General features: G+C 37.8%; 1 protein-coding gene and 4 pseudogenes across 2 annotated transcripts; 3 read left to right on the plus strand and 2 right to left on the minus strand.

Moving 5' to 3' along the window:
• Positions 1-19246: 19246 nt before the first annotated feature.
• Positions 19247-21293, plus strand: LOC107521020 (annotated as a pseudogene).
• Positions 21294-26130: 4837 nt separating this feature from the next.
• LRP2 (LDL receptor related protein 2) lies at positions 26131-208598 on the plus strand. 2 transcript variants are annotated; one of them, XM_036236602.1, is made up of 80 exons: positions 26131-26237; positions 26295-26450; positions 61104-61211; positions 62461-62583; positions 68094-68210; positions 80223-80333; positions 80659-80772; positions 81927-82043; positions 83116-83268; positions 84608-84727; positions 89902-90030; positions 91897-92066; positions 93029-93252; positions 94592-94798; positions 96788-96990; positions 98832-98972; positions 100514-100717; positions 106378-106570; positions 108241-108366; positions 109169-109299; positions 111864-112001; positions 112373-112654; positions 113687-113929; positions 115035-115154; positions 115260-115376; positions 116896-117273; positions 118452-118700; positions 119923-120134; positions 120887-121071; positions 122076-122304; positions 123221-123398; positions 125446-125574; positions 129938-130104; positions 131072-131215; positions 134835-134944; positions 137010-137187; positions 139532-139745; positions 140798-141037; positions 143117-143305; positions 144932-145852; positions 145993-146158; positions 146541-146699; positions 147795-148084; positions 148793-148996; positions 150166-150408; positions 153270-153395; positions 154682-154801; positions 156508-156639; positions 157979-158180; positions 162912-163207; positions 164259-164775; positions 167576-167728; positions 168242-168412; positions 171320-171543; positions 172851-173028; positions 174052-174248; positions 174647-174892; positions 175617-175745; positions 176733-176852; positions 177969-178085; positions 178824-178940; positions 179777-179914; positions 181997-182119; positions 185036-185164; positions 188996-189127; positions 190407-190538; positions 192213-192356; positions 193781-193946; positions 195601-195729; positions 196778-196998; positions 197765-197941; positions 198892-199011; positions 201170-201260; positions 202097-202164; positions 202346-202463; positions 202930-203059; positions 204163-204264; positions 205786-205896; positions 207986-208057; positions 208253-208414. In XM_036236602.1, exons 2-80 carry the CDS (start codon positions 26372-26374, stop codon positions 208412-208414), a joined length of 13965 nt encoding a protein of 4654 aa, XP_036092495.1. In that variant the 5' UTR covers positions 26131-26237; positions 26295-26371. The 2 variants fall into 2 exon arrangements, with proteins under 2 accessions (XP_036092495.1, XP_036092496.1); XM_036236603.1 differs by lacking the exon at positions 26131-26237 and having other exon boundaries at positions 26372-26450; positions 208253-208598.
• LOC118614294 lies at positions 32363-32478 on the plus strand (annotated as a pseudogene).
• LOC118614608 lies at positions 62114-62232 on the minus strand (annotated as a pseudogene).
• A 6156-nt stretch (positions 208599-214754) lies between the features above and the next one.
• Positions 214755-215327, minus strand: LOC107521026 (annotated as a pseudogene).
• Between the last annotated feature and the right edge of the window lie 22833 nt (positions 215328-238160).

Here is a 238160-nt window from a genome sequence, read left to right on the forward strand (position 1 = left end):
TAATATCTTTGCTTCAATTACATGGAGCAAGACTGGAAACAGTGTGAAGGCAAGAACCACAGATATGGTCTTATTATCACATGTATAATGCCATAATGCTGTAATAAATATTTGTCTTCGAGGAAAGGAAAATGTTCACAATATATTATAAATCTTGCTTTCTAGTTATATGTCATTATAAATTATATATAATTGAATATAGTCAATTGAAAATATATAAATATGAATATATTGTGTGTATATTACCATGTATATACACACTTGAAATTGATACACAGATGAAAGTATATAACCCTAATATTTTCATTCTAATGAATGCATTCGTTTGGTAGAGAAATTATACTCTTTCTAATTAAATGTACTTATTCTACAAAGGAGAATTAAAGAGACAAAATGGAGAAGTTACGCCCTCCAGATCACAACTAAATATGATATAACAACAGGGCCTAATCTGGGTTTTTTTTTTTTGTCCAAAATGATATTTACTATTGTCGACATAAGAACTGGCCAAACAAGTAGAGAATTTTTATAAGTTTATTTGAGCCAAAATAATGATGTATGCTGGGGAGAAAAATCTTTCTTTTTTTAAAACTAAGTTTATCGGGGCAACATTAGGGTAATTATACAATTATGTAATTTTCAGGTATACATTATAATTTGACATCTGCATATTCTATTGTGTGTTTACCACCCAAAGTCCAGTTTCCTTCAGCTACCATATATTTGATCCCCTTTACTCACTTCACCCTCCCCCTACCCCCTATATTTGACCCCCTTTACCCCATCTACCTCCATCCTCCTCCCCTGCTCCCTTCCCTCCGGTAACTACTAGTCTATGGTCCATGTCCATGAGTCTCTGTTTGTTTGTCCTGTTCTTTTGTTGCTTTTAGGTTTGTATTCCACATATAAGTGAAATCATGTGATTTTCAACTTTTTCTGTCTGGCTTATTTTGCTTAGCATGGTTATTTTGAGGTCCATCTATGTTGTTGCAAATGGCAATATTTCATCTCTTCTTATGGCTGAGTAATATTCCATTGTATATATGTACCACAGCTTCTTTAGCCAATCATTAATCATTGGACACTTCCGTTGCTTCCATGTCCTGGCCACTATGAATAATGCTGTTATGAACATTGGTGTGCAAATATCTTCATGGATATGAGTTTTCAAGTCTTTGGGGTAAATACCCGGTAGAGGGATTGCTGGATCATATGGTAGATCAATTCTTAGTTTTTTGAGGAACCTCCTTATTGTTTTCCATAGTAGCTGTACCAATTTGCAGTCCCACCAGCAGTGTATGAGGGTTTCTATTTCTCCACATCTTCTCCAGCATTTGTTATTACTTCTCCTGTTGATTATAGCTATTCTAACAGGTGCGAGATGGTATCTCATTGTGATTTTTATTTTGGGGAACAAAATCTTAAATGCCCTGGAGAATAACAATTTTTCAGATTTTATGCATTTGAAATTAAGGAGGGAATTTAATGAAGATTACGTGGAGATAGGAGAAGCAAGACAGGGATCAGATTACAGGATAGTTAACAAGATTATGTGTTCTCTTGAGGGTTAATATTCCCTTCCAGGGGCATTACTTCTGGTATTTCAAAGATGTGTTTACCTGATGCACAAGAACAATGGACAGGGCTGGTTTAAAACCTTTCACTAAAGAAGTTACAGGCCTGGGGTGTGTCTACCCACCATGACCTGCCCAGTTAGGAGTTTATGATCAGATTACCTTATGAGGTTTCTTTCCATAGAACCTCTTTTATTTTGTCTACACTATATAGAACTCAGTGTAGCCAAATTGTCAAACAATGAATGCCTGAGATAGCTAGGCTTGTTCACTACATACCTGCAGATTTTATCAGGAGCCAAGTACTCAAAAAGACAATTCAATTACATTAAAAAAATACATTTCCTAAAATTAATCTATATGGTTAGAAGTCAGAATAGCAATTATTCTTTATGGGGAAGAGAGTGCCATGACCCGAAGAGGTTGTGAAGGGAGCTTCTGGGATGTTGGTAATGTTCCTTTTTTTGACCTGGTACTGGCTACATGGATTAATTTGTTTAAAAAATCATCTAACTGTATATTTAATGATTTGTGTATATATTTTATTCTTTAATTTAAAAAGTTTACTTAGAAGGCTATAGACTGGCTAGGTGCTATCTTTATGTAGGAATTGAAAGAAGTAGTGGTAGGGCAGAGATTCACATTTTAAACAGACATATTCAATCCTAACATTTGTCCTTTCATTATCTCCCAGAAGTTCAGTTTTACCAAAATAAGCATATTTCTTTAAGAAATATTATAGTTAAAAATCTACCTTATGGGCATTTTTTTTTCTCCCCAAACTGTATGGAAAAACATGGGGGCTAGGAAGTTTCTGATTATTGCTATGAGCCTAGGGTTAGAAATGCTTCGGTCGCTGTGTAACCTTCTTCTGCGCCCTTATCAGATTTTCTTTCCACCCCAGGCCTTAAAGGGGCTGATAATTCTTCCTCAGGACTTTGCAAGGACATTGCATGTGGGTGGAGGATGGGCGAAGGTGCCAGACACTATCAAATTGAGCAGAGCTATTTTTGATGATCAGCATGTTTCTACATTTCTGCTCCTTACAGCATGAAAAGCAGGTACAGGGAAGGTCTAGGCATATTTTTCTCAAAATAAATGTTAGCACAGAAGGTAGTGGGAATTAGTAGGTTTTTTATCAAGAAAAAGAGGAGGCAGCGGCTGAATGCCATTAATGTAGAACTGACTATAGCCTGCCACCTATTTCTCACTCTTTGATCTTTTGCCATGATTTCCACCTTGAAATGTTTTAATTAAGGCTTTGCCATGGAAAATATGGCATCCTTATAGGCCCACCAGAGTCACTGCAGTTCTTGTACTTCTACAGATTTAAAAAATCTAAATTAATTATTGAAAACCTGGGCCAGTTTATTATTTTAAATAACTATCAGCTTTCTAGAAATATAGGGATAGTTGTCTCAAAGTTCTCTAATCCCATTCATTAACTACTTTTTTTTTTTAATACGATGGCTCACCATATGAAGCTGCTCTTTTTCTTTGCATCCAGAATTGCTAAAAAATTATTTTCAAATGTAGTGGAATTATATCAATTTTACTTTCCCTTTTTGGAATGAAGTAAGAAAAATATTAATTAAAAATATATACATCAATTTTAACAATGAAAATGCTCTCTTTACATAGTTTGAAACATTCAGAAATAGCAAGACCCTTTCCAACATTTAAATTTGGTTCATATAATCATTGACTGTCTTTAGCCCCCTATTTTTTTTTCAGTTTTATTGAGGTATAATTGACAAATTAAGTTTTAAAATATTTAAACTATACAACATGACGATTTGAGATACCTATACGTTGTGAAAGGATTCCTCCCATTAAGCTTAACACATCCATCACCTCACCTATTTATTTTTTTATTTTTGGGGGTGAAAACATTTAAGTTCTACTCTCTTAGCAAAATTCTGTTATACAATACAGTCTTATCAACTATAGTCATCATGTTATACATTAGATCATTAGATCCTCAGAACTTATTCATCTTATAACTGAAAGTTCGTACCTTTTTTCAACATCTTCTTATTTCCCTCAATCCACCTCAACCACTGGCAACCACTTTTCTACTTTCCATTTCTGTGGGTTCGACTTTTTTTTTTTTTTGAGAGAAAACAGAAACGAAGTGACAAATGAGAATACTATAGTAGTTAATGTGAATGGAAAGGAAATAGAAACACAAATATTGGCACAGTATATATATTTTGAGGCCCAGAGATTAAGTATTTTTTTTACATTGAGCGATATTGGGAACCTTCTTTAAAAAATGTGCACTTAGAAGCACTTCCCTTGAAAAGATTCCGGTGCTACTACTCCCGGCTGCATCTACATTCCAGCCCTATCTCTAATTCAGAGATCTGAGGGTCAGAGTTAAAGAAAGATTTTAGAAAATAGAATTTTTTTTCTTTCGCTGTAATTCAACCTGAGGGCTTTTCATTTAAATTGTTATTCCTGGGGGAAAACAAAAACTTACCTTCAAACCTGATAATGCTTCCTTGGCCTGCTCTAGATAAGAAAGCTTTTGACATAAAAGATTGAGTTGATTTTGGTTTAGCTTAAAATTACTCCAGTAAATTTGTCGTCAAAGAAGATATGCATAAACTTCATAAAATATTTATAATTTCAGGAAATGGTAGAAAACATTTTTATATATTTACTATTGTTGTCAAGGAATAAAATCTGATTAAAGATCACCAAAAGTTATTTCCATGGTATATGTATGAGTGAGACTCTGAATAATTAATGAGCTGGTTTTTTCCTACCACAGACTTGTGGGCATTGCTCCTTTCTCTTATTGTATTGTCTAGAAAGTCATTTACTTATACCTAAAGCAACTGATGTCTGTTGGAAATCAAAAGATGAGATTATTGAACGAGTCTCCCTTCTCTCCTCAAACTGTGGCTCATATAGTTTAGCCTGCTCAGTGTTGTCTCATGTAGCATTCTTCTTTTAAAGATAAGTATGTAAATTTATTTTCAGCATTTGAAAATTGGTGTTTCTCACAAAAAAATCCAAATTTCTGGCTTCTGTTACAAAATTAGGTGCTAATTAACTTCTTTGAGGATAATTGGCTGAAGCTGAGCAATAGCTAAGTTATATGCTGTAGAACAATGTGGATTAAAAAAAAAATTCAATCCATATTAACTCATTATGTTAGCAGTATGGGCCCTGTAGACCTCTGAGACTCCTATTCCAGGCAGGAATTGGGTTGGGTGAGATGAGATTTTGAAGGAAGGAAAAGATTTTTGGTGCTGTTGTCCGGAAGGCTAGAATGACCTAGAGTTTCATAGCCAAGAGTCTAGACTTTGATTCAGACAGATAAGGGCTCTGATCTCTGCCCTGTGGTTTTCTCTGTTGGAATTTGGGATAAATTGCTTAAATATTCTTAACCAATTTCTTCTTGTGTAAGTGGAGATAATAACCTCTTCCCCATAAGGTTGTTTTTGAGAAAAGAGTAATTATTTCTAGCACAAAAGTTTTGCTAATCAAGAAACCCCCTACTCTATTTATTTATTAATTTTAATTTTTATTATTATTTTTTTAATTTTTAAAATTAACCTATAGTTGGTGTATAGTCTTATTTTGGTTATATTAGTTTCAGGTGTACAATATAGTGATTTGACATTTTTATAACTTACAATGTGATCACCCCACTAATTCTAGTAAACATCATCTATCACCTTGTAAACTTATCACAATATTGTTGACTATATTCTGCTTCCCCTTTCTACCCATCTCCCCACCCCCTCCCTTCTGATAACCATCTCTTTGGTCTCTGTTTCTATGAGTCTGTTTTTGTTTTGTTTTGTTTTCTTTTTAGATTTCACATATAAGTGAAACCATACAGTATTTGTTTTTCTCTGCCTGACTTTTCCCCCTTAGTATATACTCTCTAGATCCATCTATGTTGTTGCAAATGGCAAAATTTTATTATATTTTATTGATGCATAATATTCCATTGTATGTGTATATTGTATATACTCCACATTTCTTTATCCATTCATCTATCAATGGATACCTAGGTTGCTTCCTCATAAAAATGGATATACCATATGACCCAGCAAATCCACTTCTGGATATTTATCTAAAGAAAGCAAGAAGATATATGCACACATACTTCATTGCAGCATTATTTACAATAGCCTCTAGTTACTTTTAAGAAACTATTTACAGAATATTTACTAAAATTCTGAGAAGGGTAGTACACTTGCATATTTTAGATACTCACCTAAATATTATCTACATTATCTGATTATCTTTTTTAGTCTCCAAGTCAGAATTTTAAACCATTTCTCCTTCAATATAATTCTTCCAAGAGAGTTACAGTGGTAACTTTCAGGCTGAATAAAGCTTCCTATATTGTTTGGGTAGATTTCTGCATTCACAATAGCCATGCTTAAAAGTCACTGTAACTTCAGAGGTCATTCCTAGAGTGATAATAATAAAAATGTAAAAAAATAAAAATAAAAATAAATAAATAACCCTAAGGAAAGATTAAGGATCCTCTTTTGTGTGTGTGTGTGTGTGTGTGCACAAAAGGGTTAAATCAATTTCTTTGGACTAGAAAAATAGACTTCACCTAGAAAACTCTTTCATAGGTACATATTCTACAAATGAAATTCATAACACAATCAGCAGAAATCTTACAATATTTGACTGCAAATTCAACCTTCTTCAAACCCTTCCTTTAGTTATCTTGTCTGCACAGGTCTAGAATGTTATTAATATTGTCTAAGAAATAGCATCTCCAAGGTCAGGGTTCTCCATCTGACTGTACATTAGAATCACCGGGGAGAATTTAAAAATTAGTAATGCCCAGGCCCTACTCCTAGAGACTTTGATTTAATTGGTGCAGCCTGGACATCAATATGGGCTGCTGCCCCCTGGCCTTATACTAGCACTTGGTATTGGTGTAAGGAAGGAAGATAACTCTCAGAGCCTGGCCATAGGTCTGACTCTATTATACCAATCTTCTATTCCTGACATTCATAGAACTACTCTTGCTGGTTGTAATGAACTGAGCCTTAACTTATTTTAGTACAAAGTAGTGAGAAATGATGTTGGGGCAAGTGGTTAGTCAGCACTCCAGCAGGAGAAGAAAGGTCCATACCAAACATATTTAAACATGTCTATGACAATATAAGAAGCATTTCATGGATACTTCATACCAAAAACCTCTGAGGTGGATGTTATTACTATTCCTACTTTATGGATGAGTAAGAGAAACTATAACAGGTATGAATTTTTCCATAACAACTGTCACATTGTTTTGATATTTGAAAGCAAATTGAATCTACTTCTGAATCCCTGTTTGCCAAGATCAATGGACAACTTAATATAAATAACTCGCTTGCCACTGGCTTGCACAAGAACCCTGGACTTATGGACAGGAGAGAGTTTTGAATTATAGTAGTCACCATTATCAATCCACTGCTCCCCTACTTGATGTCACTGACATGCTTTGGTCCTTTACTCTTTGGCTCCAGATAGACCAAAGAGAAATCTTTCATCAAGGTTGTCTCTAATTTCTGCTGGTTTGGCCATAGAAAGCCTCACTTCTTTTCCCAAAGCTTTTGATTTCTGGGCATCTGGGTACCCAGCCCCCCCTTCAACATTCTGGGCACTATAGGGAAGCTAGTGGAGGCTTCCCATCCTTCTCCTCTCCCAGTCCTGCAGGGATCCAATAATACTTGTGAGTCCAGGTGAACCCTCCTTTCCTCGGAGGCGTAGCAGCCTTAATATTATTTCCTTGCATGGGTTGAGCCTTTTCCAAGAAAGCTTAGGAAACACATAAAACACTGTTATCTTTCCTGGAGCACAAAACTCAAAACACAAAGACCTAAATGTATTTCTTGAATGGGAAAAGGGAAAATAGTATTCTTTTTATTTTTTGTTGATGAATTCACAGCGGCCCGAAAGAAACAAATTAATTATTTATAATGCACTCTGGCGCAATACCAGAAAGCTTTCAAAGCAAGTGAGACTGCTTTCTGGGAGTTTCTTTTTTCAGCAGAATTAATCTACTGACCCAAATTGGTCTTGACAGTTTCTAAGTCCAAAAATAAAATGACATCTTCACTGAAGAGATTTGAAATTAGACAGTATATTAGGTCTTGGATAAGTAAAGACAAAACTTCAATCTTTAATGTAGCTTATTTGAAACACCTGAATTTCATGGAAATTCTTCATCAAATTCCCCCCTCCACCTCCTTGCCCTTTTAGATATGTTTTTATGAGACTTCTCGAATACTAAGAGTAAATGAGTTTTGCCATTGATTTTGGTATAATAGTCACATACCTAGAGGAATATCTTTAATTTACAAAGGCTTTCAGATTTAGGGGGAAACTTAGAAGATCTAAGAGCATCTATGGCCCACTCTCAGCTGTGGAGACTTCAGTTATAAACATAACACAGTTCAGATGGTCTCTGGCTCAATTATCCAGTAATAGATCTCTCTAATCATAGAGCTCTTGCCTGTTCATCCTTCTTGAAAATTAAAAGAACAGGCCCTTTCTGAGGCCGAAGTTATTACACCTCATAAAGGTCTGATGAATGGTAGTAAGAAAAGAAGGTACATATAATTTATACTATATGATGAAAAATGTGGAGTTCAGACTCTGGGAAAGACCGAAGAGTCATTGACAGAAAGAGAAGAGTGGGAATCTTGATTTTCTGGAGGACTTCATATTGGGGCCATCAATAATAATAAGTGATATTTACTGAACATTATTTCTCAGAAAAACTGTGTGGGATAAGCACTAGTATCAGTCCCATTTTGCAGATAAAGAAACTGAGTCACTGGGAGTTTACAAGCCAAGGCTGTGTATACAGCTGGGGTAGTAGAGTTGGGATTTGAACTTAGGCAATGTAGCTCGTAACTGTAAAAGTTGCCTGTGAAGGCTCATTGGCTCTATTTCTGGGAGGAACTGGGGGAAATTGCTGAAAATACCGTCCTTCTATAACATCATCAGCAGGGCTCCCCCGTGAAAATGCTCCCCTGTGTTGGCAGTGCTGCCCAGCCAAGCTTGCCCATGAAGCCCCTTACACTTAGAATGTGTACAAAGGCAGCAGCAGCAAGAGATAAACATTTCCTTTTTTAACCTCCCCCATGGTTTATTAAGTAAACAGTTACCTTCATCATCTCAAGGTCCAAGGTTTGGAACTTTGCTTTTTCCTAAGAAATGATTGTCCGGGAAGGTTCTTAACTAAGAAAAAACCTTGGCAAAGGGGTAAAAAATTGACTACTTAGTGACCATCAATCCAGGGGGCTTGGGACCTTTGGATTACTGACACAGTTCATCTACCTTGGCAGTCATATAGGATTTCTGGAGACTGGGACATTTGTATTAACGGCCCTTTAAGCCACCGGACATGAGGAGGTAGACTTGACATATTAAAATACAGTTATCAAATGCTGGGGCATTTTTGGGTGGAGTGACACATCCAAGAACAAAATCATACAAGTTCATGTCCCTTTTATTCAAATCACCAATAGTGTGGCTCTTGACCAATCCAGTCGAGTGTCTTCGATTTTTCAGACTACACAAATTCTTAATGCACATCTGCTCTAATGTTCCAATAGTTTTTTGCAATGTACTAAATTCCAGATGAGAATGTTAAGAATTAAAGTGTTATTATATTTAACATTTGTGTTTGTGATTGTTAATGATTTGTAGCATGTAATGAAGAGAGAACAATCACTGGGGTATTCACATTCTTTGCTCCTAATACTTCCTTTTTATGGTCAGGTTGGAGTGCCTTACCCCAAAGCCCTTTCCAGCTTATACTTGTCCTTCTCCTTTTCTCAGTGTAAACTCTTTCCTTTGCTTACAATCTTCTTTTCTGAATTATCACTTTTTAAATCCCTTGTTACGCTTCAAGGACAGATATATGATTTGCAGCTATTTTCTCCCATTCTGTAGGTTATCTGTTCATTCTGTTGCTTGTGTTCTTTGATGTACAAGGTTTTTAAATTTTGGTGAAGTCTAAATGATCTGTTGTTTTTGTTATGTTGTCCTTATGCTCTTGGTGTCATATTTTAGAAACCATTTCCATATCCAAGGTCATTTGCCCTTATGTTTTCTTCTAAGAATTTATAGTTTTATTTAAATATTTGCTCCATTTAGAGTTAATTTGTATTTATGGTGTGAAATTGGGCTCAAAGTTAAGTATTTTGCATGTAGGCATACTGTTCTCCTAGCACCATTTGTTGAGAGGAATATTCTTTCCCCATTAAATGGTTATGGCATTGTCAAAAAACAATTGACTGTAGATGTATGGGTTTATTTCTGGATTCTCAATTCTTTTCCATGATCTGTGTGTATCTACTTATGCTGGTAACATACTGTTTTGATTCCTGTAGCTTTGTATTAAGTTTTGAAATCAGGAAGTATGGGGTTGCCTGTTTTGTTTTGTTTTGTTTTGTTTTGTTTTTTTCAAGATTGTTTTGACTCTTTGGGTTCCCTTGCAATTTCATATGAATTTTAGGATTGACTTTTCCACTTCTGCAAAAAATGCCATTGGGATTTTGATAGGATTATATGGAATCTGAAGATCACGTTGGGGAAAATTGCCATCTTCTAATCCATAAACATAAGATAATTGCTTTACCATTTATTCTTGTCTTCTTTAATTTGTTTCAGCAATGCTTTGTAGTTTTCAATGTGTAAGTCTTTAGTCCCTTTGGTTAAATTTATTCCTAAGTATTTTATTCTTAAGCTGTTATTATAAATAATATTTTTAAATTTTCTTTTATGTATTGTTTATTGCCAGTATATAGAAATATAAGTGATTTTTGTGTGTTTTTTTATCCTGTAACTTTGCTGAATTCATTTATTAGTTCTAATTGTGTGTGTGTGTATTCTTTAGGGTTTTCTACACACAGTATCATGCCATCTTTGAGCAGAGATAATTTTACTTCTTCCTAATCCGAATGCTTCTTACATCTTTTTCTTGTTAAATTGTTCTAGTTAGAACTTCCAATACTATGTTGAGTAGAAATGGTGAAAGTGTGTATCCTTGTCTTGTTCCTGATCTTAGAGGAAAAATGTTCTTTTTTCCTTTCTTTTTTACCACTGAGTATAATTTTAGCTGTGGGTTTTTCATACATAATCTTTATCATGTTGAGTACATTTCCTCCTATTCCTAGTTTATTGAGTGTTTTTTTTTTGTTGTTATCATGAAAAGTTGTTGAATTTTGTCAAATGCTTTTCTGTACCAACTGAAATGATCATTCAGTTTTTATTCATTTTATTTATGTGAAATGTTACATTAGTTGATTTTTGTACGTTAAGCCACCCTTACATTTATCCAAGGATAAATCCCACTTGGTCATGGTGTATAATCCTTTTAATATGTTGCTAAATTCACTTTGCTAGTATTTTGTTGAGGATTTTTACATCTCTATTCATAAGGCTATTGGCCTATAATTTTATTTTCTTATAGTATCTTTGTCTGGTTTTGATATCAGGGTAATTCTGGCTTCATAGAATTAGTTAGGATATCTTTCTTCCTCTTCAATTTTCTTAGAAAAATTTGAGAATGATTAGTGTTAATTCTTTATATGTTTGGTAGAATTCATAAATGAAGTCATCTGGTTATGGGTTTTTCTTTATCAGGAGATTTTTGATTACTGATTTAATTTCCTTGCTTGTTATAGGTCTGTTCAAATTGTCTCTTTCTTCTTCAGTCAGTTTTGGTAGTTTATGTGCCTTAGGATTATGTTTGTTTTATTTATGCATTTTGTTTTTTTTTCTAGATCTAGGCTAATCTACCAAATTTAGCTAGATTCTAAAATGACCATGATATATAAAATCCTTGCTTTAGAAATCTTAAAGTTTTCCAACAATGCTTTAATATCCTTTGAATAAGTAGATAGGTAGGCAAATTTTTGTCAAAGTAATATGCCTGGTGCATAAATATTTAAGATATTTCTAGATTACCTTTTCGCAAAGCTATCAGTTTCTAAGACCTTTAACTTTTTAGGGTTTGTTAAGTATCTAATAATTACTTTTATCAATGAAAGAATTTTAATGAGGGAATCAATAATGTTACTCTCCAAAAACATACCTAAAATAAGAACTTGGATATAAATAATACATAGTCAGGAGATCCTAGGTAGATAAAAATACCTATCAGATAAGGTTTTTGAGAACTATAATGTACTAAATAAAAGATTATTATTATAATATCCTTTCTTTCTCATTGAATTATTTATCTTTCAATATTTAGCTTATAGATCATTTTATTCTCCAACCTTTATTTTTCCCTCTAAAAGGAGAATTAGGTGAGCCCTCCTTTATGCTTTCATAACACTCTATAAATATATTGGTTATAACATTTATCAGTGTGTATTACTTAACTGGACCATTAATTTTTCAAAAAAGAGACCAAAGTTTTATTCATATCTCTAACCTCAGTATCTGGCACATAGGAATTTGGTAAATCTGCACAGGCTAAATGCAGAACATAACAACTTTAACCATCTGGAAAGTCTTTCATGGATTGCCTTCAGGATTTATTTATGTATTCTGTGAAAAACTATGCCTTCGTGTATTATAAAAGTTTTGTCAAGTTTTATTTTCTGAAAGAAATAAATTATACTACAAGAAGAATATATAAAATGCACACACAAGTAGAAGGCAAGACATAACACCTGAGCAAACTTATTAGAAATCTCAGATCCTTTATTCATTTTGACATCACCAAGCAAACAGTATTTGTTTTTCTGCTTAGCAGTATGTTTCTGAAGGGTTACAAGCCAGATGATATTGGCGAGGACCCTTGGCGACTATCATTTGCTCTTGCTGTGAATTATGAAGTCAAGATATGAGGGCTTGCCATGTATCAGTCATAAAATAGGTGAAGAGGGGAAAAGGAATTCCAATGCCAAGATCGGTCGTAGCCTGATGAAAACTAAATATAGAACCCATATTTTTTGCCATTCACATTTTTGCATTTATTATTGTTGAAGACTCATGCCAATCTGTCAGCCAGTGAGAAAAATAATACTTTTACTCTTTTCCTTCGTTAAAGTACTCTGTTTTTAATACTAGGATGGATTCAAATGAAGGATCTTGTGTCTTACAGAAAATGACAAAAAATTGGCACATCGAGGCTATTATCTCAAGGAAAAAATGTCCAGCCTCTGAGTCTTTCAAGAGCAGATTTATGGGGTCATAAAATGCCAACCCAGGGACTTTGGTGGAAGAACTTATTTTAGCTTCCTTAAAAGTCCTGGCAAAGTCAATTTCTGCTGCACCATGCAAAACTAAAACCAAACAAAAAAGGAAACAAACACAAAAACAAACCAAAAAAAAAAAATACCCAAGAAGAATACAGTAAGAACCCTATTTTCATAATCAGTATAGCTGAATTTGGGTTCTTGCTGTTACTTGCTTGTTGGTGACTTTAGTAAATTCCCCAAATATTTTGTCAACATAAGAACATCCAAAACTGTAAAGAATTTTTATGAGTTTATTTGAGTTAAACTTATGACATATGTTGGGGAGCAAAATATTGAATGCTCTGGAGAATAAGTTTGCAGTTTCTTGAGGGTGATCAGGCTTTAGAAGGAGAGATATGAATGAGGGCATTTTGTAGGTGATGCACAGAAACAATGGACAGGGCATCACTTAAGGGAAAGATCAGCCTTTAACTAAAGAATTTATATGCCTCGGGCATGACTACCCATCATGACCTGCCCAGTTAGGAATTAGTGTTCAAATCACCATGCAAAATTACTTTCCATAGAGCCCCCTTTCCCTCCACAGTTCTTAAGCTATGAAGAGTAAGATAAATAAACTTCAGAAACTGTTCTATGGCCAATAGAATTAACTTAATTTTTTTTTCTTTTCATAAGATAACATGTATTCATTGTAGACTAAACAATTTAGAAAAGCTAAAAAAAAAAAAATTCCAAATCAACCATTTAAGGGAAAGATCACTTAAGGGAAAGATCAGCCTTTAACTAAAGAATTTATATGCCTCGGGCGTGACTACCCACCATGCTCCAGTGACCCTTCTTTCAAGTAGAGTTCATTCTTGGCCTTCATCTCATCTCTGTGTCTCTCTCTGTCTCTCTCTGTGTCTCTCTGTCTCTCTGTCTCTGTCTCTGTCTCTGTCTCTCTCTCTCTCTCTCTCTCACACACACGCACACACACACACACACACACACACACACACAGAGCAAATGTATTGCATGTTACTCTGCAAACTTATTTCTTAAACATTTTTATAAAAATAAAAATAATGTTTAATGTTTATAGTAAGCTAATCGTTTAAATTTTCAGTAACTGAAGTGACAGGGCAGTTAAGTTAGAGTCCATTTACAAATAAAGGGTTTTATGAAAGGCAAATAAAGTTGTAAGGTCTAAGCTCTAATACTCTTTTTCTTCTGTTATGATTGTAGCAATTATCTAATTATTGGTTAAAATAACTATACAAATAAGAAGATACATTAGAAAGAAGCCTTCCCATGACTGGCTAGTGAGGAAAGGAGCCCAGATGAAAACCAGTCAACTCTGAGGCAGCAGCAGCAAAGGCAACCAGGTACAGAAAATACCCTTATCTTTATCTGCCTCCTGGAAGGGCTGTGCTGGAAGAAAAGAATTTGAAGGTCTCTCTTCTAGCACCTCCAATTTTCCAGTTTGAGACATAAGGCTTTGATTATAGAGCCACGTAAATAATAAATCAGTTTTAAAGAATGAACATTGGAGGTACTTTGTCAAAAAGTTTTCTGTCAACTTACCCAAAATTAGCATGGTTAGTGAAATCAGATAGCAGCAGGATAAATGTACTTCTGCTAATCACCCTCCTAAACATTGTGTTAATGGTAGATTGTATTTTTATTTTTATCCTAATTTTAAAAACTTTTCTATTTAGCCTAATTTGTCTTTCATATTGAGGTATTTATAGACTTAAATATTATTATTGTAAAATCATTTTTATATTGATAGAATGTGCAAATTCTGGAGTATTTTTATTTATACTGATTATAACATCCAAATGTTGTCTTGCATGATATTCATATATATTGTGAGTGACGTATTTGTTACCTAAAGAAGTTCCTGTAACAGTAAGGTGCCCTGCAATCATGGAAAATTTATATCTGAAACTGGGAGCTTGATAGCTTAATAATACTTAAAGATTTTTTTTTGGATGAGTTTTGTGGTGATATTAGCCAAAGTGATTTTTTAAAAAAATCTATAATGAAATATATCAGCTTTTAGAAAAACCGTAGAACAGCGAATGAACATTTTCTAAATGACCAGTGTATAATGTTACAAGATCCATTCAACGTGAAAAGTAGACCAGTGGATTTGAATATAATAAGGATGAAAAGTTCATTGATATGGTTTCAGATTATCTATTATAACCAGTCTTTAAGAAACTACAACTTGTTGAGTTTTGGTATAGTATCAGAGAATAATCACAATTATGTGAAAAAAATTTAAATATAAAACAACGACTTAAAGGCATTGAAGAGCAACAAGACGTGTAGCCTTTGAGAGACCAAGATCCAAGAAAGAATGGGTCAACATTGAGGTAAACCTGAAATTCTCTGCTACTTTTCTCATCAAGACATTTCCAATTTGTAAACTGCATTGAACTAAGATGTTTTAGTAGAAGTGGATACTAAAAGATTATTGGGTTCTGGCTGTCACTTGCTTGTTGGTAACTCTAGTAAATTCTCCAAATATTTTATTGATATAAGAACATCCAAACCTGTTAAGAATTTTTATGAGTTTATTTGAGCTAAACTGATGACATATGCTGGGGAGCAAGATATCAAATGCTCTGGAGAATAAGTTTGCGGTTTCTTCTATTATTATGTGTCCCCTTGAGGATGGTCAGACTTGAGAAGTAGAGAGATGGATTTCAGAGGCGATGCACAGAAACAGTGGACAGGGCGTTGCTTAAGGGAAAGATAAGTCTTTTACTAAAGATTTTATATGCCATGGGTATATAAATATACATATTTATATGTAGTATCATGGTGCTGGTGAGATAAACCCAGGAGTTCCAGCCACCAAGGAGGAGAAGTGGTCCTGGAAAATACTCTACATTTGCCATTGAGATACCTGAAGGGCTACAGTCTACTAGGAGGAATATACAAGATGAACATGGAACATCTCGTAGTGTCAGAAAGTAAGGGGAGTGCTCAAAACAGAAAACAAAAACCATATCACCCATGGTGATGAATGTATGCCAAAGGGACATAGGAGCCAACTGAAAGAGCTCCCAAATGACCAAAACAATCTGAGAAGTCTTTCAATAAACTAGAACAATCTGAGCAACAAAGTGAGTATTGAATTTTAACCCAAAGTATAAAATAAATATCCATAATTCTATATTGATATAAATACATTTTTAAATAAGTAAATAAATAGGGGTGTCTAGATAAATCTGTCCATGCAGAATAGTTCCTTCACTTTACCATTAGGAGATGGAGTATAAAATATCCTACTCCTTAAGAGTGGGATGTACATGACTTCTTTACAAAATGTATAGAATGAAAAGGGGGAAAAGAAGTGATTACTTTGGAAAAATTGGACAAATTAGATGATCAAGATTAACATCAACATAAGTCATGTTGATGATATGTACTTGTGAATATAATATGAGGAGATCTTTGGTCCTTTACCTCTGTAGTCATGCCTCTCCAAATATATAACTCCAGTTTAATCATGAGAAAAATATCAGACATCCCAGTTGAGGGATGTTATACAAAAAATACCTGACCAGTACTGCTCAAAACTGCCAAAGTCACCAAAAACAAAAACAGTGGTTGAGAAACTGTCACAACCAAGAGGAGCCTAAGGAAATATGACGACTACATATAATGTATTCTGGAAGGAATCCAGGAATGGAAAAATAACATTTGGTAAAACTAAGGAAATCTGAATAAAGTATGGATTTTAGTTCATAATAATGTATTGATAAGGACTAATTAATTGTTACAAATGTACCATACTAATGTAAGATGTTAATAATATGCCAAGTGTGTGGGATATGTGGGAGCTCTCTGTATCTTTGCAATTTTTATGTAAATCTATTTTACAGTTAAAAAGTTTATTGAAAGACTCCAAGAATACAAAGTTTATTGGAGGAGACATGAATGTAATCAAAGAATTTATACCATGTGGCAAGAATCCTAATGAAGGTGAGTATTTGGTGGGATGGGATTACAGAAAAGAAAGAGGCCTCTGGGAAAGGTGGAAATTACTACAGAGGAGAAAACATTTAATCTGAGACTTGAGGGGAAAATAGCAGTTGGTCAACCAGAGAAAAGAGGGTAAAGAAGTACTCGTCTTGTTTAGATTGCACTTACTTAAACTTTACTGAAGCATAAGAACCGATATGCATCTTCTCCATTTTGAAATGTTTCTTGGAATGCCCCATCTGTTTCCCTTGACTGGATTCTGATCTATGGAATTATAGTACTTTGCCTACTGGATTGTCTAGTTATTAGGGAGAAAAAATTAGCAGGAGTGGTTTTTAAACAAATTTTATAATTCCATCCTTGAGCTAAAGGTCTGAAATCCAATGTAAAGATTTTGTTGTCACAAACAATTTGATTATTTTATGTCAAGGTTTCTTGATCTTGAACTAGTGAAATTTGATGACAGAGCATTCTTTGTGGTGGGGTATTGTTCTGTCCACTAGGAGCATTTCTAGAACCCCTAGTTGCAACAGCCAAAAAGGTCTCTAAATATTGCCAAATGACCCCATGTAACATTAGAGAAATACTGCTCCTTCTAAAACTCAGATTGCAAAGTTAATTGTAGGCCCTGAAGGCAAGTACTGCTAAGAAGGTAAGGCTCTGAAATACCCTGAGGATGGTTCCCATAGTATAGGATATCTCAAGATCTCTTCAGAATAAGTTGTATCTTGTAAGGTCTGATTTGGGCGAAATGTCAGAAACCAAATGCAGACTTTATGCTGTTTTATTTCTTTAATTAATTAGTTAAGTAATTAATCAATCAAACATTTATTGAGAGTCTGCCATGTATCGGGTTGTGTGGTAGGTTCTGGGGATTTGGTGGTGAACAAGATGAACCCAGCTCCTTTGATGCAGAACTGGTTGAATTCTGGTGCAGGTCCCCAAATCTTTGGACATTGAAGACTGGATTTACATGTAATGATGTTACTGAGATAATTGTCCTAATTGATTTCACCTGAAGGGTCATATATGGCTCCTAACTTTGTACGCGTCTTTTCTTCATTCATATTCTACTCCTTATCACATCATTTCTACAACCTTCAGGTCTTTCACAATTCCTGAGACAAGAGATGGACTGTGGGATTGATGGAATTATATTGATCTTTTTGCTCTCAAGAGTCATTATTAAGGCAGATATTTTCACTACTTCTGCCTGCAGAAACTGCCCCTTAGACAGAGGAATTCAAAAGCTGTGAGGCTAACCACTCTGACCCGGCTGCTCTATTCCTAGCCTTCCTCAGGAGTCACTATTAAGTATCCCCTGCACAGGTTCTTGACTCTGCTGCTTGTAGTACTGGCCTGATCAGAACCTTTGTGCCTGCCTTAGGCCCACCTGACTCCCAGGGCTTCCTGTGATTATGTCTTTATGTCCTAAAATTTTCAGGAAATTCTAATTTTATTGAACTTTTTTTTTAATCATTGAGACTTTGTTAGATTCCCCGTTGTTTCTTTAAACCTCTGCTAAGACTTTTCATATGACTATATTTGCACAACAGGAGGATTCCCTTGTCATATTATATCTGGTATCTCCATTTCTGCTTTAGAAAACATGGCTACTGTACTGGTTGTCCCTTTAGGTCTTGCAATGGCTTTTTTGGCTCTGACTACGCACAAGGAATAGGCAGCTAACTTATGGCTCAGGACCTGGTCTTAGGCTGCCAAGTCAAAAGCTGTTAAAAAAAAAGGGGGGTGAGTTAGGGTGGGTGGCTGGGTCATAAATACAGTATTCTTCCCTTGTGAATTACAGTTGTTATTACATCAAAAGCATACTGGGGCTGTCAGGTAGGTGAGATACCTTGATGTCTTTTGGCCCTTTTTTGATAGTTCAGACTGGGTCTGTTTTGCAAGTAGCAGAGGTCCACTCAATCTTGCCCAAACAAAAGAAGGATTACTGTTAGGATATAGTAGGTTAGGAACTAGACCTAGAGCCGTCAGGAATTTAGGCAGCTCCGTGAACCTCTGTTTATTCTCTTGTTGCAGCTGCCAGCCCCCGAAAGACACATGGACCACTGGAACTCAGTGAGTTATAGGAAACACACTTTATTGAGCCAGCTGGGTCTGCCAGGGGTACGCAGACCCCAAATTAAGCAGCCCCGAAATGTAGGGGTACAGGGTTTTTAAGCCCAAAATCTCATTCTTCATTCTGTCTAAGCACAAGGTCTATCTTTCTTCTATTCAGTACCTGTGAACTCACAGGTCAAGTGCATAAGCGGGGGTACAGAAACAGAAAGCTTGTTTAGAATGTTATGTTCCTATAGTCAAAGGCCTACGTGCCAATAGTCAAATGGTAATTTTCAGTAAGAGTCAATTTTTCAGCCACCACACTCTCCTCATCTTATCCTTAAAGCTGAGAAAGTAAATAATATGTTTGAGGAATCAAGTGGAGGCCAGTGTGGCCAGACTGTCATATGAGGTTCAAAAGTAGCCAGGGGCCAGATCATGCAAGAGCTCTTAGATTATGCTAAAAATTTTGAATTTATTCCAGAAATAATGGAAAAACTATTGGAATTTTATAACCAAATGATTGATATGGTCAGCATGACTGCCCCAAAATATTCTGGCTGCAGAGGGAGAAGCTTTGTGGAGGCCATAGGAAGACAATTGTGACAAAAACTAGCTTCAGGGAAATAAAGAGAATTATGAGAGTATACAGAAGGGTCTTCTGACTGGCCAGATCTCAGAGGAGCCCGTCCAGCTAAACAAAACATTGCAGAACTGCAGCCTAATAAATTTATAGCAACTATAAATAAGAATACTGATGAAGACCAGGTCAAACATAGGCTGGAGCAGCTGAGATGTCACTTTACATGGGAGTTGCTAATTAATGACTCTGAAAGGACTGATTTAGAAAGCAGGGTCTTTGATGAGATTTATTTCCTATACACCAAATACAATGTGGGAATCCACAACCTACTGTCCTATCTGAAACATCTGAAAGGCCAGAATGAGGAAGCTCTGGAGAGCCTGAAAAAAGCTGAAGACTTAATTGAAGGAGAACATGCTGACCAATCAGATATGAAAAGGCTGGTTACCTGGGGCATCTGCGTCTGGCTGTATTACCACCTGGGCAGACTGGCAAAAGCCCAGATATACCTAGATAAGGTGGAGAACATTCGTAAGAAGTTTGCAAATCTCTCCTGTTGTAGAATGGAGTATCCCGAGGTGTGGACTGTGAGGAAGAATGGGTCTTGCTGAAATGTGGAGGAAAGACTTATGAATGGGGCAGGGCCTACCTTGAAAAGGCTCTGCAATTGGCCCCTGAAAACCCTGAATTTAACACTCATTATGTAGTCACCACCCATCGTCTAGACAGCTTTAACAAAGCATCACAGATTGGTGACACACTTTCTCTGCACCCCCTAAAACAGGCCGTCAAGCTAAATCCAGAAGATGTATATGTTAAGGCTCTCCTCTCTCTGAAACTTCTGGATGGATGTAGGGCAAGATGGTAAAGGAGGAAAGTACACTGAAGTACACTGAACAGCATGTCCTTGCAGATCAATATCTTTCGCTACCATCTGTTGCCACGTGGCCAAGTTTTACTGAAGAAAGGCCCTCTGGATAAACCTCTTTAGCTCTTAAAAATGGCCTCATAGGCAACACCCTCCTCTGCCTTCCTGCATCACCAGATAGGGCTTTGTTATAGAACATAGTTTTTCAAAGAAAGAAAGCTACAAACTGGCCGTCTAAAGGACAGAATAGAGAAAATGCTGACAGAATGACAATATTAGCCATATTTCATTTTGAATTTGCTCTGAAACAAAAGCCCACATTTGATGTTGCTTATATACACCTAGCAGATATATACATAGAAGCAAGCAACTACAGAAAAGCTGAAGATGCTTATCAAAAGGTGTGACACATAAAATCATTTGAAGAAGAAACCGCAAGAGATATATTTCTAGTATGGCCGATTTCAGGAATTTCGAAGGAAATTTGAAGTGGATATAATTATACGTTACATAAAAGCAGTAAAAATAGAAAAGGTATCAATTGTAAAGGATAAAAGTATCATTTCTTTGGTGAAATTGGCTTTAAAGAAACTTTGGAGAAATTCATTAGAATAGAAAGCTTGAAGATCCTTGGCTTCATGTACAAATTGAAAGGAGAAATGAATAAAGCACTGGAGTATTATGAGCGGGCCCTGAGAACTCGCTGAGACATGTTCCTTAGGCTTGAAATATGGACGACTGTTACACTTCACTTAATTAGCATGTATTAATCATCTTTTCTGCTTGCTGCTTTCAGAAACATTTTATGTAATTTACTATAATAATGTAATTTTTAAATAATTGATCCTACCTGATAAAATATTAGTTGTATTCAGAAAATAGTGAAACAAAATATATGTCTTTGTGTGTGAGAAAGAGAGAAACCATTTCTCTGTGAATGCTGTATACTAGAAATAAGTTTGTTAAGTGGATTTGTATCAAATAAAATATTGCACTTCACTAACAAAAGAAGAAGAAGAGGAAGAAGAAAAGGAAGAAAGAAGAAAGAAGGAAGAAGAAAGAAGAAAGAAGAAAGAAGGAAGAAGAAAGATATATGGCTTCCCAAATCAGTATGGGGAGTTAGGGAAGGCTTCCTGGAAGAAGAGATATTTATTTTAGATGAGTCTGGAAAGTTGAATTGGAGTTAACCAGATAAAGGGCAGGCTTGGGAGAAGAAGAATGTTCTAGACAGAGAGATTAATAGGAGAAAACAGTGGGAGATGACAAAAGAGGAACAGTCCTTGTGAAACTTATGATTTAATGTAAAGCTTCTCAAACTTAAAAAATTGATATAATTTCAAGCTCACAGAAAAGTTGCAAGAATAATGTAAGAAATCCCCACATTTTGCCCATTTCCTTTCTGTCTTTCTGGCACATACACACATGCACACATACACATTTTTTTCTGAATTATTCGAGAATAAGTTGTAACATCATGAACCCCTAAATACCTCAGATTATATTTCCTAAAAATGAAGACATTCTCTTTTATAACCAATATCAGACAATTTAACATTATATGATACTATTATTTGATCTACAGTCCCTACTGATATGCCACTGATTTCCCCAATAATACCTTTAGAGCTTTTTTTCCCCCCAATCCAAGTCCAACCCAAGGCTATGTGTTGCATTTAGTGGTCTTATTATAAAGTTTCTCAGCCTTCCTTTCTCTTTCATGACCTTGCCATTTTTGAAGAATACAGGCTGGTTATTTATAGAATGATCCTCTATCTGATGCTTTCTCAGGAATAGACACAGGTTTTGCATTTTTGTCCTAATACCATGTGGTATTTGTTGTGTTTACCATATTTCTGAAGTCTTAATCTTTTAACATCCGCCCTGTATGCAATGTTAGACACGCCTTATTCTGGCAGCCTGAAATAGGCCTGAGTCACCTTGTCTTGACCTCCTGCCTCCCTCATTGTCTCACCTTGGGAGTTCTCCCCAGGGAGTGCTTTTCGAATATTAACTAGCTAGTCCTAAACCTACTTACCCTGACTGCCTGCTCCTTCCTTTGGAAACCACAGTAGAGGTGCTGCCCACAGCTGCCTATCTTTCATCTCAGAGTAAAGACTTCGGTGGTTCCCTGTTTGGCCTCTGAAGATATGACCTGTATTCCCCCTTTTGGTATCTGTGAGTATAATAAACTATCTTTTCAATGCCAGTTCTCTCCTGACCTGTTGATCTTACCATACCTAAATAATAATAAAGCCTATTAAAACATCTGCCAGTTTCTCCACTTATAATTTGTGGGGAGATACCTCAAACTTTTTTGACTGAGATGTATAAGAAATATATTTTACATGGTGATATAGATATCTGAAGCAAGAGTTTAGTGAAACAATACATATTCTTTTACATGAAAGTTATTTTAGGCCCTATTCTGTTCTATGTTATTTGAAAATAAATCTTTCTTGCCTACTAAGCTGATTTCATAACCCTCTAATAGGTAATGACATTTTTTTGAAAGCACTAGTCTGATGGAAATATCACTTTGGATCATCCGCTCACAGAATGGAAAAAGGGTAGATGGGAGGGGGCAAAACTGACAGCAAGTGGCCCATTTTAAGACTCTTGCCATGATTTAGATGAGAGAGGTTGGTGCCTGCTGGCAGTGAAGTTTGAGAGAAATGGGTGAGTTTGAGAGAAGTGAAAGGGTTTGAGAGAGAAGTGAGTGGACTGAGGAGCTTGAGTTAACAGAATTTAGTGATTGATTGCACACTGGGAATGAGGAAAAGAAGGAGGAGTCAAGAATGAAGATTCAGGCCTTGGCCTCTGGGGGTGGATGATGGTGCCTTACAGAGATAAGGAGCTCTGAAGTTTTTTGGTTCAGGTTACGCCATGTTGAGTTTGTGGTTTTAGGTACTTTAGATTAGAGCTGTCTACTGGGCAGTTGGCTCCATGGCACCCAATAGATAAATCTGAGTTGAATTAATAGCAAATTGAAGTTGGATTTTAGTCAAGGAGATTTTACAAATTTCATGCCCGTTGCAGAAAGAAATTGGTTCAGGATAGGAAGATACTCTTTGAAAATATTTCCAGTAATTCGCTGTTGAGATGCATTAAGATGTAAAATAATACAGACAAGTCAAAAATATATAAGGGAAGTCAATTAACATAAATTTACTCGAATTAATTTTATGTTTTGCTTTTTCCTGTCTCTTTTGGTTAATCACTCTGTAAAGGCTTACACATATATGTATAGAGAAATGTGGAAAATAAAGAAATTACACTTTCATTATAGAGAAACAATGCTGGCTTAAATCACAAATGCATTAACCTCAGCTTTCCCAGATGCTGGTCCTTAGATTTAATCCTCCAAATCTAGCAAGGAGCATTCTCAGGTATAGATGCCAGAGATAAACACGTGCATGGTGCGGGGCTGCAAAAAAATTGCCTGTTTTTAAGCGGCCTAAATTTGGGTCGCATTGAGAAAATGCTTTATTTACTTATTTTTCTATGGAAAAGAGTGTCAATGTGTGAGATTATATACACAGTGTCGGGAATGATGGACCGTGCTCTGTTAGTCGTTCCTTATCTCCAACCTTTATCTGCTCCCCTCCCTCCCGTTCTCCCTCCATTCTTTCCTCCATCTCTGGCGTTATTCTGGGATTAACTGCGGGGTCGGCCCGTACACAAACGCTGCCGGCTCCTACGGTCAGCCCGAGCCCTGCTGTGCAACCACGTCAGGAATTCCAGTAAGTTGGCAACACTGGAGCACAAAGACAACAATAATGAGGAAAACTCTTCAGTGCAGAAAGGAATGTTTGGAGCCCCGTCTGCTACAGTGAAAGGAGGCGCGCGCGCGCGTACGCGCGCACAGACACACACACACACACACACACACACACACACACACACACACACACACGCCCGCGCGCACACGCACGCACACGCTCACCCTCTCGCACCTACACCGTACTGGGAGCGACCTCCGTCCCGCGCATGCGATCCCTCCACCCGCCAGCGGGCCCAGGCTCGCGCCTCCCCAGCGCTCTTTGTAACTCGCGAGTGCAGGGACGCTCATTGACTATGCAGCAGCCCCGGCGGGTGTCGGATTGGCCTGACCCCGGCGCGGTCTCGTACCATCGCCCCGGCCGCCCGGAACCGGCATAAATCACCCGCAGAGACTAAAGCGCAGCTTCTTGCCCCCTCGCAGCTTCCCTCCTCCTACTCGGCTCGTCCCCCTCACTCCCGGCTCCTCCCTGTCCCCAATCCTGCCTCCTCCTCCGCGCCGCACAGCGCCAAACACTGTGCAGGGAGGTAAATAGCGTTCCGCTGACTCTGGTCAGAGCAGACAACTCTGTATTTTCAAATCCAGAAGTCATTGAAAAAAAAAAAAAAAGCCACGAAGTCCCTCCTGCCCTTTCCACACCCAACTCATTTTAAGTCTGTTTTATTTTACTGCGTCTATTTCTCTCTCTCTCTCTTTTTTGTCTTTCAAAAGTAATACCTATCGTGTCCCACCCCCACCCCTTCAAACCTCTAAACCCCACGGAAGGTACACGATCCGGACTGTTAGGAATCAGCAGCACCACAGACAATTCTTCTCTGGAAAGGAGGGGTGGCGTTAACCTGCAGGTTCTCACCCCTGGGGAGACTACCTGGAACTACCCCTGGGGAGTCCTGCCCTGGGACTATGTGGAAACAGGGCTGCTACATTCATGGTCACGACTCCTACGACTGTGAGAGAGTGTTCCTGAATCTGGACCAGGATCTGGCTCCTGGGGCCTGGATGCGAAGTTAGTCCAGGGTGAGGGGCAAGAGATTCTGGGTGGGAGAGACATCAGGCCCAAAAGCATCCCCTCTGCACGCAGGTCTCCCAGGACCAGGAACTAGGTTGCACCAACCTTCCTTTTTTTCTGTAAACTCTGGTGTCCTGTACTGGCTGAGGACGATGCTCTGAAGGTGAGTGTAAATGATCTTGGGGCCGCCCCTCTTCGTCCCCGGCATCCAGCCTACTGCTGCCCCAAAGAAGGGAGCTGCGGGGTTCTCTGAACCCCTTAGGTTTCTTCCTCTTATAAAGGTGCACCAACACGATCGAGAAGACGTACATTCTTTTCAATTTTGCCTCAAAATGAACAGACTTACTAGAAGCGCCATCTGGCCGTAACACCTGTAGATGTGCTTAAGAAAAGCTAAATAGGGATCCAACCCCCTCCCCAACATGGATCCATACCTTTCTATAATTTGTCAAAACACAGAGCACCCCATCTCAGCGCCTCTACTGTCTGGGGGAAAGCAAGGTCCGAGGGAGCCTAGGGATTGTAGACTACAGAATGATCACAAATCTCTCTTTCCCTTCCTTTCTCTTATTTTTCTTCCTTTTCTAAGACTGTGTCGGTGGCACATTTCCCTGCGGACTGCCTAGCCGACTTCTGTGCCGAGGCAAATCCTGCCGAGAGGCAAGAACAGCTCATGTCCGCCGTGTGTGTCTGTGAGGAGTATGAGCACGTATGAATGAGAGTGTGTAGCTGTGAAGTATGCGTGCATGTGCGTGTCTGTGAGTGTGGAGTGCACGAACGCGTATGTGACAGAAGAGTGTGTACACGCGCGTGACGGACCGCATGAGACTGGGTCAGTTTGTGTGACAGTGAGCAGCGTGTGCGACTGTGTGTGTGTGTGTGTGTGTGTGTGTGTGTGTGTGGCTGTACGAGTACGTATGGATGTGCACGTGTGAGCGCGCGTGTGTTCCCAGTCCCACTCCTAACACTGCAAAGTGCAGGGGGCGGGCTGGGCGGCAGGGGGCCTTCCCTGCTGGATTCCCGCATGCTAGTTCCGGGGCGTTCAGGTCTAAAGGGCTTTATGCACTGTCCGGAGGGTGGGGACTGGCGCGGGTAGAAAAACGGGATGCCGCAGGCGGGCCAGCTTTCTGCCAATAGGAGCCCGCCAAGGTGCGGGTCTAACTGAGCGCTCCACGAGCAGAAGCGCCGCTGTTGCTGCTGCCGCTGCTGCTGCCGCCGCCGCCGCCGCTGCTGCTGCCGCCGCCGCCGCTGCTGCTGCCGCCGCCGACGCGCGCCCACCTCCCGGGGAAGGAACGGCGAGGCCGGTGCCGGGGGTTGTCGGCGGGATGGAGCGAAGGGAAGCGGCAGTGGCGTGCACGCTGCTGTTGGCTTTCGCTGCCTGCCTGGCGCCGGCCAGTGGCCAAGGTAAGAGCACCCCCGGCGGAGCTCCGAGCGGAACGCTGGACTTCCCCAGTGGTGGCAGGGTCGAGTACGCAGGCGGGCAGAGAGGAGGCCCAGCAGGGGCCAGGGCAGGGCGGTGGCGCCGGAGCAGCTCCCTATGGGGCGCTCAGGTTGCCCAACGAGGGGCGAGCAGTAGCGCCCCTCCTTTGCCCGCCCGGGAACTGAGAAGTAGCAAACTTGAGAAAGCAGCCCCGCCGGTTTTGGTGACAGCGCACCCCAAGGGGACCCTGTCTTTGTTCCCACGGGAGTTTGTCTCGACCCTTCTGCAAAGCACTTTGCGGTTGGACCGAGGATAATGAAGGTCTTCCCTACAAGTGCGCAGCTTGCTCTCCCTCCTCCCCACTTCCCTCGGGATTTATTTTCTCCGGCGCTGAGTGGTCGTCCGTGCGCAGTTTTCCACCTGCAGTATTGCGCCGGGGAGATCCTTTCGCGCGCGCAGGCAGCAGGCTAGGCCACCCCCGTCTCTTTTCACCAGCGAAACTTGGTCCCGCGGTGACCCCCAAGAGACCGCATCTTGATACAGATCATTTACGAGCCAAGATAAGGCGGGGAAGTGGGATTGGCTGAGAGAGCGGCTGATATACTGGAGCATTTTCTTGAAGGGTTTTCCTTTCCAACCGGGTGATGGGGGCTTTTGTGTTGATGAATGGGGCGCGTCCGCGCGTCCAGAGTTTTGATGGCTCGAATGGAGAAAGTTTCTGATGAAGGGCTTCAAACGTCTCAAGTTGTCGGAGAGTTTACGTTTTTACAGAAACAAACAGAGAGAGGAAGAAGTGGAGAGAATAAAACAGTAAGGGAGAAGACGACAAGCAAGTAGAGAGGATAAGGGAAAAAAAGGGAGAGAGAGCTTGTAGATAGGGAAGGAAAGGAAGGCAGGGATGGGAAGAGAGAAAGAAAGAGAGAGAGAGAGAGAGAGAGAGAGAGAGAGAGAGAGAGAGAGAGAGAGAGAGAGAGAGAACCAGGGATGAATGGGAAGGACGAGGAGGAGGCAGGGGAACCCGCGAGCTCTTTCCCTGGCTTTGCGTTGCTAGGTAGCAGCCGGGAGCCGCGTGTGACCCACCACCAGACAGAGCGGACACTGCTGCCTCCACGGGGACTAATCTGTCTCGGGGTTGGGGGAGTTCCCCGCCCCCCCCAAACCCCCCGTTCCTTCCCGTCGTACAACTTAATTGCCCTACAATGAAAATGAAACCCCTATTGTTGTAGGATTAGCCAAAGCAATACATTGATTTTCCTGGATCACATATTGGAGTTGACAGTGGGGACTGTAGAAGCCCCCATTTATGGCAGAGAGAGGGGAGGACTTGCGGATGGGCAGTGGCATGTATTCAAATGGTTAATCTGCTTTCTTTCCACAATTCTTAGCGTAAGCTCCTTAGAGGGAATCAACTAAGTAATTATACAGCAACTCCTAGCAGTACCCATTTCAGACTTCCTGGGAAGAAGTTTGGAAACGCCAACAAATCCCATTGGAAAGGGAGGAGAGGCAGGGGGAGACCGTTAATAATTCTTTCTTTGAGCACCTTTTCTCGGTGTTGGTAACAGAGGATTTATTATTGTGAAGGGTCTGCCACAATGCTTAGGGCTATATATATCCCATGTTCTAAATATAGCCATAGGATTTACTATATGTTCTTGTCAGAGCCTGGCAAAAGGAAATCTTGTCTGGATTCATCTGGGATACATCTGGGTTGTCCTCATTCAACCAAAACAGATGTTCTCTCCCCTGGGTTGGTGGTTTAGTCACCAAATAACCTATACTTACTCTTCTTGGAAGTTTAGATCCATCTTCCATTCCATAGTAATATGCAGTATAATAGTATGTATAGTAATAGTAACATCACACACACATGATGTGTAGCAGGTCTTGTTCTAAATACTCTACATTTCTTGACTCATCTAATCTTCATAATACCCCTTTGAAGTACTCTTAACTCTTCCTATTTTAAAAAGGGGAAATGGAAGCACAGAGCTATTCAGTAACTTGCCCAAGGTCACACTGATAAAAAATGTCAGAGCTGTAAGGCAAATCCCAGAGATTGACTTCAGAGGCTATAATTGTTTTGAATTTTTAAAAGTTTATTTGAGCCAAACTGACGACATATGCCAGGGAGCAAGATCTCAAAAACACCCTGAGGCTGTAATTGAACTGCTAAAGTATTTGACTTTCTCTGTGTTTTTATTTCTTTTGTATTGAAAATGTTGTGCTCCATAAGTTACTATCCATGTGTGAGGTAACTATAAAAGCTGAGGGGCATTTTGCAAGTTTTTACCACAGAAGGTAAAATCCACCTGCTGCTTTATAACTGTGGATATTTTTTTACAGAAATTATTTTCAGGTTTCTATTATCTGGACCCATGTATCCTCATTTCGTCTTCCTATTTAATCATTTAATCTTCAGCCTGGGAGGTTAAGGAGATTTCTAGATTTTTGTTGTATTGTGATTTATCAGATGAAGTAAAGTATGATGACATTATAAATGCCCTTATTTTAGCACCATTTTAGTTAAGATCTTTTTGCAAATTTTGTGTTAGAAATTGGAGAACTCTTGAGTGTTTTATGCTTATTTTTTTAAAAAAATTATAGCACATCTGTAGCTAAAAAATATTTACATTTCCCTCATATTTTGAATAATGCTATTTAAGAAAAAATTTGGGAAAGCCAGAACTCTGGAGTCAAGCTGCCCAGCAATGGCTTCATCACTTTCTAGCTGTGTGATCTTGGGGAAGTTGCTCACTTTGCATAACTAAGGTTGCTTGTCTGCAAAATTGATTTGATAATAAGATAATTTATTCCATGACATTTTATCAATATATAAAGATAAAAGTGCTTAGCATGGTGTAAGGCGCATAGTCAGTGATCATAAACTAGCAGTTATATTTATTTATATTGACCAACAATTTATTATATTGACCAACACTTAAAGTAACATATTCTTTGCTTACTATTCATATTTCCAGTTTCCAAATGCACATAGGAAAGCCTTTAAGCGTTTTCCACTAACACTTCTTTGAGGAATTTCCAGATCCAAAGATGTGATTTGAAGTTTTTTGAGAAAATGGTATTAATCTTTAACAAAATTATATTCTTTTATCTGATAAAAGTCTGGTTATGCCCTTTATAGGTAATATCAGCTTTTATGACAATTCCATCTTCCAACGAAGTTTATGTTTAAAAGGATTGTGGAACCAATACAAACATGCAACATTTTGGTTCCATCACATCTCTGATACTTCGCTGCTGCTTTTATTTCACAGCACTTGGCTTCACTTTCTCTGTTTAAAGTTCTTCCTTGCATGTCTTCATAGAGCTTCTGCCTAAATTTTCTTAAATCATGTGTCGATCCTGTTTTATAGAAACTTGTACTTTTATAACTCGAAGAAAGCTTACATAGCAACTGGTCTGCTTACATTATTTTATAGTTAAGTAAGCTGTGGAAGGGAGGGGACTGAAAAGAGTGAAAGGGCGGGTGGGTTAAGTATCTTGCCTAAGGGTAGGCTTCATGGCTTTCAGTAGAGCTAAAATCTGAACCTGAGGCTCCTCCTTTTGTTGACCATGTTTATATATCTGTCTTTTGAATGTCCCCAGCCTAGCTGGTTGAGGAATTTTCTAGATTCCTTTTCTGTTGATCCTTGCTTATCAGATGAGGCAAAAAATGTTGAAAATACAACCTTGGTGAATCTTCTTAAAAAATTGGGTGAGTCACCTATCCCAGGCTTAGAGGAATTCTTTGATAGATTAATGTAACCATGAACCATATGCTTTCTGCTTGGTCCACAACTTATGCCATGACAGGGCTCCAACTCTCAAAGACCATACCACTGGGTCCATTGTTCAAAATCTTGTGTCTTCAAACCAAATTCCTGAAGATCTTTGGGTTTCATAGTGTAGGTTGCTACGTGACTAGGTTTTTAGTCTTATTCAAGGTCATTGTTAGGTCACAGTGAATCACTGTTTATGTTCTCTAGGCAGGCATTCTTAAGAACATTGGTTGAAAAAAACTTTAATTTTTTATCATAATTTTAAGTAATGAGATTGAGAACCTATTCTTATGGGATTAGAAGCACATTGTAATATTGGCTTGGGGTTTCTGTTACGTCCTAGTAGCTAGAACAAGGTGTCTGTAGAAAGTAGAGGATGCTTGTTTGTTGAATTGAAAGAAAAGGGATTCTCACAGCTGACTGCGTGATATAGAACAATTAAAAAGGTACTAAGTGTGAAGCCCTATTCTAGTATGGGGAAAATGAGTTTGTTGGAGCCTTTGTCGGTATAACTTGAACAATTATATCATATCCTATTAACGTCATAATCTTGAGGAGCTTTTAAAAAATGTCACTATTGTGGCATTCCACAAATATTTGTTGAGTATCTCCAGTGTGTTAGTGAGTCAGTAGTATCAATACTACAGAAAGGAGGATGAGAAATGAAAAGAGGAGTCTAGATTTCACAATTATATTGGGCTGCAACTTTGCATTTAAGATTCTTAGGTGGTCATTCACTAATTTCTAATAACCCTGGTCAGGATCTCACCATCATTAGAAAGATTCGACATGTTTCAGCCTCAGTTTGGGGCTGCTGCTTTAAAATGATCAGACTGGTAGTTGTTTTGAAATGTCAGAGAGTTTTTTTTTTTTTTTTATGCTTCATGTGTTCCACAGAGGTCTGTGCAAATGTTTCCTAAGCAATTTCTCAACAATCTCAGCATTGTAAGATGAAACGGGAAGAGTGATATTTTGGGTTTAGAAGATCTGGGTTTGAATTCTGACTCTGCCATTTATTACCTGGGAAATTCAGGACAACATACACAACTGTTCTGGATCAGTTTTCTTCTCTGTAAAATGTGTACATATCTATCTTATAGGGTAGTTATGCTGATTAAGTGAGACAATGAGTGTGAAAAGTTTTTCAGACTGTGATCTCATATATATTCCTATTTATCACTATTACCCTCTTCAAAAATTTAATGTTTTCTAAACTGGAGAAGAAGATATTATAGTATCTTAGTGTATGTGTATTTATTTTTACAAGTAGTCCTTTGATGCACTTGTGTATGTTGACATAATGTCTTATTGGCTACAACAACTTTACGTTTGAGTCTGGACTCTTATGTTATAAATGAAAGAAACCTAAGTTAAACTGACTGAGGCCAAAGAATTTTGTTGAAATGCATAATTGTAAAGATACAAGTATTAGATTGAACCTTATGGGATTGCTGTGTTTCTACGTTATAAATAGTCAAATATTGGCAATTTCATTCGGCTCAATCTATTATAAAACAGGGTCTCAGTCTGTGTCTTGCTAATCTGGTTTCTCTCTCTGTCTCCTGGCTCTGAGATGATTCTGTTCTCAAACATGTTCTCTGTTGTTATAAGATGGTTGTCTGTGACTCCTGGAGCCACATCCTTTCATCTCATGTCTACTGGGAATGGATAAGAGTTTTTGTCTTAATTGTTCTCAGCAATAGTCTCGGTTATGTCTTAGCTGGCTCTGTTAGGTCATAAGCTCATTGGAGAACAAATCGCTCTGTCCTGGGGCATGAAATGTGCCCATGGCTTAGGCTTGGGTCCCCTGCTTGGTCCCTGAAGTCATAGGCTAAGGATGGACTCCAAAGGGAAACTGGGGTAAAGCCACCAGGAGAATGGTGAATACATGTTGTTTTACAAAACAACAGATGTCTAGAACACCTTATCAGGGAAAATCAACTGATGATATTTTTGCTATTTTCATCTTATATATGAAGCCGGACTTCAAAAGTCTATTGAAATTTCTCAAAAGTAGGCAGTCCTTGGACATAGTTCCATATTGTAGCAGTTAGCACCTCTGCTTTACACACAGAGGGTCCTGGGTTCATGCCCCATTGGAGCCACGGTCCATGGTGTACGGCCATGCCACCTTGAACAAGCCCGATGTCTGATCTCGGAAGCTAAGCAGCGTTGAGCCTGGTTAGTACTTGGATGGGAGACCACCTAGGAACACCAGGTGCTATATGCATTAAAAAAAAAAAAAAAAAAAAGAATAAGCTGTCCCGGGATAACTCAATGAAATGAAGGGGGAAAAGTATTGGAAACATAAGGGCAAAAAACATGATGCTCTATGTTCATGTAATCAGGATGCAACTTTGAGTTTATAAGGAGAACAGAGAGAACAAGAAATTATAGAAGTTTTATTTGTAGCATAAAGGATTCTTATTTGGAGACCTTCGTGATAGACAGGAAAGTTCTGGAAAATGAGCTGAGAGATGAGTACAGAAGCTCTTGAGTTCATTGTGTAATATCATTTTTCAGTGAATCTTAGGCCCTTGCTCTTTTCTACCTTACTCCACTCCCTTGTTTATATTCCTGATACTTTGTCCCTTTTCCAGGCACTAGACCACAGCTATGAGAATGGGATAGAGAGAAAGAAGAGAAGGGTTTGGAGGCATATTAAGATGCTTCTATGGAGACAGAATACGTCTTGGTGCAAATCCAAAAGTCCCTAGCATTTCCTTAGGGACTTCTTCCATATATGGTGGAACAGGTGTCTTTCACACATCACTAGATTAATTCAGAAATACCAAACATATGTGCTCTATGTTGATTCTTATTTTGCTTTTCTTTAATTTAAATCTTATTTCTAATAGCATATGCTGACAAACTAGAAATATTATTTCAAAAGTGAGATGGTTAACTTTTATATTATGATACTTCTGACTTAGGGCAGTGTCAAAGCGTAATGCAAGAAAATATAAGTCTCTCTGAGAAAATGACAGGTTAGACAATGTGAAGAAGTTTCATGTCGAAATCTTTAGGCTTTTGGTCATTAACCCTCAGGTCATGCCTGACCCTCATGGTTATTGGAAACAGTGAGAAATGAATGAAAGGAGGAAATGTAATTACCATTCTGTTCATTGAAAAGTTAAGCCACTGTTTCCATGGATACAATGGCTTGTTTATTGTCCAGATCTTGAGATCCAAGTTTGTAAGCAATACCAGTGGTCTCCCCTTTAAATTTATGTACCATCAGCCAATAACACATGAAGATTCTTAGTAACTTTGTAAATAAGCTTTTATTCACTCATCTACTGATTCACATTACATAGCGTATCTACTTTTGAGGGTTCAACAGGTGTTGAGGAAACCTGAAAATGAAGGACATAAGCTACAATTCTGAATTCTGTTATGCTAGACTTTCATGGATTCTCATATAAAAACATCCTGACTTACAGTGTGAGAGATTTGCTTGTCATTTTGGGCCAAATTCTCTGGTTTTTAGTCTCTTTAACAAGGAGAAAGAAGCTTTTCTGAGTAAAGGCTAAAAAAATCAAAGGTTATTTATTTTACAGGGAAATCTTTAAAGTTAAATTTAAAAATGAAAATATTTTATGTGAAATATGTCAATCTTACCTACAATTTAATATTATTGAAAAGGAGAAAATCCTACGTGTACTTCCACACTGGTTTAATTTTGTTGTGGGGAAGGGTGTGGAGGATACTTTTCATTTTAAGGAACAGGAAATAGAAAACCCAATGCAAACTGGCTTAAACAATATAGGGTATTTATTGCCTCATGTAAGTAAAAACTTGTGAGGCAGAGAGGGGTTCAGGTGAGGTACAATCAGGGCTCCAGTTCTCTTTCTTTGTGTTTTTCTTGAATCTATTCCCCTCTAGATTTCAGCTTTGTTTTCAGTCTGGCTTCCCATATTGTTATATTATAGCCACCAGCGCAAGTGGGGCTACGTGTTTTCTTGACCTAGGGGCAATTCAACTTTGAGATGATTTCAGTTATGTTCTCAAAAACATTCTTTCATCACAACTTATAGAATCTTACAATTGCTAAGGACCCTAGACAGAAGTCGGCTAGCTCCTCAAACTTGGCATATCATCGAAAGCACCTAGGAAGCTTTAAAAAGTTTATAGAGTCTTAGGCCAAAACCTACACTTATAAATCAGGAGTATGGGAATAAATCAGGAGTTTCCAGGTGATTCTGAGGGTCAGACAGTTTGGGAACAACTGATATAAGTTACTTCTCATTTTTTAATTTTGTAAACTGAAACTCAGAGATGAACTAACTTGCGACGGCAAATCCTTTCCAGTGGTAGTGAAGCATACTATGTTAAATTTATGTTTTCTTGTGGATGCAGCAATTACAAGGTAGTTACAATAACAAGGAAAACAACTCTTTTACATTTAAGGGTGATATGAAATACTGCTCCCATCACTGGACATCTCTTTTTCTGACCGTAATAATCTCTTCCTTTAGCCACTGTTTGCCCTTAATTGTATTTCTTGCTTTTTCCCTGAGTACTCTTAAATCTGAAAGCCTTTCTTTCCATCTAAGAACGTTAGATTCTTTGAGCTGAATGACTTTTGGTCTACTCTTCCTTTCCCTTCCAAGTTAGGAATTCATCTCAGAGCATCCCTGATAGAGCCCACTGGCTTCTAAAGCAGCTCTCTATTCCATGGTTGGGATGGAGTATTGGAAAAACTAATACCTCATTTTCTTTTTATCCTAAACCCAACTCTTTGTTGACTCCACGAGGACTTATAGTCTGTTAATACTACCACCTCGTCACTGTCCTTCGAATCTCTCATTTATTTACTTTCTCAGTTTATATTTTATGGCCCATCAGTAACATTACTTCCTTGCCTATGCCCTCAACAGTCTGGCTCTTTATCTTGATCTGTTGCCCTGTGCAAAATCCCAGTCCTGGTTGAATCTTATTCTCCACATCTGCATTGCTGCATAGCTAACGTGGCAGGAGAAAAACATAAGACTATGTTGACTTGTCTCACTTTAAATTCACCTCGACTTTAGGACCTGCGGCCCGGCTAGGCCACTCACTTTCCTACTTCCTTCTATCTTCTCTTTCCTCAAACCTCCAATATCACCTGTTTAGATGATGTTGTTTCTTATAAATGTGAAAATAGAAGGAATTAGAAGAGAACTCTCTACAAATACCCACAACTCAGCCATATATCAATTGTCTCCTGTCTTATAAAATCCTCTCCTTTCTCCACTTTCCCTTTTGGCTATTACCTTATTTTCTTTGCTCATCTCCAAAATAAAATTCTTTGGAATATTTGTCTATATCCACTGTGATTTCTCTCCAATTTTTCTCAATTCATGCTAATTAAGACTACTCCCTGCTCTCCAGCCCCAACAGATATTTCTTTTGCCCAGATCACTGATGACCTCCATATTGTTAAATCCACTGATTCATTCTCAGCTCTTGACTTATTTAACTGTTCAACAGCATTGGACACAGAGTATCCTGCCTTCCAGGAAACACTTATTTTGGCTTCTTAGAAACCACTTTTTCCTGGTTTCCTTCCTTTCTGGCTTCTCTTCAGTATTTCCTTGGCATCTCATGCTTGTTCCTGTCCATCTCCCTGACTACTTTTCATCTCTACCTCTACTCCTTCTTTGGTGGCCTCATACTGTCTTCATGGCTTTGAATACCATCTATATATTGACAACTTCTAAATTTGTGAATCTAATTCAGACCACTATCCTAAACTTCAGACCTATAGATTCAATTGTGTGTTTAACAGATCCACCTGACTATCGCATAGTCATCTTAGACTTATGTCCAAAACTGATCTCCTGATCTCCACTAATGGCCCAAACCTGCTGCCCATATAGACTTCTCACTGTAGTAAATGGCTGCTTTATCCTTGCTCAGATCCCAAATCTTTGACTCTGCTTTGACTCCTCTTTTTCTTTTATATCTCACATCTAAATCCATCAGAAAATCCCATCATTTCAATCTTCAAAATATGTCTAGAGTCCAGTCACTTTTTACTATCTTTACTTCTACCACACTGGTCTAAGCCACCTTTACCTTTTACCTGGATTATTGCAGTAGCTTCCTTATTTATCACCTGCTTCCCCCTGTCCCTTTTCTGTCTACTCTTGCCATCCTTTTAGAACATCCGTTAGATCATGTCACTCCTCTGCTCAGAAACTTAATTGGTTTCTGTCACACACAGGTGTGTTGTCCAGAAATAGACACTGAGATGGAATTTGGAGTGCAAGGTGTTAATTAAGATTAATGTTTGTGAAGGAAAGGGAAAAAGCAGAGATGGGCGGGGGAAGGTGAACTATGACAGGGCCTCAGTCAACCTAGTGGGGGGTCTATGGAGTAAGAGTTGACTATGAGAATGTTCTGTGTTAGGCTGCAGTGGCCTTCCTTAGTTACTAGGTGTGGTCTATTCTGGTTATGGTCATGATCTTGTGAAGGTGCCTTTCTACAAATGAGGTGGACCCCAGAGGAGCGGAGGGCATGTAGAAAGTCTTTGAGGGGGACTCTGAGTGGGTCCTCTATTCTTTTACATCTCTTGAAGAGTCAAAGTCCAAGTCCTTACAGTATCTACAGGACCCTAACCAACTGGCCTCCATATCACCCCCCCTAACCTTATCTTCTCCCTTCTTCCATTCACACTGCTCTAGGCATAGTGATATCCTTGCTTTTTCCCCCAACATAGGATGTACCTTTAAGGCCTTTGTACTTGCCTGTTCTCAAATTCTTACTTCCTACAGCTCATAGGTCACCTCCTCAGTGTGGCTTTCTCTGATTCTTTCCTGATTTACTTTCTACATTGTACTTTATACTTTGTTTATTTACTTTTGTCTTTCCATCCCTAAGATGTAAATTCCACCACAGCTGGAATTTTTATCTTTTATTTATTGCTTTATCCCTAGTATCCAGAATAGGACTAAACAAATAAATATAAATGGAATGATAGATAGATGCCACTAGGGATGCTGAAGCTAAGAACTGGCATCCTCAGTTCATCACCGTGTCCCTGGTATTGCCAGCCCTTAATTCCCCTAGGCTCCTGGAAGCCCCGTCAAGTCCCAAAAAGAAAATGACTGTGTCTATCAAAATAAGTGGCTTAGCAACACTGTTTCTCTGCATTTGCCACTCCCCTTTCCTCTGCTTTGCTGTCTGTCCCCCAACTACTGCTGATCTCTACTGTGTGAGAGTAGCTGATTTCACATCAGTCTTCTTCACTTCCATCCCAGACACTTGGTTACTCTGTGAGAATCCCCTGTACATACAGAACGAGGCACTCTGCTATTTTTGAGACAGATTCAATATAGTAGTTTAAAAAAAAATAAGTCAAAGTTTTAGACGTTATGTTAGTGGACCATCATTCTGTGTTTCAATAGTACACAAAAGAAAGCTGTCCGAGACAACAGCATAGTGAAAACAGCCTCGATCAGACAAAAGGCCCTCTCTGAAGAGGGCAGTAGTTTCCCTACTCAGAGGTGGTATGGGTTGTGGTGGAATGTTACAAGCCTAGTCAGGATGTACATAGATCTTGTTCCTGATGAATGAAGAAAAAATGGGCCCAATCAAAGAAGGCCCCAAACTGCTGAAAAATACCCATGGGTGTTTGTCCCCTGGGCAAAGTCTTTCTCACTTCAGACCCCATTCTTTTGAGGACTTCATTTCAAACATGACCAAATAGGTTAGAGACAGAGGAATGACTCAGTTACATGCATGTATGGGTAAAGCAGTTGGGGGAATGAGCTAGGATGGTTCTGCGTATATTTTTGGGAGTGTTTTTTATGTGTCTGACACTGTCCCAAGTGTTTTCAGGTATCGGTTTACCTGCTTCTTCATTAACAGTCCAAATTTTATGGATAAAGGACCAAGGCAAAGACAGGTGAGGTAATTTGCCCAAAGCCTTCTAGTTTCTAAGTGGTGGAATCGAGATTTGAACCCAGAGCCCATATTCTCTTCCATGTTATCACTGGATAAGTAGAAGCAAGTTGAAGACAGTGCTTCTCTATGCAACCAAACAAAGCCTCATTATAAATAAAGCTCATGTTATGATAATGCAACCTCATTTTAGTGGTTGGTACCTTTGCAACCCAGCTCTTGGACATTTTTGTGCTACCTTTGGCAGTTTATTTATTCAACACATGTTGATTGAAACCTTATCATATTTCAGACATAACATAACTAGGTACAACAAAGGATAGAGAGATTCCTGCAACATAGGCCTGTCCAAAATAGCTTACTATTAGGAGAGTACATTTCTACTTTCACCTAGTTTTGCTTCCATACTTTTTAGGTACTGACCCATTCTGCTGGTTTTCTCATATACTACCATTCTGTTACCCGGGAATGTTCTTTTCTCTATAATTACATATCTTTAAGTTCAAAAGACCCTTAGGCATGAAGAGAGTTCTATTCTAACTTCCCATTAGGAATGACAGTGATTTTTAGAAATTATTGTTTAATAATATAGATGGAAAAATTTCTATTACGTTCTCATATTCAAAGCTTCAGAAGAAAGTAATCAACAACCAAGTGAGAACTGAGTCTCTTTACCTCTGAGGAGGCTGCTCTTATAGAGGTAGGGATGGCATTTGCCTGTGGATTGGATGTCCTGAAAGGTCTCTTGAACCTAAAACATCTTTTACTCTGGCCAAAGATGTCTGCTCTGTCATCATTAGGGCCAGTTCTTTTGAAATAAAACATTGTTTCTCCCTGTTACTATGGTTAAAGTGCAGAAATGTTTACCCCTGTAGGGTGAAGCAGTTAGTTGAGATAGAAATGCATAATAAATGTTTGTCACAGTAAGGTTCAGAGAGAAAGAGACCCAAAGCTGGTATGTTTTGATGGGGAATGAAAGAAGAGAAGACGATACCAGAAGGTGAGAGGTAGTCTTGAAAGGGAATCAACTTCATCTTTTTAATTGTTTTGCCAAAATCAACTTTTTCTGGGGGAAAACAGTTAGTATTGCTTGTGTTTCTTCTTAGGATGGCTTTATGGAGAGTTGCCATTGTCAATCTGTCAATGAACCTCAAAGGTAGAACTTATTAACTTCCAGTCTAGCTCTCCTCCCTCTAGTTAGCTCAGCTGAAGGATTGTTACAACAAAAGGAGAGGTTGACCCTAAAACAATAAAGTTGCAAAACTCTATTGATCATTCCTTAGGGATTTATTAGTGCCAGGTAAGATTGACAGGGGGCTTTGGATTTAATGTACATGGAAATGAGAATTTTTCTAGACCATAATGGTGACTATTGATAGGAGATCCTATTTTCTTTCTTAGTAGGCAATAAAAAATTTTGCAAATGAATAAACACGTACATTTCACAAGTCAATTGATAAATAGTTAATTTTTAGGTACCAAAACTCTGAATTTTTTTTTTCCAGTTCACTTCTGACATAAAATTTACTTCTTCCTTAATCTTTGGTGCAGTGAGGTGTTGAAAGAATTTGCTAAGTAATCATTGGAAGCTGAGATTCTAGGGAAAAACAAAATGCATGGTTTAAAGATTGAAAGTACTAACTGGAAGACAGCAAAAGTTAGATGCTTCTTATTGTAAATAATTAAACCCAGCAATGCAGACAAGAGAAAACATGGGACTTTAGCTAAGAAGGATGCATATTGTATTTAACACTTTCACTTCTCTGTAAGGGAAATCAAAGAGATCTTTAATAGTTGTTGTTGATTGTGAGTATGTGCAACAAAATCCCACTGTAATCCAGATTTATTTTTCGAGCATTTTGCTGACTGAAGGAGTGAGAAAGTGAAGTGAAGAAAAATGGCATTATAAGGTCCTAGCACTTTTTCCCTTTAGGAGGTCTAAGCTTGATTTGTCACAGTGACCTGGGACTTTGGTTCCCTCTACAGCCTTCTTGCACTATGGGTACATTAGTAGATCAAAGACAATTGGCTGCATTTTTCTTGCAGAGAAGCAGTGGATATACTAATTGAGAACTGGATCAACATGAGACACATAAGATGTATTTATGATTTTCCGTAACAGTGCTAGTTTTCTTAGGATACCTTTTGAGGTGGAGGGCAAGTGGTTGGCCTTAATTTTTCTATCTGTAAAAAGAGGAATAAGATTTTATCATTCTTATAGCAATGGGCTTTGAGTATTGGCATGAGTGAAGTGCTTTATGTTTTTAAAAAAATTAATATAGACTAAAATTGACTTTGTGTATGTATATAGTTCTATAAGATTTTAATACCTGTTTATATTTGTGTAACCACCACCACAATCAGGATTAGAACAGGTCAATCACCTCCCCAAAGTTCCCTTATGCTATTCCTTTGTAGTCACATGCTACAAATAGTAGGTTTCAAGTTCTTTTTTTTTTTTGAAAACTCACTTTCCCATATGAAAGTCTCGATTGCCTTTTGTTTGTTCATTTTTATTCAAGAAGTGTTCCGAGCTCACTTTTGAAGTAATTTAAAACGACGTGGATGGTAAGCTTGCAAGGCTGGTTTTCCTATAACAGAGGAAAAAAACTTTGGAAGATGATGGCAGCTCTTGCAGTATGGTCGTGTAAGAAAAATGTTTCCCCAAACTGGGCTTTTTGCTAGATTGGAATCTGCAAAGAAAACACACTCAAGAAATCTCCCTTGAAGAGGAGGACAGAGGTTTATTTTTTATTTAACGATTTACCCCTTGACACCTGGGAAATGATTAGTTGATGTTTTCAAAGAAGATTAAGTCAGTGTGGTTAATTAACTGTAGTAATCAGGTGACTTAAATCAATTAACTCCTTGTTAACAATTTCCATCAATTTGTAAATAAATGACTAAATCAGTAAATTCTGCTCTTAAGATTAAAGGATATTTCCTGATTTATTTTACTGATGACAAATTAGAGATTTTTCTCCTCATCTCATTCCTTTCCTGCCAACTTATTCTAACAAAAGAGAACTCTTAAACTAGCTACAGATTGAGATGAACACACCAGGGTAACTTTTAAATTTATGGTTTAAAGGAAAAATCAGGCTGAAGGACACCTTTGCTTTTTCATCTCAGTGCAATTTGAAAGAATGATTTAGGGAAATGAAACTTAATAAGGAAGTACATACAGGGTAACATTAAGGGAGAATGGGGGTAGCGAGTAACAATGAAACTTACTCTAGGATAAGTTTTTACTATTAAGTTTTAAAATGTTTTATTTTTTTCTAAGTTAAAACTAAAAGAGGACATAATAAAATAAAACAGAATTTGTCTTTTACCCAGAAGGTAACTTGAATGGATACTTTGGGTGCTCTATTTAGAGGGAATTTATTAAAATGTTGGTATATTAATTACATTAGTCTGTAAAGCTTGATTGCAGTTTTAAAATGCCATAAAAATATACAACTAAAATGTTTTTAGAATCTTTATAATTGAAAATTCTCTTCCCTGCGTACATGATTTTATTATGTGCTGGTCCCCAATGAAACGTAGGAGCAGGGACATTACAAAATTATCTCCCATGCCCTCAAATCTGACACTGCATTTTCTGAAAGGCATTGAACACTTGGGATTTGCATTATAGGAAGGGTGACATAGGGTTGTTTAGGATTGCTTCAAGAAGGAATATTAGGCATCTTTAATAACTTTAAAAATTAGTATATACTTACAGATTTGCAAAAATTCCATGCTCAAATCACTCACATTTATTTTATATTTATTTATTATTATTATTTATGCCTACAGCATCTGGTCTTCCCATCCACATACTAACCAGGCCCAACCCTGCTTAGCTTCTGAGATCAGACATCGGGCTTGTTCAGGGTGGCATGGCCAAAGACCATGGACTGTGGCTCCACTGGGGTGTGAACACAGGACCTTTTGCGTGTAAAGCAGATGTACTAACTGCTACTCTATGGATCCACGTCCTGCATTTTAAAAAGAGAAGATTCTTAGTTTCCTTGAAGATATAGAAGGTACCTAAATTGTGGGAATGAACTGAAGTCAGTGATGTAAGTTTAAATCTCTGGCTGCCAAGCGAAACCCTGGGCTCTTTCTGCTATTCTAGAAACTCTGGCTGTGCCTCCATTGCTCTTTCATCTGCCCATTGGATCCTCGTTCTCTATGTCTACCTTGGACATAGTTAACCTGTGGCTGAACCCTCTCTGGTGCTGGGGCACTGCCTGGTGTTGGAGCTTGGAGTTTTAGCTCAATTATTTTCCAGATGTGTACCCTTGGGACACTTGACCTCTCTGAACTTCAGTTACCTGAACTATACAATGGGTGTTAGTAATTTCTACCCCATAGGTTCCTGAAATATTTGAAGGACATTGAGAACATTGGCACTTGGTGAGCATTCAGCAAACATTTGGCCCCACAGGGAATCTGGTACTAAATCATTCATAGTTGACCAGCTCTTGCTTAGGTCAATGCAACAGAGCAGCCACCATGCTGTGGTCTTTTGAATTAAAGGAACCACTTGTCAAATTCTCTATCCATAGAATTTGAAGGGGGGTTGGAGGAAACATAGCTTTTTTTTAAGGTGGTGAAACTATCAGAAAAGGGAGCGAACATTCAAAGACAGGCCTTGTAATCTGCCTTTCTCCAGGAACATTTGGTCCTTCCCTTTTCAGGTCTTGAAAGCACAGATCCAAAATGTCAGGTTACAGTGAATTGTGAACTTCTCTGTAACTTTTAAACATCTCTGTAATATTTCAAACTTCTCAATGGACCCATTGTTTCCATTTCATGTGTCCTGTAGAGTTTGTGTTCAGCAGAGTTTGCTGAAGATGACTCTGTAAACTCTGAGAAGAATAATGGAAGCATGAGTCTAAGTAGAGCTCAGGTATGTCCTTTGGTCAATGAGAAGGAATTCCAGAAGGAAGGATATATTTGAAGATGAACACTTGGCTTTGTGAGAAGTTTTAGGCAAAACATGTAAGAATCATAATCAATGATGTTTTTTTCCTCTTGTAACAGTTTCTTATTATTTCATGAAACTAGAGAATAGTCAGTGAGAAGTTTAACAGGTAAGAAACTATCAAGCTAGATTTGCTTAATAATTACAGTGAATATTATCATTAATTTATTTATTTCACAAACGTTTACTGACAGCCTATGATGCTCTCAGAACTGGAGACTCAGAGATGAACATGACATGTAAATAAACAATTGTACTATGTGGTGAGAGATGTTATAATAGAGATTTCGGAATGCAGGAAAAGGAGCGATGAAGTCATGTAGACCTAAGGGGGCCAAGAGCCAAGGAAGACTGCATTGATTTGGCATTTGCATTAAGTGTTGAGGCAGAGTGTGTCAGCAGGAGATGGCATTAGGAGAGTGGACTCTGGTTACACTGTGGAGAACTTTGTATGTTAAGCTAAGAAGTTTGGTGCCTTCCAAGAAATATCTGGGAAGTGCAATGATCAGCTCCTATTTTATAAGGATAATGCTTGCTGCAATGAATGAAAGAAGATCAACCAGATATGTTAAAGAATTACTGTAATTACCTGAGTGACAGATCCTGAGGGTCAAACTGAACTTGTAGACCCGGAGGTGACCAGAGCGGAGAGTCACCATGGAATGCAGAGAAAGCTTTTATTTGTTGCTCTTTTAGATAATTCCACTATTTGTTTTATAAGTCGATGTTTTATTTATGGCAATATTAGACATGTCTTTTCAATATGCATGTTGTTATTTACATTCATAAATATTCGATGGTATCTTCTTGAATCCTCTTGTCTAAAAGAGTTCTAACTTATTGACCATCTGGGCATAGCATGTGACATTTTCTTTGATTTAGCTCATTGATTCTTAGTTGGTACAGCTCCCTTAGGGATCTAGAAATGTGTAGGGTCATTTTTTTTGAGGGGGGGGGTTGTCATGATGCTTGAGTGTCACTGCTATCATTTGGAGGGCAGAGGACAGGGATGTTAAACCAGCTATAGAACAGTTTTATACTACAAGGGACTATTTAGTCCCCAATGCCAATAGTCTCTCTGAGGGTCCATCTTGGTTGATCGGGAGTGAACCAAGATGCAAGAAGGGACAATACTAGTAGTAAGAGCTGGTATTTTTCAAAACCTACTACATGTCTCAGATGTAGTCACCATAACTTATAGAGTTTAGAGCTCGTGACAGTCCAGGGTGGTAAATATCATTCCTGATCCCATTTTACAAATGAATAAACTGAGGCGGGATAGGAGGTTTGTTTCTGGATCTTGCATACTTAAGTCTAATGCTCTATTATTTCCACATGCTTCACTTTCTTGACTCCATAACTTTTACTGAACACATACTCAATTTAATAAAATGATCAATTTAAGAGGAAAAGGAGAAATACATTTGCATTGTGTACTTATAGTTTATTAAATTTCAGAATACACATCTTGGAAACATTTCTTCCAGTTCAGTAGAAATTGGCGAAGTATCTCCTCCAACTGTTTTTTAAAATATGAAAAATGCTTGATGACATTTGTTTAAAATTAGAACAGCTTTATGGATTGAGAGAAAATTCTCATTTTATGGTAAAACAATCGGTGCTCTATAAATGTCTGGTGAGTTGAATTGACTCTATGGAGGCACTTAGTGGTTTTAGAGGGTGCCATGATCTTGTGAACTTGTTTTTCACTTCACATAAAAGGGAATCTGCCTCAGACACTATCTTTGTAATTTGTAGGCATGTGTTAGTGACATTGGATGAAGAATGTGGCTCTTTCTTGGACATGCCTTCCACTTTCCTACCTCTGTGCCAGCTCCAGTTTGTTCCTCTGCCAGGCATATCCTCCCTTCAGACCCACATATTGTAGCATAAATGCACCTTCTTCCACAGGGCCTTTCTTGATCTCCACTGAATGTTATCTGAACCTCTCTCACAACACTTATCATCATACCATGAATTATAATTATTTATGTATGTATTTTATCTCTTCCTCTAGAATAGGACCACTGATGCTAGAGTTATGTCTGCCTCCTCTGATATCCTGTGTCTGGCACAGAGCCATGCATAAACTGGAACTCAAGAAATCTTTGTTTAGTAGAAAATCAAAAGAACTACATGAGTTGTAGTTAAGCAACTCCATCACCTACGGGAGGTTATAGCCATGCTCTACTCTGGACTGCTGTTTCAGAGAGTTTGAAATATTTTCTAATTTTTTATTACTTTTTTGACTCATGGTTACTAATAATAGTCTTACTTAATTTTCAAATTGGAGATTTTCTAGATATGTTATTTTTATTTCATACTTTGGAGCCCCTGTGGTCGGAGAATATAGTCTAGGTAATTTCAGTCCTTTGAAATTTATTGAGACTTGTTTTGTGACTCAGCATGCAGCCAGTGTTGGTGAATGTTTTCATGTACTTTTATGTGTTCTACTGTTTTGATTACAATGCTTTGTAAATTAGGTCAATTTTTTTCTGCTTCTGTCAATTACTGAGAAAATGGCATTTCGCTTTATATTTTTTGAAGCACTTTTATTATACTCACACATTTAGGATTGTTATATATTCCTAAAAATTTCATTTTTATCATTATAAAATGATTCTGATAATTTTTTTTTTAGATGAGGCAACCCTTGGTTGACCTCACATATTACAAGGACCTTGTCAACTTACAATCCCTTATTATTTTTTTTATTTTTTATGCCTACACCACCTAGTCTTTCTAAGGTGGTCTCCCATCCAAGTACTAACCAGACGTGACCCAGCTTAGCTTCGCTTCTGAGATCAGACAGGATAGGGCTTGTTCAGGGTAGCATAGCCGTAGACTGATAATATTCTTTTTCTTGAAGCCTGGTCTGATAATAAATAAAACCACATCAACTTTCCTATGATTAGTGTTTGAATTTGGCTTAACATTCGTTTCTCTCTTATATAACCAGCAGTAGAAGGCTGGTTTGGTACTTTTCATGGTGTCATCAGGAAACCAGGAACCTACCTTCCTACCAGCCATTCTCGGCTGGCAGCTTCCATCCTTAACTTTACCTCATTGACCAAAGTAGCTGTTATAGCCATAACCATCTTTGTTCCAGGCTAGGCAGTTAGAATAGAAGAGGAAAAAGAAGGATGTGCCTTCTCTTTTTAAAAAAGACTTTATGGAAATCCTGTACAATATTACTGCTTGCATTTCATCTTATTGATCAAGACTTATTCCCATGACCACACTTAGCTGAAGTCTGAGAAATGTAGCCTTTTTTCCCAAACACATTGTTCACCTGAATAAAAATGGATGAGATTCTGTTTCTGTAAAGGGAGGGGGAATGAATATTGAGATAGGCTGCTATGATTCTGGCCATAGATGGTCAAGTGGCATTGGGTGTTTTTTCAGCTTTGAAGGCCACTTTTTGGGAGAGGCAGACAATTTGAAATGTATTCAGAGGAGAGAAACAAGGATGATGAGAGAAATGGAAACCATGTTATGGGAAGAATGATGGAAAAATGGAGTTGTTTCTTTTGGAGAGAAGCAGAGGGACAATGGTAGCTCTCATTAAATATTTAAAGAACCATCTAATGAAGGATAAATCATTTTTAATGATCCTAAAGGATAGGAAGGAAATTGTTGGCATATTGTGTGCACCAAAAGAATGTTGGAATTAGACTTTAAGGTCTCTTAATCTTATGTAATGAAGACCTTAAAAGGTAGAGATTTATACTATATATATGTCTGTGAATCCCTGATTTTGATATTGTTTTCTGGGTTCTTTACATCAGAATTCCATTTTCTTAATGGTTCTTATAGTGGTGATACTGTTAGCAGTTTATATTTTGAAAAGCTCAAGACTTTTCTGAGATGTGGTCTACGTTTCCTTCACGCTTAGCCTTTTCAAAAGGTTGTCGAGTCAGAGACAATTCTCAGACTTAGGGTGAAGTGAGGAGAATTCTTAGATTGTAGAAACTAATATAAGAGTTTAGTAATTCCATATTGTCTAACTCAGTAATTCAATAAATATTGTCACTATCAACTTCTTTGGATTAAGATATCTGTGTTTAGGCAACCATTTAATGCTATTTTGTTAAACATGAATTTTTAAATTAATACTAAACATTTTAAAAACTCCTGAAATGTAATTGTTAAAAATATCTTAAAAACAGAGGTATTATCAATCAAAGAAATAAACAGTAGAATTAATTTATTTTACCAAGTAGTGATGAATTTTTGAAAGTGCATGAAAATTTGTCTATCTTTGTGAATTAAGTGCTATTTTTCTATTTCAGTTTTATTTTGAATATATGTGTGTGTTTGTTTTTCTCTTGTGAACCTGGGATATGAGAAATATTTACTTAAGGAGAGAGTATAATTTAAAATAAAAGTGGTCACAATAAGATAGTATGAAACTTGAATCAGCTTTTTTGAGAATCGGCTATCGTTCTAATTGGGGTAATTCAAAAAGATTCAAGCTAGGTAGCAGATTATGAATATAGAAGTGCTAGAGTATAAGCAAATATATATGAAACAGGGAAAAAATCTGAAAAATTTAAAGGGAGACAATATATACAGTTTAAAGGATCAGAAAACACTTGACTACAAAGAGTAATAAGAGTGCACATTTTTTGAACACCTACTTATGTGTCAGGCCCAAAGTCCTTATTCTATCTTCATTTTAATCTTATGAGTAAGAGCCCTTATTATTTCCATTTTTTGATGAGGAAATAGAGGAATGGTAATTAAATAACATGCCTGCCACAGTGTTAAGTAAGAGGTAGAGCTGGGATTCGAACCCAGGCTGTATGACTCCAGGGCCTTACCTCTGGAAAGTTATTGGGCTTCTAAGCAGCAGTCTTCCATTCCTCACTTGACCTTCTCCCCTAATTTTGGAGTAGTGTTTCTCAAATGTATAGCCACTTGGTTCTTCAGACTTTGTCCCCTAACCTTCCATGGAAAGTCTGTTGGCTTTTAGACACTCTGGGCTGAGTGGAAAGAGGGAAATATAGACTCTTAGAATTTATGTGCATTCATAAAGTGTACCTTTAGGAATGCATATCAAGGCCTTTCCTTGATCGGTGAGCTTTATAACATTGACCTCTGTGCGTGTGTGTGTGTGTGTGTGTGTACATACATGCACATATACACAGACACATTAGATGGAACCTGTCAATCTTGTGTTTCCAGTGGAAGTCCTTTGAGTTACAAATGTAGAATTAAGGGATTTCACTTTACAAAAGAACCAAAAGGACAGCATTTTAATAAATCATGTTCATTTGTTACCTGATTCTCTAGGCCTTTGAAGTGATTGCTTTAGCTATATTTCCTTAGGGCCTTTTTCTTCAGCCCAGATTAATCTAAGGCACATTACGTTGATCCAGAGATGTCACCAAATTCTCCTGGGAAGCTCTTAACTGGCCTGTGCTTATATAGAAAAATGCTATCTCATTGCTGATGAGATTTCTGGCATTAGCAAAGATGGCCTAGTACACATCCTACAACCTATGTGGTTTTATATCAGGAGCCTTGATAAGATACTCTAATCCACCTAAGATCTGCACCATCAAGCTGGTGAGGAAGGTATTTGGGCATTAGAGATGCCTAAAATGCCTATTTTCTAATAAATTCATTCCTTTGAGCACATCCTATTTTCTGCTGTAAGTGCAAATACCTATGGAAGGGCTTTAAAAATCACTTAATCACTGTGAATAAGTTCACTTGGGAGCAGATTTTGAGGGGTCATTCATTGTGTAATTTAGGGTGAGTCAAGAGCCATAAAAACTCTAGCCACAATATGGGGATCCAAGGGAGAGAGAGGAAAGGATTTTTAGACAAGAATGGGAGAAATGAAGCAGAGGTGGGACCATTTAAGTAGATAAGACTCTAATCGCCTCATTCCTGGACTATCAGAAGAGCCTTTTAAATTTAAGTTGCTTTTCCCTCTTTGTAACTTTACCCACAAAACTTAGTGAAGTGTTGAGTGGTCTTAATAAACAGTGAATACATAACCCTTCATAGGGAAGAACTGGTTTCACTTCATTTCTCGCAGGAAATGGGATGGTTGTGTTCACTTGCGTTAGGAGAATCAAATTGCTGTGGGCTTGTTCTCTTTACAGTAGTGTCTTCACAGTTATTATTCTGCCTCCTTAGGAGTACACAGATAAATGATCTGACAGAGCTTCAATACATGTTTGTTGGATTGGACTGAGTTTGGAGCATCTACTCTGTGAGGTGGAGAATACTTAGGAGGGTGATAAGGTCTCTGTTTCATTACCAGGGAAGCCCAGGCCTGGGATCATGGTAATGGAATATTTTATTTCTCCTTTTGGAACAGTTGGATGTCTAGGTTTACATAAATCCAATCTCATTCAACCAGAAAGAAGGTAATAACTTTAGATATTAAAGTTTTCTTTCGAATGTATTATAAAAGTGTTATCACAAATGATTTACTCAAAGAATATGTTTGCATTTGTAGCTTTTTAAAATATATATATAAGAGAACGTTTAGAAAACTAGGATAAAGTATATCTTACCACTTATGGGAAGAATTTAAAATTTCATTCCTTTGAACGCAAGACCTGGAAAATTTCTCAACTTTCTAAATGGAAAGATTTTTAACTCAGTTTCAGTTGATTAAAATCCTGAATTTCTTTATGTCCCCAGTTCTATGCCATATGGTAAGGCATGAGCTGAGGGCAATAAGAATCCTTTTATGACTGTGAAAAGAGAGCCATGTCCAAATTTAACATGCAGTATAATAATGTATCATTTTTTTTTTTTTGGTGTTGAAATTATATACTTATAGTATTCCACCTAAAAAATCCAGGGGATCACCTGAGATAGAGTGATTTAAAATAGACAAAAATATAAGCTTGGTTTTGGCTCTAGCTCGACCTCTGTTTCCTGGACTAAATTTAGGTTTTTCAGTCTTGCCATTGACCCCAGACCGGACCAATGGATACTATGTTCATGGGTAGAATGCAATGCAACCACCATCCATCATCGTTCTCAATGTTGAGCCTTCTGCGAACAAGGTGGCTCCTACGAATAAGATTTTGGAAGGTTTTTCTCAAATAGACATTAGGAAAATAAATGAGTCTTAATTTGTTAAGGCATCGATTCCTAAGTATTTCATTCCCTAGACCGTTAGAATGTTAGAGTCGAATGAGGGGCGGGAGTGCCTAGGAGGGAACTCCCCTTCATGGAAGGACTGCTAAATTCAGGCCCTGTGCTAGTGGTTTACAGGGACTTCTTTAATCCTCACCAGAACCTGATTTTGCAGGTCAGAAATTTTGTGAGTAAAGAAAATGCTTATTAGAAGGTTTAAATCCAAGTTCACCAAGCTAAGTCAAGTAAACAACAAATGTGTGTTGAGTGAAGATTCAATGGAGGATAAGAGAAACAGTTACTGCCCTCATGGAACTTAGAGTTTAGATCGATTTGGTGATAGTGCTATTGCAAGGGTTGAATCCAATGTGTCTCTTGGCTCTTAGTCTAGTATTTTTTCCATTAGTATACTTATTTTAACATTTATCAAAAAGTTTGAATTTCTTAGTGAAGTTAATTAAGGTTTTGATTATTACAATACCTAAAGACCCACTCATTCATTTGCTGTCTGAGGACTGTCATTCTAAATAGCCAATATCCAGAATTGAGATAGCTACTGGAAACTCTGTTTTTGACCAAATTCTTAATACCGGTTTATTTTCTTATGATTGCTTTTTTAAAAAAGTAATGCAGGCAAAATTTTAGCATCCAGTGGTTTTAATTCTTTGTGTGTCATTAGTAGAGATTTTATTGTTTGTACTTTCTAGTATAGTTTATTCCTGAAACCATTTTTTTCAGCATTAAAATTCTAACATTCTATTTTAATGCATGGTTAAAAATTTATATTTATGATAGTAACAATAGGTGTTTACTGTCATTATTTATGATACTTAAAATATAGATTAGGCAATATCTCAGGAAATACCCTTTACCTTTTTTTCTTCTTGCTTCTGACAATCTTTGCAGATGAACTTGTAATTTTATTTAAGCTGCTCTTAATATTGGGACATTATAAATTCATCATATAAAGTACGAAGTCTAAACACCACTTAATTACACATGGGTATCAGTGGGTGACAATATAATGTTGATTCTGTGTCAACAAATTATTGAGTTGTTTTAGGTCATCACAATCACATTATAACATGAAGTGATGACATTTATAGAGCCTGGAAGTGATTTGGAGCCCTATAAATGCTGTTTGAGCCCTTGCAGAACAAATCAGAGGCAAAGGACTCTTGGTAATAACAAATAACCTGCTAATGAGACATGTTCTGAAGTTCTTTTTGCTCAGTCTGTTAAAAGCAATATAATACAGGAGACACAAGAAATTTAGTGTCATTTTACTGTGGAAGTCTTTGCAAATGTAATATATCCCGTTTTATAGATTCCTAAGTGAACAAAATCAGCTTTACCTTTGACTCCATGTAGGGAAACTAAAATTATGACAAAATTATGTTATTGAATTGCTTATAATAAAAATTACTAGTTTTAATTTGCTGAATCATATGTTCTCTTGTAGCCTTTTTAAAGGGTGGGGCAGGATACAGAGCACTCTCCACTTCAGAGTAATGCTGGATATAAATTTAATGTTTTATATAACGGGGGCGGGCAGTCCCATTCTTTATTGAATTAGCAGAAAATGACCTGAACATATAAATAGGCCCCCAAGGATTTGGAGTTGACTTCTTAGAGTCTTTACGGCCTCTCATGCAGGTCAGCATGGAAGATGACTTTTGAATTGTTGAATTGTTAATTTAGATGGGAAGAAACAGTGACTCTGAGATAGCAGGGGACCCTTTTAAAAGTCCACAATTCATCAAAATCTCAAGACTTTATCTCTTGGCAATCATCTTGGCTTCACTCTACATTCTAATGCACATATATGGTTCATTTATTGAGGATCATCTGGATACTAGGATACTGAGTGCTGGGCACTGAGATTACAGAGGTATTTATTCCTGCTCTTAGGAGCTTAAGGTTTGGAACAACGTTCTGTTTATGGTAGAATCATAATAAATTACTGCCACCTTAATATCCCTCTTCTTTTGGTCACTTAATCTCATCTGCTTCTTCTGTTCTCTGTTTCATATATTAGTTCATAGTAGGAGAATTTTGAGTTTCTGCTTATAAAATTCTTTATGAGCTGTAATGCCTCACCAGAAGGGAAAATACAAAAACTGTGTAAAGCATCACCAAAAACAGTTTTTTAAAAATAATAATGACATGATAGATTTTTATTAAAAATGTTGACCTCAGTTTACTAGGTCATTAATTATCAGTACTTATTACCTAAGAACGGGCTTTTAAGCTTATTTGTGGAAACATTTTCACATTCTTGCTGCACAATATTTCTTAAGAGTTTAAGAAAACGTTTTGTTGGCAGAGACCATATATGTCCATAGCTAAGTATTCAAGGTTGAGTCACACATGTGTGTACATCTCAAATCACCTCTTAGCAAATGAACTATTGATAAAGGTCAGTGCTTGTATAAATAATGTCTTACCATAGGCATCAGCATTCCTGATTGGAGTTGGAATCAGACTTGCTTGCCAATGCAGAAGTGTTGTTGCTTCAGAGTAAATTATTTATATATATAATTGTCAATATTATATTTATATTATATTTATAATATATAATTATATATAACATATTATATATAACATATGTAAAAAAGACCTAATCTCTACTTTCTGAAAGTACATGTCTAGAATGAGAGGTTTAGTCCCTAGCATGAAATATTTGTGACCTATAAACCACTTAATAATTACATGCTACTGGTTGGGTCTGAGTTGGGCTGTGGCTAACTAAGTTGCCATTTTGTACCACATTGAGGTTAGGGTGCAAGATGCTGGGTCTCATTAAATTTAATGTCTGGACGTTGATTGTTAACGTGGACGCCTCTCCTTGCCTCCCTTGCTCTCTTCTCTTCCTCTTCCTCACTGTCTCTGCCTCTTCTCTTCCTATTTTTAGAGCATGATGTAACAGCTGTGATAGTCAAGAACTAAATACATGGAGTAAGAGAGAAGAAATGCAGCAAGATGTATGATCCTGTCAAAAAGTATTTATAAATGATTTAGCCTATGACTACAGAGAATCATCAAAGCCACCAGTTGGGAGACAATTTCTTCTCCTTTGGCCACTATTGTCATAATTTCTAGTATTAAGCCATTGTCTATTTGATAACCCAATCTTAATCTGCCTCTTAGGATGACCAAAATAGTAGTTAGTGATGCTTGCAGCTTTAATACATCTGTATTAATTGGATTTATGGTTCAACACTTGGGTCTAATTAATCAGCAAAACCCTGGTTTGATACTGTCTATAAACTATGTTTGGGTTGAGTCTTGGTCTATCATACTGTTTATAAGCCTTAAGCAGGAAGGCTCTTTGCCTGGATATCTGTACAGTTATTTAATTCTCTCAGGTATCTCTTCTTTTTTTAGTGTTTGATTCCGTTTAACCATTTTCCAGTAGTTTCTATTACTAATTAAGAAGCTATATGGGAATACTTAGGGCAATCAGGGCTGGAAGTCAGCTCTTTAAATGGGAGTGATTTGTAGTTTTTGTACAAGGTGTGTTAAATCATTAAGTGCTGAAGGGCATTTTACTGTTAAGTAGTTTGGTTCATTGGGGCTTTATTTACTCAGCAGGCGGACTATCTTAAATTTTCTTCTGTTTGGATAGTGTTCTTTTCAACATCCTATAATTGTAGCTCTTTGGCCTTTGCAGGAAGTTTTCATTGCTGAGTGTTCTTGGTAAAAATTTGGAGATTCTTTTGAATGTTTTAGGCACTTGCATAATTGAGAGAGAGAGAAAGAGAGAGAGAGAGAGAGAGAGAGAGAGAGAGAGAGAGAGAGAGAGAGAGAGAGAGAATGAGAGAGAGAATGTGGCAGGGATGGGAGAGGACATTTGAAGAAATTACTTTTTGTTTTGGTAATTCTAAAGATGGGAAAAGTTGCGCCATAAAACAGGTGTGTTTAGAACTGTTTTTCATAGCAACGATCCTTTATATTAATGAAGAACTGCATGAGGACTTTAGATTTTCAGCTCGATTTTTTTTTCTGGTATGACTACTACCAACCCGCCTCACCCACCCCCAAGTGGAAGCTTGTGGATGCACTGTGGAGCATTCCAGGGTGAAGCAGGCCTCCCTGGAACTTAGATTCTTTATCACATTTCCAGAGGAGTTCATTTCAAGTTGCTGGTACTAGCAGCTTCAGCCTGATATTGCCCAATCCCAGGCCTTCTTATTGATGGGTGGGAGGGAGTGGGATTGCTGTTTAAGAAATTTTATTATCTCTAAAAGGGAAGAATTTATTATAGGGGTTTTCTTAGATGATCTCTTTCATGTGGGTTAAGACATTTTGAGCTCTGAATGTCCAAGCTGCTTAGAGATTCTAAGTTGTTCTCAATTGGGGGTGGTACTGCCATTCTCAAAGGGGTATTTGGACATGTATGGGGGTGTTATTTGTGGTCACAGCGATGGGGGGATGGGCACGACTGGAATTCCACAAGTGGGGGCCAGGGATGCTATACATCCTTCTTTGCTCAGAGCAATTGAGTAATTGTTTCACTCTAGATACCAATCACAGGGTCTTGAGAACCCTTGAGAAGCGTCATTTTATACATAATGCTCTGCAGTTGATTGACACTGGTTGTACGGGTAGGAGGTACTCAGTGAAAAATAAGTGGGATGTGAGAGACTAGGGGGAAGGGAAGAGAAAGGCAAGTGACTAGTGTTTAGGTGAAAACGGAGAAGAGTAGCTCAATTAGAAAAGATGGAAACTTAATTTCTCACTTTGCAGAATTGAGGCTACTTTGATATTGCATCACATTATTCTACTGGCTTTTGACCACTGAAAAGACACAAAAAATTATCAAGCAATTATTTAAGCAATCTTTGAGATCTGTGAGGACAACTGACTCTTGAGAGCTGACTGAATTCTGTAGACTGGATGCTCAGACATATTCAACTTGGAGAGGATGGTGGGGAAAGCCACTAGGATAATTTTGGTGGCCCCTGTGGAACTTGTTGGCTATTTGCCATGCACGTGAAGCTGCTTGGATCAGGCCTGGGGAGACTGTAGGGGCTGTAAGGTGAGACTGATCTCTGTTAGCAGCCTGTTGGTAAGCCACTCACAGGCCTGTTCCCTGAGTTCACATGCACTAGGCAAGGATCTGGAGGAATGAAATGGAGCCCGAGGCCCTTCTCATGGCCAAAGTCTGTATCCTAGTCCAGGCTTGCATCTACCTAGTGACCTTAAGTTTTAACAGTTACTGGCATGAGTGAGCTCTAAGTTTTCTTACTCAATCCATTCAATCATGCCATTCTTTTGCTTGGTATTTAGGGTCCTTTATTCTCTGTCCACCACTCTACAAGAGGTTCTCAGTGCTTGGTCCATTAGGCCCTCACCTGTGCTAGGCTTGTCTCGAGTTCTTTGGGCCCTACATAATGCCTGATCTCTCCTGCTAATCCACAAAGGCCCAGCGTAGTTCTATTCTCCTTCATGAAGCCTTCTCTGACCACACCAGCCTGTGATGTTAATTTATTTCTCCCTGAGACCAGTTGGTTCTGCTGCTTATTTAGAACCAATCATTTACTGTCATATGGCATTGCTTTGGATTCAGACTACCTAGATGTTACTCCCTGATTCACGTCTACTAGCCATGAAATTTGGTTAAGCCTCAGTTTCTTCATCTATGAAATGGGACTATCAATGATACCTCATAGGTTTGTTGTGAGGGCAGTAAGACAATCTATGGAAAACACTTAAAATATTTGTGGCACACAATAACTTCTAGGTAAACGAAAGCTATCATTTATTTTGTGAGAAGTGTGATGAAAAAGAGCATAGACTCTGGAGTCACATGCGTCCTGGGTCAGAATCAGACATTTTCTACCTCTGCAACCCTGTGGGAAGTTTATTAATATTCCTGAGGTTTAATTTACCCTTCTACTAAGTAAGTAAAATTCCCACTTCATAACATTTCCAAGAGGATCCTGTAGATGTGTGTGAAGCTTTATATATTGGTTGACACACAACAGGTGCTCAATAAATAGCTATTTGTTGTTGCATGGCTATTTAATTCATAATGTATAAATAAATTTGTAAGCTTTATAAAAAAGACTTGGCTTTCATTGTTTCTTCCACAGACCCTAGAACAATGTTTTACACATAATAGGTATGATTTTTTTAAATGGTTTTAGTGAGTCTGACTTCACTTTTTATTTTTAATTGCACTTAAATGATGTGTTTACTTATTATCTGGCTTTTGTGAGTTTTGCCTGAGTCTTTGACTTCTTGAACTGTCTTCTTTCTATTGTTTTGCTCTGTCAAAACATCAGGGCTTTGAAACAATAATTTGGAAAACGTAGTCAACTGAAGGGTTTGTAAATGGAATTTAAAAAAAAGTATGGTCATCTCTTTGGTGATTTGTTAGAAAACTAGGCAGATAAAATATTGCACAGAAAGAGTAGTAGATTGGCTTGCTGTGTATGTCTTGTTTCAGTTCCATTAATTGAGTCCTTGACTGTTCTACCAGTTGACATTAGGCAGAGCATGGTCTTCCATACAATTTGTCACCCTTGGCTGTCATGGCTGCAGTGTAAAGTTTTGGAAATAAGCAAGTGACCAAATCTTCAAAAGGGGAATGGCCTTGCTAGGGTGGATAAGTGTGAGAATTGTAGTGAACTGTCACCCATCTCGTAAATATCAGACATATGTCTATCAATACCAAGGGGGAAAAGTTTAAAAAGTACAGGGAAATTAAAATTATGGATGAATTAAGGAATTGCCTCTTAAATTTATTTGTTTCTTTGTGTTCAGTGAAGTAGGACTATTAAAACGTCATGTAGTTTTACATGCTTTTAAAAAGAGCACATGTACCTCCTCAGGTAGACCAAATGTCTGGCAGGATCTGCACATGTTAAGAAGATCTAGAAGGAAAGTAGGATTTGCCATAGAAATTACCTAACTCTAGTAACTTCGGACAATGTTCCATTGGCTGTGATTTGCTTTTCTCTTCTAAGAAGAGAATTCATGAGCCAGAAAAGAAACTTACAAGGAAAGGATAAAAGAATGAGACTGTTATTAATATGACTCAATATGTTTCTCTCTCTTTTTTAAAACTTCTGGATAGTTCTCTTATTTTAAATTATTCCGGATTTTGTTTTTCTTTGTATGGATTTAAGATAGTAAACTCCAATTTAAAGTCTCATTATTTGCCCTGATGGTTTTATATATCTCTGATATAACATAATAATGATTCCAATAGATTGAATTTGACAGAAAGGAATCATTATATGATGAATATGTGTTGTGTCCCAACTGTGCCCAGCACTGTGCTAGAGGCTATAATGGCCTCAAATCAGTGTTGTTCCCCATCCTGGAAAAACGAATGGCTTACTCCCTCCTCTAGGTGCATTACCTGTTATTCTAATATCTGCTCTTAATACATTTTAAGTCTAATACTTAGACCAGGAACCTCGGGATATGGTTATTTATGAAGAAAGGATTACTCTTGTTTGGCTCCAGGGCCCCACAAGGTTGAAAAATAAGTTTATCTTTATGTCTAATATATTTTTTTTTAAAAAAAAGAGATTGGCTTTTTTGTTTGTTTGTTTTTCCTACACTGCTTTTGATTGTTGCAAATTTTCCTAAGCCCAAGAGTTTTTATGTACCATGATTGCTGCCAAATAGACTACCAGTCTCTAATTGAATTATGAGCATCTGGTATGGATTCCATATCAGCCCAATTAATGAATTCAATTAATGTCAATAGCAGTTTTGGAAGAAATCATATTTTAACATTCATTCTTGAGTTTGGTGGAATAATCTTTGTGTGTGTATATGTGTGTGTGAAAAGGGACATAGAGCAGTGGTCAGTATAGCACAGATGCCAGAACCAAAACTGTCAGGTCCAAATCCTTGCTTTGCACATATTTGCTATTTGATACTGGGCAAGTTACTGAACTGCTCTATACCTCAATTTCTTTATTTATAAAATGTTCATAATAATTACATCTATCTCATGGGTTGTTATGAGAATTAAATGACTTAGAGTTGGCAAAGTGCTTAGAACAGTGCATGCCTCTTAAGCACCACATGTATTTTTTTTTTTTTTTAATCTTTGTACCATCTGTTTTGATTCTTGGGAAATGGTGTCCATTGGGTTCAGTGGTTCCTTGTCAATAGCTGCCTAGTTCTTGACAAAAGTTTTTTATTTCAGCATGCATTATGATGTTTTCTTCCTTGGTTTTTATTAGAGGAAAAATATTTTAAAGTTATGAAAGTTATTGATTGCAAAACTACCTCTTGGTTAAAACTAATTGGTTGAATATGGATATTTAGAGATCATTTGTTGAAAAAAGTTTTATTTTTCTCTATTTAGATTTTTTTTCCCCATAAACTTTGTATTTGGCTCCAGTGTGTGAAATCCATACTCTTCCTGTTCCCCCATTTTTTTTTTAGACTAAGTTATTAAACAATAAAGCTTAGATAATATCTAGTAACTTTTAGAGAGGTTGTGAATAAAGGCTACTTATTTGAAATGAAAACAGTCAAAATAAAGTGAATACAGACCAATTGAAATCAGAGGCACCTGCAATGTGATCAGACCAGATCTAGACCAATTCACCAACAGTTTATTTTTAAACAGGACATATTCCCTTTATTATAGAGTGAATGACAGGCTTCTGACACAGTGGATCATTTTGATTGATTGCTAAGAGGCACCTAGTAATGATAGTGTCAGTTTGATTTTTCTGGATAGATATTTCCAAACAATAGTCATTTGAAAGTTAGACATGGAAGTTAATGTTGAAAAGGTGAATTTGACAAATGAAGTATCATGATTTGTTGATAAATTGAGTAAATTGGGTTTGATATATTACTTTAGATAACAGAGTATTTAGGAGATCAAATGTGAAAAACACCAATTATAAAGAGTTAATTGCAAATTTCCGCTATCAGTCACATTTTTTTTGATGTGAATGCTTTTAAATAACTGGCTTCAAGATGTTTTAAAAAATGACTTTTAGGTGTCTATTTGATATTCTTTTCATGATGTGTTTAACTTTGCATTTTATTAAAAACAATAAGCCTCAAAATTTGGCTTGTTATAAAAGTTACTTAATGAATAGCACTACATATATGTGTTTTTGAAACAGGCAATATTTTGTTCTGAGAATTTTCTTTTCATATACTTAGTTTCTAGGTGTATGCTCCCCCCCACCCCATAGCAATATGAAGCTCTTTATAAGTAGACTGACCTTTAGATTGTTATAATTTTTTTAACCAGAAGTTATTAGATACTAAAGGAGACAAATGTACTAAACTTTCAAATGTAATATGTTACATTACTAACAATAGACTTAATTGATAAAAGTGATTTAATATATGTTATGTTAATAGCTAAACCTCCAAAGCCCCTAATCTCCCATGGAAATATTGCTCTGTAGAACAAAATCCAATGAGAAGTTCTGGGATTCCAGAGTGAATTTGTACATTCCTTAGGGGCATTTTTGCAAGGGAGGTTGTTGTGTTTTAAAGGTAGTTGATAAGAGACCTGCACCACCAACCCCAGACCTGCACCACCAACCACCATCATGCATTAGTCTATAGAAGGTATTTGGGTGTACGTATTCCTGTACCACTCGGTACCACCATTTAGCCAAGGGAAGTTTCTGACCATTTGCAGCATACATTATAAATCAGGATGTCACTACCAGACAATCAGATTTGAACATTCCATGAACAAAGTAGCCTATATCCCCTAGGAATAGATCGCTTAACTATGTTTATGTCATGCTGTTGATATGCCTGCATTTACACAAGTCATGATAGCACACTGTTTATTTATTTTAGCAGTAGGTAATTGATCTGTATATTTACCTAATTTTGGATTAATCAGGCAAAAATTGAAATGAATAATTTAACATGGTTGCTTAAATACATGGGGAAAAATACAATTATTCTTCCAACCCCTAAATTACTTCTCTATCACCTTGGGTTTGTGAAAGAATAATTTTGAGTCTTCTCCAAGTTGGGCTGGCATAGGCTGCTCTCTTTAAAAAATTCCCTACTTGGCACATAGTGCATGGAGAGGTCACTGGTCAGATATTTGAGGGAAACTCAGAGGATTTCCAACTGCCAAATTAGTCCACTGTGGAGAACCAGGAAAAATCAAAGAATATATTGGTTAAATGAAATTAACTTGTTTAAGTTAAATTCTCTTTCTGGTATCGCTAGGAAATGGATAATCACTGACACTTGGGTATGTGGCAACTTTTGGTGCCAAGTTTGTATACTCTGGTCAGCTGCATAGATTATTTTGTTTTTTGGTTTTCGTTTTTTGTTTTTTGCTTTATTTATTTATTTATTTATTTATTTATTTATTTATCTATCTATCTATCTATCTTTTAATATCCACAACACCTGGTATTCCTAAGTGGTCTCCCATCCTAGTATTAACCAGGCCTGACCCTGCTTATGGATTTTTTTTATTTTAAAAAAATATTTGTTTGCAAAGATAAGATTACAGACATGGCATCTTACTAATTTTTTAACAATAACAACAAAAAGAGCCAAAATATTGGTATGAATCTAAGAATAAGGGACCATAAATTGTTGTTAATTATTTAGTAATAATTAACTTTAAGCAAACTATAGAATGGGAACTGAAAAAAGAGCAGTCAAGCAGATGAAAAGTTACTCATGATGTTCTCAATTAGAGATAACCACTGTTAACATTCTGGTCTTTCTATGCTTTTTTTCCTCCCCCATATATAACTCTGTTATAGGTAAAATTCTGCAACCGTGTTACATTATACTGTATTTCTCCTAATCTTTAGTGGTTTTTATTAAAAATTTGTATTCCTGTGAAATATCTGTGTGGCATAATTTTTTTTTTAACTGGTTTTCTGTTGCTTGTGGGATTGCAGAATGTGACAGTGAGCATTTTCGCTGTGAAGATGGGCATTGTATTGATGCATCTTGGAGGTGCGATGGGACCAAAGACTGCTTGGACGACTCTGACGAAACTGGCTGCCGTAAGTGAAGAGGGGCCAGGCTAAACTCTGTTTTTAGTAGCATAAATGCTTCATAGTGATTTTAGCTGTAATGAAAAGAGTTGTGTCTTTAGAGATACATTCAGGATAATCTTTTGGGATCTGAATGGTTGAATAGAGAACTGATGGCATTAACAATTGTTTTACTCCCCTTGAGGAAGGGGTTCAGTTCACATCAGTTTCTATTTTACCCTTAATCTCAGTTCTAAAAACTCCCATGTTATGTTGATGCTGCTAGTCTGAACCACCCTTTGAGAAAGGGAGCGGTTCTATCCGTAGAGACATGATGACATGCTATCTATTTGCTTCTTCTGGGCTTACTGAGTTCACTTTAGGTTAAATACCAGGAGCAAAAAGGCAAGAAAAGTGAATTTTGGGATAAAGGAATAAATGAATGGCTATCCCAACAACTTTTCAGAGATTATTATTATATTTCGGTGTCCTATGACAATGATCATAACAGCAATACCAATGCAATAGTGATAGCAACTCGCATTATATGGTACTTTCACATACATTGTTTAACTATTTTTTAATATCAAACCATGAAATAACTATAGTCTCCATTTTATGATGCATACATTGAGGCTCAGAGAACCTGCCAGAGGTTCTAAAGCAAAAAAATGGTGGAAATAATAATTATTTGACTCTAGGACTTCTTTTTCAAATCTCATGGGTTTTCCAGTTCATTATGATGCTTTACTATTAGTTATTACAAAACATTTCAAATGATTTAATAATAACTCATGGTTAACTTTTACTTAAATTAAAATTTTAGTTAATACTTTTTGTTATAGCTTTGAATTTGTGTGTGTGTGGACTGTTTTATTCTCTGTATTTTCTTAAAATCATTTATTTATTTATTTATTTATTTATTTATTAGATGCCTACAGCACCTGATATACCCAGGTGGTCTCCCATCCAAGTACTAACCAGGCCTGACCCTGCTTAGCTTCCAAGATCAGACAGGACTAGGCATGTTCAAGGTGGCATGGCTGTAGACTATTTTCTATATTTTTGCATTGTTTTGGATCGTAAGTTTGTTGTGATGCCATTGCTGAGAATACTTGACAGTGAACTTTGATTAGAGTCCACAGACTCTAGTATAGAATTATTATTTGCTATCAAATTATTGAGCAGAAGTTGACATACATTCTTTTGAAATAAACATTGCTTCTTGGTTAATATGGTAGATGTTTGACATAATGAGGCCTTTTCTGGTTTGTTTTAGCTCCCCCTTCTTGCCAGTCGGGGTATTTCCAATGTCAGAGTAAAGAGCTATGCATCCCTAACTCCTGGGTATGTGATGATGAGCAGGACTGTGCGGATGGCTCAGATGAACATCAGCATTGCCGTAAGTGTTTGTAGAAGAATTTTGTTTAGGTCCTTTGGACCTAAAATTTAACCTATTACAAGTACAAAACACAATGGGATGATTCTTAGTAAATGTTGAGTTGTGCCTTAACCAACAATGGAATGCACGCCACCAATCTCACTCAGGTTGGATGATATTGAAAATACGAATGTGCTGGGGAATTATAAAAATACCCCAGTGATTTGGAAATGGGATAGGTTTCCAGTCTTTAATTTGGGTCATATTACTACAGAAAGAAACAAAACATTTCGTGGTATCTATAGGTGGGGTTTTCATTCGTGTGGCTGGTTTTGGATGAGTCCTTTTGTTCCTGCAGTCAAAGCTTCCACCCCTTCTGCCCCAGTAAACTTTTCATTTCAATTAAGTGGAGCAAGTAGGTAGGTCTGTTGAAGGCGTTTTTGGTGGTTACTGCAGTTACTGCTGCTATGGCCACCATTGGATGAGCTACAATAAGAAAAAAAAAATAGTAACAATGAAGAGGACCCTCGCAACTGCTGCATTCCTAGTCATGGAGGGGGTTCAGGGCAGTAACCTGCAAGGAACTTTTAAATTCTAATTTCTTTGGGATCCAACTGGAAATGAGAGTTTTATTGGGCTTGAAAAAAATTTTGACTGAGAGAGTAACTTTGGGTTAATATAAGATGGTAACACGTGAAAATGTCTATTATCTGTATCATTTCTTTGCTTTATTAAGGATATTTGTATAATTTAAAATTATTCTTTTATCAATGTGGATGTTTTTGGCTGCAAAGAATGAAAACTACAACTTAAAGTTAAGCAAAAGGGAATTTATTATCTCATATAATAAGCCCAAATGCAAGATTGTTCCAGGATTGATTAATTCTTGGCTCAATAACATTATTTGATTTTCTCCCACTTTTTTTTTTTGCTCTGCCATCTTTAGCCCATTTGCTTTTTGTGATTACGTGAGAGTTGCAGAAGTCTCAACATTTATATTATCCTAATTTAACTTTCAGTGTTTAGAAGAGAGAACATCAACATTCTTTCCCTGCGTTCATTTGTTCTTTCCTGTCTGTCTGTCATTCCTTCCTTCCTTCTTTCCTTCCTTCCTTCTTCTTTCTTATGACAAATCTTCCTCTCCCCTACAAAAAAACAAACTTCAAAACTTTTCAGCAAGTCTGAGTTGGATCAAAGTGGAAGTTACAGAGAAGATGTTAGGCTACACCTCAGACACTTGACCCCAATTTTCCTCTATAAGAGACCAGTTCTGATCACTCTGTGGCATTCACCTTTGAGCCTCACCATATTCTGCTTTATTAAATGCACATCCCACAAATCACAGACATTTATCATCTCTTTGCGCCGGTTTTAAGGTGACAGCTAAGATCCTGTTGGCTTTTTCACATAGTCATTGTCCACAAAGATCAAAGAAGAAACAGATGTTTTCAAAGGCTACTTTACATGGGAATTTGTTTAGTTGTTAGATGACTAGCAATGGGATTCCATGGCCTTCAGTAGGTTCTGGATGCATTTAGAAAAGATTGGAATTTAGCCCAGGACTTTTGAGTCTAGCATTGAGTGTGAACTTTTCAGTTGAGCCGCTAGATGCCAAGGGTCTTTTGAGGAAGAGAATAGAAATTCTTTAAATACCCGTGAGTTCGACTTCGGTTTAAACCTAAAAGGAAGACTGTTAGGGCTTGTCAGTGTTGATCATGGGGCTTCCCAACGAAGAGGGGGTGGTGATCCTTGGGACAAAGTCGTTAAGGGGAAACCGGTAAAATGATGTAAGGCTGTGGAGGTATTGGTGGTGACAAATGGCAGTCCTGAGGAAGGCATGGAGCTAATCGAGACCAAACAGGAGCATATCAAGATCAGGTCCAGTTATGTGTCAGGATTTAGAGTGGAGTAGCAAAAGGGGACTATGAGATCTGAAAGAGGGAGTGGGGATGGTAGTTCAGAAGTACTGAAGGAAGGAAGGGAAAATGCCAGGCATAGTAGAGAGCAGGAAAAAAATCCTTGTTTCTAGGAAGTCAGTGTGGGCTATTCTCTGGCTAGGCTCTTGAAGGTCCTAGGAGAAAGATAGGGTATCCTGCAGATGGCAGATTTGTGATGGGGCTAGATCATGAATCTCTGAAGAACAGTGACTATACTTTATTCAGCTTGCATTCATTCAAAAACCTACTATCTTTCATACAGAATGCCAGGCCTTAGGGTTGCAAGCTGATAATTTGATAACGGTAATTTATAAGCAATGTTACATACCGTTTTAAATGAGTATGGATTGTGTGAGGCAATTCTTGCATTTTTTAACAATATAAAAGTCTTTATTAGACATCTTTTAACTGTAGACAGAATATACCAATACTATGTTTACTAAGTTCTCACCAGAGAACTGATTGTCGAATAGAGTGGGCGCTTTTTCCTCCTTATCATAGTGGGTGGACTTTTTTCTATTACCCTTGACTTTGATGATCACTCCTCCTTCTTGACACTATCCCTTGTCCTCCATGACTCCCCACTGTCCTGGCTCCCTCCTTAACTGCTTTGATCATTCCATTTTCTTTTTCTCTTCTACCCAGTCCTTGGATATTGATGTTGCTCAGAGTCTGATTTTCGCAGCTCACACTCCATATGCTCTCCCAGGATAATTTGAACCATTCTGATGATCTCAATAACTCTCTGTGGGCTGATGATATACAAATCTATGCTTAGGACCCAGGTTTCTAGCCCACACTTCAGTCTTGAAAGATCCCTTTTGGCTATCTCCAATATGCCTCAAACTGCAGGTATCCCAACTAGAATTGATCATCTTCCCTCAGGAACTGTCTTTTTCCTTCTATATTTGCTGGTCTATATGTGTTATCTTTATTTTAGAAACAAAGTTAACTCACTGTAAGGTACTAGCAGAAAATACAAAATTGGTATCAAACTATTGAAATAGGCAGACTGGAGTTATTTTCCTTGTTAATCTAGAATTTCATGAAACATGTTTCATAATGAAAGCATGTCATTAGATGAAAAAGAAACATGGTTGTAGGTGATATTAGTATGTAATCGATTAGCATGAAAAGGATATCACAATCCTGTGGATACCCAAGCCAGAAACTTGGAAGTTATTCTTGATTCCTTTCTCTCTTTCACAGTCCATATTTAATAATTCCTGCCTAATTTGCTTTATAAACATCTCTAAACTTAATCTCCTTCCTGTTTATGCTACCACTGTCAACATCTCTCATGCGAGTGACTACAGCAGCCTCTGGACTGGCCTCCCTGCCTCCAGTCCTGTGTTTCCTTAGGTTCTCAGTGGCACTGATGCTGGAAATTTCTAACTAAAACCCCTTGGTAGCTATCTGTCACCTCAAAGAGAAAGCACCAACTCTTTAGCACAGTTTACAGTGGCCTTTAAGGAGTGACCATTACTTGCTTATTTTTCCATGTCTATCACTTGCCATTCCTGCCTTGAAATATCTTTATTGGGCTATAGCAGTGCTTGTAGTTCCCTTGGGCCTACCATGCAGAGTCCCCCCGGCTTTTGTTTCTGTGCGTACTGCCTAAATGCTCATTGCTAGCTGGTCCTTCCATCCTTTTGGCCTAGCTATTTGCTGCTTCTCCTAAAGTCTCAGGTGAGCTGTTTCTCCTCGTGGAAGCTGTCCTTGTGCATGTTCCCATCCCAGAATGAATTAGGCACACCTCCTTGATGCTTTTATAATTAGTTGTGCACTGATAATTCATCATTGTTTTCTAATTATTTCTTGAAGTCTCCCCCAGAAAACTATGAGTTCCTTGTGCTTTATTCATCTTTATATTCTCATTGTTTATGTACTTTGTGGCATATAATAGGCTATCAATAGATGTTTGTGTAATAAGGAATAAGTGAATCCACCAGGCGTTAGATTGGTTGATGGAACTATGTAATTTTAATTTGTCATTTCCCTATGTTTGAATGAACTTTTGATTGCTTCCTTGTGAATACTTTAAAATGTTAAGCACAAAATATAGAATGATTTGGGCTTGAGTTTAAGAATAATTAAGATAATAAAGGTAATTTTGGTCCTTGATGTAGTTTCTTTTCATATTTTGTTTAAGACTACTCATCATTTGCCTTTTCAGGAAAAAAGAAAGCTTTTTACTTTCATATGGAAATTGGCAATACATACTTAAATATGTTATATGGGAATTTAAATACTACCACTCAGGAGGTGTTAATCTTTTTAATCTTATTCACATGAAATTGTGCCTCTGTCATGCGCAGAATTGAGACATTTAAGTGACTTATAGAAAATATGATCTATTCTGCTTTTAGTAGTAGAAGTAAAATTTATCCACAGATACAAGGTACTGGGAGAAGATATGAAATCATACTGTCAAAGTGTCAGAAATAGGCTGACTGGAAAAATTTTGTTTGCTATTCAAGAATTACATGACACATTCATAATAAAACCATTTTATTAAACAGAAAGAAGAAACAAGATGACAAAAATAGAATTGGTTAAGGGTAGTAATTATCATTAATTATTTTTTGCATCTTATTTATCACATGGTAATCTTAATATGTTTGAAGTTTCAGGTATGCACTTTAAAACCATTATTGTTAATTTGTTTTTTAGAAAAATTTTTGGTAAGTTTTGATGTCACATCCCTTAACAGATATATAATTTTATTGAAAAACCAAATTTTGCTGAATTTAAGTATTTGTACTATACAGGAGCCTACAAAATTAAAAATTCAGGGAAAACCTTTTTTCTTTCATTTGATTATATTATTTGTTTAGCAGATTGCATTTTCCTCAAATGCTTTTCTTTTTTGTGGGCAATTAAAAAAATCCTATAATAATTCCTGCCTCAGACTTACAGAATAGCTTTCACATGATGCTTGAGACATCAATTCATTTGGTTTTATCTGTTTTATCCAAAGGCAAATTTGATAAACTGATACCCTGCTTTCACTTATCCCAATCAACATAGATAAAATTAAACTGGTTTAAAATTTTTTGCTTCTGTTCACAAAACTGTTCAAATGGTCAATGTAGAAAGTTTATATTATGGAGAAAATTCTAAAGAAAAAAATAAAATCACCCATATTCCTACCACTTAGAAATAACCAGTGTTAACTCTTTGTCATATTTCCTTATGATTTAAACAGGATTTCAGTGAGGGGGAACTTACCAATCCTTAATTAGTATCTATAACTACAAAATTCTTATTTCATTCATCCTCTTTATTATATAGTTTTAAAATCTATATTGTGTTTTCAATACACATTGATAAAATAATCATCTATACTACACATTTGAATGTTGATATGATTCTATGGACATTTTTGTAGTATCCTGATAATACCTTGACTTTTGTATTGTAAGCTTCCTCCCTTGAGGTAGCTGGGTGCTTTACCTTGTGACCCTATGAACTTTATGTTCAGTGTACACTCTACTTGCTTTTCTGATATCCTCATTCATATTTGATAAATGTCAATGGATTGGCCTGTGTTTGGCAATAATTATAAAGTAATATTTTTTTCCCTCTTCACAGCCGGGAGAACATGCTCAAACCATCAGATGACATGCTCCAGTGGTGAATGTATCCCAAATGAATACAGGTGTGACCACGTCAGAGACTGCTCAGATGGAAGTGACGAGAAAGACTGCCGTGAGTCCCTTTCAGTCTTTACACTACATTTGGTTTCGCCTTTGTCCCTTTGGCATTTTAATCAATTTGTTAGATTTGTTGATGGACAGAAATGCCTACAACATGCCTCTTGTTACTGAAATTTCTTGGCAGATTCTTTTGTGGATTAGAGGTGATGTTCTGATAGGAGTCTATTTTTAACAAGACATTCTAACCGTACCCTGCCTTAGGACATCAATTTTTTTTTTTTTTGAAATAAGAAACTTAACATTAATACAGAGCCCTGAAAAGTCATTGAATACACTAAGCACAAAGTCCTGTTTGGTCAATTCTAACTTTTATTATATTAACTATAGTAAAGTTCTAGGTCAAATGTCTCATTAGTTTTTGTGCTGTTATGGACTCAAAAAAATTTTTTTCAGATTACTCTTGGAAAAGTGTTACATTTTGAAAATGGCTTTCCCTGTCAGCATGCTATATGGGTTTGTAACCGATCACCACAAGATTAGGCATCACATTACAATATTCTATGTATAATGTTTAAATATTACTATAACCAAAATTTAGAGAGTGCAGTCATGGTGCATGATGTACTTTTTACAAATAAGTAATCAGCCTCTCTTGAGGTTTATATAGAATTGTTAGTCTACAGTAATACAGGAATTATTCTATTGGGTCAGTCCTATAGTCCAGTGAACTCTGTCTTTAGTCTCAGACATACCTAGTTTCTCATAAAAGCCCTCATTAGTCTGTCATTTCTGAATTTGTTCAGAACTTCCTAAAGTTTTTATACATTTTTTTTCCTTGTATATCTTTTGGTATACTGCATTTGATAAGTCTACTATGTGCTTCCATTTTTTATTACTAAGGTACTTCCTTTATTTTGCTCTCAAGTTTATGTTTCCAACTTTAAAGAGTTACTTTACTATTCCAGTATTCCAATAATTAATGGATGGATTTTGTGTACTTTAGAAACCTTGATCATCAACTCCTTAGTTATCATGTCTTCATCTAAGATTTAAATATTAGTCTATTATCATGGGATATTTCCTCTATTGTTTGATCATTTTGATTTAAGTTTAGTTTTCTAGCCTGTCCCTAAAGTCCTTTCTTTGGTCCAAATGGTATATTTTATGTTTTTGAATGAAAGAATTATCCTCTGTATATTTTGCCACACTTCCAAATATGGTACTGTGTCTAGGGTAAGAGCTAATATAAACTAGTTATGCACAAATCATGCCTATTTACTGTACTGTTCAAGTTGTACTCTTAATGGAAGAAATACTTGTATATGTGGCCAAACAGGCCCAGATTCATGCTGGATTCACGCTCTCATCTCATAGTACATTTTATTTTTTTTTAAAGCACACTTTTCTTCCAATGCTTTCTTTCCTTGTATGTTGTTATTCTTTGAGATGAGTCTGTGCTATTTGCCTTTGTATTGCTATTTCCTAGCAGCGTTTCTGGTACAGTTCTGTTGTGGTATAATTTCCAACTTAAATGCTCACTTTTGAGAGAGATTATGTTGCCTCTTGTTTGGGTATCCTTTCACTTTGGACATTTTGCAGAGAATTTAGACTCCAACACTGGCAATTTTAGTGATGGTAGGGTGTATCTGGATGTCACAAAAGAGCAAATTCATGGGTCAATACTCTTCATTTTTGTCAAGCAAACACTAGGTCCTTTATTGAGGCAAGTGAAGAAAATATTTTGATTAATAATAATGATAAATAATGTACAGTGATGCTGCTTAATGAAGGGGATATATTCTGAGAAATGTGTCCTAAGGTGATTTTGTCATCGTGCAAACATTATAGGGTGCACTTACACAAACCTAGATGGTATAACCTAGTCTATATCTAGGCTATATGGTATAGCTTATTATTACTCCTAGGCTACAAGCCTGAACAGCATATCGCTGTGCAAACAACACAAGATTAATTCAAGCACCAGAGAAAATGATGTAATCAAGAGATGCAGTAAATGCTAGATGCATGAGGCAGCTGGTGGCACAACACAGTATACTGTTTTACAGCAAACTTTTTTTAATAAGTAGGAAGAGTACATTCTAAAACAATAGTAAAAAATATACTATAGTAAGTACACGAACCAGTAACATAGCCATTTATTATCATTATCAAGTAGCATGTACTGTTTATAATTACATGTGCTATACTTTTATATGACTGGCAGTGCTGTAGGTTTGTGTACACAAGCATCACTAAAAACACATGAATAATGTATTGTGCTATGACTTTAGGATGGCTACAATTTCACTAAGCAGTAGGAATTTTTCAGCTCCATTATAGTTGTGTAAGACCACCATCATATATGCCGTCCATTGTTGACCAAAACATCCTTCTGTGGCACATAATTATATTATACTTTTCAGTATTTTGTAAACTTCAAAGTGGTATATAAATTCCAGTTATTATTATTAGGTTTCTCAGTGAGGACAATAGGGCAGGTATACATACTTATATTCTCTTATGAATAAAGAATCTAAAACTGCAAAGAGTAGAGCATCTTGTTCAAGGTTGTACAATGTGTGGCAGAGCTAGTCTCAACCCGTCTTCTGGTTCCAAGTTTGGTGACAGTTCTTCATGAAGGACTTTATTTACAGAAGGAGAAAGTTTAAGAGAGAACCAGAGGCCTGTGCCACCAGCCAACAGTCTGCATCTTTTCCCCTTATTTGCAAGTGGATAAAAATGAGTGCTTTATTGCAAGTGCAATGCGACTGAAGGAAATGTTATTTCAGGGAAAATAAAAAGCAACCGAAACAGACTGTTTGGATTTATTCCATGTGAACACCCTACAGCCAAGTCTAAAGTCACCAGTACAACTGCCTGACGACTTTGCCAATGGACCTTCCAGAAAAGAGCTGGCAGGGTACGAACATGCAAGTAGCTGTTACAGAAAAGAATGAAGGAAAGGAAGTGGGCTTTATAAAATATCTGGGCAGGAGTTTTTAATCAAGTTTTTGTTTGTTTGTTTTTTAAGTACATGTAACTGGCGAAACAAGGATTTGTTAAGGAAACAGAACCAGATTTATAGCTCATTGTTTCTGGAATTATACAAATCATGAACCCTTCAGGGATCATGGCCCTAAAATCTCACACATGCAGGAGGGTTTTACAATGACGTACTCTTTTATTTCTCTCTACCTTGTTTATTTTTTGTTTTGTGTTATTTATGGAAGAGCATAAAACATCTACCAAATCAGAGGAAATTAAGAAAAGAATCTTCATATTTCCTTGTTAGTGCTTTGATCTTCTGGCCATAGCCAGATTTGTACAGGAAGGAAATGAATGGCCTGGATCAAAGTCTTTAGAAAGTGCCAGTATAGGGGGGCAGGATTGGCCTCATTTTGTTTTCTGTCTTTGTTTGGAGCTCTTGTGGGAAGTGGGAAAGGGAACTGCCATTCACTGAGCACCAATCACTATCTTATGCAGTTTTTACATTAATATTACAAGGTAAGTGTGATGGCCATCTCCACTTTACAGAGACTGTCAAGAAGCAAGGGTGGAAGAGCCAGGATTTTAACTTAGGTCTAAACCCTATCTATACTTGTGCTCTCAGAATACTTCTTTGAAATAGAAGTTTACAAAGCATTTTTGCCTGAAGGTTACTTAGCTATTTTATTATTTTAAAAAATTATTTTTTAGAGCTTTTTATTATTGAAAGTTTCAAACATAATCAGAAGCAAAGTGAATTGTATAACAAGTTTCTTTGTACTCATCATTATTATATCAATTATCAGCTCATAGCTAATTTTGTCTTAACCATATTTCTTTATTCTTCTCCACATTATTTTGAAGCAGCTTTCAGACATCATATAAGAACTAAAACATAACCATAATCTCATGATCACACCTAAAAGTTAACAACTGTTTTTTAAAATAATCAGGTATTCAGTTAGTTTTTTAAATTCCTCAGTTGTCTTGTTATTATTTTTTACAGCATGATTATTTAAATCAAAATCCAAATAAAATCTGTATGTTGGAATTAGTTGCTATCTTTTAATATATAGGTTTGCCTCCAATTTCTGTTTTTTACCCCTTGTAATTTATTTGTTGAAAAAACCACGCCATTTGTCCTGGAGTTTCTCACAGCCTGGGTTTTGCTTATTGTATCCCCTGATGTCCTTTAAAATGTCCACTGTGTCTCCAAGGCGGGGTTGGTAGCTAGATCTGGAACAGGGTTCTCAACTTTGTCACTAATGACATTTGGGGCCAGATGATTTTTTAATTGTGTGGAGCTGTCTTGTGCATTGTGGAATGTCTAACAGTCGTCCCAGCCTCTATCCACTAGAAGCCAGCAGCACCTCCCAGTTGTGACAATCGAAAATGTCCGTGGACAATGTGAAATGTCACCTGAGAGCAAAATGTCCTCTCTTTCCCTGCTCCATTTCAGAATAGCACAAGTATAGAAGCTTGAACAGGTGATGCAAGGATTTTTTTTTTTTTTTTGTATATGTGAGGGAAACATTCTTTATATTTCTAGTAGGAGACACATAATATCTGTCTGTCTCTTTGTGATGTTAGCAGCCATTGATCTTTGTTGAGATCCATTTAGTTATAAAGGTACTTAGCTATTTTAAATGTCACTGTAGGGATACAGCAGCTGTTTATTAGACGTTTTAAATTAGAATGTTCTCACATGATCAAAGAATAAGTGAGGCTTGGCTAGAAATAATTTTTGCAAGACATAACACTTTATTTTATTCTGTAGTCATGATGCATAAGAATCAATACTGTGGAAAAACAGTATTGAATCGGCCTATGAATATGACTTTTATTTTTCTATTTCTCGGAGGTAAGGTTTTCTATAGGAACTGGTCTTAATACATTAAGCGCCTAGAAACCTCTTAAATATAGTAAGGGATATTGGAAAAGCACCAAAGGACTAATTCTTTACCCCAAATATTCAAAAGGATCAGGAAGTTTGCCTCTGTAGTTCATAGTCTTGCCTGTCAGATCAGACTCCTAGGTCGTAGTCCCCACCCTTTCAATCTTAATAAGATCAAGACATAGAGCTCCAAGACAGAGCACCTTGTGTCCATTCCAGGCATTCCTTTTACGGAACAAAGAATGGTGTGTAAGCGTTCTCTCAGGGGGACAGGGAGGGGAGGTAAGAGAATGGGTGAGATGGTGAGGAAGGCAAGGGTATAAGCCCCCAATAAAAAGATTATCCTTGAAATAAATTTGGTGTAGTACAGAAGTTTCTTATTGTGTTTGGTCTTTTGTCTGCTATTCCTTTATGCATAAGGTATTTCTGGTTATTCTCCTGTTTGAGAACTATGTATGAATATGTATATATATTAAAAGCTGTGAAAGAGGTAAAAGCTTATTTTCCCCTAAGTTATTTTGCTCTTCAAACTGGCCATCTGTAAAATGGCACCTGATATTAAACAAGTTCTAGATTTTTTTTTAAGGAACGGGGAGATTCAAAGCTGCAGTCTATTTTACTTCTAATGGGATTAGCATCAAGGAAAACCACTCATGCAGAGTCTAAGATAAACATCAGAACAAGGCAGCAATTATGGGTCATTTAATTAATATATTGCAGTGACTTTCGGTTGCTCCAAAATAGTACATTTCCTCCCCTAGTTAAGTAAACAGATTATTTTGTTTTTATCAAATATCATATTAGAATGATTTGGGTGTGAGTAAAACTATTGCTAATTATCGCTGGTTTGCAGCACTCTTTTGTTACTTAGGAATGCCAAAGAAAGGGTAAAATCCCTGTTACAATGAAGGCTTTCTTGCTGGTAATCAGCAGTATTTGGTCTGCCTGCAACTGGGACTGCTTTGTCCCTGAAAGTTTATTTCTATTGACTTTCTGTTTTTTAGAACTTAAACATTTTCCTTTATGTATCTGACTGCTGAAACCCTACGCGGTGGAACAGTTGGAGGGAGATAGAGAGGGTGGTTAAAGTCATTCTGCAGACTTTGATGGCACGTGAAAACCATGTTCTTCAAACACTGTTCCACATGTAAGCTGCCCACTGAGTCTCACTCTTACTCTCCTCTCTCTACTTGAGGTGAGAAAGCAGAAGCAGAGAGACTGACCTCACCTTACATACCACATCGCAGATGCATCTTTTTAGCATTCTTACAGTTGACATAGCATTCAGAGTCCCAAAACCTTGAGGAAAGAGAAAACCTTTTTAGTCTCCATCATTCAAGCACATAGAAAATATCTCCCACCTAAGATCCCTCTCAGCTGTTTCCCAATTTCTCTGCCTCCTTTTACAACCAAGCTACACAGAGTTGTCTTTAGTCACTACCTCTGTTTCCTCTCTTCCTTTCCTTCTTGAACTCACTGAAAAGTCCAATTCCACCGGTCTCCTGAGAATATTCTTGGCAATGCCACCAAACACCTCCATTTTGCTAAACCTAATGGTTCTTATTCAAATATAACCTTATCGGAGAGCTGCTCCTCACTGTTGCTCTTTATCATTTTACCCTGCTATATTTCCATAACATTTTTCAATGTTTAAGAACATTTAATCTCTTTTTGACATTCAATACCGTATTAGTTTCAGGTGTACAGCATAGTGGTTAGACTTTTATAGACTATATGAAGCAATTTCCCATTAGTCTAGTAGCCTGACACCATTCATAGTTATTATAATATAATTGACTATATTCTTTCTATAACATTTTCTTCTATGTGACATTTATTTTAATGTCTGTCCTTCCACTCTCCCAAATACAATTTAAGTTCCATGATAGTAGGGACTTTATGAAGTTTATCACTTTATCTTTAGCACCTAACAGTCCTATAGGTGTGCAGTAATTATTCATTGAATGAAGTATTTTTTAAAAAGCCGTAGGAGTTTCTACTTCACTTGTAATTTTGCTTATTCCTTTATCCAGTTCTTAGCACAGTATCTACAATGGTGGATTTCAATAAATATATATTATAGAATACAGTTCTAACTAAGAGGAAGGTAGCACTCTGTAGGGTAACTGGCTTCTAGCATACTGACATTCACTCAGTAATGATTTGCCGATGAGTACCCAATTATCTGGGGCCGGGTTCCCAGCAGGAGGACTGGACCGTATCACTTTTAGTTGTGATTTGAAAGTGGCCAATCTCATAATTCTGGGGAGCAGCTAGTCTTCCTGTCTCTTTGGTTAGACTTTGCCTGTTTGTTCTGCCCAGATGAGTCACTGAGGATAATCATAAGGAAGAGATAGGAATGGGACCAAGGTGCTGTGTGGCCCTGAGTGAAAACAGATAACCCTGTAACTCCTTCTGTGTAGAGGTGGTACCACCCAATCTAATGCACATTATATACATTTGATCACTTGTGAGAAGCCATCCTACTTCTTCACACTATTTTTTATAGCATTTGATACACAATTTTCTATCTTGTTTCTCACTCCTTCCTATATTAAGGCTCATGTGAGATTTTTATTATTTTTAAGAATTTGGAACTATGTCGGTCTTTACCTTCTACGCAGATTTTGGTGATAGTTCTGTGAACAATAAGAAAGAGGCACTGTAGATCCAAAATCTTTAGAGCAGACCCCTCGAGTACATTTCTAATTTAGGTCTTAGATCAGATCAACATGGATAGCGACCAGATAGGGATTTGGGACTTAAGACCCAGTAGTTCAAAGAGAGCAGGGTAAAGAAAACAAGATAACTTAATGTGTTTCCCTTTTTGGCTTTAGTTTCCTGAAAGCTGCCCAGACTAAACTCAATGTCAGTCCAATTCTACCAGCCCTTGGGATGATTATATTTGCTTTCTCTTTCCAAGGTGCTGAATTGCCATTTCCATTTTACAAATCTTATTATGTATATGCTTTTTATCGAAAGCAACTATTTTTAGAAAGAAGCAGAAAATGCCTTTTTGTTCTTCTCTATATTACTGCACTCCCTAGGTGCTAGTCTGTGATGGCAGTCACTTCAGGGACTTGAATTTGACTGGGGTGGGTGTTGGGGATGGAGGGGGGTGGGTCTCCTTCTACTTTGTGTGGATTTTTTTTTTTATATTGGCCTCCCCTCCTTTTTTTTGTCCTGATACTCCAGGAAAGCTCTGTTTCCTAGCATAGAGTTTCATGGAATTCCTAGATTATACCATGTTGGAGTCTTTAGTAGAATATGCCGTAATTGCTGAAATCTGGAGTAGGTCTCACTTCTTCAGATTTTCCAAAGTGGAAAGGGAAATGGAATGAAAAAAATAAAAAACTTTTTTTTTCTTGGATTGCTTCTTTTCTTTCTTTTCATGCTATCTTTTTAAGATTCTTTATTTCCTTTCAATCGATTTCATTCTTCTGTAATTTTTTGCTTCTTCTTATTACTTACCCTGAAGCTATATTTATTGAGGTTGTGAGGAATATGCATTGTAGAGCCAGATTGCCTGAATTTAAGTTCTGGCTTTTCAACTCACCACTTGTGTGATCCTTTTCCAATTACTTAACCTCTCTGTGTCTCAGAGAGGCACATCTATAAAATTTATAAAATGTAAATCTATAAAATGGGAGTAATGGTAGTGTCTTCCTCCTAGGGTTGTTATAAAGATAAAATGAGTTCATACATATTGAGTACTTAGACAAGTTTCTGGCATGTAGTTTTCAGTCCATGTTGTTGGTGATTATTATTGTTACTGCTTTTTAAACTTTATGCATAGTACTGGCAGCTAAGTACTGGTGGCCAAACTAGTAAACTTTTCCTGACAAATCATTGACTGGATTAGCCTGCCAGAGTAATGCAGAGTAACTTATAAAGGATGACTCTAGGACCTTGAAAAGTCCCAGGTGTCTGGGCAGGACTTGTATCAGTAACTTCTTGTTTTTCCTTAAATCTTGGCTTAAGTTTCATAGTCTACCTTTAAGATGCCTTCTTTTCTTTATAATCAGTATATCTTCTTATATAAATATTTTTGACCATTTTGTCAAGTTTTGAGAATAGAATGTATTTACAGCCTTCCTGCCAAGATAATAAAGAGTAGAGCCTGATATCTGTATCTTACTTCTCTGTAAGCGATATCCATTCTGAGAGGTCTATGAGGTCCTCGAACCATGTCTTTCTTTTTATGATGTAAATAGAACTATAGCATGGACCTTTCTTGCTCCAATCCAAATCATTAGCAGAGAAAGAAATTTTAAAAGTGCACCAATCTTGTATGTGTATTTAGGGGCAGCTCCCAATTTGAGGGGAACAAACTTGTACATGTGTCATTTGGAGTTTAAGGAAGGAAGGAAGGAAGGAAGAGGGAAGAGGTGGTGTGAGCAAAGGTATTCTTGCATTTTTGTCTCAGGTAAACTTTAGAGGTCTAGGGCTCAGTTAATAGTTAGTTACTTGTCAATTTTTCCGTTAAGACAAAACTTAGGATGAGTTTCTCTGGTGATCTTGAGTATTCTCTCCTCTTTTATTACACTTCCTCTTAAAATCCTGCAGGACATTTAAGCTACATGATGGCTTTGCTCCATGAAAAAAAGTTTACAAGGTTAGACTCAGATTTGCCAAGCAAATAAACTAAAATATAAGATTTTATATATCACCCAATTCCAAAGTATTGTGACTTCTTGTTTCCTGGGGTAGATTGAAATTCGTTAATGTCTTTAACAAAAAAAATCTTTAGGGGAAGTAGAATCTGTTTATTTCTTACTTTGCTCAGTGTGAACAATTTGGACCTATTCTCTCTGTGTGGGTCTCCAAAGGGGGAAAAGCTTCACAAAGAGGTTTCCAAATATGTTTGTTGTTTAATGGAGTCGGGTAGCTCTATGCGGTCTTTTCTATGGGTGTGCGTTTATAGTTAACTATGCACAGAAGAGACCAAAAAGTGTTCAGGGGTAGAGGTAGGTCCTCAGCTGACTGAGAGATATTCATTATCAGCATAGATGGAGACAAGAAAGCTGTTCGTTCTTTATTCCGAGTGTCAAACTGCTGACCTCTGACCATTCCCATACTCTCCCTGATGACATCAAGCTGGCCTTGTTGTTTGTTGGGGGGAGTGAGCCATGTCAGTAAACTTTTCATCCTGTCAGTGGATACCGTTTTAGTTCTTCCCCTTTCAGTTTAATGGCTCTGGCTCCCAAAAAAGCAAGACGGGAAGAACAAGAGATCTACCCAGCATATTTGTCTCAGATCCTTCAAATCTGCAACAATTGCCTTAAATGAGGTAGTCACAGTCTAACCCCAAATAAATTTTCCTCCTGACAGATATCTTATCTATTGCAAAGAACTGGGTTTTCTAAGATTCGTCTCCTGCTTGCTGCTGCTCTTAAAAGGTTAGATAACATACTGACTCTAGGAATTATCCGGCACGCAGGAGGAAGGGAATTGCTTGCCTGGCTCAACTGGCCTCTTGCATCTCTTAAAGAGAATTAATAAACAGAGTTGTGTGACCCTTTGAAGGCACATTTGCAGTGCATACCATCTCAGTGATTAAAAGACAGCAATAACGCTGAGCAGCAGCTGATTCTTGGACTATTAAGAAAAAAAAAACAAACAAAATTAAGAAAAAAAAACATTTTAATCAACTCTTTTAAAATGTCTTCTATTTTAATATATGATTGAATACATATAACTTTAGCAGTTTTATATTTTAAGACTAGTGTTGAACTTGAGATGAGAATATTTAGGCTTATTCCTTCATTATACAAAAAATGGAAAAAGATCATTTGGGAGTTCATCTTTTCTAAAAGTGCAGGTTAACACAGGACAAGTTTAATATACTTTCGGCACAGAATTTTGTGTACTGCTTCTGCTTGCAGGAGACTTTGGGACTATCCAAGGAATTATCTGAAATATCTGTCTATGTCTGTGAAACCTCACATTGGGTTCTTAAATGCAAAATTGAGCCTCAAGGTGGGACTGTGCTGTCTGGTCTTTGAGATACTAACCAAGACATACCTGTTTCTTAGTTAAAAAGAAATTTGAGGGCAGTCACAATCATTATGAAAACAATCTGTAGTAAAAAAAAAAATAGACAAACCAAGAAAAATATCATATTGTGAGAACATGGATGTTAAGAGACCATAAAAAACAGAAGTTCAAAATATTTTTAAATGCTTTTTAACTAAAAAGTTTACCTGTGATAACTCAGTAGCAATATTGAACATTTCTTGAGCACATTAAGCGATGGCCCAGTCTGTGTGTTAAGTGTTGGAGATTTTCAAGTGAATGACACAGGATCCTGGATCTCAGAGGGTTTCATTATATCGTGGGGGAAAAAGATAAATGACTGTCAAGATGAAACCTATAGTTAGGGATTATGAGAAATACATATTGCAAGCCTAAGGAAACACAAGGGAGGGAATGACTGCATGTTATTCCTCCAAGGGACATCCTGATTTTTCCACTGAGACCTAGAAAACTAAGGTTAAGCATCTGGTTAATAACAGTGAGGTGACCATATATATGTGATGTGGTAACAATTATTTGTGCTTGTAGAACACCTTACCCTTACAAAGTACTTTACTAGACATTGTCTTTTGAGGTCCCTCTACCTTTTGAAATAAATTCTCCAGATGTATGAATAAGGAAGTGGGGACACAGAGGATAAGCGGCTTCAAGTCAGAGCAAATAGCCGCTGAGTGGCACCCCAGGTCCCGGGTCTCCTGACTTCTAGGCCCGCTTTCCTTCGATGACCCTTCAGTGAAAGAAATGGCCCTTCATTTCCCAAGCATGTGCAGTGGTACATTGGTTTCCTGGGGGTGTTATTTGTAGTACGTACAAGAAGGTTCTATTTTGAAATGTTAGGTTCATTTTCATTCTTCAGCTCTGAGCTCTCCATAAGTCACTTCTTCAGGGGAGACTTCCCTGGGCTCCCAGACCCCCTACTATGCACTCTCACAACATTCTGTACTTCCCACAGTAGCACATAACAAAGTTAATAATTTGTTACTTGTGTCTTTATTCGATTAATGTCTCTTTCCCCTATCCAACTATAATCTCCGTATCTCTTTTGTTTACTAATATGTGCTTGGCATATATTGGTAGTATGTCACTCAAGAAGTGTTTGCTATAGGAATGTCTGAATGTAAGGTTTGTGTGCTATTTCCATGCCTTTAGGATACCCAGCATGTGAGCAGCTGACTTGTGCCAACGGAGCCTGCTATAATGCTAGTCAGAGATGTGATCGGAAAGTTGATTGCAGAGACAACTCTGATGAAGACAACTGCAGTAAGTAATATGTGTGGGATGTGCAATGGTGTGCTGAAGCTGGTTTATATTGGCCAATTATGCACATCTCTTAAGTTCGCGTTCAATGAATTCGTGTTGGTGGCTTGAAGTCAGTCATCATGGGAGTATTTACACCATGGAAACTGGCAAGTATTGCAAGTCAGGGCCCTTTTGTTCCTGGAGAGCTGGTTGTTAAACATTTACCAGCATGGTATTGTACAAGAATCTCTTTTTAAACTTGACACAGAATCTTTCTGTGAGATTAAATGGCTACAGTGGAATTGAAATTCTCTCTTTTCTTTCCCTTCTTAACCTTGTGTTCCAGCTGAGCTGTGCTCCCACAACCAGTTTCAGTGTGGCAGTGGGGAGTGTCTTACTCGAAACTACGTCTGTGACCGTATCCCTGACTGTGAAGATGGCAGTGATGAGCATTCTTGCAGTACGGTGATTTCCTCACGCTGGGTTGTTAGGAGTGTTTTCCCCACCCCCCTACCAATGTATTACTCTTTTCAAACAAAAGGATCATTGTGTCTGATGGCAGATAGATCCAGAAGATCATGTAGGGCCCATGGCATGAGCCTCAGCAGTGTCACTGGACCTGGGATCCTTTATCTTCCAAGGATCTGTGTAGAGTTGAAAGGTTGCTGATGGACAGTTTGCATTCTTTCCTGAGGATACAGGGTACAGGGTGTATTGTATGACTGGACTCTCAAATTACTCATACCTAGGGAATGGGTCTGATGACCTTGATAGTAGAGTGAGAGAAGAGCGTGAAAGGGAGAGGAAGGTCTCTGATAGCAATGGGCCTAACTCTCCTCTTTGCTTTAAAATTCTTACCACATTAAAATTGGAGGGTCAGAAAAGTTTCAGTGTGGTGCAGGTGGCCTTTATTCCTTCCTTTCTTTCCATGCTGTTTCCTGCAATGCAAACTATCTCTCTCTTATTGTTGCCACCTCTGGACTCATTGTATTGGAATATATAGTTTTAAGTCTCTGTCAGAGTGTTTTACTAATTCCAGTAAATTTCCAGCTTTTTGGGGTCATTTATTTACTGGAATGTATGATTTTTCTCCACATCATTTTGATGGGTTGGTACCCATGCCTTAGAGGTTGTTCGGTATTTTCGATATCACTCAAATTTTCTATGAGCCATTCCTGATTTATTTTCCAGCACCTAGGCTTATATTAATAACTGTATTAAATAGAATGGAATGGGAGACTCAGAGTCATCTGGTCCTAAAGAGCAATTACAGTGCTTGTGGTAAAGTGGGAGAATGTTGGGCATTGGCCTGTCTGTTGCATCTTCATGAGTCTGCATTCTCTGTCCTGTGTCAATCTAAGCATCCTGTCTAATTTTAATCTTGAGAAACACAGACTGGTACCTGAGTTCAATTTCTGGACCCAAAGCTGCTATTTTCTTCTCCTTTTTTCCCCCCTTCTTTTTCCTTTCTTCTCTTCCTCCTTTTTTCATTTTTGTTAAGATACTTAGGGGACTACAGTTTTCAAGAGCTCAGTTTAGGCAGTGGGGTGAGAACTTCAAGTTTTTCCAAATGATTTATGTCTTTGGAGTGCAGCATTTTTTTTTTTCCACCAGAATATGAGACCTGCAGAGGCAACCAGTTCACTTGCCCCAATGGCCACTGCATTAATCAAAATTGGGTTTGTGATGGAGATGATGACTGTACAGATAATGGAGATGAAGATGAATGTGGTAAGGAGAGGAAGAAATTCTAATTGAAATGCATTTGATTTTCCTAAAAAAACAGAACTCAAAAATGACATGAATTACAATTCCCTACCTATCATTAAGGCAAAACAGGTAGGACAGTTTATCACCTTTCTAGAGCTCACTCTGTTTCCCTTTAAGACTGCTTATTTTAACGAGAATTATCTATACAAAAGAAGTAGGATGGGGAAGGAGGAAAATAGAGGAAAAAGTGATCTGTTGTAGGACTTCTAACCTTTAAAAATGACTTTGAGCCTTAGAAGTACAGTTTTGTTTTGTTTTCAAATTCTGATTTACAAATAAAGAGTGACTGACATCTGGTGGTGGGAGAGAGGCCACAGAGGGAACATGAGAGCCAGGGACTGGTGTTTGCAGCAGGTGATTTTATTCAGGGAAGTGTTTAAAGAGTCTGTGAGAAGGAAATTGCCAATAATCTTCACCCGCTTCACTCTGCAGTACCTCCAACAGTTTAGAAGTTACTTATACCCACACCATAAAGCAAGTTACCTGTACTGTTCCAGCCCGAGATTTAATTATAAGAGTCATGCTTGTTCTGGAAACATCTACTGGTTTCACACTTTGGTGTTCCAAGAAGTAGTCTTCCTACATTTGGGTTATAGTTTTTCTTACTATGTTGACATTTCACTAAAGAAACAAAGCAAACCAAACAACTAAAAAAACAAGAACACGAATCAAATAAAAACTCGGGAAACTTGCTGTTACCTTGATAGCCCTACTTCTATAATCTGAATCTTCTCAGGGTTATTCATCTAGTTTGTTGATAATTCAGGCCCACAACTGCATCTTACTCTTAGAACCTGACTGGAGGCCACCTCCCCCAGAAAGAGTGGAACTTAAGTAATTTCATTTTGCCACTCCTTAGAATCTCAATAAAAGTCTACTGGTAGAGTTAGAAACTACTAGTTTATTTTAAAGTATAGGTCATTTGTAGACCTCTTTTGTCTACCTGATCTAGATCCTTTCTTAATCATGGATTGAAAAAGTGCTGGCTCCACTTCTCATGTGGCCTTTAACTTTCTTTTTTTCCCTGCCACAGAAAGCAGTCCTCATCGTTCTCATAAATGTTACCCAGGGGAATGGGTTTGTCCAAAGTCTGGAAAATGCATCCCAATTACAAAAGTTTGTGATGGAACTTTAGATTGTCCATCGGGAGAAGATGAAGCCAATGTCACTGCCCGACGACCTTGTGGTGAGTGTGAATGTATCTGGGTAGCTTTCAGATAGATGTTTTTTTAGAACAGATTCCCAAATACAGAGAGTATCTGTTGGTGCTTGCATAACAAACTATCCTAAGACTTAATCGGTTAGAGCGACAAACAGTTATTATTTTTCACATTTCTATGGGTTGGCCAGGTAGTTCTTACCTAGACCAGCTCACTCCCTTGTCTGGTGTTACTACAAAAGCTCAGGCTAGTCCAGGCTCATTTACATGGTGGTAGAAAGGGCAAACCCTAGTGCACAAGCTCTTTTAAGCCTTTGCTATGTCATGTTTGCTAAATGTCTTATTGGCCAAAAAGCAAGTCACTTGGCCAAGCACAGATTTGATGGATTGAAGAAATAGACTCCACCTTTTGATGGTGAAGCTTCACATATTTGTGGCTTTTTTCCTTCCACCCAGGCAGAATTATCTTAATCTCAATTTTGACAACTCTAAAGGTGTTCTAGAGATTTTATTTTCTTGCTTACAGTATGGAAAACGTTTTGTCTGGTTATACTCAGAGAAGAAGTTTCTGGTTCCCGGGTTATATACTTTGAGTTAGCTTTTCCTTTTTCTTTTTTTCTGTGGGTGTAGAATACCACCCCCTGCATCAAAGCCATCAACTCTGTGGACAGCTGACTGTCCTCTAAGAGAGTAATCATTTACGACCTTGATTTTATCAATCGCACACTCTCTAAGTTATCTAGTACTTGCCCAGAAGAGACCACGTACCTGTAACCCTCAGGTCTTGTTTTCTTTTTTTCTTTTTTCTTTTCCTTGAAAATACTTGTAATATTTAAATATGCAGAGACTTGTATGGCATTCTTTTTCCCCCTCCATTTCATTTAGGGGCCTTTTAAGAAAATCTTAAAAATTAACAAGAGAGGTATAGTTATAGTATAAAATAAAAATAAATAGTACAAAATAAAATACGAAATAGAAAATAAAATTAACAGAGAAATAAACATAGTCACCTGAAATCCCACCACTTGAAGCCAGCCGTAGTTAATGTTTTTGGTATTATTTTCAATCTGGTCACTTGGAAATTCTCGGACTTGTCTACTATGTATGACCCAATTTTTCCATAAACAGCTCTTATCCTGACTTATACTTGCACATCGTTATAACTTTAAAAAAGACTTTTAAAAAATATGAATTGAGCTTTTGCATAATAATATTGCAGTGAGGCTTCAGTGGTGACAGGTTTTCTGTGCCTTGACTGCGTGCTTACTTAGCCTTTACTTTTGAAAAAAGCAGCTCTTACTTCATAGATAAATCATTCCGGTCCAGAGATTGCCATTCATTTAACAAAGTGTTTTTCTCTCTTTAGATGTGACTTTGTGTCCTTTCTTGGCCTGTGAATATCAATGCCACATGGCACCATTTGGAGGGGCATGTTACTGTCCTCCAGGTTACATCGTCAACCAAAATAACACCCGTAAATGTGTCGGTAAGTGACAGGTGAGCGTGGCTGCTCTTGCATCACATTGCATGCCACACTGATGGTGTCTATGATCTTTGACAAAAAGGAGTTTGTACTTGTGGATAGGAGTGATGATGGTCTGCATAACAAAGAGCAAAACACTCCTCACAGAAAACCTGGACAATATGAAGTTTTAACTGAAAAGTTTTTGTGAGGTGCACAAGGCAAAACAGTGGTTCTGTTATTAGTGAGTTGACTAGGACGTGGTTACCTGTCTACAGCCCGATGATGGAGAGAGTCTTTCGGTGTTTTCTATGTATTTGTAATCAGGGTTGGTATGGCCATACTGGTTGTTAAATACTGAAACACTTCCATGTGGTTGGTAAATAACTGCTGCCTTGAACCCATCAAGTACCCTACCCTGCTCCCCTATCCTCTATATCCAGTTTGCTCAAACCTCCCCTAGATCCAGCAAATAAAGAGTGGTACACAGCAGATCACCAGATCACTGTTCTGCTGACCACACTAGTCCCCTTGATTTTTACCTCTACTTGAAGCTAATATTCGAGAACAAACTCTGTTATGTTGCTTCCAGCTGGTAGCTGGCATTGAACTAAGTACCTGTGCACCAAATTTCCTACATCTCTCCTTTCAGAATTATAAGAATGATTTCTCCCACTGGGAAATTTTTGAATGTGATGCAAGCGAACTTTGTATCCCATTGTGATTAGGATCGGGTCTATGATGGGAGAATTAGGTATGGCCAAGTATCATTGATTTGCAGTTTTTAAGGATTCGAACAATGAATTTTTAATGCTCTGATATCTTTTTCCTTCTTGTCGACACGTGAACAACAAATACAGTAGTATAAAGTAACCACAGAAGTTTAAAAAAACTGTTTTTACTGGTGCTGGGAAAAGGCATCTGGAAAGCAACTGAGATGGTTCATTAAAATTAAGTTTGGTGTTTCATCTATGGATCTCCAAAAGGTAGATGATTCAGAATTTTCCCAGGATATTTGTATTCTTTAGATATGCCTTAGGAATTTGAGATTCTTCAGGGCATAATAAGAAATACTTTTATAAAAGTGTTTCTTCTGAAGTAGTATCTAAAATATTAATACAATTAGGCCAAAAAGACTGAATTTGGATAAACTTTATGAAGTTATTCAGTCTGTAGTCTCAAGTAGCTCAAGGCTTCCAACTTAATTATACTTTCACAGTTATGGTAGATCTTAATGACTACTCATAGCCAGAAAAAGTTTTAATGCCAGAAGTCAACTCTGGTTTACAAATTAAACTTCAAACTCTTGAGAAAGTCTATTCCTCAGCTTATTTACCTGTCACACGCCAAGAAAAATGGGATTTTTATATCCGGTAAAGAAATCCAATTGAGGCTGGCCTTGATTTAATGTGGATAATTTTAGGTTTCTAACATCAGAGACTATGCCTCCGAGTTTGCTCATGATCTTATTACTCCTTTCAAGTAACTGTATTCAACAAGACATTTTCTGATTAAGTGCTTTATGCAAGTCAGCCCTAGAGATCCTGAAGACTCAGACAGATTCTTTAAGAAAGCCCCAAATTTCTTCTAATCATTTCCAAACATTTTATAAATGAAACATTATGATCTGCAACTGGCATTAAATTATATTGCAACACATTTTTTTCTTTTTATTATCATTACACTGGAGATGCATTTATGAAATTTAAGAATACTTTTGACGCAAATGTCCTTCGTTTGGTGGCTTTCTGACTTCGGAACTTCTGCCTGCGCTGCCTCGCTTCGCTGTGAGGGCAACACCCCTTTTTTCTCCGTGTGGTGCTCCTCTGTGGGTGTGAAGCTGCTCTTTGTCTTTGGCAAATGTCAGGCTCCTCCATCCCCCTTTACTGCCACCAAGCTGCCAATCCAATTTTCAATCTTATAGTTCTCCAGGCATTTCCCTTTTCTTTTAGTAGAAAAGAAATTCCAATAGAAATACCAGAAGCCACATTCTCAGTTTCTGTATTAGCTTTTCTCTATTTTTCCTCTCTCAACTCCCAAAGAGGAGTTGGGGCTGGATTGCCTTGCAGTTGGAAGTTGATAGGCCTTATGTCTTCTTAGTAAAAGTAATTTACTTTTTCAGAATCCCTAGTTTTGTCTTATGATTCCTACAACCTGTTCTCAGTCTTTTTTTTTTTTTTTTTTTTAACCCTGGAGTCTGGATAGCACATTTTCCAACATCTTTCCCAGTGTCTAAGGCTGTGATGAGCTTTGGGTTATATTTCCAAGTGTCTAGGGCTCTTCATATGCCATAGGTTTGGCCGCTTCAAATTTTTTGGCACCAGTAAGAAATGAAAACCTGTCATAACAAGATTTTTACATTGAACCTATTAATGAATGTAATATAGAAAAGTGCAATATTATGTACAAGCTAATGTCAGGATTTATAGAAAACATTCAGTTCATAGCACACTGTAAGTCGTGTGGTCTGATACTGGGCACTAGTTTCAAGTTCGGTGACGAACATCTTTCAGTTCCTTCAGTATGTGCCTGGGACTTTAGTACAGATAACCTCATTTAGAGATCAGCTCAGAACTCTACAGTTGAGCGCCTTTGGGAATGTGAGGCCCCTACCACCTGCAGAGACCTTTCTCGTGACCTTTCCTGTCCTTCCAGAATGTATCCTTTGCTCTTGAGTTTTGAAGCTGGGTTAACATTTATTTCGAAGTAGACTATATTTTGCTCGCTTTGTAAAGAGAACTCATTAGTTTCAAAACCTGACATTTTTAAACCAGTTACACTTGTTTCAGCTGACTTTTTTAAGGGAACTCTTTTAGTTCTCTCTTCGACGCATTTCAATTCAAGAAATACTCTGGCTGCAATCCTCTGCATGGCTGACTCATTACAGAGGCTTCGGGTGTTAGAAACCTATACGACATTTACCATATTAGACATGGCTCCCCAGAGAATGCCTCAGTGGTAATTAAGAATAAAATTGAATAATCATGACATGAAATCTTGCGTCTTTCTGCCATTCATCTGCCGCTGGCAGCACGCTGAAGCAGTTTACCAGGGTTATTGTTTCTGATTGACAGGACAGGCTGTTTGTTGATGGAATGACATCGTGGTGCAGAATTAGGGCAGGAAGGTCATTCAGCATGGTGGGATTTCACACAGCCAGATGGATCAGAGGATATCCAAGGAGGATATCTAAGCTAAAAGGGTTTTTAAATGATTTTCAAAGCAGTATTCATTTGTAGGAGGGAGCAAAGAATAAAAAGAAAAAAAAGTAATAGAGTGGGAGGTGGGTGTTATAAAGCAATGTTTCATATAGTTTCCACTACTTTCCTGTGCTAATGAAAATTCTCATTCCTACTTTCATTTTTCTTGTCTTCAGTTTAATTGACTATGGATATTAATTAGCTTTCCTTTTTTTTTTCTCCCCAAATTGAGGATATACCCTTATTCAGTCATTAAGAATGACTGTGATTTCATATACTCATTGGAACCTTTAAAGTACTTGTAGCCCAGGTGATAGGAAGGGCATTTATTTACACCCATATATTTGTAGGTTTGACTTCTCCATCTTTGGTTTTCTTCTCTTTGCCATCACAGCTCATGCTCCCTGGTGACTCCAGACCTTAAGCATAGTCTCACTGGTCTTGCATTCAAAATGAGGTCATGACATTCTCAGAGTTTGAGGGCGAATGTTCTGTACTTTCATTCCTACTGAGGCGAAGCCCCAGGTGTCATTTTGTCAGGGCTGAGGCTAGGGCTCAGAAGAAGCAGATTACTGAGGGCTTTTTATTTATACCCATATGTCCTTTTATCTTGTTATGTCCAAAATGGGTTAATTTTTTCTTTGGTTACTCACAGTCCTTAGAAAGAAAGATATGTTGGGACATGTTGTTATACTTGGGAAAACTAGAACCATTAGCTTATTTCTAGGAATTTCTTGGGATTCCTGGTTAAGGAGTTTCGAGACGGTGAGCCATCTAGAAGGTGTGGTAGAACACAATTCACAACTCTGACATTTGCTGCAAATGTAATCAGATACGAGAAATCTGGAGGATTCTAGACCCGATGGTACAGTGGTTTCAGAATTTTCTGAATCCTGAGGGCATGGAAATCCTGTTGATTCGGGCTATATAGGTCATTCTCTTATGGAAGCGAGCAGGGTGAAGGAGCGTGAAGAATGGATGTGAACTTGGAGGGTCAAATGAAATATTTGGCACCAATCTACCAGGAATAGGACAATTTCTGTACCCTTTAAGCTTTACAGTCTTTTTGAGAGACTCTATGTTTGTGTTTTTCTCTCTTCCCCAACCCCATGTTGTATTGTTTATAGGTGAATTATATTAAATCACTTTTTATGTAGTAGGACTGGGACTACTATAGCATTGAACAGAGCTCTGTCATGTAACGGACCATCAATAAATGCTAACTAAATGAATCAATAAGTTAATGAATAAGCAGTAGGGGAGATATTTTTAATGTCTTAAAAATAATTTTAATTTTGATTATGACTTTTTTTTTTGACATCAGAAGAAAGGCAGCTGGGTAAATACCTTTCCAAATATTTTATTGCAATCACAGATTTGTATCTTATTGAGGGACTGGCTATAATGGAGATCTTACTTTATTCTGAAGTAGCGCTGTCCAATAGCGCTTTCTGCAGTGATTGAAATGTTCTGCCTCTGCTCTTTCCAGTATGGTAACCACTAATCGTATGTGGCTGTTGAGCACTTGAAATGTGGCAGGTGTGATTGAGAAATTGAATTATTAATTATATTTTATTTTAGTTAATCTAAATACAAATATAAGAAGCCACAGAGGGCTAGTGGATACCATATTGGAAAAGCACAGTTTTTAAGGAAAGAATTTACATTAAAATTTAGGTATTTTTTAAACAAACATTAATAAATGAAACACAACAGCCCAGGGATATGAATCCAGGCATCATTCATCTTCTGAAAGCTATCCTTCATGTAGATTTTTAAAAACTTATTTAAATGCTCTTGGGGTTTCCCTAGTATGTAGAGGCTAGTTCTGAATTCCTACTTTTTATTGTATACCTAGAATCAGTGCTACCTCCAGAAGGTGTTTATTTAGACCAGGTCATCACCAAATTCCTATACAGCTTGTCCAAGATATTTTTCAGAGGGTGATCAGGAAATACTGGTAAACATGATCGTAAATGTTTATTTCCTGTGTGGCAGATTTTGATGATTGCCAGATATGGGGAATTTGTGACCAGATGTGTGAAGACCGAATTGGCCATCACCAGTGCCACTGTGCAGAAGGGTATATCTTGGAGCATGAGCGGCATTGCAAAGCTAATACTTCCTGTGAGTAAATTAAGGATGCTTGTATCTCTGAACAGTAAACTTCTGACTAATGTCATCCTTCCATAGCAGATGACAAAAGAAATGCCAGCATTTTCACAGATGCTTGGTCATTTATCACAAGTCAGGAGTGGCTTCTGCTGCTGGAAAAATTGGTCAACATTAATTTCACACTTCGATTATTAGGGACCAGTCTATGGATTGATGATGACCATTATTAATAGTTTTTATTGGTTGCCTGTCCACTTTGGGCTTGGGCTCTTATGTCATTTATCAAATTTAATCATGGATTAAATTTTATGTCTATTTGACCTACTTGAGCATTTAACTTTTAATTAATTTACCTACCACAATTGTAGGTGACAAACATCTATAGAAATAATTTTGTCATTGTTTATGAAAAACTTAGGGGTGGTGCAAAATGTACTTGCTAAATTTGGATTACAATTTATGAGAATCCCTTATTCTTGGTGTTTTCTTGGAATCAATCTAAGAGTATTGGAGTAGAGAAAAGGTATGGGGAAAATCTGTTTAAAAAGATGGGCCCCCTAAAGTATTTTCGTCACCATGGATTTCTTTCTTTTCTAAAATTTTTATTTTTCAATTAGAGTTGACATTCAATATTTTTTTATATTAGTTTCAGGTGTACAGCATAGTGATTATACATCTACATAATTTATGAAGTGGTTCCACCCCTCCCCCCATTAGTCTGGTACCCACCTGACACTATCCATAGTTATTATAGTATTATTGACTATATTCCCTATGCTGTACTTCACATCCCTATGACTATTTTGTAACTACCAATTTGTACTTCTTAATCCCTTCCCCCTTTTCACCCAGCCCCCCAACTCCCCTCCCATCTGGCAATCATCATGGATTTCTGGGTAAGAAGATCTCAGCTTTACTCTTTTTTTCCAATTGTTTTTTCACACTTGATTTTGAAGCACCTTTTGTGGCCTTCTGAAACTTAGCTGCTCACATACTTGATGAATGACCTATTTTCTAGTTGTTTTTGTGTAGATATACCTGTGTTGCTGTTTATTAACTTCTAGGAACAGTTGATTTTTAACAATTAAACTTATTTTGAAGAGGTAACATAGCCATCCATATATTTAAAAAGTTTAAATTATAAGAAGTAATTAAATGGTAAAATGTTTCCTCCATCTGTCCCCCTCTGCCCTGTTTTCACTTCCCCTCTCCCATGGATAATCACTGTTTATTTCAATTCTTGAGACTGTTAAATGCATAAAAAATATACAAATATCGTTATATATATCTATAGTAATAAGCTACACACAGAGTTCTACATCTCGCTGATGTTATGTGATATATTTTCATGAGCTTTCCATATCTACACAGAGACTCTTCCTCATTCTTTATTTTATAGCGGTATAATATTCCATTCTTTGCATGTACATAATTTATTTAACTCATTCTTTATGGATGGACTTTTGTATCATTTTTTATCCTTTGCTATTTCAAAAAGGACTGTAACGGATAACCTTATTGTTTAGCATGCTTGCGAGTATATAGGTATAGTGGCTTTGGATTGCTATGTTTTTCACAGAGTGATTTCCCAGTAATCCTTAAAATGAGTTCTGTGTTTTATATCATCTAAAGTTGCACCTGGGGTAAAGTGCCCATTTCATCAAGGATTCTTGAAAATAGAATCTTTGTGCCTCAATTTGCTATTCTGTAAAATGGGTAGAATGACACCTATAAATCTGTTCCAGAAGTTTATTTTAAAATCAAATAAGGAAACATAGAAGAAAGTATTTGAAAAAGCCGAAAGCATATCACTTGTAAGTTATTTCATCGTCTTTGTTCATTTGAAGGAGTGATAATGCCTTACCTCTTCACATTTAGCTGGCGAGGCCTCCGTTATCTTCTCCCATGGTCAGGATTTGCTAATTGGTGATATTCATGGAAGATCCTTTGAGGTCTTGGTAGAGTCCCAAAATCGTGGAGTGGCTGTGGGTGTGGATTTTCACTATCACCTACAAAGAGTCTTTTGGACTGACACCGTGAAAGATAAGGTAAATAGAAATTTCAGGAGCGTAACTTGGGAGCCGATAGAACCCCAAGCACAAAGTGTTGATAGCTTTTCACTTTGGGGGGAGTAGAGGGGAAAGTTTCTTTGTTTTCTAACAGAAAAGGCCCTTGAGATATTTTATGTTAATCAGCACCTTTCCATGCTATACTATTACATGGGACCCATTAAACAAAGCAGTCTATTATATGGATTAGCCTTGAGCAACTTTTAATTTTATTCGAAATGGAGTCCAAAAGCGTAATTAAAAGAAATAGTAGACATTCTTTCAAAACTGGATTGATATTTGGTCGTCATTTTTGAAACTTGATCACTTAAAATGTAAAACATACTCTGCTTTCTCGGATGATAAAAATCAGATTTTACCTACATCTTCTAAATGGAACCATAATTGAGGATTGGATAACAAATATTGACAGTATTTTGTCTAGCAGCCAAATTTTTATTACATTGTCTTATTTGGAATGTGTGGTGGATTTAACATCAATTTTGAATGTTGCAGTGGAGATTTTTAAAAATAAATTTTAGACCCTCCTAAAGAGTTATGGGATTTTATTTCTTCCTCTTTTATTTTCTTGTACCATTAATAAAATTCTAAATCAATTAAGTGGTGCCTTGCATAAAATTTTTAAGAATTGAGAATTTGGATTATTAACAATTTCTATATTCGATTATAGCTAAAAATCAAAACAAACCACCTCCACCTTCTCCACCCCAAACATCCACATTTTTAAATTAAACTTTTGATATGTTTGCCTCACACATACTTTTCAAGAAACTTTTTTCCACCTCAGTAATTCATGATATAAAATAGCAAGTCTTCAGTGCAATTTATTTCTTAGTCTAGATGACTCATGTGTACATTAGATACACTGAATCTAAAGAATAAGAAAACAGTGTCCAATTAGTTATCCTTAAGAAGTATAATAATTTGGGTTTTTCTTTTAGGTTTACTCAGTTGGCATTAATGGTTTAGATACCCAAGAAGTTCTCAATGTTTCTATTGATGATCCGGAGAATCTAGCTGTGGACTGGGTTAATAATAAACTTTATGTGGTGGAGACCAAGGTTAACCGCATAGATATGGTCAATTTGGATGGAAGCCACCGGGTTATCCTTATAACTGAAAACTTAGGGCATCCTAGAGGCATTGCCCTGGACCCAACTGTTGGGTAAGTGATGTGAAAACATACTGATTCCAGTATTTTTGGAGTTGTAGCTCTTTCCCTGTACATAAAACATCCATTGGACTAATTAAAGGTTAATTCTGATCTCTTTTAGCTCTGTGCTCTAGAACCCATGTTTACTTTATGTTTCTGTTCCTAGAAGCTTTAAAAGAATTGGCTAAATATAATTTCATTTGAGGATATGTAATCCAAACATACTTACTAGTATGCTACAAATATGTAATATTTTTTTGGGTAAGAATGTTTATTCTTGGTGTTTACTATATTTGCCTGGCTGAGAGATTGGATTCTGTGTTCTGACTCAATCTAATACTCTTGCTATAACGAAACATTGCTGTGTTTCACTATTATTAAAATGATCACTCTAGCATAAACTAGCTGTAAAGTTTTTTAAATTGGGGAAATAAGATTGGAACTATCCTTTTAGTGCTTTCTGGTTACATATTGGGATTGAGCTGTTAATGCTAATAATGCATCACAAGTTGTTTAGTATGAATCAACTCAGCAAAACTGATAATGCTTACTTTTCTCCAGGTGTAAATTCAAATTTCCCTGATCTGCACCTTTGAGAATAGTTAACAGAACTTAGCTTGCTCTTAGATTTTCGTAGCTGAAAATCTAAGGACCCTTGTATGAACTTTAGGCTACTTATGTGTTGGTCAAAGGTGATTATTTATTTCTACTTCATATCAGTTGTCCTTCCTTGAAAATGATGGCTATGTTCCCTAGGTCAGTGGTCCCCAACCTTTTTTGTACCAGGGACTGGTACTCTATGAGAATCTACTGCCCGATGAGCTGAGTTGGAGCTGAGGCCCAGGCGCTAGTGTGGGGGAGCGGCTGCAAATACAGATGAAGCTTCGCTCCCCTTGCCTGCCACTCACCTCTTGCTGTGCTGCTCTGTTCCTAACAGTCCACGTTCGGTACCGGTCGGCGGCCCGTGTGTTGGGGTCTATGCCTTCTAATGGATAATTAAGAATGGAATGGATTGATAACTCATTTTAAAATGTATCTGTAAGTTTTCCAGGGTGTAAAAAAGGGAAGTGAAAGAGCCAGAAGACAGGGGAGAATAACAGAGTGAAATAATGAATTTTTAGGCTGCCAAGTTAAAGCATTTTAATAGTTGCTGTTTGGAATTGTTGCCTCTCCTGATTGGCCTTCATAGTCTCTTATTTTGAATGTTTCTTAATTTCCTTATTGTTTTATACCCCCATTATTCTCCAGTCAGCTGGAAGAAATTTCCATCGATCCTAAGACAATCTGATAAAATATTTTTCAGGTAAACTTGTAAAATAACTGACTCTTTCATCTTTTTTTCTCTTGGTAGTTATTTATTTTTCTCAGATTTGGAGAGTCTTTCTGGAGGACCTACCGTGGAAAGGGCTTTCATGGATGGCACCAACCGTAAAGACTTGGTGAAAACGAAGCTGGGATGGCCCGCTGGGATAACTCTGGATTTAGTATTAAAGCGTGTTTACTGGGTTGACTCCCGGTTTGATTACATTGAGACTGTAACTTATGATGGAATTCAAAGGTAAAAAATAATTTTTATAACCTGATGAGTTTGAGGGGAAAGTACATAAAATTAATGAAGAGGGATATCAAAGGGCCAGAATTAAAATATTCTTGCTCCTTTTTTTGGTTGAAATCAGAGCTTGAATGACCTCTGTGTTGACTTTGCATGAAGTGACCTGCTCCGTTTTATTAACTTTTCTTGTGTTCCATAACAACGGTCATTAAATATTATCTAGAACTTTCGTTCTTTGATTTCTCCTCCCAAGCCTCTTCCGCTCCCAGATAAAGCACCTCATTTTCAGTAACTCCTGAGTGTGTTTATACCTACGCACATTATACTCTGGGTCTGTTATGGTTTGTTTCTAAAGTTCACTTTATCTTTTGGCTTTCTAACTTTCTCTTAATAAATATGTTTTATTTTTTATTTAACATTTTCTGGTAGAAATTAATTGGATTTTACTCCGCCCTTTATATATTTCAAATTTCAAAGAGAAGTTCTGACTTCTATTTTTACCTTATATACTTAGAATATTTGAATATAGAATATGGCATTTTTTTTCATATTCTTAGTCTGATTAGAGCTAACCATAAATTAGTTGTTAACTATTTTAGATCATCTTCTTTGATATTTTCAAAAATTGGTTAAAAAATGGTCTTCAAATTTTTACCATAAAAAATTGTTCTGTGCATTTAGAAAATAAACTGGCCAAGTTAAACTTTTCCAAACAACTCGGTTTTATTGTTTTCTCAATGACAGTAATATTGTAGTTTTGTTTTCTCTTTTATTTCTTTTGTAAAGATGATATCACAGTTTGCCACTGGATTTTATATTTTTAGAACAGTTTCTACTTTGTTAAATATAGTACAAGTATTTTTATACTAAGGTTAAACTAAAACATAAAAGATTAAAATTACAGAGTTTCAGAAAGATTTGAATGGTTTTTTGGCTGTGAAGAAATGTCAAAATGATATTAAAGCTCATGAGTACAGCTGAAATCATAAAGTCATTGCCTTTTGCTTTGCCAGCAGGTGGCATTCAGGGTTCTGGAATTTGCTAACTAAAAAAGAAAACCATTCTCCAATCTTAATGTACCATGTCATTATGGAATGTCTTAAAATGTGCACTAACCTTAGGTTTCTTTGTTTTTTTTCTTTTCTCCTATAGTGTTTTTCCAGTATTAGTATCTTCAAGTCTTTTCTTAGAGCTCTATTGTTTGTGCTTTTTAGTTTTCAGGGGCTGCTAAGATTATTCTTTGATGTCTTTCTTTTACTCCAAAAGAAAAAAAAGTCTTTTCTTCACGGGCCATTGCCCACCTCACTTTTAATATGGCCTCAATGAATTATCATTTCTGTCGATGTCATGGCAGGCACTGTTGATTTCTTCACTCCTGTTTTCTCCACATTTAAGTAGCTCTGGGCATACTATGCCTCCACTGCAAGTATGACTAGTGGATGGTTTCATTAAGCAGAGCCGTAAAAGTGGTAGCACCGCTTTTGCTCTCCCTAGGGTGACATCAGGAACAGGTCTTTTTGTTTGCTGTGAGTTGAACTCTACCACTCACTGTCCTGCCCACTAATTGCTGAGATAGGGTCAGTGGTCCAGTGTGAAGTCATTGTTTAAGGCATCCTCTACCAGACTTCCAGTTCTTTGTTACACTCTTCTACATGTGGATTTCAAAATAATGTGTTACATATTAGCCATTTTACATGTGGGACAACACTAAAAGAATGAAGAGCAGGTGAGAAAATAATAATTTCTCAAAATCTAGAACTAGCTAAGACTGGGACTGGAATTTAAGTTTCACGGATCTTTTCCAAGAGACTCATGAAAATTCTATCAAATGTAGATGGAAATAGACCTGTGTCTTAAAATGTATTTTATCTGAATATTCTATATTTGTAACAAGACACTATTTAACTTCTTATGCATTTACTTGATCTAATTCCACCTTTAATCAAAATAAAATGAAATAAATAAAAACCGTACGATATATATCTTTTGTAATAGGAAGACAGTGCTTCATGGAGGCTCACGCATTCCTCATCCCTTTGGAATAAGCTTGTTTGAAGATACTGTGTTCTTTACTGATTGGACAAAGATGGCTGTAATGAAGGCAAACAAGTTCACGGAGACTGACCCACAGGTGTACTACCAGTCTTCCCTAAGGCCCTTTGGAGTGACTGTTTACCATTCCCTCAGGCAGCCCCATGGTAAGCCCCAGAAAAACAGAAAGCATATTTGTTTCTGGCCTTGATAGAAAGATTTTCTCAAAACTGTGGAAGTTAGTGATGAGGGATCTCCTGAGATTTTGGTGGCATTCCCAAGTATATGAAGAATTATCTAGGGAGTTAAAGTCTCTGGAATTGGCTCTGCAGATCATAGACATTCTGGAGAAATTGACATATTTCAGAGTTAAGATGCCAAGACTACAGGGAACTTATAGACTAAGTTAACAGATCGTTATTGTCACCTGCGACACACCAGATCCTGTCTAGATACTGGGCATATAGCAGCAAATAAAACAAATCAAAGTACCTATCTACATTCTATTGGAGAAATCTTGTAAATCAATCCTCTAAAATTACAGTTGGAGGAATTTGAGGACCAGAAGAAGAAGAGAATGACATGCCTAAGTGCTCATTTTAGGTACTCTCAGAGACGTATTTTTTTGTTTTTTCTGTTGATTTTGTAAGACACCTTAGATTTGCATTAGGTACATCATAGGCCAACTGGGTTTGGTGACTCTCTGGCTGGTCATTTATCAAAAATAGGAAATATTTTTATTCAGTCTTAGTCTTCTTTTATAGTAAGGTAAATTTTGTTTGTGTTTCAAAATTTAAAAATTGACATGGCTGTCTGGACTATATACGGCTCTTTTCTGTATTTGTTTGTGCATCAAAGAAAAGAAATATGAAAAACTAGCCTCTGTTGGTAGAAAGCTTGTTATCAGTGAAGAGTAATTCAGAGAATGACAGATTTCACTCCAAAATTCTATGTTAAGTGTTGGGTCTCTGACCTCTTCAGGACTGCCACTTTTGCTACTTTGAGTCAGATAATCACATTTTGAACACACCTGGCTAATGGAGAAAGAGTATAATTAGATTGACTTTTTTTTTTTTTTTTTTAAGGAAAACAACCACTAGAACTAAAACATTCACATGAATATCTTTTAATGTTGTCATCCTGGGAAAACATATACTTTATCTGAAAATATATACCGTATCTGAAAACATTTTAGAAATCTCTATTTGGAATAATCAGTTGATGAACTATTTACATCTGCCCATGACCAAAAATATTACCCGATTTTACCATCCAGATTATATATTTGCCTCAGAATGATGTCTAGCTGTTGTTAACTCCAAATCAATCCACCTGAGATAATAAAGAGACTATTTTAAAGAATAAGTCAAAAGCCAAGAAGACACACATGAATTTTTAGCTGTGGCAATGTTGTGTTCAGTGAACTTTCTCAAATAGCTGTGTTTGAGGGTGATTTTAGGAAGTATAAACTGGTATGTGTTACAAACATGTAGGGTTTTGAATCTTGAGTAGCTGTTTAGCCACTGCATAATCTTGGGTAAATTTCATCTTTTAAAAAAGACTTCTCTTCTTTAAAATTGGAATACTCCTACTTACCTCTTAGGGTCATTGACTGTAATTTGGCTTACTTTCAGAGGAAGGATTCAGTGAGTTATAGTTATTTATTATATCTTATGATAAAATAACACTAAATTTTGGGGGGGGGAAGGGCAGTAATTTTCGATTCATAGAGGTTAGCAGACACAATTATTTGGGAGAAAGTACACCCCAAATTATCCAGTTGCAGGAATCGTGTCTTTTTGCCACCACCAGTTTGAGAGTAGATGGGAGAGCAGTGATAAATTGGGAGGGCCATTGCATCCAGACGTGGATGTAGCAACCTATAGTGATGTCTCCAAATTTTAAACCCATTATTCTATTTCACAGATAGGGCTCAAAGTGGCTTTCCATGTCTGGCATAATGATACATTTCTAATTGAGATTAAATCCTGTGCATTTTTTCCTCCAGCTAGCAATCCATGTGGAGATAACAATGGAGGTTGCGAACAGATCTGTGTCCTCAGCCACCGAACAGATAATGGTGGTTTGGGTTACCGCTGCAAGTGCACGTTTGGCTTTAACTTGGATGTGGATGGTCACCACTGTGTTGGTAAGAAATCGGTTCTGGATTCTTTCTGGCAGGCAGCACGGGAGTATGTACTGCTCTTGAACTGAACCAGCTCCCTGTCATACTTTTTCACTGCGAATATTTCTGTAGCCTACAGGATGTCTTCCTCAGTAGGCATCACTCCATTTATATAGAGCTGGTTCGAAGAACTAAATTTATGTCCCTTGAGACATTTTTTTAATTCCACATCTAGGGGTTTCTGGGGCTCCCTTTCCCTTTTGTCTCCTTCCTGATATCTTTGTCTCCTTTTTTTAACTATGCTTTTGAAATTCCATAAGATTTATTTTGAGTTATTTTTTGTTCTGTATACCTTTTCCACTTTGGATGTTAGCCTTAACTCTAATAGGAAGCACTTCCCATCACTTTCATTGACATCTCCTAGACAGTCTCTGATGCCACTTTGAGTTAAGTAATCACATTTCGATCCCATCTAGCTTTATTGCTATATTCCAAAGTAAACTCAAAAGTGTTGAGGCAGCTCATTTCCTCATCTAATTCTTCTCTTTTCAATTCAGATTTTCACTTTTTATCTGCCTCTATACTCTGGGTTTCATCTTACCTTAAAGACTTCCTTTCTTTCTCTTTGGTCACGTACACATCTAAGCATAATGGGACCATTGCCTCAGCTTCAGCTAATGATGAAATGCACTCCTACAATATTTGTTTCTTTTATTTTCACATTGACAACTCTCCTTTTTATGCTTTTAACAAATTCTTGCTCCCCAGATGGTGCTGCTCCTGGCTTAACATGCAAGTTCTCTTATTCTAATTCATACAAATTTGTTAGATTTGTAGGTAATCTCAGATTTAGATAAAATCACCCTCATTTCAAAAGTCATGTGTTTCTAACTATTATATTGACATTATATTATCTAATAATTTTGATTTTAAGCTCCTTTTGCAATTTTTATATCTTCCTCCTAGGTATACATCTTTCATCTCTTTCTGATTTCCTGACTTACTTATTTTTTTCCTTTGACTTTAAACATCATTTATTTTTCATTTATTCTATTTTTCCCTTCCCTTCCCTTCTTTTCCTCCTTTATTTCTTTCCAAATAATTACCTGGTTGCTGCTAATTCTTCTCGTTTACTGGCCTTAAAACCTTAAAAACTACAGTAGGATTCTTGGTATAGCTCTCTATACAAAAGTTATACGAAAGTTAATTCTACTCAAGAATTTTGATGGAATTCAGTTAATACTGCTTTAAAAATTAAGCATATAGGCACCATCTTTTATATGAATGCATCATAAGGATAAATTTCTCAGGAAGATGTAATATTGAAATACTCATATTACCTTCATAGCAGTTTATCTTTTTCCCTCTCTTCCTTCTATTATTTCCAAATATGTTTTCCACAGATTTATTTTTTATGTTTTTTGTTGTTGTTGTTGTTGTTGTTGTTGTTCAGAATTACATGGTAGGATTGTAAGATGTATTTTGTGAATGTATAAGTAATTCCTCTGGAATTTAGAGAGTGTAAGAACCATGCTGTGGCTGACTGTATGGTGTCCTTCTTGTAGCTGTTAAGCAGTTCCTGATCTTTTCATCCGAAGTGGCTGTTCGTGGGATCCCATTCACCATCTCCACTCAGGAAGATGTTGTGGTTCCAGTGACGGGAAATCCTTCCTTCTTTGTTGGAATCGACTTTGATGCCCAGGAGAACACTATTTTTTTTTCAGATACATCAATAGACATGATTTATAAACAAAAGATCGATGGCACAGGTGAGAAATGGCTTAAAAATTTTTTTGTATGTTTTGTCTTTTTCAATAATAATGCTACTAATTTGTTTGGTAAAACTTCTAAACATTCACTTCTTAAGCAGGGTTCTTTACTAAGCATACTAAATACTTTTAGATCAGGAAAATAAGTTTATTGCTTTTCTTACAAATTAAGTTAAAATAAATACTTTTCCTTTATTTTCAGAATAAGTTATAAATGAAGGTGCATTTTAACAATGAAGAATAAAATAGAAGGAGCTGACACTTCATAAGAGTGTCAAGTGTGTGAAAGGTGTTAATGAGTAAATTGGAATAATAATAATTTTTTTAAAAGATATGCATTATATATAACTATAGATTCAATGAAAGTTTTTTATTGATTGGAGTTGTGTTAAAAATCTTCATAATCATCATCAAAAGACAAATTACATTCAGTCACACTTTACCATTGGGTACTTTATTGGGTCGTGGCATGATCCAGTACTTGGATTTTACAACTCTGCAGTTTAAAAAAAATTGGTAGCCCATATAACCTAAAAACTGAAAGGGTCAGCTCAGAAGCTAGACTGTTGAGTTTTGAATCCTGGCTTCTCGTGTTTCTTACTTGATATTCTTGGGAAATTATTTAAGTTCTTTATATATTGGTTTCCTAAATCTGTAAAATAGGAATAATAATACAGGTACTACATAGCTTATAAGGTTGTTGAGAGAATTTTAGGCTAATACATGTAAAACATTTAGACTAATGTGTGGAAAATAGTAAATATTCAGTAAATATTAGCTATTATTATAACTGCTATCAATGAAAAACTGCATTATCCTGTTTCACTCTTCCTCCAGCCTAGACTTGTTCTTCAGAGGTACTTGCTTACCATTCATTTAGCACTTCTATTATTTGCCCCCATGTTTCTAATGCTTTGCATGTACTACTGTTTCTCATTTGTCATTTTAAACATTTATTTTCTTGTTATAGAGGATTTAGCTCTCTACATACCTCTTCTCCAACTTCACTCCCCCAAGTCTCCTTAAAAAGCTAGATTATAATTTTTGATTAAATTTATAATAGCTGTTTACATTATTAATATGATATCAGTGTTAATATTGTTCACTACTAAGCCAATGATGATATTTCTTAAACATTAAAAACATTTTTTTGGAGTTATCAATTGCTCCATTTTCATTTTCTTAATTCTCTATATAACTATCATACAGTTTCCCAAATGCTCCAACAGATCTATCAAATGTCTCTGTCTGTTTGTTCGTCCATCTGTCCATCATCCATCCGTCTGATCCTGATCCATCCATCTATCCATCCATCTGTCCATCGAATGCAAATGATCTATAATTTTTTTTCTCTCTTTGGAGACTTCTATCCTCCGTACCATGGGGACTCATTTTTACTCTGAATCTGATGCACAGCTCTTGTCTTCCGATTTCTCTTTGCCCCTTTCCTATGCAGAATCTCCTGTTTCTGGCAGGTCATTTATTTCTCTTTCCAGATTTATTTCTTTACTTTGGAAACTTGAAGACATTGTTCCACCGTCTTCTAGTAACTAGTGTTGAGAGTCCTATGTCATGTAGAGTACCATTTCAATGTATTTGACTTTTTTGGCTTGTTATTGTTATTTTGTTTTCATTTCTTTCTGGAAGCTTTTAGAATCTTTTTGTTATTCCTTTAACCTTGAGATTTATGTCTTATTATGGAAAATTTTCTTGCCTCTGTTTTTTTCTAATCTTTCTTTCTATAATTCTTAATAGTAAAATATTAGATTAAGCTTCTATTTTTTTATCTTTCTTAGTTTTCATTTCTATGATTTTGTTCTTTCTATAAACTTTTTTTGCATTTTAGTTTTCAGCTTTTCTTTTGAATTTTTTAATTGAATTTATAATTTCTGTTTGAAGAGCTCCTTTATGTTCTTGGATTATTCCTTTTTTCATAAAACTTGTTCTCATTTCATAAATTCAATATCTTATTTCTCTGAAAATATTAATTACACTAAAAAATGAATCTTCCTCTGTTTTCATTTTCTTTAGGTTCCTTTTCCTTTCGATTTGTTTTCAACTTGCTTTTTCATGATAGAGGCTTTCTTCAGATTCTCATGACCCTTGTTTGGGCAAGGTTATAAAAAACTTACCAGAATGTCTGTATGTATGGATGGGCTTCACCAGCTGGTAAACTTACAGTGATAAGGCAGCCTTTTGGTTGGGGAGCTCCCAAATGTCAACATTAGTCAATTTTTTTTTTTTTCTGGAGGTAGTTTCTCCTTAATAGATGTCTCCATTCTCTTTCTTAGGGTGGAGAGTTAGAGGAGGTGGGTAGCTGACTGGGTGTGTTCTGGAGCAAGCAGGACAAAGATCAGGGAGCTGAGAACCTGTCAGTTCAGTATCCACATAATCCCCCTGTACTCAGTTCTGTGTCCATCCTGACCCTCCTTTGTGCACTGTGTCCTGAGCCTGTAGACTCTCTGCTTTAGGTCCTCCAGAGAAGAAGGCCTGTGGTCTCTTAGATTAGATAGGTGGAGGGGAATGGCACAGACCTCTAGGCTCTGGGAGGGATCTGGAGGTCTAATTCCTCCTGATACCAACTTTTAAGCAAGTCCTTTAATTCCTTGTCCCTGCTTTTCACAGAGCCTGATGTCTCTGAGTGCACATAAATTGAGGCTTCTGCATGTGTGTGTGTGTGTGTGGTTCTCTCCTGCTGCCCCTTAGTTTACAGCTTTCACTCCCCACTTAGTGAGTTACCACTCCTCCCATCTCTTTCTCTTTCAAACTACAGAAATCTCTCAACTGTTATTCTTTTACTGTCATTTTAATAGCATTTGGAAGGAAGAGGAGAGAAATATGTGGATTGATCTGCTATTTTGAAGCAGGATGCATCTTTTCTGGGCACTAGAATTAGATCTACTGAGCTTGGAAAACTCCAGTCAATCTTAGCTCTCACCAAAAGGCAGTATTGGGTTTCTGAGCCAATGCAGGCTAAGATTCCTGCAGGCATCTCCACAGGTTGGCTTCCTTCTGCTTTGTCAAAGTTGAATTCTCATCATACTTTTTGTCAATTCCGAATCCACATGCTGAGCAAGTTACCTTTTAAAATATTATAGTCAGTGGATAAACTCTCTATGCTCTTGCGAGGGAGGAATTACATTGCTTGTTTTTCCAGGGAGAAGATTAAGTGTTGTCAGAAATCAAATTGAAGTCAAGTCAAGCCCCATCAATTATCCCTTCTCTTCTCCAACTTCTCTTTTTCTACTGACTTTTCCCCCATCAGATAGGATCAACTCTCTCTCATCCTAAAAACAAACGAACCAAAACCAAAAACAAAAAACCAAAAAACAACCCACTCTTTGCTCCACGAGCCTCTCTAGTTCAGTCCTCTCTCTCTTTCATTTCATAGACAAGTTTTTTAAAAGACTGGTCTACACATTCTTGTTCCACATTTCTCACTTATTCCTTACCTCATTGCAATCTGGTCACTATGTCACTTGAAACTCTTCACATTCTGGTTACTTCCAGTCTCTTTGTTATAAACTTTTAGTCCTTATCTTTGGTACTTTGGTCATCTTCTTAAAATACTTTCTTCCATGACAAGACACTCCTGGATTTCCTTCTACTTCTTGGCCATTCTTTCTAGTGATTCTTAGAGCTGTTTTGTTCTTTGCCTGTCTATAACTGGGATCCCTAGTGTTCAACATTGGTCCTCTTATTCTGCGTCTTCTTATGCCTAATTTTGCACCTTCCAGGACTTTGACTGCCATTGTCAGCACTGAAGTGATTGAGAAGGGAAGGTGGTGAGGCATAAGAACGCACAAAAGGCTGACATGAGAATGAAATGGCAGGCACTAACTTTATTGTGGGGAGAGCACTTCTGTTGCAGGAAGTGAGTCTATTGTGGGGAGTGGGCTTCTGCTGCTGCTCCCCTTCTGCTCCCCAGGGGACTGCATAGCTCCACACATATCGGAGTACAGGAGTGGCATTCAGCCACACATGCGTGATACAATAAGCTGAATTATTTTTACATATTTTATGCACAGGCACCCTACTACACTAATGTAACATTCTAAATCTCGGGTCCTATTTTTAGCTGCGAGCCTGGATCACAGCCAGACCTGGGACAAGCCAGGCCTTGGACCCACAGCCATCTACATACGTAGCAATTTTAAATTACTACTGGTAGGCTTATCATAGGACATCTACTGAATGTTTTTCCTCTTAACCTGGGGAATGAGGGAAAGGTCAGGGATGGTTTTTTTTGCACCTGATGATAAAAATCTCCATTCAAGCTCTCTGAGGTTCACACTTCTAGTGCCAACTGCCTTTTGAGTATCTCACCTGGTCATTGCACAGCCTCCTCAAAAACAGTATGTGTATATGGACACTTTTATCCCATTTCTCACAGTCTTCGTATCTCAAGGGAAAAGCATGACCGATCCACCTATCCCATTCCCCCGTTCTTCCCAGAAATATCCCTCTCTTTTAGCCTTTATCATTAACTCATTAACCTCCAGCCATGCTCTGGAACATGCGGAATTCTCAATCTCTCTTTCACTTTCCAGTCTTCGCTTCCCTGTAGCCTCCAGTTGGGAAACCTCTTCACACTTCCACCTTACCACATGCTCCATTCGGGGTCCATGCTCTCATACCATCCTGTGCACACATCCTGTGCATCACACCACCCACTACCCTTTAATTTTTGCCTCTCAGAGTAATTGTCGCCTCCTCTCTCTCCCTCTTCATTATAAATACCTTAAAGGTGGTGTCCCCAGTTCTTTCAAGATACTTCACTTCTCTATGACTCAGTTTTCTCATCTGTAAAAGAAGGTTACTAATCATACCCTCTTGGCTGAGCTGTTATCAGGATGGATGAATCCATGTAAAGTATCTGGGCCAGTTCCTGGCTCAAAGAAAGTGCTCAGTATAAGTGATTATTATTGATACTATTAGCAATATTATATTTTCTAAGTATCTAGAGGTGGCTAGCACATAGAAGAATTTCTTTTTATAATTTTCTGAATAGATGAATGGAGAAAGCACAAGGATTGTTTTTCCTACTTCAAAAGAAAGAGGTATGATTGTTTACTCTAATTCAAATTTCCTTTGGTGAGAAAAGGAAAAAGAGGAGGAAAGGCACACAATTTTACAAAGAGGAAAGTGGTCTTTTTTTCTTCTGTACCCAGTTCTGATTTCGTTTCTGGTATCTTTACTAGTCTTTTCCAAACTTGGCAACTTTGTGGCTATGAAAGACTGTTGATGAGAGGGTTGGGCTGTCATACCTCAGAGATATCCCCCAGTCGTACCTGGTAGTGTCAGTTTATCAGAGCTGTCTGTGGGTGGTGTTTGTGAGTATGTGAACTCAGGTATCTCGTCTTCAGATGTTCTGCAATGAGAAATTTTTTTGCTGGGAGATTGAACAAGGGAGTAAATCCAGCCATACCATTCCTCATTCTGTTTATCAGAATCACATCTATTCTTTGAGATTTAAACTTTTGGGGATGATTCTAAGTTTATCTTGTGTTGTTGCACAGCAGTTTACAATTTAAAAAAATTTTCACATGTTACTGAAATATGCTTTAACTCTGACACAAATTTAAATATGCAGAAGTAGAAAAATATGTATTTTACAAAAATACGCTGAGTTTAAACTATGTCCATATTTTAACTTACAGAAAGAGAAATTCTCACAGCTAACAGAGTGGAAAGTGTTGAAAGTTTGACTTTTGACTGGATTTCAAAGAATCTCTATTGGACAGACATTTCTTACAGGAGTGTCAGTGTCATGAGGCTAGCTGATAAATCGAGACGTGAAATAGTCCAGAATTTAAATAACCCACGATCAATCGTAGTTCATCCTATTGCTGGGTAAGTGCGTTCTTGCTTTCCTGAGAGCTTGAAACTGTATATCTTTTAAAGTTATTGAAAAGTGATGCCATAGGGATTTGGCAAGTTCAGCAAATATGAGACTGAATATATGAATTGAAATCATCTTAAATTTTATCCCTTTAGCATAAGCTTATGTAATCACTTTACCTCCTGCAAAAAATTTTCTCAGTTTCGGCTTTCCCAGTCTTCACTGAACTGTATTTTTTTCCCCGCAATTGCAAAGGATCAAACAAGCTGATACAGATTCATTAGGGAAGGAATGAATATGTAGCAACATTATCAGGAAAGGCTCAAATTCTTTCCCGGCTTTAATGTATTGATAGAAAGGTTAGTAAAACTTGCTTACTCATTTAGTAGTTTTGAGAATAAAAACTCTTTCAGACCATAAAGTTTCACATTTAACCTTCCATGATTGGTGGTGTTAGACAAGAAAAGACGGAACAGTTCACATTCTTCTGTTTAGGTTCTTACCTTTAAGTATGTTTAATAGCTAATATGTTTGTTTAGAACAAGTCTGAGCTAGGTAGTTGCATTTGAATGGGGGAAAATAAAAGATGACTAATTTACTTAAGCCTGATTCAGGAGGACGCATAGTAAGCACTTTACATGTGTAATCTTGTCTAACTCAAAGCTAGTTTGTGAAGTAAGTAGGTATAATATCTGTCTTAGAGATAATGGATCTGAGGCTCAGAGAGAAAGCAACTTGCCTGAGGACTCACAACTTTTAAGCAACAATTAATTAGTCAAGTCCAGGTCTGTTTGACTAGAAAGCTTGTGTGTCTGACAACTCTGTATGCTGTCTCTAGAGTGTTGATTTTATATTTTAATTTTCTCCTTGTGAAATAAATATAAGAAACATTTTAAAACTGATATCGATAAATTTTATTGCCCTAAACAGTTGATTTTCTAATAGATTTATGTTACACTAAATCCTTGACATTTTGAAAAGCCATTAAATTGCTTTTTTGATGAGTCCTTCATTTAAAATAATATGAAGTCATATTTTAGGAAGTTATGTTTTGGAAAAGACTAAATTTAGTCCTAAGACTCATATAAAAGAGAAAAGTTTTTTTTTTTTTGGTCACCCTGACTTATTATTTTGCCACTCCTCAGAATAAAAAAGGATACCTTGATAAGATATTGTTTAAGAGTTCATTCATTTTGGATGGATCAGATATGAAGTGCTTTTGTGCAAATTAATCAGTTCCATGTGGAAGATGTCTGAAGAGAGATCTAATGGATCTTGGATATTTATTCTAGAGAGAAAGAGAGATTAAAATCTGTTTTATTTGAACAACATGGAGTATTTAAAATGTAACCTAAATTGTGTCTTTTTAAAGAGTTTACTTGGTGGCAATAGTTTTGAGTCCTAGGTCTACACAGGAGTTCTCCGCTCTGGATGTCCATTTTAATGCCATTTGTGTTTGTGATTTTGGTTATATGTTGAAAATTGAACTTTTAATTAAGAATTAGAGCAGTTGTACACTGAGTATGTTTAATAAGCAGATTTTTTTCTCCTCTATGTAAGCCCAGTAGTATATAGATAAAGTGGAATTATTTGCAGCAATCTGTTTGTACTAAATAAATCTCTCTAAGTCATGTAGTTTGTCCCAGTGTTAACATCTTTTCTTTATTACCTCTTTTTCTAGATATATATTTTTCACTGATTGGTTCCGTCCTGCTAAAATTATGAGAGCATGGGGTGATGGATCTAACCTTTTGCCTATAGTAAATACTACTCTTGGATGGCCCAATGGGTTGGCCATTGATTGGGGGTAAGTAGGAATCATCCCAAATTACTGAGAAGAACGTGAATGAGACAATATGTGGATATATGGTGGAGTGAGGAAACTGGTACTACTTGTCCTCAGGAATTTTTATTCACTGACTGGTGATGGGAGAAGGATGTAGAATGATATAAGAACATAAAAAAACACAAACACAGTTAGCTGGCTTTTGCTGGGCCAAAAACTAAAGCATTCACAGATATTCAGAGGATATTTCTGGAGGAAGCAGAATGTTAAGATCTTGTGGAGGATCAATATGGAGGAGACAAGACCCAAGCCCCATTAGAAGGCTGGGAAATCTTTGGTGTCAATTAATAAACATATATTTATCTATGTTTACTCTGGAAGAATTTTTGAAGTATAAGATATTGTCCTCAAAAATTTAATCTATTTAGGAATCTAGGAAAATATAACAGGGTAAATAAGCTTACAGACATGAAATGTCAAAGTTGTTTATAGGAGAAAAAAAAAGGAAGAAATGTATTTAACCTTTTAAACATGAATTAACTACCAATACTTTTCTTAACTTGATTTAAAAAGGAGAAAAAATAATTTCTAACTTGAAGATAACATTTCTAGTTTTCTAGGGCATTTAATTGAAAATTACCTTATGAAAGTAATTATATCTTTCTGGGGGACATAAAACTATTATATTTTTAATGAATATAATTTAAATTTCAAAAACTTTATTTAATAAATGTGTCAGCTGAACACTGTTTTGGAATCCCTCTTGTAAAGGATACTTTGCTAGTTTCTGGATAGCAAATAACTATGTATTTTATTATTTTAGTGCTTTACGATTATACTGGGTAGATGCCTTATTTGATAAAATTGAGCACAGCACCTTTGATGGTTTAGATAGGAGAGTTCTTGGCCATATACAGCAGATGACACATCCATTTGGACTTACCATCTTTCAAGGTATGTTTTGAAGCAATAAACGTGTGTTCTTTTCTTTGTTTTTTGTTTTATTTTTTATTTTATTTTATTTTTTTACTTTGCAAGTTGTTACCGTAGACTCATTCTCATTTGGCAATTTCACAATTCTGATAAATCTCATTTTAGAATATAAAAATTAAAACAGTTCTATTATGTATGAATAAAACATTTGGTTTGTTGACTGAATATTTCACTTTTAGAGTATATTTTTTGTTTTAGATACTTTTAAATAATAATATTGATAACTTCTGGGTATAGCACTTTGTAGATTACACATATTATATAATTTAACATGCCGGGTACTCTATTACAAATATTATACAAAGAAATAGTAAGTTACTGCCTTCATCATTTTCAAGAATAAAACAGCAATAACTGTTTTAGCATAAATACTGTAGTACCTGTTATAGCATTTTGTTTTTGATATTTGCAAGAACGTTTTTGGAATCCTTGTGAAAAAACTGTTCACACATATTTGTCAACTGTATATTCACTGAATGTTTGAAGCTTTTTAGTCACAATGTTGGGTAACTGACATCGTCTTTATTATACAGAAATGTTAGGATATAGCTTATGAAAAATAGCAAGATGTAGTTGCTTTTTTTATATCAACCCTTTCAAATAAGTTAATGCTACTAGTAATTGCTTGGAGCATGGAATTCTGGGAAACTACAACAACACTGATCACACTGATGTATTGGATCTCCTTCTCTCAACTCCCCTCTTGAGTACAGGCATGCTGCTGTGAGTTGAGTTGCTGGGAATCCGAATATAGCATGACACCATGAAACAGGTGGTCTGTCTAGTTTCTAAAACAGGGTTTCTGTGAATTATTGTATAGCTTCAAGTGCCAGGCCAAGAGAGTGAGGAGAGACTAAAATCTACCTAGGTTCTGATAAACAAATCATGATTAGTCCAGCCAGAGGGGTGCCATTTTGTGATCCACCAAAGGCCCTACTCATATGCTGGTTGTTTCCCTGGTAGAAACTTCTTACTCTGAATAATTAGCATAGTGCTTTAAAAAAACTAGACACTGACTATAAAGACTTTCTCACACACATATGGCATGGAATGACTAGTTAGTAAGTATACTGCATATTCCATCTTCTGTCTGTTTATCTGTGGAGGAGTGCATGGTATTTAAAAATATTTTTAAAATGCTTTTATGAGATTTTTGATGAGTCAGTTATATTCATGCATTCACTCCCTTTTTATTAATGATGTCAGACACATACTATTTGTTGTCACATAGGAACATTATAAGAAAGTTAAATTTTCTCTGCTCTTTGATGGAATGTTTTGAGATTGAATAAAAAAGCAGTTTCAATACCTTTTGGTTTTATCAATATGAAAAACATTTGAGTTCATACCAATGAGAACAACGCAACATTCCCATAACAATAATAATGATAATAATAATACTTTCTTCCAACACTATCTTTCATTGTGAATTTCTTATGGAAATTTCTTTTATTGTGCAGCACCATGGAAATTATGCAACTTTAAAACAAAGGCTAGATTTGCTTTACTGTCACACCACACAGGACTAAAAAGTTTATTGAACTCCTTGTCTACTTAATTATATATAGTAAGATATCTTCATGAGTGGTTGGACTGAGATTGCCAGTCAGTCTAGATAATATTTAGTGAGTCCAGTGACTGATTAGTCATTGATTAGACCATACATAAGGAAAATTGGTCTAATGATAAAATTTTTGATACCCTAGTCATTTTCCAGTTAGTTGGAAGTTTTAGTTAAGTAAGCTGTTGTTGAAGAGAAAATCCCCTTTGATTTAACTCTTTCTTTTAGAAACTGTTGAAATATATAAGTTTACATCCCTGCTTCAGTAGCTAGTAGAAAGTGAGCATGATTAAAAATGTTTAGGATCTTATATTACCTGTATCTTACTATTTTAAGCTTCTTGGTTGTAGGTATAGACACCCTTCTGTGGATGATTTTATTGACCCTCCAAACATATACTAAAAGCCCCTATCTGGACTAGATTTGTACTTTTCTTTCTCAACAACTTCTTATTAAAATTGAGTGTAAAATTTTTAAAAAATATTCTCATTAAGACATGGGATATGGAATGTTTGACCTGGAAGGGAGCTGAGACACTATTTAGTCTATTTCCTTAATTTTCCGAGAAAAATGAGCCCCCACACCTTCAATGTATTCCCAAGAGCACTCATCAGGTTAGTGCTTTAGTTGGGATAAGAACCCAGTCTTATGAGTTACCATCTAATGTTCAGTAGAATAATACTGAGGCTTTTAAATTTTATTTTTACCCATTGAAGTCTAAACCTAATTGCTATTAAATTCCATCACAATACTCCATACACACTTGTCTGAACATGAACCCTAGTATTATTAAATATATAGGCTCGTTAAGAATCATTTCTATACAGTAACAAGTCATGGAAAAATGATTACAGGTACATATTACAGATATTTATGGGAGAAGCGTTACAAAACTATTGCATTTTTTCAAGTGATTTACAAGTGAACGGTGACAAAAATACTAATCTCCAATGTTCCTTCTTAGACTATGTATTTTTTACTGACTGGAGACTGGGTGCTATCGTTCGAGTCAGGAAAACAGATGGTGGAGATATGACAGTTATCCGAAGTGGCATCAGTAATATAATGCATGTGAAATCATATGATGAAAGTATTCAGACTGGTGAGTGAGACTGCCAGGCTCTTTTATATGGATATACTTATTTAATATGGAGGCTCCTTTTTCTCTTTTAATACTTATTATTTAATAGTTCCTGATAGTTTTATATACCTGTCACCCAGACAGTTTAATAGTTGTAAGACTTAAAAATCTCGGTTCAACTCTGCTAACTCTCAAAGTGTTGCTGGAAAAAACACATTTTGGCACTTCTCTGTATTTATATTGAATGTCGTATTTGGCACATCGATTTCTAAGAGGAAGTTACTTTTTCGTATGGGCTCTGAAAAATGTTCTTTTCCAATTGTTTTCCTTCGCAAACCACACTTGTGAAGGGAATGTGATTAACTCACTATTTCAGGTCATTGCTTTTTCAGGTTCTAATTATTGTAATCGACCAACCCATCCAAATGGCGACTGCAGCCACTTCTGCTTCCCAGTGCCAAATTTCCAGCGGGTGTGTGGTTGCCCCTATGGAATGAGCCTGACTTCGAATCACTTGACATGCCTAGAAGACCCATCTCATGAACCACCATTGGAGCAATGTGGCTCTTTTTCCTTCCCCTGTAACAACGGTAGATGTGTGCCCAGTTACTACCAGTGCGATGGATTTGATGACTGTCGTGATAACAGTGATGAGCATCTATGTGGCACATTTAGTAAGTAGCTTATACAATGGAGCTACTTCCATGAACAGAGTGATGTGGGCTTTACAAATAAAGTACTAAAATTTTATATTTTTAATGTATACTCCAAAGGCTCTTGAGGAAGCAAGAAAATATTCATAGATAGTGTTACAAATGATTCCTAGCATTGATTTGGACTATCCTCAATAAAATTTCTTTTTGACATTAACTGTTTGGACCAAAGCAGAATCATTACATCTTGTCAAGCTCTTCAAAAAGTTAAATCACAATAAAGTAGATATAATCTTTTGTATCTGAGAGAGTAGTATCCCAGAATAAGTACTTGCAATAATAGCTTTTGAATATCTCATGGGCTATATTCTCTCCCCACTTTGGTATAAAATGAATTAGGGTTGAAATAGTGGTGTTAATCTTTATATTCTTCTTTTGATGGCAATCCAGTCTATAAATTTTAGAGCTTAATAAATGGTATTGCCAAGACAAAATTATTCCATTAAAAAAAAGAGAACAGTTGAAATCTCAGAAATCTCTATCAAGATAGGATCAATAGTAAAAATAACCTACCTTTTTGGAGAAAAAGAATAACAGATTTGAAAATAAAAGTACACACTTGTACATTTTTCTGAAAGTTCTTATTTTTTTCCTTTTGTGTATTATCTTACTCTTTCTAAAAGTGCTGATTTTTACACAAATATTTTATTAATTTGCATTTTTAAATGATACATTTTCAAAGTTTCTGTAGACCAAGTTTGAATTCGTCGTTGGAGGAAGTATAGTTTAAAAGGAAAGGCTGGGCCTCAGAGTCACACCAACCAAAGCTTGAATCCTGGGCAGATTCCTAAACCTCTCAAAGCCTCAGTTTCCTCATTTGTAAAATGTAGATATTTATATGTACCTTACAGTATTCTTGTGAGGATTAAGAAAGAAATAAAGTGCCTGGTATATGATAATTGCTTAAACAGAGGAACTGAGCCTTTATAAGGTAAGAACTCATTTAAAAGGCTGTGAAAACAAATCTTCATGGCCAGTTTGTTTCTGTTGTAGATAATTCCTGTGCACCTTCAGCATTCACGTGTGCCCATGGAGGAGAGTGCATCCCTGCACACTGGCGCTGTGACAAGCACAATGACTGTGTGGATGGCAGTGATGAGTTGAATTGCCCCACCCACACACCCACTTCCTGCCCTGCATCTTTCTTTACCTGTGATAACAACCAGTGTATCTCAAGGAACTGGCTCTGTGACACGGACAATGATTGTGGGGATGGATCTGATGAAAAGCACTGCAGTAAGTTTTGAACTGATTTCTCTTGGTTGGTCAGCCTAATAAGCAGATCTGAACAATCAGTAGGCCTTGCGCGCTTTCCTCTAAGGGTCACACATTTGCTTTGTATCTTAGCTGCTTCTATTCTCTCTGTCAGTCCTCATATCAATAGGCTATAAGAGCAAAGACATGGGAGCATAGAATCCTACAAATTGAGTTCTATGGAAGCAAAATGAGGACTGTCTCTCAACCACCTATTCAGATATTTAAAATAATTTTTTCCCTAAATCATATAAACATATCCACACATTTGGCTATTGGTTTTTCTTTTCATTTGATACAGATAAAAACACGGTTGAATAAAGAGGCACAGAACACTTAAATTTTCATTAATTTACCCACCTGCTTTTCATCTTGCCAGTTATAATTTCCCTTAGATTGTTGTTTGTTTTCATGGCTGCCATAATAATTTAAGGTGAAGCAAAGTTCCCTTGACTAATTTCTAGTCTTGGTTGCAAGACTAGGAAAGTCACCTTCCTCCTGGAGTAGATCAGCTTTAAGACTCTTCCTAGCATTTACATTCTATGAGTATATTTAATACAACTTCATTTTGTGGATTGGGGCAACCAGCACATCTGATTCTAAGACTGTATCTCCTCAGCAAAGTAGGACCTTGGTTTTTAGAATTGTTATGCTTAGACTTTGGATTAAATCCAGTTATCATGATCTGTCTATACACTGTTGCTACTAGGCCTATGGGTCATGTCGATCATGCCCTCTGTTTAGGCTCTACTACTTAGCTTCGGTGTAGAGTCATGGGCTTAATAGTATACTCATGAGTTATAATCCAGTCCAAGTCCATGACACTTTCTAAGTGGGGTCTGTTTTTTAAGGTATAATCATGATCTCAGACTCTGACTGTGATCTTTTTATTCCTGTTTCCAAAAAGTGTTCTAATTTGAAATGATCTTGCTTGGCTGACTCTGGCGATGTGGCTGATTTGAAGAAATTTTGAACACACGTACAATTGAGATAACTAATTTATCTCCTTAGTGTTTTTCAGTTTGGCTCTGGTACACATTGAACAAGCGATAAACTGTTATTTGTTTTTGTTTTTGTTTGACATTAGACTTTACAGCGACATGCCTACCTAGTCAGTTTCATTGCACTGACCATCGGTGTATTGACCCATTTTATGTTTGTGATGGGGACCAGGACTGTGTTGATGGATCTGATGAAAATGGTTGTGGTAAGTGGATTGCTTTATTTTTATTCATGATGCTTAGAAAAAAAATCTTAATGTTTAGTCTTTCTCCTTGAGCTCATTTCTAATGTTTTCCTCTTTTATTCTCAGTAATTAATTGCACTGCTTCTCAATTCAAATGTGCCAGTGAGGATAAGTGTATTAGCAACATGTATCATTGTGATGGCGTTTTTGACTGCAGTGACCACTCTGATGAGAAGGATTGTCGTAAGTACCATGCAGTCAGCAGGTTTCAGGTGAAAAAATTGCTTCATTTTACCAGCACTGATATTACCACAGATTTCTCTAACTCAGACAAACTGGAGGGAAGGCAACCAAAATTACAAAGTACTATCAAAGGAATGCAATATTGAGTGAATAATAAAGTTATGAGGCATCACCAAATAATGTTTTATGAGTTGTAAGTCAAGTGGTTTTATAGATGGACACTTTCAAATTGTTTTTTAAGTAGGTTAAATATTTCTTAGATATTTTTGTTTTCACTATTAATTCTTCCTAAGATATTACATATTAGTGTTTAAAATTTTTGATACTTAGCATATATATGGGTATTTTAATTGTTTCTTTTAAATCTCAATAGGGAGGTCAAATCACAATATGGAGCAGTATGAAGATGTTGATTCTAATGAATTCATTCTTTCAGTTGTTATTTGTTGAATATCTACTAAGATATTGTAAATGGTCATTGTCATTAGAGTCTGGTGAGAGAAATTTTAGAAAGTAAAGTAAGAGATGATTAAAGCAAGGTGGACAATTACAAGGGCCTTAGAAATGGTACAGATAATGTCTCAGAGAAAAGAAATTTCTTCTAGTCAGAGGATTCAAGAAGGACTTCGTGGAATATAAATGGATTTTAGACTTGTAAAAAATCGTCAATGAGTGGGTCATTTATTTGAATAATGATATTTTAGACCATAAAAATATATTTCTATTAATTCTCCTCCCCTCTCTAAAAAGAAGTGCTTAAATCTGTGGATAAAAAGAAAAGTTAAACAAAGTGCTTACATACTTTATAGATGTGTACCACACCCAGAAATTCTTAATCACTGATTTCACATTGAAAGCATAGACTTTCTCTGTGATGATCTGAGGTTAAACCTCCAATTGCCAGTGACTTGCTGTTGCCTTACGATGTCTATGGGAGAGAATTTGAGGTTACTCTTATGAAATAGAGTTTTAATCTATTTCTTAAAGATTGCTTGATGACTAGGGGAAAGTTTCCAAAGAATTAAGGACTTACTGTCACTTTTTGTTTATTTAGTGTGTGCCACTTTCGGTGGATATGGTTCATTTGAGGAACAATTATAACATTTAAATGTATGATATTAAACATATGGAATTCAAAGTAACCATAGCTACTTAAGCTCTATCAAAGTGCTCTGGTGATTCTTTAATAAAGAGGAGATACATTTTATTATTTAATCTGTAACTGAATGAACATTAGAAATTCAGGAAAGAATATGTTCTTTTGACTTGGATTTACCTTCTATTTAAGAGTTGTGCATCCTGTTCTTTGTTGTCAGTTCCACTAATCAGACACATATAAAGATTTCTATTTACAACAATGTTGGAGAACACTCTATGTGTATCATTTAATATTTATTTTGTCATTGTCATTATTATAAACCTATAATTGATCCAAAATCCTTTTCTCTGAATCTAGGAATTACTTAAAAGGGATTATAAATTGCATTCACAAGCCCATTTCCCCATGCTTTTCTCTTAGAAACCAGGCCTCCTGGTATGTGCCACCCAGATGAATTTCAGTGCCAAGCAGATGGTCTCTGCATCCCAGGGAGCTGGGAGTGTGATGGGCACCCAGACTGCATCCATGGTTCTGATGAGCACAATGGCTGTGTGCTCAAGACCTGCTCTCCATCTCATTTCCTTTGTGACAATGGAAACTGCATCCACAGAGAGTGGCTCTGTGATGGGGACAATGACTGCAGGGATATGAGTGATGAGAAGGACTGCCCTACTCAGGCCTTTTACTGCCCCAGTTGGCAGTGGCACTGCCCTGGCTATAGCATCTGTGTGAATCTGAGTGCAGTATGTGATGGCATCTCTGACTGCCCCAATGGGACAGACGAGTCCCCACTTTGCAGTAAGTTTCCTGACCACAGGTTACTGGCCATAAATTCATTCTGACCATTGGCCTGCTGTGCATTACCATTGTCATAGACACCATGTAGCTTTTGAGGAAGGGGTTTCAGTTCCTCTCCGAGTTCAAATCTGTGTAGGGATAACCATCCTGATTCAAATAAATCATCACTGGATATTTCTCATTAAATTCTTTGCTCCTTGTTCTGTGTTTTTACTTTTTTTTTTTTAATACCATCGTTAAAAAAAATAAGATTAATAAGGCCATTAGATTGTCAAATTAAATTTGGTTCTGTTGGTAATTTGCTCATAAGTTTTTCTAACTTTGATATTTTCTAATTTCAATCAGAACTTGCCACAAAAACAAATGAGGTCTGGGTATTTGTGTTTGCTGTGATTAAAATTCTTTGATTGGCATGGAATCCTAATTACTGTCCTTTCTTTCTTTCCTCTTTAATCAATGCTCACTCTCAGATGAACCCCAGCCAGGTATGATTGCAAAGTATTTTAGATTCTTATGATTTTATATGCATTGTGTTTGTGCCAAAAATGTCCTAATCATTTTGACTTACTTCCTCTTCTAGTGCATGTTTCGTATTATATAAATAAGTTAGAATACACATGGAAATAGAGGGCATTTGCATATGAACTGCTTCAAGCATTGCTGTTTGGTCCTGAAAATAAAGAAATATGGCATGTTAGTAGATCTATGCCCTCTAATGTTCCAATCGCCTTTTTCCCTTCCATTTATTCATTTTCATAGACACTCCAGCCCTTGCTACTGAAAGTCAAAGTCTTATCTTCCATTTTTGTATAGGTAGAAGAATAATAGGAAGCAAGTGAGAAGTAATTTAGGTCTCTTTGCATGTTTTATCAATTATAGTTGTGTTTCTTGTCAACAGTATTTTCCCCAAGTTTCTCTAATTTCAGTAAATGAAGTTTTAGAGGGTTGTAGTGAAGAAAGTGGCCCAAGTCTAGTGGATGTGAAGGATAATAAATCCTTAGGTAAATCAGAACAGACACTGAGGAGCCTGTGGAGTTCATTCAAGTGAATGCTACTGTTAGCTTTTACCTGGGTATTACATGGAAGTTGGCTTGATACTATATGACAGATATTACAACAGAGTGAACCAAAGAAGCAAAGATTTCTGACTTTCTTCTCTCTGATTCTCTTTATTCTAGACCAGGAGAGCTGCTCAAATTTAAATGCTGGCTGTACTCACCAGTGTGTTCAAGGGCCCTTTGGGGCTCAGTGCCTGTGTCCATTGGGATACCTGCTTGCCAATGATTCTAAGACCTGTGAAGACATAGACGAATGTGATGCTCCAGGATTTTGTAGCCAGCATTGTCACAATACAAGAGGTTCTTTCCGGTGCTGGTGTGATAAAGAATACATGTTAGACACTGATGGGAAGACTTGCAAAGTTACAGGTAATAACTGAACTTTAAAGTGAACTAACTCCAGTTAGTTAACAATATACCTGAGAGCTTAAGATGAAATGTTACATATAGAGATTTGACAATGTTGATTTGGAGTCAAAATGGACTCAAATTCTGGCTAGGTTATATAACCTTCTTAAATCTCGGTTTCTTGTGAGACCGAAATGAGTTATATTTTTGGAAAATAGAGATTAAAATATATACAGATAGAGGATAATTATTTATTATTTATCATTTTATTATTATTATTTTCGTATGATTTTAAAATGTTTTCTATATTTAAACATCTATATATAATGCTTAATGAATTCAATTAGCCCAATATTAATTTTAGTTTCTACTATGCGAAAGTGATTATACCATGTATTAGGATATTAATTCAGCTGCTTTAAAAGTGACCAGATAAATGAGGCTAAAACAAAATAGACATTTTTTTTTTCTAAGTCAGAGTCTGTATGGTAGACAATTCAGGGAGTAAAGCTGGTCTCATCCTCATCGTGTGGCTTTCGTCTAGGGATCCAGTGCTATGGCCCCAGTCTTTGCCCCTCTTGGAAAGAAGGAAAGGGAAAGAGAAAGTAGAGAGAAAGAAGCTTCCTTTTAAGGATGAGACCTGGAATTTGATACATCATTCCTACTCACACCCTTTTGGTCAGAACTTAGTCATATAGTCACTCTAAACTGAAATGGAGGCAGAGAAATGCCTCTAGTTGGGCAGCTGTGTGCCAGTCTGAAACTTGGCATGATTTGTTACTAAAAAGGAAGAAGGGCAGAGAGGAGGGGAGGATATTGCAAGACAATATCCTGCCACAGCTGAATGCCTCGGGGAAAACAAAAACATTTAAGAGATGATTTTTGCTATCGAGAGGTCTGCAATCTAGGAAGGAAGTTAAGCAAAGTACAAAAGTAACTGTAGCAACAGGAAGAATGCAAGTATAGTTCACTCTAGATTGATATTTACAAATGCTGAAGTATAATTCAAAGAAGAAAAACATTTCAGAAACAGCTTATTTTAAATACTCATGAAAATTAGCTAACTAGGTAAGGAATGACATGATTAAAAACTATTCTTACAGGAATTTCTGTTTGTTTTTCCCATTACTATAGTTGGCATTACATCTTCCTGTTACCAAAAGCACAAGATCAAATATTTGAGACACTTTAGTTTTGTTTTCTCCCAGAATCATTGATATTTTTGCATTTTCTTCTTGGACAGCATCTGAAAGTCTTCTGCTACTTGTGGCAAGCCAGAACCAAATTATTGCTGACAACATCACCTCCCATGTCCACAATGTCTATGCACTTATTGAGGATGGTTCTCGCATTGTAGCTGTTGACTTTGATTCAGTCAGTGGTCGTGTGTTTTGGTCTGATGGAACTGAGGGTAAAATCTGGAGTGCGTTACAAAATGGAACAGACAAAAAAATGGTAAGCACATTTCCCTTGACCTTTGGCATGACTAATTCCCCTGTGTTGGTTCTATTTGCTATAACTGCCCAGTGAGAGAAGGCCCTACCTCATTCTGGTTAGCTTCTCATACTCCTCTTTGGGCCATATCATATCCAAGAGGCCTGGATGTTCATAACTCCTAATCTATGGGAGCTTTAGATAAGAATGTGGCCTCTGAAGACAAAACTATTATTCTGAATTCCAGGTCACATGATGCAGACTTCACAAAATCTATGAGGTCCCCTTTGCAATTTTTTTCTAGAGGATGACAGCAGGGGAAAATGCAGGGGCGTAAAGGAGTTGCTTTTTTAAGTTTTAATTTATTCACATTTCTTAATCCATCTCCAAATTTCAATTTCTTGATCCTTGATGGTTATGTTTCCTCTGCCCTTTAGAACTTTACTTTGTAATTGTTGGCACTTAATTAATAAAGATGTTACTTTTGACATCTGGACATTGCAAAGTTTCATAGGGTTGCCAATTTAGTGAGTAGATAGAGCTTTTGTTAATTGTAAACTCTTTGAAACCAAAATGAAACTACGTATTAGTCCCATCACAGTTATCCTAGAGTATTCAATTCTATATAATCTTGTATATTTTTCCTATGAAAATCTAATTTTCTGATGCTTACAGGACAAGTTAGATGCCTTATTCCAGATTTTCATATAATTTCCATGTTAGAATTCATTTATTCCCTTTGGGATTCACTATGGATTCACTTTTGTCTTTAGGTAGTCGATAGTGGCATCACTATGACTGAAAGTATTGCAGTAGATTGGGTGGGTCGCAATCTTTACTGGACAGACTATGTTCTGCAAACAATTGAAGTCTCTAAACTGGATGGGAACCACAGGACTGTGCTAATAAGTCACAATGTATCAACACCAAGGGGACTAGCATTAGATCCCAGGATCAGGTAAGACTTTTTAAAAAAATGATATTGCCTTGACATGGTTATAATTGGGGAAAAAATAACATTAAAGCAACAGGCCAATGTACATAACATAAAATTTTAAATGACCCCTTGTTTAAACATCTCTCTAGAAATGGTAGGTATCCAACTGGTTGTTGCTATCCTTCCTTTATCTGAAAGTTTTCTTCGTGAAGTACACAAGAGCAATTGGTTGTTCACTTTGAGACCACATTGATTTATTAGCCTGGCAATACAATTATTGAAATGATTGTTGTAGTATTATATAGTTAAGTTTTAAATGAATGCGTACAGTAATAGTTCGTAGATGTTGTAACTTTGTTGTAACTTTGATACCTCATGGTTGTACAACAAAAAGAGCCAGATTTTCCTGCTTTTGTTTCATGTTGTTTATTAGTGTTCTCTTTTACATCATAGAAGGAAGAAAATTTTTGTTTGTTGGATTAAGGAGAAGCAGGAGACATTATCCTGTGCTTAGAAACCTCTGAAGGCTTCTTCTTTCCTTGAATCTCTGTGTTAGAGAATCTATGTTAGAGCATCTCTTTCTGCAGGATGGTTAGTTGGGCAAATTATGTTCAATGTGAAACAGACTTGTAGATATTGTAGAGTATTACGCACCAGTGAAGTTAATGATGAATCTGATGATGAACTAAATTGACTGTCTTAAACATGATAGGATAGATAACTAAGGACAGATGGATTTTCCTAGATCAAATACTTATGGATTGTATAGAAACATGAATTGGCATTGAGACATTTCAGTATCACAATGAATTGCATGTGTTATGAACATTATAAAAATGCCCAGATGGCTTGTGATCGTATTAGGATTATGGTTTTGCTTTGTGATATTCAAGAGGAAATAATAAGCTCTGTGCATAGAATCTGAACTAGAGATGATTGATTTTAAGCAGAAGGTAAACATGATGTCCATTATTTTCCATGTTGAAATATATCCTCTCCAGTTGATAACTAGTTTCTTTTCATAGTGACCATCTGATGTTCTGGGCTGACTGGGGCCATCACCCGCGTATTGAGCGAGCCAGCATGGATGGCAGTTTGCGCACTGTCATTGTCCAGGACAAGGTTTTGTGGCCCAATGGCTTAACCATTGACTACCCCAACAGACTGCTCTACTTCTTGGATGCCTATCTTGATTACTTAGACTTTTGTGATTATAATGGACAACATCGGCATCAGGTGATAGCTGGTGATTTGGTAAGTCGGTAGTGAGGAAAACTAAACTAAAACCAGTAGAAAGCAAATAGAGTAACAAGAAAACTAAGAATTTAATTTTTGTGTCATAGACATTATATGGTCAATCCAAAAAATAACAATAGGAATAAGAGCCAATCCATCTTTTATTACTAACATAAAATATATTTTTTTATTCTAGTTCATGATCAGATTGTGCTACATCCAGGAAGGATCAAGTGCTTGTGAGATTTAGTTGATCTATAGATGCTACTCTATTGCTTCTGTCCCTTTAAAAAGTGTTAACAAAAATTAATAATTATATTAATTATTAATAACTATACTTACATCTTCAATTAAATCACAGCCTGTTATGTGTTTTTTATTTTTATTGAATTTATTTTCACAAGTTATGAGAAAACACAGAAAATATGTACTTTGCCAAGGAACTGTTGTTGACTTCTATTTAAGATTGTCATTGTTTACAGTTCTGTGACTCGCAGAGACCCCAAAAGGGACTCCCTACCTTCAAGAAATATGCATCTAAATTGTATTAGATTTATGTGCATCTCCGAGTGGCAGAACAAGGCAGTGGTGGTAACTGGGTGGTGGGTAGGGTTTGGGACTAAGAAATCCAGAAAAGTTGCCGTACATTCTATGTTTCAGTTTTGCTTTCATTTGTACAAAGGATGCCCAGTGTAATTACCATAATAGAATGGAGGACTAAATGACACATATATGTGAAAGGATTTTGTGTGGTGTAATAGGAGATATAGATCAAGCAGTATATTTTTTGTCTGTCTCTTGAACAATGACTTCCCTATGTCTTTATTAAATAACTAAATGCTAAAGGATGCCATCTTTTAGGCAACCTTTTTAACTTTGTTCGCCTTGGTTTTTATGTCTGGGCAAGGTCTCATTGTTCTCTCCTGTTTCACAGATTATGCGGCATCCCTATGCTCTAACTCTCTTTGAAGATTCTGTGTACTGGACTGACCGTGGTACTCAAAAGGTTACTGAAGCCAACAAGTGGCATGGAGGGAATCAGTCAGTTGTAATTTATAATGTTCACCAGCCCCTTGGGATTGTTGCTGTTCATCCTGCAAAACAGCCAAATGGTAAATGAAAGACAATTGAGAGAGACAGAGAGACATCCTGCCTGGGAGTAGCTTGGACAACACTTTTTCTGGGAATGCAAAATATATAATGTTGCAGACCCATTTGTTTGGGCAATAAATTTTCTTTTACTAACCACCCATGTCCTAACATTTCCATTACTTTTATTTACCATGGAAAACTCGAATCTTGTATGTAACAACAGTAGATTTGAATTGTGTCATTTTATTCAGCAGTTGCCTACTGCCTCTGTGGCTGTTCTGAGCCTCAGTTTCCTTGGCTGACAAATACATCATAGACCAGACACACAGTCCCTTAGATATTTAATTGATATCACTTTGCTGTTTAAAGCAGCTTATTTTTAGGACTCATTTATTGTGGCACCATTGCCCTGTAGATGCTCTTCTGCGGCCACCCCAAGTTATCCTTGAGTGCATAGTGTGGGTGGCTATGTGATTTAAAAAATTAGGCTTAGTAGCGGGAGGAGGGAATAAGTTACTTAATCTTCTCTCCTTGTAACTATACAGTGGTCTTTCATCGCACTTGAGCTTAGGGCCCCCGTCATCTCCTGGGTCTCTTTGCCCACTACTCTCACCACATAGGACTTAATTTTGTTCCAGAAGCTACTTCTCACCTCTGAATTTTTGCACCAGCTCTTCCTTCTGCCTGGAACATCTCTCCTTCAGATCTCTGCATGAGTTGTTCCTTCATGTAATTTAGGAGTCTACCAAATATGCCTTGGTGGCCCTTGACCACTCTATTTCAGATAGCCTCTGCTTCTCCTAAATATTTTGATCTTTGCTCTCACATTCTGAAATCACATAATTTATGAGTTTAGTTCTGTCTCTTTTTGTCAGAATATATTCCCCATGTTTGCAGTATTCCCAGAACTTGGCATGATGTTTGGCATGTAAGTGAAGGCTTAGCATTTTTTGAATGAATGAATGGATTAATCTAACAACATATATGAGTAAGAACATATAAGATCTAAAGAATATCCTGTGAGCTTGGGATGCACACAGGATCCCTTTTGTAAAGGAACAGAGACACACGAAGATGTCATCAATAAAAAAATAAATTATTATCTCACCGAAACTTGGACAACAGTGGGTAAATGTCAAGGTCACATAAGGAGAACATGCCTTGGTTTCATTCATAAAATGATCTCTTTTATGTCAGGCAAGGAGATGTAGATATGTAGCATCATATTTCTGTACTAAGCTTTGAGTTACCTTGTGGTTGTTTGTCCATAACCTGGTTATAGACCGGATTGATCTGCAATCTTGTGCAAGTCACTCCTCCCTCTTATGCCTCTTATAAATTTTATGTTGAAAGCATGATATTAGGGAACAGTAAAGTAGTTTAGGAAAAAAAAATCCAAACCAAAAGAGTTAATTTAATGTATCTATATCTCCAAATACTGGGGAACCTTTGGGAGGACGATAACAACATGACTTTGTACATGTTTAAAATTTTATTAATTTAAATTAAGATATAACTGACATATAACATTGTTTTAGGTTTACAACACGATTTGATGTATATATTGTGAAATGATCACTATAATAACTGTAGTGAACATCCATCACTAAACGGTTACTATTTTTTTTTGGTGATGAAACATTTAAGATCAACTCTCTTAGCAACTTTTAAATATATAATACAATATTGTTAACTACAACCATCAAGCTGTATGTTACATCCCCAGGACTTATTTATTTTATAACTGGAAGTTTGTACCTTTTCACCACCTTCACCCACTTTGCCCACTCACTACCCCCTGACTCTGGCAACCACCAATCTGTTCTATGAGTTCATTTTTTCCTAGAATTCACATATAAGTGAGATCATATAGTATTTATCTTTCTGTCTTAGCTTAATGCCCTCAGGGTCCAGCCATGTTGTTACAAATGGCAGGATTTCTTTCTTTTTTTATTGCTCAATAATATTCTGCTGTATTTATTCTGTGTATTTATTCTGTGTATCTTAATGTGTGCGCGTGTGGGGTTTCCATTCAGCAATGTATACTCTCTTCTCTCTTTGTTGCAGGCATAAATTCATGTGCCTCTGCCCCCTGCAGCCAACTATGCCTGCTTTCCTCACTGAGGCCACAGCTTTACTCCTGTGCTTGTGCCTCGGGATGGAGTCTCTCACACGATTCTGTGACCTGCTTGAGAGGTACAGTATACCCTTTAAGTGTGCCCTGAAGGTGGAGCTTGCCATAGTTTGCGCAAAGCATCGTAAGCTCTAAACCACCTCCTGACAGAATGTGTGCTGTGTTCTCTGTGATTCAGCAGGTGTCTGTGGGGAGTACATGCTATCTGGGGTGATTTAATTGAGCCCTTCAGTTGTAATATAGTTTCTGTATATGGAACTAATATTATGTGTGCATGTGATCCAGCAGTCTTTATTCTCACATTTTCTCTTACCTGACAAGACAAGCTATGACAAAGGAAAGTTCCAAATTCTGCATTTACGAAGTAAAAATTCTTGATATTAGCATATGGCTTCATATTTCAGTTTCCTTATCTCATTTTTATTCTCCTAGCCAATAGTTAGTGATGAGTGTTGGAGTCTAGGTCTTCTGATTCCAGTTTCACTATTTTTACTATCATTATCTGATGCTTAAAGTTTTCTTTGTATGAAATATTTTAAGTGATTATTTGAGCAATTTAATCTTCATCTCATCCTAGATATTTTATTCGGCTGATTGATGAGTATGTGAAGGATTACACTAAGTACTTTGGGGAGTAAGGAAGGAAATTATGTAGTCAATTCACACACAAAAACTTACTTTTGGAGTATGTGTTTGAATTTTTCATTTCTCAATGAAGAGGAGTGAATGTTCTGATACTCATAAAAATGGCTGTACATCAGTTAAAATGAAAAGTTTAATGACAAAAAATTCCAAAATAAGAAAAAATAGAGTTCTAATTTAGTGGAAAATTTCTTTCATAAAATATATGCCAAATTCAGGAAATTTAGGGTGTTTACAAATTATGGAGATGTAGGCTTATTCCATCAGCATGTAATATTTTGTAATTATATCTTCGTGATGAAAGATTTTAATTATTGGTAATACTTACAAAAGGATTGGCATTTTCTATTTTTCTTCAGAGATTTATTATACATCTAATCCTTGTTGACATTGTGTAATTTAGTGTGTCCTCAGAGTCTTTCAGCAGAAGATTATACTGGGCTATAGACATTTTGAATACAAAGCACTCTTTCACCACACCAAGATTGTTGAACTGTGCGTTGGGGATTGTTGTAATCAGTATTACTATCTGATGGTGATTGATAAATATTAATTCTGAATAGTACCTTTTGTTGTTTCACAAATAATTCCACTAGTGGATTTTCCATGAGCTGACTTTGCTGATATAGAACTTTTCCATTATCTCCCAACTGGTTTCTGAGTACTAGTTGGGTAACTGAGTGTCAGTATATGTTGACTACAAAAAAGTTGCACATTTTTTCAACAAGAAGCTTAGAAGACTTGTTAACTTTTATAGATGAAAGCATTTTACTTGACTTACATGTTCAATAGCCATTAAAATAGTATTTATTAAGTATCTGGAATATCTAACATCTCTCCAGCATCCTTTAAAATAACCTTACATTTCAAATAGTTTTCTGACTCAGTCTGAGAGATACAAGGCAATTGCTTCAGTGATTATGTGCAAAAGAAGAAGAGAACTCTCCTTGCCTATACTCTAGGAAAGGTTGTAGTGCTGGTCAATTTATGTAAGGCCTGAGTTAAGGAGGACCTAGATTTGGAGTCATAAATGCCACCCTTTAATTAGGACATAAATTTCCCCTTCCTGACTGTTGTCTTTTTACTACTCTGCTAACACTAATCTTAATGGAATCAGGACATGAAAAAAAAAAAGTGGAAAAAGGATCTTTCATTTCAAAAGAGTGAGACTGAGACATACCGACCTTGGAGAGTTTAAGCATCACCTCCTCCTAAATTCCTTTCCATCCAACTCTAGGTGCTTAATCCTATCTGGCCATTATCATCGGGAATTATAAGGGCCCATGTACTTTGTCCTCTAGACTTGAAGTTCCTTGAGAGTAGAGCCTCCACCCGATTAGTCGACATATACTTATTGTCTGTGGCACACAGTGGCATCAGTAAATGTTAAGTGAATGACAATCCTGCCATCATCATCATCATCATCATCATCATCATCATCATTTTTGCTCTTCCTGTCCTTTGTTTTTCACCCACTTGCTCCTTTACAGGTGTACACTGTCGTAAAATCACACCTCTTTTTCTCTTTCCTACAGAGCACTTTTCAAGCACCCTTTCAGGCCACTTGTCTCAGTGGTCACTTCCTTTCTAGTGCTTCTCTGGCATCATCCTTCACCTTGGCCCTCACGCTTTCCAGCAGTGCAGCATTAAATGATACCCAACCTTTTGTTCCATTGCTCACAAGTGTTTATTGGTGATAGGCCCTCTTGGTGTGAGCAGTGAGCAGTGAGCAGATAACAGCCCTGAGACACATCTCCAGGAAAGAGAAACGGCCAGTAGAAGAGTAGAGTTAGGAGAGTGCTTGAGAGAAGAACTCCTCAGAGGAATCAAGAAGGCCCATGTTTGATGAGAAATGAAAAGTTTTTAAGGTTCTAAACAGTGTTTTGGTTGAGAATTCTTTCAAGAGGAAAATTGCCTATTAAAAAGGGCAGTATCAGGTTTTGAGTAAGTAAAATTTTTAAATGTCTCCTGCGAAATTGGGAAATAGTTCTTATTTTTACTGAACCAATGCACATTTATAACATAATCAATAAATTTAATTTCTGTAATTTCAAGGTACATATGAAACTCATAGTAAAGCTTTCATTTTGTAATATTGCTTTTAAGTCAAACGAATTGAGTGGTAATTGACATTCCATAAGCAGCACCTAGCCCGTACTTTTTTCAAAGAAGTGACTAAGAATATTGATTTTGGAACAAATAAGTCCAAGAGACCTAGCTGTGTGACTTTGGTTAAACTGTCTAATTTCTTTGTGCCTCATTTGAAAGTTGTGTGTTTGGGGGGCTGAGGAGGGGCAGGTATGAGGGTGATAACTAACGAACAGGGTTATGAGGCTTTAGGGAGATAAGTGAAATAATATTTGCCTGTGCATAGTGTGTGACACATATTCTCAATAAATGAGAGTGATTATTATGGCTATTGCAGTTCAGAAGAGGGGCAATGTGGAGCAGGCAAGAGAGGACAGGCCTGTGAGTTAACCTCTTACTGCATTGTTAAATAGCCCCTGTAAGTTATTGCCTCAGTTGAAAACACTTTGCGGCTTGTTGTGAACAACTAAATGCTATATATTGTAGAACTTTGAAAAACAAAGAGCATTAATAGTTGCGAAATTTACTTTAAATGTGTACTAGGTTAATAAATTCTGAGTTATTTCTCAGTAATAAAAATACCAGGAATAAGGCAAAGCTAATAAGATGTGAAAATAAGAAAAGAAAAAAATGTCAAAATAATCCTGCTGAAGATGTAAAGCTTCTTAGATTATCAAAATAATAAAACATTTTTAGCCCATGAAACTTTTGCAATGATTAATAATTTTATATTTTATCTTAATATGTAATATATCTTATATATGTGTCTTAATAACACATAACTCACATTCCAAATTTATCATTTTCTTAGAGAGGAATTATAAAATAAAACCTCACTCTTGAATTTCATTAATTTAGATTTTTTTGATAATAGTACTACAGCTAGTATAAAGATTATCTTTGAAGATTATCTTTGAAATAAGACTTCTTATTATCTATTTAGGAGGCTAAGTGAATTAATTGAATAAGATATTATGAGGATGTTTAAGTTAAAATGTACAGATACTTTGAGAACTCTAGAAGACACTGTTTACACATTCACTTATGCATTCATCCATTCATTCATTTATTTGGTCATTCAGTTAGGCAACTATAATATACCAGGTTCTGGAGACATAATAGTAAGTAAATTAGACATAGTCATTGCCTTTTGAGAGTTAGAATCTAGTCAAAAAGCAATTGGCGGGATTATAAATTGGATTTATTTAGTAATTAAAGTCTCTAATAAACACTAGGCAATGCTTTGTAGTTTTATTTTCTGAACACATTTAAAACTAATAAAGTTTCATTCACCAAGAATAGTTTATAAATTTTTTTTTCTTGGCAAAATCCAGCTCTCTTTTCCCCTAAGTAGCTCAGTATTAATGAAGTTTGTCTGTGGGTAGAAATGGAAGAACTTCTTGACTGTGATGCTTAGCAAACGTGTCTGGTTTATCAGTGTAAGTAAGGGATTAATGAAGAGCAAGGTAAATACTGGTCTGTCTTGGGAAAGTTCAGAAACACTGTGTGTGATCTAGTACCCACTGAAATCTAATGGAAGGCCCTGGGTTGTCCAATGAAATATCTACCATGCCTTGTATTTATTGCTGCAGTGGCGTTTTGTCCCATAATGGTAACAATCCACTCTGTTCCATTACTGTACATGTCTGGGAATAATGGAATATAATTTTGAGTGATATTCTGCTATTTTCACAGATGATCAACCTTTCTTAATAAGCGTAAGACGCAGTGTAATTTTTGGAATCTCCCTTAATCCTGAGGTGAAGAGCAACGACGCGATGGTTCCCATATCAGGGATACAGAATGGTTATGATGTTGAATTTGATGACTCAGAGGAATTCATCTATTGGGTTGAAAATCCAGTAAGTTTTCAATAACATTTAAAGTATATAACTTGTCCTCAAAGAGCCTGCACTGGTGCCTTCTTATAGGTAAACTTTTGCTGGGTGAATAAATGGAATGGTCCAGAAATAAAGAATTTACCACCAAGTTTTTTTTGTTCTTTTTTTTTTTTTTTTTTGACTCAGCGAGGGATATAAATGGGAGGCCGGCTTAGAGCAAAGATTGGAAATCTCTTTAGCTTTAGAATAATAAGTACATTTACTCTATTGCATATTTCTTATTCATTCAGCAAGTATTTATTAAGTGCTTGCTATTTGCCCTGCACTGCTTCCAAATATAGACTCTGTGCCTAGAAACAGCAGTCACAAAAGTTGTTCTTAAGAGGGTGTAAACTTGTATTAGACTAACATAAAAATGATCATAGCTCAATACAAAAAGCAGTAGTTCCCTAAGGGAATTCCAGGAAAGCATTCAATGTGGCTGCTGGGGCCTTTATCCAGAATCTTTGCCTCGAGGATACAAAGATCATTTCTCCAATTCCATTGCCATTCCCATTGGACCCCCTTCCTCATCTTTTAGGAAAGAAACCTGTGAGGGTGCAGAAGGATCAAAGGGAATACAAACGAAGAAGAGAGGGAAGATCTTCATGTTTGATACTTGTTACCACTATGAAAAATACACTTCTGGTCTCCTAATTTGAGCCTGTGACTTGGGTTATTTTTGTGACTTTGGCCTCTATCAGAGACATTCTGAATGCTAAGCATTGTGCATTCCTGTGACACTTAAAATTCTGTGTTTTCAAAGTGCTACTGGCATTAGCATCATACACAGCGAGGCCACCCAGTGGTGTCGAATCTTTGCCTTTTCTGCAAGTCTGAGGAGTGTTAAAGAAACATGGTGGCTGGCAGTAGCTGCAGTGAAGAAAGTGTTTTCACTTAGAAGCTGTGGCCTTGAAACAGCTCACTTCTCCTTTGTCTTTCTTCTCAGGGTAAAATTCACAGAGTGAAGACAGATGGAACCAACAGGACAGTGTTTGTTCCTCTATCTAATCTGGGCTCTTCCATGAGCCTGGCCTTAGATTGGATATCAAGAAACCTTTATTACACCAATTCCGGAACTCAGTCAATTGAGGTAATGATTCCATAGTACTATTTACACAAACGCTGGTTTCTGATTCATGTAAAATCTATTCTCAGGAAATGCTCTCATGGTTTTTGAAATTGTTTTAAGCAGAAGCAAAAGCAAAGAGATATTTATTAGTATTAGCTATCGAAGCTTTTGAAGTTTAAGAAGAAAAACTAACTTAAAAATAAATTATTGAAACTTTCTACTGCCTTATTTTGTTTCCTCCTAAGTTTCAATACTAACTTATTCCTATAAAAGGATTTTATATATTTTATAAAAATATATAAAAAGATACATAGAAAATTTTATAAGGAATTCAGCATACAGGGAAGAGCATAGTAGACAAAGAATTTTCACTATCTTTTCTCATCAAATCTTCAATGCTATTTTAGTCCTAAACCAAATATATAGTTTACCTCTGTTCTAAGATAGGAATCTTTCTGTGGCTCCATGCAGTTTTTCTAACTGTGAAACAGAAAGTAGAAACTTGATTCTAATTCCTTTGATATTCTCCTCTTTGTGATAACTGTTCTTTTTAGCTCCAATTTTCAGAAGAAATTCTAGATGGGGTGCAGGTATGAAATCACATGAAGTAATCAGAAGTAACGTGATTAGTATTGATTTTCTCCACTCTGGGACAAGGTTAAAACATGTAAAGTATTATTAATTCGTAATTTTGAAAGTGACAATTCCTGAAACAAAGAGAGGGTCTTGAGAGGGACAGTTAGGAGGGATAGCTATCCAGTAGAGTGACAATCCACTGCTCTGGGTCAGGCACTAGCTAGTAAGTTAGTTGCTCTTTGGGGTATTCAGAAAGATGTGGAAGGCACACAGCAGCCAACTGGCTAATTTAGAGTAGATTCACTAGGAGGAGTACACGTCAGACAGTGCTTTACAGTGTACAAGGTCTTTCACAAACATCATCTAATCTTAATCTTCACAACATTCCCAAGGGCAGGCAAGAGTAGTAACCATTCACCATGAGAAGGACATTTGCAATATACACAAATGCTAATGTATCCCCAGGATATATCAAATTAGGTAGAATCATCAACTCTTAACAAGAGGGGAAACTGGGAGGCCCTTTGTTTTAGATAAGAACCTGAAGCCCACAGAAGTGAAGAATTTGGCTTAAACTGTCAGCTTCACTGCCCGATTTCTATGTTCTAACTTTGCCTTGTTCATGAACCACAACTCCGGCAATCCGGCCTGGTTTAACCCCCTTCAACAGTGACAGAAGGTATTTTTCATAACCTCAACTAAAAATATCACTCTCCCATGAGAACATAGGTAATATTTATAGCCTAAGACCCTTAATACCAAACTCACATCTCTAGACTCCGCTTAGTACAAAGCTACCTTAATTCCAAATGATAATTAATATGCTTCTCTTCAATCTTTTTGTCTTTTGCTTTGTAAATGGGGGTCTTTCCTTTTAGAGTGATTGTTTTCCAAAAGCAGGAAAAAGAGGTAATGTGTCTCCTCCAGCAGGTAGAATAAAAAGGCACTAGCTGAAAAGTAACTGAGTGTGTGTGTGTGTGTGCGTGCGCGCATGCGCGCGCGTGTGCATGTGTATGTTCAAAGACCTGGCTTTGAGTCTGGCTTGCTTGCTCATTTATTTATTCATTCAATAAACACTAGTAAATGCTTTCTATGGATCAGTCCCATGGTTAGTCCTGGTCATCCAATGATGAACAAAAGGAAACTGAAGCAGAGAAAAATACTTTATTCGAGACCCTGAGTTATGAAGATGCATTTTGTGACTGAGGACAGTGATGTGTTTTTCTATTCATAGGCTGTTTGACCTTGGAGAAATTACTTAAGAGCCTTTTTTTCCTTATCTGGGGTTAAAAGCTCAGTGAGTAAAGTATTTCATGACACTCAGGTATCCTGTGAATACAGTGCCCTGTTTCCCTCATCATCAATATATTTAGAATATCCATAAAGAGAATAATGATCCAAAGACAAATTGCCTTTTTAGTGTTTTTATTGGTTTCTCCTTTGGTGATGTCAATTGTTATTCATCCAAGAGAATGTTAGATTGTTTAAGAAAACAAGAATAGCGTTCACTTACTGTTTACCTGTATAATATCCTTTCTACCATCAGAGTAATTCACATCTAATTCCAACCTGAAAATAAGAGAACAATATTAGAAATTGTTTTCCACTAGGGGTAGCTGTGTGCCCATTCACTAAAGGCAATTTTGTAGCTGAAAAGTGAAGCCTACAGAATCTCTGTATGTGTGTGAGAGAGAGCTCGATATATTCCAAAAAACAAGAAAGGAACTTTCCTTTGAACTAAAGAGTTCTTTAGGCCTAAGAAAGGGAGAGAAATTATAGTAGAAAGAGTCAAGTTGAAAAGAGAAAAATTATCTTAGTTCAAGTAGAAGAGAAAGTAAAATACCAGACAGGAGAGGTAAAAATTTAGAGAGAAGGGCAAAGAGGGAAAAAGGTGTGCCTTGGTGTGTGTGTGTGTGGGGAGGTGCGGGGTGACATATAGAGACACAGAGGGCAGAGAAACAAACACTGACACACAAATAACTTTGCACTGAAAAACAATTTTACAGACAAACCTTAATGCAAATCAACAGGCATTTTCTAATTTCTTACTAGTCGTTTCTCCTCTTAGACTATCTCAGGTGCATTTTAAAAGAGCCTTGTTCCTATAAGAAACTGAATCTAATCTAGTAACTCGTATTTTTCTGACATGTCAGGGTCCTGTTAACCCTGTGATTATGACAATATTAGCAATAACAATTCCAAGGAGATAACATTGGGAAAGCCTTTTTTTTCCTAGGCTTCTTTTTCATTATCTGTTATATGGGCATAATAATGGTATCTATGTTACAGGATTATCTTGAGGGGTAAATCCAATAATCTTTATTATAATGTCTGGTACATAATAAGTGCCCAATAAATGAAGAAAAATTAGGAAATATTTATTAAACACAAGTTTTGCCAGATTCTGTGGTAAGTGCTTTACATGTATTATCTCATAGTCCTATAAGCTCTAAGCAGAAGGTGCCATTATCATCCACATTTTAATGATAAAGACACCAAGTTCAGAGGGGTGAATTTATTTAGTAAGATCTGGCATGACACGGATTTGAACTATTGTGTTTTAACTCACTTAGGCTGTTGGAACAAATTTACTTTGAATACTATTTGATCAACTGTGTTTGCAGTGATGGGCCACTGGGTGCTATATCCAGTCACTGGGGCGCAGGAGAGCTTTGGGATTTCCATTTGTCTTCTAAAGTTTTCTTTTATCTTTTTCTGAAGCCATTTATTTGAAAGGCATTTATAGTTTCTCTCTGGCAGTGATTCTTTATGTTCACCCATTTGAGTCTTTCTTTTATTTATATGCATCTCCTTTCTTGAAATTTTAGGTGAATTGGAAATAAAAACTTAAGACACGATTTTGCTTTTCTTTCATTTTCTATTGAGCTTATTTCCTCATAGCCCTGAAAAGCAATTAAGAGTTAGCGGAGCTTCACACCGTCTCTCCCATTCATTCTCCCTTAATCATGCTTTGGAATTAGTTGTGTGTGTTAAGTTCTTCATCTCAGCTTTCTTTGCTTTCCCCTTATGAAACTTAGTTCTAATAAGTGATTTTATGTTATAGGTTTTAACACTCCGGGGAGATGTCAGATATGCAAAAACACTTATTACCAATGATGGGACAACTCTTGGAGTTGGTTTTCCAGTTGGCATAACTATTGATCCTGCTAACGGGTGAGTGTTTTATAAAGCACCTTTCTTGTAAATGTCATGGTTTGATAAATTGGAAGATTTCAAACTTAGGACATTTTCTGATTTCATAACCAACATTTTAAAAATATAGATCTCAGGAAAAGAAAGCTCGATGTTATATTTAATGTGAAGAATATAATATATGCTTTATTCTGTGTTCTTCAAATTAATAACATTGGACTGGAAATTCTGAACAAGCAAGAATTTCAGGAATTTTTAAAACAGAATTATGAGAATGGGCAATACCTTTGACTTTGAATGTGTGAGGGAAGCTTTAGGGGAGTAGATAACATTTGAAATAGACCTTGAAGGATAAGGAGGTTTCCAGTAGGTGGAGAATGGATTGCAACTGGTAGTGATACTTGAAGTCAAGTGAGCATTGAAGGTGCAGAAGCATGGTGGTATTTAGCATAATTGTGTAGAGGGCTGGAACTAGAGGCTTAGAGTAGGGGGCAGTTAACTAGATGGGAAACACAGTAGCTTAAAGGCGTTTGGGGACAAATCATGGACATATTTTACTGTCATGCTTTTATTTTTATTCTTTTTATTTTATTTTATTCTTTTGAGAAATAAGGAGCCAGCAGGGAATTTGGAGGAGGAGAGTGATAGAACTAAATCTGTATTTCGGAAAGATTGGTCAGGATTGGAATGGAAGAAACTGGGGCAGGGAGAACAAATAGACATAGACTAGAATCCTCTGTTCTGATCAGTTATTCATTTTGTTGATCTTATTCTGTATTATAAATTAGAAAAATAACTTGTATAATATGAACATTGATATTTTAAAAAGAGATAGTCATCTCATTTCAAATGGATTTTGACTTTCTGTTTGAAAGTAAGCAGATTCTCAGTCCTGGAAGGGAACAGAAGAACTAGTTTGTATTAGTTCTCAGCTTCAAATAAAAATGATGCACAAATGATACCCAATTCTTAAAAGGGTACTAAAAGCACAAATGCTAGTCTATGCTTGCTTACTTGTCCTGGTTTTCAGTTATTCTTTCTAGAAGAAGGACCACCTTAGATTTCCTGTCCCACTTTTGAAACTCGAATTCATTCATTATTCTTTCTTCATTCACTAAACAGTTACTTATTGTGCTCCTATTATTGGGTGGTCTGTTAGTTAGGATTGGTTAACTATTGAAACAAACTCCAAAATGTATAATGGCTCAAAGGAAGTTTATTTGTCTTTCATTTTGGCAGTGGAACTTGGAGAAAGGATGAGAGGAAGTTCTACATAATTGTTCAGGGACCCAGGCTGATAGGGTCTTCAGTAGGAGATTTTCAGAGTCACTCTGGGTGTTGATATCTTTTGAACTGGAAAGGAAAAGGCATTCAGGAATGTGCCCTACAGTTTTTATGGGCCAGGCCTACAAATAGTTTATATCACTCTGCTCACACTCCTTAAGCTAGAATTTAGTCATATGGCCATGCTAATTGCAAGGAAGGCAGGACAGTAGTTCAACTTTTTACAAAAAAAGAAGAGAAAGATATCAGCATGTTAATGGGATTCTACTCTCAGAAAAACATTACCCATTCTTTCTCTTATTTTTTGCATTAAATTTCAAAACTCTTCCTTTTTCATCACAGAAATCAGAATAGGTAAGAAAGTATCTGATCTTGCGGTAGATTATGATTTGGAGAATTATAAATAAGAAGCCTGAGAGGTCAGCAGTGAGGTACCTGACAACATTTTCATTAACTTCGTCTTTCCCAGGGTATTGGGCAGTATATAATTCTTCAAAAGGGATTGTCTAGTGATGTAGGCGTCTTCTTAGTCATAAGCTTTCCACCTGTCTGACCAAGCTCAAGGATCATCCACCAATGGAAGATGCTAATTTCCTGGTTCAGATACCATTTAAAATGGCTTCTACCCCAATAATAACCAGGAAATATACAGACATTGGAAGAACACTGGTTAAGCACTCCTCCCATTGTATTTAACAAGGTATCAATGTGTCAGGTTTCCTCCATTGAATTGTGTGCATCTTGACAAATACACTTTTTGACACCATGTTTTATTACACGCTGGCATTTTTCATGGTTGTAGGAAACTGTACTGGTCGGACCATGGAACTGATGGTGGGGTTCCTGCCAAGATTGCAAGTGCTAACATGGATGGCACATCGCCAAGGACGCTCTTCACTGGGAACCTTGAACACCTGGAGTTTCTCACCCTTGATATTGAGGAGCAGAAGCTCTACTGGGCAGTCACCAGCCGGGGAGTGGTATGAACATCCTTATAGTCTGCTGCTCTTCATGCTGCATTTGCCTGGCTGACACTACTATTCTGAGTTGTCTGGCAGTGGTTCCTGAACAATCTCCCTTGGTGACCAGTGTTTTATTGCCCCTTCTCCCGACAACTTCTTTCTCTTGAGCAAATCTTGCTCTAGTTGAAGTCCAGTTCTTTACAGTATGTGCGTAGTTTTTTATAGAAAAATATTTATTAATTTTTCCTTTAAGATAAAGTAATTCCATTTATTATTTCTCATTTGTCCTTGAAGAGCCATTTCCTTCATGTTTTAGTGATAGCAACACTTTTCTTTGATGTTGTCTAGGCTCTCCAATAATAGAGACTTTGGAAAAAAATACATAGCAAACTTCTGTACTCAGCCTTCTCTCATAGCTACATATTATTCTCTAATATAACAAAGTTGCACATGTATGAAGACTTCCTATACTGGTAATTTTAAACTCCAAGGTTGAGTTCATTACATTCTGCAATAAGAAGCAGAAACTATATAATTTCATTTATTTGTAGAAATAATATTTGATTTTCATTGCTGTGCTTAAGCAGCTGAACTGGAACTAGGCCGATAGAAGGTGCTCAATGATAATTATTGATCAATTTAAATATTGCTTTGAGGATGGAATTGAATGTATGTTAGTCTCTTTTTGACTTTTTAAATAGTAGTGCTTTTAAATCTATCTTTGACATTAGTACCCTCCATTATATTGTGTAGTAGTTTTGGTTTTCAGTTCATTATTAGTTTGACAAGTACTACTTTCACTCTTAAAATGTACTTCTAATAGTGATAAACTTTGGGAATTAAAAGGAAGTAGTGATAAATGTGAAAGCACTTTACAAATTTTGATGCATGTGTGCAATGTTGAGGAAGCTCTTATCACATGGCGTGATTTCTCCATACAACTTAGCACAGCCCACACAGTACTCACCGTCTTCCTCTCTTCCTATTTCTATTTCCGCTCTGCCCTCCTGAATCTGTGAGCTTGTTAGCAGTGTGACTCTTCATCCTTTCTCTTAGGCTAGATCTCTTATATTTCTCCTTCACTTTAATAACCACATCCTTATTTAATCATCACAAACCCCTGGTAATTTGTCCTCTGCCTCTTTCCTCAGGTCCACCCTTTTTCTGCCACCTCCACCATTCTGAGCCACTTCTCTCTAGCCTTCGCTAGACCATAGCCCTCATCACTGGACCTGCTTTCATGATGGAGACATGTCGTCTTCATAAAACCACAGCAAATAGTTACATCACTGCTCAGCCTAGAACCCTGGCCTCTGCTGAGCTTGATCAGCTAATCTGGTCTAGATTGCTCTTTCAGCAACTCCCTACAAGGTTATTTATCCTATGTTCTCCAGAGGTCTCCAATTTTTTTGGCACCGGGGACTGGAGCTCTTATGAGAATTTAATGCCTGATGATCTGAGATAGTGTTGCCAACACTGGGGAGCAGCTGCAAATACAGGTGAAGCTTCCCTTGCTCACCTACCACTCACCTCCCGCCGTGTAGCTTAATTCCTAACAGGCCATAGACCGGTACTGGTTCATGGCCAGAGGTTGGAGACCCCTGCTCTAGGCTTCTGGAACTTCTACTATTTCAAGGGCACAACCTGCTCTTATAACTGCTGAGTGCCCTTGTCCAGTAAGGCAGTGAGCCAGACCTCATTTGTCTCTCTTGCCAGTGCTCAGCTCAGATTGGCACAGAGGAAGCACTTGAGACTACTTTTTGGAATGAAATCCAATCAGCTATGTCTGCAGTTGGTTTTTCTTCCAGAAGCCAACAACTTGTCATTTCCCACTGTGAACTTCATTCTTCTGTATTCTTTTCCAGTTTACCAAGCCATTTTGACTAAGGCTTATTACCTGTTCTGCTATAACGGCACTAATCTTTGCCCCATCCAGTCTTCCTGTCTTCTGTAATTGTGTGGAGCACATTTCCCATCCTCATTGCAGAAATTGTTGGTGAAGATGTTAAATGCGGGGTCAGCAAATTCCTGTGTTAGGCATTTAAATGTGTGTCCCTGACCAGAATATCACACACAGGGATGAAAGAGGTTTAGGCCCCTTTTCTTCACAATGCCACCTGAGAAAAGTTGATTGACTTACTTAAACTCCAACTTCATTATGAATGAAATGGGCACAGTGATGTTTGCCTGACCTACTGCTCCATGCAGTTGTGACTATCAAATCAGAAAACAGATATGAAAAATCTCTGTAAAGGATAGAGTGTTGTATGACTGTGAGGTATTATTAAGAGAGAAGGTCAGTTTAAAATGTTTCTCTCATTTCACCATGAATCAGTCAATAACGAAAATTCTGATTTTTTAGATTGAAAGAGGAAATGTGGATGGTACAGATCGAATGGTCCTGGTAAATGATCTTTCCCACCCATGGGGAATTGCTGTATATGGTTCATTCCTTTATTATTCTGATGAACAATATGAGGTCATTGAAAGAGTAGACAAGGCCACTGGGTCCAACAAAGTCGTTGTGCGAGATAATACTCCAAATCTGAGGGGCCTTCGAGTTTATCATAGACGCAGTAAGTATTTGTCACTAAAACATACACATGTTGGGTGTACAATTTATGTTCACATCTATGCACTTACCTGTATAAACACATGCCTATACACAGACCCATGTACTAACACATGCATGCAAATTGAAATTACCCAAAATATTTAAAGTGACAGCATGTCTTAAATATAGCTAAATGTCAAAGAATAATCTGGCATCTGCAAGCCAGATTGACTTCAGAGTAAGTTTATTCCATTCTTTCCCCATCACTTTAAACTCCTTTATTTGTTTTTGCTTCTTAGCACTCGCTGACATGTTATCTATCTGTTTATTGCCTGGGTTTCTCATTAGAATGTAACCTCCATAAAGACAGTCACTTTGCTTGTTTTGCTTCTTGTTCTCCACCCAGTAACAAGAATAGTTCTGACACATCGAAGTGCTCAGTAAATAGTGGTTAGATGACTGCTAGGAAAGTGTTAACAGGATAACATTTTTAATCTTAAAAGGAATAGTCTTAGAAGTTGCCTATTTCAACATATTTTTTCAGAAATAATCTGAATTTTGATTTGACCCTTTAAATTGGCATTATGATCTAGAGTTTTTTTTTTCCTATAGTTTGCTGTCCTACAATCTAGGTTACCACTTGGTATTTATTTTAATTGCATGTGAAAAATGCCAGTTAAATATTCTTATTTAATAAACTTTATAACAAATACCTATCACATTACTGATCATATAATTAAACTGATAAAAAGTTAAATGCCAGTATATAGGCTAAGAAGGCAAAAAAAAAAAATTAGAATCTGTATACTGACCTTTCTAATTATATATTTGTGGAAGGAATACAATTAATGCCTCATTCTCTGTTATAAAATGGTTGTGGTCCTGTTTTCGTATCTTTAGGTGTTAGTTGTATAAGCTCTAGTCTCTTTAATATTATTTTTAGGTCATTAACCCAGATACTGTATTTTGTTATTAATTTTTATAATGAATTATTTGGTGATTCAGTTTTAACAGTGTGAAATGGAGAGGCAGGTAGGTAGGGCCAAAAGTAACGCTGATTTTGATTTCATTTAGACTCTGCCGAATCCTCAAATGGTTGTAGCAACAATGTGAATGCCTGTCAGCAGATTTGCCTGCCTGTACCAGGAGGACTGTTCTCGTGCGCCTGTGCCACTGGATTTAAACTCAATCCTGATCATCAGACCTGCTCTCCATATAGCTCTTTTATTGTTGTTTCGATGCTGTCTGCAATCAGAGGCTTTAGCTTGGAATTGTCAGATCATTCAGAAGCTATGGTGCCAGTGGCAGGCCAAGGTATGCCAACTGCAATATAAGTGGTATTCGACTACATCTGGTGCCACGTTGAAATCCTTGGTGCCAGAAAGCATTTCTTCTTGTTTGGATTCAGTGCATAATGAAGCTTGTCTTTCCCTTTAAATTGGCTCAACCTTGAGTGGTTCTCAAACTTTAATGTGTAACAGAATTAGAGGGCTTCTTAAAACACAGACCTGGACCCCACTCCCAGATTTTCTGATTTAATAGTCTGGGGTAGGGCTAGAGAATCTGCATTTGTAACAAGTTCCCAGGGCATGCAGATGTTGCTGGTCCCTGGACAACACTGAGAATGACAGACCTAAAGCAAAATAGAAGAATGTAGCACGAGATTGCAAGAAACATTACAGAGTTGATGTTTGGAAGAACCGAACCTTATATTCTAACTGTTAATGGAGATTTAGGGCAGAAATATATTACTTTTTTTTAAAATTAATTAATTAATTGATTTTTTATGATGACATTGGATAATGAAATCCAATAAGTGTCAGCTGAGAAGTATATTAGTTTTTAAAATAGTAATGACATAATACATAATCTGGTTTATTAATATATAATTGATGAGTCAAAATAAACGAGTTGACAGTATTAGTCTCTCCTTAATAACTACATTTTTGCAGCACTTTATGCTTGCATGTTGTGAATATATAAAGTGATCACTTGCTTCCTACATGAGCCAAGAGGTTTCTAGGCGTATGTTACCACAAGAGTTTTTAGTAGCCTCACAAGGAGTATGCCATAGGCTAATGATAGAAGTAGAAGGTAGCAGGGGAAGAAAAGAGGATGAAGGGAATGAAGTGGTTGGAGAAATGGTCAGAAGAGACAGGAAAACCTATGGTGGAAGGAGTCAGTGTTCCAACAACACACATGCTCTTGCTTCGTGACCATATGCACGTGTGCTCATGACTCATTGTTATTTTCCCATATCTAAGAAGGTATGCATCTAAGTTACCATTTTGTAAATTATTATAAAATCAATAATTTTTCCTCCCAGCTTTCCATTTTGAAAAATTTCAAATGCAGAAAAGTTGAAAAGTACAGGAAACATTCTTACGTTTTTGCTTAGGTTCAACAATTGTTAACATTTTACTACATTTGAGCTCTTAATTTCTGTGTGTGTGTTTTTTTGTGTGTTATGTGTGTATACCTACATACATATTTTTAATGAACTTTTTGAAAGTATATTGCAGATATCATAATATTTCCCCCCTACATACTTTATAATGCAGCTCCTAAGGGCACTGTCGCTTAATATTCATATTTGTATTTCTCCACTTAGCCTCAGAATGTTTTTTTATAGCTGTTGTTTTGTTTCATTAAAGATATAATCAAGATTCATGCATTGTATTTGGTTAAGGTGGTGTCAGTGAAATCCCTGCCTTTTAAAAGCATGTTTACTCTCTGACACTCTATGAATATCTTGTTCCCCAAGTGCCTTTTACCCATTGGTTTTAGCAGCCATCGATGATGGTCCTTGACTGAAAGGATTATTTAATTAGGATTGTAAAATGCTGGTTTTCTTGTTCTATCATCTCTTCTACATTTATTAGATAATATTCTTCTAAGAGAGCTGTCCTTTTTACCCAATTAATCACCCAGTTATTATCACTGTGGACTCAAGATTTTACTTTTTTAACTCAATATGTTATAAATCATTTAACGTATTTACTCTTCTGACGCTCCAGTTATCCATTTTGGCCAGGGAGTTCTTCGTGAAGTGGCTGCATGTGTCTTTTGACATGATTCCGTTTGTGTTTGAGTGTTTCCTTGCTTCTGGGTATAGTAAGATGTTCCAGGATCACCACATACTTTCCCACTCCAAAACTATAATCTGCCATTTCTCTCAGGAGCCAGTGCTCCTTACTGTAGGAAATGTGAGAGAAACCAAGAACTGGGTGGTGGGCGTGCTTGTTGCAACTGGAAAACAAATGGTTTTATTTTGTAATGGGGGCATAGTCAAAGCAGAGGTTTGGGAATGAGGGTTTGAGAGGAAGGGCAGGTATTTAAAAGTTCTAGTTCCAGCTAGCGCCTTATTTAATGATCTTTTCTTAAATGTTCCAGGACGAAATGCACTGCATGTGGATGTTGATGTATCTTCTGGCTTTATTTATTGGTGTGATTTTAGCATCTCTGAGAAATCTTATAATGCAATCCGTAGAATCAAACCAGATGGGTCTGGTTTTACAAACATCATTACACAAGGGATCGGAGAAAATGGAGTGCGGGGTATTGCAGTGGATTGGGTAGCAGGTGGGTAAGCGGTACAGTGATTTTATTGAAAAGCATTTTTGTTTTTATGTCTCTATCTTTTTATTTTATGTTGGAAAGTTTAGTCTAATATTATATATGCTACAGATTTGTTTTTTTTCTGATATTAAAGTATAATGAAAACCATGAAATGGCAATTATTTATTTTAAAGCTGAGCAATTTTAGTCGCCAAATTTTTAATTCCTTCCTCTTGTTAATGTATAAAAATTATTTTGATCATTAGGCACTTTCTTTATTGTAGTTCTATTGAAATGCCTGACTCAATATTATATTAAATTACTTGTATTGATCCGTGTACTTAATTTTGAATTACCACTAATTTTTAATGATACACTGAGAAACAAAAGTATTAAATGTATTATAATTTTTAGAATATTGTACAATTCTATAAAATAGGTATCATTGTGTTATCAAGCTTGGTAAGTAGACATCACATAGAAATATTAATTAAAATATATTGTAAAAATTTAGGTACTATAATAAGAGTTGATCGTAAATAGTAAATGTGGTAGTATGGTTTAGATGAAGGTTTAATTTGATTTCTAAATCCCATTCCTCATTAGAAATTTACTACATTATTTCTGAGGGTATAGATAAAGCATTGGTCAAAAGTTTGTGGCCTAAGGGCCAAATGCACACTGCCTATTTTAAGTTTTACTGGAACATAGCCATGCCCATTTGTTTATGTATCATCTGTGGCTGCTTTCATGTTACAATGGCAGAATTGAGTACTTGTGAAAGAAAACATATGCTCTGCAAAGCCATGAGTAGTGACTATGTGGCCCTTATAGAGAAAGTTTGCCAACCTTGTACTAAAGGATTGGAATATACATATAGTACAATTAGAGGTAGATAATGAAAAGAGTAGGTCAGTAATATCGCATACTGGCCTGATGACTCTAGAGCAATTTTGAGCCAGATATAGGAATAAAGTAGGTATGCCTTCATGGCTAGTTTAACAATAGATTTTCAACTGCATGGAATCCATTTGGGATTCCTCTTTATTCATTATATTGTCTTTTCACTATGGACTTTTTATTCTATCATTTACATTGTTTTGTAATGCTCAAATGAACTTTTTGTTTTGGTGGCTTTAGAAGGTCCCTGGGATGAAAACATCGATACTGGTTAGAAAGACTAGGAGAAAGGCCTCATGTTAATGCTAAGCACAAAGAGCATTTGGTAACATTGATCAACAGATCCTGCTGGCTCTCGCTCTTTGCTCTTTTCATCATTATGCTATGATAATGTATATTTATAGTCTCTGAAGAGTCAGGTGTTCAACATTCAAGTAAAAGAGGAAGGATATTCTGGTAAATACATCTTTTAGTAGAAAGTAGGTTTTGACATTTGCTATGAATTCTAATAATGTGCTTTAGAAGCAGAAGATAGGCACATTTTCTTTAAATGTGAAGAAACAATCTCTTGATATTCTAAGAGTAAATATTTCTTTTTCTAAGTCTAAACTGAGACATTTATCATCATCGAAAAGTCAATATGTAATGAGCCAAAACTCAACCTTACATATTTGTTCTGAATTTGAAGAGATATTCTCTTTTTTCTTCTTGGTTTTCCATTCATCAGCATTCTCTTTCTTTTTCCTGCAGAAAATCTTTATTTCATCAATGCTTTTCAGTCTGAAACACTGATAGAAGTTCTAAGGATCAATACCACCTACCGCCGTGTTCTACTTAGAGTCATAGCAGATATGCCCAGGGATATTGTTGTAGACCCCAAGAACAGATACCTCTTCTGGTCTGACTATGGGCAAACCCCAAAGATCGAACGTTCTTTTCTTGACTGTACCAATCGAACTGTGCTTGTGTCAGAGGGTGTCGTCACACCACGGGGCTTGGCATTGGACCATAGCAATGGCTACGTTTATTGGGTTGATGACACTTTGGATGTAATTTCAAGGATCAATATCGAGGGGAAGGAATTGAGAGTGATTCGTTATGGCAGTCGTTACCCAACTCCTTATGCCATCACTGTTTTTGGAAATTCTATCATATGGGTAGACAGAAATTTAAAAAAAATCTTCCAAGCTAGCAAGGAACCAGAGAACACAGAGCCACCAGCAGTGATAAGGGACAATATCAGCTGGCTAAGAGATGTGACCATCTTTGATCAGCATGTCCAGCCCCGGTCACCAGCAGAGGTCAACAACAACCCTTGCTTAGGAAATAATGGTGGATGCTCCCATCTCTGCTTTGCTCTGCCTGGATTGCACACACCCAAATGTAGCTGTGTTTTTGGGACCCTGGATCATGATGGCAAGAGCTGTGCCATTCCAAAAGAAAATTACCTCATCTTTGCCTCGGAGAGTTCCTTGAGAAGCTTACACTTGGATCCTGAAGATCATAGCACACCTTTCCAAGCAATAAGTGTGGGAAGACACGTCATGACCCTAGATTATGACGGCATAAATAACAGGATTTACTTCACACAAAATTTAGAAGCTGGGCATGGCCAGATTTCTTATGTCAGCCTGAATGCAAGGATCAGTTCTCCCACTATAATTGTTACAGGTAAGTGCACTCCAAGTACAGCTTATCTTGGAAGAAAGTAGACATAATGGGATCAACATACATAGATGACCTAGTGATTCTAAAATGCATATCGAGACTTTAATGTTTTCGTGTATGTGTGTTTGTTGCTGTCTGTCCAGATATAGGGACTACTGATGGCATTGCTTTTGACTGGATCAACAGAAGAATTTATTATAGTGACTACACGAACCAGACGATTAACTCCATGGCTGAGGATGGGTCTCTGCGCACTGTGATAGCCCGCGTTACAGAGCCAAGAGCGATTGTGCTAGACCCTTGTGGAGGGTATGCCATCCTCTTCTTTATCATATTTCTGTGTGCTTGTTACTGGAGGGAGAGAGGCATAAAATTTTTTAAGTTCATAGAGGGCCACCATATTAGAGCTTGAACATTGTAGCTACAGATTCAAAGTAGAAAGAGCATGAGTGACCTTACCTGGGAAGGAGCGCATGTGATGCTAGAAAGGTTGGTGGCATACTAGGCAATCAATGCTCTGACTCAGTAAATTCCTTTTGGGCAGGTTTTGTAGGTGGGAATGGAATAGGGTTACGTTTACTCTGTTAATGTCAGTTTGCAGTTAAAGAATGCTGCCATTCTTTTTTAAGTAAAAAAGATCACAAAGTTCCTTGTGGTTAATTAATTATAACTCCTTTTGAATGACTACTAGGTACATCTACTGGAGTTCCTGGGGTACTAATGCCAAAATCGAGAGAGCAACACTGGGAGGAAATTTTCGGAAACCCATTGTGAACAGCAGCCTGGTCTGGCCCAGTGGGCTCACTGTGGACCATGAGGAAGATCTTCTGTATTGGACAGATGCTAGTCTGTATGTGTCTTTGGTTATGGTTATTCTTGTGGATGTTGATAAGAGGAGTTTTCCTCCCACTTCCAAAAAAAGAGAGAGTTGCATGATGGGATAAAATATAATATGCCAAAAAGATGTGGCCAAAATGTAGAATCACAGTTATAGGAAATATATTCTAGCTTAGTGAAATGCGCCTGTGAAAATTGATCTATGCCATGAAATTGAATGCAATTATAAACTGAAAGGCATTGCTAGAGAATTCATTTCAGCCATAATTACAGATGTAATCACTCAATTATAACCTATAGGCCCCATGAAACTACCATAAAATATGAATGATTTTTAAATACACATTAAGTTTTCTCTGGGCTTTAGCATTTGGTGTCTTCTCAAATAGATTCTTCTCAAGCCAGCTTCTTCTTAGCCAATTTCATAATGTTTTCCTTAAGAAACTTTTGTCAACTCTAATTTTATATATAACTTCTCCAAGAACACCTTGAAATTATTCACATTCCCATCATCCTGATGGAATAGTTGAAGAAATGAGATGATTTGTTTTTTTATGGTTACTGTCTATGTCAAGAATCTTAATTTTTCTTGCTAATTTTCTTATGTTTTTGGTCTTGCGACTCTGAGAACCTAACAACCTGATCATTATTTCATTTGAAAGAAAGCAGTGATATTTTGTGTCTAAATTTGGATTATTCTGGGTACTCAGTAAATGAGAAATTTAAAAAGTCGTTAAGGGAGTGGGAAGGGAAAAATAATTAACATTTTATTGTGTGACTTTTACGTGCTAAAAACTGAGTTCCATGCATTACATGTGTTATTTCATAATATTCTCCTGTTACTGATATCAGCATGGTCCTTTTTACAGGATTACTTGTAGGTTATATTAATATTTAGAAATCAGTGATTTATTTAGGCTATTGTTTGATAAGCAAATTAAGACCTCCCATCACCAGAAGAAACATTTTTAGTTGTCACATGCTTCACTTGAAAACAAAGTCAAGGGCTTGTGTAAAGCAGTGGTTAGGCCCAGGCATTGGGCTGCCAATTGATGAACTTATTCTTTTTGGATCTCAGAATTTTTTTTTTTTTTAATCTTTGTTTTAGGCGTAGGATTGAACGCAGCACTCTAATGGGAATGGAACGTGAGATCATAGTCAGCACAGTCTTTCGTCCTTTTGGCTTGACTGTCAATGGACAGTATATTTACTGGACTGACTGGTCCACAAAAAAAATTTACCGAGCTAACAAATATGATGGGTCGGGTCAGACTGCGATGACCACGAGTTTTCCTTTCTGGCTAATGGGCATTCGTGTTGTTGTGAAAGACCACCCACAACAGTGCAGCAATCCTTGCGACCAGTTTAATGGGGGCTGCAGCCATATTTGTGCACCAGGTAAGGCATTGCCCATGAATATAGAATCAAGGAGAGTAATAATGATGATGGCAACTGGTAGGGACGGTGAAGGAATATTCTGCTCTAACAGAACAAAATCCAAGTTCTTCTTGATTTCAGGGCAATTGAAAAAAGATTTGGGGGTTTTTATGTGTAGAGAAACACTTTAACAGGTTGTCTTCCTATTTGATATGGAGGTATAAAGAAAGACAAGATTTGGCTGTGGTTCTTCATGACTTGAATAGAAATTCCATCAACGAGCTTACTTTTTTTATGAAAAGATTTAATTCTTCAACTTAGGAGGTACTATTTATAGTTTGAAATATTACTGATGATACGAAGTGTAATATGTGTGATAATATGCTTCATAGTGTGTTTCATAGAGAACAAATTCATAGGAAGATGTGCCTTTTGATATTGTTGCTTTGTAGATTTTGCTGAGAAGGCAGAATGGTTTCAATTGCTTCAGTATAATGAGGGGTAGTTGCTTAAAGGTTAGGGTGAATTAGCCACATTTATTAATTGCTGGTTGTTCTTCTTGATGGAAGAATGTCTCAGAATATAGTTAAAAGTTTGATGAGAACAGTTTCCATGGTTTGTCTTAAAGCATATTTAATATAGAAGCAGTTGCCAGTGGTATTCTGGAGGAGAAAATGTGAATGTTTGCCACTCAAATCTTCTGTTTTTTCTGGGCTTCCCTTTCTTCAGGTCCCAATGGTGCCGAGTGTCAGTGTCCACAGGAGCGCCACTGGTATCTGGCCAATAACAATAAGCATTGCATTGTGGACAATGGTATACGGTGTAATGGTTCCAGTTTCACCTGCCTCAATGGGCATTGCATCTTGGAGCAGTGGAAATGTGACAACAGCAATGACTGTGGCGACGGCAGTGATGAGCTGGAAAGTGTCTGTGGTGAGTTGAACTCTTGGGAGCCTTTGTCAGAAGTTAACAAAGTCTTTATGCCAGGTGTTTGGTACAGAATCCTGCTATGTGTGAATAGGTTAGTTAGAAATGTGCCTAAGCATCCCGTTAAAACTGAAAAACATTGAGTTTGAGAATCAGACTGCATTTCTGCTAAATCGCACATAAGCTGATATACGTGCTGTGGAGTAGCGTATCCTCTGTAGCGGTTAGGAGCAAAAATACTGCATTAATATTCTGGCTATGCCATTTACATAATCTGTATGGCTTCAGACATCTCATCTGTAAAATGGAGCTAGTGCTAGGATTCTTGAGAGGCGTAAGGAAAACAATATATAAAAACACATGTAACTAAGGGCTCCATTAGGCGATTGTTATCATTTTAATTTAATTTAATTTTTTCTAGATGTCAGTGAGTTATTTAATGAGTTGTTATAACAGTGCCTGCAGTTCTAGTCTCATACATATATACCTAATTTAAATAGGTAAGGTGACCTCTTAGGGACACCTAGCACAAGCGCAATGCCACCTGTGGTAGTTCTTACGTGCAGAGCCCATGCTCAGACATGCTGGTGTGCAGTGCGGGTGTTCTTTGTTGAGTTTTTAGATGTTCAACTTATTGTTGTTTCAAGGGGAGAGATCTGAGGACGTCTCTCACTGCCATGTTTCTCAGCTGACTCTGATTGTTACCGTTTTATTACTTTTCATAGCAGAAGGATAATTAATTTAATAATTTCATCAAAATCACTCCCAATATTCAGTTTCTATCCAAATAGGGTGAGTAAAACGCAGTGGATGTTCTGAGGTTAGGTACTTTTTTTTCTAGTAGACTGTGTAGGGGATAAGAGTTCTTTCCCCAAAGAAACTGCATTTGCATACTTTTCTGCGATTGAGGTAAACTTTTAAATTGAGATGATAGAGAAATAGACTGACTTTGCCATTTGCTTAAAATATGTCATTTGTTAAAAAAAAGTATACAAAATATTTTGCTTAATCTAACTAATTTAAAGTATTGTCTTACTTTGCATGCAGTCCATTTTGCAGCTGCTTTTGCCTTGGAAGGTAAACTCAAAGTGTCTATTTTATTTGATTGCATTCTTTTAGAAATTAGGATGCTGCTTTAATCAAGAGTGTTCTCCAATGTGTTTTCCTTTTTTTAGCGTTTCACACCTGCCATCCCACCGCCTTCACCTGTGACAACGGGCGATGTGTCCAGTATCATTATCGCTGTGATCACTATAATGACTGTGGTGACAACAGTGATGAGGAAGGGTGCCTGTTCAGTGACTGTAATGCCACCACGGAATTTACTTGCAATAATAGAAGGTGCATACCTCTTGAGTTTGTCTGCAATGGTGTAAACAACTGCCACGATAATGATACTTCAGATGAGAAAAATTGCCGTAAGTTCATCTTAAGTACTCATTGTGCTTTGGGGTCTTAGATATTAGGAAATGAAACAAAGGCTTTCTGAAAAAAATGAAACAAAACAATACAACAAAGAACTAAGTATTCACCTAAACCATACATTTTATTTTAATGTATTCCATTAAATGATTTTTAAAAACAACTTTACTTAATATTTGAATTATTTACCTAAATTTATGGACCCATACAACCATTGACTATTTTAAACTTAATATTTTATCTTTGGTTTATGTGTCTGCCAGATTAAAATTTCATTCGACAGTCAAAATTTTTTATTGTTTTCGAGCTTTACCAATTTTACTTTATAATCAAAATTTTTGATTGTTTTAGTTTTATCAATAGTTAATGACAAAAATTATTGCATGAATGTGCTGTGGTTAATGTTGTGCATAAAGCTATGTAGTACTGTGTTGACTGAAATTGTTTTTTTTTTTTAGTTTTTCTGGTAAATTGCTTTTTTATTAATTGATTTTTTTTCAAAATTTCTGGTGTTTGCATGTTAGCATCTTGGGAAAACAAAGAGCAGAGTGTAAGTTCAAATATATTTTCAGTTTGGGTATATTTACATGGTCATCTGCTTTTGTAGGTAGAGGTATACACAGTATTTATTTGTGTGTGCTTTTTAAAAGAACTTTTTCTTATGGAAAATTTCAAATGTACACTAAAGCAGAAAGAAAAGTATAATATATCCATCACCCAACTTCAACATTTATCAACAAATGACCAATCCGTTTCATTCGTTTCCCTCCACTTTTTTTCTGAGTATTTTAAAGCAACTCTCAGACATATATATCAGTGATAAAGACATTTTGAAAAACGACTACCATCCCATTGTAATGCTTATCTAGTAAAATCAACAATACTTAGTATCCTTCAGAACTCAATTCAGGCTCAAATTCTGTCACTTATCCCCAAAATGTCTTTTTACGGTTGCTTTATTCAAATTAAGATTCAGACAAGGTCTACCTATTGATTTTGATTGTTATAACTCTTTAGTGTTCTGATTTTTTAAAAAATGCCTTTGATTTGTCTTGTGAAATGTCCCACATTCCAGATTTGACTAGTTTTGTAATTGAGCCATTTAATTTAAAACTGTATCTCTATTACTTCTTATTAACTGGAATTTTAGATCTGTCAGCCTAAATCTTCCCTTGGGATGTTCCCTTGACCCAGTGGTTTTAGCATCCATGGATAGTTGTTCATAAATCTATGATTTCTTTAAGGGTTACAAAATAAGCATTTAAAATTCTATTATTTCTTCCACATTTATTACCTGAAGATGCATAAAGAAGAAATTACCCTTATCAACTATTTTGTTAGCCTGAAATACAATTCTACAGGATAAATGTTTGAGTCTTTCCCTGTAATTGTCATGTTTTGGAGTAATGAGTTGGTGAGCAATGAGCACTGAGTTTTTGTTTTGTTTTTCGTACCATATTAAACCCATGGATTTCACATAATTGATGAGTTTCAAAGCAGCGAAGTCACGTATTCTGTTTGATGCTCAATTGTCCTGGCATGGCCCATTCAGTCTTCATAACTCAGGGTTGTACATTTCCTGTCTCAGACCTGGAAGTAATCACTTATCCAATGGAGACCTCATTCCTTTTGTGGTATTTAAAAATTGCCACAGTGTTGGAATATCCATTCCTATTTTTCTTTCATTGATTGCGTCTAGGCCTTTTCAGTGAATAGAACTAGGAAATATAGTTTTAAAGGAACAGTATAAGTTTATATTGATATTTCTCATTTTAACCTAAGATTATAAGTTTTTTACTTAACTTCTTAAATTTTATAATTATATCTCTTCCTTTATGGTAAAAATCTTGGTTTCTAATGACATTAACATAATAACTTATTTGCTTTATTCTACAATAATTTTAAAATGCCTATAATAATTTAAAAATAACCACAAATACTGTTATTGCTACCAATAAATCTGCTTGTTCTTAGATTATTTCCCTCTAGGGATATGCAGTTAAAATACTGATTTCAAAAACATTTGCATTTTTTTTCCTCTGTATGGTTATGCTATTATTTGATTTATCATTGGTTTCATTTGCTACCATTTCCAAATTTTACGAACTGCTTTCCCTTTTCCCTTTTTTTAATTGTTTTTATTTATTCAAAATAACGTATATGGTTCCCAAGTCAAAATTATATGACAAGGTACGTTCACAGAAGTCTTTTATCCTTGTCTTCTCCACTCTGTTCCCTCCATGCTATTCTCAATCTATCCATAGGGATGACAATTTTCATTAGTTTATTTTTTTCGTTGTTGTTTTTAATATAAGCATCTCTCTCTCTCTCTCTCTCCACACACACACACACACACACACACACACACACACAAACACACAAACACACACACATCACTGTTTTTGTTACACAAAAGATAGTCTACTATTTTGGATTGTGCTTTCTTATTATTAACAATATATAACAATATATCCTGTATATCATGCCGTCATTCCTTATCAATATATAGAGATCTTTATTCCTTTTTATAGCTACATGTTACTCCATTGTGTTGATATGCCATTGTTTATTTAATTAAGAATTCAGACTCTCCGTGATGCTATTAAATAATGAAAATGATTTAAACTACAAAGCAATCCTCCTTTCTCCTCTCTGCACTATCAGCTGGAAATAGCTCTCTTCACTACAGAATCTATATGCATAACATAAGTGTCATGGATCATGCCTCTGTGATGGCTTTGAGAATGCCTCCCTTCTAATGAGTTGAATTCTGCAATAGATCTGTGAGCATGGACATTCTTTATGGTATATATGTGGTGAATATATTCCAAATGTTTATCTGGTTGTCTTTTTAAAGCTGATCGCACTTGCCAGTCTGGATTCACAAAATGCCACACTACAAATATTTGTATTCCTCGTACTTACTTGTGTGATGGAGACAATGACTGTGGAGACATGAGTGATGAAAGCTCCACTTTTTGCGGTAATATAAGCCTACTTCTCTTTCTGTTATTCCAGGGATGCATGTCTTCAGCTAATTCAAAGATGTATGGCTTGGGTGTTTGGGCTAATTTCAATTTGTCATCTCAAATTGACCTTGTAAGTGGATTCAGTAGGCAGTTACTTTAGGATGTGATTGGAGGGGCAAAAGAAGTTCCTTTTCTCTGTTCCCTGACTGGAGGCCCATCTCTAAATATTTCCTCCAGAGACCTGCTCTGATACTTAAACTGTACTTGCAGAATTTGCATTAAGCCCTTACATTTAATCTTAATATGGTTATACTGGCCATTAGTAATTGAAAGAATTTTTCTGTTTTTAAATATCTTTGAATTTCAGAAACCTTTATTTCATATTTAGCAATTTTGTTCAATTAAACAATTTTCTATATTTTTACATCGAGTTAAAAGATTTTTCTTAAGCTCGATAACTTTGAGCTTATTAATGTAAATAAAGATTTAAGAATTTAGTAATTGTCACCAGGCCAGGCTACTAAGAGCAGGAGTCAGTTATAGTAACAGAAACAAGAAGAAGTAGAATTCAGGATGTAGCCATCAGATAGGGACATACAGATTGAAGCTAGTGCTAATCTTACAGGGACCTCTGCTTCCTTATCATTTTTATTTCCCCCCAGCAAATCATCAGATATCATGGGCCAAAGCAAGGGAGACTTGTAGAGAAGAAGAATTATAAGACTTGATCCTTATTTTTACACACATAATAATTTAGAAAATACTTTTGCCAGGAGCTACCTAAGGTTACTGAAGAAAAGAACCAATATTCAAACATAGTCAGAGTCATTTACTCAAATAAAGGCCCATTATATCAAAGATGAATAATAGCAGAACTTTGCTAACTCTCTAGAATCATGGTGTAACATGCTAAAGGTTGTGTGTGGGGCAAGCTCAGGTATGGTTATATTATTGTTGTTCTTGCCTTTGATTATTATTTCAGTAGAATTTAATTTTATGTTACAGCAGAAAACAGAAGCAAGTTTCTTACATTAATTTGTCTCTTACATCAAAACAATAGTTCTTTGGTATTTCTAATAAAATTTGTTCTGAGATTTCTGGAATCTAGAAAAAAATATTCTGGAAAACTGCCCTGCCTTCTCTCTCTTCCATAGAAAGCATATACAAAAGCTCATCTCCCAGGCCTCAATCTCCCTTGGCAACTATTTATTTAGTTCAGAGATATAGGCAAATTGTTAAGACTAATGCAAACAAACTTGTGTTTGGTCTTAGGTTTTATCTTCTTTCCTTCCTCTTGCAGCCTTTCACACGTGCAACAGCAATGAGTTCCACTGCACATCTGGACGCTGTATTCCTAGCCATTGGTACTGTGATCAAGAACGAGATTGTCTTGATGGCTCTGATGAACCTGCCACTTGTGGTAAGAGAGTAAGAAAACATGAAAAGCATTATGATACAGCTAGAACAGTGGTCCCCAACCTTTTTGGCACCAGGAACTGGTGCTCCTATGAGAATCTAATGCCTGATGATTTGAGGTGGAGCTGAGGCCATGATGCTAGTGCTGCCGAGCGGCTCTAAATGCAGATGAAGCTTCGCTTGCTTGCCAGCCACTCACCTCCTGCTGCGCAGCTTGGTTCCTAACTGGCCACAGACTGGTACTGGTCCGTGGTCCGGGGGTTGGGGACCCCTGAGCTAGAGAATCTCTTCTAACTACTTCAAATACAGATGAAGGTAATGTTTGCTGAATGTTTGCACTCCCTGCTCCTACTCTTAGCTGAGATGCCAAAACCACTCAGCAGATATTCATTAAAAACGTGTTAGTGCAGGACACGGTGTGTGCTGTTCATCAAGATATAGAGGTTGCAGGTTGCAGGTTGCTGATTGATGCTGATAACATGAGATTATGTTAGTGTTGTACTTAATATGGTGCTTGGCTTGTAGAACTCAATTAATTTTAATTGACTCTGAACTGGAATTTCTAAATTTGACTGAGCTCTGACCCATAAGACCGGGAGGATCCAAAAGTGATTGTAATCATCACATACATGGGGAAGGGTCATAGTTGGGCACACATCCTTTTTCTGTTTTGTCTGTGTGCCAGCTTATGAGGAAGGGTCCCATGGCCATCTGAGATTCCGAAGAAGTTCCAGGGACCCTTTGATATTCTCGGAGGCAGTTGTGCTTGTTTGTATTTGGAGGCTGCTACCTTTGCAAATTCTAATCTATATCCATTAACTTTTTTTTTTTTTACATAATTATAAAAATATAAAGCTACAACCTTTTACATTAATTTTTTATCTGTCAATAAATCCTATCTCTATATAAGGGCTAGAATCTTATGGCCATGGGCCAACTTCTTGTCTTTAAAGTTAGAATGAAGTATCAATGACATTTTGAACTAAGGATGGGGTAAGGTTCCTTGGGGCTTCAGAGGGAAGGAAGGTCATTCACAGAATAATAAGAAGAACAGATGTTCAGTATTTAGAATTTGCCCCGCCCTATAGATAGGTCATGAAAAGTTATTTATGATGAGATTATTTTATGGGAAAGACCCTCCAATTTAAATCCTTTAGGGAGAGGTAAAAATTTCTCTTGAACCTGCGGGGTCTCGATTTCTTTCACTTTAAAATAATCCACATGCTAAAGTAGCATATCTTGGCTAGGAGGCCTATTCTGAACCCTTTCAACATCCTGTTAGAAATTTTTTTGTGGATATGTGGAAAGATTCTTATAGGCTAGATTTCTAGGAGTGATGCTATGTCAAAGGGGATATGTCTCTTCAAAAGGCTGTATCGATCTATACACCTCTTTTACTTTTTAATGAAATGTCCTGTTTTTTCATTACTGTTACCTTTGTGCTATGTTTTTAATAGTTAAAATTAAATTTCTTTTGATTTGGGCTATTTTTGTGGGGTCTCTGGGTTTATGAGAGTATGACAACTTTGTTAGTTGAATAGGAACATGTTGGGGATATGATTAAATAATTTAATTAGTGTTATAGACAGCCTATGCTCTAGCAGACTTCTCTCAAGATTTCTGAACTATAAAGCATTCTTTTCATCAAGAGCGCACTCAAAAAATTAATTAATTAATTAATTAATTAATTTATTTATTTATTGTTTTCAGTGTACCATATGTCAACATGCTTAAGTGATGAGTTCAAATGTGACAGTGGAAGGTGCATTCAAAGAGAATGGATCTGTGATGGTGATAATGACTGTGGGGACATGAGCGATGAGGATGAAAGACACCATTGTGGTAAGTGAAACCAATTAATTCCTCTGCGAAGTCACATTCCAGGAAAACTCAGATTTATTTTTATATCTCTGGAGAGTTTGATTGTCAGACAGATTCCTCTTTAATTGAACGCATATCAATAGACAGTTACCTTTATTTTTCTACTCCGGCATTTTTTGATATCATGTACTTACATGCTTTCAGATAATGAAAAATGATTTTAATGTTTATTTTCTTTCTCTTCCATTTAGCTAAGGGAAATAATGCCCTATATTTCTAGAGCAGATAAAGAGAATGAAGTCAGCCACTCTTAAACAGCAGCTTTAACAGTGTAGCGGTTAATCGTGTGCCTCCAGTTTCATCTCTTACCTTCGAGATGTTAGTTGAGGGAGGGTTATGGAACAGACTGTGGAACACCGTTTCTCATTACCAACAGATCATGGAAGTCTTTGCTAAGGTGTCAGAAAAGTGTCTTTCCATGGTAGAATAATACAAACAATGGCCCCCTGATGTTAGCGTTTGATCGTCACCTCATGTGTCAGTGACTTTGGTCCATGTGTACACTGTCCACTCAGATGGGTGGTTGGCAGCTGCAGAGACATGAATTGCAGCATGTGCTTCCCTCCCACCTTCCTCACTTCCTCCTTCTTTCAGTCTCCTATTCACCCACAATGGGATTAAATAGAATGCCTGTTCTTTTATTCTGGGGCATTCATGATTGTACATTACTATATCATGTCTTTCCTAACAGTGTCATGGTTTCTGACAACTCTTGTTGATATATATGTTCCTCTTATACACCCAAATTCTACTTAGGGCGGTAGCTATCATGCAGTTATAAAAGCACTAACTTTGAAGCCATAGTTCTTCAGAAAGTTATGTGACCGAGCCATCTAGTTAACCATTTTGAGTTTGATTATTCTCATTTGTAGCACTGGTATAAAAATACCTGTCTCACATTGTATTTGTGCGATTATACTTTGTAAACTAAAAAAAATGTTACCAAATGTAATTTTTGGTATTCCATTAACAAAATGGGAGTAGTTTATGAAGCCCTATGGGAAAAATATGATCTTACATTAATGTGAGGAAAAACCAAGTGAAGTGTTTTATTGTATTTATTTCTTACTTCAGAAAAAAAAAATCCAAGGTCCAAAGCAATTAAAATAGAATGATTGGAGGTATTTTTATTATGATCTATTATTACCATAGCAATGTGATTTATTTACCTATTTTCCCCTCATTTCCTTTTGTCTCTCAGACTGTTCAGTAACACAAAGCAAGAGAAATAATTGTTCAGAATGAGTTTGCTAGAATGAGCTCTCATGTAGTTTCTGATTTTTGTGTGCTTTGGTTTTAGAGAGTCACAACTGCTCAAGTTTTGAGTTTCTCTGTGTAAATAACGTGCCTCCATCCAGGAGGTGCATTCCCCAATCTTGGGTCTGCGATGGTGATGCAGATTGTACCGATGGCTATGATGAGCGACAGAATTGCTCGAGGGGATCTTGCTCTGAAAATGATTTCACCTGTAGTAATGGACAGTGTATCCCAGATTCATACAGGTAAATTGGGGGTTAAAAAATTTCCCAGTAAATCTCAAATATTCATGGGGGTAACACTGATTTATCTATTAGGTATAGTGTTCACAGTACCTATAGCCCATAGTACTTTCAGTGGTCTATGAAAATGTTTAGATTTCTTTTAAAATCAGAAGGAAAAAAGAGAAATTTTAGGTCAAAGTAAGTATTTTAACATGTCATTAATATCCATATCTGTCTTTAAATCAATGTTGTCAGTAAATACAATTAAAAATATTTTTTTGGAAGAAGGGGCTCATGAAAGTGAAAGTACTTGGGCTCATGAAAGTTGTAAAATGACCTTGTAAGAGAGGGCCAGGGAGATGAATAAGGCTCGATATAAGAAAAGTTTTTTCTTGAAGTAGGTGACCCTGTTGGTTTTCCATTTGGAGTAGAAGCATGGGGATAATAAATGCTTAACTTTCTTCTCTCTGCTATAGAAAAACAACAGTTTAAGTACAATGATAAATGGAGCTTGGCGCTTAGGCTCAGAGCCAGTGAGACAACAGGGAGAGGCCGGCGAGGAGGACCGAGAGTGCTGTGCGGGAGTGGCCGGAGAGCCGCACCTTCTATGCTCTTTTTCTGAGAGATGTTGGGAATCTGGATTTTTATATGAAATGTTTTGGTTTTTAAATACCGAAAACGAATTTTAAACTTTTAACACTGTGTCAGTCAAACGGATTTAGTTCACAGCCTGCCAGTTTTGGGGATCTCTCCTGTAATTTTCTGGTGTTTGATTTCTTATCATTTTCTCTAAAATGAGCCATTCCAAAAGTTTATGTATTTTTTTAGTGCCCAACCTCTCACTATTCCCACTTAAAAACTTTTTGGATAAACAGGGAAATAGACAAGAAAAATGATGTGTAGGTTTTAATCCTGACAGACTAGAAGAATAGTAAGAGCATTAACAAGAGTAGGGAAGTCCAGGAGGGAGTTTGCCCAAAGTGAGTTTGTTGTACTAGGACTTCCTGGTGTGAAAATATGTATTAGGCATTTGGACACATGGGAGTGGAGCTAAGAAGACATATTACATATGCCACGGACATATATGCATATTGAGAGAACAAGAACTGTCAGCTTACAGCCTGCTAGGGAAGGAGATGGAAAAGATATATGAAGCAGGCACGAGCAGTAGAGCTTCTGGGGTCATTTGCTTAGGGGCAGGTAGACCCTTGGAAGGCCCTGAGGTATTGCTGAAATACAGCATGGTGCAGAACTGTGTGTTCATGACGGTGGTCCAGAGGAAGCCAGAGAAGGTTAAGTCATCATGCACAAAGAGCAGGCATTTGGCATTCTGACCAAAAAAAACTGTAGTAAAGAGGTAGATGAATGTCGTCTGGAAAATATTCTCTTGTGGGGTGACTCATCCCTTGCTGAGGCCCACGCAGACATTGCTGAGAGGTGGTAGTTTGAGTAATGACAACCTGAAGAAATTCAGGGGACAGAGCTGTCTCCTTTTGTAGTGAATTATGCTTATGTACTTAACTGATATAGATGTGATCTGTAGATTTTTAGTCTTTGTAAGTGGAAAAGATTAAATCTTTATATTTTTTCCCTAGTTGCTCAAGAGTTCTATGACATTATATTGAGATTTGGTTCTTTGGAATCCAGTAAATATTTAATACTATCCGTCTTAAATATATTCTGGAAACCTAGGCATACAATCTAGGGAATAGCATTATAATAAGTCTTAATTTTGATCTAAGTTATTTCACTCCCTTTTTGAACTTTCTGCACTCTGCCTTCATTATTACTATGATCTTGCACCACCTGACTTACCTGCCTTACCAGACTTTCACTGGTTTTATTCATCTTTTTTTCCCATTCTATCTCTCTCTCTCTGTCCCCGCCCCCCTCCCTGAGCTTTCTGAATTGCTATTGCCAAAGGCTATGGCAGAAAATAAAAATACTGTTTGGTTGGATACCTGAACTATAGGGACTAAAGTAACTCTGAATCTTGTTTGCCTGGAGTGCCTCCACTAAGTGCTCTGTTATTGTGGACCCTCTTGCTTGCTTGGTAGAATGTGTGCTCCTGCATTTAGTACAATGATAGAAGGGATCATGTTTCCTATCAACTTTTTCCCCATGGCTCATTACTGATGATGCTGAAGAACCTGAATAAGAGGGAGTTGTGAACAGCTCACTGGAATACTGACGTGCAATTGCGTCTAAAAACTTGATGATTTCTTTGCCTGACTTTTTCCCCCTCTTGAGTTGCATCTGAACTAAAGGAAAGAAAGCATTAGTATCTTAAATCATTTAGAAATAAGTTAAATAGCTGTCAGGAGACCAAATGGGGCTGAGCCAGCTTGCTTTGATTGATACTTTCTTTAAAGTTACATGAACACATTTTGGTATAAATCATGTTTCTATGGCTTAGGTTTGTGGATAGGAGTGCTGATTAGAAGACCTAACCATAGATGAATTGTAAAATTGACCACATTCAGCTTTGATACCTTAACATCTTTTAACGCTCTGCCTCAAACTCCTATGCCCTCCACAGTAAATTCTTTTATTTTTTAATTAAAACGATTTCAATTACAGTAGATATTTAATATTAAATTAGTTTAGTATGTATGGCATAGTGGTTAGACATTTGTAGAACTTATGAAGTGATTGTCCTGATAGATCTTGTACCCACCTGACACCGTATGTAGTTATTACTATATTATCGACTATATTTGCTATGCTGTACTTTACATCCCCATGACTATTTTGTAGCTGCCAATTTCTTAATTCTTTCACTTTTTTCACTTAGCCCCTCAACCCCCCTCCCATCTGGCAACCATCGCTTTGTTCTCTGTATCTATGAATTTGTTTCTGTTTTGTTTATTTTGTTTGTTAGATTCCACATATAAGTGAAATCATATAGTATTTGTTTTTGTCTGATTTATTTCACTTAGCATAATACCCTCTAGGTCCATCCATGTTGTTGCAAATGATAGGATTTCATTTTTTTTCTTTAATGGCTGAGTAATATTCAATTGTATATATGTACCACACCTTTTTTCCCTCCCTGAGTTAACTGTTTTTCATATAGGTAATTTCTTTCTTTTTTTTCATTTTTTTTATTATTATTTTTATGGTGACATTGGTTAACGAAATCCAATAAGTTTCAGCTGCACACTTTAACAGTAAGGCATGTATATATTTATACTGTGTGTTCACCTCCCATAGTTAGATTTCTTTCTGTCACCACATATTTGACCCTCTTTTTCCCACTTACCTCCCCCTTCCCCCGCCCCTTCCCCTCTGGTACCATATCTTCTTTATCCATTCATTTTTTGATTGGAACATTTAATCTATTTACATTTAAAGCAATTATTGATAGATATGTAGTTATTGCCATTTTATTAATTGTTTTCTGATTGTTTTTGTAGTTCTTCTCTGTTCCTTATTCTCTCGCTCTCTTATATGTTGATGACTTTCTGTAGTGCTGTGTTGGGATTTCTTTCCTTTTATTCCTTGTGTATCTCTTGTGGATTTTTGGTTTGTGGTTACCATGTGCTTCATATAGCAATCTATTTTAAGTTTATGGTTGCTTAAATTTGAACATATTCTAAAATAACTACCATTTGTACTTTCTCCATGTTTGTTTTTGTCATTCTCTTTTGCTTCTTTTGTGTCTGTGTGTGTGTGTGTGCGCATGTGCTTGTGTGTATCCCTTATTTTACTGTCGTAATTACACATGATCTTCCTGTTTTTGCCTTTTAACTTTTGTACTAGCTTTCATTTTGGCTGATCCACTGCTTTTACTGTATGTTTGCCTTTGTCAGTGAGAATTTTTTTCTTTGCAATATTTCATTATTCATATTTTTGATTTTTTTCCTTCTTAAAGAAAGCCTTTTAATATTCTTGTAATACTAGTTTGATGGCGGTGAACTCCTTCAGCTTTTTCTTATCTGGGAAAGTAAATTCCTTTATGAATTGTCAAACATTAGTTTTTCTCATCATTACTTAAGATTCTTTTATACTTATGATGACTTTCATGGGATCTTGGAATAATGTAGAGAAGAACGACTAGTCTAGCCCACAAAATTTCAGGAAACTACATTGTCCTCGGGATACCTGGGAATGTTAGGTCTCAAAATAGCTTCTAGAACTATGAAATGCCTTCCTATTTTGACAGTCGTCTGTGCTAACCTACTAGTTTTCCCTCCTTCCCATCACCGTAACTACTTATATCTCTTGGCAGGTGGTAGGAGTATTACAATGGAAGTTGGAAGGAACAGGACCGCTAATGCAAACATTAATTTAATTGGAAGCTATGTGTTCTTATCATTTATAATATATAGCACTCATCCTATGAGTATCTGCTTGCGTATGGGCACCTCTAGCATATGGTTACCTAGGATTTTGTCTGTGCCCGTAAACTGTCTCATTGTCTGATGAATAGATCTGATGAACATTAAAGTTATAAAAGCTGTGTTTAATTAATTTTTCAACTGGGAGAAAAAGAATGAAATTATGTTTAATAGCTTTAGACCCACATTTCCAGTGATAGAAACCAGCACTGGAGAAGTTGTGTAGAATGCTAAATATTATATTCCTTTAGTGCTGAGGATTAGTGGGGCGGATGAAGATTCTGGTGGAGAGGGTACTAAGGACATTGGTGATCTTGGTATTAAAATGGTTGACCTGGCATTCAGGAGGAGGACATAGGTGAGATTCATTGTCAGTCTGTCTAAGGGTTGTGTCCCGGGTCTCATAACACAGGTGTGACCGGCACAATGACTGCGGTGACTACAGTGATGAGAGGGACTGCTCATACCCCACCTGCAATGGGAATCAGTTTACATGTCAGAATGGGCTCTGCATTTACAAAGGCTATGCCTGTGATGGGGAAAATGACTGTGGAGATGATTCTGATGAGCTGGAGCACCTGTGCCATATCCCGGAAACCACGTGCCCCCCTCATCAGTTCAAGTGTGATAACGGGAACTGCATTGAAATGGTGAAAGTCTGTAACCACTTAGATGACTGTTCAGACAACAGTGATGAGAAAGGATGCGGTGAGTATAACATAAAATTTGGGAAAAAGAAAACAGGGAGAATGAATATGAATTCTTAATCCCTTATGACTTATCAAGACTTTCTAGTCTGTCCTCAAAGTAAAAATTACCAGAGAATTACTATTTCTTATCTATCAAAGGCAGGGATTTCTTGGTATAAGGGTAGTACACAAAAGTTTTTTGGACTTATTCATCAGTTAGACAGTTCATTATAAAGAACAGAAGATGAGCTAAGTCAGGCCATTAGTACCTAATAGTATCATTAAACATGTCAAACAACATTGATTCTCTTTGAATCTTTGGAATGACTGGTTGCCTTAACTGCCTCTCTGCTAGGATTTCTGAGCTTGTTCTTTATCTCCATCCTGAGGTGACTGAAGGGGAGAGTTTTAACCTCTCCCTTACCCCAACCTCCACAAGTAAACAACTCTAGAGATCATAAAATGTAGAATTAATAAGAACGTGTTCTCCCTGTGGAGTTAGTTTTTGCGTGTTTGGCCATGTTTCCCAGGACCAGTCAGAGGTACACTGGCAGCTACTCTCATCTTGTGAGAGCCAAATGTGCATCTCTTCCCAGCTTTGTGTTCAGTAATGTCACACTGGCAGCCTGAAATTGGCCGTGATGTGAGTAGTCACACCACTGAAATGGAAGATACTACATATCAGGGCATTTCCTTCACCTGGAGGCTTGCGTACCAGAACACCACTGGCCTGGCTCTTTTCTTCTACTCCTCTTTCTCCTCTCTCCTGTCATTTTACTTTATAAATCATTGGTTAAAAGAAATTTGCAGGTATAGGATTCAAAGTCAAACTGAAGCTTGTTACTTGTATTAGTTGTTAAAAATCACTGGTGAAGGATTAAGTTGGGGAGGAAGTTTAAAAAACAGTGATTTTTGAATAGTATATGGCCTTGAGAAATCTCTGTTGTTTATCTGCTTTTAATATGATTCATTAAGAATTGATGCTGTACAGTGTAAATGTTGCATTTGGACCATTATGGTGGAGTCATTGCTGACATTTTAGTTCTCTAATACCTTTCTTTTACCTGCAGGCATTAACGAGTGCCATGAGCATTCACTCAGTGGCTGCGACCAAAACTGCACAGACACCTTAACCAGTTTCTATTGTTCTTGTCGTCCTGGTTACAAGCTTATGTCTGACAAGCGGACTTGCAGTGACATTGATGAATGCAAGGAGACACCCTTTGTCTGTAGCCAGAAGTGTGAGAATGTAATGGGCTCCTACATCTGTAAGTGTGCCCCAGGCTACATCCGAGAACCAGATGGAAAGAGCTGCCGGCAGAACAGTAACATCGAGCCCTATCTCATTTTTAGCAACCGTTACTATTTGAGAAATCTAACTATAGATGGCTCTTTTTACTCCCTCATTTTGCAAGGACTGGGCAATGCTGTGGCATTGGATTTTGACCGAGTAGAAAAGAGATTATATTGGATTGATATAGAAAAAAAAATCATTGAGAGAATGTTTCTGAATAAGACAAATAGAGAGACAATCATGAAGCACAAACTACCGGCCACAGAAAGTCTGGCTGTAGACTGGGTTGGCAGGTAAGAAAACACCGAGGAGCTTTTTAAAGTTAAAAAAAAATAAAAAAAAAAAATTCTAACCATGCTTTCATCTTAACAGGGAATTAATCCTTCCAACTTGGGTTAATATGTGAATACATTTAATGGTTCTGCATTTTTTTTTTCCTGCTGTGTACCTAACACTCAAATGAGATACCACAGAACCCCAAATCCAGTGATTTTAAGAATTTATGGTATCATTTTTAGGGGAAGGGAAATCAAAGGGGAGCAAAGAGCTCTGTTATTACTGGCCATTCAGTTCCCTGGAGATGATGTTAAGGGATGATTCCTGCTTTCATTGGTTTATTCAGTCACTTAACTGCTTCATGGCAGCTGCTGTGCCAGGCTCTTGGAGCCTAGAGCAACCCCTGCTTTCCTGGAGTTCACAGGCTTGCTTACAACATTAGTCACTCTCAGCCTGGGCTGGTCATGAAATAGAGAATGGCTAACCTGAAACTTTTGCTTTTTAGAAAATGAGGATTTTTAAGGTAGACAAGGGATATTTTAATTAAACTTTATCAAATCAACTACATTTGTTAACATCTCTATTGAATCTTGAATGTTGAATATCAGATACTCGGTTGTGGGCACTTATACTGCAAATATTATTGCTGCAGTCAGCCAAGACCTACAGAGTACTCTTCTGCATCTTCTCTATTTGACCATCTTAAGGGTAAAGATTCTAAAATGGGGAGTGGGGAGTTTGCTTTCTAGAACTACCTGAATAGTAACTGGCCTACCATAGATGCTCAATAAAGTGCCTGCTGAATAATAAATAAATTGAGTAATGAATTGACTATGGGAGTAGGAATATTTCATATATCATGGCTCTACTAAGTATCAAAAAGCATAGTGATTAATGATTTGTAAGAAAAGAACTAAACTTGATACCATTTCTGTTCCATCTTTTGCTCCAATGAAGGGAAAAACAGGATGATATTTTCCCCTGGATTTTAGCTACTTTCCTCACCACTTGGGCATGTATTTGACCAGGAGAGAGGATTACATAAATGCATGGTAGTCAGGAAGATGGAACAAGAATGTCTAGTATGAGGGTAGGATAAAACATCCTCTGACTGATGAAGTATTTCTAAATGTTCACGATGGAGAACAGCCAGTCTAAACATTCCTTAAAAGACAAAGGAAGAATAGAACTCAGTTACATTTAAGTTTGTAGGGGACATTTGTAAGATATTAACTGCATTAAAATTAGAAACAATTTCCCCAATGTCAATAAAGATGTCCACTGCTAACTCAAGGGTGTTTGGTTTCCAAAGCCTTTGTACTTGGCATATAATTTTTAAAAGCACCATTTTGCACTTTGGAAGATTGTGCTGGCTCTCGGCCTCTTGAGTTTTCCAGCAGTGGGAGTGGAACGTCTCCTCCATATTCTCTTGAAAAGAGTGCTCACGGGGTCAGTCTTTTGACTGTGTAATGAAGAGAAATTAATGAATTGGCAGTAAGCTTAACAGAGAGGTGTTCCCTATGGTGTATACAGTCTTGAATTCCTGCTCTACTACTTTCTGATTATACAATCCCAGGGCCCAGCAGCCTCATCAGGAAAACAGGGATAATAATAGTACTTACTCCCAGAGTTGATGTGATCTTAAATAAAATAATGTTTTAAAAAGTTCTTAGCATAGGTCCTTGCATTTAGTGGGTATTCAATACATAGCTGCTATTATTATTGGTATTCTTAGCCTCTATAATGATGCAATCCAAGATCATGGTCATCTCATTCATCAGGATTTACCCAACTGTCAAGGCTTGCACTTTCATGCATTCTCATTCCTTCATCCTCAGCCTAAAAGGATGCTGCTGTCCTAACAGTTACATATTATCACAACCAGCATGGTTGCATCAGGGCTTACCTTTGCAAGGAGATATCTAGGCCTTTTCGAAGGGAAATCACTCTCCTTCCAGTTGGAATTGACTGTTAGATCCTAAATGACACTCATATTCTTAAACCCTTTGGAAGCTTATGGATACTTAAGATTCTGGTGAAAACCATGGACCCCTTCCTGGAGAAAAGCATTTGACACATTGAGCTCACACATTTTGTATCAGTTTTAGAGACCCCTCAAAGCCCAGGCTACCCTGATGTCAGATTAAGGACCCCAGATTAAAAATCTCTGTCTCATAGAAAATAAATGGACTTTATTGAATAGAAATATATTTAGAACTGAAATATCCTTCAGGTAGGAGTTTCTAACAAATTTTAATAAGTTTTTAAAGCTTTTTAAGTTTGATTAAGACTTGGCGCAGGGTAAGAAATTTATTTCGTCGACTTAGTCTGACAGGGCCAGGGATGGATAAGGTTTCTCTTTAACTTAAGGATGTCATGATTCAGAGTTCCTTTTTGCAGTCTCAATGAAACTCTTAGACAAGTCTGTTTCCTCAACTCCATCATTTAAACTGTAGTTTATGACACTCGTTGTTTTCACTTCTGCTTTCCTGCTCCTCTAAGCCTTTGCATTGCCTGGGAAGGACGGTTTACATTGCATGAAGAAAGTAAAGCCAAAATCCTTGTGTCAGGTGCAGCCCCCAAATTCCCTCTGTAATATCATCATAAAGTGCAAATTGTAGCACACAGTCTTGCATCTCCTGTTGCCCCATCGCAGGAAGGCCAGTTGTTTCCCCTTGCTCTTGTTCGCCTGGGGAAAGTGCCTTCTAACAGCTGTCTGTGTGATTCCAATGTAGCTCGGATAGGAAGTTGGGTGGCTAAATATGCAGTTTCACCAGCAAAATGGCTGTATGGGTAACTCCTGCTTCTCTATTTCAGAAAGCTCTATTGGGTGGATGCCTACCTGAATTGCCTCTCTGTTTCTGAGCTTGATGGCCGATTCCGCCGCAAGCTGGCTGAGCACTGTTTGGATGCCAACAACACCTTCTGCTTTGATAACCCCAGAGGAATTGCCCTTCACCCTCAATATGGGTATTGTCTTCCTGTAACCTTGGGCTTTTCTTTCATGCCCTTATGTCGCCTTTGTTACCAGAAAAGCTGTTCATATAGTTATCTCAAGGCCAATATCTTGCTCGGATCTGTCTTCTTTTCTTACCTGGTAAATGGTTTAGTATAATGGGTAGAAGCGTGGCTTATTCAAATGATATTCTTGAGCTATTCTGTTTTCTTTGCCATGATTCATCATTTCACTTTTCAAGTCACAGATTTGGGCTGCATGCAAAGAAAATTACAGTTAAAAAAAAAAAAGCCAACCCATTTTTATTGGACTTTCTATGTCAACTCCACTGAAGTCCCCAGTTAATCATGTTCATTTTTGAGCATTCCCTGTATATCATTACCTTTTAGGTTATTTTCTATTCTCTTTCCTTTCAGAGAGGCTTTGTAAAACATAAACTTTATTTCTCTAATCAGAGAAGAGCTATGTCCTTTGGCTACTGATTTCTTTTGGATTCAGGAGCTGACCCTTTGTGTTTCCTCCAACAGGTATGTCTACTGGGCAGACTGGGCTCACCGAGCATACATTGGGAGAATAGGCATGGATGGAATCAATAAATCTGTGATTATCTCTACCAAGTTAGAGTGGCCCAATGGCATCACCATTGATTATACCAACGATCTACTCTACTGGGCAGATGCTCACCTGGGTTACATTGAGTACGTATACAGAAAAGAATAAAGCAAACTGAGTAACTTTATTCCAAATACTAGGGCTAGTGTTACCAATGTATCATTCCCGGGTGTCCTCTAACTGGCCTGTGAATTGGAAGTCACTCTGGGGTCTTCTACTTAAAACTCCTGATAGACAATTCACTGAGCTCTGTAGTATGACACAGTAGAAAGAGAGTGAACTTTGGAGTCGTACAGAGCACATTTCTTTGCCCTTCCCTTCTGAATATATCATTTATAGATTTTACCATTTGAAAAAAAAAAAAAGAGCAAGATTGTTGAAAGGTTTTTCCTAAAGTACTTTGGTGCATTTATTGATATGTACAATGAAGTGTTTTAAGTAACAGTAGAGTCTGTTAACATTTATTCAATATGATAATGCATTCAAATCATTCCAGTAATAAAATAGCTTTTAGAAAATGCATTAAATATCACCCTGTTCAATGAAAAATAGTCATTGTAAAAAAAAGATAACACACTGTATTAACCAACCAGTGTGTGTTTATTTTGAGACATTGCTAATTATGTTCTAAATGCACTATAGTAATGCCTTCTGAGTGAGCTTTTATGAACAAGTACCCAGATAAACAGCTTGTTGAATTAAAAAAAAACATGGAACTGTCATTAACTCAACAGAGCTATTTAAAAACTGTCATTCTGTTAAATTTATTTTGCTACCAAAGTTCGTTTAGAAATTTTTGAAGTGCTCTAATCCCATACTCTCTTGCAAACATGCCGCTGAATACCTAGCACACATGCCAGTGTCTTCTCTTGTGTCGATGGCAGACATAGTTAATCAATCCCAGAACTCTCTTTTGTTAAATTGGGCCACCTTCCTCAGACTCTTCCACAGCCTACACATGTGATAAAAATTCTTTGCCACTGCTGACCTAGAAAGCAGAGGACATTGGATTGTTTTTATAGGCTATGCCATTAGCTTCTGCTAGTTTCCAACATCTATTTTGAGCTCAGCCCCTTGGAATTACCTTAATGCTCTTAGTTTTAAAATATGTTTAGGGTTAGTAGGAAAAGAGACTTGGAAAATTGAAGGTTATAAGGATTTTAACATGTGACACTTTGGGAATACTTTCTTTCCTTGGTTCATTTGCTGTACTAAGGCAATCTTTAGCGTTCTCTTTGCAAAATTTACTATAGCAGATACTAACTCACTCTTAGGTAGAGATCAACTTTGATCAGAATAAGTAGAATATCACTTCTAGTTTAATTGTACCATTTCAGTGTAATATACAGATGGTGATTCCCTTTGCCCTTCCCGCGATGTGTGTATTCTCTTTTAGAAGGAACATCATAGAGCTTAGCTTTCCATAAAAATCCCTTGTTGAATTACTAGAAGCATCAAGGTGTTCAGAGAAACTTCAACAACTTTTCTGAGTTTCTATTGTCCGTTAGGTCTTGTAGATTACTCTTGCTCTTGAAAGCTTGGTAGGTTTAGCTGAAATGGAGAATGTACACATACATAGTATTTTAAGGAGCAATAGAGACAAAAAGGAGTTTTCTAGCTATTTAATATTCTGTTCATTTTTGGTAAAATTTTGTAGCTTAAGTCTAAATTTTGGTTGATTGGTTACTGTGTAAAGGTGAAATAATATCAGGCACTATGATCTGGGAATGAATGAACCTTTAATATTCATGTAGCCATATTAACTTGATCAACTCTAGAAGGCGTATCAATTCCTGTGTTCAGAAATAGATTTCATAGAGTGCGTAAATCAATAAATTTCCATAGAGCATCCAATCCATTTCTTGTACATATTGAGATGTGTCTGTGGTTTTACATTTGACCAAAAAACAAAACAAAACAAAACAAAACAAAACAACAAAAACCTCTTAAAGGCGTATTAGATTTCTACACAGAAATCATGCAAGAACCGAAAAGAAAGGTCTCAAGATGACTTTCTGGTCTATAATTTTTTTAAAGAAACAGATTGTGACTAAGTTCTGGTCATTTATAGCTACAGTCTTATCAACAGAGGTCAAGAAGATCTTCAGGTTTTCCTATGGCTTCTATAAGTTATGAATGTAATATTTTGAAAACTATTTCTAATGTTGCATAGCCTAACATTATCAAGTTTTTCAGTTGCTAGCTCATTCTATCTCCTATTAGAATTTTTGAATCTCCTCTAAAATCTTAAAATACCAATATTTTACCGCAGATTTATATAAATGAATGAGACATTGGAACTAGGAGGACCTAGATATTTGGCTGTGGATGCTCTGTGACATCTTGAAATCAGAGAACTTCCTCTGGAAGTTTATTCATCTGGAAAAGTATTAATACCGTCCAAGGCATGATTTATAATAAATGTTCTGCCAGCGTATTCCAAGTTAACCTTGCAGGCCTATAATTTAACTCAGCTAGTATATGTGGCTTAGGTTATACTGAGAATCCAGCTGTCTCCTAGAACAACCTCTTCCCTGAAATGTTCACAAGAAGGCAGAATTCCAGCTTTACATTGCTATCCTTTGATTTTTTTTTTCTGATGATTTAGGAAACAAGGATGGTGTTTATCCCAGGATATCAAAGAGACACTTAGTAGAGAACATCAATGTAAGAGGTTGTAAACTTACAACAACCGAACCAGCTGCATCTGCAGGAAAGCAGCTGTGATTAGGAATCTGTGATTATTTCAACTTCTCTGGCTATTCCTACTTTTAAGACATTGCTTTTTCAACTTTTACATCTTTTGTTCAGTCAAAATATTCTTTAAGATTATTTTTGTTTTAATTAAAGACTAGGAGTTTAGGGAGAATCTAAACTTCAGTTACCTCTAGAAGGTAGAATTTAATTAATTAATTAGTCAATTGTTCTATCCTTAAGGCATTAGAAGAGAGGAGTTATTTTCAGTGAATGACACTTTGATCCTCCTACCCCAGGTACTCTGATTTAGAGGGCCACCATCGCCACACAGTGTATGACGGGACACTGTCTCACCCTTTTGCTATTACCATTTTTGAAGACACTATTTATTGGACGGATTGGAATACAAGGACAGTTGAAAAGGGAAACAAATATGATGGATCAGATAGGATGATGCTGGTGAACACAACACATAGACCTTATGACATCCATGTGTATCATCCATATAGGCAGCCAATTGGTGAGTAGGTGATCCAGTGTTTGGCACAGGTTGTTTTAGGTTCTTGTGCATGCCATTCTTGTTTCTCTAAGAGTAAATGTCAGCAATTATAAAGGTGTTACTTGTTAATGTTTTCTATAAAACATATGCTGAGAGTTGAGAGCATAGAAATATTTTTAGAGTTTAATCCCCATTCCTGGAAAGGTTGCTTATAACCCTTTTTCTTAACACTGGCTCTATTCTTAATGATCAGTCTGGGGTTTTGTTTTTGATATTTTGGTAGGAGAACTAAAGTATGTTAAAGTGAGTTAAAAATATCATGACATTTCAGCCTTAAATATTTAAGAAAGTGCTTTTGAAAAATAGGGACATTTCCTATATAACCACAATAAATTATAACCATGTCGTATTATAATTATATGTAGTTATAACAATCATCCCTTAATACCATGATCTATCAAAAATGATTGATTTAAAAGAAAATTATAATAATTATAAAACAACATTTATTAAATGTTTATTTAAATGTGAAGTATTGTGTACTGAATAATTGTTTTTCTTCCCTTTTAGAAGGTAAAAGTGTTGAGCAACACATTTCAGTGTATCATGAGTTAGGGGATTTGTTTTTATTTGCTTGCAAACTTACATTCCTCTTCATACAATCAAAGCCATTTTTATGATCTAGAGATAATCTAGCAAGTGTCTGGAGTATATTTTGGGGGTAGAATGGATTTTGTGGGCTTTCTTTGTTACGATGTCTTGCTAAAACACACAATAAACTTAGAAGTGAGGAAAAATGAGAATTAGCAAGATTAAGATACTCAGTGTTTTTCTCTGGAATTTGATATTCTTGGTATCATTTTAGTGGAAGTTCAAATTAATCTTCATTTCCAAGTGGTGGCCCAGAAAATTAGATGCCGCTCAGTTTATCTATCCACTTCGTTCTTGGCCATAATTCTGTTGCCTACATCCTTAGAATAAGAGAATATACCATGTGCTGGAAATTAAAACTTTAACTTAGGTACTGGACACATGTATGTAAGCACGCTTACCCACCTACTCTCCAAGGACTTTGAGAATCACATCTTTTGTAGCCTACAACACCAGTGGGTATGCCTCAGTTCTGATAGTATGTAAATCAGTTTTCTTAAAGCACAGAGCTGCTTATATAGTTCTATCATCTGTCTTATTTATGAACTTTTAGAAAACGTGTGAAATGAGGATAATGATTTTTCTTACTAAGAGATGATAAGTTTTATAGAGCGAGTAATCAGTTCATCTCTGCTTGATATTGTATTGAATGAACATATATTTTCTTCTTTCACTAGTGAATAATCCTTGTGGTACCAACAATGGTGGCTGCTCTCATCTCTGCCTCATCGAAGCAGGAGGCAAAGGATTCACCTGCGAGTGCCCAGATGACTTTAAGACTATCCACCTGATTGACAGTACCCACTGCTTGCCCATGTGCTCTAGCACCCAATTCCTGTGTGCTAACAAAGAAAAGTAAGGCTCTCTCTTCTCTCTTTCCATTGACTCTCCATTCCTTAGATGCACGTTGAACTTCAGGGCTCCCAGGGATGGGAGTCTTCAAATCAACCGAGATTTTGGCTAATTGACATGTTCTTATGGATGCACCAAGACTCTCAGTCCCCAACTTCAGATAATATCTTCCATGAATAGAAGGAATTTTGTTAACCAAATTGTTATACCTATATATACAAACTTTTATATTTGTAGAGAGGAAGCAAACTATGTGTTTTTTATTTCTAACAAATTGCCTTAAGTGTCAGCGCCAGAGTATATATAAGTGTATACTGAAAAATAGCTCTCAAAATGATAGAATTTCTCTCATCTTTATGTACACTGGCCAGAGGATCCAGGGTTACACATTCAAATCCATTTTTGACCATTTGTGTTTGCTGTGAAACATGGCATAGATTATTTTCCTAAAAATGGCCATAGGCCATTAATGATGACCGGGGAGACTGAGTCAGAGAGTGGGGTGTTAATGCAAATCATAGCATCTAGATTGGCAGATGCTGGATTGGCAGATTGTTTTGATGATTAAATAAAACATCTTAGATTAAGAATCTAGCATACACCTATCATGACATGGGCTCTCAAACAATGGTAGTGTCCTCCAGTTTCCCAACCAATACCTAAATGTCTTTTATATCACCCTGGCAGACAATCTCAGCCCTGCTACCAGAACCATAGGTCCAAACACACACTCCACTGTTGGTTGTGGCAGGAGTTTAATCATCATACTCGAAGCATTTTATCAGCATGTATCTTAGTCTTAACAAATCTGTTTTATCATATCTAATTGTTTTCTCTTAAAATATGCCCCAGTAACCAAGGTTTAATTAATCATCTTCTCGTGCCATGAGAGAACTCATGTGGGTCACTTAGAATTCAGTTTTGCCTACTTCTCCCCAGATAGTCATTGCCCACTCCTCTAACCACCTCCCCCACCCCCACTCTCAGGGGCTTCGCTAAGAGAAGTGGTATATTTTCTCCGTGCAGATGTATTCCTATCTGGTGGAAATGTGATGGACAGAGAGACTGCTCGGATGGTTCGGATGAACCCCCCATTTGCCCACAGCGCTACTGCCGGTTAGGGCAGTTCCAGTGCAAAGACGGCAACTGCACCAGCCCCTACTTCCTGTGTGATACCCATCGAGACTGCTCTGACGGGTCTGATGAAGACGTTGTTCTTTGCGGTGTGTTGAGTTGCTTTATGCCTTCTTTGCCTGTTTCTGTAGTTGATTGTGTATAGCTATGATTCTGTGGGGATTTTCTGAGTATCATAAACCAAAAACCAGTCCAGAGTCCTAGGAGAAAACTCCATCCTATATCTATTTTAATAAAGTTTTTTTAGAATCACTAAAGTCTCTGTAAGACAGATGGTAAAGGTAGATAGTAAGTTGGCTGTACTGGCGGTCTCTTACCATGTGCTACGCATAGAATCCTCCTATGCATAGAGAGCTAACATTGAGGGAAAAATGAGGGGTTCCCCTATTTTAATCAAAGACTCTCAGTTGTAATGTTTGTTTCCATTTTTAAAAAGCTTCTGTTCCTGATGCCTTCCAAGCTGATAACAAAATGTCTCTGCTTATAGAGCACCACCAATGTGAGTCCAATGAATGGCAGTGTGCCAACAAACGTTGCATCCCAGAAGCCTGGCAGTGTGACTCGATAAATGACTGTGGGGATGACTCAGATGAAGACAGTTCCCACTGTGCCAGCAGACTCTGCCAGCCAGGCTATTTTAAGTGTGCCAATGGCCACTGCATCCCTCAGTCCTGGAAGTGTGACGTAGACAATGATTGTGGAGACTACTCGGATGAGCCCATCCAGGAATGCAGTAAGTTCCCGTGGGCGGGGCATGGCCTGACCAGGAGCAGGAAACAAGGAGAACCTCTGTGTGGATTGAGAGAACACATGGGGCACCCCCTCTTGGCTCTCTCTGCTAACTCTGACACTGCGAGACAAAATATGGTCGTATAGCCTGCATATTGAACCAGACCACTGTATATGAAGGGGCTGGTTTCTCTTCTTGATACACTGAATGTCAGTCTGTTCAGAATATAACAAGAACTTACACATTTTGTATATCTAGCAGTTTCTCATTTGGCCTCAGAGACACCTTGTGAGATAAAATTCCCATTTTACAGATGAGGAAACTGGGATTCACTTTCAGTGGATGGGGAAGCATAGGAAGACCAATATTTTTATTTGTCTACTTTAATTTGTAGGTTAAAGTCTGCTCCTAGGAAACGTTTACTGAGAGCTGACACTTCAACTCTTTTTTTAAAATTTCAAACCCAGTCCTTTTTCCTCTCACAAAATTATACTGCAACACAAACCAGTGGTACTGAGCTAGTGAGAAAACTTAGGATCCTTTCTGCTCTTGGGGAACAGGCATCACACATAAAACAGACATATGTTGCCAGAGTCAACTTAATGGTAACACGGTAATCGTTACTTGTCAGCACCATGTCTTAAATATGACAATGGAAGGTGTTTTTCTGTGCTGTTTCCCGGAACTGAAACTTCAGTTCTGACTTTGTTACTTTCTCTCTTTTCAGTGGGCCCTGCCTATCGCTGCGACAACCATACAGAATTCAACTGTAAAACAAACTACCGCTGTATCCCAAAGTGGGCTGTGTGCAATGGTGTTGATGACTGCAGGGACAACAGTGATGAGCAAGGCTGTGGTAGGGACGCTGCGGGGGAGTGGGAGAGGGGCAAGGAAGTTTTAAATGTCCAGGCCATTATTAGGAGATGAGAGTGGATTTTCTATGTCATCTTTCCTTTGTTTACCTCTGAAAAAGGAACTGTCTATAGATTCTTTTAATAACATGTTACATTTTTGTAGCATTTTACAGGGTTATTGAGGGGAGTTTAATTTATAGCATCTTAAATGAAATATCCCAAAGGATGCTGTAATTGGAGAAGATATTATTAAGACATTAGGAACTTGTAAAATTTCTCCCAAATGTAGAATTCTTATTTATACTTGATAAGTTTACATTCTTTATCTACTCTTATAGATTGATTGAGATTGACAGGGTAGAGAAAGATTTGGTATCTACCACTAAAAAGAATATCTCAAAGTCAATATTTCTTACTTGGAGATTTTTATACTCTGAATGTCTCTCTGACTTTCCATATTATCCATTGGTCAGCTCTAGTCACTCTAGCAACATAGGAAGAACTTATAGACAAAAGGATAAACAAATTAATGGAATTTATCAAGATTAGGCATATACTCTAACTTGAAATCAAAATGTCTATAAGTGTGTGTGTTAGGGTTAGTTGGAAGAGTGGTAAGGAAGATAATGGGCTATTTTAATAATAACACTGAATCTAGTCAAGTAAAGAAAATATAATGGAAATGTTCTATTTGCTGGTGGCATCTCTTAATATTCTTTTCCAGGCTTTTGTTGCAAATTACAAGCCAGATACCAATTTACTGTTTGAACATTTTCTACAAAAATAATAGATCTAGTTTCAAGTAATAGTACAGGTTAAGTTTAGCCAAAAGAGGAATATTGACAAGTGAGTGTTGCTGACATTCTTCCCCCTGGGAATTTTGAGAATATGTAGCATAAGTCTCAGACTCACTCACAAGGAAACCATTGCTTTTTTGGCATTTTTTGACCATTGGCCTCTGAAGTCTTTGCAATGACTGTGCTTTGCAGAGGAGATGACGTGCAAACCTGTGGGTGTTTTCCGCTGTAATAATCACCAATGTATCCCTCTTCGATGGAAATGTGATGGGCACGATGACTGTGGAGATCACTCAGATGAGGAAAACTGTGGTAAGTGTTCAGGGTTCTATCATCCTCATGTATCAACAGAGCTGTGACATCTGCTCTTTGTCTATAATTCAACTATGCCATTTGCCCTCAAAGGGTAGAATGGTAGCTACCTGATCTCTTACTTTCTGCTGACTGGTCCTTTTCTACTTTTTCTTTAACTGAGGACATAAGCATCTAATTCTGAGTTGTTTATAATCAAACTTTGGGATGAGGTTGTTTACCCAAATGTGTCTTTTGTCTGTTGAATTTATTTATACCAACTTTTTTTTCCCCCAAGAATAACTTGAGGTGACTTACCATAAAGAGCCAATATAAGAAGATAAATAGAATAGAAATAGAAAACCAAGACCAAGAGAAATACAGGAAGGAATGGTGCTAATCTAAAGATCTTGCACCGAAATGGCCTTAACAGGAGAGGAAAGAGAACTTGTATTTTGGATCGTCAGCCTTCCTGGAATAGCTGACTATGTTAGGAAGTCTAACAGTTAAATAACAAGTCAGGTTTTAGTTTCTCTCTCCCAGTGAAGGTGCTGACTATGAGAAATTGGACAAGGAGGATGTGGAAAGGAAGCTAAAGATGTGGATCACACCAAACTAGTTAGTCCTGAATAACTAGGTGTGTTTCGAAAATAGCTTTAATGAGGCCTTTCCCTGAACATATACCATTGACTCATGATATATGTCAATTTCTGATAGACTAATATGAGATACATTCTAACTGTAGTCGCCTTTTGGAAGTAAGAAGTGATCATTTGCTATAGGCGATTGAGAAAAATCAAGATGCTGATTACATTTGCAAATATCAATTGGCTGAAAACTCCTTACACAGAAGGGCATTCAGTTGGCATTTTATTATTTATAAGAAAGTTCATATTGAATCCTATAGGTTATCTAGTTTCCCAAAATTGAAATTTATCTTAAGATTAAATAACTTCTTACATATTTAAAATTGAGATGGAAGGTCTATTTTTGGATGATGGACACTCTGCCCAAGCAGACAGCTGTGACTTTTAGCACCGGAGGGCCGTGGTCGCTGAGGGCATTACATCTCCTTGTTAACTTGTCCTGTGTGTGATTCCTGGCGCCCACTCATGGCCATGTGGTTTTCCTTTTTAGTCCCTCGGGAGTGCACAGAGAGTGAGTTTCGATGTGACGATCAGAGCTGCATTCCCTCTCGGTGGATATGTGACTTCAACAACGACTGTGGGGATAACTCGGATGAACGAGACTGTGGTACTGTCAGAGCTCTTTGAGAAGCTTCTCGTAGTGTCTTGTACTAAAGTCAGCATATTTAACAGAAGTAGGGACTTCAAATGAGTGTTTGTAAGGTTTTTAGAGTAAGATGATTTTTGTGTAATTTATGTAGTATACAAACCTTAAGATTACACATTACCTTCTGCTTTGTATCCACTATGCTTTATTTTTAACTTACGGCAGTCTAGATCACTTATAATAGGGGAAAATAGCAAAAGTTTTTTTTTTTAAATCTCATTAAACATTTCCTAGGAGCAGACTTTAATCTACAAATTAAAGTAGACAAATAAAAATATTGGTCTTCCTATGCTTCCCCAGAGAGTGGCCCTAGGGGTTATGGTACTGTAGCTGCCTGGTACAGAAGTAAAAGCATTAGAATAGGAATCATAAAGTCCAAGTAATTTTTATAGCTCTTTACTGAGCAAGGGTTGGGTCTGAGAAAAATCAGCAAACAAGAAAAGTTGGGAATTCAGATTTCTGAGGAAAAGTTTAAGAGATAGAGATTATTTAACAGAGGAGAGATAGGTACCTCATTTCCCTGTCTTGAAAGGGGAAGGTGTAAGTTTTGAGTGTTTATTCATTTGCTAACCATAAGTTGTGGGTTTGCTGTGAGCCATGACAGAAGGTGGATAGGAATGTGATGGAGTACCTACGACACTCCATGGAGCTGTTTGAGAATGCGAAGGCATCCTAGGAATAACAGTCTTTTCTCTTCAGAAATGAGGACTTGCCATCCTGGATATTTTCAGTGTAAGAGTGGACACTGCGTGCCCAATGAATTGAAATGTGATGGAATCATTGACTGTTTGGATGCATCTGATGAAGCTGTTTGTCGTAAGTTCTTAGACATTCGTGGCACTATTTATCTGAATTGTATGGATATGGCAGTTTAGACCCTAACTTCCTCCGTCAGCCACCACTTCTTAGATTAAAAGGCCAAAGGTATTTCCTATTCAGCATTCATTGGTAATTATTAGTTCACCTGGGATCTGAGTCACCATACCCATATATTTCACAGTTGTCATTCAAGGGGCATTTCATTAATAATATTTTAAATAGAGACTTTTAAGTATCTCTGCTACCAAAGTATTTATATATTATCAACTACTATAAAAATCATTAATTGGATAACATCGCACATAAAAGAATATCTGAGTAATGAATAAATGGGTATGAAGAACTTGGATTGGATATTAGAACATACTGAATTTATAGCATTGACATTTTTCTAAATTGCATGGTGACATATCAAAAGTTGTTTAAAGTGTAATGTCACTATAATCATCCACATTTTAGTCTTTATGAATCACTGGGTTAAAAACTGTTGTGACGCTCCATGATCGATATTGTTGATAATGATGTTGCCACATCTTAAAACCTGCTCTCAAAGACTATTTAAATGGATCACGGGTAAAGCCAGTGCTGACACATAGCTGAAAAGTTGTACTTGCCTATAAAGAAAAGGTCCATGGAACGACTCATGTCATTGAAAATTGGGCTTGAACAACTGTCCTTAAGAAATAGTCCATCAGAATTTCAGGCCATGGTACTCTGGGTGAGTAAGGAAGAGCAGGCTGTAATGGTAAGAGCTAAAGGAGAAATAGCAGGTTAGCTTTCCAACACTAGTAGCTTCTTCTAATAGTTTGAATATGTGCCTTCCCCACCAACAGCTACTCGCTTCCCGAATGGTGCATTCTGCCCAGCTATTAAGTTCGAATGTAAAAATCATGTTTGTGTCCAGTCATCTTGGATCTGTGATGGTGATAACGACTGTGGCGATGGTTCCGATGAAGAACTTCACCTATGCTGTAAGAGGGAGAGAGGTGGAGTGAATGGGAGAGGTGTTGTCTAGCAAAATCTCCATGTTTCTTTCTTATGTGGAGCATGTAATCCTGGAGACAGTTGTACAAGTTTTAAGTACTACATACATGATCTGCTTTCCTGTGATTTCACTCAGTCTTCCTGCTTAGTTCTCTATTTGAAACATGAGATTGGGCAAACACCCATGGCTTTAAACAAGTTTATGTCCTTAGAACACAATTTCTTTAAAAGAAATCTGAATTGGAAACTCAACGTGCATAAAGAGAGGCAGGTCTGTTGTGGCTGAAGTCTGAGTAGGGGTTGGGGTGTGTGTCTCTCCTGCTGCATCCTACTTTCCGTGCCCCTCAAAGCATCTCTTCCAAACCCTAGAGCTTCATAGATCACCATTTGGAAATTTAAAGATTAGTTTATCTTTAAAGTCACTTACCACCTAATTCCCTTCTGCTGTATGATGCATATTTGTTTTTTCAACCAGTGAATCTCAATTTGTGTACACATCTTGTTTCCACAACACATGCCCTGGCCCCGCCCCAGGGTTAGACCTAATGAACCAAGGCCTGAGCAAATGCATTTTTAAAAAGCTCCTTAGCTCTTGGGGGTGGCTCCATAGTGTAGTGTTTAGCACGTCTGCTTTACATGCAGAAGGTCCTGGGTTCACCAGGCCCTGGGTACGCACTGTGAGAGCTTGAGAGGAGACACCTCGCCTTTGGAGATCTAGTTCTTAAGGGGAGATGGCAACATCAGTAGGTCAGGGGTGGAAGTAGAGGGGTGCGGGAATTAAAGAGGGGGAAGGAAAAAAAGCTCCTTAGCTCTTAATTTAGTCCCTCGATTGAGAACTACTGGTTTTAGCACAATGATTGAAGATAAGAATTTGTTTTGATAATTTTGCTACCTGCCTGGAGTCATTGGAGAGACTCTAGGGCTGTTCTCAAAGTGCCATTCCTGGAATAGGAGAGTCAGCATCACTTGGGAACATGTTACAAATGCAAATTCTTAGGCCCACCCCAGACCTACCCCCTCTAAATCTCTGGCAGTGGGGCCCCCCAATGTCTGCATTTAACAAGCCCTACAGATGATTCTGATGCAAGCTAAAGGTTAAGAATTTTGTGTAAGTGAAAGCCCTCCACACAGGAGGAGGCACCTTCCAACATTCCTGCTGGGACCCTTGATTAGCTCCTAGTGTGACTCCGTTGCCGTTTGCTTCTTAAGTTCACATCGCCTCTTCCATTTGGTTTCCTAGATTCATCACTATTCATTTTTAGCCCAAGGATATAACTGTAGAAAATTATATATCAGAATATTTTTTCCTTCATAGAACTTTACTTAGCATACAATATATTTTCACAGTGACATCCCAACATTTTTCTTGCCACTTCTTTTCTTGTTAGGAACTAACCATGTTTTGTTTTGTTCTTAACTTGGTGAATCTCGAAAAATATTCAGGAAGGACAGTCGTCATGTTATAAAACTTTAATGAAAAGACTTCATGCTATGGAGGCTCAATGACAACTGCAGTCAAAGGGACAAACAAAGGCCTCCTGGCTATTAGAATAAGAGCACATGTATGGTCCTGCTGGTCCTCTAGCCTCGTGGCTACCATTGTCCTTACCTGGTGTTCCAGCTACAAAAGACCTTTTATTCAGGTCTAAAGGCCTGCCAGGCTCCTTCCTGACTCAGAGTCTTCCCACGTGATGCCTCTTCTAACCCCCCTCCCCAAGATCTATATCAGGTACCCCCAGTACCAGTCTTCGGCGCAGAGGTTGGGGCCTCACAGTGGGTGAGTGGCAGGCAAGCTGAGAAGTTACATCTGTGTTTGCAGCCACTCCCCAGAGCTGGCATCAGCGCCTCAGCACCACAGGCATTAGATTCTCATAGGAGCACTGGTCCCTGGTGACAAAAAGGTTGGGGACCGCTGTAGATACTCAAATGTACGTGCCCATTGGTTAATTAAATGAGCAAATGAATGGATGAATCAAGCAAGCCTGGTGCTGGTATAGGAATATTTTTAGACATTAACACTTAGATTCTACTCTTAACCTCTACTTTTGTTTTCCCATTTTTTGTTTTAGTGAGTGTTCCCTGCGAATCACCACACCGTTTCCGGTGTGACAACAATCGCTGTATTTACAGCCACGAGGTGTGCAACCATGTGGATGACTGTGGAGATGGAAGTGATGAGAAGGAGGAAAACTGTAAGCAAAAGTCAAAAGGGAGAAGGAAAATCTAAGGGCCCCAAATTGTCTGCAATTTGCAAAATGTACACTCTGGGATTTCAGTTTGTCCCATAGAGGCTTTGGCTGAACCTATGACTGCAGATTTCTGCTGACATAAATGTTTGCCAGACCCTATAAACACATGTATGACTCAGACGCTACCCTTCTCCACATATTCCTATTTTGTTTGGGTGAGATGTTGGCAAGTCCCTTGATATTTTTAGTCTTCATTTAGACATTCAATTTTTCTTTCCTCATTTTCTCTTAAAAAAATGAGAACCAGCACTAAATACTGGTTGAGTCACTCTTCACAAAGGAATGGTTTGTTTTTGAAGATGAGGTTGGGTCACTCTTCAGCTTAGAGTTACTAATTTCTAATTCAGGGATGTGCACCCCTCAAGGCCCAGCAGAGAAGATCATGTTAAGTAAGGCAGCGCTGGTGTTAGCTTATCTAATATCCTTCTTTAAAATAAGAATTTATCTCCCAGAAGAGACAAATGATGGACTATTTTAAGATAGAAGCTGAAAACTGGCTGCATTTAATGTGTTAGATATAAAAAAAGTCTGTGTTTTTTTATTCTGAGACTGTTTTATAATTTATCCATTGATGGAGAGAGTTGATGAATCTGGACAATTTTATTTACCTAGAAATAAGTCTGTGAGGAAAATTATTTTCCCTGATTCCAATTACTTTTTTTTTTCCTAAAAGGATATTATCTAGGAAAATTTAGACAAATACCTAATTTTTCTATTTTCCATCCCTTGTTTCAGTGTGATCTTAAAATGCTCATTGCCACCCCCCATCCCAGAGGGGACTATGTGTCAGGGAGGACATTGACGTATTGCAGTTTGTACCCCCCTGTTTGGGGCAGAGGTGAACCTGTGGCTATAACATTGTTACTATGTTTATTTAAGGCATAGCACAAAAGGATGAAAAGTCAGAAATAAAACATTAGAAACATTTTTGAGTAGGTTTCCCCTTCCTCTCTTCTCTTTCCATTTCCCTTGCTACTAATGCCATTTTAAAGCAGGGTGAGCTTTAAATGTTCAATGGCTTTAACAGCAGAAGTTTATTTTTCACTCATGTAGAATTTGATGAAGGTCAGGCAGCTCTCCTCTGTCTCGTAATTATGCCCTCTCATTGCTGGGCAGAGAAGAGAGAAATGGAGGAGGCACACAGGTTCTTAATTTCCTAGGAAGTGACAGATGTCACTCACACTCACTGTCCTTCAGTTGAAACTAGTCACATGCAAAGGAAACAGGGAAATACAGGGAAGTGCATGGGTATTTGGTGAACATCAGTTATTCCTATCATAATTTACCTTCATGTCACTAGGAATTCCTTTATGTCTTTCTTCTCATGCACGAAGCACCCTTAACCCCTCCGCAAGGACGTAATTCATAGTTCTATCCAGTAACTGAAATCCTGGAGCTCTGGGTAATGGGCAGGAGTCACACTATCAATTCCAGATGTGATTCCTTTTGGTCTGGAGACCCATAAACTAACAGACTAGTTTTATTTGTGCCACCCACCCCCTGACCACCAATAGAAAGTGCTAGAACAGAGAAGCATAATAGAAATAAACATTCCCACTGGGAAAGAGAGAATTACAGACTCATTGCAATCACCAGTCTTAACAATTCTGAAATGACATTGGGCTAGGAGGACACGTTGGCCCAGGGCAGTGCTATTTATGTCTGTTGCCCTAGTGGAATTGTTAACAGTGCTCCTTACATTCTAGAAAGCAGACTGGCTTGGAGAGTAAGTTATTTGGTTACCTCATGCAGACATCGTGAAGGCCCCTGCTATGGGAGTGAAAGAGATTTATCGTTAAGGTCAAGACTCTGCTCTGGAAAAAGTACCTGTGTCCTTTGTTCCTCACCGACTCTGCCTCCCCTTTGAGAGTGTTTCCTTGTCTATTTCCCCTTCAAATGAAGAGGGAACAGAAGAATATGCTCTCTTTAGGGCCCTCATTGCTTTCTCAGCTTGCTCTCTGCTTGTGGAAGTTTGGGGGCCTGAGAGGTTTTTTAAAGTTTCAGTCACAGTATTTTGATTTATTTGGTCATATATTTCTCTCAGAAACTGAGCAGGCGTTGGCTCTATTTGTTTCCAGTCAGTTATAAAAATCAATAACCTCACTCAGTGTTCCTTTTGAGACATAGTTCTTGAATCTGCTTTATTTTATTTTATTTTTGCTTTGTTTCCCTCAGGCACCTTTGTCTCAACCGTTCACCACTTACATTCAGGCCTCTAGAAAAACAGATGAGCAGTCATTTCATCCAACTAAGAGGTTTTATCTGGCTTTTGCGCCTCAAAGCCTGCACACTCTTACCATTTGGGATGTAAATGTAGTCAGCTTTTCCCACACTGCAAATTTCTGGACTTGGTCTCCATCTCTTCTGCCTCCTGTATCAGTTTCCTCATTGTTTGCTTCCTGACTGTGAAGCCAATACCAGATATTTTAGTTACTTGTTGTGAAAGCACCCTATGTCTGTATTATTCCAGGCATTAATACTAGCTGCCACAACCCACAAATGCCAAACTCTCAGTGGTTTGATATAACAATGACTTATTTCTCACTCATGGGTAGTGCAGGTTACGCACCTCTCCTCTGTCTTGTAGCAAGGCTACCTGAAGCACATGGCTTCCAAGGTTACCAAAGTGAGGGTGGGGTGGGGACAGCCACATGGACTTCAGCCCAGAAGTGACACATCTACTTCATAGTCCATTGGCCATAACTAGTCACATAGTCCCAACATAATTGCTAGGGGGCAATAATTGGAAATGTCTGGAAGGATGGGCTTATTTGTGAGTAATAACGGTCTCTGACAGCGAAGAAACCATCTTGTTTTTCAGAAGGAAAGTCTTGATTTTAACTTGTTCTTAAATTACAGGTGTAGATCCCACCCCTAGACCTTGTAGTGAAGATGAATTTAAATGTAGCAACAAGCACTGCATTTCACAACACCTTGCTTGTGATGATATCGATGACTGTGGCGACCAGTCTGATGAAACGGGTTGCAGTAAGTACTTATTTTTATACTTCATTGTGGTAACTCAGGTTTATTTAATGAAAGCCTCTAATAACATAAAAGTAGATGATAACCCCATTTTTCTCTTTACTTTGTACTTTGAACTACAGTCCAGCCTATAGCTGCCTGTTATTGAGCACTTACTCTATACTAGACATTGTGTTAAACAGGGCATAGGTTATCTCATTTCATCCTTGTAACAATCCTGAGTTAGGTTTCTCTCTCTCTCTCTCTCTCTCTCTCCCCCCACCTCCCACCCCACTCTCTTTCCCCCTCCCCACTCCTTATGAATGAGAAAACCAGCTTAGAGGTTAAAGAAATTGGCCATGTCTTTCTGCCCTTAAGAAGTTAAGTCAAGATGTGAACTCTGATTAACCTAAGTGCAGAGCACATCCTCCTCCCAGTTCACTAGGTGCCTCCCAGCTATGTATTTTGTTTATTAGTCTGCATATATTTTTTTTAAATCTTAAGCCAAATGCAATATCTTTGAAACTTAAGGAAAAAGCTTCGAAGGGTAGCTGGTAAAGATGGGAATATCACAGGGGATCTTGGAAGAAACATTTATTTTTATTTTTAAAGTGAAGGGAGGAGTTTGTGTGGGAAAAGGATGATGAACACAACCAATGTTGTGATGGAAATGTCGGAATGACAGGTTAATAGTTTGCACCTTCGTAGTCTTTTATAGCTCCTATGAAATGCTTCTACATACAGTATCTAATCTGTCACTTAAGTTGGCCCCATTGAGTCACTGCTATTATGTCTATCTATATAATAAAACTCAGAGGCCTTAAGTAACTTGCTTGAAGTCACATAGTGTGGCAGAGGCAGAATTTGAATAGTCCTGTGTCTACAGACAGGAGTGCTGGCCTCTAGTTCCTCTGCCACTAGCTGTGCCCTTTATGGCGCGTGTTGACTTCTCCAGGCCTCCGTTTCTTCATAGGAAAAAGGAGGAAGTTCTTCAAATTCTAGGAGTCTGTAACTTAGTCACCTTAGTTAGTTCCATGTGTTTTCAACTTCTTGGGCTTTAATCACTGTTTTCTGAGCCATCCTATAGGTTTCCTGGCAACTTTTCTACTGTGTGAGTTACAAAGAAGGATGAAAAACACTTATTCAGTGGGGTTTGGAGTTTTTGCCATAATAAAGTACTTGATTTAGTATTTTTAAAAAGCATGAACAAGACAAGATTTTCAAACTGGATGATAGATTTGGGTGTGATGCCCAAAGACTGATATGTGAACAATTCCAGGAGTTTGGCATTTTTCCAGGTTGAGTGTGGGTCAAACATTGGTTTCTCTTTTAGTTAAGTGTGCCAATGAAAAGGCTTAAAATTAACTACAGTACTTTTTACTCAAATGACATTTAATTGAAAGCAAGGTTTACTTAAAGGAAATAAGTAACACGTACATTAATTTAGGAATAAAAGCAGAATTTCTGTTTAGATATTAAGTAGATTTATGATATGGAATTCGGTCTTACTGTGATGCACTAATAATTTGACTAAAAATTCTTATTTAAAATACCAGTTATTGGGTGCTGCTCACCTACTTGCCTTTCTTTTCTCTTTCTCCTTTTCTTCCTCCTTTTATTCCATCTCCATTTTTTTCTTTTCTAAACAGGATCACTGAGGTGTTCAGGACATACATTTGCCATTTAAAAAAAATTGCATTAGTAGAGGAAAGACATTATTATTTTTTCTAGCACCATTGAGATATGAAAGAAGTTAACCTTAGGTTGCAAACGTTATTTATGTGATAACGAAGGTAGAAAGACTTGCTATTTCTCTGTTAGTTATTTCTTCAAATAGAGCATATTTTAAAAATAAATTATCGTATGTCTGGATTTGGGCAAATCTGTTATTATACGGATTAAAGTGGTGACTATTGTGAAGTGAAAGAAGTTATAAGAAGGTCTTCGAATCTGAGGAAAACTCTCATAATGTTATGTGGTTTCTGCTCTTGTTAAGGACTCTGGTTTCACATGAGTATAGCTCACTCAAGGGAGCAGTTGGTCCAGAAATGCTTACCACCTGGATCCCCTAATCACATTATAGATTTTAGAGTTGGGAGGAAATTACAGAGTCTAATTATGCACATGAGTCTCAGCGAGGTTATGTGACAGGCTCAAGCCTATCCAAGTTAATAACAGTAGGTCATATTTACTTAGCAATGTAGAGAAGACATTGCTATCCACCTTACAGAAATTTAAAAAGTTAATAAGGTAATACCATGAGAAACTTTATGCCAACCAATTAGACCATTTACCTGAAATGGATGAATTCTTAGAAAGACAGAAAACAGTGAAACTGATTCCAGAAGAACTAGAAAATCTGAATGGATTTATTTAGCAATGTGTAGTTGTTAAGAGCTCAGACTAGACCTTTATTATAAGGCTTTCATGTGTATAGCTTTGAAGTATGAACTCTAAGGGAAGCATTCCATTGAATGACATGGAGCTTTATTTTGTGGGTTTTCTTTTAAAGCTCAATATTTTTAGCTTATTCAAACCACATATACTTATAGTCCCCTAAGGGACCCTAAGAAATTGTTAAATTCACCTCATTGCCTACTGTAGAAGACAAGTAGGTGTAAATCTATTTGGATTTGAAAGAATTGAGTCAGGAGATACTACGAAGTCTCTTTGACTAAAATATTCAGAACCTCTGATCAACAGATAGTTCATTTGAGAAGTAGATGAAGCTTGACTGCTTTATGGTGATAACTGCCCTTCCCACCACGTGGCCCCATTTTCACTTAACAGCTACACTTATCTTTGTAAGCTTCCTGATAGGACCTTGAAGTAGAGGAAGACTCAGCAGGATAAAAGAAGCAAACCGATAGGAATGACAAGAATGAAAGCCAGATAGCTTGGGCAGAAATTGGCAGAGACTAGAACTGGGGGCAGTGACGAGCAAGGTAGTGTCTGATTGGAGTCTGAGCTATTAAAAATCTATCCTGGAGAATCCGGACCATAGACCAGAACAGATAACAAGGGTCATTCCTATGGGCTCTACAAATATAAACTATTGGTTGAATTTTCTTTTATTATGAAAGTTACACAATCTAGATAATATATTAACGATCGAAAGAAAAAATCACTTGAATCTCATCATTAAGAGAGAACAAAGTTTGGTGTACTTTCATTGTCTTTTTTTTTGCAGATATATGGGCGAATTTAATTTTTAATATTTAAAAAAATTTAAAGAAATGTTTTATATTAATAGTGTTACAATTTTTACCTCCGTTTTTATTATAGATATTTCCCATGGCAAAGCACCATTTGAAACCATGAATTTTAACGATTGCATAGCAATTCATCATGTAATCATAACTTGTTGATTCTAAGATGCATATTTATTTTCACACTTAAAGTCTCTGAAACCAGGATGCATCTTACAATTGATAACATGCCATAGTATAAGTCCCAGATCTTTTTTATTTTAGTGTTATATAAAATAATGGTACATCAGTGGTGTCTTAGATTTGATAAAATACAACACACCACAATTTATTCCCTATCGTTGAATATACATTCAAGTTGTTTTCAAAATTTTCTCATTATAAATAATATTATAATCCTTAAACAAAAATCATATTGAACATTTTTATTCATTCAATAAAAACATACGAATATTTTGAAGTCTTTGAAATAAGTATATTGCAAAATTTCGTTCCATGTATTTCAATTTATGGTTCTAATAGCAGTTGTATGACTTATGACTAATATGCATTTTGTCCACCCTGGCCAAAACTTACTTAGCAATGTGTAGTTGTGACTGATCTGATTTATACCTTCCATTTATAATATTGGAATTTTGTTTTCCAGATAAAGGAAAAGAAAGATCTTGTGCTGAAAATTTATGTGAACAAAATTGTACCCAATTAAGTGAAGGAGGATTTATCTGCTCCTGTAGACCTGGGTTCAAAGCCAATATTTTAGACAGAAACTCCTGTGATGGTAGAGTATATTTCCTTCATTTCTTATTAGGAGAAACATGTATTCTTTATGTTCTCCAGTCATCCTCTTTTGTTAAACCACTGTTTATTTCCTTTAATAGGCTAAACTCATGCTTCTAGCTTATTAAAATATTCAAGTGCACCAATAATTTTATCATTAGAGAGTAATGATCATTTCTGAATGAGATAGTAAGCTGCACATTTGTGATATATATATAACCAGTGATGACAAATATCAAGATCTGTTTTCCTCATTTAGTTATTGGGCTGTGAATAAAACAAACAAACAAACCCAAATTCAGGGAATGCCAATTGCTTTTTTCCATACTATCTTACTAGTGCCTAGCAGAGCACTGGGCAGATTGCTCATCTGCAAGAATATCTGTGAAATTATCAGATAAAGGAGGAACTGGATCTAATTAGGTGAACTGTTCGATTATTGACATCTCTACCTCCTCATTGTTCCTATAATACTAATAATTCAATTACATCAATATTATCAAACCTCAAAACCTATCATACTTGAAGAGCTATTAGTTACAGTGCAGATAGATCATCTGCAAAAATATCTGATGTGATTTATGAAGGCCTCAGTGATGATGGCTGTTTAATGTATCGCTGTGTGAGATTTTAATTTTTTTTAAACAAATACAAGTCTTACTTTCTTCTTCTTAAGTCAAACAACATATTTATTACGCACCCACTTATGTCAGACATAAATGGGTTCCACAATAGAGTCAGAAGGTAGCTTGTCAAGATGGTAAGTGATGAGTATGATTTTAAGCCTTTCATTATTTGAATGTGCTCTTCTAACTCATGATGTGCCATAATCAAATGATTGGAACAGTTCTTTTGGAAGCTGAAGCTTAAGAACTCTATTGAAAAATAAAACCAATGATTCCCATTCCTGAAGCTAGTTAGCAGAAGGGAAAGTAGTACCAAACAACAACAAAACAACATCTGCTTCCCCAAAGGGAAAATTCTGTACTCCTATTTGCACAGTCAAACTGCTTCAGTTTAAACATTATCTTTCTTGCTTACCAGCTTTCTGACTTAAGGTTTCATAATAGTTTACACCTCATAAAGTCTTTCTAGAACATTAAATGAGGGGAAACAGTATCTGAAACTTAGTAACTGTTCTACAAATGTTGGTGCCTGCTTGTTTTCATCTGCAGTCTTCTCAGTCTTTGTCGCTAGCCAATGTGGATTTAAACAAAAGCGGTGTTTCTAAAGAATGGATGGGAGCATCTGTTTCATATTTGGTTTTCTTTTCCCTATAGATATTGACGAGTGTGAGCAATTTGGTACTTGTCCCCAGCACTGCCAAAATTCCAAAGGAAGTTATGAGTGTTATTGTGCCGAAGGTTTCAGGTCCTTGAGTAGCACCTATGGAAAACGGTGTGAAGCTGATGGTACGTATGAGGGGTTCATGTTGGAATTAATTGACTCTCAGATAAATGCTTGTGAGCATGAAATACCAGAAAATAAACTACTCTCAGAGTCTTATTTTTAATTCCTCAGTTACTTCTCTTCTAAAACCGTTTCAGTCTCTTTTCCATTCTCCTCCCTTGCCAGATTAAAACAACTACAGTCTCCCAACAAATACATAGTTATTCAAACAGGAGTCAGGTGTTACTTATTATTCTGAACAGCTTCTCATCCACTTTGATAAAAACTTCAGAAGGTAGACAAGATGTCACCCTCCAGAAGATTTAAACAACAAAAGCTTGTTTATAGGATGGTCATCAACAGAAGGAAATTTATGAAGCTCTATAGCTCCCACTCCAGACATCAAGATTTGAGCCCTATAATCCAAGATGGACCACAATAAATAGTCACATTCAATCAGGGCACAGACAGAGGAATGTTCCAGGAAGCCTAGCACATTTATAATTTCAATCATTAGTTCTACATTTTAGGTTAATGCCAGTATCTGAGAATCAGGCCTGATAGAAATAGTAACAAGTACTAGATAGGGATGAAAAAAAAGAGAGAAAGACTTCAATTTAGAAGTATTTTATAGTCCAAATTTCCAGAGGTCTGATTTGAATCAGCATATCCCAGTTATGGAGTATAGATCTTTATGATCTTAAAGATTTAAATTTGAAGTTTGTAGTAGAGTTTTTGGAACTTGATAAGAAAATAGCATTTAATTTTGCATATTAAGGGTAAAATGGCTGTTTAATTTCTTCATACAAATTGGGATTTTAATACATTCATTTGACTCACATACTTAAATATTTTACTCTCCAAACATTTTTGACACTGAATGAAAGTATGATAAAGGCATTTGAACAGTTGGTCGGGTAATTAAGCAGTGAATTAAAAAGAATTTACATATTTTAACTAAGTAGATGACTGAAATAAATTAGAATATTCATGGAAAACATAATGTCAAAATAGGAAATTTATAAAATGGACTTTCAAAAATTAAGTTAGATTCAATTAACATTAGGTAAGTAAATTAAAAAAAAAAATTAGACAGTGCATCTCAGGATGAGTCACCATTAAAATAGCTGCTTTAGGTAAAAAAAAAAAAAATTTTTTTAGTCAAGAACAAGCTTTTATCATTAGCCAGAAGCTAAATAGGATCACGGGCAGATTACCCGTTAAAAGAATTACAAAATTTGTCCGTAAAAAGTGAAGAATGAGGACTTCCTGGTAAACTTTCAATAAAGCTATAATTATTTCTTCTGTGAGACTGTCTACAATCATGTCTATTTTATTGTTAGTGAATTAAAAAAAAATTAATGGAAAATAGGATGCTTTCTAAGATTCTCAATCTTACCTTGCTGTAAACTGTTGCCTACTAAGGATAAAGAATAAAAAACTAATAATGTCCCTAACAGAAATTTTAGCTTTCCAGATGAAATGGAGATAAGAATGTCTATAGTCCTGGGTTTTGCAACTCAGCTGGATAGTCAGCTCTATCGATCTGCAGAGATAGATTCCTATAAAAACTCATTGTTTTTTATAGGGGGAAGATACTTGCTACTTTATGTAAAATAGAAAATATTTTTTACATACTTTATATTAAAAAAGTTGAGTTAGAATTCAAACAGAAAAGCAGCCCTTCTTATTTACAGGTAACTCTCCTTTACTGCTACTTCCTGAAAATGTGCGAATTCGAAAATATAATCTCTCATCTGAGAAGTATGCAGATTATCTTGAAGAACAGGAACATATTCAGGCTGTTGATTATGATTGGGATCCTGAGGACATATCTCTCAGTGAGTACGAAATTTGGCGTCTTTCATCAATATTAATTGAATTAGTTAATTAATTAAATGAATTAAGTGTTGAGCTTTGGAAAATTAATTTTTTGAGTGAATTTTGTTGCGTGAGTGGACGAGGAAGCTCCTCCTATCCAGCGTGCTCCAGATACCATAGCATGGCCGTGGGTCCCAGCCAACTTTTCCCCACTTCTCACCAAATCTTCTCATCTCTGGGGATTACCCTTTCAAGACCACTTCATGTCCCTTTGTTTAATATCTCCTTGTCTTTGCTCATGCTGATCTTGTCCTTCCCCGTCGTTGTACACTTGGAAAATGTCTACTTAAATTTCGAAGTCCCAGTGCAGATGTCACCTTCCCTGTAATGTCTTCTATAATTCATCCTGGCACAGTTCCATGATTGCTCTCCCATGAACCTATAGTGTTTTATACACGCTTTTACTAAAATATGTGCTACTCTGAGTTGTAGGTACTTGTCCACATATTTTTCTTCCTATCACTTCATCTTGTGTTCTTCGGAACCAGAGATTGAATTTCATTCATGTCTACCTGCCTAGCACCTGACCTGACATTTAGTACAGTGTATCTGATAAATGAAAAAATGAATAATGCTTGTTGTTGCATCTCTTATGGCTCCGTATGATGTGTGGGAGATGGTAATGGGGCAGGAGTCCAAAAACTAGTCTTCTATACCTGTCTCCCTTATCTAATACCTTTATGACCTTAAATAATTGTAACAATTGTCTAAATCTCCATTTCTTATCTGTTAAATAAGAGCAGTAATCTTGTTCTGCCTGCCTACCTCTGAGAGTTGTTTTGAAGATCAAATGAGATCACAAAAGCGAAAACGCTTTGCAAACTATTAATAACTATGCATTGTAAAATTTGTTATTGTTGTGTTTTCACACTTAGTTATGCAGTAAGCTTTTTAAGAACAGTATATACCTAGGAAAGTCACAGTGTTCCTATGCATTTAAAAATGTCTGCTGTCCACTATCCTTTAGTCTTTACATAAAATAAGACTTACCTGCATGACTCCTTTATTTTCACCGTTATTGAGTATGAGGTCAAACTCTCAACAGCCTGCCCCTGGTTTAATCTGTACATTCTATTTTGGAAGCTAGAACTTGATCCTATTGAGAGTAAACAGGCTCTTGACTAAAGTATATTTTAATGAATTACCTTCAAATAGAGACGAGTAAGTATGTATCAATGTTATCAATTAAAGCATTTGTAGCTAATAGCTCTTCACAAATGATAAGTTTTGAGGTTTGATCAGATTGATATAATTTAATTATTATTTATGAGAACAATAAGGTGGTAGAGATGTAAATAATTGATCAGTTCACATACTTAGACCCAGTTCCTCCTTTACCTGATATTCTTAATGTACAACTGACATTTGTGCCTTGCCTCTGCAGGTGTCCTGTATTACACTGTGCTAGGGCATGGTTCTAATTTTGGTGCTATCAAACGTGCCTACATCCCCAACTTCGAATCTGGCAGCAATAATCACGTGCAGGTAATGAACCTGGGCCTGAAATACATAATGCAGCCAGATGGATTAGCAGTGGACTGGGTTGGAAGGTAAGTTTAACATACATTCCCTTTTTGCCTATTCTGTTTTCTTGGCCAGGGTTCATTCCTGCTGGCCTTGGCACATGAGTTAAACTGGACCCAGATATGAGTACACTCAGTTGCTGGTATTGCTGGGTGACACCTGGGCTTCCTCTGACCCCAGCAACCACCTCTGCTTACTTACCCCAGTATGTCCTATAAACATGATCATTTCCTATATTCTGTCTGTGTCATAAAAAAGTTTGAGAAAGTACAAAGATTAGGAGTCTATGTTTAAATTTAAGAGAGTGTTCTTGCCAATAGAGTTCTGGGTTCCAAAATTAACCTTTCAGCACTGTTCATTATATGAAGAACTGAGACAGCCTCACGATTCTCTCAGCAAAGCAATTGAGATGAGACCTTTGTCTCTGTGGTAATTATTTCAGAAGGAACAATCTACACCTTGTGTTTTTAGCAGGCTATGTGATCGAACAGACTGGAAATTCAACTCTCTTGTAATCTTTGGGTTTTTTATTAATAGAGGTGTCAGCTTTGTTCTGCTCTTTTAGATTTTCTAGAACACACGCGCTTTGGATGATCCCTAAGTAAAAATCTTAAGTAGGTTTATCATCAGGTAGATAGATGCATGTGACACAAACTGATGTGGAGAAGTCAGTAAGCTCCTTCTTCATTGAAGAGTCTTGTCCTGGAGTGACATCTGTGGAGAAGTGATAACATTAGAATCAGAGCGTGAGCATGCATAGACTCCCCTATGTCCTTGAAAATGAACTGATAATAGAAAAATGTGTTAGAGGGAAGGCTTAGGGGCTTGCTAACCTCTGGGCAAATGGAGAGTTATTTACAATATTTATTAATTTTCACCTTTAAACAAACTTGTCTGGTGTTCCTAGAACACCTAAACATCTCCAAAGAAGTTAATTAGGTCCCCACGGTGCCTGCAGGCTAACAGGAAAGACTCATCAGTATTTTCTGTCAGGAAACAAGGCCTCAGAGTCAGGAACTTGAAACTCTAGACTTTTAACACTTCCTTCTGAAAACCAAGCAGGCAACTGGCAGACCTTGTTTGAAGTTTTACCTCTTTCTCAGCCTGAATGAATGAATGAATGAATGAAGAAACAGATGGAACTCTTTCTGTGTGTGAGAGACTGAGACCTTCGGTCTTAGGGATGGGAGAAGGACAGGATGGCCTGGCTGAATTTGTTATATAGAAAGGCTATTTCTACTCATCCTTGGGACTGTTACCACATTCTTATTGATTCCAGTGGGGCTCTTGGCTGAGGAGGAAGCCCACTCAAAACCAGTCATAAATAAAGGGCCAACCTGACAGTACTTAAGGCTTCTACCTGGAAGTTTCTGTCTCATCGTAATATGGATGTGAGGTTCACTGCCATCACTGACCCTGACTGATTCATCCGCTTTGGCTGATCAGGCAGGAGTCCCTTCCTGACCTCCCTGTTCTACTTGTAACCTTCCAAAGATGTCCCGTTGGCTGAAGAGAGTGGAGCATTCCTGAGAGAAGGAGGCTGTGCTTGCATCACTAGTATCTGAATAGCTGTCTCGCTAGCCACAGCATCCAGACTAAATGCTCTCACCTTCAAACCTTCTCCCCAGAAGCGACCAGTCAGTACTTTTCAGTTGTTAAACTTTGTCCCTCTAAATTCAGGCATATATACTGGTCAGATGCCAGGAGTCAACGGATTGAGGTGGCTGAGCTTGACGGAAGGTATAGAAAGTGGCTGATTTCTACCCAACTGGATCAACCAGCTGCAGTGGTTGTAAATCCCAAACTAGGGTAAGTATTTAAAGGAGTTTAACATTCTAGGTATTTTTTTGCTGGAGTCTCAAAAATGTACATGTCTTTAATTATTTTTTCCTAATTGTACTGATATTGTTCTTAGACTTTTTTGGAATGGCGCCTGTGACTATTTTCAGGAATTATGATATGCCCTAGAGATCATTTAGTACCAACCAGCTTTCAGACTGAGGCTGTGTGAGGGGAGGGCCCCTCACCACATTTTTTCCCAGAGCCTGTTTTATCTCATTCCTCAGGAGAATTTAAGGCTTGGTCTATACCTGATGATTGGTTTAGACTAGAGAATGCAAAGTGGTGGCTGGTGAGCTAAATATGGCCCATAGGTATATTTGATTTAAACTAACAGAGCTTCAAGGTTTTTTGTTTTTTGTGTTTTAAATCTGTGTTTTGGGGCTTGAAAAAATCAGAACTGATAACGCTAGGTAGGTATGTTTTCCTTGGTTCCTGGAACTTTTAGACAGGACCTCATTCTCCTCTTCATGCAATGTATAAAACTATCTGCTCCACTTGTTTATCTTACCCACCTGGTCCTTTCCAGGTATTCGAAGTGGCGCAATCCCTGGTCTACGCAATTCTTCTAAAATCGAGTCTTAATTGGATGCAAAATAATACACTTTAAAAGTTAGAATATAAGCTCCATGAGGGCAGGAATCTTTATTTTGTTCTCTGATACACCCCAAACACAGAACAGTGCCTCTCACACAGTGAGCATTCAGTAAATATTTTTTTGAAGAAGGAATAGCTTTTGTAATTACATATTGTATGTATTCGAAAGGGTCTGAATGTGTATCCTGGGGCCAGGTTGGACAGTTTCTATTAAGGAAGCCCAGTTTCAGGAAGTAGAGACCATGGATGTATGAGCTCCCCCTTTTCTCTCCCGTCTTTAAAGTAAAGTGTAAAAATAGTGTCCCTTAGCACCCAGGCCTCTGTGAAAAACTGTTGATTTCCCTGTTGAGAGTCTACACTCTGCTTCAGGGGAGAAGCCTCATTAGATGAAATGCTACAATGAGGAAATCTTCTGTTACAGGCTTATGTACTGGACTGACTGGGGCAAAGAACCGAAAATCGAGGCTGCCTGGATGGATGGGCAGCAGCGGAACGTCCTGGTTCATGAGGACCTTGGTTGGCCTACCGGCCTTTCTATCGATTATTTGAACAATGACCGGATCTACTGGAGCGACTTCAAGGAGAAAACTATTGAAACCATGAAATATGATGGGACTGATAGGAGAATTGTTGCCAGTGCAGGTTAGAAATGATTTAGAATTCAATATAGTCAAAAAACAGTCAATCTATTTCCAGTCTCATTGCCCATTTTTTCAAAAAGGAACCTTCATTTTAGGAAATGGTTTATATAGTTTCTTAGATACCACGCCCCCTCCCCCCACCAGTTCCCAGCTGTTCATTTAAATGCAAATGAATCATTAGCGATGATTAAGTCTCTGTTGTTCTTTTTACATAATTTTTAAAAAATGCGCTCAGCAGCAGATATTGAAACAAGAGTTTCCTTTAGGTTGCTCTGATAGACGTGGCATTCATGTGTACCAATGGTAATCCATGTGTAACCACTTCTAGAGGCATTCATTTTTTGATGTGCTAGATTGTTTATTATGCATAACTGGAAACATCTAGAGAGAAACATTTTGTTTTCTTATTCAGACTGCAGCACATATCAGGTTTTCTTAACACAATGTCTTATGTTCAAAGAAAAAAAAATCTCTGCCATACAAATTATTTTCCAAATATAAAAGCAGCAATTTGAAAGTGAGCAAGTGCCCTATAATTTGTGTTAGCCTGTAGGCATTAATCTAGTTTAATTTCAGTTATCAGGATCTCCCAGCGTGGCATGCTTTTGTGGTCCCATGTATAGGAGGTTGCCTGAATTTTCCTGGAATTTCAAGGCACTGTATTAGGGATGAATTCAAGCAAAATGACATCTGACATAGAAGTGGGGTTAGGGTATTTTCTTTTCAGTAACCTTGTTTTGTTTTGTTTTGCCCCTGTGGGTAAGCAGCAATGAACCCTTATAGTTTGGACATCTTTGAAGGCCAGTTATACTGGGTATCTAAGGATAAAGGAGAAGTATGGACACAAGACAAATTTGGGCAAGACAAGAAAGAGAAAATGCTGACAGTGAGTCCTTGGCTCACTCAAGTTCGAGTCTTTCATCAACATAGATATAATCAGTCAGGTAATTACCAACCTCGGAATACTAAGCATGTTCCTTAGTATTTCAAATTAATGGCTATATTGTTGGAAAATGGTAGTGGATTATAATAGGCTGACCTCTTGGTGCGTGAAAGGAATGTGTGTGTGTGTGTGTGTGTGTGTGTGTGTGCGTGTGTGTGTGCGTGTGTGTGTGTGTGTATTATTTTGACCAAAGAAAGAGAAAATTGGAGGTCAAATGAAATTATGTACATCACCAGTAGATATAAAGTATACATATTTCAGACCTTGTTGTTTGGAGTTATGGTTATGTACTTCCAGGCCACAGAATCCAGCAGGCATCAGGCCCCTGCTAAATATGAATTTGATTAACAAGGCACAAAATGGGCTTCCTGGATATCATTGATCTTACCTACTCTTACAACTGTTAAGTCCAGGGCAGACAAGTTATCCTGAGCGGTATGAGCCTTACTCTAAAATTGTTAGTCCTTGTCCTACAAATTAGGAAACTGAAGCCCAAAAGAAAGTTCTCCTTGGAGGATGAGGGTGGAAATCACATCCAATATATAATTTGGATGGGCCGCACATTAGGACCTGTCCAAATTTGGGTGATGACAAATCTTGATATAATAATGGGATCTCACTGGTCTTTTGAACCATCTCAAATTGCTTAGCACTGATTAGTTTTTGAGGCTGTGCAGTGACCAGACACCTACTTTCCAAACCTGCCAGGGTGTTAGAAGAATAAGTGATGTTAGTAGGCAATGTGAATGGTGCAGAAGTGGAATGGAGGGCACAGGGAGGGGCTGTGCCACTTTGGTGAGATGACAGGTAGCAGGTGGCCTAGAGGTGTTGGGATGCTGCCTGGGCTTTACTGTCACCTGGCAGGGCCACAACTCAGTCGACAGGCATGTCCTTGGTTGGGGTATTCATTTCCTCCACAGAACCTAACCGCTGTTCTCTTCTGCTTTTTAGTGCCCAACCGCTGCAAAAAGGTCTGCAGCCATCTCTGCCTCTTGAGACCTGGAGGTTACAGCTGTGCCTGTCCCCAAGGCTCCTCCTTTGTAGAGGGGAGCATCACCGAGTGTAATGCAGGTAGGGACACTGCCCGGCCAGCCACAGGGTCCTGGGAAAGCTGCTCTGCCTTCTTCAGTAGGTGCCCTACCCATGCTTCATCTTCTTCAGGAGCCTAAAGAATGCTGTGTACTGGCTCCTTTGCAGAATAGAGTGGGGATGGCTAGAAGGAGGGATGAGAGATGGAGGAAATATGCACAGAGCTGAGTGGGACTTAAAGGGACTTGTGTTCCAATGATTTCTGAGAATTATTTGCTAAGATCTGCAGAGATGTAAATCCAGTGACCCTAAATCTACTGTTGTGTTGTTTTGGAAAGACGTTTTGAAAAGTGAATTTTCTTTAAGGCCTCTTCCTCCTTTGTCCTCCCTGTACCGAATGACTATCACCTATGCAGCATTAACTGGATTCCTCAAGGTTCCTGAGGTGGGGGCCTTATACAGTACGGAGGGGAGGGCTAGAGGAGGTTCAAGTTGTCCTCACATGCTCATTTCCAAGTTTTGACAAGTGCAAAAGGGCCTCATTTTAAAATGTACATTATGTTGTTGGAAGGTGGAGGCTAGAATGAGGAAACAGCAGTTTAATTCTCATCCCACATGCTATGGATGATCTGTGCTTGGCAAGACCTTTCTTCAGAGACTCTTAAATCAAGGAGCTAATACACCGTGGGGAATAATTAGTGTCCCTAAATAGTATTCAGTGTTTGTTAAGCACTTAAAAAAAAAAAATCATCCTGCAGTTCACAAGCAGCCCATTTTGTGGCTCACGTTCCCCAGTTTTAGCCAATTGGGAAATGAAGAGGTATAACCACCTTCAACCACCAGGGGGAGCAAGTGGATAAACAAGGCACCACCTTTTGACTTCCCAGTCAGGCTGAAAAGTTGGCAGGTGTAGAGAATGAACTAGAATAAAAACTACTTCCCTCTGCTTGCCTTCCGCTATCCCCACTTTCATCTCAGGCTACTGGGAAAATATTGGCAAGATTACATTCTTTGGCAATATTTTGAACAAAATGACAATTTAAATTTCTTTTGAGATTTGTTCTATGCTGTAGATAGATTGTTCTGACATTTATTGCAGTTTCACATGGAAGGAGATGTGTCGTCCAGGTTCTCATCGACTACTTTCCTCATTTACATTTTTTTGCCAAGCAGATGATATTAAGATTCTTGTTTAAAAGAACTTTAACTAAAATAAGCATGTTAGTGATGATTGTCATTCCATACGGGGTATTGATTTGGTATATTAATTAATCAATTAATTTGCTAAGTATCTATTAAGTGCCCACCATGTACGGACACTGTTCCAAGTACCAGAGATAACAGAAGTAAACAAAACAGAAATTCCCTGCTCTCGTTGAGCTTGTAGTCTGATAAATAGAGAACCCAATGAATATAGAATGTCAGATGGTAAAAGTAAAAGAGAGAAAACTTGAGCAGAGTAAAAGGGATGAGGGTGAGTAGGAGTGTGGTTGTCTTTTTAGACAGAGAGCTCCAGGAAGGCTTCAAATTGAGGGGCTGCTCCAGAAGGGTGTCCGAATCTTTTCAATAAACACCCAGGTGATAAATACTTATTGAGCATCTTCTAGGTATAAGACATGGAAACCCTAAGTATGTGGGGGCCAAGCTGGAACAGGGACTCAGAGCAAGGGTGGTTTTGGAGGACTTAAAAAAACGAGGCGATCCCTCACAAGCTGTCTGTCAAGCATCTACATATCTGTATCTATGTGTCTGTCTATTGATCAATGGCTCTCTGATGGAGCCTTTAGTTGAAGTTTGGAGGTATGCTTAAATTGAACTTGATTTTAACTGGGGTCACAGAGGAGAATTCTGAATATGCCAAAGAAGAAAGTGAATGTCCTAAGAGGTTCCTGTACCACAAGTTTCTTTTAACGATTAATGTATGTTCTGGAGCCTAGCATCTCTCCACTGTTTCGGGGTGGGGAGAAATGCTAGAAACTGCCCCTTTCTTTCCACCAAATATATATTACTCTCTAAGGCTTTATTATTGATAAGGAAATTCATCTGACTTAAAGGAAGGGTAATGTTTTGATAGGGAGACTAATTAACTGCCCTCCGCGGTGCCCCCATCCTCCCACCCTGGGCCGGGGGCGGGTTTGCATAATATTGGTGCTCAGCCAGTATGGCTGACTAACACATGCATGGCTTTCCCTTTCTGCAGCCATTGAAAATCCTATCATCATGCCTCCCCCATGCAGATGTTTGCACGGAGGAAATTGCTATTTTGATGAGAATGACCACCCCAAATGCAAGTAAGTCTGAATGTTGAGGTCCGAGCTGTATGACGGGAATTGCTTCTTCTGGGGGAATTTGAGACCTTAATGCAGCCAGAATAATCAGTACAGAAACCTTGCTATTTCACTATTGTCACATCTTAACCAGCTTGCCCTTTCTTGGGAGAGCCCACAGAGAACCAAAGCAGTACTTCTCAAACTGTAATGTGCATAAGAACCACCTGGGGTCTGCCTCAAATGCCCATCTCATTCACAAGGGTTCTGCTTTTCTAACAAGCTCCTCTGAGAGGCCACAGAATTGTGGGCCACACTTTGAGGAGCAAGGAATTAGAGAAATGACAGCGACTGTATTTTCCTACTCCCCCGGTATTGTCAATTACAATTGGATTGTGGGAGAGCTGCTTCAGGACGAGGCACACATGAGGAGCAGAGAGCTGAGCTAAAGACTTGGAAAGGAGAGAATTGTCGAGAAAGCACTAACACAGAACAAGATAAATGGAGGTCTTTAAAAAGTATTTAATGAAAGCACACCGAAGGAAAGAACACAATCATGGTTTTCATGTTTGCTCTCTAGGAAAGAATTCCATAGATTAGAGAAGATAGTGATAGGTTTAATTGATTAGGCTGAACTTGTAGATGCCGTAACTATTCCAATGAAAGTGGATTTCCAAAGTCAGATGACTATTCTTTCTGCTTCTCATCTCTTGGCAGAATAAACAAAAGTCATTCAGGATACATTGTTGGTTCAACATATCATTTATTAGTCAGACCTCTCTCTTTGTCAAGATGTGCTTATAAAATCTCAGTAGACATCTAAGATGGCAACAGCTTGTAACCAATTGTTTTACTTTCAGGTGTCCTAGTGGCTACATGGGAAATTACTGTGAAATAGGGCTTTCGAAAGGCATTTCTCCAGGAACAAGTAAGTTTTTAGAATATGAGCAACTTGGAAATACCTTACCATGCCTAAATCGAATGACATTTATATCCCGTTTAACCCAGTCTTTGAAGAATGAATGGTTCAAGTCCCCAGCTTCTACCTCTAAATCTGGCTCTTCTCCTTCACATGTTAATATGTTCGCTTCTTCTTTCCTCAATGGCAGCGATGGCTGTGCTGTTGACAATCATCCTAATCATCATAATTGGAGCTCTGGGAACATTAGGATTTTTCCACTATAGGAAAACTGGCTCCCTTTTGCCTTCTCTGCCCAAGCTGCCAAGGTCAGTTTCATCATGTGGAACATTTGATTTTAGAAGCCTATGTGATATGACCATGTGAATAACTTAGTCTTTTTTTTTTTTTAATTTAAGCACAATACACAGTGTACCTTTTCTGCAGAAACTAAAAGTAATGAACTTATAGCAGTCACTTCAAATCATAAATTCTTAATCAAGTGCTTCTTTGAAACTTGAGTGTCCAAATGGACATTCAGGTTAGACAGGAGAACATAATTAGCTGTGCGATGGGCCAGGCTTTATTCCTGCGAGTGCCAAACTGGCTCTCTCTTAGATCTCAAGCTTTAACACCTCCAGGTAGCGAAAGGCCTTTACTATCATATTTGATGTATAAATACAGAGGGGAGGTTGAGCATTTCATTTAAGATTTAGCTATATGGAGGAAAATGTGTTAATGCAAAAGGTTGTTACAAAAAGTAGTAAGAACACTGTTTCGATTACTCATTTTCAGCTTAAGCAGTCTTGTCAAATCCTCAGAAAGTGGAAATGGGGTGACCTTCAGGTCAGGAATGGATGTTAACATGGATATTGGAGTATCTGGTTTTGGGCCTGAGTCTGCTATTGACACAGCAATGGTGATGGTGAGTGTGGCTTCAAAATGACTGTTCGAGGACTGTCATTTTTACTGTTTTATAAAAGAAACACTTTTTTTTATAAAGAATAAAATTAATCTAGGGGGAAAAAAGGATGATATGCCTCTTAGAATAAAGTCTTCACTGTACAGACAAAGTTAGGAAACATTAGGTTTGTTGCAGATTTTTTTTCTAACAATAGTAATAAAGTTGAAATTTACCCCTCTTCTAAGTCGGACTGTTGAATTGGAATCATAAACGGTGGTAAGTTTAATTGGAATCTTAAGCAGTCTTATGATTTTGGGGAGAGGGAAGAGAGAGAGCATGATATTCTCTTTTTGTTTAATGACTTTTTTGTATGTTTAAAGGAAAGAGTAGGGAAATATATTTTTCTTAGCCTTTGAGATTTTCCCGCCAATGTATAGTAATGAAATAAACAGTGATTTTTAGAGTGAGTGGTTCGTTCAAATCACAGCTCTTCTGCCTTCTAAGTATGTAATAATAGGCATGGAGCTTCATCTTCGCGACCCTCTCTGTCCCCATCTGTAAAATTGATACAATAATATCTCCTGTGAGGACCAAATGAATATTTCATGTGTGGACTAGTACAGTATAATCAGCATAATTGTAATCAGTATTGGGAAATTGTTTTCAGTATTCTGCCTTTCCACCAAAGCTTTCGTTTTTGCCCCCGCCTAAAGCACAACATTATCCATTCTTTCTTCTTTCCACTCCCTCTCTTCTCTTTGCTCTTCTTCCACCACCTACCCCTTTCTTTGTTGTCCAAACCCAGTCCTTAAGTGAGTATTTGTACTAAGGAGCCATAGGTATAGGAGGAATGTTTTCATTTCCTAGAGCTGATGGATTAGTGCATTTATGTCACTTTACATAATGGTTTGCTCTGTCTCTGCTGCTGCTGCTGCTTCTCCTTCTCCTCCTCCTCCTCCCCCTCCTCCTCCCCTCTTCCTCCCTCTTCCCCCCTCTTCCTTTTTCTTTTGCAGTTTCTTTTTGGGTAAATTTGGTATAGTACCTATCATGCTGCCAGGTATGAGGACATCTTCTGTATGTGAACTAAATCAGTATGGTATGATCTTTTATTTTTTCTTTATCAGAGTGATCACTTTGCCATGGAGATGGGAAAGCAGCCCATAGTATTTGAAAACCCAATGTATGCAACCAGGGACAGTGCTGTCAAAGTGGCTCAGCCAACCCAGGTAAGAATTTGCAGTCCTTTCTTTCAGGTGCCACGGCTGCTGGATCTTGTTCTGTTAAACAATGGATGCCTTCTCAGGGCCCGCCTTACCTTCCCTCAAACGGAAGGCAGAACAGTGGTCTAGTCCTCGCCTTCATTATCTGCAGTGACAAGGATGACCAAGGACACAAGACCTGACAACAATCAGAATACTATTTTCTTGTGCAGTTGTTGAGTGTTGGCAACCTTTCTGGGGGTGCTGACCAAGAGCCTTTTCATTCTAAGTGGTCAGAGCAAGAGGTGTGAGTCTGTTCAGAGGCTTGGCAAACAGCGCCTGACACATACAGACTCTCATTAAATATCTGTAAAACGAATGAGCGAATGATAGTCAGGTATCAGAAGGGTGTGATTTGAGGTGACCTACCTGTGCTTAACTTTTCCATACTTTTCTGAAAACTACAAAGTATATACAGAGTTCTCCAAAGTTAATAGGAAGATACCTAAGTTTCCTTTGGTACAGCCTGACTACTCACTCATCTTTAAGAGGATCAGAAAGATGAGATAGGATTATGGATGAAAGGAGAAGACTTCATCAGGTTGGGATCGACAGCCCCAGGGTCACTTCCAGTGCCTGCCAGCTGTTAGCTATACTTCCTTTGTCAAGACAACTATAGCCTCAGTGAAATACAGTTTTACTATTGACACCTAAACTTCTTTTGAACTCACATGATATGGTACATTTTAATATAAGATAGAAATGTTTATTCTATGAATAGCTTTCTTAAGATTAGAAATATTTGAATCTTGAAAGCATTTTGCCTAATCCTGTGATATCCGGAGAGCAAAATTTGAATCACGTGATAAAATAGATATAACATTTTTATTTGTTATTTTCACTTGAAATAAAATGAGGCCATGTTTACAAATGTATATTCATGTTCAAGAAGAAATAAAGCGAATGTGAAAATATAGGAAAAGAGGAGATTTCTACTGGTAATTTATTAATTATATATCCACAGTAATTTGGACTCAAGAAGGAATGTCTGGAAGAGTATTAATTCCATTATGCTTCTTGTTTCAAAAATGCGATCGCTTCCAAGCAGTGCTCTGAAATTATTAATCTTTTTCTAAACATCCAGAGATAAGGTTCTCAGTTTACCAATGAGATTAGGAACACTTTATGCTATTCTAGGATTTTGGCTGCCAATATACAAGCAAAGTATCTTTTATTCAAAAATATGGTCAATAGTGGGAGTAAAGGGTCATAGAGAACACAATAGAAATTGCTATTACTAAGTGAGATAGTGACCAGCGATGAGTGTATTTGCCTCCCGGGATTAAGACATAAGATAGATGACTTAGTGGTGGGTACTCCTGATTTGGGGAGTTGGGAGTGGTATTTTATTTCTGGGTTCCAGGGTTGGTCTCATATAATAAAAATGGTGCCTGACCATGTCTATGGGAGAGCAAATAGAACCAAAGACTTGAAACTTTACAGCGAAAATTCTTTCCAACTGGATAATGGCATCAAATATTTGCACAGGTGACTGCATCTGAAAATGTGGATAATAAGAACTATGAAAGTTCCATAAGCCCTTCAGAGGTAGCTCCAGATACCAAGCCAACTTCCTCAAGTACTGATGGGACTACTCAGGTAACAGGGGCTAATAGCTGAAATAATATGGAGTTTGTAAAGGACTTTGGAATTGCTGGTGTTGTTAACCTTTGGCAAACTAGGAAGACCCTGATAGGCAAAGCTCACATAAAGATAATTTTGAAAAAATCATAAATTGAAAAACTTTCTATCAAGTAAATCTATGTTCTCATATTGAGATGAGAATGATGTTTCTTGGAGGATGTGGGAAACCACGTGGAAAAGAAGGGCACAGACTTCTGGATCCAGCCTCTTCAGGCCAGAGGCTTTTGAGAGAAAGGCTTAGTAAAAATAACGAGCTCCCTGTGTCAAGGATACATAGAGAAGACCCTTCCCTTTACTGGGTAATGCAGTTTTTTACAGCATACAGCCTTGTTCCCTTCACAAGTATGTCGTTCATTGCTCTACTGCTGTTACCTATGTTCACCACTAGATGGCATTAATTTATACCCTCATCATCCATCTATGTTCATCCGTCTAATTGTCCAATTAACATTATTGCCTTCGATGTGCCAGGCACAGTGTTTAATACTGGAGACTAAAAGAAAAAAAATGAGACCACTAGACAGGCTTCTTGTGTGTGTTCTTCCTGAGATGAACACTAAAAGATTCTTTCAAATAAGAGTGGTCTTTTGCCGATTATAGGCCTTTTCCTTTTCGTCTCCATCTTTGCAGTACGTAAGTTCTTTCTTTTTTAAAATTAGTTGAGGCTGAGACCTTCTAAGGTCTGTCCTCCCTGGTTTGTCCAGGGAGCTTCCTGTATCTGTACCCCCTGGGCACTGAGGTAACAGCCAGTGTGGCTTAAAGCAGTAGAGTCACTTGGTTAGGGTCACCCTAGGTTGACATGAATGTGACAAAGAGGCTCATGAATTTATCTTTCATTAGTAAATCTGCTCAAAGGACTTAAAGTTGAGAACGTGAACTCCTATGACTGAGTCCCACGATTTTCCACAACCCGTGTTGACATGTATGGGATTTCCCAAGGGGATAAACATGAAAACCACCAACATTTCTCTTGTTAGCCATTCCCTACTGAAGCAATGCCTTTTAATTAAGAGTTTTCGCCTTCCCCATTTAAGTGTAAGCTTCCAGAGGCTGGGCTCTGACCCGAATGTCTTCATCTTCCCCTTGGTGATGATGATGTACAGAGTACGTGCTCACTTAAGCGTTGATTAAAGGGAAGAGCCTCTTTTACTTCTCTGTAGCCATGTGCTCTCCACTCCTTCACATGTCAGTCCCCTGTTTTCACAGAGCAGGTGATGTTCCGTAAGCCTTACGGGCTACCTTAGCTGCCCGCTGGAGTAGCTGTCTGTTCCCTGCCTCTGGTCCCTGGTCTCCTTTCATCTGGCAGCCAGAGCTGTGCCAGCATTGCCATCACCGGCAACTTTTCAGCAAGACAGGGGCCACTCACCATAGTGTAGGATGAGTTCTCTTTGAGTTCTTCAGTTTATGGGTCTCTGAGTCCTACAGTCATTGCCTACTCTTATACCTACGATTTAGTTAGATGATCTTGCAGTGACTCTGTTTCCTCGTTTGTAAAATAGAGATATTTAGAGCACTTTGCTCATGGGGTTGTTGGGAAGATTAAATCAGAAACTTGTAAAACTTATATATAGTGAGCTCTCAGTAAATGATAGTTGTATTTGTTATCACTCTTATTTCTATGATTACAGGAGGAAATGATGAAGGGAGAAGGGATATGCTTGAGTTGACCAAGGATCGAGATATCATTTTAGGAAATGAGAGCTGCAGTCTGGCTTTTTCCTTAAAATTTCAGGTGGCCCCAGAGAAATCTCTTTCCAGTTTCTGTTCAAGATTCTAGATATTATGGATACAGCTTCTGTAAACAATAAATTTCAAACCAAGGAAGTGTTTCAAAATTATTAAATAAAAAGAGCCCAGACAGTTTCAGTTACTGTGTAGGAATCAGTGGAAAGGGAATTGAACAGTTTACAACATGGGCCAGGTCACATGGTTCCAGGTCTCAAATTGCTTTTTCCCTTCAGTGAGAAGAAATTTTCCAACATGGGAGAAGAAACCCACAAAATGTTCATTACAGAAAGTTTTCTGTTTCTCTTTTTTCATTTAGGCAACAAAATGGAATATCTTCAGGCGAAAACTGAAAGACGCTACCAACTTTGAAAACCCAGTCTATGCAGAGGTAATTTTTAACAGTTTTTCTTAGCACAAGAGTTCTTTTTTAGCAATAACTTACTTAGCTACATTGGACGTACACTCAGAACATGTCCATACACTGAAGAGTATGTCCTGGCAAAGATTTGTCTTCTTTACACAAAACTGTTTCCAGTCTTATTGGTTGAATAAATGGTCAATTCATGTTTCTTTGTGGTCTTAGATGGAGAATGAGCCAAAAGAAAGTGCTGCTGTGACCTCACCTCCATCACCTTCTCTCTCTGCTAAAATTCGTCCAAAAAGAAACCCAACTCCAGCCTATACTGCAACAGAAGACACTTTTAAAGACACAGCAAACCTTGTTAAAGAAGACCCTGAGATGTAGCTATGCTACAGTTATTTAGGGAATAATTAGAAACACACTTTTGCACATGTATTTTTTACAAACAGATGAAGAAAAGGTAACATTCAGTACTTTATCGAAAAAAATATATATACTTTTTTCCCTGTTCGCCTATAGTTGGAATTGTCTGTGGAAACTATGCCTGTGTGTCTTTTTTTTTTTTTTTTTTTTTTTTACTTAATGCCATCTCATATTTTTACAAATAATTATCACAATGTTCTATATGTATATCTTTGCACTGAAGCTATCTAAAGGTAATGCTATAAATATATTGTACATTTGTAAATTTTGGAAAGATTACCACATCACTAAATTTGCTAATAAAACTACCTGCTGAATTGGTTAGTGGTCATTATGGTAAATGATCCCATGAGAAAAGGAATTGACTTGGGGCCTTTGGCCCTGTCGAAAGGAGAGTTGTCACTCATTTTCCCTATAGAATTATCCAGGAAGGGAATCCAGGCCCCATTCTTGGGTCCATTTTTACATATCAGCACTTAATTAATGTTCAATGTTACAGGTAACCTGATTAATAGATACATTAATAGAGGGCACTGTGTGTTACATAGATATCTAGATTTGACTGTAGACACCTCAGATAATGCAGAAGGTAGGAAAAGCAATTCAGTTTCACCCTTCTGCATATTTGTATTATCTAATCAGAACACTGTTTCATATGTTATCTCACTAGTTGCCAAGGCAACATTTTTATTTGTAATGTCTGTGAAAAAAATCCCATGCCATTAAGCACAAGTTAGTTTGCAAAGAGCGATTTACACCCTTGCCTGGGATCTCAGGTGGTCACCTTCCCTAGGAACTGGAGCTCAGTAGCTGAATTACTAAAACCATATCTGTGTCTTCAAAAAGTAAGGTGCGAAACAAATACTGCTTAAGCAAAGCCTCAACTGGGTTTTTGTTTCTGTGTGTGAAAATATCATTATAACGACTATTTATTTCCTAAGTTGAACATGAATAGAAAGGGAAACCATTTCTTATTGAGCCTTTTTTAGGTCCTTTGGCTAAATCATACATTTATATCAGAACGTACTGTAGAATATAGCTCTTCTCTTGAATAGCGGGTATACTCTTCACAACCAGAAAACTATGGCAGGAATATTCAGTTTTCATACTAAGTAGAGTTCCTGGCTCTCTGTGCTAGTATTGCACATTTTTAAAACAATGAATGAATGGAAGGATGTATGGATGGATGGATGGACGGATGGATGGATAAAACATGTACTACTGATTATTTTGTTCATGAGTTCTCAAAATATGTGTTGCTTATATCTTGAGTGCTCATTGTAATTCCTTTGAAATGTATTTTGATTAGAAAATCAAATGGAAATGATGCTGCTGAAAATTTTCTAATAAATGTGTATTTTATCAGACTTCTTTTGTGTGCTTCTTAAGCTTGGGTCATGGATCTTGTATTTTGCTGTGCAGAGAGCTTGGGGCTCTGAGTGCTAGGGAACCTGGAAAACTGGGGTGCCCAGGGTTCAGGCAGGGGAGAGGAATTTCCAAAGTGCTGAGCCTCGGCAGGCCTGGCAGGGTGATGTCAGAAGAGTAAGCCTCCTTTAAGTTCTTACCTGAACTCTGGGTAGGCAGCCCCCTTTTTGTTGCCTTTCAGAGTCGATTTTCACCTCCACTTTTACTTCCTTATCCCCTTGGCCCTGAGCCAGTTTCCCCATTTTATATCTAATGTGTTCCAGGGCACAGCGGGAAGTGTACCCTCTGCTGAGGGATCCTGGAGCTGCTCGTGCTGAGACAGAAGAGCAGAAAGGATGATCACAGCTGGAGGGGGTTTTGTTCAGATTGAGATTCAGGCTTCACTGGGTGTATTTTGATGTCTGAACTCTGGGGTGTGAGGCCTGTATCAGAAACTGAATACCAAGAGTAAAAAGGGGCCAGGAGAACCTGTGCTTGAAAATGGTTGTAATTTCCAGCTTTGATATTTGTCTTGGGCTTTCAGCTCAGTATGAAATTATTCTGGGGAATTTCTTTTGTGAGTTTCCTGCTTAGCTTCATTTTTGGGTCTATCTACCCTGGAAAGGAACCAGAAAGCCTGCCGCTGCGGTCCTGTCCTCTGGCACTTGGGAATTGGAACGTGAGGGTCACATGCTGCCTTCCATGTAGGCTCTCCTAGCTAGGGTTGTGCACCTGTCTCCCTCCCTCCAGCCCCAGAGCAGCTGTTCAGAAGTTCTGCCAGGTGGAGGACAGGGTGCTGTTTAGGGGACTAAAAGCTGATGTTTATCATTTCATCATGTGAAGCAGGAACGATTTTACTAGCGGACATGTAATATAAAATTACAGCCACAGTAGATGTGTCCACAAAAAGCTGTCATATGACACTGGTCACCTGTTTCTAGGGTTTCCTATTGATGTATTATTATTATTACTATTATTATTATTATTATTATTATTATTTACTATTCACTCATTCATTCACTCATTCACACGCACACTCACTCAGTGTTCTACCAGTGCTCAGTTGCAGACTAATGGAGGCAAAGAAAAGAGGTTTAAGGAAATTTGTGAGAGGAGAACTTTTAATTGTGAATTCCATTCATTAACTTTTTTTTTTTTTTTTTCTGAATTGGGTAAAGACCATTATTATTTGATTTTTGTGGTGGACGACCTCAGGCCGGCTCAAAGATAATTAAGAACCAGTTAGGCCTGGGGCGAGGGAGTGTTCCCAGGAAGCTGGTAGGAGGTGCATGGCTTTCCCCAGTGTTCTGGAAAGTCCCCTGGACTTGTGGCCTAAAGCCCTTAGCTGCTCTTGACCTCTCAGCATCTCTTCAGCCTTCTCTTCTGTGTTCATCTAGGTCACAGGACACAAGTCATAATGGGGATAATGTTTCCCTTTTGAAAGCTCTTTTAAGAGCATAAAACATAAGATTGCTTTTTTCACATCTGTCATTTACTTTGAAATAATCCTGGATGTGCTTTAGGTACAGGGCAAGGAGCTGAGTGTAGATAAAAAAAGATTGGCCAGGAGTCAGTAATTGTTGAGGCTGGTCATGAAGTACACGGCGTTCATCATAATAGTCTCTCTGTTCTTATGTATGTTTGACATTTTTCTGAGTAAGTTAGATACACTCTTTAATAGAATTTGTTCAATCATCACACACGAATCTCTTCCCCAGGATCCAAATCACATACATTCACTAATTGCCTCCGTAGCGCACAGTTCAATATTCATAGTCTCCTGTTCCAGGTACCAGAGTTAGAAATAATAATAGCTAGTTGCATGTTTACCATGTGCCAAGTTCAGTTCTGAGTACTTTATGTGTTTTATCTCATTTCATTTTCATAACAATCCTGTAAGAGAGATTCTGTTACCCCCATTTTACAGATGAGGCACAGAGTGATTAAACATCTTTCCCAAAGTCACACAGCTCGCAAGTGGTAGGGCTAGAGTTTAAACCCAGCTCTGTTTCGAGAGCTTGTGCTCTTCAACCTAACGCTGTGGCCATTTCTGTCAGGGAGCTCATGTCCAGTGGATGAAACGAATCCCAATTCTGTGCTATGTGGAAGCACAGAGGAGCAAGCAGGCAGTGTGCGTCACAGATCTTCAAGTTTGACCTTGAGAGATGAATTTCGCCTGCAAAGGAGTTCAAGGATGAGGGGAGGCAGCAAATACAACACGAGCAAAACAAGGATGTGGGAAGATACCCAAGGTGTTTGAGATACACGAGATGTTTGAGGACAGAAAACTGTTTAGCTGAAGAGTATGGAGGAGAAGAGTGGTGGCTGCAAATGTAGCTTAAAAAAAGATTGGGTGGGCCCATGTCGTGAAGGGTTTCTAATGCCTTGGAAAGGAAGGCCCGCTCGGGAGAGCGAACACTGTCCTACACCACCAGCGGTCCCAATCACAGCCACCGTAGAAAGTGGGTCAAATGAAAAATCACCTGGGCGTGTCAGCTCTGGGAAGTTACCAGCCTCGCTGGCCCCTTGCCGCTGTGAATGTTTTCAGTCACACCGATTCTGTGCCACTCCTTCCCGGACGTGAATCCAGAGCATTTTGTTGGAAAATCAACAAGCGTCTACCTTCTCTTTGTGTCCACGATATTCTGGAATAAGTGATGGGAAACAAAACATACAGGTTTCTAGAAACTATTAGATGTCACTGAGTCTCACTTGGCTACAATATCGCTAGTCATTGAGCGCTGTCCCCAGCTTATGGGAACTAGAGAGGAAGGGCACGTATTCCTGTTACTCTGATACCTAGTGTCCTCCAATGATAGTCATTTGCCAAAACAACTTCCCAACCAATAATTTTCATCATAGGGGCTAGGCGATCCTCCGGCTGTTATATCTCTCTGAACCCCAGCTGCTCGTTCTATAAAATAGAGAGGATGGCTGTGAGAATCCAGTGTGAAAATGCAGTGAAGAGTGTACTCAGCCCCATGCCTGGCACAAAGGAAGCTCTTAATCCTTGGTAGCTGTGATTATTATCATCATTTATTAAGCAGAGGTGAAGGGAAGAGGCTTTTTTTTTTTTAAATGTATTTATAAAAGCTCCCTTGGTGCTTGTAATGTGAAGCTAGGGTTAGAACTACTAATCTAAATAGAATTGGCTGATATTTAATTTTTTTTTAAATAAAAGATGTTATGGAGTGGTCAAGATTTTATCTAGGCCTTTGAAAGGATGCATGTATCATCCCTGTAATGAGGCTAGAGCAGAGATGATAAAATGTTAGGTCTTATTTTATTGTGATTGAAGGGTGACAGGAAAGGTAATATTACCCCGGGGCATGAAAGTTGGAAAATCAAGGCTGAGAAGGGTAAGGTGCATATTCGGGCCGTGGCCTGGGGGACACAGCCAAATTTCTTGTTCCAGTGAGCCAGTGGCAGGTCCCTCCCCGCATTCCCAGTGTCGATCACCCAGACCTTCACTGACTTAAAGAACAGCTGGACGTAGGAATTTATTCCACCCCTTCCAGAGTTTCCAGAGTTTCCAGACTCAACGCCAAGGGACTTCAGTTACGTTCTGTTCTGTTCGTTAGTTTCCCTTCGCTCCCTGGTGGCTGTAGTCTCCGAGGCGGCCTTTCGGGGCCAGGAAGCTAAGAGGCTTTGGAAAGTCCTGAGCTTTCCTGGCACTACAGAGACTTTTACTCTAAGAGAGGTGGGATGCGGTCCATTCCCACGAGTGGAACTGTGTATTTATTGCGTCTAGGTTTTCGTTTGTTGAGTTTTTACATTTTTATTTTTTGGCAAATTCTAACAATAAAGGATTTTAGAGCAATGCTTCAGTTTTAGAGGACAAGCAACCTTGAGCTGTTCTTCACACAGTGCTTTGCTGCCATTTTCCAAATCTTAAAGGGACTGGATGCATTTGGTGGAGGGTTATAAAGACCATTTGCAGTGCGAAAAACAGTTAACGTATATTATGGTGGTTATATCTAGGTTTTGGCGGGGCAGTCTATCTATCTGTCATTGGGCCTTGCCAATGGCCTCGTGTAAGTGGCTGACACAGACTCTAGTCACACTGGTAGTAGTTCTGGAGAGAGCGAAGCTCTGACTAACCTGCCATGGGTAAGTCATTTCATCTCCCTGCAGATTAATAGCTTTATCTGTAAAATGAAGGGGTTGGATATGGTTAACACTAAGATCTCAAGCTTTCAAGTGCTACAGTTAAATGATTTATTTCTACTTCACTCTTCATTTCAAACTCATTGCTGCTGTTTCAGTAAGTTCTAAGCTTGTTACAGCCACTTCAAAGAAGACAGATTAAATGATAGCATCTTAATTTTTATCCTCAATTACTGTCTCTTTCTGGCTGAGCTATCAGACATGCATTTTAGAAAATTCTTTTTTGATCTATCTGAGAGCCTGCCTGTCAATGTCAGGGCTGAAAGTTACCATGCGAGATTCCTCTTTGTAGGAAACTCCTGCAAACATCATTTATAGATCCAAGGCAGCAGGGGCCTTTCGTGGGACTCTGGGGCCCGCATCAAATTCCCCAAGGCACACGAAGGGACTTTAGATAGAGTTAAGATTGTCTGAGGAGGAGGCAGCCACCTGTGATGAGCCAAGGGCATCCTGCTGACTTCAGATGAGATGTGAGGTCCATGACTGTCTCTAGGCAAAGGAACAAATGAATCCAGAAGTAAAATAAATTAATCATGATTTTCCATTCTTTGAAAGTTAAACTGGAATCTGTTTTTTAGTTGTGGTAAAATACATATTGCATAACATCTAAAAATTTTAATTATCAGTTTGGCATCAGGGGCCTTTTGTTTTTGTTTTTGTTTTTCAAGATGCCCTTAAAAGGCTGTTTATAATGAAGTGGTTTTTTGTTTGTTCATTTGTTTGTTTGTTTGCATTTATTTGATGCTGAATTTACTCCCAGGCCATAAGTTTTTGTTTCTTCAGTTTCTTCTGGGATACCTTTTCCTTCTGTGCAACCTCCTCTTCTGGTTTAGGAACCATCTGCTCTTTTTCAGTAAGAATCATCTCAGTATGGCAGGGGAGCTCAATATAGAGTTAATCCGCCCACGAGCTCTGTGAGTTCTGTGCCATGTCTTGGGAGCTTGCTTCACCTGGATGTACTTAGTGACCAGAGTATCTGCATCTAAACCTTAAGTTCAGCATCACTTTCTGTATTTTTAAGCATGTGCAGCAAAAATTCAGCCGTCTTTTTGGGCCACCGACCCTGCATCCAGTCCCACTGTTTGGCCTGGGCACACCTACCAACTCCATCATTGTAATGACAGAATGGCATACATTGCTTCTGTAAAGTGACATCCTTCAGATACTTGGTGGCTTTTCAGATGTGTATACCCTTGATGGCCTGGGCAGTTTCGTAGGTGTTCTTAAAGTGAACATGAAGATTTGAACCTCTCTACTTGCATGATTTTGTCGGCTTTTCTGGGTCAAGTGAATAACGAACCATTTTCAGAGGTTACCTTAGGCCACTTATGGAAGAGCGGCTGCTTGTGATGGCTTTGACACTCACTGTGGCATGGTGTTGCCTTCTAATATTCTGGTGTGTCAGAGCCCATGAAAAGATGGCAGGAAACGCAGCTCAGCCCAGCTCAGTAGAAAATGCCCTGATGTTTAGAGTGTAAAGCCACCAGTGTTAATGCCTTAAGCAAATAGCCACCCAAGTCCTGATTTAAGTCAGCTTTGGTATCTTGGAAAATGAACTAGAGTTGGAGCCACGACTCTTTCCTAATTAGCTGACTGAACTTGTGCAAGTTGTTGAGCTTCTCTATACTTGTTTTTAGTTTAAAAAAAGATTGCAGATAATAAACTCCATAGGGCTCTCGTGAGGATAATATTTATTCATTCACTTACACTCAACAAACATTGAATGAGCATCTGTTAGGTACCAGGGAATTGTATCAAATTGTAAAAACTAACATTTATTGAACACATTAGGTGAAGTATCTTATTTAATTCTTCTAGAATCTTTATATGAGAAGTATTTTTTTTTTCATTTTACAAATCAGAAAACAGAGATAACATATGGGAAGATGCTTTGTAAATTATAAAGCACAATACAACATGCTTTAGGACAAGATTGTGACCTAGGAAAACTTTCCTTTATTTCCTCCATTTTAATTCTGTGGATTCCTAATAACCTACACTGTCTAGCAACAATGATGATGGTGGCAGGTATTTATTGAAGGTTTCTTATGTACCAAGACCTCTTAAACACTTTTCAAGTATTAACTCATTTGATCCTCCCAATAACCCTATGAAGTAGATTATTATTATGATTCTCGTTTTATAGATGTGGAAACTGAGGTAAGAGAGGTTAACTAAATTTAACAAGATCTTATAGCTATCAAATGTTGGGTCAAGGACCCTCACTTAGACAGTCTGGTCCCAGGGGTGTGTGTGCTCTCTACCATTACGCCACGCTGAGTTCTGACATAGGCTGGCAGGAAAATATTCGCCCTAATCCACACAGACCCAACTGCCTCTTCATTCCTATTTTACTCTTCTCTTACTGCCCAACAGCTTAGAAACTTTTCTTAACCCTTATCAAAACTTCCTGCCCGAGGAAAGCCTTCAGTGACTTGTATTCTCCTGAGAGCAGAGAAATCAATTCTGGCCCATGTGCATTACTCTCTCGCCTTCGGTCAACGCTAATGCAGTTTAGCAAGAGCCATTGGAGGACAGGGCTTCAGTCCCATACAGGGCTTCAGTCCCATGCAGGACCTTGTGCTGGATTGGCTTTGGGGTGCGCTTTTTCCAGATGGGTGCCGGCTTCTCCCACTTTGAAGGGCCAAGCCAGCCCTGTCTAGCTGTGCCACCAGCACTAACCTTTTTTCACATGAGTCATTAGCATTTAAATATATCATGAACCAATGCTTTGGTTTATTCTGTGGATAAATAAGTCTGCCAGGACAGGCTGAACATTAGTGGTGCACCTCCTGCTGTGTTCGATCATGCAAGGTGTCTGTTCTTGGGAAATGAAGAGGCAGAAATATGTGAAAGAGAGCGCCAGTGATTTTTTTGAGTTCTGCCTCAAAACGGATGGTAGAGTCAAACAGCTCAGACAGCTAACCCTATCGTAATTTTTATTTGTAGTTTCCTGGGCAGGTCTCTCTTTAATGAAGCGGAATGCATGCCCTTTTTCTGCACTCTCACCAACTTTCAAAGCTCACCTCCATTCTAGTCTTTGTATCCCTCTGCTGTCCTGTGTGAATCTCTCAAGGACAATGACTAGCTTTCATTCTTATATCCACAGCCCCTAACACTGAACCTGACACTTAACAGGTGTTGGATAAACATCAGCTAAGTAAACAAATACAGTTTATGCACCACTTAACATGGGAGTGTGTTCTGAGAAATGCGCCTTCAGGCAATTTTGTTGTGTGAACATCATAGAATGTACTTACACCTAGATGGTACAGACTGATACACACCTATGCTCTACGGTAAAGCCTATTGCTCCTAGGCTACAAGCCTGTACAGCATGTTACTGTACAACACAAGACGAGATCAAATCAGCACAAGAGGAAAATGATGTAATCAAGAGGCGCGGTAAATGAGACGTGTGGAGCGGCTGCTGGGATATCATGATGTACTGTTTTAAGCAAACTTTTTTTTCATAAGTAGAAAGAATATACTCTAAAATAATGATAAAAAGTGTAGTATAGTAAATACATAAACCAGTAACATAGTCAGTTATTATTGTAATCAAGTATCATGTACTGTGCATAGTTGTATGCGCTATACTTTTATACGACTGGCAGCGCAGTAGGTTTGTTGACGCCAGCATCTCTGCAAACGTGAGTAACGTGTTTCCTGATGACATAGCAATGACTATGACGCCATGACGGCTACGAGGCCATGACCGTGACGATGTCATGACGGCTACAACATCACTAGCTGATAGGAATTTTTTAGCTCTGTTACAATCTTATGGGAGCATGCCGTTACACAGGGCCTGACTGTAACAACAACAACAACAAAATTAAAGGCTGAGGCAAGAAAGAAGTCCTCTCAGTGAATCTGGGCCTCCAGGGAAAGATAAATGATGTCACAGGCACTTATTTATCCTGTCCATGGTACTCCACAGGGTGATTTCGATGAGTAATTCTGCTCCAGTGACTGACTGACTATAAGGTACCATTTAAATTTTTATAATGACTTTTTTCTTCTAAGCTCCTGGGACTTAGAAAGGCTTTTAACTGAATAGGTTGGTCAAATGTTGCTTAAAAGACATCTGAGGAGTGTATGTCAGGCCATTCCAGAAAGATCACTGAGAGGAAATGAGGCAGTACGAAAAGGTCATCTGCCTGTAAGTAGAGAAGCTCCGCCCCTCCAGTGTTACTTAATCCCTAAAACTAAACAGTGCCCTTGTACAGTGCAGGGCTGCTGAGAGCCACTCATGAAGCCACTCTGGGTTTGTGGCCTCTTGAGACTCAGCTCACAGTAGCTGGAATCTACCAAGCAGTCAGTATGTGCTCTTCGGCACTAAAGTTTCTGCACGCAGTACAGTAAATCTGCACTTAATGTCATAGATAGGTGCTTGGAAACTGTGACTTGAAGCAAAACGACATGCCATGAAACCGATTTTACCATAGGCTAATTGTTAGAAACAAGAGTCAAGTTCCTACAATATATTCTGGTCACAAAAACATCACCAAACTTCTAAAGACCCCAAATGCCTAGTATTAAATATTGAAATGAATATGAGCTATACACGCATTTAAGAAAGATGTCTGAAAACAAATAAGGGAATCCTTTTGCATCCAGCTTACTCCCGCTCAGGGACGAGGGTGGCTGGAGCCTGTCTTGGCAGCTGAGGGCGTCAGGTGGGAACCCACCCTGGACATACACTCCCACTCAGACTGGGACAATTTGTATATGTCCATTCACCTCATGTGCCCATCTTTGGGATACGGAAGGAAACCTGGAGAAAACCCTCACAGACCTGGGGAGAAACTGCCAACTCTACACTGTCTGTGTGACCCCGGGAATCACTCTTTTTCTCTCATCAAAATGACACTTGAGGACTTGGAAGTATGTCATTTAGAGTGCACAACAATCAGAGGGAGGTGTTGTTATTGTCTTTCCTGTTTCATGGAGGAGGAAACCGAGGCACAGAGTTAAAACAGCTTGCTATTGATCACACAGCCAGTGAGTGGCAGAGCCAGTCTGTGACCCCAGGAGGCTTCAGTTCAGCCACATTTCCAAACACGATTGGCACTGCTGTCTGGGTCATCTCTGCGCTATGAGACATGATGTAATGGAAAGAAGCCTGTTCTGGGGAGAAGGACACCTGTCTTATTCCAGGTCAGCCAAAAACTAGCCACGTGATCTCAACAAGTTGGCTGTTTTCGTGTTTCTTAAATGGGGCTTTGAAGATCAGCGTGTTAAAATCTTTCATAAAGGAAGCCCTCCTTTTAATAATTCCACGGAGCCCATGCTTTGAAAAGTATCATTTATCAAAATAATTATATTTATTGAGTAGCAATTACTTTGCTTTCCATTTTTAATTAATTAATTCAAATTAGAGTTACCAGCGTCAGCAAGGTCCTGTTCGTTCATTTTACCTCACATAGTTTCCACTCTCTGTTTTTCTGTGTCACGTCACTATTTTTTTTTTTCATCCTAGCTACAATCTTTTTATGTAGTTAGTCTGTCTACTTGATTTTGTCTCTCTCACACTCCATAATGTAAGCTTCTGCATGGGTCAGTAACACATCTGCTTTCTTCACCTCTGTATCTTCAGGGTCTAGCACTTAGCAGGTGCTTAATGAACTTGTTGAACTAATAAATAAACTGGCTTATTGGTATTGACAAGTTTGTAGCTCATGCTATTAAAGGGTAAACATACCATTTCAATTCGGCTTTTAAAAATGTTGAAAATAACTCAAAGAGCTTCATTCCTGCCCTTTAAAAGTCTGTCTCCCCTCACGTTTTTGTCACGCATTTTCCTCTTCTCTGTTATTCCCTCAGCCAAGCTGCCAGAGGCAGCCTTTAAGTAGTATGAAGATGGCCCTTTTGAAAGCCTTGCCCTGGAGAAGGAGGCTGAGGGCAAAAGAGGGAAGAGGGGATATACCTCCATATGGGAAGAGGGGTTTGGGAGGAGTGGAGGGATGGAGATGGGAGTCCTCTTCCTGGATCAGAATCCTTTGCTGACCAGAACTACACATATGATAGCTGTTCTAATTGGAAGGAGATGGCTAAGAGTCTTCTGAGAATACAGGACTTAAAATCGGGCTAGGTGGCATCCAAAGTTCTGTATTAGAGAAGGGAGGAGTTCCGATCTTGCAGATGTAAAGGGCATTTCTCTGAGATTAAACATTAGCAGAAGAAACATGTCCTAGTTGTTTCTTTTTGTCTCTGAAGAACAGGGAGTCACCCTCAAGAACTAAACAGGTATTCAATTCTAGAAAGGTCAGGGGCTGTTGAGACTGTGCTGGCCTTGACTAAATGCACCTACTTTCAGGCCTCATAGAAAACTTGGCCCCCCTTTAAATGTCTCGACTTGCTTTTTTAACTCAGTGACTACTGAGTGTGCATGTCTCACACTGGATTGCAAAGAAAATTTATGTTTTCTATTTTTTTTTTTGTATAAAATATACTAATTATTCAGATTCAAAGTAATAGCTTTTGGATAAATTTATTACTATAAATGTTTTATTTCAAAATAGACTGTCTATCCAATAACTCATCCCTTTGACAATAACCAGTTCTTGAGACTTCAAGGAAGCTTGAGAAAAACCTCTAATTAGATCTGCAGAGGCTGCAGACATAAAGACAGCCTCCAGTCCACATATGACCCACAGCTCCCAGTCTTCCTGTCCCCTCTTCTCTCCTCTTAGCTAGTGGGAAATATGGGGTCTCTTGAGAGTCTGCAAGTTCAGAAGACACGAAAGGAAGAGGCAGACAAAAATGAGAACAGCCTGGGGCCATCGAGCCCAGGTTTTTGATCCCATCTGTGGTGGGGGCCAGGAGTTGGGGAACTCTGGCTCCCAGATGACTGGACTCAGTGCTGAAGACATGGGCCCAGGCATCACAGAGAGCCTGGCTGGGTTCATTACTTAGCCAGCATATTCTTGGGGTGTGTTATTAAATCTCTAGGTACCTTAGGTTTTTCACTGAGTAAAATGGGGACATGATAGCAGCAGGCATCTAACTGATTATGAAAACAAATCGAGATGATGCCCTAGAATGTAAGCTCCATGAGGACAGGGACATTTGTTTCATTTAACCGTCATCCTAGGACTCATTGTTCTTGGTACTCAAATATTGCTAAATAAATGATGTAGGTAACCACTTAGTACAGGCCTGGAGCTCTGCCGATGCTCATAGCAACATAGATGACGTTATTCTCTGTATCCTGCTGCTGACTTATCTGAAAGTCCCCCAGGAGGTCTGGCACACATGCCTGGGGGGGGGGGGGCCAAAGCACAGTCAGCCCTCATAGCTGAGCATGAGTTGATTTTGCTGCCTTCCTTTTACGACTCTGAGAGGGCAGGTCTATGTACGCAGAGGGACTGTGGGATGGGGCGGCAAGTCTGATGTTGGTGCTTGGAGCCTGCGCAGGGATAGGCCAGCCTGGGTGAGGTGCCTACCTGGCGGATTTCAAACGGCATCAGTTCAGGAATGCTTGAGGGCGGGGGCATTACAGTTTGGCGGAGGGGTGCATGGGGCAGATGGCAAGAAGCCAAAGACACGGTGTGCTTGGTTTGTTTTAGGAACTTTTCCAGGATGGGCCCAGTATTCAGGAAAGGAGAGAGACGGTTCCTTTTCTTTTTTTTACATATCCCTCCCTTCTGATTGTGTGATTTCTGTTGCCAAATCACAGAACTGAGCCCAGTACAGTTAGCCACATTTGGTTCAATGGGCTCTTGGGAGCTAGAGAGGGACCCGCCTGAACCTCCCTCCAGTTGACACATTGTTTCCGTAAGAAATTTATTCTCAGTTCCAAACAGATGATTAATGACATCAGTCTCAGAAGGAAACCCATCTGCACTCTGTCCTGGATTTGTCCAGACAAATCAGGGCTTGTATTGGTGGAGGGCGTTGGGGAGTTCGTTTGCATAATAAAGACCAGGCCAGGCTCCCAGGGAAAGTGAAGGCAGACCTGGGTGGGGCCGCCAGTTTAATAATCAGGAGGGATCCAGACTGGAGGCTGGAGACACATCTGCTCCTTAAAGTTCTAGAAAGTGTTCTAGTAGGAGAAGAACTCAACTTGAAGAGAGAAAAAGGATGCATCAGCTTGTCTGGAGGCTAGCTGAGTTTCGGCAGCAAGGAACAACTTGAGAGTGGCCATCGAAGTGTTCAAATTTTCTCCCAGCCAGGCTGCCAAGGGGACTTAGGGCACATATTTAGGGAAAGACATTTATTAAACGGGCAGATAAGGCTGGGGAAGATGTGCGACACCAGAGGTGTTAAAGAAACCCAGAGAGGGAAGTCTTCTTTCAGATATCCCATCAGAGACTTATGCTGGTAGGAGGGGTCTTCTTACCTGGAAAGGAAGTAACTGGGGCCTAAGGGAGCTAAGGGAGCTAAGAAGACCAGACTACTCTTCAGCAACCTAGGACTGAGCTGGTCCCTGGGAGGGATGCGGGGTCCTGAGAGAGGAGCCCATGGGTGTTTGCAGGACTATTGATCCCCACAGCCTCCTTCCTGCCAGAAGGACCCAGAACCCCACCCAGCCCTGACTGAATGTGACCTTTCTAGCTCCTATCAGAACTAGAGCTACTCTTATAAAGAGACTTCTGGAATACACAACTTTTGAAATGTGGGGATTTACCCATGGATTTAAGCTTGGGGCCTCCTCCCACCTTCCCTCTAATTAGAAAAAGACAGGAAGAATATAAGGAGTGGGCCAGATGGGTATGAATGTTAATGGATCAAACAGGGTATAATAAAGTATGACTGTGCCCAGTTGGTTCCCTGCCTCCTCTTATTAGCTACGGGGGACTGATTTGAGTTTCACCCAAAGAACGGCCAGATCACTTCCCCCTGCCTCCTGCCCCATTTTGTGCCCTCAGTAAGAATGCTAGGAACTGTTGCCAAAGGGTTGGGGGGAAAAGTGGGACATTGGGGGTTGGCTCAGTGCAGCAGAGCTTCCGGCGCGCTATCTGGACATTGTGTTTCTCTAGCTCATTCCAGTTCCTTTCTCACATTCTAAAACATTAGATTATCTTCGAAAATATGCCAGCATGTCCCAATTAATTCCAATAATGAAAGCTGAGAGGAAAAATTGCATGAGAGAAGTTGAAAGGTTAAGTCCTAAATCTAACCCTAACAGGCGGTTCCAATCCTCCCATACTCTTGCCTCTACCTCATCGAGGACAGTTGCCAAAAAAAGCCACTTTGTGCCTACTGCCCAGTGGAGGATCTAAGGTCTTGGAGTGACTCATCTAATCTTCAGGGAGAGACAAAAGGACAAAGGCCAAGGGTCGTAAACCCATGGGCACATCCCGTCAATCAAGAGATAACTGGCCCACCAGCCTGGCAGAAGGGGATCCTGATGCTCCAGTGTTGCTGTGACCGTCTGTGCCCTTGAGAAGGTTATCTGTGGTCCCCGGGTTCACTTTTCTCATCTAAAAAACATGTGACTCCTAATACCTGTCTCGATCTCAATAAAGAGCTAAAATCCAAGAAACATTAAAAGGTGCTGAAGGCTCAGAGCAGGTTTCTGTGAAGGGAGGTGCATAGGATGCAGCAGATGTGTAATGTTTGTGTTTCATGCTGAAGGCAAAGTCGGTTATTAAAATCAAGAGGAGAATTAGAGTCTGGGACCTGAGAATGTTGTTGGAAGGCTATGTGTGGGCTAGGGACGTGGTAGTAATCTTCTACCAGACTGCAGAAGTGGGACCGGGGGTGGGGGGAGGGGATTCTCTTTTGTTCATGTTGGTGTGATAGTAATGTTCCATTTGACAGTAAGGCCACCTCTTCCCAGTTCTGCTCTGGCAGATAAAATATAGTCTATGCCCCATTTCCCATCATACATCTCATGACTCTGTCTTTATGGCACAGCTTGAAATCCCGCACTCACTGATAATATCCAGGCAATGAAGTGTCAAAAATTCTGATTTCTCTCAAAGGGTGCCAGAAATTTTGAATATGGGTGCGATTCATCTTCTAACCACGTTTTGTTTGTTTGTTTGTTTCTTCACCATTCAGCTGTTTGTATTAGGTTTTGTTTGACAGTGGATTCAGGCTTTATTGAAATGTGTCCCTTCCCCTCTGGTAGGTTGGGTTGGTCAGTCAATATCTGCTATGTACCTGGCCCTGTCCTCAGAGCGGTAACGACAAGGGAGACTTACCATTCATTCGTGTCTCAGAAAAGCAATGGATAATGAGGCCAAGTTCTTTTTTTGTAAGTATGTTTAGCCAGCGAATTCCCCAAACTCATTGTCACATCTTGTTATAGAGACGTGCCTGCCTCTGAGGTGCCTCCCTCCAGGCCCATCTCCGGGGAGCAGGCAAACAAAAGAAGAGGTATGGAAGCCAAGGCGATTATTAGGAGTAGAGTGACAGGATGGAGAGACTGTAAGGAAATGATACGCACAATTAGCAGCCTGGCAAGTTTACAGACATTACTCATTAAGCCTCTCCATGATTTCCCTGAATAAACTGATGGGGGCTTTGTAGCAAACTTTAGCTTTTTATACATCTTAGTAGCAATGAAAATAGAGCAACGGAGGTTGATTGACAGAACTCAGTAGTGCCCATTTATCCATTCCAAACCTTTTGTTAGAGAGGGGAGGTGGAAACGTCTTTAGCACTTAGTGGTCCCAGCTCCTCGTTGAGACCCCAGCCATCTTTCTCTCTCATCTGAAAAGTGCTTTGGCTCCCGCACAAGAAGGTCAGTGGGAGAAGGTCAGACCATTTTTTTTTTCTCCTTTATTTTTTGTTACTCATGGTTAGTGGCTGAATTTCTAAAAAGATCCAAAAGCATGAAGTGGAAGACTTGAGTATTCTTATTTGCATATTCATGTCAAACTCGTGTTGCCAGCACTTGGTTATTTCAAAGACTGTTGCCAAGAGCCCAGCTTTGAAAGGCTTCAGCATGTGGGGGGCACCTGGGGCCGGTGCTTGGGGCTTCACAAGATGAGAACACTCTGCCACTCCCCTTCTTTCTGCTGCTCTCTGGGCTTCCATGGATAGAATGAACAACAGCTTCTCCAAGTGGCTGGCTTCACCCATCCATACTCCTTTCTCCACGAAGGCATGTAAGCCCAGTGAGCCCTGGGCGCAGGAGATGGGCAGGACTTTGGAGATGGGGGTCATTTTTCTTTTATGCTTTGAACTATTTTTGCTTGCCTTTTAAAAATTGCATTTATCAGTGGTTGCTTGTGTTCTGTGTTATTCTGGGTTATCCTAAGGACTAGCAAATAGAGGGGCTGGGAGGATGACAGTTTTCCGGTAGACAAAAGGGACCCGTTCTTTAAACGTGATCCCATAGCAGTAAACTAGAGAGGGATGCGGATCTATATGGAAGGATTTTCCAGAAGGAAAAACTATTAAACAAAGAAGAGAGTTTGTTGCAGACATGGTAGATTTTGATCCATTAGAAATGATACTTCTTACTGTAGGACAGATTATGCTCCTTCCCATTAAGATCAAACGGGAATTGCGGGACCCAGGGATTTTGTGAGCGTCAGGCGCCCCCTCGTGTCCAAGTGGCAGCACTAGGTTTGCATGCCTTAATCCAGACCAAAATTGAGAACAGGCGCGGAAATTAAGGAGGGGAATCTCTCTCAATTTCATTTGTTCCCTAGGGACAGTGGCATTGAGGGGAAGAAGAAAGGTAGGGAGGGCTTCAGGAAGTGGCTTGTTCAGACCCCTGGAAGCCACTGTGTCCTGCACCCAGACCACTTGGAGAAAGGGCAGGCCCCGCCCACAACTTCCTAATCCTCTAGTACCATCACGGGGCCAGCAGGTCTATAAAATGGAAAAAGATTGGATTTTGGAATTAAAACTAGAGCTCAACCTCTGATTTACAAAACTAACCGAGTGTGATCTTGCAGTAAGCAATTGTTTTGATGGCGGCCTTCACAAAGGTGGCAGGAATAAGTGTATTTCCAGGTTACTTTGAGAATGAGACAACATGTGAAGCGCCTCCCAGCCGCCTTTGCCTCTCGCCTTCCCTCACCCTAAATCTGAAACAGCTTCCCAAGTCCAATTCATCTGACACACAGCTACCTGGACTGGCTTCATGAATATGCTATTTCCATCTATAAAAATATAAAAAGGTTTGTGATTTTTTTTTCCTGTTTGATTAAAAAATAAATAAATTTCCCTCAATCTTGACCTCAAAATAGTTCAGGTAACCATTTCCAGCTGAGATGTGGCCATTTGCTCTATGACAATTATGAGAAACTGCTGAGCTTTTAAGCCTATGCGGTCTGTGGCCTAATGAAGTGATCCGCACACTAATAGGCTGTTCTGGAGCTGCCAGCATGGAGCCTCCAAGGAATGACAGCTCTCATCTTGCCGATACAGTGCTTCTGCTTCACTCAAAGTCATGCATAGATTTCCTAGTGACTCACGCCAGTGTAATATCGAAATGTTTTCCTAACAAATTTTAAATCTTTTCAGGTTCTAATTTTCTCTTATCTTTATTTGGGGAAGCTTTTCTATCACAGAAGAGTTTGGGTTGATTAGAAAATGCTCTTCTGCCTTCCATTTTCACTATGGAGGGAGAAAAGAAGAATTATTGGTAGCCTGAGAGGTATAGGTAAACACAGGAATATTTTACAGATTCACTTCTCTTACTATAGCCTTAACCACTTAAAAGACAGGAGAGTAAATTAAAATACATGAACACGTCATTTTTAAAACTTGCCTGGTGTGAGGGAGAAGGGGCAGCAGGGCACCCATGTACGTCTGATGCGCCAGGACTGAGTTCCAGGTCAGTCAGGATGTGTGTGTGTGTGTGTCCTTGGACATGTCACTCGATCTCTCCCAAATCTCTAGTTTTCTTGTCTGTAAACTAAGGCATCATAATAGCACCTACCATAAAGTTATTTGAGAAGGTTATGTTAGATACTGCATCACAGCACAGTCACATAAAAAGTGTTCAATAAATGCTATGTCTGCTACTATTCATTTATACTTTCTGCATTAACTTATTTTGGGTTCAAAATGCACCTTTTGCAAGCTTTCCTGGCAATTAACGGAAGTACAGATAGCCTTACTTCACTTCCTGTTGAAATGCAGAGCGGATGCTACTTTAACAATCTAAGGATAAGATATAGAAGAAGGCCTTATGCAATCATGCAACAGGACATTCTGCTAGCCCTCTGCCTGGCTCTGAAAACAACATGCTCAGGAAATACTTGTCATTTAACTTGAAGCCAAATACAACGCTAACTGTTAGGAAATATGCCAGTCCTTATGAATGCAGGCATCCTCCCATGTTTTCTCTTGCCAGCACACTGCTTTTGGGAGCTGAGGGGGTGTCTCAAGTGGGGTCTCCCTGGTTTGCCCTTAGTTTAGGTTTAAATGGAGACATTTGTAACAACAGCTATAAGTCAGGCCCCGCAGGTGATGTTTCTCTTCTCACCTAAAGAAGGACCAGGACTTTCCAATTATGTTGTTCCTTTTATTTATTCCACAGTACCCTGTCACAGTGTTCAAGTCCACGTGTTGGCTCAGATTCAAAACCTGACCACAGTATTTCCTGTGGTTTCCACTGCATTTCATTACACTGTACTAGAAAAGTATAAGTGGAAATACTGCTATGCTATTATTAGGTGAAAAGTCACGATTTCAGCAAGTGTATGGTAGCACAAAAGCAATCAATGCCAGACCCAAATGTCACCAAAAGTTTCGTATGAGAATCTGTTATTACACTAAGATGAAACTATAATGATAGTTTTCACAATTCAAAACTCTATATGGAAACCAAGTGAATCTTCTTCACTGGTAAAAGGCACAACTTCTCATTGCTATGGTTTGGATGGTCTAAAAACATGTACTCACAAAATAAGAAAGGGCTTTAGCAGCATCTGTTGCTGGTAGCTGCCTTCAGAGGCTGTCCAAAGTAGATGCTAATGGTCCTAACTGCTACCCCCTAGCTCTAGGTGCTGGGTAAGTTAAATATCCTATCTGACTTCTAATCTTCTTTGTAACCACTTTGCAAGGTTGTTGTGTGAGAATTAAATAAGGCAATCGTGTACGTAAAACAAAGTGCCACACATGTAGTAGTTACTCATGTGTGGCACTTTGTTTTTGGTACTTGGTAATATCATCATCATCATCGTCATCATCATCATCACCATCATATTTCTGCAGCTCTTCGGGGATGATGATGTTGGGGCTCTTCGATTTCTATTTAGTTACTTTGCAGGGTTAGTCTTTCTTCTTCCTCTCTTATCTTTCTCAGAACAGAGGAAGCCCATTTTGTTGCTCTGTCGTGAATCTGACAGATATTTTGTTTAAGTCCCCCCACCTTTCAAGACTTCTATTCCTTTTCTCTGAAATTGGAAAATGGATCTGCAGTGCCTTGCAACTCAATTCCTTTCGATTCTAATACCCTTCTAAAAACCGAAGTCCTTGTCACGCTAGTTCTCCACCTTCAGACTCTGTCCTCTGTAGTGAGGACTCTCCACAGAGTGGGTCCTGAAAAAATGGTTACCGGCAGATGTTTTGTGTGGCTGTTATTTTCCCCACAGGTTTTGATTCTTATCCCTTTCATCATTCTGAGTGCTAGGTTGTAGATCCAATCCCTTCTTATTACACTTAACTTATAAAAGTTGCTCTTGACCTTGTCTTCAGCCAATCCATTGAAATACCAGGCCAAGATGGGGCTGACCTACATGCAGCTAAGTTCTGCCATGAACTTAAGAGCTAATTTGAGATGTGCCAACAAAATGAATAACAATAGCTGATACTTATTAAGCACTATGCAGAGCTTTGATGTGAACGCAGTAATTTAATTCTTAAAACTGTCTGAGGTACAAGGTAGCTACTCTTGTTATCTCCAGCCTACAGATGAGGAAAATAAGGCTTACAGATATTAAGTAACTTGCCAATGGTGAAACCAATGAGTGCTAAGGGCAGAGCTGGGTTTTGACTGTAGCAGTTTGATCAATGAGTCTGTTCTTAAACACTTGTGAAGCAATGCTAGGTGGATTTATCACAATTTTTAAAAAGAAGATGCTCAGAGGCAAGCAGGTGGACTAGACAAGCTCGCAGGATTGTTTTTACTCCATGATTCTGCCCAACCAATACCATGTTAATACCATCACATAGCTCTGTAATAAAGTACCAAAAACTGGTGGCTTAAACAACAAAAATTCATCGTCTCCCAGTTCTGGAGGCCAGAAGTCAGAGATCATGGTGTCAGCAGTGTTGACTCTTCCCACAGGCTGTGAGAGAAGGGCCTGTTCTAGGCTTCTCTCCTTGGCTTGTGGGTGATTGTCTTCTTCACATTGTCTGCCTTCCAGGAGGATTTGTCTCTGTGTCCAAATTTCCTTTTTTCTAAGGACATGAGTCACATTGGATTAGGGACCACTGGATGACCTCACTTGAATTTGATTACCTCTGTTAAGACCTTATCTCCAGATAAAGTCATATTCTGAGGTGCCAAAGGTTAGGACTCCTACAAATCTTTTTTTGTGGGGACTCAATTCCACCCATAACAGCTGCCCTCTGTCATTTCAAAGTAATGATCAGCATTGCGACCCCATTTCTGCACAGCAGGGCAAGTGTTTACTTAACAGGGAATCTTTCAAGAGGGTTAGCTTTTGGAATCAAACAGAGCAACTTTGTTAATGCCTCATTTGCCACTTTTAGCCAATAGTCAAGTAAGTGGATCTCTGGGTATTCGTCTACAACAACAGAAAGAACAGGTTTAAGAAATAAAGAAAGAAAAGGCAGGTTTCAGTCAGTGTAGAACTTCTAGAAGCCCTTTACTGTTGACACGTAAGGGACTCTCAGTGAATCAAACACTACTCAGGAATTGAATATCCCCGAAAAATAACTTAACATTTTCTAGTCGGTTTCCTAAAAGAGCGAACTCACCTCTCACAGAGGAGCAACTTATCTTTAGAATCATTGATTAATGCTTTGGTGATTTAATTATAACTGCTAGTGTTGTGTGTTGATAAATAATATTATGCTCTTCAGAACTGCTTATAAGCAATACAATTATCTCCTTTATTATTTTATCTAGAGTAAGGACCATCACTGCACTAAATTGGAGAGGAAACCAGGATGTAGGGAGTACAGACTTTAAGGTGTATTTAATGAAAGAATAACAGCACCATGATTTAATGGCTTTGTATGTTGGTTTAAGTCAGGCGCTGAAGAAGTAAAATGAGGGACTCATAGCTGTCAATTGCCTAAGGCTGGGCTAGATTTAAAAAGGAGACCGTGAGAGCTTGTTTTAAAGGTTTCTACTCTTTGGTTCACTAAATCTGAACATATTAAAGAGGAAAGTAGAGAAAAGTGTGTAGAGTCTAGCACTCACTGCTACCATTTGTGTAAAAACGGGGTGCAGCGAGGATATCTGGGATATCTGTACATCTCAGGAGGGACACGCACAAGGAGCTCTTTTCTAGGGTCTAGAGGTCTGGTGGGAGGAAAACAAGGTTCTCTCTGCAGGCCCTTTGCATATTTTTATCTATTTAAAACATACCCATTTAAAAAAGTGGTCACCTGTTTCTGATAACTGCACACACATGACTAAACTGGTGCTGGTCTCGCAGGTTGCAAGCTCCTTGGAGGCCCGAAGAACACTTCCAGCTCCCTTGCCAGAGCTGACCTTGGGGCTACCTCTGAGCACCAACCGAAGTTTAGCTTAAGTTCATCTTGATGTCTGTTAGCTCCCCTCTGAGCACTCTCTCCTTGTCAGAGGCTAAGGCAAATTTTCAAAGCTTGAAGGAATAAAATTTCAGGCCTCGTGAAAGGTGGATGAAGAACATTTGGCTTATTTCTTCCTCAGGCTTTAGAGACCGGAAATTCTTAGTCATCTATATCCTGGTATCTGCCATATTTGAGGAACTCCCCCCCCCCCGCCCCAATCATAGAATCATAGGTTTATGAGCACCTTCAAATGTCACTCAAGTCAGTCTCCTGACCCCATATCACTTGAATCCCTTCTCAGCATCTCCGCCCCTAGCATTGTCCTTTTTGTGCTCGTCCACCAGCTGTGCCTGCCATTTAGTTAAGTTCTTAGTGGTAAAAACTCCTCCTTAAGTGGTGTTAACCTTGAACTCTATGTAACTTCCATCCATGACCCTAGCCCTACCATTCCATGTCACATGGAATGAGTTGAATTCCTGTTTCACAGGGAGGCCCCCTTAAGTGGGCTGCTCCCCTCATGTCCTTCTTTCAAGTAGAGTCTTCAGCTCTGCTGCAGCTAACCTGGTTTTCAGATAAACTCGATCTCCTCGCCATCGCCTTCAGAATGTCTGTGGCTATATGAGAATGGAATTCCCAACAGTGGAGGCAAAATTTTACCAGTGCTCTGAGTGGCTGCAAGTAGACGTAGCCATCACCAGCTTTGCTCTATATGTTGTAAATTTAAAATTTAAACAAGATCAAAGCATCATTTACTCTTTTGTCCCTTGCGGGCACGGGGTTGTGGGTGGGCAGTTATATCATACCGTTGCATCATACGGTTGACTCACTTTGAGTGACTATTACTTAAAATGCCTCACCACTTCCACTATGCGACTGTGAATCTCATGCTTTCTTTTTTTGTGAACCACAATAGAGCCCTGAGTTTTTCCCTATATTATTTCATCTTGTTAATTCATGGTCAGAACTCACAGAATTATTTTAGACTTAGATTCTATTTTCTCATGTATTCTTGTGGTGGATGTACAAACCTGCCTCTGTGTCTTCATTTAAATCAATAATAAAAAGTGCTCCTCTCAAGGACAGAACTCAGAACAGAAACCATTCTGGACTTTGGAGGCGAAGTGGCTAAGTGAAGGGAAGGGGGCCCAAGGAAGACTCGAGTGCTTGGAATTTCCTGACCAGATACTTATTTGCTTCGTTCAGAATGTGCATTGGAATTTGTAAAGTACGGAGATATGTTAGCAGCAGGAAGTGGAGAGTGAGTAGAAAAATGAGAGGAGCCTGCATACTGTGGTCCATTGTTTCTCTCAAGAACATGGAGAGGGTGCCTTGGGATCACTGGCCAGAGGCTTATCTCATGCTTTCAACTCTCAGAGTTCTAGAGTTTTTATTTAAGAAAGAACTTTAAGAAAGCATTTTGGGTTTTAAAATCCACTGTCTAATTTTTCTTTTTCCTTTCTCTCTCTCTCTCTCTCTCTCTCTCTCTCTCTCTCTCTCTTTCTCTCTCTTTCTCTCTATTTCACTAGCATTTTATGAAGGAAAAATTTAGGAATTATAGGTTATTAGATTTGAAAGAACCTTGTCTATCAGACTCCTCATTTGAAAAATGGGACAATAAAAGTACTTGTTGTGTAAATGTAACAACTACATGAGAAAATGCATGAACAGTTCTCTGGGGAGACCCTGGCTCATTTTAAAGGCTCATCGAACATGAACTATTATTATCTTGATGTTAGCAGAAACAGTAGGCCTTTCTCTTCTCTATCCTCTACATTGATAGATTTTGGCTCAAAAATAATTAAAAAACATTCTATTTACTGGAGTTAATAAGGTAATTAGAAGGTGGTGACCCTTCCATTCTTTGGTGGTATTGGAGCAGAAACTTCTACTGGGAATGTTGTTAGTGGAAACATCTCCATGAAATGTGCTAGGCTGCATGTCCTCTTCCAGCCAAGTGAGAATGTTTGGCTACCGATTAGTATTATTTTAGATTGCAGCGTATTAACGCTAGGAGGCCCTGACCTGGGCCTACCTCATTTCTCTCATTAGTATCTCCTGGGCTAGCAGTAGCTACGGTCACTGGGACGGTCTGCCCCATGACCTCTGGTAGCACCTCACAGCATCACCTCTCTATAGTGACAAAAGTATAGCTACAGGGAACATAGTATTTGTAGGATTCCACCCGGTCTTCTGTCCTTTTTCTTTTTTCTGATCTTAAAAGCAAACAGATTCAAAGAGTTGGTCCTCGGTCATGAAAGATGATTTAAGGCCTTTATTGAAATTAGCAAAAAGCGATTAAATCTAAATTCCTGAAACAACTGACAACAACATTAACAACAAATAAATAAAATTAACAACAATAAAAAAAAAATATAAAGAAGGAAAATCTAGAAATCTAGTCAGAAAACGTCAAGGACCTGAGGAATGAGGTTCAAGTGCTTTTGTTATTTCATCATAAGTGAGAAAAATTTAAAAATGGAATTTAGAAAAACAAAAAGAGTATATATTTATTTATGCTAAAAATTATGCGTTACACTTATACCTAATTATTATTGCCTAGGTTTTTTTTTTTTTTTTAATAGACTCAGTATTTAAGTTTAGAAAAGTACTCTGTAAGATTCAGTTTTCATATGGTACAGCACAATAGTTTCAAGCACTCTTGGGTTTGAACCCTGGCCCATACTTAACTTACCGGCAGTATGAGTTTGGGCAAATTGTTCACCTCTCTGTGACTGCATTTCCCCATCTCTAAATAACAAACCTAATATCCAAAATATATGAGGAACTACTTCAACTCAATAGCAAAAAAAGCCAAACAACCCCAAAACAAACAAAAAAAAACAAACCAAAAATGGGCAAAGAACTTGAATAGACATTTCTTTAAAGAAGATATACAAATGGCCAATAGGTATATGAAAAGATCCTCAACATCATTAATTTTTAGTCATCGAAAAATGCAACTCAAAACCACAAGTATCATCTTACACTTGTTAGAATGGCTATTTTCAAGATAAGTGTTGGTAAGGATATGAATAAATTAGAACCCATGTGAACTGTTCATGGGAATGTAAAATGCTGCAGCTGCTATGGGAAACATTATGGCGGTTCCTCAGAAAATTAAAAATAGAAATATATGAGCCAGTGATCCCACTTCTGGGTATTTATCCAAAAGAATTGAAACCAAAGAAATATTTGCATTCCCATGTTCACTGGGACACTACTCACAATATCCAAGATGTGGAAACAACCTAAATGTCCATTAACAGATGAATGGATAAAGAAAATGTGGTATATACATACAATGGAATTTTATTCATCCTTAAAAAAGAAAGAAATTCTCCCATGTGTGACAACATGGATGAACCTGGAGGACATGATGCTAGATTCAATAAGCCAGTCACAGAAGGACAAAGGCTGCATGATACCACTTGTGTGAGATATATAACAGTAGCGAGCAGAATGGTAGTCGCTAAAGGACTGGAAGGAGGAGTAAATAGGGAGTTGCTGTTCAACTGGCATAAAATCTCATTTATGCAAGATGATTACGTTCTGGAGATCTGCTATACAACAGTGTGCCTATAATTTACAATACTGCATTGTATACTTAATTTGTTAAGAGGGTGAATCTCATGTTAAGCGTTTTTACCACGTTAAAAACAAACAAACAAAATCATTCCTGAGATATGCTTAGGGTTGGGTGAAATCATTCATGTAATTTACAAATGCATTAAGAACCTGATGTGTACAAAATATTATATAACCATTATTATTTTTCTTATTATATCTGTGGGAAACTAGTTTGCTTGGATAACCTGATCCATAACTCAAACACCACCATTTGTAGGTTGGCATCTTGTTCTAGTTGCCATATCTAGGTGGAAAAAACAGAGCCTGAGGGCTGAGATTAAATATTTTACCTAGGCATGGGACTGTATAGCTTGTGGTATGTATCTATGGTAGAATTCTTTTCATCTCCAGTTTCTCACAAAGAACTGAAATGGAACTCTTCAGGGCAGTTGCTGGTTGTAGCATGCGACAGAATGCTATATTGCCTTGCCTGATCTATTTCAGGCTGGAGTGCTATTTCTTTCTAGGGGCTAATCAGAAAAGAGCTGTGATCTGGTTCTTTCTTGGGCAGGTGCTGAGTGCAGAAAGAACTTGGAAACTCTGCTAACCCAGAATCTGCTTTATAGCCTTGGCTTTATAAACTAGGATGGAAGTCACTCATATTAAAAAAAAAAAAAAAGTGAATTACAGAGTTGAAGAAGAAGATCAGTATTATGAATATGAACAGAATTGTCTTACTTTTCAACATGTAAAAATTCATGAAACTGTGACCAGCATTGTTTTTACAAACTGTAGCTTAGATTAAGTTATCACAAATGATTTCTAAATATTAAAAAGTTTTTCATTTTGAGAATGCTTAGCTATTTCCTCCACTAATTCTCATGTTCTTGAGAATTATTGAGATTAACACTGTGGAGAAGAGCCAAAACTGATCATTTTTCTTAGAAGCTTCTGGAAGTTTCTCTCATTAAATAGTGGACTGGGTTACCCAAAGAATTTATGGAGTTTCTGGAGAGATTTTAAATTGAAGAGATTTTTTTCAGCCTGGATGGCTTGGACATGCCCTGTCTGCAGGCAGAGAAATGGATGAAATGATTCCCGATGCTCTTTGTTCTGTGACCACTTGGCCCCAGATGGCTCAACATAGAGGGAGGCTCCTTCACAGTGTTTCTGGAACAACAGATCATGAAAAATCACTATGGCAACACTGACCGGTCTCTGAAGAGAGGCTGGTAGTGGAACCATAGGCAAAGAACCCTTACCTCAAAGGCTTAAGGAAGTTACAGGATTTAAATCTAAGTGACACATTGATGGCACAACTAATGGGGTTAGCAAGCTTGATCTTAGGCGATTGTCCCTTAATCAGAAAAGCAAATTTAGCCTGATTTCTGAATTCATTCAACAAATATTTGTTGAACAATGATGTATATGCCAGCAATTTGCTAGGCAAGGAAATATAAAGATAAGCAAAGCATCATGGTTCCCGATTTCATGGAACTTAAAATCTGATAAGTATTTTAACAAACTGTGATAAGTGCCCTGATGTAAATTAAAGGGCACAGTGAGAATGTATAAGATGGGAACTTAGTTGAAATAAAAGGTGGTGATCAGAATTTGGAATGGTACAGGTTTCCCTGAGGAAGGGGCTGAGATCTGTAGGATGAGGAAATCAGACAAGCAGGTTAAATGAGAACTTTCTAGGGAGGAGCATGAGCAAAGACACTGAGGTGGCAGAATGGGGAGAGTAGCCTAAAATGAGGCTAAGGAGGAATGCTGGGGCTGTGTAGTTTACGTTACACATTTCAGTCTTTAGTCAAAGTGCAATAGGAACACATTGAAGCGTTTAAGAAAATGGTGGTGAATTCTATTCAAGAAGAATAGAATTATCAAATTTTAATTTAGAACAATTCTGACTGCAGTGAGGGGAAATTATTAAAGATACACAGGGTGAATATGCGATAGTTGAGATAAAAAATCATGGAGGTGTGAAAGCATGATTGTCCTGGAGATGAAGAGAAGTAGAGGGACTTGAGATCTTTTTAGGAGACAGAACCAATAGTAGTTGGTGTTGGACTGGAAAAGGGTAGATGGAGCAAAGGAGATAGAAACTCTAGATTTAGATATATTGTGGATGTCCAGATAGAGCTGTAGAGGATATGATTTTTTGATCAGATCAGAGGGAAAGTCTGGGAGATTCTTCTGACCCCTCTAAATCATGTAAGAAAGGCTCACCCAAGCTAGAGGAGGTAGAAAACAACATCTCAGTTCATCTTGGCCATGGATTCCTGGAGAAGCTCCTCTAAGGTTCCCTGAGTAGTGATCTCAGCCTTGAATTATATTAAGCTCTGTGAAGAAGGGGACCATATCCATTTTGTTCCATACTCTGGGCCAATACTCATCAAAATTTCTAGCACATGTATCCTTCAAAATATTATAGATAAAAATGATTTCCCCAAGAGCACAGAGAAGAGCACAAGTGATGGTAATATGGAGAGACATCTAGGATCCCATACCTCAGACTTTAGTGCAGTGACCTTATGATGTCTCTCCCTCCTTCCCTCCTTCCCTCCTTCCCTCCTTCTCTCCCTTTCTTCTCCCTTCCCTTCTACTCTTCCTCCATCCCTTCTTCCCTCCCTCTTTCCCTCCCAGGTTTTGTGCTTTTGTTAAGACTTATGCCTTTATATTCCCACATTTTCATTTAGTTTTAAAGCTTTAAAAGTTGGATAAATATATTAGGTTTTATTTTGATATGTTACCATATTCGTAAGCTTTCATTTAAATAGAGCTTTTTCATGGTTGGATAAAATAGAGAGTTACCAATCATAACTATTGGGATATATGAGCAAAGAACTCAGGTCTAGACTAAACTAAATAAATAACACCATTAGGAAGGGCCAACAACAGGACTGGAATGACTGAAGTTCAGCAAAAGAGGTTCCTACAGATTCTAAAAGTCTTTGCAGCCCAGAAGGGCTTGAAGGTCAAGGAGAGGCAGTCCAGACATTTTTGAAGCAGTGAAATGAAGCCAAAATCTGGGAATTCAAGATGAGAAGAAGGAGCCTCAGTAAACAATGTTGGTGAACTTCAGCTCCATGGACAAGTCAAGTGTGGGTCCCCTAATCCACGGGTGGTTCATTGTAACAAGAAGAAATCAGAAATCTACGGGTGATCTGTCCCTATGGCCAGGGCCAAGATGTGAATGACTTCACAGGACGGTAGTGACAATAGTTTAGCTAATTTTGCCTGAGAATTCTTCCTTTTGATTCTTGCTGCAACTTACTTCATTCTCATGCAAAAAGGATAAATGTACCTTTCCTCAAAATAATGAAATATATGTCCAGGTGGACTGACATCATTGGTAATTTGATTTTTCAAAGTCATCAATATGTTGTACACTTGAAAAAAGGAAATTATCTTATAAACAAATGTTTCCAGAAAGGTGAACAAAAATGACTAGAATTACTGATATCTTTAGATGGATATAGTTTTAAACAGAAGATTTAAATATTTTCTTCATGATATGTGTATATTGTGTGGGTCCAGGATCAATTCAATTTAGAACCATGAGTATGAGCAGGAGCAGACTGTCGTGGTAACTGTAGGCTAAAGAGAGTCTTTTATTTAGCTCTATGTTTTCTTGGGGTTTCAAGCACCTCAAACATAGAATTTCCAACCATTCTCAGGTATAAGTTGTATTGGATATTCTTAGTCTTATTACATTCACAGTCACAGAATAAACATAGATATTTCACACATTTTTCTTCTTTTGGAATGTGTGGTGACTCTGTTGTTACCGTCTTTCCACCAGACAGCTGTGTGTGTTCCCAGTGGCCTTGAATGGGCTGTTCATCCTCCATAATTCCCTGTAAAGTAGGCAGATTGTCTTAGAGTCTCCTTACCCCTACTTTTTATACCCGCTTGT

Source organism: Rousettus aegyptiacus, unplaced genomic scaffold, assembly GCF_014176215.1.
Source record: "Rousettus aegyptiacus isolate mRouAeg1 unplaced genomic scaffold, mRouAeg1.p scaffold_m13_p_2, whole genome shotgun sequence".
Lineage (NCBI taxonomy): Eukaryota > Metazoa > Chordata > Mammalia > Chiroptera > Pteropodidae > Rousettus > Rousettus aegyptiacus.

Coding starts and splice junctions, on each gene's coding strand:
- LRP2 (XM_036236602.1), top strand. CDS start 26,372: ATGGAGCGAAGGGAAGCGGCAGTGGCGTGCACGCTGCTGTTGGCTTTC. Junction 94,799..96,787: donor ACTTATGATGGAATTCAAAG/GTAAAAAATAAT, acceptor CTTTTGTAATAG/GAAGACAGTGCTTCATGGAG. Junction 164,776..167,575: donor GCTGTAGACTGGGTTGGCAG/GTAAGAAAACAC, acceptor TCTCTATTTCAG/AAAGCTCTATTGGGTGGATG.